Source organism: Drosophila persimilis, unplaced genomic scaffold (assembly GCF_003286085.1).
Source record: "Drosophila persimilis strain 14011-0111.01,24,50 unplaced genomic scaffold, DperRS2 tig00000000-arrow-pilon, whole genome shotgun sequence".
Lineage (NCBI taxonomy): Eukaryota > Metazoa > Arthropoda > Insecta > Diptera > Drosophilidae > Drosophila > Drosophila persimilis.
The window spans coordinates 17,916,741-18,197,843 of record NW_020825288.1 but is presented as its reverse complement, the minus strand read 5'-3'; the positions used below and the strand labels follow the sequence as shown (position 1 = coordinate 18,197,843).

The 281,103-nt window shown below is 45.5% G+C and overlaps 24 protein-coding genes and 1 long non-coding RNA gene across 45 annotated transcripts; 13 read left to right on the top strand and 12 right to left on the bottom strand.

Moving 5' to 3' along the window:
* Nucleotides 1-13,840: 13,840 nt before the first annotated feature.
* Nucleotides 13,841-14,685, bottom strand: LOC113566391. Its single transcript, XR_003409071.1, has 3 exons — nt 14,285-14,685; nt 14,138-14,227; nt 13,841-14,088 (listed from the first exon to the last, which is right to left on the bottom strand). It is a non-coding gene; the product is annotated as an uncharacterized LOC113566391 (long non-coding RNA).
* Nucleotides 14,686-16,353: 1,668 nt separating this feature from the next.
* On the top strand, nt 16,354-37,588 carry LOC6588363 (homeobox protein abdominal-A). Of its 2 annotated transcripts, XM_002014131.2 has the most exons (6): nt 16,354-16,397; nt 17,268-18,307; nt 19,168-19,418; nt 22,613-22,660; nt 35,254-35,477; nt 35,590-37,588. In XM_002014131.2, the coding sequence occupies exons 2-6, from the start codon at nt 17,481-17,483 to the stop codon at nt 35,950-35,952; spliced, it is 1,713 nt and encodes a 570-aa protein (XP_002014167.2). In that variant the 5' UTR covers nt 16,354-16,397; nt 17,268-17,480; the 3' UTR covers nt 35,953-37,588. The 2 variants fall into 2 exon arrangements, with proteins under 2 accessions (XP_002014167.2, XP_026847554.1); XM_026991753.1 differs by lacking the exon at nt 16,354-16,397 and having other exon boundaries at nt 18,177-18,307; nt 19,171-19,418.
* A 25,322-nt stretch (nt 37,589-62,910) lies between these two features.
* On the bottom strand, nt 62,911-64,774 carry LOC6588509 (glucose transporter type 3). Its single transcript, XM_002014129.2, has 2 exons — nt 64,696-64,774; nt 62,911-64,628 (listed from the first exon to the last, which is right to left on the bottom strand). Exon 2 carries the CDS (start codon nt 64,586-64,588, stop codon nt 63,050-63,052), a length of 1,539 nt encoding a protein of 512 aa, XP_002014165.2. The 5' UTR covers nt 64,589-64,628; nt 64,696-64,774; the 3' UTR covers nt 62,911-63,049.
* A 34,521-nt stretch (nt 64,775-99,295) lies between these two features.
* LOC6588392 (dynein light chain roadblock-type 1) lies at nt 99,296-99,823 on the top strand. Its single transcript, XM_002014128.2, has one exon. The coding sequence runs from the start codon at nt 99,400-99,402 to the stop codon at nt 99,703-99,705; it is 306 nt and encodes a 101-aa protein (XP_002014164.1). The 5' UTR covers nt 99,296-99,399; the 3' UTR covers nt 99,706-99,823.
* Nucleotides 99,824-118,234: 18,411 nt separating this feature from the next.
* Nucleotides 118,235-197,110, top strand: LOC6588258 (homeotic protein ultrabithorax). Of its 3 annotated transcripts, none has more exons than XM_002014126.2 (4): nt 118,235-119,513; nt 126,957-127,007; nt 142,327-142,377; nt 195,959-197,110. In XM_002014126.2, exons 1-4 carry the CDS (start codon nt 118,757-118,759, stop codon nt 196,261-196,263), a joined length of 1,164 nt encoding a protein of 387 aa, XP_002014162.1. In that variant the 5' UTR covers nt 118,235-118,756; the 3' UTR covers nt 196,264-197,110. The 3 variants fall into 3 exon arrangements, with proteins under 3 accessions (XP_002014162.1, XP_026851213.1, XP_026851214.1); XM_026995412.1 differs by having other exon boundaries at nt 118,235-119,540; XM_026995413.1 differs by lacking the exon at nt 126,957-127,007 and having other exon boundaries at nt 195,959-197,109.
* Nucleotides 197,111-199,180: 2,070 nt separating this feature from the next.
* On the top strand, nt 199,181-200,754 carry LOC6588375. Its single transcript, XM_026989123.1, has 4 exons — nt 199,181-199,789; nt 199,841-200,061; nt 200,122-200,584; nt 200,688-200,754. Exons 1-3 carry the CDS (start codon nt 199,585-199,587, stop codon nt 200,365-200,367), a joined length of 672 nt encoding a protein of 223 aa, XP_026844924.1. The 5' UTR covers nt 199,181-199,584; the 3' UTR covers nt 200,368-200,584; nt 200,688-200,754.
* A 319-nt stretch (nt 200,755-201,073) lies between these two features.
* LOC6588483 (modular serine protease) lies at nt 201,074-204,156 on the top strand. The gene is made up of 5 exons (XM_002014124.2): nt 201,074-201,317; nt 202,018-202,321; nt 202,389-202,870; nt 202,940-203,468; nt 203,527-204,156. The coding sequence occupies exons 1-5, from the start codon at nt 201,248-201,250 to the stop codon at nt 204,029-204,031; spliced, it is 1,890 nt and encodes a 629-aa protein (XP_002014160.1). The 5' UTR covers nt 201,074-201,247; the 3' UTR covers nt 204,032-204,156.
* A 77-nt stretch (nt 204,157-204,233) lies between these two features.
* LOC6588231 (coiled-coil domain-containing protein 63) lies at nt 204,234-206,589 on the bottom strand. Of its 2 annotated transcripts, none has more exons than XM_002014123.2 (6): nt 206,389-206,589; nt 205,932-206,323; nt 205,584-205,879; nt 205,013-205,521; nt 204,782-204,956; nt 204,234-204,716 (listed from the first exon to the last, which is right to left on the bottom strand). In XM_002014123.2, the coding sequence occupies exons 2-6, from the start codon at nt 206,154-206,156 to the stop codon at nt 204,500-204,502; spliced, it is 1,422 nt and encodes a 473-aa protein (XP_002014159.1). In that variant the 5' UTR covers nt 206,157-206,323; nt 206,389-206,589; the 3' UTR covers nt 204,234-204,499. The 2 variants fall into 2 exon arrangements, with proteins under 2 accessions (XP_002014159.1, XP_026844913.1); XM_026989112.1 differs by having other exon boundaries at nt 206,478-206,589.
* An 819-nt stretch (nt 206,590-207,408) lies between these two features.
* On the top strand, nt 207,409-208,747 carry LOC6588435 (methyltransferase-like protein 4). Its single transcript, XM_002014122.2, has 2 exons — nt 207,409-208,431; nt 208,497-208,747. Exons 1-2 carry the CDS (start codon nt 207,409-207,411, stop codon nt 208,557-208,559), a joined length of 1,086 nt encoding a protein of 361 aa, XP_002014158.1. The 3' UTR covers nt 208,560-208,747.
* A 44-nt stretch (nt 208,748-208,791) lies between these two features.
* On the bottom strand, nt 208,792-210,960 carry LOC6588355 (T-complex protein 1 subunit gamma). Its single transcript, XM_026992887.1, has 4 exons — nt 210,817-210,960; nt 210,697-210,758; nt 210,102-210,601; nt 208,792-210,044 (listed from the first exon to the last, which is right to left on the bottom strand). The coding sequence occupies exons 1-4, from the start codon at nt 210,848-210,850 to the stop codon at nt 209,006-209,008; spliced, it is 1,635 nt and encodes a 544-aa protein (XP_026848688.1). The 5' UTR covers nt 210,851-210,960; the 3' UTR covers nt 208,792-209,005.
* Nucleotides 210,961-211,426: 466 nt separating this feature from the next.
* Nucleotides 211,427-213,233, top strand: LOC6588335 (G-patch domain and KOW motifs-containing protein). Its single transcript, XM_002014120.2, has 3 exons — nt 211,427-211,572; nt 211,635-212,356; nt 212,422-213,233. The coding sequence occupies exons 1-3, from the start codon at nt 211,436-211,438 to the stop codon at nt 213,120-213,122; spliced, it is 1,560 nt and encodes a 519-aa protein (XP_002014156.1). The 5' UTR covers nt 211,427-211,435; the 3' UTR covers nt 213,123-213,233.
* LOC6588407 (ARL-6-interacting protein 1 homolog) lies at nt 213,140-214,444 on the bottom strand. The gene is made up of 3 exons (XM_002014119.2): nt 214,340-214,444; nt 213,856-214,221; nt 213,140-213,783 (listed from the first exon to the last, which is right to left on the bottom strand). The coding sequence occupies exons 1-3, from the start codon at nt 214,361-214,363 to the stop codon at nt 213,580-213,582; spliced, it is 594 nt and encodes a 197-aa protein (XP_002014155.1). The 5' UTR covers nt 214,364-214,444; the 3' UTR covers nt 213,140-213,579.
* A 162-nt stretch (nt 214,445-214,606) lies between these two features.
* Nucleotides 214,607-215,549, top strand: LOC6588412. Its single transcript, XM_002014118.2, has 3 exons — nt 214,607-214,732; nt 214,791-215,218; nt 215,280-215,549. Exons 1-3 carry the CDS (start codon nt 214,632-214,634, stop codon nt 215,456-215,458), a joined length of 708 nt encoding a protein of 235 aa, XP_002014154.2. The 5' UTR covers nt 214,607-214,631; the 3' UTR covers nt 215,459-215,549.
* Nucleotides 215,464-216,894, bottom strand: LOC6588424 (histone PARylation factor 1-like). The gene has a single exon (XM_002014117.2). It carries the CDS (start codon nt 216,865-216,867, stop codon nt 215,539-215,541), a length of 1,329 nt encoding a protein of 442 aa, XP_002014153.2. The 5' UTR covers nt 216,868-216,894; the 3' UTR covers nt 215,464-215,538.
* Nucleotides 216,895-217,033: 139 nt separating this feature from the next.
* On the bottom strand, nt 217,034-219,066 carry LOC6588300 (26S proteasome non-ATPase regulatory subunit 12). Its single transcript, XM_002014116.2, has 4 exons — nt 218,943-219,066; nt 217,781-218,829; nt 217,569-217,725; nt 217,034-217,495 (listed from the first exon to the last, which is right to left on the bottom strand). The coding sequence occupies exons 2-4, from the start codon at nt 218,821-218,823 to the stop codon at nt 217,193-217,195; spliced, it is 1,503 nt and encodes a 500-aa protein (XP_002014152.1). The 5' UTR covers nt 218,824-218,829; nt 218,943-219,066; the 3' UTR covers nt 217,034-217,192.
* A 386-nt stretch (nt 219,067-219,452) lies between these two features.
* On the top strand, nt 219,453-221,010 carry LOC6588169 (histone acetyltransferase type B catalytic subunit). The gene is made up of 3 exons (XM_002014115.2): nt 219,453-219,624; nt 219,683-220,184; nt 220,242-221,010. The coding sequence occupies exons 1-3, from the start codon at nt 219,558-219,560 to the stop codon at nt 220,885-220,887; spliced, it is 1,215 nt and encodes a 404-aa protein (XP_002014151.1). The 5' UTR covers nt 219,453-219,557; the 3' UTR covers nt 220,888-221,010.
* Nucleotides 221,011-221,135: 125 nt separating this feature from the next.
* Nucleotides 221,136-226,661, bottom strand: LOC6587736 (katanin p60 ATPase-containing subunit A1). 4 transcript variants are annotated; one of them, XM_026994975.1, is made up of 5 exons: nt 226,511-226,661; nt 222,907-223,181; nt 222,214-222,857; nt 221,659-222,133; nt 221,136-221,591 (listed from the first exon to the last, which is right to left on the bottom strand). In XM_026994975.1, exons 1-5 carry the CDS (start codon nt 226,627-226,629, stop codon nt 221,266-221,268), a joined length of 1,839 nt encoding a protein of 612 aa, XP_026850776.1. In that variant the 5' UTR covers nt 226,630-226,661; the 3' UTR covers nt 221,136-221,265. The 4 variants fall into 4 exon arrangements, with proteins under 4 accessions (XP_026850776.1, XP_026850777.1, XP_026850775.1 ...); XM_026994976.1 differs by having other exon boundaries at nt 222,214-222,845; nt 226,511-226,660; XM_026994974.1 differs by lacking the exon at nt 226,511-226,661 and adding an exon at nt 224,959-225,323.
* Nucleotides 226,662-227,629: 968 nt separating this feature from the next.
* Nucleotides 227,630-252,648, top strand: LOC6588318 (exocyst complex component 4). Of its 11 annotated transcripts, none has more exons than XM_026994751.1 (20): nt 227,630-228,122; nt 231,281-231,443; nt 245,317-245,367; nt 245,445-245,508; nt 245,574-245,902; nt 245,964-246,035; nt 246,228-246,236; nt 246,756-246,868; nt 246,929-247,091; nt 247,155-247,365; nt 248,672-248,760; nt 249,051-249,391; nt 249,447-250,197; nt 250,267-250,391; nt 250,468-250,767; nt 250,832-251,233; nt 251,305-251,908; nt 251,965-252,171; nt 252,229-252,391; nt 252,449-252,648. In XM_026994751.1, the coding sequence occupies exons 2-20, from the start codon at nt 231,357-231,359 to the stop codon at nt 252,484-252,486; spliced, it is 4,119 nt and encodes a 1,372-aa protein (XP_026850552.1). In that variant the 5' UTR covers nt 227,630-228,122; nt 231,281-231,356; the 3' UTR covers nt 252,487-252,648. The 11 variants fall into 11 exon arrangements, with proteins under 11 accessions (XP_026850552.1, XP_026850555.1, XP_026850553.1 ...); XM_026994754.1 differs by lacking the exon at nt 227,630-228,122 and adding an exon at nt 230,735-230,909 and having other exon boundaries at nt 231,281-231,416; XM_026994752.1 differs by lacking the exons at nt 227,630-228,122; nt 246,228-246,236 and adding exons at nt 230,735-230,909; nt 246,409-246,414.
* Nucleotides 228,257-229,619, bottom strand: LOC6587989 (protein jagunal). Of its 2 annotated transcripts, none has more exons than XM_002014112.2 (3): nt 229,472-229,619; nt 228,767-229,139; nt 228,257-228,685 (listed from the first exon to the last, which is right to left on the bottom strand). In XM_002014112.2, the coding sequence occupies exons 1-3, from the start codon at nt 229,558-229,560 to the stop codon at nt 228,554-228,556; spliced, it is 594 nt and encodes a 197-aa protein (XP_002014148.1). In that variant the 5' UTR covers nt 229,561-229,619; the 3' UTR covers nt 228,257-228,553. The 2 variants fall into 2 exon arrangements, with proteins under 2 accessions (XP_002014148.1, XP_026850559.1); XM_026994758.1 differs by lacking the exon at nt 229,472-229,619 and adding an exon at nt 229,209-229,255.
* Nucleotides 252,649-254,226: 1,578 nt separating the features above from the next.
* Nucleotides 254,227-255,711, top strand: LOC6588316 (m7GpppX diphosphatase). The gene is made up of 3 exons (XM_002014109.2): nt 254,227-254,566; nt 254,634-254,774; nt 254,833-255,711. Exons 1-3 carry the CDS (start codon nt 254,395-254,397, stop codon nt 255,639-255,641), a joined length of 1,122 nt encoding a protein of 373 aa, XP_002014145.1. The 5' UTR covers nt 254,227-254,394; the 3' UTR covers nt 255,642-255,711.
* Nucleotides 255,712-256,743: 1,032 nt separating this feature from the next.
* On the bottom strand, nt 256,744-259,371 carry LOC6588327 (nuclear receptor-binding protein homolog). The gene is made up of 2 exons (XM_002014108.2): nt 257,736-259,371; nt 256,744-257,652 (listed from the first exon to the last, which is right to left on the bottom strand). The coding sequence occupies exons 1-2, from the start codon at nt 258,900-258,902 to the stop codon at nt 256,843-256,845; spliced, it is 1,977 nt and encodes a 658-aa protein (XP_002014144.1). The 5' UTR covers nt 258,903-259,371; the 3' UTR covers nt 256,744-256,842.
* A 451-nt stretch (nt 259,372-259,822) lies between these two features.
* On the top strand, nt 259,823-263,723 carry LOC6588287 (symplekin). The gene is made up of 5 exons (XM_002014107.2): nt 259,823-259,935; nt 260,003-260,196; nt 260,260-262,397; nt 262,479-263,401; nt 263,457-263,723. Exons 1-5 carry the CDS (start codon nt 259,849-259,851, stop codon nt 263,625-263,627), a joined length of 3,513 nt encoding a protein of 1,170 aa, XP_002014143.1. The 5' UTR covers nt 259,823-259,848; the 3' UTR covers nt 263,628-263,723.
* Nucleotides 263,667-264,822, bottom strand: LOC6588305 (glyoxylate reductase/hydroxypyruvate reductase). Its single transcript, XM_026993116.1, has 2 exons — nt 264,670-264,822; nt 263,667-264,609 (listed from the first exon to the last, which is right to left on the bottom strand). Exons 1-2 carry the CDS (start codon nt 264,813-264,815, stop codon nt 263,706-263,708), a joined length of 1,050 nt encoding a protein of 349 aa, XP_026848917.1. The 5' UTR covers nt 264,816-264,822; the 3' UTR covers nt 263,667-263,705.
* Nucleotides 264,823-265,146: 324 nt separating this feature from the next.
* Nucleotides 265,147-266,776, top strand: LOC6588225 (CCA tRNA nucleotidyltransferase 1, mitochondrial). The gene is made up of 2 exons (XM_026994977.1): nt 265,147-266,285; nt 266,343-266,776. Exons 1-2 carry the CDS (start codon nt 265,176-265,178, stop codon nt 266,685-266,687), a joined length of 1,455 nt encoding a protein of 484 aa, XP_026850778.1. The 5' UTR covers nt 265,147-265,175; the 3' UTR covers nt 266,688-266,776.
* LOC6588274 (probable RNA methyltransferase CG1239) lies at nt 266,692-267,987 on the bottom strand. 3 transcript variants are annotated; one of them, XM_026994979.1, is made up of 3 exons: nt 267,869-267,985; nt 267,049-267,806; nt 266,692-266,986 (listed from the first exon to the last, which is right to left on the bottom strand). In XM_026994979.1, the coding sequence occupies exons 2-3, from the start codon at nt 267,796-267,798 to the stop codon at nt 266,822-266,824; spliced, it is 915 nt and encodes a 304-aa protein (XP_026850780.1). In that variant the 5' UTR covers nt 267,799-267,806; nt 267,869-267,985; the 3' UTR covers nt 266,692-266,821. The 3 variants fall into 3 exon arrangements, with proteins under 3 accessions (XP_026850780.1, XP_026850779.1, XP_002014140.2); XM_026994978.1 differs by having other exon boundaries at nt 267,049-267,985; XM_002014104.2 differs by having other exon boundaries at nt 266,868-266,986; nt 267,045-267,987.
* Nucleotides 267,988-281,103: the final 13,116 nt, after the last annotated feature.

Here is a 281,103-nt window from a genome sequence, read left to right as displayed (position 1 = left end):
GTCTCCAGCTTGAGCTTGTTTCAAATGGAAAGTAAAAACTAGTTTTTAATTAAAACCTAAGTTTCTGGCTCCAACAGAAGGAGAAGGAGGAGGAGAAGGTCGGATGCTGGTATCCCTTATAATTGATTGGGATTGGGGATTTGGCAATGTACCGGACCAAGTGGATGGAAATCTCCGGCAGAACACTCCGAGGGCCCTGCACTTGAGTGTTTTTTAGGCCGCATCGAGGAAATCGATTGAAAGCCATAAAACGAAATGTTTATATTTCCAGAAGTCAAAAGTCAAATAGGAAAAGTAAAGATCATCAAACCGAACGACTCTGTGCGCTGCCATTGGTCGAGGGCTCTCGGCGGGTCTGGCAGGGCGGTGGGGAGGAGAGTTCTCTCAGCACTTGGTCTTAATTGAAATTTGAAATATGGTATTATGTGTGCGCCGTTTCGGAAACAGTTCATAATGCCGGGCTCGAGCCAAGACTAAGCACACGGCTCTACTCTTGTTTATTGAAATAATTATCCAGTCGAGTGTAATGAGCAACTGGCTCGAGTGGAGGTATGAGTGCATCCCGCCCCCCTCAGCAAGGCCCCAATGCCAATGCCAATGCCATGTGCACTTGTCCATGAAGGCTGCCCGTGTCCGCGGTTCATCGAAAGCATCACCTGCAGATGTGGTCCCGATTGGTTTATATTGAAATCACTTGCTTCGATGCCAAGGAATCCACCATATGAGAGGGTACTGGCTCATAGTTTCCCCATAGTTTTCATGCCCCAAGCCCAGAGCCACGATCATGACGATACAAATTGAGTAGCATTTTCTTTTTTGGGTAATATTGCTCTAATATAAAGAAGTGCACCTATTGCCCGAAACCATTTGCACCATTTTGTATGCTCATTAGTTGGGCATGTGACTGGCATAAAAATAGAATTTATTCCTTGCATAATAGCCAATTAAGAAAACACACTTCCAGCCCGTCCAAATGTTAAATAGAGAATGGAAAATGGCAGAAACGCTTGTTTTAGCAGAAATTTTCTCACCCAGTGTCCGGCAAACGGTCGCTGGCCCACCCGCAATTACGGGCCATTTACATAAGCCGTTCATTAATTTTGATTGCACATTTCTGCTATTGTAAAGAAAATGTCAACAAGCCCACTGCCGGCGACACATTTGTCATTTAAATTAATACAAATGAGAATTCGCAAGCAACAGAAGAGCCACAATTCTCACAAAAATAGAGCCGAATCGAAAATAACAGCCGATGGCGCCCACACAGATCGGGCCATTTCTATTTTTCGACAAAAACGCTTTGCGATTTTCGACTCATCAAACGATAAGAGCAAATCGGAGACCCAACCATGTGGAGGGATGTGATAGCATAACGGAATGGAGGAATATTTTAAAATAATTACGTGTTTCGACCTCAGCGTCAGGGAACAAGGGCTGGTACCGCCTTAGGCGAGGAGAATGGTGGCCCGACCAGCGAAATAAGTTTAATGTTAATTTAATTGCATTTTTATTGATAGTAAAAACATTTATGCGGCATACAAAATGAATTATGAATGAATTGGCAGAGCAGCCGCGGGCCACAGAGGAGCGCTCTCTCCGATCCAACCGAAATCACAATGAGAATCGGACTGAAGACAAACTTCGGCGGTGTGGGGCTCGTAGAATTCAACAAACAAAGATTTACCCTGACATTAGTCGTGTTTGACTCTTGTATTCATTTTGATTCGAGTTAATTTGTAATTTGTTTGGACTCGAAAGAACAATAATTGCCTGTCATTTATGAAGCAATCGATCAGAAAAAAATGTCTTTTTCAAATAAAACCGTCTCAATTTTGTTCATGTAATGTTATTAGACGAAAGTCGTATTATGAAAATAAAAAAATAAGTAATTGAATTTCCTTATGAAAGTTGTGTTCAACGAGTGCCTCCTTCTCCTTCTTGGTGTTGGACATATTTTTAGGTTCTTTTACAGATTTTCGCAGATTGAATCGAATTCCGACCCAAGGTCAGCGACATGGCCATAAGGTAACACGGCATGGCTTAAGGGTTATGCGATTTGCACGGGCTTCATTTAGGGAGCGTCAGGTCCTGCAGCGTCCCGAGTCCTTGAGTTGTGCAATTACTTGGACGGTTTTGTTTTTTATGCCAGCTGCCGGGTGGTCTACCTGTTAGCCTCTCCGCGGTCCTTCCAAATAATATCCTTTCTCCGGATGAAGTTTTTTAACTGCGTCCTTGAAGGTGCAAGCAATTAACGAGCGTTTGTCAAGATGCATCGGGTTAATGGCTCTCACCAAGGGATACTGTTGCAGCTCTTCTTTCCGGCAGCACAGCGAAATCCACTTTTTCACATCGATAAACTTAAAACGGCAAGTTTGACTAGAGACCGGTAAGACATTTGACAGGATTTTTTTGTCAGCTTTCTGCTGCAGAAAGAGTTGGGTTTTCGGCAAAAGTGAAGCAGTTAAAAGGTGGTAGACGGAGAGATCTGAGCCCCGAGTGGCGGCCATAAAACCTCCAAACAAAAGGTGTGCAGCAGTCGTAAAACGCGACAACATGGTGTGACATTTCGAATATGTTGCTGTTCTGCGTTGCTGATTCCATATTTTTACCATATCCTGTGCAACTGATGGTTTGGGAACTATCAACGTGGTCCTGAGCCTGAGCCTGAGCCTTGGCCTGGACATAGTCGAACTGGTCACCCTGTCGCTTCGCTGCGGACCGCGACTTTTGTTTGCCATTTTATTGTCACTCCGAGAAGGGTTTCCATGCAACTCAGAAACGAGACGCAAAACGAAAATCCCGCATTTTACGGCCTTTTTGCAATTGGACAGTTTAACCCTTCAGGTCCATCTGGTGTGTTTACTCCTTAGGCATTGTCTCCGGGAACAAAAGGCATACACGTTTCGTGGTTCTGCTCGCAACGTCTCCTTTTGATTGTGATTTATGGGTTAAGAATAACCGGAAACAGTGAAAGCAAGAGTGACAACACTCAATGGCAGCCGACTCTCGTTTGAATACAATATACCATACAACAGACGTAGAAAGAAGAGCACAAACAACTTTAAGGATTACCTGGCACCACTACTGATGTCAGACACGAAAAAATCAGTATCAGTAAAAATTATATATATTATATTATATTAGAAAATCTATTCAGAAGACTTAAAAAAAAAATTTTATCAAAATTAATTAAATTGAATTTTGCTATGTTCGTGTTTATAAACCGAATATTTCATTTAAATATGTATGTGTTTTTTTTTACTAAATACTAAATTCTTTTTAATTTTACGAGTTTTCTTGAGTTTGTGAAATCTCCGGTAGTGCTCATTTTCCCGCAATAAAGAAATCTTTTTGAAGACCTTATAACCTAACAATAAATGCGAATAATTTATTCTCTATATCGGGTTCAAAAAATATAATTTGCCTTAAAAAGAGATAAATAATATTTAATATATATATATATATATCACATACAAATATTATGTTATTTTTATACGAAAACTCTAAAATTGGTTCACTGGTTGATATTCGTATACTCGATATTTATCTTTAAAATATTTGTACATTTTCCTCGCTTCGAAAGCTTCTCTAATCTGAGCCACTATAAAGCCTACCCTTCTAGACCAGTAAGAAGTCTCGCAAAGGTTGAATACCTGTCGGACATTCGTTTCGTATTTCACATGCATAAGGTGGCCAGCCGTGGATCCACTGCTCAGGGAGCTTCGCGTAATCTCAATGCGGCCTCTCAGCTCACGTCACGATGTGGCACGCGATGTGGGAGAGGACATGTCGGCGGCAGACATTGTATGAGTCGGAAGCAGGTGCGAGCCGACTGGGTAATTTCTTTTGGTAAGTTAATCCACCGCGTAATTACTCTCGATGGTGGAGCGAGACGCTATGTACATATGTACTCCGAACGATCCGCTCTCCATCCAGCTCTCCAGTCCCATCCGATTCACAGAACTCGTAAATTTCACCTTGAGCCGCTGTTGTTTCTCTGTTCCGCCTTGCGGACTGGCCAACGGCCGCCAAGTCTCATATCAAAGTGGAGCGGGATACGCCAGGCTTGGACGGGTCGGGATGGGACTGTGAAGAAGGTGGCGCGGACACGTCATGTGTCCGACTGTGCACATAATTGGCGTGTGTTTCCTTTAAAGTCCGACCAGACGCGGCGGGTCTTGGTCCGGAGTGAGGAGTGGAGCCACAGAGACAGAGTGGCATGGTCGTTTTCCTCTAGTAAAACTCTCTTTTAATGGCCGCCGGCGATGATAAGCCCGTGGAGTTTATGGCTCCAGATAGCAAGTGTCAGCGTCACGTAAATTCGCCAACAACTAAGGAAATTAGGATGCCCGCTTTCCATGCTCATGGGGTTATTAGCGATGGTTTTATGAAGCATATCTGAAGAAGGGTTCTGTGTCGTATGATCTTCAGCTCCACAAGAGCAGGGGACAAACAATGACAGGCCACAGACCAAGGCGTGTTTAATCTATTCGCAATTTATGCCTCAGTTTGCCACTCTTCCAGCGGAGTCCTCACTGTTGAATTCAAGCAGTCAACAATAGCTTGGGCAATCGATAATCGGTTGACGATGACCCAAGCAATCAATAGATACTACTGCTCCTCTCCTTTAACGAAACAAACCATTAAGGCTCTCCCCTGTCCAAGGCGCTGACTCGACCTCTTCGATGACCGCATGGATGAGTCAAGTCAATGGCTGAAAACGGGTTTCGGTCCGGTCATAGCGCCCAGGCAAGGCCATGCCGCTGACATGGCCGCCTGGCGAGAGCGAGAGCGAGAGGCAAGCAAAGAAAGTGAGTGCGGCAGGGAGAAATGCGCAGGGTGAGTGGAGGATTTGCGCAGGGAAAGGGGATGAAATCTGCTTTGCAAACACTCATTTCAATCTATTTATGAACCAGAACACCGGAATATTAAAGACAGAGCCCAACCCGAGCATGGCGGTCAAGAGGAGGCTCTCTTATCACAGCCATTGCCTCCGCCATCACCATCGCCATCGCCATCGCCATCGCCGCATTTGAAGTGGTTGATCCGGTTTATGGAGCCCCCGCCTGCCGTTTCCAACGCGCTCGCCTGTCGTGTGAATCTTTCGTATCCCTCTCCGCTCGTTTGGGGCCCATTTGGGGCCGTCTGGCCGCGGACAAAGGTCACTCAGGTGCCTCCCAAACCAACTAAGTGGGTCTCTGGCATGTAAACAAAATTAATACCAAGTGCCGGAGTGCCGGAGTGCCGTCCTCTGATTATGTATGCACATTTAGCCCAATCGATTCGGAATCGTTCAGGTCCGGAATGGGTTTCCGCAATGTGTCCCATGCAAATGGAACCGGAACGACCTAGCTCGGAACTTGGATGGGGTCGATCTCATTTGCCTGGCAATTAGCGTCGAAGGTGCCTGGCTATAGCCAATTCAATATGAACATTCACATCAAAGTCGGAATTAATTCGATTAATTGCTTCAATTAATCTACATCTAATGGATCGTTACGTAGGGATTATTTGTAGTCTCACTCTACAGCAGATTATTTAAACTAATTGATGTAGGGAAACCATTACCCATTCCTCTAAAGGTTCTTTTTCAATTATATGAAATTTAACTATTATTTACAGCACAATCAAAGGAAAATGGTGAATTTGAACTTGTATAAAATCTTTAGGATGCAAATCTCAATTTCCGTTATTAAAAAGTGCGACATTTGAATACTATACTCACAATGAAAATTATTTTGTATCGGCTGTAGTCGCGAGCGGATATCGTAAAAAATCTCAAAAAGCATTCGGGGTGTTCTGTATTATATGTTTATTCTTTATTGCGTATTTATATGGTTTAAGGATTACAACAGGTAACATGGCAGATCAATATTTTATATCAAGTGCTTGCATACCTAACCCGCGCACAAAAACAACGTGCATTCGACGGGTGCAAAAGATAAAGATACTCACAATTAAAAATTCAAAAATAATAATCTAGGAAAAAGATTGCCAAATTAAGACGGTGCCACAAAGGAGGAGATCCGAAAGCATTCTATATTATATACTGAATCTCCATTGTTACAATAAGCAACATAACGCATCGGGAAATCCTTAGGAGAAGGGCTCTATACATCGCTTTCAGAAGTCTTATACTTTGATTTATATTGTTTTGAGTATGGGGGGAATGGATTCAACTAATTCGAATAATTTTAGCTAGAAAAAAGGCCTATTAAAATTTCTTAGTATACTTATAACACACCCAGGACATAACAGAGGAAACACACTTGCCATTGCAACTTCCGGGATGCCGTCAATTTCTGGCTTTGGCGGCCTGCATGAGTCGCTTCACCCACATGTAGATGAGGACGCAGAGTACAAACTGTCGGAGTACAAATTGAAATTCTGAAATCTCAAATTGTACTAAGCTAATGCTAAAAATACGTAACAGCAAAAAGGAAGAATATCCCGCTCCATACAGTATACATTTTCTTGATCAGCATCAACAGTCGCGTCGATATATGTATCTACGTCAGCCTGTCCGTGTTTCTAGTCTACTTATAAGACCTAAAGAAGACTCCTGTGAAATCAGATTGAGGCAGGAGACAGAGAGAGAGAAAGGGAATCAGAATATTTGTCATTGGGTAGAAAAAGAATGGAAATTGCTGGAATAATAATAAAATTGTATATATACATACAAACTGAGTACCGGGTACACTGTGCCATAGATCACATTGCATATATGTACAAATATGTATAAGAGTCAGAATGCATTATCTCCGACTCGTTAAAGTATTTGATTCTTTATCAGCACTGTACGCTTGACGCCTACTTCTCATAATCTATTAGAACCTGTGTAGTGTAACCGTCTTAAAATCATCAATTCGTAAGATAATGGACTACCCCTATTGCAAAAGTTTGATCGCACTCTGATTGCGCGAACGAGTATAGTTATGCATACTTAATTATTAATCGTGGCGATCAAAAGATGTCCTCCGGTTGTCTGACTTGAGCACTTTTCTGGCAAGAGACAGAGCCATCCCTTCTTTCCATCGCCTTTTCTCTACTAGTGAGACTCGTACTCTTAAAAGAATATACGTTTATACGCTCTTTTTGCTTTGCAAACAGTCTCTGTATGATCCTTATAGACTAGAATGCCTTATTTTCTTGCGAAACGATCCTATGTTTAGAGAACGTGAAATTGATAAGCCAGAAATTGTGTACTTAATCACTCATAATCCACAAAATTGCTGGAAAAAACTTCCTCTGTGGACGCCAGCTCAACTTCATGGGCCGGTCCGCTCGTCTTTCGCAACCAGATGCTGTGCTGCAGCAGACCCATAGCTTCACCCTAGGCTATGCTCTTCCTAACAGGCGCCAGCAGATCCCTCGTACCCCATCATGATCCCACGGACCAGACGCCGACCACGCCTCGTTAGCTGTTGCCCATAGCCGCGGCTGTGTGGAGCGCTTTACGAGGCCATCAATAACTGTGGAGTCTGCTATGGTGCAATCTCGGGCGATTCGGCTATCGGCTATCGGAGCTGGCGTTTGCGGCAGTGGCTAAAAATCTTTAAATTGTTGCAAATTTTAGATGATTGTTGGGGCTGTTTGCCGGACGTGCCTTTTCCAGTAGATGCTCCATGGGCCATGGGCCGAGGAAGGCTGGGGCTTGGAAAGATGGAAAGATACATGAGCGATGTGATGGCGATCGTGCCGCTGCATATAGGGAGAATTCGTCCGAGTAGCCAGCGAATTTTTCTACTTTATTGCGTTCGAAACTTTAACGAGTTCAAATACAAATTACTCACGAGTGGTTCTGGATCGGGTTCGGAGACTGCGAAGACCAGACCAGACCAGACCAGTCCACCAAATGCGAAAGTTACGCAAAACCATAATTAACAAACATTCGGAGAAATTCGTTTTACGAGCAGGCCAGTTCGCCCTCTACTTGACACAGACTTTTTGATTTATTTCCCCAAGAGCGGACTCGCTCGGATTTGGGACCTGTTGTAGAGACGCTTTGTCGGGGAGCAGTTGGGTAGCAGATGATTTATCCGAGTACGCGACATTGGGAAGCGCGGGAAATTACTAAACATATAGGAAATCCTTTCCAGCAGTCACATAACTCTCGCCGATCGTTAGACGGACCCGAGGCTGAGGTACGCCCGCGTCTAATGAAGCCGTCAGGTTGTTGTCACAAGACTTCCACCATTTGGCCGCTATACGTGACTACACCTACGAATTGCATCCAATGAGCCCGGCCAGGAATGAAGCACATGCAGTTGGGAGGGTGGAAAGGTGTCGCTTAAGGTGTGGCTGTGGACGAGCCGGAGATTTTTCAGAGTGGGGAAATGCAATCAACGAATCAATTGTACTGTCTGCGATTGAATATAGCTGTACCCTATTGGGTATTTCGAATAGATAAGTAACTCATGTCGAGCCTTAACCAAGGCTTTTGTCATCTACTGATTATTACTGAAAAGCCATTTGCTACCCACCACGCAATCTAAGACACCCATGAAATTGCCAAGTCCACCCATGAAACTGATCATATCGAAAAGAATCTTCTCCATATCGAAATACACGTAGCCTTTAAGATTTTCGGCAGTTGTAACAATTGGTTAAAATATGGTCGTATTCCACTATACTTGAGACTAAAAGGTAGTAATCGAGACCTTATGGGGAAAGCAGGCAGTGTAAGTGAGAGAAATATATGAACCATGAATAGTATAGATAATAATTTTTTTTGTATTTTGACCGGATAAGGATAGATATAAATGTATTTGCAAACACGGTTGCACGGTATGAAAAAAACGGAATTCGACAAAAAAAAATAATAAAAAATCTGCCATTTGATTTCATATGATGTGAAGTGACAACTGTGCTGCTTGCAAATATTTTTATCCTTATCCTTATTCGGTCGAAATTCTGTGCAAAAGATTTCATCTACTTGCACTGCTTTCCTTAGCCAGGACATGTAACTGCTTCATATGGACTGGACTGCTTGAATGGCGCTAAACTGGTTATGGTATGGTTCTGCGAGGCACGGCCAGATGGCGCTGCAGTGCGTCTGGTCTACCATCAGGAATTTTGAGTAATTTTGAAGGCTGCTTTTTGCATCTAATTGAAGTTTTTCAGGTAAAATGTTATCCGGATAACCACCACATCCACCTCCTCCCAGGGACCAGCTGCCCCTGCATCTGCATCTGTGTCTATGGGAGCCGCGGTGCGTGCGCTTGTGTTTGTCCCACGACAGCACTTGGCCATATTTTACCGCTTTTAAGCAGCGCGTAAATACTCACGCTTACTGCAAGAGTAGAGTCCATTAAACGGTCGTAAAAACTTTACGATTCCCAATATGAGATTCTCTTAATACGATTTTTTATGATATTGAAATCTTCTTTCGCTGCGAGCCCATCATCGCCATCTCCGGCCTGGCCACGTCGTCGCGGCGAGCCTCGGCGTCTCGAGAAAACGGAACCGGCAAACCCATCTGAGGCCCACAACTCGTGTCTGACGTCGCCTTGCACTTTGCTCAAATTTGCCGGTCAGGTCTCTTCAGCTGGGGGAAAACTGAAAAACCGCCACAGGTATGATAATAGCCGTCGTCGTCTCCGCCACTCCACCTCTACCAACCGAAAGGGGCGGGTGCGTGTGCTTTAATGTCTTGTTGAGGCCTATAAAACACGCTCGTCATCGCATTGCCCAAATGGTGTCGACTCGGTGACGATGGGACGATGGGGATGTCGATGGCGATGCAGAGTATTTGAATTCGAGCTGTATGGGCTGCGAGCATTTTCCGAAGCTGAATGAAATCTAATCTGGTTTTTGCGTCCATCTTGAAAGGAATTTTTTTGAAATGCTGAAACTAACTAATTTTAATTTCCGGTATCGATGTAATCTGTAAACTAACGGTGCTGACCGAAAGGTTTTATTTATAGGGATTACAAAGTACAGCAAATATATTTAATATTCTTAAATTAATCGACATGAAACTATACGTTTTTCCCAATCGGACTCATTTCTTGTAAGTTGTAAAAGCACTTTACAAAACCCAGAAGCATTTCCAAAGGTGCCCGCTTACTAAAATTTTAACTGAATCTAAACTATCTTCATTTGATTATCCATGGTTTTATAAGCCCATTGCTGTCCATCATGAATTTTAAAAAGCGCCTTCAATTCGCCCCAGTGCATACTCACCAAGGTCCCAATTTTTGAAATATGATTGTTTTGATCGAAAAATCCAAGTTTAATGTCTTTATAAGTTATGGCAAACTATATGTACGACGTCCTCCCAACAAACAATTAAATCCAAAATACACAACGAAGACCGTTAAACATGGTCGCGGGCTGTTTCACCGCATCGGGCTTAGGTCTCCTGGTGAAGATTCAAGTTATTATGAACGCTGAAATGTAGAGAGACATTCTGTGCAATAATTTATCTGGAGAATATGCCGATAATTTGCCACTTGCCTGGATATTTTAACAGGACAACGACCCTATAGATTGCTGCAGGATAGTCAAGTCGTGGCTTAACCAAGGGGGAATCAATGTTTTGCAATGGCCACCGCAGAGTCCCGACCTGAACCGTATAGAGAACTTGTCGGGAATTCTAAACCAAGTCGTTGCCCAAAAAAAACGAGATTTGTGCCGAATTTTACAGGAAGAATGGAAGAAAATCACCCCTCAACAGTACGCACGTCTTGAAGATTCAATACAAAATCGTTGCTCCACTGTTCTTAAGAAGAAAGGTCATCCTACTCAATATTAAAGTAAGGCCAACGTAAAATAAAAACTTTTCTTGATTTTCGTTGAAATTCTTGGTGGAGTTCTTGTGGCTTAAGTGTATGAACCACTGTACATCACAAATGTTTATTTATGTCGACATACAAAAATATTTGTTGAATATTTCGTTACATTTTAGACTAACTCTATTTCGCTCAATCTCTATCTGCTTAAAGAAAAATCAATTTCAATTAATTATTATGGTCTTCTTTTACAGATGAAAATTGGAAAAGTCCCGCAGCCACTCAACTGGTGAGTGAAAATACTAAGTAAAGAACGGAATAGGCAGATGGGATGCATTCATTTAACGATGTTTTTCTGGTCTTGAGTTGTTTTTCCGATTAATTTCCTGATTTATAATTTTCATTTGTGCAATTTACAAAACGGTGCATCATTAATGCAATTAAACCGCAATAAACGCGGTCAAGTAAAACCAGGACAAAACAGAGACAGACAGTCGACTGGATAGATGAATTGGGCAGACATTTGGCCTGCACTCGTATAAATTTTATGAGTACTTTCGAATTGACTCGTGAGCGAGTGTGGATGGCACAGAGACCCATATTTCGGATAGGGCGCAGGGCAGGGATGTGGATGCGAAGGAAGTGACCTATAAGCCCGACCGCATCGGAGGATTAAAAATGATAGCGTGAGAAGGCATTTTGTAATCGTCATCCAAATTACTTTCTAAAAACACTCATTCCTTCCGACCGCTCATCTGTGGAGAAGGGCAAGGCAACCGCAAGTCGAGTCAAACAAGCCGTAAACCGACGCCATAAAAGTGTATCAAATTAGGGACTGAAACCGATTCGGGAGGTTTCGTTTTACAACTACAACTAAATGCTGATACCATATATCGTAGTTTTGAGTCCGATTTTTGAAGTTAAAATCAATTTTTAAACAGTAATATAATGTCCCTCTTCTTTATGGTTAGAAATACACCAGCGATTACACCTATTATAAGAGGCATTCAGTAAACACGACGAATACATCTCTTTATTCTCCTTATTTTGTAAGTTGCCTTTATTGTTTTAAAAGTGTTTCTCATTGCATGGTCTGGTTTATTTGTATGCCTATTTTGTTTTAGATACAACCTGTGGCACTAGAGATTACAACGGAGCTGTTTCCTTTATGGTTTGTTCCGCTTTTGTTTAAGAATCCGCACGCAATCCCACCACCAGCTCAACTTAACTCAACTCAACTCAACTCGTCCCGTCAATTCCATCCCTCTTTCCGTTTGAGGAGCAACTCAAAATAGTGTTTTATTGCTGTAAATGGTTCTTTCAGTTATTTATTTTTTTTTATTTGCCACTGCTCTGCGATCTCCGCACTCCACCCTGCTCGCTCAGCCGCCGTACCCCAGTTTCAAATTTTATTAGTTTATTACGATTATTATCGTTTAATGGGGCTCGTTTGCACCGCTGACGCTGACGCTCACTCGTATTGTTTTTTTTAGTAGTTGTATGTATGTAGTTCTTTCTGGTTGTTGTTGCTGCTGCTGCTGCTGCTGCTTGGGCAACGTGTGAAGTTGTTTTATTATTTGTTTTGATTATCAAAATGAACGTTTTACATTTTTCCGGTCGTTGGGCGGACCACCTGCCCATGGCCCAGAGCCCAGAGCCCAGAGCCCATAGCCTATGGCTGAAAAGCAGTAAATCACTGCCCGCTGTGAGTGCTCCGTGAGTATGTGCGAGTGCACCCAGTGGGTCCAGGGAGAGGCCCGTGGGGCCAGACACTCACTCGCTCATTCGCACTCGTTGTATGACCCATAAACTTGAAACAAAGTGTGGCAAAATGTTTAATTTGGAATTTATGAGCAATTAATTTTAAAATACCATGCTGTCCGTTAACGCTGTTCCCCCACCCCGTTCCCGTCCCCGTCCGCGTCGGGGACGGACAAACCATAAAAGATTTAGCAAAAATTTGATTATTTAGCCACTCCGCTGATTAATCATTATTCAATTGTTAACGCACTCCGCGAACATGGAATTTGGCAATCCGAGCTAGGCAGGCAAATTGGGCAACGGCTATAAAACTAATCGAAAACCAATTTCAATTGAATTATCGGGGTGGATCGAATCCTGGTGTAAGTGGCAGATACAGACTGCTTGTGGATGAGGGAATTCAATTGAAATATATATCTGAAATATTTGCAACTTAAAAATGTTTTTTACAATGAATAAGTCTAGATTTTAATTCAAAACTGTAAGTTGTAAGATCTAAAAATGATTGTGATACAAAAAATGTAAATAAAACACTGTTATTTTAGCCGATTATGTTGTTTTTAAAATGTTTCAGTATATTTTGTAATTTCTCATCTTCAGATTAGCTATACTATAAAACAATGGTAAGAAATGTAATCAAATTATTTATAAATTGTATGGAAAAGGTTTTCAGACCATCGATACGTAATACATAAGTACATACATCCATGTATCCAGGTAACAAATTAGGCTATATAAAAAAGAGATCCAAAGTGTATGTTGATGAATAAGTCAGACCAATCACTGAATCCATCACCCACCCATCATCCCAGTCCACTCGACACATCCTAAAGAGGCCACATCTCGAGGCGGAGTCAGAGGACAGGCCAGGCCAGGCCCCGACAAGTGGCCAAGTTGAGAAATTGCAGATTCGTTCTGTTTCCGCATAAATTCACAGCCAAACAAGGAATCTGCCCTATGCAGTGCAGGAGCAGAGGAGTGGAAGCGTCCAATTCCAGTCGTAAATTTGAAATTTTTCATAAAAATGTCATAACAGCAATTCCACTGACAAGGGCACAAGGCGGGTAGAAAGAAAGAATGGGAGAATGCGAGAATGCGAGAGAGTGAGAGAGAGAAGGCGTCAACGCGAAGAGCAACAAAAGGCGGCGGTCGAAACTAAAGGAGAAGAAATGAGTTTTTGCCGAGTCGGCATTTTTCATCTCTCGAATTTATGGATTTTTCGTGATTTCTATCGCGGAGATCCGCACTTTTGTGTGCAATAAAAAAAGAAAATACAAATTTGATGCGACTAAATTTAGGCTAATTTGTATTAAGAAAAGCAAATCGCATACTCGTATAACTCAGAAGCCACTGTGGCTGAGCAGATGAAAAATTTAATGCACAAAATTAAGAAAATACAAAATTTGATGCTGATCAAGAATAGTGTCGGAAACACTTCCTTCTGGGTATATGTATATCTAAACTCTTCGAATAATGGGTATACAAATTATATAATGAACATTAAAGAGCTCTGTCGGCAGGAGTATCTGGAGTACTGTTGTTCCGATTGTTGTTTTTGTTGTTTTTAGCATTCTATCGGCAAGGCTCAGGAAACCTATAAATAGAGATTTTAATGAAAGCCACCGCATAGATCCATACCATACCATCTAATGGGCTAAGAGTTAATCGACACTTGTCGCCTCCTCCTCTAGCTTCCTCTTGGCAGCTCTCCTCTCTTTCTGTTTTGTTCTTCTCTGATTGGTGAAAAGTGCCTTTGTTGAAACTATTCGGATTAGGATTGCTGCATATACCAGTATTTTTTCGTCCTCGGACCTATTGCGATCACGGATGCAGTCGTACATAGGACCCCCGGCATTCTTTGGGCACCAGTACCCCTGATTCTCCTGCGGACAGGGCTCAACCAACTCCGAGCTTAGTTGTCGGCAGAATCCAAATTTTTGGTATATCTCTAAGATGCCATTGAAAATAATTTTCCGCTCGGAGCATTCAGTCCGTATTCCTAAGGCTCTCCGCTTCTGCATTTTTTGGAATAAGCTGCTTGTGTCCAAGAAGGGTGATAAATGCTTCCGCCATGCTGTCGATGCCGATTCCGCCGCCTGACTACAGGCATCACCCAATATATTGGCAAATGGATCAAACTGGAACTGCACCTGCGATTGACCGTAAGTCGGAAGATGCTGCTGCACACGCAAAGGCGAGCAGAAAGTTTTGCTCAATTCGCATTCTCACGTCATAAACATAAAATCGCGAAACAGCTCAAACTGCAAAACCACTCAAAAGTCACTCGTCGAGTGTCGCTCTTTCGCTCAGCTCGCCTCTCTCTCTCTCTCTTTCAGACGGCCATCATGGCACAGAGAACGACAGGGAGAGAAAACACGAGTCTCAGCTTCGCCATTAGTGCGAGGGAGCGAGACAACCCGATGTGCCCAGCAGCGCTGCCATCTTTCTTATTGCCGACGCCGCCGTCGGCGCCGGCAGAAAGCGCTAGTGCGGTGCGGTGTGTATGGGTGCATATGCGATATGCGTGTGTTTATGCGCAACGGCAGAGTGCTTGAAATGAATTGCTGGCGGACGCGGACTGTTGTCACTGCCTCAGCATCTCAGCATCCAGCGGCCCATAAGAACGCTCGCATGGCTTTTGTATTGCGCCATAAACGTTTCGCTGCTCGTAACGCCACAACGGCCGTCGCGGCACTCTCTCGGCACGGAAAAGCATGTAACCAGTCGTCCAGACAGACAAACTCTCCAAAAGCGCCCGCGCTTTCCACGTCGCCGTCGCCGTCGCCGCCGCCCCCGTCGTCATAGTCGCGTCTCTGCCGCAGTCTCTGCCTCTGCCTCAGCCTCAGCCGTAGCCACAGCCGCTGCTGCTGCTGCTGCCGCTCTGTCAACGCCGGCAGCAAGAATTACCAATTACACGAAATTTTTATACTCTTTTAAAAATTTCGTTTTATTATAATATTTATTATCGTGGCGCGCAGTAGTGTCTGCGGAACAGCGCTCGCTCAGCACTCAGCTCCAATCGCCAAAGCTCCACGCTCCACGCTCAGCCTTCCAGCCTCCACTCGACTGATTCCGATTCCGTTTCCGATTCGCCGTGTTTATTATTATTTTGTACTCGGGCTCGTCTTATTGTCACTTAACTGTTATAGTGCGGTTTATAGTTTATAGTGGCACGAAACACACCAACGAAACAGAGCGAGCCCCGACATTCGTCCTCTGGAATATAGTAAAACAATATAATGCCAAATCAGAAGGTGATCGGGAAAACTGACACTCCGAAAGCCATGAAAAATTAAACCGTGGCCCAAGAAACTGTCAAAACAAGTGTGTGTGCAGTACATAAAAATTAAAAAGTCATAAAGTTGACATCGTAAAAGGTTCGAGAGTTCGATTCTGCCGCCCGTCTACCTGTGGGGCCAAAGAGAAAGAGAGAGAGAGAGAGAGAGAGCAAAGTGTTTTACGGCATTTTAAACAAAGTAATTAAAGCAGAACTGAGCCAGAGAAAGCCTTTCTCCCCCATTCCCAGCACCGAGCCGCACCACACACGCACTTGAAGAGTCGTAAAAGGAAGCGCTGTGAATCATAGCCAATAGCCGTAAAAACATAACGCGTTCGCCAGGGCTGCCGCTGCCCCGAGTCCCAGTTCGAGTGCCGTCGCCGTCGCCGTCATTTTAAATCCCGCGCCTATAAATCATCCGACGGCAGGCCAGCTACAGCTACAGCTACAGCTCCAGCTCCCCACCCGTGCATTTTCCGCGTAATTGATGGCCGCATTTTAATTGCTTTTACAACAAATAAATGTCCCCACCCATACACACCACAGAAACAGAAACAGAACCAGAACCACAGCAACTGCAGCAACACGGCAACCTGAAACCATATGCAAATTTAACAAATTTCGTTGTGAGTGTTCAATTTCGGCCGAAAAGCATTGAAAAAATACAACCTGCTCGCCCATCGGAAGGCGCTTTCCAATAAAACACAAGCCAATTTAATAGAGAGCTCCACTCGAGCTCTGAAAGGTAACGAAATGCATTCTCACTCTCTGCAAGACTAGAAAGTCTACAAGTAGAACAAACTCGGGAAAATGGCAAAGTTTCTTCTCTCTACACCACTCTCTATATCTTTTCTCGTATCTCTTAAAGTCTACTAACTCCTTTGCCTCCCATATATAGTGTACTAATCTAGGAGATAGCACTCCCCTCACAACCGCAACCCCAAGTAGTTCTACTAACCCTTTGGCATCGTGCTGGGAACATTTGTTGAGAGAAAAAGTCTATAGAAATGCGATTTAAAGCAGCCGTCGGAGAGATTTATGTCCAATCTGAACGAACATATTCAATTTGGCTAATGTTCTTTTTATATTTTTCGAACCATCTCTTCTGATATATGAACATATATATACGCACGTATAATCGTATATATCGTATTTGAGTGTATTCTTCTCTGAACGTTTTTAAATTGTCAGCTTTTCTTTTGGGTGTATTCGGTTTTTGTTTATCACAAATTTTAGTGGATCTCAAGTTTATTTTCCCTGCTTTATGGCATTTTTAGTGCACTTTAACTTGATCAATTTGTGGCCTGATTTATACGCAGAACAGTGCCGTTCCCATTGGATTATAATGGCATAAATCTGATTGAGAGAATAAACATCCAACAATTTAATAACCAAAGATCGAGCGTTTTTCGCAGCTGAATTCGAACAAAATTTGTTAAAGAGAACAAATATTCAAAACATAAATATTCAATCTAGTTACTCCCCGATCCATTCAGAATCGTTACTCAAGCCACTCAAAGGACTCAAGCTAGAAAAAAATAAAATAGAAAAAGCGGAGCGGAACACCTCCAAGAACAAAATATACCCAGAAGTAATCGATCCTAGTCCCAGACTCGAAAGAAAATAAAACATCCAAAACAGACTCGACTCCGACGCATTCGACGATTCGACGACTCGGCGATTCTCGGCCGGCGAGCAAGATATGTGCAATGTCAAAATTTGTTTTCGATAGTATGCTGCCAAAGTACCCACAGTTCCAGCCATTTATCAGTTCGCACCTAACCACCACCCCCCCAACCTCGTCATCAGCAGCCGTCGCAGCCGCCCTCGCCGCCGCCGCAGCCTCCGTCTCAGCCAGCTCCAACACCTCGGCGACCGCCAGCAGCAGCACCAACAGCGGCAGCAGCCACCTCAGCCCTCACCTGCAGACCGGATCGCTCTCGCCAGGATCCAGCGCCCTGCACCTGGGCAACCAGCTGCACCAGCAACACCTGAGCCAGTCCTCCCACTCGCCAGTGTCGTCCTCATCGCCCTCCTCCGCGGCGCTCTTCCAGCAGCAGGCCCAGCAACAGCAGCACCAGCAACAGCAGCTCCACCAGCAGTCGCAGTCGCAGTACTCCTCGCTTTCCGCTGCCCTCCAGCTGCAGCAGCAGCAGCACATCAACAAGCTAGCCGCCGCCGCGGCCGCCGTCAACTCCCAGGGCTCCCACGCCCACGCCCACTCGCACGTCCACGCGCACCAGCAACTGCTACTGACCCCGCCCTCGGCCGGCAATTCGCAGACCGGGGACAGCAGCTGCTCCCCCTCGCCGTCGGCCAGCTCCTCGCTGCACCGCAGCCTCAACGACAACTCGCCCGGATCCGCGGCCAGCTCCGTAGCCGCCGCCGCAGCCGCTGCAGCCGCCGCCGCCGCGGCCAGCTCCTCGTTTGCGATCCCCACAAGCAAGATGTATCCGTACGTGTCAAACCACCCCAGCAGCCATGGAGGACTCTCCGGCATGGCCGGCTTCTCCGGACTGGAGGACAAGTCTTGCGGGTGAGTCCACGATCTTTCTATCTATAGATGTGTTCTATTCTGCTCTTCTTCATTGTCTGAATGAAACTTAAGACTCTCAACTTAGTGTCCATTCCCACTCACCCATTTATTTTAAACTATATAAAAACTGACTTTTATTGAGTATCCTTTCTGTCCGATATACTACTCTCGAACCAATGGATATGTATCCATTCCAACATACTTATTACCATTTGGGCATGGGCTGATATCTTTATCATTCCCCACCAATTCTGATACATGGAGATACAAGAACTCCCTTGGCTCCTGACATAAAACTCCTCGAAAACTTAAATACGCAAATCCCGAATCGATTGTCAAGCGGAAAAGCCCAGAGAAACCATCGAGAAAACCTCCACAGACCGCAACCACAAATCCCTTTCCAATGTGCTCTAATTATCGGTTCGGTCCTCGGGTGCTGGTGCCCATTGAGCCTTCCCATCGAATGGCCGTCAAGAGCGGCCGGAATGGGACAATTAGAGCGCTGCGGTGGCTGCTGGTGGCCATTTGTCGCCGGCCACGAGATTCGCACGCACGTTGACCTTCCGCCTTCCGCTGCGGCCATTTGCATATTGGCCTGTTACAACGTGTTCCCGCTGGGTGGGCGTGTGGGGGATTAGTGTGCAATTAGAGGCAACCGCAGTCGGAGTGGGAATGGGCCCAGTTAGGGCTGGTCAGGGTTGGTCGGTGACTGCTAGGGCAGCTCAATTTGCATTTGACTTTGGCCTCTTGTGCCGGAAGCAAACAGGAAAACAAACACGATCTCGTGCTAATCGACTTTCTCCCTCTCTCTCTCTCTCTCTCTTTCGCTCTTTCTGCGTTTTTTCTTCCTTCTTCTGCAGCAGGTACACGGACACCGTGATGAACAGCTACCAGTCGATGAGCGTACCTGCATCGGCGTCCGCCAGCTTCGCACAATTCTATCAGCACGCAGCCGCCGCCTCGGCCGTGTCCGCCGCGAACGCCGGGGCCATGGGCGTGGACCCTCTCGGCAACGCCTGCACTCAGCCTTCCTCGGGGGTGGTGCCTGGGGCCGGCGGGGCTGGTGGCGGCATTGGAGATCTGCCGAGGTATCCCTGGATGACGCTCACAGGTGAGTCACGGCCCAGCCGAATGAATCCATTTATCCGACACTGTGTACACAAGATCTGCATAAATCAAAAGCACTCAGTCGGGCATTGGCTGGGAATTCACACCTCGATGGCCGCGGGCTCATATAAACATTAGATAAACGTGGCGCAAAACGTTTTCCCATTCCAATTCCATTTCGATTCTGAATCCAATTCCGAAGCCTAATGAACACTTTTCGGGGCACTTCCCAGTCGTTTATTTCGCATACGTCTTCCAACCGGGTTCCCCCCGTCCGATTCAGATTCAAAACAAAATGCTTCTCTCTCATGGGCGACGGGGGACGACGGTCCATAAGGGACAGAAGGGCCAACACGGGAACAAAGAGCTAAAAAGTTGGCAGTAGATAAAAATGAATATGAAAATAGTTTGAAATGCCCCTCTCTTCTGGTGTGTGTTCGTGGTATGCTGTGCTGTTCGGCGCGTCGATTTATAATTTAAATAGCCTCAAGGTTGCCACACACACACACACACACACACACACCACGTTCAGCTGTGCCCCCACGAATACAAACTAGTCTCGGATACGCGCAAAGAGAGAGATGCAGATACATTTAGGCGATCTTTTTTTTATGCGGCAAACGTCGCTCGTACAACGTCCGCTCGGAATATATGTGGGTCACTTTAATTTACGCGATCCGCTCATTTTCGCGCGCCTTTCTGCACAGAAGACAGGCAGACTTGTTTATCATTTCCCAGCACTGCACTCAATTTCCACGATGCCAAAGACGGAGGAATCGAACGACTTCACATTTCCCCAGGCGGCTCGGGTTGAATGCCTTCTGAGTTATGGCAGACAACGTATGAATAGACTGTCAATTGGCCTGAGTTATGAACTGCACATCAGTCGCCATAATAGAGCACACATCGAGCGATCCATTTGCCCGAGAATGGCTGGGACTCGGACTCGGACTCGGCCTGGATTTATGGCAATAGCATGTGAATTAAAAGCATGAATAATTGCGGTTGTATTCGACTTTTGAGGCATATGAAAATGATATACAAAATGTGGTAGATATGAAATAAATTTGCGAACACAACGGGCACATTTTCTTCACTCAGTTAGCAGGAGGATGGATGGTTATATCTGTCTGAGATTAGCATTGAAAGATGAACTGAATAGTGAACGCGTTCAATCATTCATGCAGTTTTCGATTAAAGAACTGAAAGGCCAGTTGGGTGGAATATAGTGACATCGCAATTGCTTTCGATATGCCCTTTTATATAATTAATAGAACCATTTGCAAGCCAAACCTGTTGGACCCAGTCGCGGGGTTAGCAGAGCCGGGCCATAGAAAAAACCCGCCGCATCGGTATCGGCACTGGCATCTGCATCGACCGGGCCCGAAGATAAACGGTATTCCGCACAATGAGATATTTTGCATATCTCCCGCTCACAGCACAAAGACGATAAAATTGTCAACGAGATCATAGAGGACGCGACGACTGCGACGACAACGACGACAACGACGACTGGCTGCGATGAAAGTAAATACGAGCATGACGCCATTATGGCAGCCAAGTGCACGACACGTAGACGCAGCCAGCCCCTGTCCCCCGCGCCCCCCTGCACACTGTGCACTGTGCACTCTCGGAAATACATAGATACACATGCATTTATCCATGCAGTTGCATGTGAATCGCGGGACTTGATGGAGTCGCGCAAGAATTGTCCATGTCCCTGCCGCCTCTGCTCCACCATCAACTCTTTGCCCCCGTCCGGTGCTGGCTTTCACTTTGCCAGCGATGCCAGCCAAGCCTCCAAACCCACCCAGAGACCACATCCAAGACCAAGACCCGGACGTAATGGCAACGGCAACGGCAACAGCAACAACGGCAACGGCAACGTTTTACAGCTGAATGCTTGCCAAATGCAATTTAACTAATGAATTTTAATATTTTACGCCAAAGCGTCTGAATGAATTTTCATTTTCACATCGTTGCACCGACCCAACCGACTCGGGCAACAGCGTCAACAATGTTGCAGCTTGCAACGAATGGTGTGCTGCGCCAGAGGCGTGGCATGAGGAGGGGGCGGAGTGGCTGTACCTGATTATGCTGATAAGAAAGCAAAGAGGTTAACTTTTCTTAATTATCTGGAAAAGCGCAGCCCGTCTGGAAGGAAAATGCAGAGATGTTTCTCCAACTACAGCACTGGAAATTTGCAAGCCCGGCACGCGCTGTACGGCGGGGGGGTTGGGGGTAGGGTCCACTGGAAGGAAAGGAAAGCAAATCTGTTATATGGAAAGCAGAGGAAACAATGCGAGGGACTCTAAGAACGTATTTGCCAGCTCAAGCGCCCGTCTCAAATATTTTCATCAGCCACGCTTTTAAAAAAACACAAAAAATCAAAGATCCATCTCTAAAATGTCGTAGCTGCGAAACGTTTTTCCCAGTGCAGATTTGCCTCAGTGTGCACCGAATGCTGCCTTGCCAATGTCTGGAGATAAGAGCTGCTGGCCATAAATTGGGCAATCATCAATGCGACAAAGAAGACGGTCCCGAGACTCGCTCCAGCCCTGGCTTGTGCATAGTAGCGACTGCTCCTCCGTTCGTCCCTCTGTCTGTCCCTCTGTCTGTCCGTTCGTCCCTCCGTTCGTCCGTGTGTCAAATAAAGTGGCAGCAACGACGGGGCGAATGCACAGAAATTTGTGTATTTTAATTAAAAATGCGCCAGCGCTGGCAAGCGGCTTCTCATCTGCTTATTAATTAGGCGTCGCTTCGGCGGAGGAGTCGGCGACTCTGCCTTCGACGTGGTCTACTTTGGCTGTGGCCGATGCCGATCCAGTGAGAACTGGTCGGACAGGCCAGAGGCTCACTTTGCTGGTGGTCCACTCATTGCAGGGGCCCAGCCCAGCCCAGCCCAGCCCAGCCAATTGTGATTTTTTTCGATGGCGCTGACAACTAAATTCAAAACGGCCCGATTGAGTGGTTTATGGAGGCTGCCAATGGAAGAAGGGGATGGGTAGCCGTGCAGGCCGTTGAACACGATCTGAGAGATCATCACTGAAGTCTGCTGCCCAGCCTGATCCCCTCAAGGTTGTAGCAATCTATTTATGGGCGCGGAATTTTACATTAGCAACATATGAATCCTTTGCGTATATAAAGAAATTACCAACAGCCGAAAAGTAACCGTTATTTTACTCTCTTCTCTTGCAGACTGGATGGGAAGCCCCTTCGAGCGCGTCGTTTGCGGCGATTTTAATGGTAAGTACCGCAATTACCGGAAACCCTTGAAGTTAATTCCCTGGCCCGCCCGCAGCATGCGGATACTAATGGGTTATCCGCCTAACCAAGCGAGGAATATGGGCAAATTTTCATTTTTTAATGCCGGAATGTCCTTGAAGAGCATCTTAAAAAGTCACTACCTACCGCCCTCCCTCCGGCTTTCACTCGCCAAACCCTTCACCGTTCACCCTGCACCCTGCACCACTGCAGCCGGCTGTAATCGGTTCTTCGCTTTCCTCATTCGACACTCGCTCCTGCTGACTTGACTCGGCGACTTTCACCGCCGTCCTGGCCTGCCTGTCATAAATCCTTGCCTTGTCCCGCCTTGTCCAGCCATTGTGCATTCGCTTTGTTTGCTGAAGTCATTTTCCTGCGAATGTCCCGACAATCGCTCAAGAAAGAAAGGAGCAACTGGCAGCCGGCCGGGGTCTGGCCGACTGCAGACTGCATGGGTACGCTCTCTATGCTAATCGGCTTGTCTGTGAAAGTGGCAAAGAAGACCTGCCTGACTCAGTCATGCCAATAGCTGCCAAGTAGCAAACCAACACCGTAAATCACATTGATGGACGATCGATTGCCGCAGAGGCCCCCCAAAATCTCGACAGCGCTACTGTGTGTGATGCCCATAACAATTAAGGAGCTCGGCTCGGAAAAAACTCGCTCAGTTCCACTCAACTGATCGATTCGACCGATCGCACCGGGTCCTATCGCCGATCAGCGATCAGCCTGTTGCTCTGGGCGTCGTTAAATGGTTTTTTATAGTCATTTTATGAACTATTTACGATTTTACGCATGGTCTTGCGCCGTGCATAACGATCATCAAGATTTTGTTGGTGGGATGGTGACTACGACTACCGCAACGAGCACCGCAACAAACGATCCCGATCCCGATCCCCGTTTAATGGGCGCGATCTGAGATAATGGCGCTGATTATGCTGCCGCAGCTCGATTGTTTAGCGAATCTCAGTCTGTACGTTGTACAGCTCGTTACAATTAGTTCAACGACATTGCCGTACAAGTACAATAAATGTGTAGACAGACACACAATCGGGGGAACCGTGGGGCCATAAGCACGGGTAGCGATTGTCGATTACAATGGACAGTCATTAAACGGCATTCACAGTCCCATAATACTCCCCTATAATTGATTGACTGAATAGCTACATATTCGAAACTGCAGATTGTAATTGTTGTGTAATTGATTAACGACCTGAAAGTGTCGTAAAATAGAGTTTCAAAATTCATGGGATAGTCAATACTTTGCTGATGCGATTAAGTGGAAGTTTTAGAAGATTCCAATGTGCATAGCAACTATCGAATGAAAGTTCATTTGAATCGTTGCTTGATAAGTCACCAGTAGCCTCAAGAATTCCATATAGATGCAAATTACTATTCGAATCCAATGCATTTCTGATTAAAAATCGATAGTATCGAGTACCCACTGCTTGTTAGCGGAGCCTTTAATTTGTCACTGCTAATTGTTATATTGTGATCGAAAGTTTTAAAAGTAATCAACCGATTTGGTGGTACTACAGTGAATAGGTGTCCAAAATGATTGTTATTGTGTGGATCGCTTCCATGATTTATTGATTCGACCGAGCTAACCCGATTTAGTGATTGCGTTGCGCATACGCATAGTAGCCCACCAGCCAGTCGTGCCCTTCCTTTTGACGACTGTAGCATGTAATTGCGAACCGTTTAATTGTACTCTACCGCCACTGGGAAAAGAGTATTCCCCGCAGCCAGGGCTGAAACCGGAGTGAGGATCGCAGCGACTCTGGTGCTAGTGCTTGTGGTGTTGGTGAGGCTGAGACCCGCAGCGGAACGTGCCATGGCTCTGCTTTCGACGTCACAGATCGCTTGATATTCGAGTGGGTTCGGACCCCTGATCACTCCTCCTTCCTCTCCTCTGCTTGCTGGTGATCCTCTGGTGTTTGCTTTGTAAATAAATCTCTGGCGTTGAGCGGAGTCATTCGGCCAATTTACAGTACTAACAGCCGCTGTTTGACAAGTAATTAACTCCCCGAGCTGCAGTTTCACTTCTGTACTTCTGCACAGATTGCGTTTTTTGCTGCTGAGTTTGCTGGGGCTTGGGTTGCAATATTTTCTGCGAAAATCTGCATGGAGGAATTTTTCCTGGAGGCAATTGTCTTGCAAAGGGCGCACAGAATCGAATCTTTAATATTGATGAGAATTTAAGTAAAAAGTGGAGGCGAATTCATTTCAAATCGTTATCTCGGCACCATCTCTACCCCTGGGTTACCCATTCGCATTCGCCCCATTGCGATCTGTGCGATCGAAATAACAAAATTAATTATTTTAATTAATTTTACTTGCCATAATTATTGCCCATGACAAGCATGACGAGTGACCAAGCAGTCAGCAGGAATCATAGTGGGGGTCTCTCATCTCTCATTTACTACCCAGTCTCCCGACCCATGATTCGGAATTCAATCATGATCGGGATCTGTCTGTGCACTACTGATTCTCAATGTCAGTGGCGAAGCGTCTCCGGCATCTCCGTCCGGCCAGATAAACGTCGCTACAGGCCACGACCCTGCCAGACCCTATCCGACCACTCAACGGCACTGTCTGTGGCGCATGTATGTATATGTATTCCATATCTGTGGTGTGGCTGTATCTGTGGTGTGGACCTGGACGTCGATGTGGATGTGGATGCGATTCGGACTGAGTGGGCCTGGACATGGACAGGCTGCAAGGGTTAATTTATGAGGCGCGATAAGCGAATTCCATTTCGTTTCGTTTCGGGTTTTGTTTAATTTCCGATTCTCTGGTGTTTTCCTTCCCCATGTTTCTGTTTCTGTTTCTGTTTTCGTTTTTTCTTTATTTTATTTTATTTTATTTTGTGTTGGTGTATTTACATTTGGCTCGCTCTCTCCCCGTCTCCCCTTGGGGGAGGATGGGCTGGAGAGCGGCATGTGCGACACCGTGTTATCGGCACGTTTCGTGTCGTTGTTTTTTCATTTGCGGCGGCGGAAAATTCGAAATGACACGTTTCTGCGAGTGCGAGCGGAGCTCTGCCCTTTTTTAACTGCCCCGTGCGGCTGTTAATCTGCGGTTTTAATGCCCAAGTGGCGCAAATTGGCGAAAGGGTTTGAATTACACATCACAGCCAGAAAGAGAGAGAGCGAGAGAGAGAGGGAGAGACAGTGCCACAGACAAGAACAAAATGGCAGCCAGACTGGCGCGTTCCATGGCTCGTCCTGTATACATGTAAATTTGCGCAGACGAAATCAAATTAAAAGCGCACACGTTCCACAGACAATTGAAGCTCCCCTCTATCCTCTATCCACCATCCACCATCCTCCTATCATATTCATTCAGAGTTTATTCCCCTGTTAAATATACTCACATATATGTACATATGAGGGAATCCGCATAAGTATTTGTCTTTTGTAGGCAAAGTTTGTTAATTTTCATTAATTTAAATATTTCATTTAACGAATCGTCTTTCGTTTAGAACTGGGCTTGAAGTCCGCTCTGTCGTGCGACATTTGCAATTTTCCACATTTCCACTTTTCCGCCTCCCGTTTTCTGTGTCGTCTGTTCGTCTGTTTCGCGTGCCCTGCGTGCTACCTTCCGTTTCCGTTCCCAAGACGCCCCTCCTGAGGTTGAAATTAATTTGAAGAGGGCGCACAGTTAATATTAATTTAATCGCGGAATTATACAAGTCGCTCTTGGTGTCGGTTAATGCACTCTTTGTGCGGTTCTCTTTGCTAAATGTATCATTTGTCCTGATTAATTGCCGAGATTATAGTGTTTACGATGCACTTCGTTCCTCTTGATGCGCCATAACCATTTCGAAATGTGGCTGGTTACGAGGCACTTGCAGTAGTTACAGTTTACAGTGAACGGAGCACACAGGTAGGGCTTTTCGGAGGGAGTTTCCTCATGGCAATTCGTTGGGATCAGATTTAATAGTTTGGGATGTGTTCTCTGAGAAGAGAATAACCCGAATCAACATTTACTTGGACAATAGCAGAGCTTGAAGATATTTTCTTTTGAGACGGCCAGAACCAAGGCTAGAAGCATATCTTGCGTCTTTTCCCCTCTCAGAATCCTCTCAGAATCGAATGTTTTGAACTCTCGTCAACTAATTCCTTGTAGTTTGGGGGTAGAACATCTCCGATTTAGTTGTTCCATCATTTCACTCTCCAATTATGCGATCTCGAGGATTTTTCCCTAGATTCCAATCACGTCTATTGTATTCCAAAATCCTGCCCTGGACGAACTCGTTATTCCAGTTCTTCTCACTGTGAGAAGCCTTCTCCTTGCTCCTCTCTCCCCAGCGCCTAATGAAGCCATTCAGGTAATTTCTGAGCCTTTTGGAGAGCTTCGTAGTTTTGTAAAGACCAAACTTGAAAGGGCTCAACAATGCCAAGAAATAAAACTTGTCGAGGACAAAAGGCTGCTGGGATTAGGATCGTGGAGGGGCTCCCGGGTAGCATGTCGCATCAGCCACCATTTTCCCGAGTGACTCTTATGCAGCCATTAACAAAAGACCAACTCAACCTTGTGTGCGTAAGCCATTAATCAAGTTTGTCAGCCATCGAAAATGCCGGAGGAAATGGAAAAAACGAAAGACGCTCGTTGTGGTTTGAGGTCCATCCGCGACTTCGACTTTTAGCTCAGCCGGGACCGGGACCGGGAATGGAACTGGGAATGCGACGGGGAGCAGGCAATCACACAACAATCAATTTCTCAGGAGCCCACAGGACCACACCTCATCACAGAGGGGGACTCTAGACCAGGTGGGGGGAGTGCTGTGGAGTGCATTGTTCGCTGCAGGGCGACCCGCGCATATTGAATTTTGTATCCGCGGGCCCAGGGACTGGGGCTCTGACTCTGTGGCTGTGGCATGGGGCTGGGGTATGGGGACCCGGGATAAGCATGAATTATGTGCACGCCTAGGTAAATATAGAACCCGCATCGATCGATCGATGCTTTTTATACGAGTTTAAGTGTCACGTTTTCGGTCTGTGCAGGGGTAGGGGTAGGGATGGGGGAATGGCATTTTAATACGTCATCGTTTCCAGTCGGCCCACGCAATCTAAGTTATGGCCGACATCTGCTCAAGCTCAGCACTGGAATAGGAATAGAAATTTGGAATTCGTGTTTGTTTTTACCAAATAGGAATACTCGTAAGTCGGGCCGAGCTCCAGCCGGACCCGACCCGTGCGCACTGGGCCGTGAACGCATTGGGAAAACGAACCGAAAAAGGAAAAGGCGAAAGAAAACCACACCACACCAAACCAAACAATACCAAAATTCGATGGGTTCTGCTCGCCGTCGAAAGCAGTTGGCTCAATTTATATGTATTTTCAATAAAAGTCGATATAATGCTTGCCAAGGTTCATAGAACGACCAAATGAACTTGGAAACGGCCAGCAGCAACAGCAGCGGCAGCGGCAACGGCAACGGCAGCCAATGAAGGCAATCAATTTCAATTCAGTTTCCTCGCCTTTCCCGAGCGCCAAAGCCAATGAGGCGTCCACAGGGCAAGACGAGGCCAATTGCAGTTATTTTACTGCTGCTGTTGAACCTTTTTTGTCCTCCCTCCCTCTCTGTCTCTCTGCGGCGAAAGGGTATCTGAACTTTGTCATTTTGGTGGAATGATCCAATGGGGATACCTGAAATCTCATAAAAAAGAGCTAGAGGTAAGACATTTTCCCTTTTAGTTTTCACTGATCGCGTAATCGATCGTAATTTCGTTACGAGTAAAACCGCAGAAGAGTATTCAATTTATGCAAAGCCAAAGATTAAGTTTCCCTTAGCCCTTTGTTTTGTGTTCTCCTCCCACAGCCGAGGAAATCGCAAACAAAGGACCCGAAAAGTGTTGATGAACCCAACAAAGAGGCGCTCCCCACAGATACACTCTCCCATGCACACATACCCTCACAAAGAGTCGCTCTGGCGCCACTTCATTGTGATTATCGAATGGCCGTTGATTGTGTCGCATCGATCCGCGGCGATTTGAATCGCAGCCGGAGCACATTAAAATGAACGCCTTTCATTTGCAATTAAATTAAGGCGCACAGACAGCCCAAAGCAGAGCCGGGAAGTGACAAATACTCGTACAAGCATGGACACGGACACGGACACGGACACGGACCCAGACAGGGGCGCACTGAGGGTGCTCAAGTTGCGGTCAGTTGGCCACACGTGTGTGCCGGAAGCTCCCTTGCAGACGCAGAGGCAGCGGCAGAGGCACAGAACAACTGCTGTCAAGCACATCGCAGACGCCGTTTGCAAAAATCTTTCGGATTACCAATTCTAGACGCCTAATGCCATTTATAGGCCATCGCTACAAATGCTCCAGCTGTCTTGTCCGTCCGCTGCCGTCCTCCATCCTCTTCGCCCACCCGAAATTAGTTGAGCCCCAGACCCAGACCCAGGACCAGCCCCATTTCCACATTTCCCTCTTCGGCTGGGCCAAGAAATTTATTGAAACCACTTCGGTGTGATGAGATGAGATGGAGTGGGGAGTGAGGCTGGCTACAAAGGTCTGATTTGGCTTCTTTCCATTCCTTTCGTTACCACTCCTTCCTACTATACTGGCTCCTGCCCGTTCTGTGGCGGGCTTCTTCCGTTTTCCGTTTTCCCTTTGCCCTTTTCAGTTTTGGCCATATATTTTTCACATTTATGTCGGGTATTTTGTCTTATCACACCCTCGTGTTTGCAGTGCGTGCAAAAAATGCCGTCTCCGTTGTGCAGGGGGGGGACCAGAGGCAGAGTACAACTAAGAGGGTGGAGGTTGTGCCGCCAACCACCCACGAGATTAAAAATGCCATAAAGACAGTAAGGGTGAATGGCTCTAATGGCTGCCGTTGCCGTTATTCGCCGTCTCTCACACTCTCTCTCTCTCTCTCTCTCTCTTAGTCTGTCTCTTTTCCCGTTTCCTTCTCGCATTTCGCTGTGCTGAAAGAGAAAAAGTGAGTATTCGGCTGTTACCATGTTGCCATGGCTCTGGTCCTGTGCGAGTACGAGTGAGACTTGGGTGAGGGCTGTGTTGTGGTCTGTTTGGATTTGGAGAGGCATTCAGCGATTGATTAAAGAATAGAAAATTGCGAAAACATAAGTATTTATCCATCGATAGGTGATGCTCGGAAAAGATTGTACTTATTCGTGGCATATGGATTTTGAAAATGATTCGTCTCACTTTTCAGATTTTTCCAAGTAATCTTTAATGAAAATATTTCATTAATTCCAAAGGAGTCTCCATGACTGACTACCTTTAATTTAGTCCATGTGTAATTATCTTGGAATTAATTATGTAAACTATTGTTGAAAATGTTAATTGGCAATTCCAAAGCAAATGTTCGACTCTATAAATTCCCCCAACTATTTCTATACCTTAATCTAACAAAATCCTTTTGTTTTCCTGATTCAATTTCAATGTCGAGTCCTTCTTTAAAGTAAAGCTAATGCTTCCCAGTCCATTCGCTTCCCCTTCCTCCTCGGTCCATTCCGACAAGGGGTAAAACCAATGATGGCGTGAAATATTTGATGAGAATATATTAATCCCCCAGGAGCTGTACGGGGCGAATGGGAGGCACGAGTAGTTGCAACATTTGTTGCCAATTTTCTTGGCCCCGTCCCAGAAGAGGCAGCAGGCAGCAGACAGCGACAGCTATGGCTGTAGCTTCCCATATATTTTGCAAGATTAAGCACACAATTAGCAATCCTGGCACTCGGGCCTGCCGGGGGCGAAGAGGACGGGGGGTGTGGCGGATCTGATGGCACAGACAACAACATTGCCAATGCGCTGCACATAAATTGCAGGCAAAAGCCTCCCCCAGCTACTGCCTCTCCTCCACCCCAACCCCAGCTCCAACCCCAATGCAGGAGCACAAAGCACACCCCTCTGGCCCGCCCACCCCCTCCCCTCGGCATCGGTTGGGCGTACGAAATGCTCGCGCAACTGATTAAATTTAAATAAATTTAATAAACATAAATTATTTGCAATGGCAGCCAGGAGCTGCCTCTCCCCCTGCCTCCACCTCGACCGCTTCCCGGCTGCCACCCCCGGGTCGAGCACAAGCTAATGGCGGCGCTTACCTGCCCACCCTCACATCCCCCGCTCTGCTCGGTCTGCCTCCCCCAGCTAAAAGCCGCACAAAGGCGCCAGATGTTGCCCGAGAGCCTTGTCAAAGAGCATTTAAGCGGCTTTTCTTTCAAACTTTAATTAGTCTTCGTCGCCGCTGCTCTGCTGCCGCCGCTCCAAGGACTCCTCGCATTTGCATATCCCGGGCTGTGTAGAGCGGTCCCTGGGGATGTCGTTTTACCAGAGAACACTGCAATTTGCGCTAAATGCTCGAAAGATCGTTCGGCCCGCTCCCCAGCTTGGGGAAGCTATGAGCTCCGGCAAATCGACGCGGCAGAAATTTCGTAGCCATCAGAACAAAATTCCTATTCCTCACTTGCGTGCATGTACAGATATGTATGAGCGTGACTGTGAGCGTATTATGTGCGTATGGGTGGATCTTGGGGCATGTTAAATGTCTGCCGTTTGTTTATATATCTTTCAGCATGCCATCCGGGAAGTTAGTTTCGAAAATTCATACCAAATATAAACAAATCAGCATAAAACATACCACACCAAACCAGCCACGAACACACAATTCACAAGCGAGATTTCTGCTTCTCCAAAAACCAGACAAATATACCAGGGCGTGAATAAGCATTTGTACATACATACATACATACGTATGTATGTATGTATGTGTATTCGTATTTTCGGTGTACATACATATATGCTGGAACCACGATTTCCGGGAAAAGAGAAAATAATTGCGGTTGAAAAAGTTAGATAAATCAATAAAAATTATGAATGTGATTATCGTATTCGAAATATTCGAAATATTTGTCCTCCTTTTAAGACCTTGCAGGGCTGAATATCTACATACATTTATACATATATATGTATATATCTGTGGTCTGTGGTAGATTTTAAAGATAGAATCCTATATCACAGTAATACATACTCCAAAATTTTGTTTTTTCTGCATTCAAGCACAGATATTAGAATTTGTATTTATCAAAATCTTTTTTAATTTATTTTCATCAATTTTTGTTGCATTCACTCCCTATATTTTGGGCGGTCTCCAGTGAAGATATAGTATTCAAGCTCATTCAAGCTCCCACATGTGAGATCAGCCGAATGTGCAGAAAACCTCCCAAGATTCACCCAAATTCTGTTCAAAGACAAGCACAGAAAAATTTGCGCGCCAAAAGTCAACAAACAGGCGAGCGGAGTATCGGGAAAATTCGCGGTTCCCAATTCGCGGCTGGTCAACAGCAGCAAAATCAGGAATTTATGGGCCGGCAAACAGTTAGGCCCGACAAAGAATTCAAATTAATTGCCACAACTGAAACAACAGGGCTACGGGTAAGAGTATTTACACAACTTGCGGTTGGGGTTGGGGTTGGGGCTGGGGTTGGGGTTGGGGCCTGACCACAATGTTTCGGAGTTCTGTGTCAAGCGATATGTACATTTGTTTATTATTTTCCAAAAAAAACTAAGGCTAGAGGAGCGGAGCGGAAGAAGAGAGGGAATAGAAGGCAAACACTAAACACGAAATACAACAAAATGAATGTTTGTTTATTGTACAATTTTGTGTCGCTTGAAAAAGAGGCGGGTAACGGGAACGGGGAACGGGGACCGGGGACCGGGACCCGCCAACGTCCCCACGGAACCACTTTCGAGTGCACACAGATATCTGTATGTAGATACGCCACAGACAGACAGAGATACAAATACTCACACCCATATAAACTATGGTGCTTTCCACCTCCCCCCCGCTTAGACCACCTTCACACTGGGCGTGTGTCTGTGTGTGTTTGTGTATCTTTATTGTACGCTGTGAATTGTTTTTATGATTTTTATGTCATCATAAGTTTCGGTCTGCGCTGTTTTTTTCTGTGCCTCGTTTTCGTATGTTTCTGCGCTTATTTATACGCGCCGCTGTTTATTGAACAATTACGTTTACTTTTATGATTATTAATATTTTTAATTGTTAATGTCATTGTTATAGACGCTGTCCGGGTCTGGGCCCATTCCCATTCCCATCCCCATAACCATTCTCATAACCATCCAAATCCCATTCACAACGTTGACAGCGGCGCCTTGGGACGGCCATCTCGTCTTGTCGTTCCCCGTCAGTGCGGCTACGGGTCCACGCTCTTCAGTCTTAATCAGATTCTGATTTCAATTCTGATTCCAAAACAGGCACTCGGCACTCGACTTCGATTGTGCCTCTTGCTCTATTTGGCCAACGCCGCTACGTCTGGAATTTCTGTCTGTTTCTGGTTCTAGCTCGCTGATTTGTTTACTTGTTGCATTTCGGGCCAGGAGCAGCCATATCAGTCAATTTTAGACTCGATTTACGGCGCGCTAATTGATTTTTAATTGGAAAATGGAAATGGTTTTCTGCGCAATTGTGCAACGAACCGGTTAGGCCAGCCGCCGTGCATGCGGCTCCAAAGTCATGCGATATCTGCTCAGCGACTGTCACGACTATCGAGATATTAGGAAAATATATTGTGAGAGCGAATCGATCTTCAAGCAAGCCCGATTGTCTGATATCATATTTACTCCACCCGTAGTTTTCCTTATGTCCAATAGGATTTATCAATATGAATGAACCCTAAAAGACCTCACGATGGACTGACCGTCACAAACTCGACTCAGTTGATATTTTTCTTTAAAATGTGGAATTTCGTCTCTTCCATAGCTGTCTCTGCGTTCGAATCATGATTTGATTGCCAGTTTGAAAATGAGTATTGAGTGAAAATGCCTTTCTGGCCGGGTTCAATGGAAAATCAATAGCAAATTCCTGCTGCTATGTGTGCTCACTCTCACTCTCTCTCTCTCTCTATCTCTCTCTCTCGAAAATTCCGGTTTGCCTGCGCCGACTCACCACTGAACTCCCCCCGTCTCTGCTCTGTCAGCACATTCGTTGCCATACAGACGCTCTCTCACTCTGTATTTGTGTGCGTGTGTCTACCTGTCCGACACAGACACCGCGGCAGCCATGTTGGATTCCATCACTCCTGTGCGCACTGCAGCCGTCTCGCTCGCACCTGCGCGTCGCAGCCGCCATTGCGGGGCTCGTAAATCTCGTTTAGGGGCGCGTGTGTCCTGGGAGTCGTGATTTATGGGACGAATTGTAGCTGCTCATTGTAGCGTGTAAATAATTTAGATTAGTTCGGTATTCCGCAACTCCTGCCCCACTCATGCCCCAAGAAGGAGCTGGAGTTTGATTAGAATTCAAATTGCTTTTTGGCTTTCCCCGACTGGGTCCAGACGACTTCGTACCAGCCAGCATCTGGATGTTTATCGATTGAATGGTCCCCGGAAGCTTTTCTGAAATTAAAAATATCAACTTGAAATGATTTCGGACTGGTGGGGGGGTTTTACTGTCGTCTCCGACCTTGTCTTATCTGGGAATGACTCACCAGAGCTGGTAAACAGCACAGGTAGAGCTGCCCGTTCATGTCACGGCTTCAATCGATCCGTCAATATTTTGCCAACTGCCGAATATCATAAAAAATGCATAGGTTTGAAAACCCGAAATGATTTACAGCTGCAACTGAAAATGCAACGAGGAATCGCAAGAGATGCACCTTTCACAGTATTACGCAAAAATTGTCCTTTTTTTATTCGGTTCGAATGTTGTTGTAGTGGGAAAGTCGCAACTTGAAAACCATAAAAAATTGCTGCCGACACGAAAACCTTTTACAGGAAAAACTCGACACAAAGCAAAAAACAGAGAGAGAGGCACGACATAAAAGCCATAAAACGGCAAGCGGTCGACCCAAAGTGAGAGGCTCTGATCCAGAGGATGCGGCAGCAATTTGTAGATAGCGAAATTTTGATTTCCGAAACATAAACACGGAGCCTGTGCACCGTCGCGCAAAAAATTCGCACAGGTAGCGTGGAAAATCGGTAAAAAAGAAAATAACACAAGAATCGCCTGGCATAGGAGCGTAGGAAAACGGAAAACCGAGTCAAAAACACAGGGCCATACTGCTGGGCACCGCGGCGAGACCTGCCGCAGCGGGAGCCGGTGTGTTTCTTCACCCTTCCATGCACTGCGTGCAATCCAAGGCGGAATCAGCGCAGGGTCAGCCTGCTTCCCGGGGAGCCCAAGTCCTGGGGCGCCTGCTGCTGCTCTGTCGCTGACGTCAGATCTCTCCACCCTTCCAGTCCGTGTTCCAGCATGATTGTTAGACAAACTGTTTGCTTGGCTCTTAATTTCCAGCCAGTGCAATCTCCTCTCCGCTCCCAACTCCCAACTCCCCATCCCGGATCCCCGATCCCCATCCACAGACCCAGGCAAAAATCATGCGGCGACGCGTGACATGTGTTGCAGCCCGTTACGCCGAGGCAGAGTTCCATTCCCGCCTGTCTGACAGCGTCTGCGACTCGTTAAGAGTTGCCAGAAAAGGCAGCCCCAAAGAAGCCGAACAACATTATCATACCAATGCACAGCCAGACAGTGTGAGTGCGTGACTGACGTGACTTTCTTTGTTCTTTCTCCCGCCCACAGGCCCCAACGGATGCCCTCGCCGCCGCGGCAGGCAGACCTACACGCGCTTCCAGACGCTGGAGCTCGAGAAGGAGTTTCACTTCAACCACTACTTGACGCGGCGACGCCGCATCGAGATCGCCCACGCGCTCTGCCTGACCGAGCGCCAGATCAAGATCTGGTTCCAGAACCGTCGCATGAAGTTGAAGAAAGAGCTGCGCGCTGTCAAGGAGATCAACGAGCAGGTGAGTCGATCCCCCAGGATTCTCCAGAGCTCTCATTTTGGCAGTGGGCTAGAGACCGACCTTCGAGCGGAAAGCTAAAACCCTTTTCCTTGTGTTTTCGTTTCCATTTAAGGCCCGACGCGACCGCGAGGAGCAGGAGAAGATGAAGGCTCAGGAGACGATGAAATCCGCCCAGCAGAACAAGCAAGTGCAACAGCAGCAACAGCAGCAGCAGCAGCAACAGCAACAGCAGCACCAGCAGCAGCAGCAACAGCAGCAGGACCACCACTCGATCATCTCACACAATCCAGGCCATTTGCACCACTCCGTCGTGGGCCAGAACGATCTCAAGCTCGGCCTGGGCATGGGCGTGGGTGTCGGCGCCGGAATCGGTCCCGGTCTTGGTGGCGGGCTCGGCGGTAACCTAGGAATGATGAGTGCCCTGGACAAGAGCAACCACGATCTGCTGAAGGCTGTCAGTAAAGTCAACTCGTAAGCTGCACCCGCCAGCCAATCTTCCGCCACTAGCACCACGCCACCACGCCACCACGCCACCACCGCCGTTCGGCGTTCTTTTTCGTCTCCTCGTCTGAGTAGCGCGAGAAAGCGAAAGATAAACTCGATAACTAAAATACGTAAACCTTTACATAGTAAATAGTTACATAAGTCTACATTTAATGGATATAAATTCAATTAAGCATACAGAAATACGTACAGTACACACGAATGCGAAATCAATGAGCGCGCACTGTGGCTCCGATGCGATCCGATGCGATCCGATGCGATGGGGTGAAGTGGTTCGAGTGCTGTCATCCTCAGATTTCCCGAGCTTTCATGGGGTGGTGCTGTCTATTTGATAGGCAGAGCCACACCTTCGATTTTACTGCAGCTCTACAGAGCCTCTTCCATTTTCTTCTCTTTCAACCCCTAGTGGATGGCCGTTCAATCAAATTCCACCCCAGCGAATCGGATATGGGCTGAAGTGCGCAACATGCTAATATTCATAGATAATAGATAACATGAACTACTTAGAATAGCGTTAGCGGTATATGCTTAAAAGAAGAAAGAGGAGTTTCCAGGAGACGCGATCTACGGACGAAATGAGCGATTTTTAATAGTCAGAGAACCACCTTACCCGCGTTCCCGTTCAGCCAATGCGGTGGGCAGGGTAACGAGTCGAGTTCAACTGTAAAATTATTTGCGACTGCTGTAGGATTACCTAGTACGATATAGAGCCACGTTCGACTATGTTTAACGAGGAGTTCGACATGAGTACACAATATATGAATATGCTTAAAGATACTTACTTCTAGTGTTAGAGCGTAGAGCGTACCTTTTGTATTTACCTATTTACCTATTTATTGGAAATCCTTGTTTACGTCGAGACTCTTCGAAAACCCCTTCCTGTTCTGTTTAAGTGAGGTGTTTACCGTGTGTTTTTGCCGTATTTTGTTGTGTGCCCCGCCCACGCTTTGTATACAATGATTTCTTCAATGCCATATTAATCTTAATTCGACTCAACTCGATCGCAGCGTCTCGATCGGTAGCATCTGAAAATATGCAAACAAATTGCGCAAATATTTCCATATATAAAAGTTGTAAGAACGAACAACGGTATGCAACATACCAAAAGCATAATCACGATTTCAAATACGTAATAATAATAATAACAAAAAATCACGAAAAAAAAACTCATTGAAATATATAGAAAGAGGACTCAGACGAAGCTAAGAAATAAATTGTCGTTTTGCCAGTGACTAAAATTTTAAATTAACTACAGTTAAGTGATGTACTAGATTGGGCTAGACGTTGATTGATTGCGAGGCGCAAAGGTCCATGCATCTACAAAAACAAAAAGAAAAACACAAACAGAAAACTCTGAAATACGTATTAGCTTAAGGTTGCAACAACAGACAAACTATCGAGGACGAGGACGATTGTGGGAGAGAAGTGCAGAGAGTACGAGTATGCCATCTACGAGAGAAGGCGGAAAAACCCCATATACGTAGATTTCCACTTCCCGAAATTAAATTTACCTAGCATAATCTTTGAGGATTGCAAATTGAATTAAAGTCAAGATCTATTTATTATACACAACCGAAGCGCATATTTACATAAACAATTAATGACAAATATACATATATAAATATACATATATGAATATATATTAAAAATATATACAATATGAACTTTATGTGTATGTATAAATAACTAAGTGTATGTGTATCTAGAATGTTAACATTAAATGCAGTCAAAGTCGAGTCACACTTTTCCACACACCACCACCAACCAGCATGCCCCACCCCGCGCACATCTTTCGCTTTAGGAGCACGGACACCTCTTCAGGTCTGCTTTGCCCCCCCTGTTTTGCATTGGTTCGAGTGATATTAATGGGTAGCGACAACCTTTTGCCTTTTTTCAAGACCGATTGAAGAAAATTTTGTTTCTGTTTCCGTTTTCGTTTATGTATAGATGTGTTTGTTTTGGTTTAAGTTTCGACTCATTCGGATGGCATAGAAAATTAGCGCATACTTAATATTTTGTTTGAACCTTAATGCTAATTACTTCTGTTAATTTTAGTTTAAGTTTAGTTGTGACGAATTGTGTATTATATAATTTTATGCGATTTCAAATGAATGCGAAAATAACTACAATTAAACAACCTTTGTTTCACTCACTCACCTCACCCAGCGCGCTCGCCCATCGACTGGCGACTGGGAAACAACTGCAACAAGAACCCATCCATACGGGGTCCCACTTGCCACGGCCCCAGAACTTGAAATCAATCTAAATATTAGCCTAATACCCAAAGACCATATATACGTAGCAACCAAATCGATAACCGATAAATCGATATATACTAACCAACAAAGTTTACTCACCCAGCCTCACAGAAACCGAAGCGAAATATTGGGGAATCGCGATAGAAACAAGAACCGAAATATACGTAACTGAATTATATTCGAACTTTATAACTTGATAAAGATCCTAGTATTAGATCAAGAAGGGCGCCCAAAATTTGCCATCGTATTTGTACATAATGCTGCATAACTACTATTTATAATAAGAAACTGGATTAACTCGAACACAACACTCACGTCATATATAGAAGCTACCATTCCCCGGGTTCGAAGAGTGTTGGCCGGAGCCAAGGGGCTGAATAAAATGTGGATTTATGAGTTACTGATCGAAGCGAGCCCCCTTAACAAACGAAACCAAAATAACTTTAGTATAAGCCAGCAACAAAAGTGAAGAATTAATAAATAAATAAAAATAAAAACTTAAGAAAATATGTCGAAATAATTGCGGAGTGGTGCTGTGCTCTGTGCTCCAATTTAGTCTGCTTTGAGAAAGTTTTCTTCATATTTAGAGTCTATGAATGCAAGCGTTTTTCTGGATATCCAAAACTGGCAATATATGGGCCTATTTCCGTGGAACTTTCACTTATGGCTACACTTAAATCCAAAAAGCTAGAAGCTAGAAACGTAAAAGCTAGAAATGTTAAAGGTAAAGAAAGTATAGTTTATTGGACTTATCCAATTTTATCCATTTTATCCTCAGATTGGGTGATAGTTTACACAATGATATTTACACAGTGATATTGTGGAAACAAATATTATAAAAGCAACCGTAATGTCAATCGATTTTCTGTTTTCGCGATATGGGATTACGAGCAACATTTACATTTGTAAGATATCCTCGTCCGATATAATGGATCTTACATTCATCCGTAATTGGTTAAATCCCCATGTGTGCTAATTTATCTTGACAAGAGTAGTAGACACATAATCTCTACTACTCATATGTCGAACCGTGCGTTTCATTTATATTTCCGCTCAAATTGACTTGACACAATAGAGTTCTTTGGGATTCATAAATTCTCGCTTGCTAATGCCGAGGCCACAAATATTAATTAACGAATGCCGTTTTATGGAAATTGATTTCATGCCTCGTCCAAAGGATGATTGCGGTGAGGGTTCGTCGCGTTCGCTGGTAGGGGGAGGATGGGTCGACTTTCGCTGTGGCTGGAGAAGTAGCTCTGCAATTTGCAATGTGGCCACGTACTGTCGAGAACTGTTGCAAAACGCCTTTAATTAAATTTAATTAATGCGGCAACAACTCAACGGATTATGATAATAAGCGCACACATAACGACGGCATTTATGGCACACACATGTGCACCAAGGAGCAACGTAGTTTGAGGAGAAGTTCGATTCGCTGGCGGAGGAGGAGGCCAGACGATGTCCTTGTCCTGTTTGGAGCAACGACGGCGTAATGGCTGCGTCAACGAGCTGACTCCTCGGCAATGGCAATGGCTGCGGAAACGGAAGCCCAAGCACCCAAATGGCTCATGTATGCAATAAAAGAAACTTTCGAAAACGTCAAAATGGCGTTCCAAAGATTGTTCCATTGATGCTGGGAATGGGCACGACAGTTTGAGTGAGAGTAGGGCATGGGGTACAAGTTCGGTCTTGGGTTCACGGCGGATGTCTCTGCTCACCATGCAGAGCACGTAGGATGAGCACGCAGAGCTGCACGGGACCGGGCCGGCACAGGCCGGGACGGGCTAGGCATAAGTTCCCATTTGGATGCTGTTATTAGAAAAGTTTTTGTGTCGGTTAAACTGTCCCAAAGGCGATCATCGACGCGATAAGGCAACATTTGAAATATTTTATTTCATATGCTGTACGAATAAAATTCTCCCAATCCATAATACTATATACTTATACTCCAAAAGAAAGATACATCTTGAATCAGTTGGGCAGCGATATGTTCTTCATTAATAGGGATTTTTCCCGATATCTCAATGCTATGTTATGTTATAACAAATTTATAAAAATCCGAGAGGCGGAACTTTTTGTTTCTCTGCGTCACAAACATACTATAATGTAATACTATATAACTGGCAAACTGTACCCATATCTTCAAATAATTGTCCAGACGTTATTATATTTTGTTAGAATATACAAGTAGCTCAGCCATTTCTCTTGACACTTGAGGACTTTCTACCGACTGGATGGTTCCCACCAATCCAGCGAGATGCCAACTTTTGGAGGCGTTGGAACAACGGTTTCCGCCATATGTTTTATTCATGTTTTACGTATGCATGCACACATATATCCACCACCTCTCAGTCTCGCGACCCCGGGCATCAACGTTAGTCGGCCGTGTAATTCTAATGCCAAATCGCACATAAACTCTGGCAATTTATGGCATTCAAATTCGTTCGCGGGTTGAGCCCTGGCCAAAAAAGAATTACAATATTTTGACAGGGCAAACAAAGCCGCAAACGCCAAGCGATGATCCTACTTTAAATTCTGCTTCGGTATCGCGTCTGGGGCTGATGCGGATGCTGTTGGTGGCGCGGCATATGCGAGGCATAATTACAGCCCATCGCAGATGTTGCCATCCGCGAACCCTGTTCCTGCTCTGCCCCTGCTCCTGCTCCTGGCTGAGCCCGGGCCCTGGGTCTATTCCAACAAAATGGCGGCCAATTACAGTGCGCGTTTCGTTTAATTGAAACATAATTTTGCATAAATAAAACAAGGCATAAAACACCCTGTTCGATGGCACCCCCGTCCCGGGCCAAAGTCCACATTAATGGCGGACCAAAGGGAGCTTTTTCAACCAAGTTCAAACAGCGACAGTCCCACTCCTGAACCAGGAACAGTATGCGGTGTGTGTGCAAAAAGGGTCCCATTCCCATTGCCGTTCCCGTTCCCAATCGAAATCGCATCCCAGTCGACGCCCTTCCTGGAAATTTGCAGCCGGAGTGTCCTCTGCTCTGGAGCGGCTGTGATGATGCGTCGGGCCCGAGTGTCTCACCCAGCTCTCGCAGCTCATTGCGAATGCACAGGTTGATTTTATCCCCTGGCACTTTTTCATGCGACTCCGGAATAGATTGGCCCGTCGCAGACTTCATCTCCGCCGTGTAGGCCTTTATGTGTACACTTTCTTCGCTGTTGTTGTTGTCTTTCCACTTTTATTTTCTGTTACAAAATTGGACATCTCGCCGTGCTGCTACATCATAATTTATTAAAAAAGAAAAATGAGTTTTCCCTCTTTAGCTCGACACTCTGTGCGCCCAATTTTAAAGCCCTTGGCGAACATATATCACAATTATCGCCTGCCAATATTCCCAAACAGCGGGAGAGGAGCGGCAAACTGAAAGGTGAAGTTTGCAATTGCATTTATTGAAAATGGTAGGCTGGGAACAAAAAATGGCAGAGCCACAGAATTTCCATTGCAATTTTTAAGGGGTTTGACATTCAACAATATTACGAGTATATATGTACCATTTTCGCTTGCCCAATAGTTTGTGGAAATGAAACCTGATCTAGCTGGATAATTTTGCATACAAACACAAGCAAAAGGGAAACGGGGGTCGCAGCCATTCAGCAAGCCATTATGGCGCTGTTACTGTAAGACCCCATTGACATTAACACTAAATTTCAACTAAGCGATCTTCAATATATTATAATAATCCACCGAGAAACCAACCGACAAATGCGCGCCGCATTCAAATGAAACACAATCTTTTGAAACTGAGAGCGAGAGCCAATCCAAACCACCACCGTTACCACACACAAACAGGGACACAGATACAGATAGACCGCCCAGCAACCCCCTGCATGGCTACTTAGGGCTCCCTCGTACTCCGACCAGGACGAACAGGGCTGAAAGGGCAACGGAAACAGGAACTGAAGCTGAAGCTAAAACACGTTGCTAACATTGCAAATTTTTGTTGATTTAATAAAATTGCACCCACGAGACTAATTTATATGGAATGTTGGTAGTCGAAAAGAGAGGCCGAATTGGTTTCAGGTACAGCACAACCATCCTTGTTGACTGCACAGTGGGCTGACCAGAGCACACAATTGGGTGGCAGTTTTTGGATGCCATATTAATTTAGGTGTTACATAGAATAGATTTTATTATTTCAAAAATACCAACTGGTATCCAAAATTGTATTAAATGGAACAAAAGAGTAGTACTTAGTGGTAGTAAAACAGTCCGGCTCGAAAACGGTACGATAGTTTATTTTTTACGGAATTGAATTAGGAAAATGTAACTATTTTATGATACAATAATGGTTTCCCCCATTTTCTAAACAATTCAAAGTAATTGAAGTACCTATATGTATCCAAATATTTGTATATAAATTTAAACTCAATTCAAAACAGCCACGTTGCTGTCACCCATTGAATGACGTCAAGCCCACTGTGCGGAGCAAGAAGGCCCACAAGGCGGCAGACTGACATTGGAAAATTTCCTTCTGCTTTCACGGTTGCTTAGCTTGTTACATTTTCGGAACTTCTGTTATCATTTCGAATTAAAGTTGGCTACGATGTGGGCCTGTAGTGCTCACCTAGGCTTATCCGACGGGAGGGTGGCTTGTGGCCACCACCAGAACCACCCTCGCCATTCTTCACTGTGTGTGTGTGTGCGCCAATGCCATTTGCTGATTTATATTGCATAATATTGCCGAGCTGAAAATTGCCTCGACTACGGGCTACGACTTGGATATCGCCATCTTGGCATTGGAGGAACCCGGACACACAATTTGCCAACTAATAAACATTATGGCGTGCACCTACTCCGACACCGACACCAACTCAGGCATCGGCTCAGAGTGCGACCTGTACGGTGGCCAATTGTTTTGATCTGTGACAATTTACGAGGCTCTCCCGTCTGCTTTCTGGGAAAACGTTTTCCTCGCTATCGGGGGCCTCATCTAATCGTCGCGTTCCCAACTCCTTTATCGATGGCCGGCTCTTGTTGTGCCAACTAACCGTTTTCATAGTTCTTATCCCTTTGAGGGCAGCCGCCTCCTCCTCCTCCTGCTCCTCCTGCTCCGCTGTTTGCTTCTACTTTTGCCAGCCACTTGAACAGATGTCAGCGCGAATTTCACTCGACTTTCACCCAATACAATAATATTTAATAACGCATTCCCTGTCCTGCCTGGTGTGTCTGTCTGGTCCTATGTGAGGTTGTTCTCATAAGCAACTGTCTCACACAAGCGGAGACATGGAACACAGCGTCAGCGGGCTATACCTGGGAAGAGCGGCCGTGACGTATCTGACAGATTAAGGAAAAGCCATAAAATGCGGTGAGCGAGGATGAGGATGACACGGCCATTGTCCTGCCCCTCCGCACAAACATGGCAGTTGGCTCTTCGCTCTGTCTGACTGGCCCCTGACCCGTCCCTGGCTATAATTTTAATTGCTCGACCGTGGGCACTTTTCATTTTGGAATTTCATTTATACACACGCATCCACCACATGCATGTAGCCTGCAATTGAGCAACATTTATGAGTGTAAACAGACAATAAACAGTCTCCCATCCAGCCCAGCCCAGGCCAAGTGCCTGGATGCCTGGATGAAAAGAAAACCTAACCTCTCGAATTTGATCCTGTCCCAGCTTCTGTGTACCATCGAACATCTCTCAGCACCTTCAGCAATTTCCGCTAGCCCATCGCCATCTCCATCGCCATCTCCAGCGACAGTTATGACTGTGGATTGCTCATTATACTGACTTTAACGGCAGTAAACAGTTCATAAAACGAACTCTCTCGCAGGCTCTCGCACAGATACATGTGCCTGTATGTGCTAGAATACTTTGCAATGATTTTACATACTCGCATGGCCTTGGAGTTCATGACATGACAGACGCGTGTTCCCTGGGAGAAAGTTTTCATTCTGAAAACAACATACAAATCGCTCCACTAAATGAAATGATGCCAATGATTCTGCTTGCTGAAGTTTAGTCTAAAAAGCAGTTACAAAAAGTTAAGTACAATAATATAAGTATTAAAAGTATTTGTATTATTTTAAGTTGAAGATTGATTAAATCCTTCGTCTTACTTATCACTTATGTACGTATGTACACAGTTCTTAAGTGCACCACCTGTACGTGCCCTTAGGCGAATGTGATAGTCTGGATATGCAGATGAGTTTTGTGGAATATACAAAGAAAACCACTAGGCACGATCAAGATGCCGCCAGCTATCAGCCAGTTCCAGTGTATATCCCTATCGGTGTACACCTCAGCCCGATTCGATTCGATATGCATGCATAATGGATACAATACACCGATAGAACGGGAACTCCGGTACCCGACAGAGATCCAAAAAACAGATTGCGTGACACCACAGCCCATACGACTGTATCCAGCTTTGATATGTGGGAGCTCCTCAGATTACTCGACCCTGGTCGTCGAAACCGCTGCAATTCGAGCCAGCAGTCGCAGTCCCCCGCATTTTTGGGACGACCTGAGCTGAGCTGAGCTGAGCTGAGCCTCGGTATCGGCCATCATGTGCATATTTTTATGTATCCCAGCGCTGTGGCTCTACCTGTGCGTGTGATCCCAAAGATGCAATTTATCTTATTTGTAGGCCCCTTTATGGGCCATCTTGCTTTTGGTCTTTGTCTTCTTCCTCTTATTAGCTGCTTGGGTCTTTTGTAGTCGGTTTCCCCGTTCATATTGTTTTGTTTCTTGTTCTCTGGCAGTGGCTGTCTTTGGTTGCTGGCCTGGCGATGGCTATGCGGCTCCACGCGTCGGTTTCGGCTTCAATTTAAAATGGAATGGTGAATCCGAAGATACGACATTGAGACCGGGACCGACCGACTCTGAGAAGGGGACCAAGACCACAGGCCTGCACTCGCACTGACCCCAGACCAGACCCCAGTCGTCAGCCCAGTCCCCCTCCAGCTCCCCATCCCACGGAACTCCGCCTCTGGGTCCGCTAACTCTGACTCTGACTTTTACTCGTTCTCTAAGCGGTTCACTCGAAATGGAACGAATGACTTTGTCTGTGATAATTTATGGCCGCAAACCGAAAACTTGAACCACAAACTGAAACTCAAACTCAACTTTGTGTCACTGCTGTCTTTTTGGTATCTGGTATCTGGTCTCTGGTCTCTGGTCTCTGGTATATGCCTTTCTGGGAGTCCGTGTATGTGAAGCAGCCTTGCCACAAAACTTTTTGCCATCTCGGGCCCTGCCTTGTGGTTTCGAATTACAATTTTACCCCTTTCGAGAGGGTCGCCTGCGGGCCAGGAGGAAGCACTCGCTTGGAGCCAAGTTGGGAATGTTGGTTTTCGAAATTCTGTGGAAAACTTTTCCTGCACTCATCACTCGAATTAATTAAAATTTTAAATCGAGTCTGGCGCGTTGCTGATGTGCTGGGTGTGAGTCTGTATTCAATTTGAGTTAAATTTAATTCAATTCCATATGCAAATGTCGCGCATGTTAGCTTGATTATGTGTTAATCTGACTCGGCCCAGACCAGCCCGTCCTGCTCCCGCTCCCGCTCCCATACAAGATTCGGGCAGAGACGGGTCTGCAACGTTTTTATGGACCGCAACATGTCGTAGGCACAAATTTATCGCAGCCATTAATTGCAACATAAATTTGTTTTATTTTAACATTTCGCATCGACGTCGTCGTCTTTATCGGAGGCGCATTATACTTATAAGTCGGCGTTTAGCCAGAAATTGAAACTGCAAGGCCCGTTCCAGCAAGTCAGAGAGAGCCAAAGTAGATATCGAAACTGGTTTCGAGACGCCAACAACAACGGCAACGACAACGACAACGAAAACCGTTGGCGGCTTTTATTCCAACCCAGCCGCCAATTGAATCATTTTTATGGAGCCCATTTAAAGCACTGAAATACTCGCCCCACATCCCGAGCTGTCGTCTTGATTGGCCGTTGTAACTTTGCTTTGGACAGTTTGAGCGGCTCACACAGATGCCCGCACATACACAAGGGAAAAAATGCCTGAAGAAAGCAAAATGTCGTAGAAGCCATTATCTCTCCAGATAATCTTAAGTTTCGGGTATCATTACAGCCATTGTCTTTCAACTTCGGCAATCAAAATGTTTTGCGTCCTACGTTTGGGTGTCTGTGGAAATGATTCACTCAAGCACTCTGGACACTTTGAGCCGAAAGTCAATTAAAATATTTTTGGTGTACATATCAGAATATTAATTCTTACCTTTGCATGTCTTTCTTTAAGTTAAGTTCAAAATCACGCCCTTTAAATATGTAGTTAAGTATCATTGATAGAGTCCTACTCATTATCTGAGTCGATGGCATTTATATTGCTGTATCCATCTGTAAGTATGGCAACATATTAATATTCATATTTCCTAAGAACCAGTTTCAAGCGAGGCGAAACATTCTACGGTTTCTCGAATGGGAATATCAAATTAATTTGAGTTGAGTTACGGCGGGTACAAATTAAGTCGCAAAATTATATGAATGCAAGATACAATCAACAAAGCAATTTGGGTAATTTTATTTCTCATCTCAGTATGTGTTTTATTTTTATTTTATGGATCCTAAGGTTATAATCGGACCGGACCCATAAAATACACATTTTAAATGACTAATACACTTCTTGAATTGATAATATTGACGTGCACGAGTGGGAGTCTTCTGATTTCATTTTAAATTCAAAAGTAACTCTGTAATGAGAGTGCCACTTCTTACAGTGGTGATAATGGTTTGGGTCTTCTCATATTTTTCACTTCAATAACAATAGGCAAAAAAATGGATTTTTTTATTTACGCTTCGAACCAAACCGATTTTTCTAATAGATTTGGGGCTCTACATTGTTTTGAATGATAATGGTAAGGTTTATTTAAATGTAAACACAGCTTTTATTTTTCGCAATGTTTATTTCAACGGCAGTGCCATCGGACTTTGTACGTTCAACCGACTTAAATATTAAGCTTTCATATTCAAAAATGATAATTTTTTTCGCTATTCTTGTGTGTTTCTTATTTCTTAATCAGGTATCGTTTGCTAAAACAGAACCATCCACTGCAATAGGAACGATCTGCAAGTGTATTTTAAATCAAGTTTAACATTTCATTAATTTATTTTTTTCATTTTTCATTTTATTCATTCAAAGATCTATTCCGATCTATTCCACCATTCCTTTTCTATGCTTCCGCCAGGGGGCGCAAACTGCACGGGGTTTTAGAGAAAGTGATAGAGTGAGTGAGAGGGTGAAAGGGTAGGCTAGCGCAGCCACTGCAATTTCATTTGTTCCTTCTGGCTATAATAATGATCTGGTAGATATGGGCATTCTCCATGATTCTCCGATTTCGGTTTTCTTGTATCTTCAAAATTGTCGATGCGATATTTTGAAATAACCTTGTAGAAGATTGATATGACAGGAGTGTGAATACAAAATTTGGTTGCTCTGGCTCTTATCTATTCCCTGATATCATCACAGACGGACGGATGGACAGACAAACATATTTTATCGACTCGGCTATTGATATTAATTAATCTGTTACACACAACTGTTACGACACAAAACATATGCTATAACTCTTTTTTTGTTCAAATTAAGTCTTAATTTCCCATATTGTGAAGTAATAAAGGTAATTTATTTATAATAAAGCATTTATTATTATAATTACATTATAGATTATAATATATAATAATTTATTATTATTTTTTGGATATTGTCAAATATATATTTTGAATACTGCTCTGTGGCGGGAGCTGGGGGGAATTTTCTGAACTACATTTCACCTAGCGTTTAAATGTGGAAACTACTTAGTTCATGTAGCTACCGGCAGGTGCGCCAGCCCAGCAATCCTTTCATGAAAAATTTCCATAATTTTGGTGGACCCTCAGATCTTGGCTGTGATGCCGGGATCTGACGGGATCTCTATCTGAGCTGTATCTTAAGGCTGAAGAGCTCGTGGCTACATTTATCGACTGCACTATCCACTCAGCAACGAGCACTGGCAAAATTATTATGATTTAGTTCAATAGTCCTAATTATTATTATTATAACGATACTTAAAATGAGTATGGGGGTATATTAGTTTTATGTTGAAAGTGATTTTGTGTAAAGTCCAGAAGGAAGCGTTTCCGACCCCAAAAAGTTTATACAGGAAACGCTCGGAAATTAGAAATCTCAGAAATTAGAATCTTCCAGGTTCTCCTCAGAACCGACCGTTTCTTTTGCATTGAACTCTCCAAAATTAGAACCAGTAGTCCAAGTCATTTACAAAGTGGTTATAATTTCATTTCATAATTATCATTCAGAGCGGAGCCCATTGTCCGTCCACTGTCTGTCCGTCCCTGTGAGCGCCTAGTGTTTAGAGACTTTAAGGGCCAGAGCAGCGACATTTTACAGCACAGATTTATAGAGAATAACTATATTTTCTAGACTGCAGAATCTGAACCAGATCAAATCATTATAGTAGCCAGAATGAAGAACAAAATTTCAGTCTCTTTCGCTCTGTCTCTGTCTGTATGGTATAAATGTAGAGTAGCGACCGTAGCGTTGCGTCTGCTTCTATAGTCAGTCCCAAAAAAATACCACAACGACTAAATTCACAATTTCTGAAACGACACTTCAGTATAATCGATTATCAAAGCGACCCTTAACTGTAAGGAGTACACCCTGGTATCCTTCGTCGACATAGACCGCCGGACTGGAGGTAGATTACCGGATGGTGAGCCTAATGATAAGATGCTACAAGATCGAGACGATCCACCACGATCAGCAGAGGTTCACCGCAGGACGGAGTCATATCTCCCATCCTTTGGAACGTGGCAATTTACGAACTGCATGAAAGTTGAAAACAAGAAAATATAGGTTAGAAAGAACAGTCTAATACAGTGAACTATTTTTCCTACTAACTACTAGTTCCTTTATGTGCCCTTACCCTTGCCGTGGTTCACAACGATTCCGATTGTTATTATTTACTATTTTTATTATATGAGACTTATTATTATTTACATGATTTGAAAAAAGTTGGCTCTTTTCTTCCTCCTTTTGGAGACTTTTCAGTGCTCCATTCGCTTGAGATCGCCTAGATCCATGAATTTGCAGTGTTGTAGTGCTTCTTCTGCACCAGATTATGTGGATGTATTGCAAATTTCCCATATCTCACCACTAATAATTAAAATTGAAATAATTAAAATGCCAAACCATTGATTAGCCAGGATTAATAGAGGCAGCAATAGTACCACAGCCGGCACCGTCAGCAACTGAGTCTGACCAGTAAGCAATGGTCGAGCGATAGGCCGGAGGAGGAGTTGGAGGTGATCTTTTGCGGACGCCATGGTTACGAAGTTGAGCTGCCGGACGAGCAGATAGAAATCCTCCCGCCGACACTGGCGAAGTGGTTTCTATCTGCTCGATCGGCAGCTCAACTTCGTAGCCATCGCGCTCGCAGGAGTATAATGGATCGCAAATTGAGAAAGATTAAGACACGAAGAAGCCTCCCATTTTGAGAACAGTTTGTCCTGCCAACGACGTTCCATTCGACGAATCGAATCATTCAACGGTTATATTATGATGCAGACCGATGCCGCTGAGTGAGTGTACTGGCGTGGTACGTGTGGGAAAATATATGTCGTTTCTTCGTTGCAGCTTAAAAATAAAAATTGTTTTTTTCCAAAACAAATATTTTTATTTTCGCTGGAGAGAGCATGAGGCGATTAGACAACAAGTCCAATTTGCCGGAGAGCCGTCACGGCGAAAAGAGAACAATTTCAATTCGCCTTTTCGCCAATTCGCATTTGCCGCATTTATATCCACCTAAATTGAATGCAGTCGCACAAGCCATGAGATGAAATATATGAATGCCAAGGATCGGGTGTTGTATCGTGTACCGGCTCGTTTTTATTCAGTTATTTATTTATTACCTTAAACCAGCGGCGGCAGCGATGTTTTTGTTGGTGGTTGGCAACGCGGCTGCCGTGGACGAACAACGCGAATTCGCCGTATCTCGGCGAAACACTGATACAAACAAAACGCCCCATCTGTGGATAGATAGCATCGATAACGATATATAGTTACATGGCGGCGAGCTTTTGTCAGCTACCAACGATATGTTAAATAAATTGGAGGGCATTTCAAAAACATGAATATTTCAATGGCCAAGGAAAGACCTGCATGATGATCCTAGCATGCTCAGCTTCAGGTGCAACTGATCCGTAGCCAGATATTGAGGAAGCACCTTGGGACCTGTGAGTGTGATTTTATTTTAAACTACCAATTACAATCAAACCAACCAACCAATGGCATCAAAGAACTTGTTCAATGTACCAGTTGTTCTGGTATTCGAACTATTTGAACCAGATCAATGCATGAACCGGATGGACCACAAATCCAATATTCGAATATATTGTCGATTATCTGCTTGATACAATTACTGTACAAACTTTATAATTTTAAAATAATACAATTTTACAAAATACATTTGTTAGGTGGGCTGGTGATACAGGAGGAATGGAATGGAATGGAATGTATCTGAATGGCTGAATGAATGTTATAGTAGTTCTGGTAAAATTCCAGGCACTCCAGGTGCTCATATTTCGATAGCCATTTGTGGAAGAGGAAGTGGTACAATGGTGTAGCTGGAGTCACATTTTGAATTATTCGATGTTGACATGCAATGACTGCATCTTTCCAGAGGCTAAAGAAGGTGTAGCTGGAGTCACACTTTGGTAGGGAAAAACATAAGACTAACATAAGACAGGAGAACTTGTTAAATTTGGAAGGTGGAAGTCATCACATTCCACACATTTGAGCATCTCGCCTCCAACAAAACGCTGGGAAAGCTGCGAGCCATGCGCCCCTTTCGTGTTTTGTGACAGCGAAAATCCTTAAACTAGCGGGAAAAGTTTGGCTGTTCTACCTACGCCAACCACAACAACCCAAACGCCAGGCCAGCGATGTGAGATCGATCTGGCCCCAAGACGACTCTTTGCGGAGCAAAGCCCTCATAGCCTTCAAGTATTCTGAACCACTTCAAGAAGTCCAGCAATCGCCACAAGACTCGTAGTGAGAGGGAAACGACAGTACAGGCGTGTGTTGGCGGGCGTTCTTTGTGATGGGGATTTTTTGGATGTGTCATTGTATCAACGGTGAATCAAGCAATTAAGATCATCAAAATTCTAGGAAATCCTCATCCAAATCACTGCTGAAGCTCGTGGCCAAGCCGAACATGCTGACTGCAGCTTTAACGAAGTACATTGTACATATGGATGTATATTCAATGTGAAAAGTGTATGGTAGGATTAATAGCTGTATTCATTATCTTTCCGGTTTCGGAATGGCAAAGCTTTTCACAAACAGCATACTAAAGTTATATGGATAGCTCGGTAAGGTGGTCTGGAAAAAAGAAGAATAATATAAACAATTTTAGAAAACAAACAAATTTACATCCGTCTTTACAAAATGTATAGAAAATGCAAACAAATAAAATCTTTTATATAAAAATCTACCAAACAGTTCGATCGATTTTTAATTTGTTTTTTTTAGCAAACAGCGATAGAAATATATTCAATAAATTACATAACTCGTAAGCTCCCATATATACTGACTAAGTACAGGGTATAAAGTAGAGCCGCGGCATTTGCCACATTGCCCCCTCGTTTCACATAAATTGCACGATGTCACAATAATTTTGTAGAATTCAATAAATCATATCGCATTTAAACAGAATTTTCCTATTAGTGTAGCGCGGCATGCGGAAGCGCCCCTCGGTCGCTGAGTTCTAGTGTTTTTCTAGTGTTTCTGCGAGGGCATGCGTGTCGTTTAGTGCACTTGCAACGTATATTCATACATATCTTCAGTTAAAACAAGGTTCCGCAACAGAATTGTTAGCGGAACAAGTGATTCTGCATTTATTGTTGGTGTAATAATTATACAATTGGTTTCTCACACTAATAGTAAGTATACCTGTTTTTTCTCTTTATGAGTGTTTTTATAAGTGTATGAAGTATCGGCCAACAACACCGCACCCAAAGGTACAACATGATTCGAAAGATAAAAAGAGACACAAATGGAGTATTTCCAGCTACAAAGAGATGGGATCCGATTTGATGGGGTGGGATAGACTGATGCTCCAACCGACAATAAATTCAGTAGTCAACTTCATCATCACTGTCATTCGTCGACCGTTCCCGGAGTGGTTGGGTTTCTACCTGAACTAATGAACACAGCTACAGAACATCAACAGAACCGCCAGCAATGTCGCTGACACGTTGCAATGGTCGAAATTAATTATGGCTCAGAGGGGTTTTAAAAACATCCGTGCTGTGGCACGGTGTTCTTCTTAATTACGACCTTTGTCATTCCCAAGCGCTTGTTGGCCGGTCTCGCGTCTCGCACTGGGCTTGCGACTAACTAATGTGGCGGGCAAATTCTGCATTGGTCCAAGCCCAGATGGCCAACGGCCAAGACGGAGGAGTGGCTCAAACGAGTTTATTTTCGATGCCGCCTCTAGTGCCCCTCCTCAGCTGTCTTTTCGGGCTCGTAAATCCACTAAATGTGTTCATTAATGCAGTGCTCATAGGGTTTTCTTTGTTATACGTGGAATTTCTGGTTTTGGAGTTTGACCCAGCTCAATACTTAAAATGTCCGACCACCCGGAATGGAATTCAAATGCGAACAAAATTATCAGACCCGTCAGGAGCCGCGAATATATAAGCGAATCGATTAAGAGTTTGGAATGTTAGATTGGCTCGTTGGCTCCAATTCCCACAAAAAGGTGGATCTTTCTGCCTTTAGAGCACTTGCAGCTTGGGATATTTTCCGTTTTAATTCGTTTCTAAAGTGCACATTCGCTAGGGCATTAAAACGCCACAAAAAAAATAATCAACACGACATTTGCGACACTTGAAAGGGGCACTGGATGGTGGGTTGTGTTAGGGGGAGATGAGATGGTGCAGAGCACCAACTGGATCTTGATTACAATTCTCAAATATTTATAAAAAAACACAGCCCACTGAGCAGAGCTGGAAACCCAGGTGAGGGGCAGGCAGAACCAGAACTTTAACAAGCGCCACGCCCACGCCCAGCGTGGGCGAAGGCCGTACGTGTACGTGAGCTCAGGGAATTTACATAGAGCACAAATAAATGGAATTACAGTTAGTCGGGCACGATTCGGGTTATGAAATTAACATTTCGGGCGAGGAGGGGCCGCAGCCACAGCCACAGCCACAGCTTTGCCTCTGACTACGACTACGACTACGACTACGACTCTGACGCTCAACCCTCTCCGCTGCTGAGGCAGCACTTTCAACTTGGCCGCAACTAGAAATGCGAAAAGTCGACAAAAAGTCTAAAAACTTTTCGTCCGCTTTCGGGGTGGCTTGAAGGAGAGGAGAAAAGAAGAGGAGGAGTCGGAACGGATCTCTTGGCAAACGAAATGAAATTTTCAGTTGAGTTGCCACAAGCGAACCGAACGCCACCTACCACCCAACACCTATCAATCGCCCCAACGCTCGACTCGGCTGGGGGTCGGGTGATGGTGTGGACGAGCAGAGGAATCTGCTGAGTTGCCGCTGCTGGGGACAGTGCATCGGAGCGGTGCCTGAACAGAAACTGGGGGCAGCGGGGCAGCGCGGCAGCTCGGCCGCAGTCGACGCAGACGCCGACGACGACACAGTCGACACATTTAACGATTATTGCCGGCCATTAAAAATAACAAGCAAAACTTTTGCGCATAAAGCCGCTTCGGGGATTCATTCAACGGCGAGCGAAACTCTTTGGCCGAATCCTTTCTCGATTGCAATTGTTGATCCTTTCGCAACTGTGGGGTCTGGTCGCCAATCTGTATTGTTGGCTGCTCTCGCTGCCGTTTGCACTAGAATCGCCAAAGTTTAAATTCAATTCGAGAACTGATCCCAACCCAAATTCAATAATGTGAAATGGGTTTTCCCATCTTGGAAATAAGCCTCCGATTTTGGTCAAGCATAATCTTTTTCTTTAAAGCAAATAAATAAACAGATCCAATATTTTCAAATCCAATATATAGATAGATAAAACGTAGTTTACCAATTTTTATTCAAAAGAAAGCACTGCACCTGTATTTCTAAAAAACGAATAGTGCATAAAACTAAATTCGTATAATTACTCGTATATGTATTCATAAAATAAAACAAGAGAGATTTATCATGTCAGGTATCTGTAGTCAATGAAGGCCCATTGCCTTACTCAGAAGCTGCAACAGTTTTTCGAAACGATCTTTAAAAACCAAGGAAATTGTTACATTGATCATAATGAATGCGAAGATGTGTAGAACCTTTGAAAAATATTTTATCTTCGTATGCAACAAACATATGTATACTTATGCAGAAGTACACCCAAAGTACTGTAACTTACAAAGTTTTCTAAGATCCAGGTGCTCGAGCAAAAAATCAAGTCATTTTGGATTTGGATCTTTGGATCTTGTATCACAAGTTGTTTTGATGGAAAAAGATACGAGGGTGGTCTGCATAAGTACTGAGCCTCATCGTGCTCCGAAGAAGGCGAATACTGTCTTATCGGCCGGAAAGGTGATGGCCACCTATCACAGGGCTCTAACGATTTTTTGGGCCGACTCGTCAGCCGATCCGGATCGGATCGGATCATTTTTATAGCCAAAAGGAACAAATCAATTTGCAGTGGTTACGCAGCGCCCGACGACACCCTCAGACTGTAGAGTTGCGGTGTCCGCAGCAACTTACAACGTTCCCCCTCGCCGATGTGCATCAGATGGGTCCTACGAGTCCGATTCGGCTGAAATTTCGACAGTAGCCGTCAAAACGATAGTAAATCTCTTTGCGATACTGGCGCGGGCGGGCTAAGTACTTATGTCCCTGACGCCATGTCCCAAGATATTTTCACCCGATTTCTCTAGTTCTTAAAACCTCTGACATCAAGTTGCTCATCCGAAGGGCAGGTGGTCTTAAATTTGCTCCTTGAGTATTGTGTTACGTTACCTAATATATGTATGTACAATGTACGTTTGTACGAATGTATGAATCTTATATTAAGAATATCCAAGTGTCTCATATAGGTATGTTAACTGTGTAAACATAAAACATGCTCAACCTTTCCATATGTTCTTCTGATAGCCAGAGCTTCTTTGCGAGTTCATGTACGATAAATGGGTGGTGCGACTCACTTGGCAATCGAATCACGTATCGTTCGTGTTTGGTGATTATAAAGTTTTAATGAATACGCACCACTTGTCCTCCATCTCCATGGCAACGCGAACGAGCGCCCAATCGGAGTTGTGCCAGCCAACACCAGCCCCAGATGAAACAACTGCAATGGCATTTCATTTTTACAACGGTTCCATGCAGGGCGGCATGCGACTCGAGGATATTAACACGTACAGAGTGTGTACCATCGAATCTGATGTGCGAGCATCTAATGTCCTTACAATGCATAAATATGAAAGCCATTCTCAAGCCCCACCTTCCTCTCCCTTCATTCGCCTCGCCATTCAATTGGCTTGCGTGTAGTCCCTTCGACTTTCCTCAATCTGGAAGAGCAGTAGACATAGCAGACACTGTGAAGTGTGCTTTGGATTGTCTTTTAGGTCGTTAAGGCGCACGCATTGTCTTGGAAGCTTTCATTTATACTTTTAATATTTGCGCGACATGCCAAATACACATGGAATATACGAGTAATATGACGGCTCTGCCTATAAAGCGATCTATTCTTTGCTATTAATTTATAAGAATAGATCAATTTCTGAATTTGGAAATCTGTATAATCTATATAATGTAGATATATCTATGCAGATAGCTATAAGTCGTATCCGTCGATTCCCTGAATGTCTACATATATGTGTAGCATATATTTATGAATGTACTCGTATGTATGCTCATATATTTTAATATAATTATATATTATAATAGCCCTGATATTATTATACTTGCAGAAATATTTCTAATAATAAATAAGAATTAAATGGATTTTTTGCAATTAAGGGCAAGGAGTTCAAATTTTTCCAGCTTTCTTCTGCGGACTCTGACTCCTCCGGAGAGCCTCTTCCGTCTGCTTGGCTCATTTTATTTGTGCACTTTAATGGTATTCAGCATAATAATTTCAATTTGCGCATGAATATTTTTTTCCACTGGATGCAATTTTAAATTTCCCGTCCCGTAATTATATTTATGCAAATGCGCAGACCCCCACACTCCATACCCCATACCCCCATCCACGCCAGCATGTGTGGGCGGGTCTGGGGTGGTCCGGAGGTGCCTGTGTGGACATGAATATGCGTGCTTGGCAAGCTTCGGGCAGAAGATAATTTTCATTTTTAATATGCTCTCGCATGCCCGGAGTTTGTACATTAAATTTATTTATTGGCGCAAATATTGGATCGGATGCCGATGGCTCGGGTCTTTTGCCATTTGCATTATTGCGGCTCCTTCTCCACACAAAGTGCACACATGTGTATCCGTACTTACGAGTAAATACATACATACATTCTCGTATATATTCATATGTCCGTAAGTATTTCAATATCTGACTGTGCTGCTTAACTTCTATATGCTTGCACAGGAATGTGATCAAGTATATAGACATGTGTATGACTAGAGGTTTTAATATTTTGAGTGGCCGTCTTCAAACTATACGTATTATTATTATAGTTATGTATATAAAATATGTATATGTACATATGTTTATGTATATGTTTATGTATATATAAAGAATCTAGTTATTTATTTAGCTAATTAAACCTTCGAGCTGCATAAGCAGCAGACTGCTCGAAATTCCACAAGTCAATTCTGTGTTGATTGGATGATCACTGGATATAATCAACAACGGATTTAGTTAGCCAGATGTTTCGAAGGATCTGTATTCGATGTATTTCTAAAGTTCATGAACGCAACTTAAAGCTTGAAAATTGTTGAGTCGGCTTCTAGTTATTGTTGGAGGCAAACCTGGTTCTTGCAGAGGCAGAGCCCAAGCAGGACCCAGCTCCCGCTTCGTCTCCCTCTTGCCAAATGCCAAAGTTGCAGAGGCTGGGTGGGAGCAGGAGGCGCTGCCTGTTGTTTGCTCAAATGGAATTTCCAAAGTCGTTTAGCTCCTTATTTTTCTCGTTTCGCTTTTCTTAAATGCCATTTTTTTCCATTTCGTGCGTTCGCATTCGGGCAGCTGCCGCCAGCGCTGCCGACGTTGCCGGAAGCCGATGCCGCTGCCGCTGCCGCTGCTCCGGGGGTGGCTGTGCGGAGTTCCTGAGTGGAGAGCAGCAGCACGGAGAGCGAGAGAGCCGCATCGATGGCGGTGGAGAGGAAGATGGCTGGTTGCCACGCCAGAACCAGAACCAGAACCAGAACCCACCCCTAGGTCCGTTGTTTGCTTAGCCGCATTTCTTTGGCAGCCAACTGTTTCTTCTTCCGCCGGAGCCGAAGCTGTACCAGGAGAAGGGGCATCGTCTTAGAGCCTGAGATGGCATTCGAATAGTTTGCTTAGGTTCATTTTCTGTGGGTGGGCTGGTGGATGGGGATGGGGATGGGGTGGTAGCGGGCGGGCATGGCCATTGTTGCCAGAGTGTGCGCTCGTAAAGAAGATTTATTGGGAAGTTGCGCGCGCTTCTTGGGGCGCACGTAGCTTGGGCCACAGCAGCAGCAGCAGCAGCAGCAGCAGATTCCATTTGGCCGTGCTTCGCCCCAAGCAGGAAAATTGGGTTTGCTCTTCCATTTTCCCCGCTGCGGCCTGTGGCATGGCTTCACTGTTGGTCTCGGTGCCCCTCCCTCATCACGGCCCAGCAGCTTACTAAATTGCTTTTTCTGCTGGGAGATGGAGATGGGATGGAGTCTGAGTCTCAAGAAAAATTACTTTGCACACCCGTACACATAGCTGTACGGAAACACACACAGCCGCAGTTGCTCGAAGATACTACGAGTATATCTGTGGAGGGCTGAGGGTGGGGGATATTCCTATATCACATTTCTCACATCTGAGACTAATGCGATTGTATTTTTGAGAGTTTTTCTAATTTGCATTTAATTTTTTGCAGCTGTTACTGTCCTTCTGTTCCCCTGTCCTCCTCTGCCCCGTTTAATTTGGCCGCGTTGAAGTCGTTGAAAATTCTGAGAGCGTTTCGCTTTCAGCTTAACGACGCTCTATATTGAAAGATAAGCATTTGAACGGTCGGATTAAGCTCCCCCTAGCATTTGGTATGCAACAGGATGTAGTCGTTAGCTCGGATATGGCCACTATAGGCACTTGGTAAGATCGCAGACTCAGGTAAACAACTTTGTGTGCCCTTCACAATATTATACGCCATTACTTTACAAAATTTAAATTATGGTTACTGAATATCCTAGAGTATATATATATAGTTATCGAAAAACAATAGCTCAGAATTAACTAGGGATAACTAATTGTCATTAGAAATTAATAAATATATTGGGTTTTAGACAGAGTAATAAGGACAAACTACCATGAACCGATGTAAATAAACAATTTTACCGACTTCAATCAGAGTAATAAGGTGTAACATTTCAGCTATTTACAATACTCCGGACTAATAAGTGAAAATCAGTAGAACCATTTGTTCTAAGGGAACAATTAGTAATAATGTAGCATTATAATTTTAAATTTTGAGAAAAGAGTTTCCATTAAAAGGTACCCAAAATGTTATGTGTGTCTGATCAGGGATATTTCAACAGAAATGCAATGTAAAGATGTATCAATATTTATAAACTGGTCCTAAATAGTTTTCAAGAAATGTATCTATAATCTTGAAGACTGCGTTCAATGCCTTCATGTACTTATGTATATATATAATTTTACTTTTATTAAATGCATGGGACCTCAGTAACAGATCATAGTTTATACTCATGTTTTAGTGCCGTCGCTGGGCTGGTTTGTCAAGGACGAGACATTTTTATATTCAATAGCAGGTTGTTCTCGGCTGTGTCACGGTGCTCATTTTTTACACTTAGTAATCCACCGCAGCGGACCATACCACTAAAAACTCGACCAAGGTTAATTGCCAGGAACACAAAGAGAGAAAATACTATTTCATATTTCACGGCAGTGAGCTATGAAGTTCGAAGCACTTGGAACTGCAAAAACCCGAGCAGACACAAGGTGCATCACAGTGTGATGATCCGACTAAAATTTTGTATGCTCACGGATACACAGACAAATCCAAATTCGAGTCCTTGGGCCACCGTGTGTCCCTGGCTTCCAGGGCGTAAAAAATACACAACAAAGTGGGAGAAGAGAATGTAAAAAGATGCTCGAAATTATTCTTGGTATTTCCCACAAGACCAATAGAAGAAAATCGAATCCAAGTCACGAAGTTCCAGGGCCAGGAGCAGCGCAAGGACCCCTGTACCTGGCCCGGTTCCACTTTCCTGCCCTGCCCAGCGAATATCGTTTTTCTTTTGCCCTGTCGTTTTCCTTGGCGCAGCCTCAGCCACCGCGAGCAGCATTCTTAATCTCGTTTATGGCCTCGTTCATCCTTGGCAGGGAACGCAGCCCCCAAAATGCCGGGTGTGGTGGGAGGAGAGGGGTCCTTCGTCCTACGGCGCCGCTACAACGCCCATTACAATAAACAACTAGGAGCTGGCGACGCCACGACTGGGGCAGGAGCTGGAGGCGCTCCATCCCGCGTCCGACATCCCGAACCGCGTATCGTGCTGGTATCTTCGGATGTCCTTTTGCCATTTCCGTTCGTTTGCAGCGGAGGGACGCGGGTGAACACTTTTTTCGCCGCCTTATCCTTTTGGGATTTTGCGCCATTAACGGGAATTGCTTTTCGCCCAAATTATGTATGCCTCGAACACGGCAGCAGAAGCTTTAATGTTTTGTAAATTCACATAAGGAACCCATTATCAACCTGAAATATGAAAGCAATTTTCATGCATCCTATCGGCTCAGCAGCGTTTTCCCGTTTTCTCCAATTCTTCTGCCTTCGGGTCGCTTATCTTCACGAGTTTCTGCCGTGAAAGTGTTTGTCCACGGCCAAACCACAGTACTTTGTGCAAAAGTACTCAATAAGAAAATCTATATTTTCAACATTTCAACAATATTCTAAAATCTATTCTAAGCTGCACGGAAGGCGAACGAATAATACAGATTCATTTATATCGATAATGAGTTTAAAAGAATCCTAAAAGTTGGTTTTACCCTGTCAGCATTTTCACTTGTACTAAGTACGATAGCACACGACATGGCTCAGCCAGTGAAGATAAAATCAATAAAGAAGTAATTTGGTTAGTTCCCAAAATGGAATCAAATTATATAGTTCTTTATATTTCAAGTTGTATTTATCCAATGAACCATAAATAAAGCTATCTTGAGTATTCTTGGTTGATATTTATATCTAACTTATAGAATAAATACATTTTTGTTACGGGTATTTGAATTTTAGCACCTTTCTATATAAAGATATATATACATATAATATATTATTGTTGTTGTAGCATCTCTTGGAATGTTACAATTTTCGAGGGCTTGCAAGGATGAAAGATATCACAAATATGCATAGATATCTCCCGACGGTAAAGTGACAACCACTCATTGGTGGTCCAACTTTTCCAAGCTAACACGTTCTCCTCCCCCGAATCACCGACCTTCGGCTGGTGTCGTCTGTCCGTTGGATCTGTCCGCTTCTCTCTGCCTTTCTGGCTCTGGTGGCCTCAAGCCGAAGAGGACGACAACGTCGTCTGTGCCTTGGTCCTCATCTTCGTCGCCGTCGTCGTTGCCGTTGCTGCCGTCGTCTTCTTCGACGCCAATTGCTGGGAGCATCGTTTGGAGCCATTTCGGTAGCCATAACAATTCTCGTAATACTTCGGGCATCGCCGACTAAACGATAATCGCGCGTAAAAGCGCCACTAAAATCAATACGAGGACGGGCTCCTGCCGCAGTCGGGGCCGTGCACAGCGAGTGGCTTTCGGTTTCACCTTCGTTGGCTCTGGCGCTGGCGTCTTGCCGTCCCTCTCGCCAAAACGCAGCCAAAGAAAAGTTGCCTCCGCACAAGTGGGCGGTTATGCACATGCGCTTCTTCTGGACTCCTTTCCAGGGCAAGTAGTGGCATTGGACATGGCCAACAGCGACTTAAGGCGAAATGAAGTCAGCTCACACAAATTGAGTGTATTCGGGGTTTATCAGATGCGGATTTATACATTCACATATGTGTGTATGAGACACCACATGACAACGGAACTGATGAGGAAAAAGTCTCTTGGATCCATCGAAAATGGCACAAAAATATCCATTGTGCAAGTTTGTTGTACCAGCATCTCTCAACAACAGTACAGTTGTTCATCAAGTTTTATCTGATTGGATCTTCGAATCTCGATTCAATTAGCGAATGCAACTCATTATGATTCAATTTGAATTCTCTTTGTTCATTCCGTTGTAAACGTTTACTGGAATAATTAATTTTCCATTTCAGCCAATGAAATTATACATTTAAATTTCCGTCGAGAAGTGCACAAGCAAGCGAGTCACCTTAATAATTAACGATCGGGGAACCTAACCCAGCTCGAGCCGAACATTTTAATCAGCCCCTGAGACTGGCATTGGTCTGACCACATGGCGGAGTCCTCCATTAATTTATGCCCCAGCGGCATGGCGATCGGTTCGGAGAACCCAGCGGGTCAGGTAAGCGAAATGAGAAATTTATCAAATTTATTGGGGGGAATGAATTGAGATATAATTCAAAGGAATTATAAAGACCAGGACCAGCCACCAAAATGGAGGCTTAAAAAAACAATAAATTACGTAGGAAAAAAACACAACAACTGAAACAAAAGGTACGAGTATATAAAAGGTCCCATCCCACTGCCAGGCATCTCTCCGCCCGCTCTGCCATTGTCCGCTCTGTCGCGATCTACGGCCTGCCTCTGCCCAGAAGCAAGACCACTTGGTCTTGGACTCCGACCTCACGCTGCGTCCGTAATTAAAAGTCGTAAACTATTTTTACGGTGCCTCATATATTTGCGGCCACAGAATGTCAACCCTGCCAGGGGCGGATCCGACTTGGTTCGATTTGCATGCGGAGCTGAGCTCGTGGGAAGGTACGCGCATCTGGGCATTGGGTATCTATGGCGACAGGTGAGCAGACGCATTTTTTGAATTAAACGCGGATAAATAATCAGCCAGGCCAGCCAGCCAGCAATTGAATTGATCCAAGTGGAAGAACGAATCGTCACACTTGTGTATGAATATACAATACTTGTACTTGTACAATGTACATCGAACATGATCGTGCGGGGAAATGGCGACGAGTCTTTGCGTTGGCGTCTGTGCAGTGGCTTATTAATTGGACTTAATGGCAGTCTAAATCATGTGACAAAATGCAAATTAATATTTATACACTCCAGTATACAAGTTCGAGTATGTAGTCGTCCCACTCTGAGTCCGTCCGATATCGCCGCACCCGCTCTGCAACTGGATTCCGCTCCGTCGCTTGGACTCCTGACGAAGCAGCTTTCAGCGACAACGGCGCATAAATTCATAAATGTGCCACGATTCCCAATGAATTTACAGTGTAAAACATAACTTTTAATTACGCGAGCATGGAAAAATGCGCAGAAAACAGAAATCGTCGTGGCAAAGATAAGCCAAAGTGATTTAGGATCCAGTAATATCGTTCATAAGTACACGAGGAAGCGGTCATTTCGTAATCTCCCAAGGATCACTAAAACTACGTGTAATTAAGCTCACCAATCTTATAATTTCAATTCTTTTACATTTAAAAGTCATGATAAAATACCGTAACTTTACGTTCCTTAGGCTTTGTGAAGAGTACTCATAGGCATTAAATTTCAAGAGTATTTAAGATTTAATGGGAAAATATCGCTCAGTCGTCAGAATCGTCGCTGCTGGAATCGTCGATTGATGCCACGTTTCTCGTGTTCATAAAGCCCCCTAGCTTCTGCTGGATCTTTTGAGGCGTCAGATCTTTGGTTTCAGGCAAAAATATTATACCATATATGCACACTAGCAGCGAGACTGTGGCCATCAGAAAGAAGACTCCCGGCTTGGCCAGTCGTTGTTCGTGGCCAGATCCATACCATATGACCACAACGAATGCCGTTAGCCAGTTCAAGGTGACACTCAAGGAGCATCCCAGCGGACGCATTGGCTTCACGAAGAGCTCCACATTGATCAGCCAAGTCAGCGGGCCCAGACCAGCGGTGTAGGTGGCCGCGCACAAGGACATGGAAACCAGGGATGCCCATGGAACGCTGTTCTCATGGTCGGTTATCAGCTTCAGCTTGAAGCAGAGGCCCGTGTACAACGTGCAGACGAAGGTGACGAGCGAGGTGATAATCAACAGCGGCCGACGACCGGCTAGGTCTACTAGCATGAAGCAGACCAGAAAGCCGAATATCTCGGCCACTGCCAAGGCAGCAGCGCTCTCGTAGCTCAAGTGCATGCTGACCAGGATGTGGGTCGAGTAGAAGACAAAGACCGTGGACCCGCTGAGTGTCTGCATGATGGTCAAAGACGACGCCCGGCACAAGCTGCGCCTCGTCTTTCGGCGCTTGAATCCGAGCATAATGTTCTGCTGGAGTGCTAGTTCGCTTCTCGTTCCCTCGAGCATCAGTTGCCGCATCTCCTTCCTGGTGTCGTAATATTTGCCCCGCAGCCAGTGCAAGCTCTCATTGGCCCGAGAATAGTTACCGCGCGCCCAGTAGTAGGATGGCGACTCGGGGATCAGGAACTGCAGCAAGCAGAGGAGCAGCAGCACCAGGTTGACGATGTTGATGATCCACAGGTCCAGGAGTCTGCCTATTGCGGAGCTGTAAATCACGCCCAGAATGAAGGCCCCGTGGAAAACAGAGACAAGCGCCCCCCGATGTCGGACTTGACTGATCTCGACAGTGTAGACTGGCACTACCACGCAGAGCGCCCCACCGCACATTCCCTGCATGAAGCGTCCCACGTAGAGCATGCTAACATTCTTGGCGAAGATCAGCATGCTCCAGCCCAGGCCAATGGGCACCAGCTGCAGGATCATTACCTTCTTGCAGCCCATGCTCTTCATCAGCAGTCCCATCGGAATGCTCCAGCTCGCCGCCCCCAGGGTCAGCAGGGCGCACACCCATTTCCACTCCTGCTTAGAGGGCGAGAAGCTGTACGCGCTATGGTCCAAAACCAACGCCTTAGCTGGGGCCGACCACCCAATGGCGATGCCGAAGCAAAAGGTGCAAATATTGCTAACTACCGTTGCCAAACACTGACCCGTATTGTCTTCGCCCTTGGTAAAATCACTGACCGCTGGAATCGTCACATGTGGCGGCTGGGACGATTGAGGCTCTGTTCTTAGGGCGTCTGTTCTTGATGGAGGCTGTGATTCTGTTTCCGGTTGGCTACACAACCATCCAAACACCATAATCTTACTCTTCTACGCCACTAATGTCCAAAAATGTCTTCTGTGGAAAATATACATACATATATGCTATAATAATTACATGAACTATGCGAATTTTGATCATTTACCTGTTGTATTGTTCGAAAGCGCACAGAAAGGTAATAATAATACGACTACGCTTCCTTATTAAATATACCATGAAGAAGGGATGACCGGATAAAGTACAGATTCGAGGAACAGCCTAACCATATTTAGTTGTTAGTATTTCCTAGAGTAAATTACAAAATATTGAAGCCCTATACATTTCATCATTGATATTGACATTGACTCGTAATCCAAATACTACTACTAATCAAATGCCGATATCAAAGGGAGGTGAATATTCAGCTGTCACTTGAGCTTTCTCTTCAAAATAATACGAGGCAGGAAGCGTTTTTGATCTGTCCACATAGCACAACAAGTAATTATAGAACACATTGCTAGCGAAAGGGTACCACATCTACCGGGGGGAGGCTATGCAATATTGCATTTATAAATCGCATACTGCCGGATAAAGTACCATGGAGGACTGGGATACCAATTCGGCAATAAACTGGCATCTGCAAATATTTGTTTGCTTCTACGATCACACATACATATACGAGCACTCGTAGGTGTTCAAATATGTATGTACCCTTGCTCTGCTCCTGCCCCTGAATTCCGCTTTCCGCTTTCCGTTTCCGTATTTCGCATTCGCATTCGCATCCGGAGCTGTATTTTGAATTTGTGCGAGTGTCTGTCCGTGTGTATTGTCCGTGTGGCAGAGGCGGAGGCAGAGTGTAGATATTTATGCGTATTTGATAGCACTAATGGGCCATTAAATGCGTACGCAAATACACACACGTACCGACATGTGTGTTCGTTCGGATGTCTAAACGAGCTTATGTGGGTGCAAGGATGAAAATGTACCTAAGCGAATCTAAATGGCATCGGGGGCCCTGAACATGCAAAATCATGTACTCGTAAATCTGCTTAATGCCGGCAGTCTCCGGACACAGTGAGAGACCCGACCCAACTGGGAATGGGAGCTGAGGCAGGATCAGGTGCCGGGATAGGAATGGGCGTGGGGGTGGGGTTGGGGATGGGGCACATAGTCCACAGTCTACCATGTCATGGTGGATGCTTGTTTACCCCCGAGAGGAAGTCGAATGTGGATGTGACTCTGGTCTGGTGTTTCGGGTTCGGGAGTTTCGTAATGGAACTCGATGTGTTTCTGCATCGGTGTGTGAGTGGGGTGCTTTCGAATACGTATTACGCAACTAACGAAAATTAACGTTAATAGCCCTGAGTATCAAAATAATGGCAGTCGCCTGTTGGTTGCCTTCGCTGCCTTTGCCGCTGCCGTTGCAAGGCCGTTTTTGCGGATTGGATGGGTCGCTCTTAGAGTTGGGGCTGGCAGAACGCCCCACGAAGGTCATATAAATTTCAAAAACTCATTCCGGACTTAGGCAAAACGTGAAAATATTGTTACGACCTCTTGTGCTCCTGTGATGCTGTGCTCCAGCGCTCCCCTCCGTTTATGTGCAGTAAGTTTCCTTTTCCTTGGAACATATCCTGGCCATCGAACTAAATTAGATTTTAGTCGCAAAATTACGATATTCGAGTACTTAATTGAGAAAAGTGAAGCAGCGATTTTTAATGATGTTGTCGCTGCGGTGGATGGGTGGATCGGTGGAGGAGAGATGGGCTGTCGTTTGGAACCGGGTTTTCTCAGGAGGAAACCCTTATAAAATACACTCGTTGTAATGTGTTACTATCTTTTTGTAAAGGATGGCGCCGCAAAATGTTATCTCACAAAATTCGAATAAAAATGGATGCCAGTTATATTTTCCGAAATGAATCACTTCGTTAATATCCCACGTCTGGGTCTCTCACTGAGTACATCCACGTATAGTCCACGTATACTACTAGCTACTACTAAGACTTAAGAATTTAAACGAAAATCAAGAAAAGTTTTTATTTCACAGCTCCAATTTTTTGTGTCACATTAGTTTTATATGTCTGGGTTCGAATACAACAATAACCAAGTTATAAAAATATATACTCAACGAAAAACTTAAATAATCTGAAACCATCTCCAAAATGTCCTGCTCATATACTTAAGCCACCTGAAAAAAATGGTAAAAAAAATTAAAATTTGTTAAAAGTTAAAAAATTCTATAATATTGAGTAGGATGAACAGTGGAGCAACGCTTTGGCATTGAATCTACAATGCCATCTGCGCACTTTTGAGGTGTGATTTTCTTCCATTCTTCTTGCCACAAATTCTTTTTATTTGCCAGTTTTTTTTGGGCAACGACTTGGTTAAAAATTCGCCACAAGTTCTCTATAGGGTTCAGGTCGGGACTCTACGGTGGCCATTGCAAAACATTGATTCCCTCTTTGTTAAGCCACGACTTGTCGTTCTCCTGTTGAAATATCCAGGTAAGTGGCAAATTATCGGCCTAATCTCCAGATAAATTGTTACTAAGAATGTCACTGTAGATGCCTTGAATCTTCACCAGGGGACCTTGTATATACCTATTTTGAATTTCATTTTCAAAGAAAATAAAACGAATGAAACAAAATTACCTTATGAGGTATATTATTTAGTTAACTTTGTAGCTCTTTAATTTAATAAGGAATTTGAGCATTGGTTAAATCACATAGTGTGGAGCCAAAGTTATGTGATTATTGTATTTCATTATTGCAGCTAAATTCCTTTCCTTTTACTATAAGAAATGGTCTCTTTTCAAAGAATTTGTAAAATTTATTCTCCGAATTTTTTTTCTTTCAAAAAGGTAAAGATATATCAGTGTGTATGTGCATATGTGTATGTACCTATGTAAAGAACGCAATTCAGTTTTCAACAAAATTGAAATTTCGAACCATCCACCCACCACGCAGGAGAGTCCAAAAAGGGAGGAGGTCGGTCGGCACAGAATTTTGTGAACTGTGCGAGTATATGCGTGTATGGTATCATTAATTTTTATTGGAGTGCTTTCAGGACCCCCTTTCGCATTGAAATCGAATGAAATTCAGTTGTTGGTTGGTTGCTTGTTGCTGGGACTCATGCTCATATCCGGGTGGAGCAGAATGTGCTCGGAGATTGGGTTGCCTGGCTGTCGGGGACGACAAAATCGCAATAAGCAGTTAAAAAATACTCGTAATTGCAATGGGGCCAAAGCCCCTCGAGACGGCCATGGTGCATGCTCCATATGAGTTGTTATTGTTGCTGTTGCTGTTGCTGCTACTTGTGTGAACGTGCGCATCGACTCGAATTCGATTCAAACCTTTCCTTCAGCAGAGGACAACAGCAGGATGATACTCAGTAGACTCGTTCCGGCAGAAATTCATGAATAAGAAGATGGAATTGCTTTCAGAGCAGCCATTCCTTACAACATGTTTCAACGGTCTCAAAGAGGAACTTCTCCTGTTAAAGTTGAGTCACCAAATAGGAAATTTAAGGATTCCACCATCTACTATTATGGCTCATTAAATTCGGGGTTTTTTCAAGTAATTCAACCATTTCATTAATTTCCGAAGAGGGTAGTAATTTCCTTCGATTGTGCCACTCCAATATTAAATATTTTCCCTTGCCATACACTTTCTCGCGTGCTTGCTGGTTTTTGAGTACTCTACAGTTGTTCCACATTAGCGAAGTTTTCTTTATTGATTCTTCTAGAAGATCTTTATTAGAGTACAAATAATATTCAGTTTATTAAAATGACTTAGATATAGTTCAAAAATATATTTTCAAATGAGTCATTCAATCAATTGCATATTAATTACTTTATACCTTTGTTAATGCTTAGTTTTCTCAGTTGAGAACTTTCCCTGAATAGCAATGCAGAACGTTCGTTATTCGAAGTCATTCACTTCTGCTGCCCTTCCCAGCGGCTTCTAGTTTTCCTTTTGTCCGTTCCGTTATTGCCATAATGTTGTTGGCTCCGTGCACGGGGCTTCTGTTGTTGGTGCTCGTGGGGCCCTTGTTGTAGTTATAATGGCTAGTGCCATTCTGGACGCTGGGAGCGGCGAAAACGTTTCACAAATGGGTTCATATTTTGACGTTTAATGTAGCGAAAATGAAGCTGGGATTTATGAAATGTGCACGTTGCCCTCGCGGCCCGTCGCCAACTTCGTCATCGTCTCCGAGTCTCCAAGTCTCGGAGTCTCCGAGTCCTTCGCCCTTGCCCTTGGCCGGCGACAAATATCAAAATGGAGAGCGCAAATCAAGAATCAATTGCATTATTAGAAGCAGTTTGGAATCGCTGGGGCGTGAAAGGGAAAGTCTGCGAAGTCTGTGTCTGACCCGGTCCGGCGAGGGGAAAATAATGTAGCAGGCTTCTTTAAGATTTAAAATTTCCCATATTTTGCGTTAAGCCTTGTGACCAGACGCCGGTGTCCTTTATGGCCAATAGCAATGATGAAAACGCCATCCGAGGCGGACTGAAGCTTACCTAAATATTGCTAATCGACTGCCACGGGCACTTGAGGCCAGCAGCTACCAGGCTCCCCCATCTGGGCCGCCAGGGACCCTGCCGCACGCCCGGGATCAAGTAAATTGCGAAAACTATGTGCAAGATGGCCTGTTATTGCAGCTGAAGCGCTTGTAATGATGACTCTAAGTGTCGTTTGCCTAAGTGTATTACCTATAAACAATTTATACAAACATGCTGCTGAATTACACGCTCCGAGCTCGTTCGCTTTCCGTTTCCCCTTCCCACCACCAACTTGAGGGGAGAACCAGACCCAGACGAAACATACAGAGAGAAACCTCAGCCTCATCTGCTTTGTCTCCCTAGCTGCGATAAGCAAGGTGAGGCCCGAGCGTCTCGGCGATAAAATGCAACATTAAGCTGCTGATTTTTTCCTCCCCTTTTGCGGGCCAGGGACCTGCTCCAGGCCTCGAGGGGCAGCAGTTCATTAGGGTAGCATGCGAATGGCGATTGCAATTGGGTACGAAAAGGTTATCGAACGTCTTCGGGGTGTCTGTCTATGGGTGTGAAGCAGAACAGGAATAACGATAGATAAATATTAATTAGTTATTATTTATGAAAATGCATTTACATTCCTAGGATGCAGAGCGCAGCCGTAAATTGTTATTTGTTTCTATTTTTATAAATCAATCTTACCGTAATAGTTATTCGAAATATGATAAAAAGATGTTTGCAGAAGTACAATATATATAAGTTACAATGTATTATTCATATCCTCTTTTCCAATTTCAGACGACATCTTACACGCTCCACATGCTGAATGGCAAAAATTGAACATTCAGTTTTCTATATTGTGATTTTCATGGATATCGTTTGAAAACGCTCCAAACTGGTCAACGATGTTGTTTGTGTTTGTGTTTGCAATATGTAGATTCATTAATATAATTGTAATTCCAATTAAAGTAATAAATATCTTAATCAAAAAATAAGTTAAGGAGGTTTGTATATAGCGGAAAGGAGGGCCATAAAGGGACTAACGAACTGGTTCCCTGAAATTCGTTAGTATCCTGCTGTGGGAAAGCACGTTTTTCCCTTGGCGCTCGTAGTTTATGCTTACAGAGAAATTAAAATAAACGCCAAAAAAAGATTTATTCAATGTGTGTATTAATCTGCTCTGTCCGGACAACGGCCACGAAAAGCCAACCCGCCACCACCATAGGCTGGCTCTCCATCGCAGCGACAGCGTCGGCCATCACGGCGGCGGCAGAAAGCGCAGTTCCTGGCCATTTGGGGTGATATCCGTAATGGCTGAACAAGGGACTCCGTCAACCGCCTGGATTTGTGTTCACCCTACTCACACGCGCCCTTTCTCTGTCGAGCGAAGGGTGATGGGGTGGGTGGGTGTTTGTGCGCTGCTGCTGGATTTAAATTCTAATCTAACGCGGACAACAGAACAGAACAGAACAGAACAGAACAGAACAGAGCTTGGAGCGCCGGTTGCGCACTTATCCGGCATGGCGGTAATAGCTTTATCTGCCGATAGAATGATGGCCACCCGCCTGATTCATGATCTAGGAACGAGTCGGCTCTGGCCTGCGGATGGTCGGTCGTTGGCTCCCTGGGGGTGGCCTCGGGCAGGAAGCGATGGCATGGTCGTTGCCATTCGGAAGCCCGGTAGTCGAATTGAATGGTAACTGATGTGCAGTGTATCGGCGCTTTTGTTCAGCTCAAATGGTGCGAGGTACAGTCCGTTCCATGCCGATAATATGATTTAAAAAACATCCTTTTTATTTGTATATGTATATATGATACAACATGGCTCAGCCATAGAGCACACAACGATAGATTTTTGAATTTTGCTGAGTTTTCTATAATTATATATAAATATTGCAGAATTTTGCTAGTCCATTTATGAATGTCGCAGACTGTATCAGTTGCAGGCTGATCGACCGTACATGTGAAGCTGGATGGGGATGGGTGGCCGCCACAGGGGCCGTGGCCTTCTGGTATCTACACGCGCGCCAGAGGATATCCTTTTCCTGAAAGACTCCACCAAGGAGCAGCATGGAAAATCGATATCAGCAATGGCAACAGCAGCAACGACAGCGACAACATGGCCACCAGCCACCCTGCCATGAGCCCGGGACCACCAAGTACATCTGGGGGATGTTTGTTTAATTTTCCGCAGTGCAAGTGATGAAAATCTATTGAATGTGTGGCTGGACCCGACCACTGCCGACAACTTCAAAATCTTGTCTGCGTCCTGTGAAAATATTTACTCAGTGCAGCCGAAGCAGCAGAACCGAGCGCGGAGTGACACGGACGTCCCATTTCCTGGGGAGAATGAGGACGGAACGATTCTTGACTCGCCTCACAATGTGCTCTGCGGAATGGCTGGAGGGCGGGGCGACAGGCCGCGAATGACACGCACTCGCTTAAACTGACATTTAATGCCAATACAATGACAGTTATTTTAATTGTGTTTGGGTGCTGCTGAAATTTATGTTATAGCTGTAATTGTTATGGTCAGAGCGAAGTGCTCTCCAGCATTCGATTTTTCGAAGTATTGGATAGGCCTGCCAGGCTATTTCGGGTTGTAGTGGGTTATGGTGTTGATTGTTGAATAGAGTCTACGAGAATATTTTCTTATTGATGCCTACCCTTACTTATATTAAAACATTAATATGAAAATATTGGATTTATGTACATCTATTTCAAATAAATGTATTTCATACCCAAGTATATTTAATATTTTCATTTTTAAACTAAATATAAATTATAATATATTTCCTACAAATATAATTGTACACATTTATTTTAAATATTTGTATATTTACATTAAATATGGGCCGTACTAAGAAGAGGTTTTAATACATTTATAAAGAAAATAAAACCCATTCTTTAATTAAATTCCAGTTTTTTTTTTCTAAAATGTTGTATGCTCCTAGTAGGGCTTTTTGGTAGTGCGTCTATCTATGCAACTTTATATATATGTACTTTATTATGTCTCTATCTTTTTGGTTGCGATAGCATGGGTTACATTAGAGCTACCTAGGTCATTGTGCAAATGCATCACAGGGTCAGGGAGAGAGACTCGTTCACGTTGGCCTTACTATCTGGTAGAGTTTCTGATGGCTGTTTCGCTTTACAGGCGCTTTGTGGTTATGTTTTCAGGTAAAGTTAGGGTAATAGGAAAAAAAAAATAAAAAAATTTAAGGACTCCATTTGATTCAAGGGCCAAAACCCGTTTAGTCTTGGAGTGCGCTCCTGTACTCCAGAACTGGTTTCCTCGGTTGCTTTTTTCCATGGACAAACTTTAAACTGAAGGGTGGAGTGGGAGTGGGAGAGGGGGCGCCGCAGTGCGTCCACATGCCGCTAGATGGCGCGCGGGTCAATTTAGTGGAATTAATGGAATTGGAATTCATGGCGCGGAAATTGAATTTATGTGCCGCGCCGAGCTGGGCTCGAAGGCCGTCGGGTGCCGGCAAAGGCAATCGGTTTTTAATGCGCCATTGAACCATACGATTCGAAATTGTTGCGATTTCCAGCGTTGGAAATGCAGCTAAACCGGGACGTGGTCTACGGAATCCCTTAGCTCGGCAAAGTTTTGTTGGCTGAAAGTAAACTTTATTCTGGATAATGTCGGACATACTCGTAAATACTGAGGGGTGCCGCAGGGAAGTACGAGTAATTAAAAACACGTTTTGTCCTTTTGGGCCACTCTCCTGTACCCCACCCTGAATGGAACTGAAGTTGCGGCATTTCTCGCATGCCGCTGCATGGGAAAAGTTCGAAGTAAACTACGTGGCCAGGCAATCCCGGACAGCGACGGCGGAGCAAAGGGATCGCAGCACATATAACTCTGTGATGTCAACGTTCGTGCCTGGTTTCGCATTCATTCCCTTTCCCGATTCACTCTGCTATATTTTAGCCTCGTACCTTTTGTAGCAGCTCCCGGCTCACCTTTCAGGCCACGCCAGTTGTGCGACTTTCTGGCAGTTGATTAACGCAGACGAATCACGATATGTGGTTCTCCCCAAGTCTTTATTTTTGGCTGTTGCCCTTAGTCATTTCGATGTTTCGGTAAGGTAAGCAGAAGGATTTCAACTGGGTCCGAGGGTAGTGGGGAAATATGAAGAATCGATAATCAGGGAATGTTCAGCACAGATAGAGTCATCGTAGGCTGGGCTTTAAGATTGGCTCCTGAGCTTCAACCCTTGTATTTTGAATTTCTGATGGGCAAACGGGTTACTATCAAGCAGATCATATAAGACTATATCTATATCTTTTTTGTATCCGCGCAGACATTGATCTGGGGATTCTACATTTAAGCATTGAAGGTTACGGATCTAAACAGTGGGCTCTGGTAAAACCCAAATCTCCAAGTAATTTTAAGAACTTTAAATACGTACATTTTCTGGAAACCAATGGGCCAATCCGTAATTTCTTTGGCCATTTTTGTTAATTGCAATGGGCTACGCCGTAAATGGTAATGTACTCGACAGATGAATTTATGGGGGGAACTTTGCCAAGAAATTGATACTCGTATTTGGTCAAGTGCTATCCTACGCGGTCCTGGAGCTACGCCAAATTGTGCAAAGTTGCGAAAACTTTGCGGAATTAATTTGTTAAACTTTGCTGATATACGACGTACTAGGGGTAGGGGTAGGGATAAGGGTAGGGGTAGGGTACATCCATATCCATACGACCGCTAAGACCGCAATAAACCCACATGAGCCCTGGTTTGTCCTGGCCGGTCCCGGCTATATCCAATCTCACAAATCACATTGATAAAGCGCCAGCACGCAACCCCTTGACTTGAACCCTTTTTCAGCAGCCCATCAAGTCATCCGAGTATATGGCTGCCGTAAGCCTGCTTTAATTACGCTTCACCGACCGGCAAAGCCCCAAACCACGTTCACGTCCAATCCCTAACTCGTTCCGCCCACACCAGACCGGGCCGGAGCCAACGAGTGCGAGAAACATGCGACGCAATTAAGCATTCATGGCTCTGTGTGAGCTTAAATTTTGACATTTTCCTGTTTGCTTTGACACGACCATTGGATGCTTCTGCGAGCGGACGGACAGCCGGGTGGATGCAGGGTCTGCAATCAGACACACACACATCCTGTCCCTTTTCGACGACCTGATCCTGAATCCGGCGACCATTTTATAATGTGTGTATAGCAGCTTAGGGCACCCGGGAGACCCATTGCCGCCGGCACTAAACAATTTTATCATTTTTAATCATCAAAGTGGATTTGCTGCTGGGTCCCTGTGGCCCTGCTTCACTCGGACGACACTCTCGGATTAAAAACTCATATTAAGTTATTATCGGGTGGCAAATACGAGTGTGAGGACGACCAGTGGGCGAGACAGACGTACTTCTCACATCCCACACTCCCGCCGGGAGAAGGAGAAAGAGGTAACGCCGAGAGAGCTGAAAAATTCATACAACTCTAGAAAATGTCAAAAGATTCTCGCTGCAAATAAAAATTCATTTCTCCTGTGCCACAGCCACAGCCACAGCCACAGTCAGACGATGTATAAAACATTGTCTGCAGAAGCGGGAGAACAAAGGACTGCTGCCAAATCGGTCTTGTGTTGGCCAAGTGGTGGCTGAGACGGAGCACGACCAGCAGGAGCTGGAGTCCGGGCTCATGGTTAATGCATGATTTAATATAATTTTGATGCTCGCACGCATTCTGCAGGCATCGGCCAATTTGGCAGCGCATCAACACGCCATTTGGTGCTGGAACCTGCACTCTCCCATTTCCACGGCCAGACTTCTGCTCCTCCAAGCAGACCGGCTAAGCCGCGGCGGGCCTTTGCACATATTTCCATTAATGGCCGCATCCTTGGTGGCAAATTGAAGTCAGCTTCAGCTTCCCATTGTCGTAACTCTGCCCCGACGTCTCCTGCGCTGCCATTTATTGCCTATCGTACGTTTGAAGAAGTATCCATTGTTTTATCCTCTCTAAAGTAAATGGCTGCTGTCCCTCATGAGATTGCACCGTTTAATGAGCTGGGATTGCCACGGAACGGGCCTCTTCTAGATCCCACTGATATAATGGGTATGAGCCTTGCTATACGGAATGCAATTGGTTCAATTACATTCGGTAGGGAAGTGTTTATGTTAACCTTTGGTCTGTCAAGGACAAAATGATTAGCTAAGTAATAACTTTGGCTATTATTTATTATTGGCTACAACTGGATATTTTCCACCGCTGCTTAATGTGCATTTCTAGGAGCTTTAGACGTTGGCATAGAATAGGCTAGACGGAATGGCCGATGGGAAATTAATCCTTTGAGAGTTTTTAGCCCCAGACTTGGATTGTCTTTGCTTATAGCTGGGATTCCTTAATTTCCTTCTTCCTGCTCGCCTGTGACTCCACAGACCGCAAAACCCAGCTCATGCCGTGGACCGGGTGGAAGGGTGTGTATGTAAAATGAGCTCAAGTCTGCTCACCCAATCGCCTATTTCCATAGCTGTGGCTCACGTTCCTGGGTAAGTAAAAGTTTGAAACACAAACGCTGTAATTGCCACACGTCTCTGCCGGGCCCGGTCCGACCAGAGCCATTAGGTTCGTAGGAGAATTCCATGAGTGCGCCTGTTGTGAGTAACAGTTTTAGAATTAAACCCCAAAATACATAAATTGCCGTTAACCGCAAGAAACTTTAGCCTTGGCTTGACTCCAGCATCGGCATCGGCATCATCCTCAGCTTCAGCTTTAGCTTCAGTCCGGCGGCTCCAAAGGCCCACAGACAGCAGAACTGCAAAACAGAGCGGAGGCAGGATGATGGTCGAAAGGACGGGCACAAAAAGTTGCTTAATTTAATGTTATTTGCATTTTAGCATATAAAGAATTTTGTGTCTTAATCTTTTGACTCTGCGGTAAGCAGGAGAGCAGGAGAGCTGGAGAGCGATACCCACTGCCTCTGGAGGCTTTGAATATGCTAGTGCTATTTATGCTCGGGACGTGAGTCCCCGGCGCTCGCTCCTTGGCTCCTTGGCTCCTTGGCTCCGTCTACGTATCTGTATTTGTCGTGACTGACTGCACTTCGGAGCGATCTGCACACACACGTTGGTACATTGGTGTGGAGTGCAGCTGTGTGCGAGCACAAAAAGGATGCAAATTTATTTCTTCATTTGCATATTTTAAGGAGCTTGCTGCGAAATATATTCTGCACCATCTTCGTCTCCGTCTTTGCTGCTTTCCAATATCCGTGCCCCTCCCTCGCTCGTGGCTCCTTTATGGTCGAAGCCCTTTCTGCCTCCGCCTGATGAAACTTTATGAACTTTGGCTCTGCGCCGCGAGTGAACTATAAATTTCAGACGCTCTGCTGATTGCCATTGTTGTCTCTCCTGCGCCGACTTCGACTCTGGCTCTGGCTCGGGCTCGGGCTCGGGCCATGGATGCGGCTCTGTCTCTCTGTGCCTGCATGTAAATTGTATCTGTATCTCCTTCAATTGTACGCAATCAGTGAAAATGTAACGCAGCTCGTTTTTCAGCCACCTCCAATCCCAACGATGGCCGATCCGATCCGATCCGATCCCGCCTCCGAGTCATCGCAGAATCGTAAATTTCCCACCATTCGCCATGATTTCGAAAATGTTTTAATTAAATCTGCGATGCGCTATTAATTTCTGTATTGTCATGTCTCCGTCGTGTGGGAGTTGCCTTTAAAAATAATATAATGAATATTTATTTCACTGGCGCATCTCGCCTCTTGTTTTCTCCCTTGTTCGACAATGGAAAACAGCGCCAAATAAATGTAATTTTCATCGAGCTTCAGACGCTGTACAAATCAAACCACCATTGGGGCCTTTGTCCATCAGATTGTATTGAAAATATAAATCTGAATACATCGAATATTTGTCAGACTTCTTAGAATACTTAAAAATTGCATCATTTGTCTATACTTCTCTACTATCGTTATCATATTTCTGCTCTAACCACTTTTTGCTTGCTAGAAAGGTATGTTTATTTTAAGAGCATAGATCGATAATGAAAACAATCTTCAACCGAAAGAAAAGGAATCTTCCGACGTTTTGAGACTTTGGACTTTGGATAATGCCCACATCTAAAATTATTTTTATTCTCGTTCAGCGAAATAAAAAACGAATCAGAATTGGAATAAAATTATGCGACAATCTGCCAAGGTCTACAGATTAGACGGCAGAACTGTTCGGCTCCGTCCAACCATAAATCGCATTAAAATGCAGAGCAGATCCTTATTGATTCACTAATCGAATTGGCAATGGGGACGGCCAGCAGCGGCAATGGCGCGGACTCGGAGACACTCGCGAATAACTCATTTAAGGCGAGGGCCGTGCGAGGAATCGAAAGCGATTATGCAAATGGGAAAGCGGACGCCATGAGCACAGGAGGAGGAGGAGGAGGACGAGAGGAGGGAGGAGGGAGGAGAAGTAGCCAGGAGAAGAAGCGTCACGCGTCGCATAAATATCTGAAAATGCTTCTAATAATAGTCCCACCGAAGGGGTCGCAGCGAAGGGAGGACTGCGAGCAGTGCATCAGCTGCACGAAAAGGAAATGCAAAATAGAAATGGAAATGGAAATCTCAGATGGAGAGGGCGGGAGCCGGACGATATCGTTTTTAATTTGTCTGACAAAAGTTATTTAGCACTCGTTGCAGGCTCAAATCCCCCTATCCATCCTCATCCTCAACTCCTACCCCTGCCTCCACCCCCCCTGGCAATGCTGCAATTGTGTCAAGGCTTATTTATGGTCCCTCCCCCATGCCCGGATGGGGCAGCCATCTTTCATGCGGGGACTGCAAATTGAAACCAACTTCGGGTTTAATTTCAGTTTTTTGCACAGAAAGCGCATAAATAATAAAATTACTCATCCGCATTGCAATCTACTGATACAAAAAATTAATTGGCTTTTACCCGTGCGGCCGCTGCGGACGCATCTGAAAAATCGGATCCGAATCGCATTTCGCTACCGCGCATAAATCGTGGATGCAGCGATGCAAAAACCAGATAAATAATTTAATCGAAAATTTTCCTCTGCCCGCCGCAGCTCAAATCCAGAGAATAGAATCGAAAGCGGAAAATGGAAAACACGCACTTCATTTATTTTTAATTTACAATGACGCCGCCTCACCATTTTCGCAGCAAGACCCGAATCCGCTGCTGGCCCCTTCTCGTGGCCTCCACCTGGAGTCTGACCATTCTAGGAGATCTCATCTTACAGCCGAGACTGTTGCAGTTATTTTTATAACTAAATTATATACGCCTGTCTGGCTGCCCACGGCACTTCGCTTCCCGCTTCTCGCTCCTTGCTCCTCGCTTCAGATCCAGATCAAGAATCGGATTCAACCTCAGCCCACAACACCCAGCTTCGGGGACAGACCAAGACCGGGCCTCTCCTCCGTTTCCTGCTCGATTTATGGCGCACAAGGAGCGCGAAACCATAAACAGCTTTTATGGCGTTCTACTGGATTATTGCCATTACAGTCCGTCCACTTTTATCCAGTCAAGCCCAGCCCTCAACCTCAACCGGTGCTCAACCCTATCCCCGGACAGATCCTTCTGATTTGGCCAATCCAATAAATTGTGTGCTACACATGCAATTGTTTTTGCTTGTTCTGCGCCTCTCTTCAATTATCTGGGTACTCAGCAGAGACCACTCGCAAAGCGTGCTGCAAGTATTTGATCGCTCGATGCATAGGAAGATCGAGGACTTACAATATCTCAGATCTATTGGATACTACATGTTAGGATAGATTTTTAACACCTCGAGAGAACCACAAGAAATATAAATATTTCAAAACATAGATCAATGCTTTATTTTTCGGCCACAATAAAAGATACATTTCTGTGTTCAAACCCTGCAAATATTTATAGGAACTCCAAGAAAATCCCGAGCCAAGCAAAATTATATTTAAAAACTTTTTCCCTAATTTGCAAATAGGCACGCCTTTTGATTTATGTTCCCATTAAGTGAGTCTATGCACACACACATAAACACACGCATACGTATATTATCTACAAATATGGATGTGTGAGTAAATCGATTTTTGCTTTTGTTTCTGGGGCAACGCATTTCCTTATGTACTCGTAACAGATTCGTTTGTTCGAAATGTTGGTGTTAGCTCGCGGAGCTGAGAAACTTTATTTTGGACCTTGTTTTTTTCCCCCGCCAAAGTGGTTTCGGCCAGCTTGTGACGACATTGTTGTCGTTGTTGTCGTTGTTGTTGTTGTTGTTGGTTCCATAGCCTTAGCCCCCCTTGGGTTTATTCATGACGCATAAATCTTGGCGGCAACACTTTATGCGAACACACAAACACACCAGAAAAAAATCGCAACCTCAACCCATGTACTCCTCGTAAATTTCGTGAGTAACTTTTTTACGAAATTAAATCTTGTTACAACAACAGCTTACATGTATATAATATATATGTATATATGTGTACACATGTACATGTATTTATGTAATGGTGTTTGTTGGGCCTTTTGGCCATTATCTTAGGCTGGACTGGAGACTTCGTCGGCCCCAAAGTGAATCTGACCAAACGAGCCTTTGCGGTGGGCGTTGTTGCTGTGCTGAGTGTGGTGGTGCCAGAGGTGGGTGTGCGGCGGTGTCTTGGCCAAACGCGTGTTTATTGCCCCGCAGCCGGGGGCCGAGATTTACAAGCTGAGCAGCCGGTCGGGCGGCATAAATCTGTCCTCTCGTCCTGCTGCTGGCCAGAAGGGAATCGGAATGAAGTTGTGGGCGGTTGCCGGAGATACGGGGTCTGCTCTAGGACGGCTTGGACTCTGGCACCGCAGAATCGTGCTATCCCGGTGGTCGAGACGGATGGTCGTGGTCATGGCGGAGAAGAGCCTAATGAATGCGGTCAACTAATTGTTAATGCACTCGCTATTATGGCCATGCACTGGGAGAAAAACAGCAGCCGTGGCACTTGTTGGCCGTGGCTGTTGGGCAGTAAATGTAAAATGCATTTTAATTACCGTCATATATTTTACTTTAAGCATTTCAATGCAAATTTCCCCGCACTGCACCGCGTGGCAGGCATGCTGTGGACTGCGGGCAGTGGGATGGAGCCATATTAAATGTAATTATTTGGCACAAATTGCGTGTTTAGGATTAATTATGATATGGATAGGCTAATAACGCGACTCCAGTGTGGAAAAAACCAATTTTCAAATTATGTGCCGCGCTTTAAATACGCTTTGATTGGTGGATAGGACTCCCCATTAAAGTTAATGCCACACGTCAAAATATTGCAGGGCTCACATTTGCGTGACGTGATGGGAATTTAAGCATATTTTTTATTTTTTTTGCTTCGTTTATATGTTTTAAAGCGGAATCTTGATATGTTCAACGAAAAATTAAATGGGCTACTCACCCTTCCTAGACATTAGGCAAAGATTCCCTTAAGTCAACTTTTTAAAACCCAAACTGAATATTTAAAAGTTAAAGTCAAATAAGAAACATCCCCAGACGGATAAGCCTAGATTCGTATAATTTTTACCTCATAGAGTTTACGACTTGAAGGACTTAAAGAATATTATTTAATTACAGACATTGTCTTCTCATTTTGTCTGGTTGATTAAAGAACGTGGTGAATGAAGTCAATGAATTTGTAACGAGGCCGGACTGTTCTTTCCCAGACCACTGTGCAGACGAGTATATAAAATAAAGCTAATTGCGTAAATGTTTTCATGTCCATGTAAATTTTCATGTCCATGCAACGCCTGTTCCGAACTGCAGGCTTGGGCATCGAGAGGCTGGATAGGGTCTGGGATGAAGGGGGGCAGAGCGGGACTCAGAGACTCTGGGAAGTCGGGGTCGGTGGCGGTGGGGGTGGGGGTGCAGGGTCTAGTCAATTTAGCTCGGAATGTATCGAAGCTGTTCAGACATGGAACGAATGGGCACAATTGGTAATGGATAAACTACGCTCAGCGACAGTTGGAGTTCGGTGAAGCAACCTTCAAGGATCCTCAAGGTAAAAATAAAACTTTCCCTCAAAAATCATTAGGCAGGTTGCGTCATTGTGCACGGTGTCAAAAAATATGATTTCTGGAAGCATAATTGATTGTCGTTACCATTAAAAAATGCTCGCCAAGGTCAAGGCCCAGGCCCAGGTCCAGGCCCAGGCCCAGGCCCGGGCAGGTTCTTCATTAAAAAGACACAAGTGCTGCAGCTAATTGTGTCTTTGGCTTGTGTCTGGCTCTGCCGTGACGCGACGCACCTTTTTAATGGCCGCCAGCGATCTTGACCTTGGTGCGAATTTTTAAGCGGAAAAAGGCGGCACATTTTTTATGGCGATCAGGCAAGGCAGCAAAGAGTGTTCCCGTTGCGCGGCGAACCGTTTCGGATTTGGTTTTTTAGCTGCAACCTTTGGAAATTTATGATTTATAGCCATGTCCGAGTCCGTGTCCACATCTGTGTGACCCTTTTGCATGCGGTCCAGAAGCCAGGGATCGGTGTAGGGATTTGGAATCGGCGGCTGATGTTTTGTAAACACTCAGTATGAGTTCCTGGTCCCGGGTGTTAGGACGTGGCGGATCGACTAAAAAACGCATCGAAAACAACGATTTTTTTAAACAAAAAATGTGAAATGAGTTTGCAATGTTGTGCGGAAACATAGAGGTCATAAATGGCATATGCTTCGTCGGACTGCATATGAAAAAGTGTTGAGTTTGAGAGAATCCTGCGGGTCAAGACGGTATCCATGTGTTTCTGGCGTGTTTTCCGTAGTTCATAAAGGGGAATGGAATACATACTACCTAGCCAGAGAATCGAATCTATATAATATCCGGAACTATCATCTGATTGATGGTAAGTGGCCAGTCCTCCCCAGGAAAAGCATTTTCGTTATACCTTGGGAATGGACCTATACCTTTTACCGAATCCTAGAGTTTTTAGGAACAAGGAACTTCAAAGAAAGCTTTGAAGTGCTCTCTCAGCCTTTTTAAAATGCCACAGCAGGGCAAAAGAGAATACCAAAACGTGCAGCAAAAAGAGAAAATGGCTAAAATAAATCACAGACAAAGCATGCGTGCGCATCTCATCGGGGAACATTTCGCTTCTTCCCTCTTATTTTCTCAGCGTTTTGAGTAATTCCGCGGAATAAGCAGTCGACAAAGCAGTCGGGCAGCCTCCACCTCCCAAACCGGCTCCAGCTCCAGGTACAGCCAAGCAACACAGCTACAAGATCGGGCAGCGACAAATCTTGAGAGCGCAATAAACAACATGGTTGACAATCTTAAATCTTGCGACTTGCCGTCCCACACAGATGCGCAGATACACAGATACCCATACAGATACACTCACAGATACGAATGCGGATGAATGTCGCAGCCATTATGGAACCCTCTTGCTGCTGCTGCTGCTGCTGCTGCTGCCGAAGACATTTCCTTTGTGTTTTTGTTGTTTGCTTTCATTCCATTTGTTTGGAACCAACACTATCCCAGTCCCAGTCCCAGTCCCCGTCCCAGTCCCAATCCCGAGCCCCGTGTCTGTTGCGGTCATTGCTATGCTGGAATGCAGAACAGGGTTCTGACCACTTTAAAGGCTTGGTCCGGCCTCGGCCTCGGCCGCCGATAGCAGACTCGAGCCGTTTCTTAGGTAGAAAAGGCCAAGGCACCCCCAGCTCAAAATACACTGCACTATGGGGTGTGCATGATTCTAGAGGTAATTTTCAAATAGGAAATGTTATCAATCTGAGTATTTACTTGTATGCAATGCCGATGTATTCCATGCAAGAGCTATCTGATTGAAACTTAAAACACTGTAATGACATATTCCATTCAATATCAATCAATCTGATAAACAGGCTCATATAATATGTATCATCTTTTCCATACAAGCCGATTGCATGATCGGTATCAGTACTATTGTAGTATGTATATTTTTGTTACAGAAAAGTAATCCTTGCAGCCCTGTGTTTTTATCAGCAAATTGCATGCTCCTTTCCACAGTGCAGCGTAAACTTGGGATGAGCCGGAGCTTGCCCTTTTGGCTTCGTGTCGAGTCCGTTGGCTGGCTGGTCCGCTTGTTGTTTGTCTCCTTTATGGCTTCTTCTCGTACCCTTTATCTCCATCAGCGATTGCGGCCAGATTTTCCCCGCTCTTTTTGTAATTTTTACTTTGGGATCACATTTTTGTGCTCCGCAGGTAAGAAAAGCATTTTCTTTGTTTGGCAGGCCAATGTTGGTCGTTTCTGGTTGCCATTGAGATTTTATGCGGATATAGGTCTGCCGAGCTTTGTGCCCCAACCCCTAATTTCTCCACCCAGCAAACGCCGACTGCCACAAGCGGCATCCACCGGTAATTGCTCAAGCAGCACCTCTAAGACTGTGAATCAAATTCGAATGCTTAACGACATTTTAAGCACTCTGCTCGAGATTTGCCGACAAATCAGTGGCCAGACGTAAAAATTCAATGACAAGACATTAAAACCTACAGGCAAACCAGGGCTGACACAGGACGGAGCAGCAACGGGGCAGAAACAGAAGCCCAACCAAAGCAGAAGCGTTTGGCATTTGATGTTTATTTAATTTGCCGCAATTCATAACAATTTCGTTTACGACATTTTTACTACTCGACAAATGCCGTAAACAAAACACTGCCGTCGATTTGTTTGATGGCTCTTTCTGTCTTGTTCTGCCACAGGCCCAGGAGCCCAGGAGCCGGGCCACACGCTCAGGTTTTTATGACTCCGCACATCGCACGGACACGGACACGGACATGGACAGCTCGACAATTAAACGCCATCATCAAGTTGATTTGAAAGCAAAAGTGCAACACAGTGCAGGGCGGACTTCACCCTCCCCATCACTCTCCTTATACCCCCGGCCTATCAGCACCCCGGCGATTTATGTACCTTTTATAGATCGTAAAAGCAGCACTAACAGCCGGGCAGATGATTTTACGACGTGTTGAAATGCCAGCAGGACGAGTTGCTCCAGCAAGACAAGTGTCTTGTGGACCACGACACCGGTTTGCTGCTCCGATTGCTGCTCTGACTTCCAGCTCCCATCCGATGTGGTTCAAGTGCAGCATCGTAAAATCCGCCATATTCCCGCAACCACTTGAAAGAGCCGTAAAAGGGCTATAAACAAGAGTGGCACCCAAGGAGTCACCACAAGTATTTGGGAGACTTACGTGTCCTTGTCTGTACGGATTGTGTGAGCGATTGGGTTCGTTCTGATTTGATAAGGATAATTATGTCTGCTTGCCGTCGGGCCATAAAAGGACGATCAGTCTGCGGAGCCGGATGAAGCATATGCCGGGTATTGGTAATTGCCCTGTTGCAGTTGGGCTCACTCTGGGAAATTGGCCATAATTGGGTGGGTGTAAGGGGCAGCTTTGTGTCTTTGTTGCTTTACAACGAGACATAGTTGGGGCGGGTTCAAAAATACGGCTAAGAGTGTTTTTCATCATCTTTGGAGGATCAATTAGGTTCAACTTTCAATGACTCTCTTGAACTGATAAGGATCTAAAGGTCCTAATTATTGAGCGTCTGATGGAAGCCACAAAGCACAGGCCCCATACCCTTACCCGTTTCGTGCCCGGTCTCCATTATTAACTCACTCGAAGACGTGTTGATAACCATGGCCAGGGAGACCCCAGACAACAGAGAACTGCGAATGGCGAACAATGAACGGCGAACGGCGAACGGCGAACAATTGAGCTAATGACGTGACTATGGACACTCGACGCACTGGTCGGTGTCGGTCATCCAACAAACAGCGACTGGCCAGGCACTGCGATTTGGATTCCCATTTCCATTACGATCCCCAGTCGCAGTTGCAGTCGCAGTCGCTGCTGCTGTCTGGCACTTAGCTCTTTGTTATCATTGAAATGGCAGCAGCGAGTCCAAACTTATGCATCGAAAGTGTTGTTAAATTACGCCAAATTGCTTAATTTCAATAATGAAACGATCCGACGAGGGACTGAGGGACTGAGGGACTGGAACCACTCAATGAAATTATAAATATTCGGCCCAAATGATATGCAAAGAGCAATGAAAACGAAGACTGATCCGTGCTCGTGACGTCTCCGTCCTCTACGTCTGAGACCCTCCGCTTGTGATTCCGATTCGGAGTTCTTTTTTGGTGCTACTCACCTCCTGTCCCGATCCCGGCCAGACGGCGGCTCGACGCGTCCAATTTAATGGGCCCATTGAATTGGTCGTTAATGTTATTTTTTATTTGGCCTTTATTTTGTCTGTTGCTGTTGTTTTCTTTCTTCTTTCTTTTTCTGTTTTTGCTTTTTGCGCCACGGTCATTGTTTGACTCAATTTTTATATTGTTTACGAGTACTCGTATTTATGGGAGCTTAAGTAATGTGCTGCAATTCCAATTTCAAAAGATAATTTCAAATTTACTGTCAAATTATTTATTAGACGAATACCCCTAGCCCGACCTCTTCCATTGCCTTAAATTTTTAGAAAGGGAGCTGAAGCTCCATCGTATTTCCTTGGCGTTTGTTTGTTTGTTTGCTCTTCTGTTTGTGTTTGGCTTCCCAAGCAGACTCATACGAGGAGGGGAGCATTTCTGCTGTTTTTGAAAAGATAAAAGCAGCGCCGAATCGAAAACTTTTTACAAAGTAATCTGTATTATTTACTGCCTTGCGTCGTGGGCGTATACGCAATATTTTATATTTCTCAGCATGAGGGGCAGAAGCTAGATGAACTCTGCACTTTGGGGTTTGACTCGGCAGACAGTTTTAATGGCACATAGGGCATCACTTATCATGCGGTGTCGCATAGCAAGTTCATCAATTTGATTCTTTCTACGGGGAGAACGGCATCGTGTGGGCGGAGTGGAACAAAAATCTAATCAGATATATAGGTATATGCAGCAACTTCTGTTCTGTTATGATTTGCTGAGCCTAAGCAATCCATGGGTAAACATCGGAAAAATATTGGAGAGAAGTTTCCCAATAATGCTTTTGAAACAAGTTATTGCTGTGACCAATCAAAGTTCAATCTCCCTGAAGAAATTTATTAGAAAATATTAAGGTACCGCCTTCGTGTGCTGCCGTTGGCCTTTAGTAGATTTCAGCTTTGATATTCTTCTTTTGGATCAGCTATCTTCGATCGATACCGAACAGAAGTATGTAGGCCGTGTATTCTTTTACAAATTATGTATTGGGTATGAAGAGATCTTCATTGGGAAATAAGTGTTACCATTTTCACCAACCGAAGTCGTTGTTAATCATTGTAAAATATTGCTAATTTCGACTGACGCCATCAAAGTCGTTTGCTTAAATGCAAAACTGGCTACTCACGTCCTCTCACCGCTCAGAGTTTGGATCTAGTTCCTGCCATTTTAGTCGCAGGGGCCAGATCGAGGCACTGTGGAGGCGTTCAATTCTGAGTGTCCGCGAGCAACCACAGATATATTACAGCCATGGCATGACAATTGCGAGTTTCAGCGTTGCAGCGAGCCTGGTGACGTTTGTTGGCACTTTATCATGGCCGTGTATCATAATTTAGGCAGCTCACACATGCATACGGACATTTCCACCCACATTCGCCGAACCAACGAAGCAACAAAATTCGCTGACTAAGCAGACAGAGCATGAGCCATAGCCTGAGCCTGAGCCAGAGCCAGAGCCAAAGCACGAGGAAAAGAGCCGGGAACGTGTGCAAACTTGGTTGAGTTCAGATGGCCTGGCTCGATAAGAACAAAACGCTGACCACGCCCAGCCCTCGCCATCGGCCCCTGCAGGAGCCATTTCCTGCGACAACTTTTTGTGCTTAAAAACTTGTATTAAGTATTAAGTATGAGGGTATAATGGGTTTGTTTTCATTATGCGCCCGAAAAACGGGCGCACTCTGCTCTGGCCCCATTGATTACATAGTCGACCTGAATCGATCGGCCGAAAGCACTGGAATTAGTTGGCATTTTAACACGAACGAACACCTGACACTCGGGTCCCCACAGTCAAGCTCCAGTAGCAGCTTCCTTCCATTCAAACGGGCAGGGGAGATAGTTTCTTTTGAGTTAAATGGATTATATTACAATCAGAGAGGGAGGGGCGCAGGAGGGGCAAGACCAGGGCAAGGCAGAGTACGTGGTCAGCCAAACCGCAACAACATCGGATACACTTAAAGAAAACGAGTGTAAGATATGGTCAGAGATCCATCCATTGTCTTGGAAACCAACATAAAAGTCCTGTTAAAACACTTTTATCCCTATTTAATATAACTAAGAATATGTTTTAAAATATTCTGTCGTGTTGGTTACAATAGTTCTTAAACAATGATCTTAAATATCACTGTGTAACTGAATCGAAATTAAATTTGTACCTTGTACGAAGCCAACCTTTTCTTACGGGTCTCCAAAAATGTTTAATACTCTACAGAAAAAGTCGGCTTGATGCCAGGTTTATTTAGTCTAGTTTATAGATTGTATTTATTGTATTTGTTTTTTAATGATTTAGCTACTTTTTGTATTATGTCAAATGGGACAAGGGCATACATTTTTCTGGATTCTGGTTTCTAGATACAAAGAAATGGAGTCGTAGTTAATTGCAAAAGCTTGTCTTCAAATTTCTCTACTATTTTGTTTTTCTCACTGCATCAATGGGCTATGTTATTGATCGATAATTCCATTTAAGCAAATTCGTGCGCTGATTACCAGAATTGTCCAAATTATATGTGTGTGGTGCACGCTCTCGATGGCTCTTGGCCGCGTGAGTATGAATTAAAAAACTGTACAAGTTTCCTCAAAATCAACTCGAATGGAATGGTTTCTGTATGAAACGCTCCTAATAACAGACGCAGCCGCTCACCGATCGGGAGAAACGATCGGGAGAGGCAGGACACTCACTCAACTCCGTGTGTGCGTTTGTCGTTGGTGGACAACCCCAACCCCAACCCCAACCCATCTACATCTCATCTCATCTCATCCCATCCCATCCGAGCCCATCCCATTCCATCCCACAACCACATCGAGAAGATGTATTTTCACTTAAACGCTTTACTCGTCGAATAATGGCTTTAATGACTTTAATGGCGTTCGGATAATTTGGCCGCCGGGCAGCTGCACGGCCCGGCTCTGGCCATCTCGGATGTGCCCTGTGCGCCTGGGCTCTTTCGTAATTGATGAAAGTAGATGGCCACCGGGAGGGGCACATCCAGGATGCTCATCTCAAATGTATACAATTTGTTACTGTTGTTTTCTCTTTAAAATGCACTTGAGTGCAAAGCGAATAAAAATTAACATGATAAGATGCAATGAGAAACAAATATATAACAATATGCAAATTTTACAGAATTTTCTTTTTAAATAAATATGTGTATATTCGGAATAAACTAGTTTTGAAAAATACGATTAATTTTAATGCGTTCATTTAAGTAGTGTAAATATTTACACTTCATGAAACGTAAAAATATCGAACATGTAACAATTTGTAATAGTTTTACATTATTAAATATCTTATATCGATATAATGCGTACAGTATTTTTGTATAAAGTTGGAAAAACAAAAGTAAAAAATGTGATAATTTGTAAAAATAGTGAACACAGTCTGAATGTTTTGGAATTGAAAAATACAACTAAAGAAACGAAACATTTTTGTATGCATATTTCTGAGAGTAGTGTTTCTGGGACACTCCACTTGGGAGATATAAAACAGGTCTACGTCATTCCACCGCTGACCTTGAAGCAGCAAAAAAATGCGGCAATTGTTGGGTAAATGGCAGTTCGTAAAAAGAAAGAAGGCAATAAAGAATACAGGTATGGCCAAAAACGAAACGAGAAACGGAAAAAACGTCATCGCACGGCGACACAAATCAAAAGGTGCAACATAAAAAATGACATTGGGAAAGCAGATAATTAAGCAAAGAAGGAATGGAGGGGGCAGACGAGTCATGGGACGACAACGGGATGCCTGACCCGTCGGTAGAGAGGGACGTCGGTGGAGGTGGAGGTGGACAAGGGGAAATGCTGCTGCTGAATGACAAGTCGCACATTTTCAAAGAATAACCAACAAAAAAGGAATAGACAAGAGGGAAAACATTGGAAAATACTCATAAATATCCGCAGACACATTCATAAGCGAGCGGAATGGAATGGAAGAGAAAGGGGAGCGGAGTGCATGGAGTGCAGAGGAAATGGCCAAGAGCAGCTGCAGGAGGAGGCGGAGGAGGCGGAGGAGGAAAACAAGGGAGCCGGGCGATGATGGACTTGCGACTTGGTAGGGAGCAAAGCGAACGGCACAGACAGCCAGGAGGGAGACGAACTCTGAGATGAATTCCAAAATTAGTCAAACAGACCGAGTCAATTAAAATGAATGAGATGATGCTCCGCAGACGCAATTTATAGAACCGCTTTGGGAGTGGGTGGAGACGGGGCAAGCGGCTACTTAAAAACGCATTTTTCCGGAGGAAAATGGTCTTAATACAATATTTGTTTACGAAAACATTCCCAGCGGCCATTCTGAATGTCGCAGTGCAGAATTTATAATACCAGTTCGACCAATGCGACTTTTTAATTAAGATTCCGAGTGCATCGCCGAGCCGAAAAATGCTTTTATTATTTTAATTACCCATTTTGGACTCAGCTGGTTTGGGGCACTTAATATTAATTTCATAAAAATATCTTGCCGGCAGCCATAGCCATTTCAGCTTCTGTTCATTATTGTCTGTTGGAAACGTGTCTTTTGTTTGCTTTTGCTTTCCCGCCAGCTGGGGCTCCGTACTCGTCCCCGTACCCGTACCAGCCCCAATCTGGAACCCAAAATGTTTTCTTTACAAAAAAGAACTCCCAAACATACACCAAACATTCATAGGATAGATACGCATTTGTTCGACGTTCGATAAACATTTATTGGGCAATCCAATCACGAAACTCACGTCCCCAGTCGTGACAGTTTCGTTAAAATGTTTTTTCTCCATCTGACTTATTTCCTTTGTTGGTGTTTTTTTCGGCTGGCTATTCGTATTCCACAAGAATTATGTTTTCTGTATGAAAGATACATAAATAAATAATTACGAATTCGTATCGTATTTTAGCCCTACCATTTGGCAGTTTTTTTTTTAAATGAAATGGAAACTAAAGCTCATACATCTATAAATAATATATAAGAGTCACAGTACAATTGCTGACTCCATTTATTCAAAAAATGTCACTTGGGAATCACACCGTTATTAGAAAAGTGAAATTCTTGAAATGGTGCCTCAACTGGTGTTGAGAGATAAAAAAAATGTTAAATTATTATTCAAACTCTTTAGAGTATACAAATATAAGTGGTTAATACAAAACACATCTATATATGTATGTATGTACATATAAATAAATACATATATTTGCTGTTTTATAAGGATTTTAATGTGCAAATTGACTTCAGGAAAAGCTTTGAATCTGGGTGCGTCCTGATGAGCGAGGCCTTTAATGGTTCTGGTTGTGTCGCAACTTCAGGCAGTTTTCCTGATTCGGACCACCTACCATCCACTCATGTGTTTACTCAATCAGCACTTTCAGATTAGCGGAATATTCAATATTTGTCTCGTACTCGTGTGGGAAACGAAGAAACGAGGCGGATGTAAATTCTCGTTGTACTTATTGGCGTTTTCCAGCATTTTCTCTGTGAATTTTCTCTGTCAATTACGAACCGGCGCTCTTATCTCCGTTCAAAATTTCTTTGTTGATTTTGTCCAATTCGTATCTCATTTGATTGAGATTCACCCAATGGCGACATACTCACATGACCATTTTCGTTATCTTTCTGAATTTGTTCGTCTGTTCTTTCTGCTCTACTATTTCGTTTGTTTCTTGCTTTATTCGATCGACGGCCCAATGGTATTGTTCAAAGATCAAAGCATACTTGATTAAGTTTTATGTATGTGTTTTTTGGGTATTTTTCACCAAATGGTGGATGGTGGTAGTGAAGTGAAAAATATTTAAGAACCTGTTCGAAGTGCATAAAAGCAGGTCTATCTGTTTGGGGCGGCTCGAACCACACACACCGAGACTCGAGATTTCATTATATTAGATAAGATAATAACACGTATAATTTTTAGCATAAAAGGTTATTTGGTAGATCAATTCAAAACCCCCGACTGCCTATCAAGCGAAGCTCCAGTTTAACGATCCATTCACACAATTTCATTCATACTCACTCAAATTGACATTGGATTCAAGAGGCACCCGAAAAACTTTCTACACTGTCCTACTTTAGTTTGGATAGGTGTCGGGGTCAAAGTAAAGGCAAGGCAAGGCGGCCCCTTGTCAAGACGGTGGTGATTAGACGCATAATCTTTTGGGAAATTTGTCACCGCAAGCAGCGGGCGCCGCCAGGCGAATGGGCACTAAAAATCATTTAAGGCGAAATAAAAGTATTCTTTATGGCCTTTTTATAGTTGCTGCAACAATCTAATAACAATCCAAATAATTATCCAAACAAACAATTCCAACGCCGCCAAAGCGACGGCAAATGTCAGAGCAGCAGCAGCGAAGCTGCTCTCAGTTTCAGTTTCAGTTTCTGTTGCTGTTGTTGCTCCGACGGACGGACGCCCGAAATGAGCCATAAAACGAACATAAAACCCCAGTGCGAAATGCTACTGCGCTGGGGCAAGCAGCGCTAACGCTAGGCCACGCCCCTCCGCAGCGACGCCGCGATGGCAGCGCACACGGAAGCCATAACAGGCAAGCAAAGTGCCTATAACTCAAAAGCAACTGTGGGAAAACGGCCATGCAGCGAGGCCGAGAGCGAGACAACATGAGCGACATGCTGGCCAACCATGATGGCTGCGCGCCCGATGAAGAGAGAGCGGGACAGGGAGTGTGCTCGTGTTGCCCTCTCGCTCGCGCGCTGGCTGTTCGGGCTCAGCTGCAGCCACGTGTTCTCTGACATTAAACAATTGAGCATAATCGATACACACACTCGTGCACCGCCCTTCTTGCTCTTTCGGATTCTATTCTCGTTCGTGAGAATGGTTCGTCTCTTCGGCTCTGCCGCGCCGCGCCGTCGCCATAACTGTCGTCGCTTATGGCCATTTTAAGTGCGAGTGAATGTGGCTCAATCGTGAGAAGAGAGCGCACGTTTTAAGGCATTCTCTCATCCCCCTCTAACCACTCAGCCTATCCACTCTCTCTTTCACCTTTTCGCGTGCTAATGATGTTTGCATGGATCAATTAGTATTGATTTAATTAGTCATTGACCACTTGACTGCCCAACGGCTCCACCTGAACTCCATAGGATTTCCTCGCTCGTTGAGAAGCATTTTCGGGGGAGCTTTTGTCGCTGCTCTCCTCTCCACAACAGGCGAGGAAAAGCGGGAGAGAGCGCCAAAAAGCGCGCGCATCCTCCATCTTCGCACGGCTGCGAGAATGGGACATAAAATGTGCCAGGCAGTTAAAATGTAGATTTAAGTAAGTGGAAACGAGATCGTTACGTTGCGCATAAAAATAAAAATCATTGTGCTCCGGCACTGATTGAAATAAGCAGAGAAGAGCACAGCAGAGTGGAGCTGAAAAGAGCAGCGCAGCGTAGGAGTTCGTCGCGCCGGCAACAGGCAGAAAATCGAACCAGTTTTCCGTCCGCGGCCACGTTCATTCTCCTGCCTTTCCACTCAGTTTTCCTTTGAGTGGAAGTGCGCTGAGGGTTCATTCCGCCTTGGGTGTCTGGCTGTGGAGTCTGGAGTCTGGAGTGAAGAGTGGAGAGTGGATTTCCCTGTGTCGTTATCAATCACTGTTTTGGGGCCTACACCTTGATATAACCTAAAACTTGTTTGTTTCTAGTTTCCCGCACCATCTCGTCTTCCGCCTCCACCACCTCGTCTGTTGTTCAGTTTGTATTCTTCCCCTCTTGGCCCTTCTGCGGTTCGTTCTACGAGTATCTTGTTGCTCTGCTTCCCTGCCGCTTTTTAAGATTCTTTTCATTTTCATTTTATGGTTTTTATGCGGGTCTTTATGACTTTTATGGGGTTTAGTGCGTGCCAAAAACGAACAGCAGCAACAACCACTTTTAATTGAATAATGCCCCAGCGGCCCGGCCGACGGCGTCTGCTGTTTGTTGGGTTGCTTATGGCGGGGGCGGAAGGCGTACGCGTTGCGCCGGTAATTAGGCGGAGATAAACATTTAATTGGCGAATTCAGAATTAGAAATATACGAAGCCGTGAAGTCCCCCCACCCACGCATATGCACTATATTTGGGTCAAAGAACTGAAATATGGGGAGTTCTGTCTAAGCTTTCCTCCCTTTTGCTTCTTAGGTGTCCCTTCAATTGGTTCACTTTAATTGGTTTTGAAAATTAAAATTTAAATTATATTACTTTTATGAAATCTTCGGAAAATACACGACCCAAATCATTGGAATATCTCCAAATTTCGTTGGTTGGTTAAGAACTTGTATTTCCTATCTATTTTCCTTCTATTTTGTTTGTTAAGTCCACACAAGCAAAAAACAGAGACAGACCAGCTCTCAGATACCACCCATGTATGTATATGTAGGTGCTTTCAAATTAATGTTTTCATGCGCTTAACTTCCATTATGTACATCATTATAAGTGTGTGTGGTCGAGTGCAGGAAAGAGTAAATTGATAAATTGTAAAAAAAAGAAACTTAATAATATAAATAAGTCGAGTCCGAAGCCTGTCGCAAGAGGAACCAAGAGGCCAGGAGCCCTGGCCAATTATGGCGCGGAGAATGGGCCGAGTTAATTGCAGTTTTTTAATATCCTTGCCCTCTTTCTGTTGGAGCGATCGGGAAGTGAGTGTAAACACGACATGAAATGTGGCCATCGCCATCTACTTACCCTGAAACATGCCGCATGTCTCGGGACCCGCGCCACACGCTACTCCGGCCACCTCGAAGCGGCAGCGGCAGCGGCAGTGGCAGACCCAGACCCCCCGTCTGGCCCAGGCCCGGGGGCCCTACTCCTTTTGGCTGCCGTGTGAAAGGATGAAATTTATGACAGGCCCAGCCTCATGTAATTACACGCAATGCTGTCGGATCGCACTTGGAGTCCACATTCGCTCTTGCTCTTCCTCTTCCTCTTGCTCTTGCTCTGGCATCCGTATCCGAGGTAGACGGTCACACAATTTTCAATTTGCTGAAATGAAAAGGAAACAAAAAAACAAAAACGGAAAATATGAAAACGGCACAAACAAAACAAACAGAGTGCCTGCTGCAGTGGCCCGCGTGTCCTCTGTGGCTCGGCACGTCCTGGTCCGGTCCGGTCCGGTCCGTTCCTCGTCCATCCAGTGGACGCATGTGGTGCTGCCTGCAGTCAGTCGCTGCCACGGATCGGTTACGTGGAATGTCCTTTTAATGGACTTTACACTCTCACACTGCGCCCCGGCCTGCCCGGATCCTTTTACAAACCTTTTAGGTTGCACTCGTATTCCGCGCTATTTGATTGCCGTGAATGGCTTGCATGATTTTTATCCTTTCCTTTCGCCCATGTCCTTTTTCGCTCCCTTCTTTCCACGTCACAGATGTCATATTCATACAGTTTCTGTGGTGGTTGTGGATGAGCTGGTGAGCCAGCTGACCAGCTGACAGAACCCTGAGCGGGTGGGATGGCATAGGGAGTACTACAGGAATTTCAATCATCGATTTGCCAATATAAAACTACCTAAACATATCATCGCCTATCTGATATAAATCCAAACTCGACAAACCTTGGTATTGAAGTAAAATCTATTCAAAAAATACACATTAACCTTTTTAAAGCCAGCTTACCTGTCGTTTACTGGAAGTTAATTTGGAGAAGAGTGTAAGCAAGAGGAGATCTTCAAGTGGTCCTTTGAAACACTATGTCCACTGTTAACCAGGTTTGTGGCTCTTGGTGGGGCTCTTCAGCGACGGTACAGTCAACTGGAGAGGTCAGAAGTGGAGCTGGAGAGTCATGGCTGTCGCAGAGCCAGAGCCAGCGCTCCGGCTCTCGTAGTGGGTCCACAGATGCGATGGCGGCGTCAAATGTGACGCTGAATTTATTACGGGGGGCTTTGAATTTATGCGCTTATCGCGCTGCCAGTTGCCGTTGCCGTTGCCGGCCTTAGCACGTTGTCAAGTGTTTATCTTGGCCTCGGACCCGCACCAGTATCCGGAGGGAGCCAAACCAGATCCCGGACCCGACATATCCCGCACTCGGCCAGAGTCACAACCGAAATAAAATACCAAAAAGCTTAACATGGAATTTATGGCTGCACCTAAATCATGCGTCGAAAAAACAACATGATTTAGGGGCCTCGAGTCGCAGTCGAGAAATTTAAATAATAAATATTTCATAGTTACACAAACACACAAAGCGAGAAAATGGATACGCAACCCAAGCCCCAGCCCCCAGCCACAGCCCAAGCCCCGAATCCAAACACAATTTCAATTCCACATCCAAATCGAACGCATTCGTAAAATATTCAAAGCGAACGCGACTAAATCAAAACATTGTCGAAATAAAGCGTTTGAAAATTGAATTTCGGTTTCTGTGAGTCTGCCTCTGGCTCTGGTTGTTTCTCTTTCTTTTCAGTTCATCTCCGGCAAAATTGAAAAGCATTTGTAACGGAAATGAATACCAATCCAATCGTTTGCTCCACGCTTCAGGGGAGGAACCCCGACAAGACTCCACTCCACTCCACTCAACTCGAGACGAATCGAGTCGCTTGGGTCTTTTGAATTTAAATTAAGAAATTTGTGAGGGTGCCTCTGCCCTTGTGGCCTCCAATGTAAGTTGTCTGGCATCTCCCACCTTTTTGGCCAATACAAACGAAATGAATTCCGTTGTCTTTGTTTTGGCAAACGTCTCGCTGCCAAAACCAGATACTCAAAAGTTTTGTTTGTTTAAAAATGTTTACATTTTTTGCGTTGCTGCTGTTGTTTTTTCTACTGCCAAACGGGTATCATGAAGTTATTAAAATTAGGTCTGCGAGATTTATTTAATCGGGCCTTTTTGCACCTTTTCATTTGGGACTCCTCGACTCATTTGGCGATTCGGAGCATCTTCTAACAATTTGTGGCCAAGCAGAGCAATTCGAACGGTTCAAGATGGCATTTATGGCCGACTTCATGGCTAATAAAAATTAGCATTGTCTGGCCACAAATATTATTTCTCAACTGGCCGAAAACAGATCGGCTTTGAGCCGGGCCAGGTCCGCGGCAGCCATAAATTAGCGACCCCAACAGCCACAGAATTTGCATACGAAATTACGCTTCTTAAAGATAAATACCTTAAATTGGTTGTTATTTAGAAGTCCATAACATAAATTGAAAAACAAACAATGCCATTTGTCAATGGGATTACGGATTCGGATTTGATCTGCAATTTCTCCTCAGTTTTTATTGCTCCTTTATTGCATTCGGAATGCCTAAAAGAATTTGTTAATGACAAAAAAAACTAAGTCGTAGGCAGATCACAGATCATTCATATAACAAGAGGGAATAAATCCACAATACATTTTAAGAGTCGAGATCCAAACAATTATGATCTGAAGGAAATTGTTGAAAATTGTAAGATAATACACCAGGAAAGCGCCGTATATTTATTAAGTTTCTTCGGATGGTCAATCAGATGCGATTAATATAAATCACAATAATATTTCAAAATAAGTAATTACAAATTTGTTTAATATCCCATTTCAGTTCACAGAGTTCCTCAAACAGAGTTCCCCTCCATTACGGAAATGTTTTCCATTTTGGGTGCTTTAAAAATTCCAAACGCGTTTGGTGAGTATTTTTACGACAATGTACAATGTTCATATATAATATCTGAGAGCACATGAATCGTATTATTTATGAGTCTTTTTGAGTGGCTGCCCAGGAGTCGGGTTTTTAATCAGAACGGGACCCTGATGCTGATGATACAAATGTGGTGAAACGGAGATTGGCAAGTGGGTCAGTGTGCCGTGTCTGGGGGGTAGAACGACACGAAGGATATTTAGGCCACTCGACCGTCCCCTGGCCAATTTGTGCCATGTGTGCGATGGGTCTCTCCTCTTCCCTTTGCATGCAGAGTCGCCCAAAGAAAGGGCCCAAAACAAAGCACATAAAACCAGATGCAGATACGGTTCCAGTTTTGGTTGCAGAGCGGGAGCGGGAGCGGGAGCGGGAGCAGGCCCTGACCGCTGGCCATTGACCGAACCCAGATCCAGGCGTAGACCCGCACGAGTCTCCGGGCAAGCCGGAGCCGGGCCTGAAATGCCCGAAAGGCTCATTTACATATTCTGCTAACGGTAACGTACATAACAGAACCAGGAACAGGGAAAGTGTTGCCTGAAATTGCTTCTCTATCTTCGGTCTGTACGTCTCTCCGAAGCCCTCTTTCTTTGCTTGAGTTTGCTTTTTAATTTCAGCTTTCATTTGGGCGTTGGTTTTCTAATTAACAGAAGAATTTTTCGTTCATTTCGTGAGTTTTTTGTGTGTAATGAAGCCAGTACTTTCCACACCGAACTTTTGACCTCTTCGCATTCTGGGACCGAAAATCCGTCTATGGGTGGATGAGCTATGCTCTAGTCAGTGCCTCCTGCCACCACCGATTGCCGTTTAATTAAATGAGTTATGGCGCCGGCATAATGCCAGTACTTTGGCTTCGGATAAACGTTTGCCGCCTAATCCCGTCCGGGGACAGCCAGGGCCATGACCAGAACCAGGACCATAGATACGGCTGCGCTCTGGCGATTTACGAGCTCGAGCTTTGCATAGTTTGAAATGGCACAAAGCTCCAACTTGGACACAATTCATTTTCCTCGGCATACAAATTTGCCGTTTTGCATTTGGCGGCCATGAATCATGGTTGGCAGCGGAGCACGGACCCGCGGGCATGCAGCTAAAAAATATCTAATTTGTACAATGGACAATGCATGGAGGGATTGCTAGATCGAAGCGCGGTCTTCTATTGTTTCAGAGTACAACAAATCATTCGGTTATGTACTCCGTTTAAGATGCCATCTCTTTTGAGTTGAAGACATTGTTACACCTGGAAATATGATTGATTGAATAAAGCCTTATTCCCGTGATAAGTATCAGTGACCCACTGTACTCTGGTACCGTGGGCTGTGACCGTGTGTTAAATTCGAGGCTCCTCCGCCTGGGATCAGACTCAGGCTCAGACTCAGTCTGGCCAACTTCCAGTTTCGGGATGCCGACGAATGGCATCGGAATTTATGCACATTTTATTGAGCAACGCAGAGAAGAGAAGAGAAGAGAACGCTGCACAGGCAAAGCACTGCAAAAGGCTGGTTGTTGGCACAACAACGTGTCCAAAAGTGTTTTATGGCCGTTGTGGGCGCTCAAGTGGCCATTTTGGGTCGACCCGGGCACTGGCAGGAGTGCATATGCACTCGCCAGATTGTCCGACAAGCACTTGTCCAGGCCCAGCTAGAGCCAGAGCCAGAGCCCGAGCCTGAGGAGGAGCCCTGAATACAGATGAGCGGAGGAAGATGAGTGTTGTACTAAATACTAAACACTATCAAGTATTTGAAGCTCTGATGCGGCGCTGATTTATGACAGCTACAAAGGGCTCTTCATTGCATCTTTAAGCTAATCCCGCAGTGGCATTCAGTTGGAGTCAACGACCTTTCGCCAACGAAACTGTAACGATTCGCGCACACAATAGCGGTTCAAAGTCAAAAAGTCAATTAGCTTCTGATGAGGAATACAGCCGGACTCGGACCCGGACCCGCACCCCTGCGGATGCCTAAAAATACATTGAATTCGGGCAATGGAGTTCCCGTTGGCGGCTGGATGAAGTGGAAATCTCGTTAAAAGTCAATAACAGACGCCATTAAATGTGCATGAAAATTAAATGAAAATGGCTTGATGATGCGGCCTGCGGGAGGGTGCGAGTGGGGGCGTAGTGCAGGGCAGGGCGGAACAGGCAGACACGCGACCACTTGAACTTGAGGCAGGCGGCGGCAGAGGGGCCAGTCATTTGAGCTGACCCCAAAGCGGGCAGACAAGTAGAGTTCAGGTTCAATGGCATCCGACTCCGAGCGGGGCAGCAGAGTGAATAATGAGATATGGCGCTCCGATAAGCTAAATTTATACGATCCCTCCGCCATCTGCTACGACTCCAGAACGAACCAACATTAACTTAATCAACGCGATGTGTGAGTGTCCGCTAATTACAAATGTGACATAATTACATGAATGCGAGTGAAAAAGGACAAAGTTGTTTCCTTTTAAGGCGCGTTTGTCTCGATTTTCCAGGTAGATGAAATTTTTCACATTATAGTGTGCGTAGTATTTGCTCAGACATCTTTAAATGGTGCACGAATAGAACCCTTTGCCGGAAAAGTCATTTGGAGCCATACTCGTAGACGTTTCATAAATTCAGTACACCCATAGACCTCAAACGGAGCACCGTACTCCGAACTCCGAGCAAACAAATAATACGAAAATTCAATACTTTCTGAGCAACATTTGTGCTCGCACTCGCAGGCAAGATGAATCGCATTTTGGAGGATGTAATCCATAAGAACGCTGCGACCGTCGAACGCATCACGAGCGAGAATACGGCGGGATACGTGGTGGCAGATAACACAGCCAACGCCGTGGCCGAGACCTCGTTCGACAACACCGGTGCCCAGGCGATCGTGAAGCACTTGCACGGGGTTCTCGTCAGCTCGTGCCAGAGCGTGATCCGGGACCTGGATCCCACCAACAAGTTGTGCTTCCTGCGGGTCGCCACGCGCAAGTTCGAGTACCTGGTGGCCCCCGAGGACTATTTCACCATAACCGTGGTGCAGTAGGCGGACTGGAGATCGACTGCAGGAGGCGTTCGTTTTAATATCATGTTATAATCAACTGTTCTGTACGTGTGTGTGCTGGTCCAACAATATAATACAGATAGTCTTGCTGTCATTGGAACCCTTTCGAATGCCAACTAAATTCGGAAGAATGCTTAAATCAACAGTGCGGGAAACGGCCACCCGAAAATCCTTTATAATACCCTGGCGACGTTTCGAGCTGGATTATTTACGACATTGCTTCATCGGGCAGGCAATTTATCTGTGAGAATGCGGCTTTCTAATGCGATAATTCAAAAGATTTACTTCTGTCAACATGACCATTTTGTAGCGAGACTGGCCCTAGGTTTGTCGATAGGTTTTCGGGGTGGAAATTTGGCCTCTGACCTTTTTCCTTTTTCCTTCTTCCATCTTGCGCTCTGGCACAATTGATGCTGCCTGCTATTTTAAATTAAAATGGCAGAACTCGTAACTCATTTTTACGACGCACCCTCCGGGCAGTGGATGTTCTCGTATCTTGTCCTATTTTTACGGGGCCTTGCAGGGGTTGCTGTTGCTTCTCACTCGTTACAATAACTTATCTGCCCTTTTTTTCTACCCGAGTCCATAATCACCACGAAACAGGGACGAGGTCTGAGATGGAGACGCTCCTGGGGTGCGCTCTGTGATTCTTTTCAGCTCTCAGCTATCTTTAAGCAGTTTCCATTGTCTGTCACCGTTCTGTGGTACAGGGCGAATATAAAAATATCAAAATTTGTACAAAAACTTAATTCAACTGTCGGCTCGCCCCGTTCCACCATTGTGCCGCGCCGGCTTCGATGGTGGCAAGCCGGAATCGACCCCAGAACTGCGCACTTCATTTCAGGCAGCGTGAAATGCAATTACTCCATGGTCCATTCCCAGTGACGACTTCATCTCGAAGCACGGGCTTCCTGACCCGACTCCGACCCGAGCCGATTCCTGCGAAATTATTTATGCTCATGGAAATTAGAAACACTTTGAATTAAACTCAAATAAAACGATTTCCCAGCTCTCCAACGGAGGTTCAGGCTCAAACCGTCAAGGATGTCCAGTCTTAGCTCGCTTGCCTGCGATACTTCATAGGCTTGTCACCTTTCCCCTCCAAGAGCCGCATCCGCCTCACACGATCTCTGGATTCAATTAAGTTGTGTGAGACTGCATGTACATGTACACATAAAACACATAAATATCAAATATACATACATACATATGCATACAGTGGGGAGTGGAGTACATACTCATAATCACCGACTTTCGCCGCCCTTAACAGCCAAACGAATAAAGCCAAGCAAACAATATATTTACGCCACACAAATACTTGTATTCTTAACAAATAAACAATCATTTCAAGAACAAATAAGAATTCAAAGAATGAAAAATAAAAATCGAAAGCAACTTTTGCACTTTTTATACAAATTAAAGAATGTCATAGTATTAACAATTTGTGCATAGACCCTTATTAGGCACGACATTTTTAATATATGCTTTCTATCAAATTCCCAAAAATATCTTTTGGAATACGATTCCATTCCGCAATGATGCGAAAAGAGGACTATTTAAAACTTTTGCAAGCCCATTTGATTAATTTTCTGGAGAAATAGGTTTATCCCGAATATAAATAACTTTTCAACAAGACATGGGTCGGAAGCACTGCGAGAATGGCTGGTTTATCACAAATCTCAATTTATGGAGTGTCCAGCTCAAAGTCCCGGCCTCAGTCCAATTGAAAACTTATGGTCAATCGTGAAACGACGGCGATCTCTGGAGCAGTGTTAAATTGGAATGGAATCGTATTCCGAAAGATATGATTGAGAATTTGGTAGAGAGTACGCTAAACCGTACTGTTTCACTCTTTGAACAATTCTCATTTGCTAAGAATAAAGCTCCCACTGTAAGTTTGCATAGGTTAAGGATGTTGACGCTGATTAGTCCCAATGGGGAAGGACGGATAAACGGACACACAGACATGTCTATATCGAATCGTGTACTTTAAACGCTTTTTTCTGGGCGCTACACATATCCACTTCTCCCAGAATATCTAATATCTCTTATACATGTACTTATACATTGAAGAATTTTCAACAGATTCATTATCACGTAACTGCTGTTGTCGGTCTTTTCTTTGGATATCTTTGGATACAAAATAATTCATAGAAATAATCGACTCCAGCAGAACATTCATTTACCCATCGGCTATACGTAATTACTTTTCCTTTAAAAATCGCGATGGAAAATCTCTTAAAACAAAATAAAATAACAGCTATACTCTTTCTTTCTACCAGAAAATATGAAACAGTAAAAAGGATGAGACGAACTCATCCGGAACTCAGCGGAACTCAGGAATGTTCAAATATGACACGAATTTGCATGTATTGACTGGAAATAGTCAGTCTTCGAATGTACATTTTTCCTTTTTTGTGAAGAGTAAGTGTCTACATTCATCTATCCGTAAAAACGCATAGTGAAGCCGTAACAACTCAGTACTTACGTTGAATATCAGTATCTACCAATTGGATAGGATAGGTAAGGGGAAGGAAGCACACAAATTACGAAGTGTTAAACTTTTGCAATAAAAAATTCTAAAAACATTGTTACCTTTTGCTAAATCAAATTAAATGAAAAGTGTGGAATTAAATTGCTGGCGCATTCATGTGCGACGGCAAAGAGAGAATGAAAGAGAAGAGAGAACGAACGAGAAAAAACATGTCGGCACATCCCTGAATCCCACCATTTCATTTTGTCGTTGGAGCGGAGCAGACGTTGTTTCTGGAGCGGAAGAAAAATTATTATAAACAAAAAAATAATTGTGTTATGCAATTTGATAAAAGAAAAGTAAATTTAAACTTATAAGAATTATAATTATATAAATAAATAAAACAACAATTTGTTCAAACAAAAAAAACAAAAAAAAAAACATTGTATTTCTTTTTCTTTACTGAACGAACTGAAGCTGCCGCTTTCTTACGCCAGATGGCAGTGTAGTGCCTGCGCGCGCCATCTATTGCTTGGGCCGCTTCATCTCCAAGGGCAGTTTTAGAGTCACTGTTACTCCTTTTCTCTGTTAATTAGCAGACGAAGTTCTGTTAAAATTATAATTTGAGAGATTCGGATATAAATATTTGTCCTTTAAAAATTTCGTTTTGCGTTTTCTCGTATTTTCTAAATTGTGGATGTAATTCGGGAGGACGATATTTTTGATGTTAGGTTCGGTTACTCTTTTCCGATAATGGATATAATGTTAAGGAGTGCATTTTTCTATTTGAATAGGAACCTGTTTTGAACCTAAGTACTGTTTTACTCGAACAACCGCTAATTCGCACTTTAATGTAAGCTTAGATTATAGTCTTCTAAGAAAATTAGTTTTTTAATACAATAATATAACATGCTCCATCAAGTCCAAACCCACCCAGTTTTTTAACAAACACACATGTCGTGTTATACTGGCGAGTTCATCATTCTACTACATTGATTGGTCACCATCACCGTCCCATCTAGCAACTTGCAAGGGGTCAACGGAACATATTGCCAATCAAAGACTTCAATTCAATTTCCCCGACTTGCCAGAGACGATAATGCGAATGGCGCATAAAACTCAAGTGCGGGTGTTGCAACACAAGCGATTCATTCAAAATCGGAGCAATCAAGGCATCAAGATGTCAGTACGCGCGGTTAAGACAACAAAATTACTTTGAGCATCGTTAGGACCACGACTGTGACTCTGACTCCGACTTGCAGTCTCCGTACTTGTCTGAGGGGAAATCGAAGGGGAAAAACATGAAAATCATCTTTCAAAGCGACGCGCTTTGGATGCGCAGGCAGCATTCGTCCAACCACCAAGACACCAATCGCATTCAGGAGAGGTGGGATGAGGATGCGGCCAAGCCAGGCCAGGTCTTTCCACGCTGGCAGCCAGCAAGTGCGGAGAGATAACCCGAGGAAGGCCAAGGCGATGCCGCTGCCCTCGACTTGGCTTGCGTTCCTTTCCTGCGTTTTATTTTGCTGCCGGCGCTGTCCACAAATGCAATGAACGCGACGCTGCCATGGCGGACCATCCAGTTCGACATCAACTGGTTTTCTGAGCGCTGTTCCTCTTTAAATCTCCACCCAGCCCCCTCCACACCACTACAAAACATTTGCAAATCTTTTCTTGGTGGAAACAACTTTTAGTTAAATTTATTTATCAAATTATACAATTTTAAAAATACATTTTAGACATGAGCGAAGTTTGGATGTCAACGAGTACTGTGTAAATATATTGTACATATGTATTTTTAGCGGCTAATAACAAGAGGAAACCATATATTAAATAGGAAGTTTGTGCGGAAGTCCGCCACTCCGACGCACTGCCCCAGGATCAGCGAAGCAAGCAACTCCACACTGACACAAGCGGCACCTTAAGCGCCTCATCCTAAGTGATGCTCCACCAATACAAATGCAGTTCCCTCGCACAGTTTTAGTTGGGGCTTAGCTCTGTCCCTGTTTTCTTGTCCGTCAGTTGCTGTTGCCTTTCTCCGGCTCATTGTTCGTCTCGGTTCAGTTTGGTTTGGTTCCGTAAATTACACTTTTGATTTTTAGTGGCCGTAAAATAATCGTAAATGTCGTGGTTATTGCGACCGAAAGTGCCCATTTTGAGTTCTGCTTCTGCTGCTGCTGCTTTCTGTTCTCTCTGCTCCTCCTTGGCTCCCTTTAACTCCCTTCCCTTCGCTTTCCCCCATAACTGATATTTGGCCAAGCTCAGTGCAGTGTGCGGACGGGGGACAGGGGCCGCCAGTTGGTTGGGAACGTGCTGCCACTGCACAAGCAGCACGGATCCCTCCCCGCTGGGGGCACGTTGCACTTGTTGTTTTTAATAAGTTTGTGGCGGTTGTTGTTCCTGGCTTTCTTCTGCCTGGCCTGGCCTGGCCTGGCCTGGCCTGGCTGATGCTCCCTTGATGTTTCGATTAAGTTCGGTCGGAGTTCGCTTCGTCGAACTGGTTGGATGGGTCTGGCCTGCCCTTGCCCCTGCCCCTGCCACTGCCACTGCCCCTGCCAATACTTTCGCCAGTACCACCTCTCAGAGGGAGCAGTTGGGCTTAAGTTTATGACTATTTCGTTCGTTTCACTGTCTTGCGGTTTCGATGTTTCTGGTGGGCCAGGCCGTGGCCGTTTCTCGGATTTTCGAGCTCTTCGAGCTGATTTTCTTGAGCATTTCGCCCATTTACCTTTATATATTTCGGCTTGTTCAGACCATTTTCTCACATCGCAGCTCACGAGGCTCCTCTGCTCTTTGTCTCTGACGCAACTGGTTGCCCATCTTCTCATCCACACTCTATGTGCTCTACACTCGGAAATTTCGAATTTGATTTTATTGTTATGATTTCAATTGTTTTCCCAGTGTAAACACTGGAGAGTTCCAGCGCAGAGATGGCCAAAATGTCGGGTTTTCGGTTAAATAATCCTCGATTTTTATTATAGTTTGCACTCTGCGTGAACCGTTAGTCAGAGTCTCCTCAGAGTCAGGTTCCACGAGGACGAGGCAGGACCGCAGAGATGTTCTCAAAATCCTTTGGGAGAGATTTGCCAGGAGGGAAATATGTTGGATACATGGACTCTTTTTAAACTCAATTTCCGGGAGAAATGTTCAATTGATTGACAACATAAGATATGTAATCCATATTTAATTCTCAAACTCGTATAATGATGCATTTTGGTAAGTGCCAAGAGACCCGGCTGATTTATAACTTCCAAAGTAATCTTTTGCCACCTTATTAGCATTCTCAAACCATTATTATTTAAGTTACATTAGAACGCCCAGTTTCACGAGAACAATTATAGGCAGGGCCGCCGAAGGTGATCACTGATCATAATACCAATTTGCCGCGGCTATCGTTTTGAGGCTAGGCCCTCCCAGGACTCGAAGGCCGTCATTCCAAAAAAGCAATACAGAAAAAGAATAGAGAAAGAACGGGACGATCGTCGTTCAGGGGTCTCGACTGGAAACCAAATCAATTCATAAATCATAAAAATGTGTCATAAAAAATATTTCTGTCGCCTGCAATAATAACAGCCATAAATGGAAATGGAAAGACACAGCCACAGCCACAGCCAGGAGTATGAAGCTGCCTTTCAACATGTCCTCGAGAACGTAAAAAATACTCAAGGAGATTGAGAAAGAAGTGTACTATTTAGCTGACCTTAGGAGATTTGTTTTGACTGCGAGCCTCCGAGCCTCCGACCCGATGCCCGTTATCGCATCTCGCCAGAGCCACAACGATCCCATAAAGGACAAGCAGGACGGTACAGATACGGAGGTATTGTCTTCCTTTGCCAGCTCGATTATTGCCGCCCCGGTAATAAATCATAAAAATATGTTTAGTCGCACAGATCTGAGTGGGGAATGGGAATGTGCTGCCTCGTTACACGGTGGAATTGTAAATCCCCTGTAAAATTGCTCTCGCCCTGGCGACGACTCTGCGGTGGTGGCATCTCCCTGGTATCCCTCTGTAGGTACGGCACGCTGCGACGATCGCGCCCTCGAGCATCTGATAACAAAACCACCAGCATGGCCAATGCCCATGGAAACAAAGGCCAACAACTTTCTCTTTTGCATCATCTGATTTGGGCCGCATTCATCCTCGAGCGTCGCTCGCCTTGCCAAATATGAGAGTTTTGATTTATTTTCGAAATATTCTCTGCTCTGAAGATTTATTTCAACTGTTGTCAGTAAGAGGCGCCTAGAATTGTGTTCCTGGAATTGAATTTTTGAGCGGTAATTGATATAAAAAATTCGATGGAAAGGAGAGAATGAAAACCAATAAACATAATTGTAGTTTAGCAACAATACTTCATCATATCATCAAGTATAATGTAAATAAACTATGAAATTTTGTTTCTTTCTAATCCGCAGCACATTAGCACTCCCATTGGACAGATATGACTTCATTTTCAGGTCATACACGCCATATGCAACATGAGTCTTGCCACAGATGTCAGTGCTGTACTTGCCGTTGCACCCGTTCCTTCTTCATTCCCGGGGCTGGTCCACATGATTTACTACAAGCAGATGATTTAATGTAACCGCATATGCATACGAGTATGGATGTACATACATGGGGCAGGCCACTTCAGATGCATTCTCCTCGATACCAGAACAGAACATACCAGCCCAGACACCCCACACATGTTTCAATTGAAGCGTCAGTTGAAAGAAAAACCGGGACGACAGCGACGGTGACCTCCATCTTGAAAACTGTTGCCCCGATGAAGCGGTTCCAAAATTGAGGATAATATTTAAAATTCAGAACAGCGAGACATTTGGGAGTTCAGTCTATATTTGTTGTATGTATCCATATATAATAGTATAATAATAGTATATAATCTTGTAAGAACCAACTCTTTTTCTTATCCCTTTCCCGGAACAGTAACAGTGCGTAAATCATGGCGTCAACGAGCTGCGACCTTGCCAAGAGTCCATCTAGATTCTGGCCAAATCCGACGTCAAAACAAATCGTTAAAATGCAATAAAACTCTCAGAGAAGGAGAAGGAGGAGGAGTCCACATCCATATGCAATCGCTAAACAAGAGCCAAGGCAAATGCATTCAAATAAAATTTTACCACCATTTCCTCGAGCATCATCAGCAGGAGCATCATCAAACTAACGGCGGCAACATCCGAGGCACCTCATAAAAGTAATGACGTCTATGGGCCATCAGCATCAGCATCTGATAGATACATTTGTATCTACGCCCGGTGCCGTGGAGCGAAGGGGATATCACAATAATTATGGCATACGTCACGGAACTTGGGTTTTTATATCTTTTATATTGATTGTCATCGTGTCACACTAACAGATCGTAAAAAAGTCGTAAAACCCGGAGACTCTCGCTCCTGCTCTGACTATGTTCGGGCCGGGCCGGGCCGGGCCGGGCCGATGGCCGGGCGAGCGAGTGAGTGCGTTAGCAGAGTCCTCATCCCTTGGGATGTATGCACTCAGGATCGGGCAGGACCTCAAGCCGACTCCAGCTCCGCGCAGAAACAACGGATGCTGGGCTGGATCGTTACCGCTCTGAGTGAGTTTCTCTGGTGCTCAAGCAAAGTGGCGTCAAGTCATAAAAAGGCCATCAAATTTGGCCTCTGTTTGGTATTAACCGCAATTTGTTTATATAGTTGTTAAAATGCCGTTCCATCTTGTTCTGCTTAGCATTTAATTGTCGAATGCCGAGTTTTCTTTTTACGAGCCAATAAAATTTATTTAACGACAACTTAAATGGTTTCATTTAGTATTTGGTACCACTCAGGTACGGCAGCAAGGGGTGACAAATGGATCTCAACCAAACACAGCAACAGGTTCTTAATAGATGGTTACATAAACTACTTAGCTGTTTCTGTTTTATTACTAACGAGCTCCAAAGTGAGTCATTCATCAAAGTGTGCATCATAAATTATTTCCATCAACTAATAGTACATTTTCTTTATTATATCTACAAGAACTTCGTTATGATTGGTCGAAGTACAAATATCACCTTATTGATAGCTTCGATTGAAGCAGAAATAACCCTAAGAGCTATAAGCGAATCCTTTATATCTGTCCATTATTAATTGTAATAATTAATAATTATTTTTTTAGAATCGAATTCAATACAATTAATTGGGTAGGGATAACTTTAATATCAGGTTTTTGCTGGCTAAGCCAATATTTCGAAATTAAGTTTTATCTTAACTAATCACTTAAATCTTAATTAAAGTTTTTTCGAAATTCAACGACAGCTGGAATGAATAACTTTCGTAGGTAAAATTAGAAGACTTCCGGCTGTCATTACTTACTGAAGAAAGGCTGTTAATGGTGGTAAACATTCGACATGAATATATTTCCATGACAATTTCCCTTCCCGGTTTCTTTATTCCCACCTTCCAAGCAAAAACTACAAGCGCCATAGGAAGGTCTTCCCCTTTCCCACCAGCTTGATGACTTAATCCACCGCAAAGTGGCTCAGTGGTGCCAGGCGTTGTGGTTATTACGAGGTCAGGAATCAATTGCTGTCCGAAGCACTGTGAACCAACTGCTTATGCAAAACACCAGGCCCCGGTGTGCAGACAAAAGAGATGCCAGTGCCAGTGCCAGTGCCAGTGGTGGGTCAGTCGGACACAATGAAGACATTCGTCTCAGCGGCTGCTCTTACCTACTAATCCTGCCAATGAACCCTTGACTTCTGGCCGCAATTCATCAAACAATTGGCAGGGCATTTGCATGTGGCTGTCGACGGCTCGGCTCTTCTTCCTTCTTCCTTCCATCCGACCATCAGAGAGTCCTGTGCCAGGGCGAAGGCGACTAATTGAGCACTTTTGTTGACTGCGGTGGCTCACGGTTTTCGCCTACTTGTTGGCCAACCACAGCCAACTGGTTAGCCAGGTCTGAGTGCCGACCTGGCCCGCCTACGTACCGTTATTAACCGAAGTAAGCCGAATGGAATCCTTTTTCACTTTGCCCGGCCGAGCGGGTCTTGCGAAAACGTGCAAAGTGGGTGTAAACGGATCGAAATGATGATTGTTTATTGTAATTTTTATGACTGCTTTGCACACAAACACGCCAAGGCAAGCGCTGATGATTGCACTCGGGAAAGGGCTAACGGCATGCAGGGCCAAGGGGGGCCAATACTATGGCGGCATAGTTCTGGCCCACATCGGCAAAGAGCATTTTTAAAGGCGGAGGCGGAGATGGACACGAAGGCAACCCCACAGACAGACAGACAGACAGACAGACAGAGTCTCGAGCGACGACAGCCCAAGCACTTGAAAACTTTCTAATTAAGCCATTTAACAGATAGTTATGGCGGGAGGAAGCAATGGCACTGATAATAACCGTGTCAGGATTCATGTCGAGGCTTGACATTGATCAGGAGAAGATTTTTTCTGTGAGCACCTAGGCAATTCTGTTTATTGTAATTTTTAGCTTATTTCGTACGTGGCTAAATGTAGTTACTTCAGTTCTTAGAAGAACGCAATAAATATTAGCTATTTATAGCACCGGCATCTGCTAATGACACCTAATATGAAGCCATGGAAATCTGATTACATTTTTTGCACACAGCTTATCAATTGAAATCAATTTTCCGCACGACAGTCGGGGACGGGGACCAGGAATAAATTGCTTCTTAGATACACATTACGAATCCATCAAGCCAATCTTCCAATCATCCACATGCTGGCATCTATCACAAGTGTATCTGCAAGCTCAGCTCCACTCGAGTCCACTCGAGTCCACTCCATTCCAGTAAGTCGAGGAGTCGGGCCTCTGCCATAACACTAATACGCAACTATTACCGGCCTCATAGCTGACGGCCTGGGACTGGTTTGCTTTATGGCCCGAACAGTGGCTGCGTTGGCTCAGGCCTCAGCCCCCATCGGCCCACGGCTGGGGGAATAAATTAAGCCAACGTTTATGGAATGGCGCTGGGGGCGGTTATGATGCATTTTTAATTGGCGTTCATTTGAAGAAACGCGAAGAACACTTCAATTCAATTATGCGCCGCTTGCCAGCCGCTCTCCAGTGCCACCTCTCTGCAAGTAGTTGCAGTTGAAGCTCCAACTGCGATTTCGTCTCCGACTCCGTCTCTGTCTCTGTCTCTGTCTCTGACTCCGACTCCGACTCCAACGGCGTGTCCAACTCCGACCCCTGTCCGGGCCATTAAAGGCACTGGCAACGGTTTTGGGCCAAATTGCCACTTTGTGTGCAAATTTGAATTGTGGAAATGCTGGGCATAAAATGGGAATCGCGCGCCTGGCCATTGTCGAGGCAGTGAAGCAGGCAGTGCCAGTCGCCGTACGGGCATTCGTATCTCTCGAATGCAATCTCGGAACACACATTTTAAGCGCTGCAGCTCGTCAAGAAAGCTGTGAGGTGGGTCTACGCTTGCACACCCCACCCACGCTTTTCAATTACCGGCACCAACGTTGGTGGCAGGCAACTCCCAACGACAGCACGCCCAATTGTTGCACATACAGTTGACAGGCGGTCGGTGTCGGTGGCTCGTCGGTGGCTCGTCGGTCGGTGGCACGTCAACTTATTCATTAATCCATCAAATCCGAGGCTCGCTTTGGAATCCCCTCACGATTTATTCGCAACGCGCAATCGCAATCGCAATCGCTTTTGCAGTCGTCGATAGTCTTAATTGGCTTCGATTCGATTGTATAAAATAGTCGTTAGGAAACGTGTTCTGCTTAATTGGAAAATTTGTATGTCTTGTCCGTTTCTCGGGCCTGGGTTTTATTGATTTTCCACCAGCGGAGCGCAGAAATATTCTCGCAGTTCTGTGTCCAGGTCGTGGATCCTTGGCCAAATCCAAATAACGGTGGAACGAGCTTCAAATGAGCGTAGATGTTCCGTTAGTACGATTAAAAGACGTCTTGTCCATAAACAAGATAAACTGGAAGGAAGTCTCAGGCCCAGGCATAGGCCGATTCCTTTCAGGAAATCATTTTCGAATCCCCAATAGCCGCAGCAAAGGGCGGAGGTCATGTTCTCAATCCTCGCTGAGCATCTTTGCCAGAATTTGGATATTTTTGAAACGCCGCGCCGTTTAAGCCAGGTTAATTGTGGGACAACCAATATGCCGGCACCAAATAGCTAACTTTGTGCATCGCCCACGCACTGTGCCGCAGCCCAGGGAAGAGGGGTACCACCTGGCCCGCCACTTCGATTTACCTGCATTTGACGATGTTCGCACACAAATCGGCGTTAAGTTTAAATCCGCAAATATTTATAAATCCGTATTAAATTCATAATGCAGAATGCTTAATGCATAAATACATAATAAAATTTTACGACTTTTACCTTATCTTGTCACACAAAAACCATAATAAACTTTCATTTTAAAACGAAATTTTACGAGTATTTTATTTGTGCACGTTGCAGTGGCAGTTGCAGTGGCAGTGGCAGTGGCAGTTGCACCGTGCTGCAGTCTGCCGCAACGCAACACACGTGCACGGGCAGGCGCCACATGCGGCTGGGGCAACGTCGCTGGTCAACCAATCGAGCGCCAAACAATTTGTCATTTTTTGCCTGTCCAGCGGTGGGTGCGGATACTTGGATTGGCGGGGTAGGACGAGACGATGATCAATGCTTTGAATTATGATGAGGATTTATGCTTGACACTGTCCCAATGTGGCAGATAGTGCCGGACAGCTCGGACAGCAGATGAATGGATGAATGGACAAGCATTTACTGCCCTCCCACTTCCCACTTCCCGCGGCTTGCTATCCAGTATCCAGTATCCACTTTCCACTATCCCATGCCTCTATCCAGTGGCGCTAGTTTTATGGCTTCCACTTCCACTTCCACAGCGCCGTCAGCGACGAAGCGTCGTCAATGGAATGAAAACGAACTCTGTCGGCTCCACTCCGCCTTTCCATCCAGTCGATCCCATGGCCCCTCCTATGATTTATTAAGTGTTAATAAAGAACTTAAATCCGTTGGATTGCATTTCGCATTTCACATTCTGCATTCTGTTTGTGCTCTTTTCGCTCTCTGTTTGTCTGGGCCCGCTTTTGGGTCGCAGCCCGGCACAGAGGACTGGCCCTCAGGATTTCCTTATCAATGCGTTCCATATTCGCGGCGCGCCGATTTCATTTGTGCCCTCGCCAATTTCGCAATAAAATTTCGCCGGCCTGCAAATTAAAATTGCAATGTAATTGGTTAATCCATGCGTACATTATGGCCGTGCTAGCCGTGCTAGCCGTGCAGGAAGTGTGCCCGGTAGTTCCATTTTACCATTTCTCTCTCATTTTTTGTGGATTACATTTTTCATTAAATTTTTCGGCGGAATGTCTGTGAGCAGGGGGCTGGCCATGTGTGGGAAATGTTTTAAAAAGTCCATGTAGTTTTAGTATCTTTAATCCTCTATATTGTTTATCCCGAAAGAATAATAAGAGGAAACTCTTCTGTAAATTCGAAATTTGCACTTTTTGGTAAATAAAAAACCAACTGCGTGTAAATTCCTCAAAGAAACTCGATTTTCAAAGGCAAGTTTGGATTTAAAGCGTTGGATTTAAGAATCGAAATGATAATAGACTCACTGGGTCTGGGATTATTGCGGTGAAAAATGTTTTGAAAAACAATTCTAGTGGGAGGGAAATATTTTGATTTTCCACTGAAGGCACTTCACAGCCAATCGATTGATACTGAAGGCATTTGAGTGCTGCATGCATCAAATTCGCCCATTTGTCGCCCCATCAAGTTGTCGACACCATCGAAAATCAACGGGTTCGGGCTCGGACTCGGACTCGGTCTCGGTCTCTTCAAAGCCCATTCTGACAGCAAAATGTATTGACTTTGAAAATTGTGAACGATTGGTGCAATAAATCTGGAGAGTGGCGATAAAAGCGCCCTTCAAACCAATATCGAACACGCCACATCCCCCATTCAGCGTCCGGCATCCAACAGGTGCCAAGCGAGGATGAGGATGAGGATGAGGATAAGCGCCAGTAGCCACCCGAAAAAGAGCCAAAATCTTTATAGACAAATGCATAAACAAAGACATGTGTGTGCGAGTACGGGTATTTTGTTGAGCATTTCTTATGTAAATAAACCTCCATTTCTGTGCGTTTGATCTCTGGAGGCAGAGGAGAGCTGGTACTGGCCTTTTGATGTTTGGACTGGCGTCAGCGCCGGCGCTTTCAGCTGCCGAGTTGCTGCTTTATTAGCTGCGTAAGTGGCTGACTCCCAGTCCCTCCCCCTGCCCGAGTGGGCCTGCTCCGATATCTGTTTTGGACCATGATTAGATTGTCTGCACCTATCCCTTGGTCGCATCGCTTGATTTGAGCGGTTATGGACAATAAAACAGCAGGGACAGGGCAATGAAACAGCTTGTCTAATTGCCCTGCACCAGTTTTCGAAAGCGAATACAGCCCCAGCCCCCATAGCAGTGGGCCCATCAATCACCTAGTACGAGGGCCGGGGTGGAGGAGGAGTCACAGGTACGGACTCGTAGCAGGTACCTCTGCCTTTGGGGCTAATTGGCCGCGCTTAGCACTGTCCATAGGCAATGGGCACTCCGTCACAGGTCAGGTGTGAGCTTTTCAGCCCCCAAGCCAAACGAGGCCAGAACGGAAGCTCCCGTAAATTTTCGCCACAAGCTACCGTTGACAGAGCTGGCAGGGAGCGCATGCCGAGGAGGGCCAATATGAAAATGAGATCGCTTTGTATGCAAATGCCTGGGAATCAAAATTCGAATTGAGAATTTCTCAAAGACAATTCAAGATTCAAGTAGTTGATATGCGGGGTCCGGCAGTTCCTGAACAATAATTAAACTTCTTCGGCGTAATCTGGCTAAAAAACAATACATTTTGGCGACCAATATAATACAAAAAATGTCATACAGAAAAAGGACGCCAACTCCTTCCAATAGCGCAGGCTTCTAAAATGTTAATAGAAGGAACTTGGAAGCCTCTTATCTTATTGCTTGCATTATCTGGAAAATCAAGAAGAGCACTAAATAAATTAGGTCCGTTTTCAAATCGATCTTTAAATACTGTTTGCAATATTTTAATGGTCAGATGCAGTTAGACGTAACTTGCATTATAAGGTAATGGAAAAGGTAATTATCATCGTATCGCAGCTAAAATTGCCGAGTATTACTTACAAAGCATAGAACCCTAATCTTAGAACCCTATCTTAACAGTTTAGCACATCTCCGAAAAGTCCAAAACCAATTGAGATGGCCCATCTCCCAAGTCTTCAGTAAAATTTAATCACTAAAGTAAACGATGTTAGAAGAAGGAAACTCTGATTCAATTCAAACTTCAAAAAGCTGCTTGTTATCCAAAGAAAACGTCGAATGATTCTATCAATCACGAAATGTAAGGTAACGCCGCATAACACATTACTTTCCCCTAACCACAGGAAATACAACCATCGATTCCAAGAAAAAACACTCACCGAATCATGTCCTGTGCAGACCGAGCTCCTACAGGAGCATCAGCCCAACGACGGCAGTCAGACAAGCAAGAGCCAGCACCAGAATCAGCCCCATTGCATACCCCATAACGTAGCAAGTTTGAATATACTCACACTCGTAAGATTCCCGAGTATATTAGGTAGCAAAATTTTTACGAGCTCATTATGGCTCATTTCGGCGATTGTTGTGATCCTTTTATGCGCCTTCGAATGGCTTCAAATGGTTATGAGGCTATTTTCTCTGTCATCCCCGCTTCGGCAGGACTGCTGCTGTTCCTCCTGTGGCTTGTGTACGGGTACGAGTGCGAGTACTAGTCCGGGTCCGGGTACGGGTCTGGGTCTTGGTCTTGGTCCTGGTCCTGGTCCTGGTTCCGACGCAAGATATTTAGTTTGCACTTGCGACTGCGATTTTTACTTCTCCGCTTTGCCTTTCTTTCGGTTGGACTTGCTTTTTGCCATCGCATTCCGCTTGTCGTCGCTCCTTGCGACCCCCTGCCCCCTGCTGCTGGGGGCTTCTTTGGCTGCCGCATATTTGGAAAATGTCGCCGCGTCTCCGACTTCGATGTCTCTCTCTTTGTGCTGGACTGTGTTTTGCACTGTGTGTATGAGGGTATCTCTGTATGTTGTGCAAGTTTTTGTATCTTTCGCTTGTTGTTGACATTACAGACTTGGCACAGAGCAGAGCGCGAGCTTCAACTGAGGCATCTCAGACACCCAACACACCCCGGCATAAGGGGATAAGGGCATAAGGGCAGGGGCGGGAAAAGTAAATTTCTTCTTATAATAAGTTTATTTTGCAAACACTTGTGGCAAGCAACTTTGTTTGTTCGTCGTCTTTCTGGTTTCTGGCTTAATCTACGAGCCGTTTGTGCGAATGTGGAAACGTTGACAAATATTTACGAAACTTTCGCGATGGACGGGATCCGATCTATTTTCATTGTGCATTCGAATTTATTAGCATCTATTCTCGGCCATATTTAAATTGACATTAATTTACCATTGAGCGGAGAGTCAAGCGAATTCGGCTATTGAACACACAAACCAAGGTTGAACCACACTTTACATATATTTCAGCTATCATAGTCTTAGTTTATCATTCAGATGTATGTACTACAATATTTTTTAGTCACAAGTACATGAGAAAAATGCAATCAAACGAACGGTTGGATTTTAAAATATATTTATATGCATTTGTAAATTTAGATCTAAGATGTTTTTAAAAGGAACCAACAGAAGCTGTTTATAGAATGTTATATTAAGCCGTCTCTTCAGCAATATTTATTTGAAATGAAATTCATTTTAATTTCTGGCCTTCTTGATGCCCGAAAATCTATCTAGATATCAAATATAACCTGTAGAACAAAATTAATAACTTTATTGATTGTATTTATTTATTATTATATTTTAGTATTATACATATATGTTATAAAAGAGGTATTTAAATTAATTTTGTGGCTTTGTATAAGCATATTAATCGATCGATATATTCTGTTGAAGGAAACCCATAAGAAATTTGATTCAAGTCGTAGGTCGGCCTGTGTGTCCCAAAGTGTATTGAAGCTCCTTTGAATCTTTTCACGATGCTCTCAATGGAAGTCGTTACCTCTCTCTTCAGTTGCGATTATGCCCTCTTACAATTTCTTTGGTAAAATGATAAGTGATTTTCCCCTGCGATTCTGTTGTTTTTTTCCTTAACTAACAGTTTTCTAAGTCTCTAATCAAGTTGGCAACCATTGAGGGTATTTCGACATTGAATTTGGACACTCCAACAGTACTAGTACTAAAGTGAATCCTTGTCCAAAGACTCGTAGTGACCACACGGGCAAATCACAAGAACATAGCTCATTGCGAATTCTTCTGTTCTTTTGTAATAAAATTGCGATTATAAAAAATAGCCATTCTTATAAAAAATTGTTTATTCAGATACAAATTTGTCTCCATTAGCAGTACACTGCTAATACTTAAGTCCGGATCCGTATATTTTAGTAACTAAATACAGATTTTGATAACACCTAATGGGTCCATTAAATAAACTCAGATGTTTTAAAATGTATTTGACAACAATTAAATCATACCAGCCGAGTTTAAGCGCCTGTAAAATCTTTAAAAATGTTTCAAGCCTTGTGATTTGTTTCATAGATTCATTAGTGAGAAAGAAAACAACAATAATTTTCAAAAGAAAGTCCATGTATGTATCCCCTTTTGCACTTTTCAAATTTGTTTACCTTATTCATTTTTTAAAAATATTTTTTCCAAAGAGCCTTATCATAATAATTGAAATTATTATTTTTTCTTTCTCACTTTTAATTAAACTAAATAAATGAATATTTATATTAAATTATTTATTATTCATTTAATTAAATAAATGAATACTAAATTATTTAACAAATTTTTTAGGAGTAGCTTTCTGCAGCTGCAGATATTCATAAAAGATGAAAGCAATGAAAATAAAAATTCTGAATATACAGAGATCACACAGCGCGCCATTAGGGTTAGGGTAAATAATAATATTCCTTCCTTATATCATGGAATTAATACAAAATTAAACGGTCTGGTCCATAAGGCTTGTCAATACCTCAAGGCTTAATAGCTCGCAAAACGTTTAGCTGAAGTTTTCAAAGCGGACTAGCTCAATTATTAATAAAGAACAGGAGAATCAAGGGTCTTTTTGGGGACTAATTTGCTGGGATTTAGGTTCATCGTGGCACAAAACCTACGAATAATGCACAATTGATTTATCGGAATGCACACCATCCACGCTCCCCTGTAAATAAACAGAAACATGTGAGAAAACTTAATTTTGTAAGCAGACATGCCTCAAAATGTTGCATAGCGTATCGTACACTGAATTGTCGACTGGCGACTGGAGAGTCGAGCAGCAGTTGCTAGCTGCCAGTTGGTGTCGGCTTCGAGTCGAGTGCAACTCGATTGAGTGGAGAGAGGGCCGCCTATAGGAAAATCAGCCCTCCTGATGAATTTTCCACCCGGAGCGCGGACGGTGCCCAAAACATGTTCGGAGTGAAAATGAGCGCAAACTCAAATAAACGCAGCGCTTGAGTGTGAAGGCGTTCATTTCTGAATCTCGTGTCTCGTTCTGCTTCTGCTTCGGCTTCGGGTTCGCTCGCGCTCACGCTCGCGCTCACGCTCACTCACTCGTCTTGTTTTCTCTCTGTTTTGGCTGCTTCTTCTTTGGGTTTCGGGGAGCAGTGGCGCGACTGCGACAGCGACGTCAAAATACGGCCAACTGCGATTTGGTGGCCCATTCACTCGATAGCAGCGAATTCGCTCGGTTCGGTTGGCTAGAAGGCGCGCGCTTTGTTTTATTATCCACAATCCACATTATCAGCGGCATTATCGTTACTGAATGCACTCGCAGTGGCCGCGCGAATATCCGGCAGTGCGACTCCACTTCCATCTAAATCTGAATCCGAATCTGAATCACAATTTGAGTTTGAATTTGTATTTGAATTTCGAGCTGCATTCGTGAGATTGTTTGGTAACCGCGCGCTCGTCGCTGTCGTCGGTCGTTCGGTCAGCAAAAGCAGCAGCAGCAACAATAAACCCAATAGAAATAAACATAAAAATAAAAATAAAAATAATAATTGTAATAACAATAAGCATAAGCATAACAGTAATCGTAACGCTAACGAGCCCTCGATAGTGCCCCAGAAATCCAAACAAGTGGAAGTCCAAGTCCCGTGCGACTCGAATGAGTGCCGAGCAAGTGCAATTGGAATCGAAATTAAATGAAACTTAGGCCGCCACCAAATCGCAACAAAGTATACGAAACATTTGTGAACATTTGTGAATATTTAAATTTAATTATAGTACTATGCCAGCGGAAAGTGCAATATTTAAAATAGGATAATTCCATCAAGTGCTACCGAAAAGTGGAATCAACTCAAATCAACTCAATCAGAACCGAATTAAATCTCGTCTGAACAAAATTAACTAAAATCCATACGCCTATCGCCTATCGCCTATCATCTCGATCTCGATCTTTATCCCGATCCCGATCCCGATCCCCGAGCAAGGATCAGCTACTTCAAGGAGCTGCCAGCAGCAGCAGCCCAACCGCCAAGATTCTCACCGCCAGCAGCAGCATGAACTCGTACTTTGAGCAGGCCTCCGGCTTCTACGGCCATCCGCACCAGGCCACGGGCATGGCCATGGGCTCCGGCGGCCACCACGACCAGACGGCCAGCGCCGCCGCGGCCGCCTACCGGGGCTTTCCCCTCTCGCTGGGCATGTCGCCGTACGCCAACCACCATCTGCAGCGCACCACCCAGGACTCGCCCTACGACGCCAGCATTACGGCCGCCTGCAACAAGATCTACGGCGACGGGGCCAGCGCCTACAAGCAGGACTGCCTCAACATCAAGGCGGACGCTGTCAACGGCTACAAGGACATCTGGAACACGGGCGGCTCCAACGGCGGCGGCACAGGAGGCGGAGGGGGCGGTGGCGGTGGCGGTGCCGGTGGCAATGCATCCAACGGATCGAACGCGGGTAATGCCGCCAACGGACAGAACAACGCCGCGGGCGGCATGCCCGTGCGCCCATCCGCCTGCACCCCCGACTCGCGCGTCGGTGGCTACTTGGACACATCGGGCGGCAGCCCCGTCAGCCACCGCGGCGGGAGCGCCGGGGGCAACGTAAGCGCCGGCGGCGGGGGCCAAAGCGGCCAAAGCGGCGCCCCAGGCGTGGGCGTCGGTGTGGGAGTGGGCGTGGGCGCCGGGGCGGGCACCGCCTGGAACGCCAACTGCACCATCTCGGGCGCCGCGGCGGCCCAGACAGCAGCCGCCAGCAGCTTACACCAGGCCAGCAATCACACCTTCTACCCCTGGATGGCTATCGCAGGTGAGTGCCCTGAAGATCCGACCAAAAGTGAGTGTCCACGGTGCCAACTCCTCATTGCTCAACCCCTGAATCCAAAACACCCAACCCTCTGACAAAGCTTTGCTGTTCTTCGCCGTGTGTTTTCCCAGTTGTTATCGATGGGGTCTATCTATCAGATCTATTAGACATCGGACCCAACAGATTTTCAGACTTTCAGATTTTCAGCTAAAACAACAGCAATCATGTGTCTAATTGAATGCTCTGGGTGGCTAAACAGACGAAAAAAAACGCTTAACTTCATGGGAAATATGTAGGTGTTCCTTTATTTCGTAGTAAATGAAGAGCTTAGATCGAAAAAAGTGAAACAACTAAAATAATAATAAATAAAGCTGCGTGAACAAGATTTCAACTTTAGTCTATTTTAAGCCGCTCATTCAAGTCTTCAATCTGCCGATGGTTTATTCGTTGTCCGGCAATTTAAGCGATTTAATCACTCGAAGCAAGCTCAGCCAGCACATAAATAAAGCCAGTGAGCCACGGTTCCTCTGGCCACGGCGAGCTCCCCAGGACGGAGTCAATCTCTATCCGTCCTCTTCCACCTGCAGGAGTGTCGCACACCTTGCAGCGCTCCGTCTGCCTCATAATTTTCAACACTTTGTTTACTAATTTTTGTCACCTTTAGTTTTAATGATGCTCAGCACCGCACCAGTGGCGGCGACGGGGGCGACGGGGGCGACTGAGGCAGCGTCCTAGTCGTCGTCGTCAGTAATTGTTGCGTCGGCAAAAGTGGCAACAAAAGTGAGCTGCAATTTGTGCAACAAGAGAGCTGCGAGTCGGCAACATGAACAGCACACGGCGAGCAGCGTAAATTATGGCATGCTGCTGGAAGAGCTGCGGAATAGCAACAGCCACAGGAGCCAGCTCTTTTTCAGAAAAAGTCAGCAGCAAGGAACGAGAGGAACGAGGAAAAACGAATCCTTTCAGGACACACACTGAGAGCAGAAGTCGCGCTTATTACAGTTAACTTCGCCATTATGTAATTATGTTCAGGACCTCGCACCCAGCCTGCAGGGAAGCCACCAGCCGAGCGAGGCGAACGGCTTGAGTTTGAGATTCCAGTGAGGGTCAGAACAATGGCTGGAGTAGGTCACGGTTCCCCTTCTGGTCCTAGGCGGGTCTAGGTGGTCAGCGATCGAATATAAATTACACTTTAGAGTTCCGAACTTGCCAGAATTCGTCCAGAAAATCAATCAAATTTCACTTACAGGAACCGCAAAGAGCTGGTTAAAAAACAATTAAAGTTGAACTAATTACGAAAACCAAGGGCAGGACGGAGAGAGGCCCCAAGACTACTACGACAGGTTTTCAGACAACAATCTGGCCGCCGCAATGGGGCTCAATCAATCGATTCCGTTTATAAGGCAGCGAGATGATCAGCGTAATGAAATTTATGCGCTGTCCCAGCCCAGTCTGTACGGGTCTTGTGCCCTGCCGAAAACTCTCCATACAGGGTGTCAAACCTTCAGTGCTGCAACACTAAGTGGGATTCCCACAGAAGAAATTCTAACAAAAAATCGTCTTACCTGAAAACGGAATTAATTAATTTTCTTGCACCTTATACGATACAAATATTCTGTCTACGTCAAGTCAGAAAATTACGTGAATTTGCTTCTGATAAGAAAACGATACGGCGGTTGGACTTACGATATTCACCCAAGGGTGACTTCATTTGGTGATCGTTAGCACCTTGAAAGACATTTGAAGACATTCTTAAAAGTCTGATAGCAGACTTCATAGTCCTTTACTAGTAAACAAAACCTCAATTCGAGTTTCTAATCCAACTATGCAACAGATTGATGAACAGCTCCCTATCTCCATTTCGTCCATCCAAAATCAATATCAGGGACCATTTGGAAATTGCTATCGCTGGCTTGATTTATTCCCAACCCCAATCCAGGCATATAATGTGAAAATAATTTAATTTGCATCGATCCGCTCAGAGCAGGCTGATTAAATCGGCCGGGAGAAGCGGGAAATCAAGTCATAAATAAATCGGCGCACACTTGCAGCGATCATCGATCATTTGCCGCTGATCGCCGGCCAAAATGCAAACCGAATTCTATTTTATCGTATCTAAACATGGTTTCAGATTTGAAAACCTACATCAGTGCCTGGCTCCGGCTCTGGAGTTGGGGCTTGTGTTGGCTGTGCCAGTCCCAGTGCCGGCGACTGGGGCTGTATGTGCGAACACGGCGAGCGGCAGTGGAGGCGCATTAAATCATTGTCCTGAAGGCTTTTAAGTCATTATCGATAAATTTCAACATAAATTCGTAAATTTGCTTTATTTGGCCTGGCCAGCGTGTGAGGTGGATGTTGAAGTGGTTTATTGGTTGTCCGTCTGTCCGACTGGCGCTCTGGGGCTGTCCGAAATTTGGATAAGTAGTGCCTTATTTCGGCCTGGCCTGTAGTTTTGGTCCACTCCAAGGAAGCGTTACTCGAGCAGCACAGAGCGGTCCGTATTTTTTTTGTCACCCAATGACCTTGAGAATCGCCGGCCAGGCCAGCAATTGACACGTATCGAGTAATCATAATTCATATTTGCCACAGTCCCTTCCCGCTGTGACGCAATTATCAGGATGCATCCTTAGCCAGGCCATGTCTATGCCCGCCGACCCGATTCTACCTGCACCACCAGTGCAATTGTGGGCCGCACGTACAATGGACGAACCGAAGGCACGTCAGGCCCGGTCAAGGTTAATGTGCCATTGTGGATCGCGGATGGACAGAGATGCCATTGCACTGCGACTGCAGCCTGTCATGCAACAGTTAGAGCACTTGCAACATTCCATTAATAGGCCGCAAGTGCCACCACCTCCAAAGCCGCCCCCTGTAGCAGAGAGAGAGATGATGATTATGTAAATGGGAGTGCAAGCACACACAGGAAAGCATTTCATCGCGCGCTTTTAATCATTTTTTCGCCACACAGCCTCAAAATCAAAAACCAAACAAAAAAGCAACAAGCACGAATCGAAAAATGCGAAATGCGAAATGCAAAATCAGAAACGAATCAAAGCGCTTCAGAAACAATTTTGTTGCGGCGGATGCGTCGGACCAGCTGATGGGGCACGGCTCCCCTCATGCCCCCGCCCGAGCGCTTCTTTTTCGGGGATTGGTTTTCGGGTTCTGGCGCAGCTTCTTGCATTTTTTTAATGTATTTTTAAATAAGGAATTTAATAAGCACCTTGGCGGTCCTCAAGTCGTTGGACTCCGACCACGGGTCCGCGTTGCAAGACCTCGACAACGACGACAACACAAAGTGGCCCAGACACATGGATTGCAGCAATTTTGGTCTCCCTTTTTGCCCGATTCCCTCGCACAAACTATGGGCAAATGCAAGCGATTTTGGTCACAAAAAATCCACGGGTTTCTTCTTACCAAAAAGGAGTCTAAGAATCCGATGGCCTTAAGAGTAAAGCAAAATCTAATCAATAACTAGCTCCAATCACTCAACACTTTCGACTTTCGCTCAAGGAAAGCAAACACATTTCTCCAGCCTTCGGATTATTACTCGCAGAGAATATATTTGGACTAAATGACTAAAAATGATCCGTAGTGTAATGATCCGGACTGTAGTGTCGACTTTCAATACTTTTAAAAATTAAGTTGAAGCCTATCGTTAAAGCCAAATTAATGTTTGTTATTTTTTCTGTATAAAGATTAATAGGAAAAATAATTTGTGCGCATTGTTTCGCTTGGCAAATTTTTGAGTGTACTCAACAACTAACTTGTCCCAAAAGCCGTCTTATAAATAATCATGTGTTTACAGAAGTATATTTATGTATGTATATTTATATGCGTATTCCACATCAATGTCAGCCCACTGTGCAGCCGCCTTTTCGTGGCAGTTGCAAAATCATGTTTTAAGGTGTTTTTGATACCTAATAAAAACAACAACACGGCCCGACAACACATCCAAAAAAGAGCGAGACGGAGAAACCGAGAAGTCGAGACCGAAAGAGAGAGAAGAAATGCATGGAAAACGCGCCATGGCAAAAAGGGCCAGCTCTGAATGGGGGAGTAGGTAGTAGGAAGCAGGGAGGCTCAGAAGGCAGCCGTTAGTGACCAAAACATAAAGCGGAGGGTCCGTACCCCGTACCCCGGACCCCGAACTCCACAGTCCCCCCGTGCTGACTACGTCATAGCCATTCCGTTGCCACGCCGAGGAGACGTCGACGACGACGTTGGCGTTGGCGTTGGCGTCGTCGCTGTGCGGTGCGGTGCTCGGTGCTCGGTGCTCGGCGCTCGGCGCTCGACGCTCGGCGTGTTTATTATAAAACAACAAATCATTCATTATAACCACTTGTGTGTATGGATGTGCCATACAGATGCAGATGTAGGTACATACATATACATACACATATACATATGAGAATGTCTGAGAAAGTGGCGTAAACATGAAACGACCTGGACCGGACCCCCAATTCCATGTAGTTTCCGATAATATGCATATTTGCGTATTATTTTGATTTTAATAATGATTTATTTATTATTAATAATTCATTGGTGGTGGGCTCTCGCCGGGATTGGGCCTCCGCCTCGCTGCCTGATTGCGATCTGATCTCCGGCTAGAGCACCGCTCCCCCCTCCTCTCTGACATCCCCCAGCTGGGGGAGCTGGCAAGCTGCCAGGGTGGGTGCAAAAGCTGCCCACGATCTCGTTTGAATATCGGTTGTCTTCGGGTTTTGTAACAGAAGTTGCGCTAGGCTGGTAGGAAACGCATATTATAATGAGCTTCAATTAAGATAGAAATCTCGAAGACTAAGGAGACAAAGATTTATGGGCTCACAATTGTTCAGCGGCTGCCTTGAGGTGGCTCTTCCGATAGAAGTAGACTCTGATGAGGGGGGAACGGGGAACGGACAGGGACAGCTGCTACACATGTTCCAATGCCACGAATAGAAAGAGTAATCAACGGACTTGAGATCATCGTGTTGGAGTTTTTTTCAGCCATTTGTTGACCAGGCCAAAAGGTGAATGAATATCATGTGCTATCAAAAAGAGTTTAGTGCTCCAGCTATTCTTCAGCGAGGAAAGTCTTCATAGAGATACGGGATAGCAGATATCCCGATTGAGTTGGCCTACACTTTCGTTGAGGCCCGATAGAAGTATCGGGCCATATTCCACGGCTCCATCGAGCGTGTTTTCCCTGTTTCTGTGATTTACGCGGCTGGTTCCTCGGCCGAAATGTGGGTAACTGTTATAGCCGCTCGAGCAGCATTTTTTCGCTGCTGGGTCATCGAATCGATTTGTTCGTAGCGCCCTGCGAACATTTGTTTATGCAACATAATTTATAGGCACTACTTTGATTTACTCTGTCGTACGTTGAACTCTGTGGTCCGAAATTCGGTTGCAGTTCAGTTTCGATTCCGTAGGAGGTCGACACGGCGGACCCTACCCTGCCCCTCTGGCGGTAGCCCTCTCAAGGCTCCCAGCTCCCTCCCACATTAATGTCAATTTAATGTTTCCTTAATGACTTCTTTGGCTGGAACTTGTTGTTGTTGGCTGGAAGTTGTTATCTGGGCCCTGGTCAAACTTGTCGGCCGGCTGGGAAAGTGTTTATGCTAAACAGCTAACGAGTTTTCCCCCCGAAAGTGAAGTGAAGTGAAGTAAGGCTGCAACTGAAGTGTCTCGTTTGAGATGCATTGTCTCCCAAAAGTTTCGGATCAGCATCAGCATCAGACACTTGGCTCAGTCGATGCCACAGCCACTGCCACTGCCACTGCCACTGCCACTGGCACTGCCATGTGCTTGGCGTCTATTTATTTGGGTCGGCAATTAAGATTTATATCTGCCCCTTTGATGGGGCAATAAAAGCCCAAAGACGCCGCAAGCTGCAGCCAGAAAATGGAGCAAATCACGCTCTCTCTCCCTCTCAGGGTGCAGTCTTTCTCTCTCCCTCTCGCTCTCTCTGTCTCCGTCGCTAGCTGCCTCATTTATGCGGCTGGCGACTAATCCTCCCACAGAACAAGGCGTGCGCCGCCTTAAAGAGTCATAAAAATCATTTTATTGCCCCTTGTCCCGGCCCATGCCCCTGCCCATGCCACAGTGCCACAGCACGGTCCAAAAGGTGTGAAAACGCAGTGCTCCGAAGGGTGGAGGGATGACTCTTTCGGAGGCCAGGAGTCGGAGTCTCGCTGGAAGCCGCAAGCTAAATGTTTAATTTTTACAAGTCGCGTCGCATGTAAACACTCTCCGGACCCCCCTACATGCAGCATCTCCCTCCCCCCCTGCCCACCATCCCCGCCAACCGTTTGTTTGAATTTGTCTAAAGTGGCTGCTGCCCCTGGCCGTGCCCCCAACCTCCCCACGGCTGGGTGTTTTGTTAGTTTTCCCCTTCTTGGCTTTTCATAATTTTCATTTGCGGCTGCCACTGCAAAAAAAAATGAACCAACGTTTGTCAAATTTTCCATTTTCCTCTCCTCTCCACCGCGACCATAGTTTTCGGTGCTTCTTTTTGCTCTTTCATTTCGTTTGGTTTCTTTTCTTTTTAATTTGATATTTTCTTTGTTGTTTCCTTTTTGTCTATGGCTCGGGATGGGCATCTGTCTGGGTTTGGCCCTGGCTCAGGGTCCTCTGCGCGTTCCTCCGCTGGAAATTACGTTTACTCAGGCGCCGGGCGCGCATATTTAAATACACACGTGTTTTATCGCTGCCATTAAATCATATTTTTATACTTTTACCTTTTCTATGGCAAACTGCCGACGCCCCCCTTACGCCCGTTCGAGGCGTTGGCATTTCTGATTGTTTACATTTTGCACTTTCGCGGCATAAACAAACGGAGACGGCGCTAAATATCGTAAAAAGGAGGGAAATGTGGGGCAGGGAGGCACTGCATCAGACTGAAGGGGATTGATCGTTGGCCCATGTTGGATAGATACGCCCTCGTAGTGCCAGACGAGCCGTTCAAGTGCTGTTCAGGGCACAAATTTCGGAGCAGCATACCTTTCTGTAACCGGCTAACCGGATCGACAAGTCTGTTGGATATGGGATCCTTTCAAAATAAGGACAAACCCAACGTTAAATCCGTTAGAGTGCATTCTGGAGACAGATGAGTCTCAGCTATATTTTAGGGAGAAATTTCACAGTTACAATTGAATAATGAGTTCCCCTTCCCATCCCAGTTTGTCTTCTACTTTCTACCAACCTGAAGAGGGTACACTAGCCGACAAGAACAACAAAGCTCTGTTTAGCTCATCCGGCTGTGAAACACGTGCGGCTGCTTAACCTGAAATCTCCCTACCTCCCTACCTCCCTACCTCCCCACCTCCCTACCTCCCTGAAACATCCCCCCGATCCGTCCCGCTCCCAGCTCCCGCAGATCTGTCCGCAGCGCAGCGGAGAGCAAACCATTCTGATTCCACATTTTTTAAACGTTTCTCCTCTCTGCTTTGGTTGCATTTTCAGGTAAGATAAGATCTGATTTAACACAATACGGCGGCATATCAACAGACATGGGTAAGAAAATTTCCACTTTTATTCTGATTCATTATTCTCTTAAGTTGCGAATAGCTAAACACTAGTCTGGGACTAGCGTAGAGACTAGACTAGCGGTAGAGTGTGGGCATGTCTGCTACTAATGGTATCCCTATCCTAGAAATTAAATCTAATTACGATTACGATTACGATTACGATGGTGTCGGTGTCGGTGTTGGTGTTGGCCTCTTTACCCTAGCATACACCTAGGCGATCGCGCGAGATGAAAATTTATGCAGTGCACTGCGGTGGAGGCGTTGCTGTGGGTGGACCGGGAAAACCTGGAGGCCGCGTGTGGAAATGATTGATTCACTCTCCGCTGATTAGCTAAAAGCTTGCCATGTTGCTCGCTCGCGCTCTCCTGCTGGCAATTAATATTAAACATGGCAATTCAATTGGCCGCCAAAGCCGACCCGGGCCGACACGCACAGCGGCAGGTGGGGGTTGGGGCTGCCTCGTCGTTGGCTCGCTATCGGCCCCGGTGCTATCAGCATTTGTTCTTGCCGTTGCTGCTGCTGCTGCTGATCGGACAACCGAATGCCTACCCTACACTGGGAGGTAAGTTGGAGTCGGAGTTGGATTTAACACTCCAGCCACCCAACACTGGGCTGGTCTCCATCACTTAGGAAGCCAGAGATCTGGTCAGGGCATTCCGAATTCGTTTAGATCTGATCTGAAAGCGTCCCGGCAGCCGCTGCCGCACGAGAACATCAAAGCCCCATGGCCACTGCAGGCGTGTATGCCAGTCTGTTGTTTGGGACCTCTTGATGCGAGGTTATCAATCAGCCTGTTCGATCCGGACGACTCAAGCAGCTACTTCTCAAAATCCAATTACACACGTGGAAAGGGAGGTGCATGGGGAGAGGGCGCTGATCAGCCCCGGTCTTGTTCTCGTGTTGTGCGGCGAAGAGACAGGGCAGGGGCAGGGGCAGGCCTCTCAAATTACAGGCATTGATGGCAGAGCATTGAGGCGCACAACTGCAGGGGCATTCACGAGAGAGCCACCCAGGGTCTCCTGCTGCCGCTGATGCTCGTGCTGGAGCTCCCACTTATTATTTATATTCAATTGATAATCTCGTGCAAATCGGTAGCTAAATATTGGCACAGGCGCAACAAGTGGGCTTCGCTTCTCGCAGCGATTCACGATCCAAGATCTCAGCTCTATGCTCGTCGGGTGGGCAGCACTTTTGGCACTCACAGATAAGATCAGCGGATAAGCCGCTTCCAAGTAGGTGCTACCACAGGAGCTACTGCAGCTGTGGATTACGGGATGCCTAGATAGCTGCACCAGGGCCAGGGGCAGGGGCAGGGCCAGGGGCAGGGGCAGGGGCAGCCATTCTCTTCCGGCTCGCCGACATTGAACGCGGTGTTTCGGGCCGCCGCCGCGAGAGATAATTAAATTGCGGCCCTAATAGAATTAAATGCCGTGTTTGCATTTCAAAATCCGCAACGTGCCAAAATGGAATGGCCAATGGAATGGGTACGAGTCGTCGCCCCTCGCTCCCTATTTGTGCGTCCACCTGGCCCGAACCAAATGGCCAGCAAAAATGTCATTTTGGACAAGTTTTGATAATTGTAGGTCCGCGAGCCGCGTCTCCGTGTCTCCGCGTGGTGGTGGCGGTGGCCGGCTACTGTGCGGCACGTTGCACGTACTCGCTCGTACCACGTCGCATGTTGCACACTGTCAGGGCTAGGCCGGGCCGGGCTGGGACTGGGACTGGGACTGGGACTGGGGCCGACCAGGGCCATGTTGCATGTTGCAGTTAATAATTATTGAAATGTGCGGCCTGCGAGGAATTGTGCTGTGCTCCTTGCGCTTCCTGCGCGGCTTCCTCCGTCCGTCAGTCAGTCATTGGCTGCCACATCCCTCTGCGTCCGCAGTTCTGCATGCTTCGTTACCTCTGCCTCGTTGCCTGGCCAAAAGGCTAACAATGCTTGCATTTTCCCACCTTTTTCACATAACTTTTCTGTTTTACTTTGTTTTTTGTTCTGCTGTGTTTTGTATGTTTTGTTGCTCCCGCAGCCACTGCCACTGCCTCTGCTGCCACTGCCGCCAGTGGCAGGGTAAACAAGTCGGCCACTTGGCCAACTCGTTACTTCCCCCAGAGACCCCTGTCCCCTGTCCCCTGTCCCCTTTCCCCTGGCACCGCACATGTCGATGCCGATGTCGAAGTTGTTACCACTTTGAACGCGCGGCCGGCCTCCGTCGGACGCCGTCGGCTGGCACCCTGTAATAAATTCGTATTCAAATTGTTAATTGAATATTATTTGTTAAATTTGCAAGCATTAAATGTAAATGTCAGTGGCGGATGTCCGACGGGGCGTGTCCAGTCGGGGGCGAGCGAGTTCCTTTCGCATAATTTTTCAATTTTCAGCCTTCTTTGAGCGTGTTTCGGGTCTTATTTATAATTGGATTTATGCGATTTTAATAGCGGAATGCCGCATGGGAGAACTATGGAAACCAGACCATATAAACGGGTGGACATATTAGAGCTATTCATGCGTTTTTCGGCCATTTTCCACGTCAGTCAAATTGAGCCAACCCACCGAAACTCGGTCACTGTTCCAACGACCTCAAAATGGTCTGCATACAGCCGAGACCACCCAAAAAAAAACAGACCCCTCCCAAGAGAGTTTTAAAATTTGCAAGCAAATGACAAAAGCGGTGCAAAAAAATGTGCCAAATGCGATTGAGTCTGAGTGGGAGTGTGAGTGGGAGTGTCAGTATTTTGAATACCGAGTGTAAGTGAGCGAATATTCAGACTCGGGTTTGCTCTGCCGCAGTCCGCTGTCTGCTGTCTGCTGTCTGCTGTCCTCTGCCTGTGCTGGTCGTTGTCCTTGTCGTACTCCTTGCTGTTGCGGGGCAATTTCCATAATTCATATTCATAGACGTTACACAACAACTCCCAGCAGAGAGACAGAGACAGCGAGAGTGGAAAGGAGGAAGAGCGGCAAAGGGGCAGAGAGACAGAGTCCAGACAAACAAACGACAGCACCTGCAATACGGACAAGTGTCTGTCCGAATACTACACCCAAAAAAAAAAAAGGAAAGTCGAGCAAAAAATGTGCAGTTTGAGTGCGAGCAAAGTGCAAAAATTCCACATATGCTAGAGCCAGGAACGAGAAAAGAGACAGGGAGAATCCATAGAGGAGAGATGGGGGAGAGAGACAGAGAGAGAAAGAGAAAGAGAGAGAGCAAGGCCACGCTTATGCATAAATTATCCATTCAGAGAACTCGAAGAATATTGCCATTAACTTGATGGAATCACGGGCAAATTAGGCCAGCGACAGCACCAGAGACACGGACAGACACAAAGTATCTGAGAGCTACTTACTCTCCCCACATCCGCCCATCCGCCCATCCACACATCCACACATCCACACATCCATGCACAACGTGCCAGCAATTTGATTTTACACACTTCGAAATTATTAACTGGGGAGCATTTTGTGCGGCAAGTGTAAGTGCCGTGTCCTCTCCAACAGAACAGAACAGAGCAGAACAGAGCAGAGCAGAAGAGAACAGAACAGAAACAGTTCATAAAATGGCAACACGGCACTTTCGTTTTTACCGTTGGCATGTGCAGTATGTGGATAGGTCCAGATATGGGGGGAAACAAGTGAGGGGGCTGGGACAAGGGACAAGGGACAAGGGTCCATAGTCCATGGTCCATGGCATGTGCCGCCTGCGAGTGTGATGCTGTGGGAAAGGACATCTGGGCCTGGCAGGACTTTCCTGGTGTGTCCAGGTTTCAATTAATGAATTAGTAATTTTGGCTTCATTGCTGTAATGAACACTTTGGGGAGGGAGACTACTACTGAGGGGGGCAGGGGTAGGCAGTGCCTAGTGTGGGGGTAGAGAGTTTTGCTAATTATACGAGCTCAGGTGTTGAGGGATGAGTCCATGCTGTGAATCGGAATGGGAGATAGAATCAGTCTACCAGCTGTATTAGAGAATGGAGATCTCAAGACTCCAGAGCCGCATAACTTACGTTTGAATTAGCAGAACGTCTATTTTGAATCAAGAAACAAATGTATAAAATGATTCACATTTAACTTTTCAACCGGAGAACTAAGATATCCTGGCCACAGACCTCACAGACAACGTCTAAAATGTGTTCCATTTGCACTCAGATACTACTTCTGCCATCACCAAATAAAGCCATAAACTGGAATCCATTACTGCTGCACACACTGTTTAGAGTCCATATAGCTGTTGCTTTGATTGCAGGGCATTAGGAGTCCCGTTCTATTGTGTCATTACAGCTTATCACATCCATAACCCCTGAATAAGCGACTAATCAACGGTTTGCTGGCTTATGTCTGCCGAGAGCTTGCTATGCAGCTATGAGTCGGAGTAGGGTCACGCCCCCTCCGTTGGGAATTGTGACGGCACTTGGGTGAAAGCAATGCAATATTTACTCAACAGCAATTAGAAGACTTGACCGGGCTCGTCCCGGTACCAGCCTTATCAGTGGGGAATCAGCGGGCATTCCGCGTAGTCCATCTTTCGCATTCTCTTTCCACGCTCCACACTCCACACTCCTCACTCTCCCCTCCACTTGGGTTTGTTCGATCTCACGACGCTGTAGGTATGCAATTAGTCAATTAATTTGAAAATTTATTAACCGCCAAAAAGCAATTTGCTCCAGATCAACAAGAACACACAAACAAACAGACGCACTCGGTCGAAAACCGAAGATCGCGAAATGCCGGCGGTAAACGGGTCCCGACCCTGACCAAGACCGAGACTGGGGCCGAATCGGATCGGATCGGATCGGAACGGAACGGCGGTCACCGTGTGTGTCCGTTCGACGCGTTGGTCAGATGGCAAATGAAGAGTAGTCCTTCCAGGCTAAATGTGGGCAAACTTATAGAGATTCTCTTGAAACTTGGAATTTGAAAAGGAGGATCTGGATCTGGATCTGGATCTGGGTCTGGATCTGAATGAGGCATTCGCATTCATTCAGTGGGAAAATGTGCTGCAGATAATTTATGGGTTCAGCGGTAGCCCCTTCCTCGCCCCTTCCTCGCCCCTTCCTCGAGCCTTGCTCGCCTCTTTCAACCCGCTCATCAGCGGAAGTGCGTGCTCCGTTCGTATGTGTGTGTGTGTGTGTGTATGTCCATATCTTGCAGATACGAATCGCAGCTACTCGCGTTTACTCAGAGCTCTCGGAGCTGACCGATTTTCTAGGTCAATTTGCTGGTGGGAAAAGCAAGGCAAAAATAAAATCACTAAGAACACAAACAAAAAAAAAATAAATGACTTTTGTGCATGTCGCGGACTGCTTGCCGTCGGCTTGGCTTGCGGGCTCCAGGCCATAAATTTTCCGAAATGTGTTCCAAAATGTTTCTCAAATAGTTTCAAAAGCCACTGCCACGTGCTCTCGCTCGCTTACTCGCTTACTCTCTCGCTCTCGCTCTCGCACTCTTACCTAAGGCAGGTATGATTAATAACGCTCAGCCGAAACCTGCTTTCGGCGGCCATCATGATCAGCTGATCCGCAGCCGAAAGAAGACGAAGAAGAACCGCAGCAGCGAACCAGCGGCAGCGGAATGAAATGGCACTTCAAAAGAGATCTCTAACGGATGACTCAAACTGCATTTTTGAGCATGTGTGTGGGTGTGTGATAGAGAGAGAAAATAGAGAAAAGCATAACAAAACACGGTTGAAACGTCACCTGATGCTGATGCTCACTCTCCCCCCCCCCCATCCACCTATTCACTCTATCAGTCTTCTCAGCGCACAGGTACAGGTATGCGCGCCCTCTACAATTATCGCTCTCTGCTTTGGCGCTCTCCGTCGCTCTCTGCTCTTTGAGGCGATGGTGATGATCGATCATCTTTCGGCTCAGCCGGTTTTCGCCCCTCGCCATGCCTACCTGGGCGCGAATTTACGTGCAAGTTGTGCTCTCATCTAGCGAGAAATCGAATTGGAATTCTGCCGCGGTAGTTGACCGTATACGATATTCGCAGCTGTTCGTTTGAGTGCGAGTCGTCTGATCAGAAATTTCGAAGAGAATCTTGAAGATGTGTGTTTATACAGGTAGTTCTTACCTGGATATACATAGCTGCTTCAAATGGGAATTTCGACTGGGAATTAACTGTTTGCAGCTGTCAGCTTTTGTAAGGTAACGCTAAATGATAATGAAATAAATGAAACTATCAAATGAAAGCCTGTAAGTCATAATAATACAAAAATATTGACTAAGTTAAGGACTATCCGAATCAATGAAAGGAGATTGACGATTTTTAGCCGTAAGGAATAAGGAAGTTAATCCAGTAGGGCTTAGCTTCAAAGAATTCAGATGAGCAGCCATTACAGAACAGAAATGGGATCCTCCTAGAGCTGGTGTTCTCCTATGCTATAGGATAAATATAGAACTAGATTGATCAACACCATCACGTTCCGAAATGTCGCCTCACTTCAACGGAATTTCACCGTGACGGGACCCACCGCGTCGCGCCGTGGATTAGAGCAGTTCCTTGTAATCACAATCGATGATCTATTAGCGAGTGTCCATAAAAATTATGCAACTTTCCGCTGCAGCTACAAAATGGATGGCCGCATCTACATCCACATCCACATCCACTACGACTACAATGCCAGAGGGAGAGTGAATGCCATTTCCTTTGTCAGCAGGGACTATAAATCTTGGGCATATTAACATGGACGTACGATGAAAGTGCCAGCCAAATATGTCATTGTCAGCTGGGTCTGGGTCTGGGTCTGGGTCTGAGTCCGGCTCTGGCCAGGGACGGGTCTCGGGGCTCAGGGTTGGTCAGTGAATAGGGAGGGGGGGACTGGGACGCCTCTGCGGCTGCCGTATGTGAGTGTATTGACACCTGAGCAGGCCAAGTTTTGACTTGGATGCTGATGAAGAAAAAGAAAGTGGAACTGGAATTAGAGTTCTCTCTCTCTCTCGCTCTCTCTCTGGCCGATACACGATATATCGGTTTGTATTGATAGAACAGGTAGGTGGGTAGGTGTGTTTGCGGTAAGAACACTTTCGGACATAAATCACTGATTGGCCGGCCGTAGGGGTGGGGGGCAGATGGCTGGCCGAAGTATTTCGGTCTGTTTATCGTACATTGTGCATTTGGAATTGGTCAAAGTATTTCGGTTTTTATTTAAACGAAATTTCGGTGTGTGGTTGTGTCACAAACACAAAACATGACCAAATTTTAGGGCGTGAACACCACACAAAAACACTCTGGCAAAGGAAGAGAGAAAGAGAAAGAGAGAGAGAGAGAGAGAGAGCAACAACAACATGGCTCAAAAGGCAGTCGACGTCGTCGTCGTCGTCGTCCGGCCTGACAGCGCACATAAATCTCTGTAACATGACACTTTTGGCAATGGAAATAAAATATGGCAAGCGGCGCACCAAAATGTCGCACCAGCGCGCTGGAGCTCTGCTCCTTTTTTTTTTTTTGGCAGTCTGCGCGCTTTCTGGCCCCACGTGGCCCACTGTGCCATGCGACACTCGGCCCAGTACTGCATTCAGCTAATTACAAATGAAATTACAATGGTCTCCCCGTCCGACCCCCATTCCCGGCTCCGATCCTCTTCTGCCTGCAAGCTCCTACTCCTGCTCCTGCTCCTGCGCCTGCTCCTGCTGCCGGCCAAGTGTCACTTGCTGCTGTCATTTTCGTTTCGTTTTCATGTGTCACTTGGCGCGCCTGCGCACGCGTCCCGGCCAACCTCTGAGCGCAGGGCCCGTCCTTGTAATAAAGCAAAACGACTGAGCATGCGCGCAAGTCGCTCAGCAGAAACAACAACAACAATGGACAAAGCAACAGCAACAGCAACAGCAACGGCAACGGCAACCGGCTAAAGCCGCTGCCTCTGTCAGATTTTGTGAGTGTCACTTGGGCTGCTTTGTTGGGGACGGGACCCGGGTCCGAGACTTGGGTGTTATCTGTCGACCGTCGACCGTCGACCGTCTTCAGTTTCGCTGCCGAGATGCAACCCGGGCCCAGACCTTGGCTCCTCTGGCCTGGCTCTGGCTGTGGCTCTGACTGTGGCTCTGGCTGTGAATTCCTGGCTCACAAAACACGCAAAATCTGCGCGTCTGCGTATAAAACTGTTAACTAACTCAATTTTGTAGCTGTCAGTGGCTCTCCTCTCCTGCCCTTACAGATGTTGCAGAGTTCAGCATGGGTTAATGAGCTGTTGCCGTTGCCTTTGCCGTTGCCGTTGCCAATGCCTCGGCAACGTGCCGCTTACATATGTCACAACAAATTGCTTACCGTTCAGCCTGGCCTGGGGTCTTGCCAGGAAAGCTTCCCCAGATCGTAGTCTGACGAATGTGGAGCAGGAGCATCTAGAATTACATTCCTGGATTCCCTTGGATCCCCAGCTAGCCTCCTGACAGGCGCGTGTGACACGGGACACTGAGCGGACTCACGGATGCACGCGCACAAGTCCGTCACAGAAATGTCACTTAGAGTTGCAAACACCGCGGACGCATAACAATTTCATAACTCCGAGGAGAGCTCGAGGGAGGTGTGGCGCAGGGGCTCCCTTGACATTGGCTCTGGAGTCCAGCATTGTGTATTCGGAGCGCGTTGACGAGGCAGCTAAGTGATCTACTACGATACAGAGGATCTGGCCCCGGACAATATTTGCGGAGGAAGCGGACGGACGCGGGGTTGACAATTCAATCATCGAATCCCACAGGGGCCTGGCTTCTGGAGGCGCCAGGGGCGAGCTCTATAGAAAATAGTTTTCTCTAGTTAGCTACTACGAGACTTTTCCCCTTTTATTTTCATTCTTTTGTTTGTTCGTGACACTGGGCAGGGCTCGCAGCAAGGGACTGGGGCAGGGGCAGAGCATTTGCAACAACAACGCTGACAACGGCAACAATTGCAGTCACAACAGTAACATGGGAGCCGGGCGAACCACGCGGTAATTCTGCCATGAAAGAGTTTCCCACACGCATACACTCACAGAGACACACACACACACACACACACTCGTACTCGTACTCGTACTCGTGTGTTTGTGTGGAGGCAAACAAAACTTGGGGCCATAAATTTCCAACGGATCACATAAATCACATTCAAGTGAAGCTTAACACACGCGCCCAAGTAGAAGACAGACACACACACACACACACACACACACACACACACACACACACTCCTGAACATTCAAGCTCCTTCATGAAACGCAACGCCCTGCTATTCCGTGTGCATGTGGATGGGCGAAAAGACACAGTTAGGAGCTTGACAAGCAGAATTTCTAGGGTGCAAAGTGCAAAGTGCCGCACGGGGTCAAAACGAGGCATTTCGTATCGAAAGAATAGGTGAATGGTCTATATAGATACTTAAAACATGGGGACCTTCGACTGCTAAGGATCCTGATTCTTAAGTTCTTATCGATAGGAATCGGTGCAACCTTTTCACCCGTCATCTTACTGCTCTCAGTAGCCATCCAAGAGATATCTGTATCTCACTAAAGCACCTGCTGATACTACCCTGAACGTATTCCTAGAACGATTAAATGACTATTTAAACCTCGAAAGAGAAATCCACTAACAAGCATGAGCTGAGCTCCCAGTTCCCACAGCAGAGTCAAACTTTCGGGCCAAATTAACTAAACGGTTAAAGCAACAATTGCGAATTGGCAACAAATTCACAGATCATAAAGTGAACGACCAACAAGCGCGGGACTGCGAAGAGAGGAGAGGAGAGGAGCCCACGGCCAAAGGTGGAGCAGTACCAGTCCCAGCTACCGCTTCAGCTACAGTCTCGTCTTCCCCTTTCAACCCCGGAGCATCATTTCATTTGAAGAACTTTGCCATTTGAACTTGACATTTAGCACACGGTTCTGTAGGGGCTTCTTTGGAAAACAATTGCAGGCCAGGCCAAACCAGCACACAGCGAAAGAGAGAGAGGGAGAGAGAGAGAGAGGGAGGGAAAGAGAGAGACATAGAAACAGACAGCAATGCACTTTTGGCATTCCTCGACTCGACTCGACTCCGACTCCGACTGCCATGGAATTCCAGAGAACACCCAAACAGCAGCAACAAGACGGAAACAGTTACAGCAGCAGAAGTGGAAAAGAAGGGATGAAGCCACGCAGTCCAACCCCCTGCCTCTGCTTGGTGAGAGGGTCAGAGGTAGAGAGAGACAGAGAGAGACAGAGGGCGAGTCGGGGGATGGCCATGGGAGGCCCACTCAGACGGTCGGCCATTGCAGCACCTGTCGGCCATGTCGTGCCGTCGCAGTCGACGCCGCGTGCTTGTCGCTTTATTTGCTTCCCGGATTTTGCGCCATTAACAATATGGTTCGCTCCGCAGTGGTTCGCTCTCGTTCCGAGGGGAGCCACGTGTGGGCAGGGACATCGGCAGGCGCAGAGAGTGCGGCGCCGTTGATTTGCTTATAAATTAACCCATTGGCGAAATTAAAATATTGTCTGTTAATTGATCAATGTGTATGCAACGGGAGTGCGGCTGGCGCTGCTCCTGCTCCTGCTCCTGCTCCTGCTCCTGCTGCTACACACATGCTCGTGCCGCCTGTATTGGTGTGCGTAATGCAGCTAAAATTTAATTAGATTCCACATTTGTAGTGTTGTAGCCAGGCAGGCACCAAATGCGCTTAGTTCGGGCTTTCGGGGTCGGGGGTCGGGGGTCGGGCCTCTGGTCCACACTCACACACACACAGCGGTACTTTATGTGGTACGTGCAAATTTATTGTTATTGAAATACAATTGCGAAATTAACTGTCAAAGTGTGCGACCCATCGTCGATGCACTCGCCCTCCCCTTCGCAGGCCATATGTTTCCCCACTTGTGAGAGGGGGGGGGGTTCCTTCTGCGATGGTGTGCGTGTGGGAGGTATTCCACCCTTGGCGAGGTCCTTCAGTCCAGATTCTACAACTAAAGCTTCTCCCATCGAACTTGACATCGAACAGCTGCCATTGTTTCTCCTGACTTGGCAAGTACCAATTATTATGGATACCACCTGGACTGGGTATAAGCCGGACTCTTTAACAAAAAACGTGGAGGATTGCACTCCACAGATTCATTCAGTTTTCTCCTAATCCATGATCAATGTTTTCCTGATGCAAACTTTTGGATATTATCGGGTTAGAGCTCGTACTAAAAGCACCCAATGTCCTCAATCAGCGACCGAAACTCGCCCCTGTTCGCCGGCAGGGCTGCACAGCCCCAATCAAACCCGCCACCCCGCCAGCCTCAGTGCCCCTCCCGTCCTACCGTCCTCCCGTCCTCCCGTCCTACCGCCCTCCCGCCCTCTCGACTGTTTGCGCTAAACGAGCTTTGCATATTTACTGTACTGCCAGCAGACATTTTACGATATATTGAGAATTATTTGCAATATATTTTGCAACGGGCAACAGCAGCAGCAACAAGGACGACAAATGTTCCACCGACAGCAACAGCAACAACAACACCAGCAGCAGCAACAACAAGTGCAGTGTTTGGTGGAAATGTGGAAATGCAGGCAGGGAAAGCTTCTAATTCCGGCACTGAAACCATAAGTCTTTGTCGCATTGTACACAGACCAACACACAGAGCCACACAGTGTGGCAGACACTGCTGAACCCAACTCTTCTTGGCCCGATTTGGAGCCGGTGGGGCAAGGGTAAGACGGCATTTCAGCAACTACTCCAGGGCTATGGGAAAGGGGTCCTCAGAGTCCTAGGCCTGACTAGGGACTGAATCGGAATGGGAGTCTGAAGTTGGACCAATAATTTAGGTTCGATACACAAGTTTCGCATATAAATTCGAAACTTATTTTTCTGTTTTCAAAGATTTTGTTTAATTTACGTAAATTTGCATAAGATACAATTGCACACCCCAGCCACCTCGGTCCCTCTGTACCAGTCGGCAGTCTCGGGCTGTTGCAGTCTGTAAATTTGTACGAGAATTGAGCCAAAGTTCAGAGGCAACAGCAGCCGCAGCAGAGGCAGAGGCAGCCCGAAAGAGGAGCACACAGTTTTTTCTGCAGTTTTTATTGCCAGGGCCCGGACTAAATTTGAATTCAGCTCAAATTGAAAGTTTCCAAACGCGCACACACAGATACACAGGCACACAGATACTCTGGCTGGCACGCACACACGCAAAGGGACACTGACACCACCCATATTTATGCGTTTTCGAATGCAGCTCAACTCAGCTTTAATTTAAATGGATTTCTCCGCCGGCAACCCTCTCCGCCGCCCGACCAGACATACATATGGACATATGGCAGCATTTGCCATTCCAGCTCGGGGTTGGCGTTGGGCAGGGCTGGCCGGGATGCCCGGGTTGCCCGGGTTGCCCGGGATGGATGGAGGTCTCCGGACTCCATGCATGGCTCCACTGACTGCTGAGGATTGATTGTGCTTGTTGATATTTTGTCAAATAACGCAAATAAATACACAATTACACACTCAAGTGCGTCCAGGGGAGGCAGCCCCGGCCCTCGCTCGGGGGGTGGCTGGAGGAGTCATGGGGTTAAACCGAGCATGGACGTGCTCTCTGTGTGCTATCCTCGTTTAAAGGATTTTCATTTGTTTAAATGTGCTTTATCGAGAATGGCCAAAAGGCCGCTGGTCATTGGAATTTATCCCCCATGCACAGTAGAAGGAAAGCGGTAAAGATGGGTTGCAATCGTTCAAAAAGTTTCCATAAAAGAAGTTGGAGGAGAAATCAGTACTGGACTTGAGTAAAATCTGCCTCTTTCGATGCGTTCGTGGCTTCGCTGCCCAAGATCCTTGGGCTAAGCAATAGTATTCGATGGAAGTTCACATGAACCCACTGTACAGGCACATATCTGCCAGAAGCTTTGCAAATCGGCCCACTGTGGCTGTGCCCCGACTTTTGACTTTTGACATTGTTTGTTTCTGCCTTTGCCTTGGGTTTTGTTTTTGTTTTTGTTGGGTTTTTTCGCCGCACGCCCGTAAATTCCAATGTAAAACGTTGCATTTATCTTGTAAAAATAATAAATCCAGGCAGGGGACTTTACTCTCTCACGCTTGGCGGCACAGAGAGTAACAGATTGGGATTGGGATGCCTCTGCTGAGGGGTGGCGGGGAAGGGGTTCCAGATGGGTTTGGATGTGAGCTGGGGTTCGGGTTGTTTTTCGGCCATTGGGTGGAGAGACGTAAATTTGGCTAATTTGGGCAACCGTCAATCCGGCAAGCACCATTCTGGGCTTTGGGCAGCGGTGGGTGGATGGGGCAACAGGCGTGGAAGAGGGCGTGGAAGTAGTTGTAGCAACAAAAAATTAGCCCACAAGCAGTCATTAATTTAATTTATTTATTGGCTGCCGTTTTCATTGGCACGCATTTATTCCAATTCGAAAATCCCGAACTGTTGTGCGATAAATTGAGTCAAATGCGAAAATTGTGTTGCTGCATTTCCACTGCACTCGGTTCACTCACACAGACACAGACACGGACACAGACACGGACACGGACAGAGGGCTTTCATTATAAAATATTGTTCTGGGAAGGCATGGGAGAGGGGGGATGGGTGGAGAGCAGAGAGCCAGGCGACAGTCGCAAAAGAGTTTGCAATTTATTTAAAAATAAAAGTATCTAAGAGCATGACAAATACGAGTAGTGTGAGGAATGTTTTTGCGCACTGCAGCAGGACCCGCCACCCACCCTGCTCCTCTCAAACACGACATATGATGGGGCGCCACTGATTTATTTGCATACAAAAGCGCAGCAGACACCAGCAAAAGAGCATTCCCACACACACACATACGTATCCATCCCCCCCTCTGCCCTTGGCTTTGCCACAGCGAGCGCTCCGCCCATTTTTGACGCCGGCTTCTACGCGTCGATTGCCAACTGGGGGCCGTTCACGGGGCAGGGCGTTAGTGGGGGGGGCAGAGCTGGCGGAGTTCATGAAAAGTCGATGCAAAATCAAAGTACGGGAGAGTTCAAATAGTCCAGTATGGGAGGTATATAAAAATGTATAATCCCGAATAGAAAACAAGAAGAAAATATTCTGTACTCATCACGTTTCTGAATGAAATAGATCGTTCCAAAGCCAGATAATAAAATGGGAAAACAGGAATTACAAAGTGTTTTAGCTTTAACCTCTGACAAATTATAAATCAAGTCCGAGCATGCATTTAAATGGTTTCAAATAAACAACAAATCACATCCCAATCAGATTTGCCTAAATTGTTTTATCTACAAGGTTAAACATCGAGCCCATCTGATGTCGGATTGCTCTTCATTTTCGACGTATCTTCCTACTATTCAACAAAATATCTCTTCATCCCATTCAGAGTCGTCCGCCTCCTCGCTCAATTCATCATTTGGCAACATTTTGCCGAGCGTCAAGTTGCATTTAGTTGTTATTTATGCAAATTTTACATGTTTCAACTTTCTCGCCAAGTGCGTCGTGTCGTTTTCGATTATTTAAAACTTTGTACGGAATTTGCTAGATTGCCGTGCCACCAGAAGAACAGGGGGGGGGCACGGGAATAGGGGAAAGCAGGAGGGATCCCTTTTTAATGCGCACACCTGACGCGCTTCAACGTCTTCCTTCGGCAGCTCCTTGGGACCGGGTCGGGTACTGGGAGCCGGATTAGGGTAGGGTACTGTACTTGTCCAAGGCGTGCTCTCCGTGCATAATTTTGTGCGCTGCTGTTGAGCCAAATAAATTCCGGAGACGGCTAAAGTTATTAGATTAGCATTAGAGCAACGGCGGGACGGGGGGAGGGCTTAGCATCATGATTTACCTGGGCTTATTTACATGCATATAAAGGAAGACCCAGAACAGCCCAGAACCTCAGATTGTGCAAATTTATGAAAAATTTAGCTCACTTTGAGGCGAGTCATGTGGCTTTTACGAGCATAGTTCCTCAAGGAACTCACAGAACAGCGGCTGCCGCTTTCGCAAACATTTTAATTTATTAAATTTTGTATACAAAAAGTGGAAGTTTTCAGAAACACAGTACATACATTTCTATCTTGTAATATTTTTACTGCTGAATTTTGATTTGTTTCCGCTCTTTCCAAGAATTTTTACTTTCAATATTTAACACCGTTCCATCACACCGTCGGATTACATTTATAATTTATCTTACATTTATAATTACTTTATTTCTCAATTGTTTGTTTTCGTGCTACTAATATATTTTTTGAACCATTCTATTTGTATTTATTTTTAAATATTAAACCTACATAACTGTGCTTATATTATAGTTTGGACTTATTGGTTTTAACAAATTAGCTATTTTATTTCATGCAACTAAATTTGACCAACATTTGAGGCATTTTCCCGCCCATCGACGTGCCGATTAAACGCAGTATTTCTCTTTCTCTTTTCCAGGTAAGAGATACTCAGAATCTCTTGCGGGCTCTCTTCTACCAGACTGGCTAGGTAAGTCGACTTTTTGTTCTATTTTGTGTATCCTTAGCTTATAGTTTCACCTATGATTTATTTTGAATTTTTGTGAGAGTATAATTTTTGTACTTTGTGATTTTTCGATTCACATTTCTTTTGCGTTGCAAAGCCATTTATCATTTGTGAACAGTCTGTTTTGATTTTGAGAATGCCAAATCCCCACACCAGCCATCTTTCTGAGATCTACACCTGCAACACACGAAACTCTACCCCTCCTTTGCTCCAATTCTCCAAACTGTCTCCAATTCTCCCAATCTCCAACCCACCAACAAGCCAACCAACAATCCAATCGATTTCAGTCAAATCGAACCGAGCTTCTTTGAATTTTGTGTTGATTTTTTCGTTTGGTTGTTGTTGCTGCTGTTGATGTTGCCACATCATCATCACCATCACCATCATCATCATGATCATCATTTGTCTTCGTTTTGTGTCAGTCAAGGAAGCGCCTCCGCCCCTGCAAGAGTTCGAGAGGTAAAGCCAATTCAAATTCCAATAAATCTTTGTAAGTTTGTGTTGTGTGCATAAATACTCCTCATACTCGTAAATACCTCCCAATATACTCCTACAACCTACTGAATGTACATATCTATGTATCTATCTATGTTTCTGTGAGCGTTCAGCATGTGCATGCCCCCTACTAGTCCTAGTCCTAGTCCTAGTCCTAGTCCTAGTGCCTAGTGCCTAGGCGCTGGCCAAATAAATTAAAGCATTCTGCTTCTGTACATATATTCGTACTCGTTCTCAGATTCGTAATATGTGAAATTATCAGCTCGTAAAATTTGCCCAAAATAATTGCCAATTATTCAGTTTGTCAACTCGGAGCAAACACACACACACACACACACACACACACACACACAGCCCATGCATACAAACACCGATAGTGAACACAGTGAAAGGCTTTCTTCGGGCCACAATTAAAAAGCGAGCCAGCCAGCCAGCCAGCCAGCCAGCCACCCATCGGGGAGGAGGCCCGGGAAAAGTATCACTTGGCACGCAAAGAAAATCAGCGAGAAAATTGGTGATGCCCGCCTGCGAATTGTACAAAGCGTATCATTTTGTTAGCAATTTTTCAGCATGCTGCACTTGACAGGAATCGCCCCGGGGCACGCCAGTCCATATGCCACTGCAACAGTGGTCGGCAGTGCGGCAGTGCGGCAGTACAGTAGTGCCTCACGATACACGACCAATTAAACACACATTTAATTTGCTTTTGTCTGCCATGCCCGCTTAGGCACTTGAATAGTTGTTAATTCCTGTTTTTAGTTATGTTAACCAAACACTCTACTCTCAGGAGTAGACTGCCAGACACTCAAGAGCCATGAGTACATACATACATATGTATGTCTGTGTGTGCAGCCTCTGCAGTTTCCTATATGTTTATTGGCAATTTATACAATCGTATAAATTACCAGTGCAAACATAAACAAAACTTCCATCCACCGAATGCCATTTGCCAATCGTAATCAATTCTTGTGCTGTTTGTCTGTCTGTCTATAAAAAGGCAAAGAGCACTGGCACTGGCACTGGCAGAGGGAGAGGGAGAGGGAGAGGACCAGGAACCAAAGAGTCCTGTCGCCGACAGTGACAGCAACAAAGTCAGATCCGTGACCTCCTGCCCCCCCAGCGAACTGTTCGCATAAATATTTATCCGAAATGTGGAAATCTTCAACTGCAGAAAACGTAAAATCCATTAGAAAATTAATAAAGTCTATGGAGAGAAATGTATTCCTTTGAATGCGGTTTCCACTTGCCCCTCCCCCTCATTGGATCATTTTTTGTCTTGTACACAAAATTTGTGGCTGTTTTTTGAGGGGCAAATGTGTATAATGCCGACGCTAATAGAATGAAATCCCATTGATTATAATAATGTTTCTGTTGCTGTTGGTGGGCTCTCGAGGACAATCCATTAGTTGGTCGCAGATGTTGCACGGGATGGGAGACATGGATGTTTTTCAAATGTCAACAGAAATAAGTAGAAGTAGCTTCTAATTGATAATAGTTATATATTTATTCCAGTCTATTTTTTCTTAGATTTCTTCGATTTTCATTTAAAGTATAGAACACATCAATTTATCGCTCTGTAAATATTTCTCTAAATGGTTTTAGCAACCAGTTTAAATATTTTATTTCTACTCGTAGCTATATTTATAATATTTAATTGGAATAATTAATATAATATATTAATAATACTCGAATGCATATAATTTAGTGTTTCGTGGTTACAGCCAGAAATAAGATAATTCTCTACTCTACTGAATAACAACTGGCTGGTTCACAAGATATTTACATGGAATATGTACACACACACACACACACAAATGTATGCATGTATGTGCGTTCTCCCCTTTGACTGGGGAGAATCTTTGATCGCTCTGCCGGCCAGATGTTTGCACACTCTCCGGAGGAGTTCGTTCTCTTCATTATCATGCGGATTGGGTCTATTTATAAGAGAATCGCTTGAATGGAGCCTACATATGTATGTATGTCTCGACAAGATCGGCGCCGTCCCCTGCCCACCCCTCTCCACATCAGCCACACAGACAGAGACAGACAGAGACAGACAGATAGCGAATGGCAGGCCATTCAAAATACTCGTAATAACATAATAATGTGCAATAAAGTATCTTAATTTGTTGAATTGTTGATAAACTTTGGCGCCACTTTGCAGATAAACATGAAACAAAGCAATTGGAGGGAGAGTCGTTCCATTTGGTCGAACGGTAATTGTGGGTGGGCATTGGCCAACATTTTCGATAGATCCGGAATACTTATGGCATGCTCTTCCCGTCCTGGTTCACCTGACAATCGTCAACTTTTCCCTGCCTGCGCTGGTCTACCATTTCCGGTATTTCGATCTACCCCACTCCCCTCTTCCGCACTCTCAGACCTCAGAGCATTGTTCTATTGAACCTATCTCTTTTCTTGACTTTCGACGTGAGCAGGTGACCCAGGAACGAATTCCAACTGCAACAAGTGGATTTATCTCGCACTCACTCCTACTCGTATTCACATGCATACATATCCATGTATGTACGTATGTGTGTGCACTTCCCTATCTGGTCGTTGTCCGTGTCCGTTTAATTGCCCCTCCGAGAGGGACTTGGCAAATTAGTTAATTGGCGGACAGTTCGCTTTGAACTTCTCTTGCTGGATGCAACGTGCTGTCCCCGTATCTCTGGGAGGCAAAGATACACTCGGAAGGTATCGCTGCAGTCCATTACCCACTCCCAGATGCAGACCCTCGCCGCCTCAAACCATTTTATCCAGAGATTTGATACAGAGCATTCAGGCACCGTCATTGGCCATGAATAATGATTGTTTAATATTTAATAACTTATTCACTCAATGTTTCTAAACTTCAGATTTTGATTAATGGCCAACGAATTCGAATAACAATTTTCATAAGCAAACAACTTGGCATTTACCGAAATGTGAGCACAGAAATTAATGTGCCTCTTCCAATCTCCCTCTCTGCCACTCCATTCGCACGCAATTAAGACACTCGCCCTGCCACTGCCACTGCCACTGGCTCCGGATCCGGCTCTGGCAGGTGAACAGTGAACAGGCTTCTCCGGGGTCTGCGTAGCCTTTATTGATTTTTGTAGGCCATTAGATTTTGCACAGTTACCCATATTTTCCGCCATTTGCCATTCCAGGGCGGCTGGGAGATCCACTCCCCATGGAAAGGACCGACAACGACACCGACACCCACACGCATCTCCCCATTGCCGAAAGCAATGTGGCAGATACTTTTCTTCTTCTTTTGCCAGCTCAGCAGATGAATGCGTATAATTTTCGGTTTGATTTATGGCCGATGACCCCGCTCCGGGCCACCTTAAGCTCACACATGGCCGGAGCCACCCGCGCGCGCCCTGTGGCTGCCGACCTCAGATTTGTTACGGCTCTGGCCGGGGGCGGGTGGAGGCCGATCCTGATGCTGGCTTGTCCTTTTATCGCTCAGAATGCTAAACGCAGGCAATCCATTTCCCCTCTCCTACTCCTACTCGTGCTGCCTCTGGCTCTCGCTTTGGCTCTGGCTTTGGGGCGGGCTTTATTACATTAGGCGTTCGTAAAATAAAAATTGTGCCACTTTCTCAAAAACACGCACACAACAACAACTGCGGCAGCACAATAAGTGGGTGTGTATCTCTCGTCCTGCCCCCAATCCGGATATCAACCTGCTGCGGCAAACTGCCGAAAAAAGGGACCCGGAAAGTGCCAGGACCTGAATATGCTTGGCTGTACGCTTTTGTTGTGGGCCAGGCTCGAGCGAGTCCTTGCCGCTTTTGCTTACATAATCAGTCATGTTATCCTTGTTTCGCACGGCACACACCCGCACACGGGCACAGAGACACGCATACATAGATACACAAGGAGTCAGAGACAGAGACAGCGACAGCGACATAGACATAGAAAAAATTATTTATTTATGTCGCTGCCCTCATGCAGATATCTCTTTTATATTTTCATTGCGTGCGGGCTCCAAGGGTGCGAAAACAGTGTGCCTGGGTTGAAAATCGGTTAGAAAATGAGAAAATATTCCAAAACATCTGTTGGAATGTGTCAGCATGCATAAATGTTGCAACTCTACAAAAATCCATCACCCATCCAATTCGATTTGAGTTTCGCTTCATAGATGGTCAAATATGATCCATTCGCGTTTAAGTAAGTCACCCTTCCATTCAAGGGATGGCAGCCATAACTACTGTATAGCCATCTCCCTCTACCATATGGGGAACTACAAACTCCATACTTACATATATGTATGTCTTGTGGGGTTGGAAAACTTCTCCATTACTACAGATTCCTATGAATGCAGAGGTATTTTAAAGTATATTTCATTTAGGAAAGCCATTACCAAAAGCTTTCAGCAGAAGGCAAAGGCTATCGTCCCCGAGTATTCGCCTAGTGGATTGCAAAAGTTGATCCTTACACTATAAGGTATTCACTATAGATGCATATCTGATTCCGATAACCGAACAACACTCTCTCCGCTCTACAGACCCAGTTAGCCTGCTCAGAAAATTCGCCACTTCTTTCACTCTTCCGCATTTCCCTTGGCTCTCACGCATTCCCCTTCTCATTGGACCTCCTCTCTCTTGGGGCCCGGTTAACAACAACATTGTTTTTTTTTTGCTTTCCGCGCCGCATTCCGCTTGCCATTGATAAATGGCATTCTACTCCGAGTTTGTTGATTTTATTGCTCTCCGGCTCGGCTCGACTCGACTCGACTCGACTTATTCTTCCTGCTCTTCTGCCACTTTGCTCTTGCGCTTTTCGCACTGCTTTTCGCACTGCTTTTATTCCGTTTGTCCTTTCGCAGTCACCGTCGCAGTCACCGTCACCGTCGCCGTCGCAGTCTCAGCCCGCTCGCCGACGGCGAAATGTTTGCTTGTTTCCACTTGCCTGGATCCGGCTTTCTCTCGCCGCTCTCGGCATGGAGTTCCTTTTTTCTGCTTGCTCGACGGAATCTGGGCTAGTTATTCACCCAATTTCTATTTTTTTGTTGTTCCTTTCGCTCCGCACATTTATCATTGTGCCTTCAGTCGCACACATTCACACACACACACACAATCACAAACACAAACACGTAGTTCCACCCGCCAACTTATACACTTGCAGAAATTACATTACCCATCTACGACTCTGCGCTGCGACCTTCTGCCAGATACTTTCCCTGCATCTATTTCAGGCTTTTGACATTTGCCATTGTGCATCATGTCTATAATCAACGATATTTTATTAATCATAATTGTCTTTATTGTTCCTTGTGTCTTTGGGTGCCGCCGTTAGAGAGGCAGTTATCTGAGTTCCCAACTGAGGTGCGGCAAATTCTCTATACAAATTACGCTTCAGGACTATTCGATTGGAGACAAACTTTTGGGATCATTTTTGAGCTCATAACAAATTTGTTATACAAATCATATGAAACTCGCCAAATTGTAAACATAAATAATAGGGAAACGAAAAATTATACTTCATTTAATGACTTATTTCGTAAATTGTCGACTCCCATCTTTCGCAGTTCTTTCGCACAGTTTTCAGCGAACCTCATTGGAAATGCCCCGTGTGTTCCGCCCCAACGAACTCATAAACAACTCTCAGGTTGTAGCGGATTTGTGCAGAATGGTTTGGCTACGCACCTTGAGCCCCATCCACCGCCTGCCTGCTTGATGATGACGCCCTCGTGCGTGTGGAGAACCCGAAAATAGCTTCGAGGGCTTGGCCCGTTGCTGCTTATACAATTTTTGGGTTTCGTTTCTCCTCAGATTGTTGTTGCTGTGGAGAAGGGTTAGAAACGAGCAAAAGCAAACGAGTTCATGTTCATCCAGCCGTTCTTGTTCCACCAACAGGGCCTCTGCCGGCCAGAAGCGGCACCACGACAGGCAGGACGGTAGTGGCCGACGGACGAGCTTTTGCTGAGCGCAAGCTTACGGGATCGGTTACACTGTGCAGCACGACACTCGGATGCGACCACATCCTCTCACCGACACACACTCGCACATACATATGTACGTAGGCTCTGGGAATTTAAAATGCAACTCAGGCCCCCACGGACGGGTGGAAAAACATTCGTTTTGATGAGGTGTCGACTGTAATTTAAATAACAGCGTTAACGAAAATCAAAAACTGAATGTCAATTCATGCAATCGGCGATTATATAATTAACTCTCCCCACACCCACACCCACACGCACACTAGCAGAGCAGGCCACCCAGCCCAACCAAGCCTATTCCCAATGGAATGACCCATATACGCTTCGAATGCCGTTCCATGACGATAATGATGGAGCAGACCATGAATGAGATGAGAGCTTTATGGCTCGCAGCTTAGCGAAAAAGCACTCGAGAGCGCGCTCTCAAGTCGTTTCGCGGTTCTGCTCTGTTCTCGAGTCGTTTTCGTTCATAAATAAAATCGATGAGCGTTCGAATGGCGCCGCTAGCAGGCAATATTCTTCTATTGATTTGTTTTGGTTTGTTTCGTTTCGTTTTGTTTTGTTTTGTTTTGTCCCGCGGACGGACAGTCTCCAACAAAATGTGGCTTCTGCGCTGAGAAATGCAATAAGGATTAGTTTAAAAGTTAATAAAACATTGCAGAGTCGCTCTCGCACGCTCTCTCTGCGCGCGATTTATGGGGAGCGCCGCAAGTGCGATAAATTGTGGAGCCCTGCGGCACATAAACCATGCGGCTGGCTGCAGTTGAGTAATTCTCGTTATTTTGTGGCCCAAGCCATTCACGGAACATGCGCAAAAACCGAATCGAAGAAGCAGCATACCGCGTCGCGTGTGCTGAAAATTAAATACGTTTATTGTATTTGTATTGTTTTTAGCCAAGAAATACACTTACAGCACATGAAAAAGTGAGATTAACGAAAACAGCAGACACAAAGTACAAAAAGCGAAACCGAAATCGCAAAACAGGCAAAAGCGCGCGTCGCGTCCCCCGCACAATGGAGCTGAGCTGAGCGTGAACATTCGCACATAAATCGCGGCAGAAGACTCGCTTAATACCTTAAATGCGTATTCGTTGACATTTGCAAAACAAACCGAAATATTTACGGCCGAGAATTGTAGCTGAATTATTGTTTAATTATTGAGTTATTGTTGCTCGTAAATCGCACGCCGCGCAAATACACCGCGAGAAATAGTTAACGATTTAACAATGCGATGAGCCACTTGAGCATTAAGCAGTTTGAATGAAACAAAAATGCTGACAAGCAAAAGCAAATTAAGTAGCGACGCGACCGATAATTAAGAAATAAAGTGCCTCGAATATTATTCGAAAACATTTATTAATTGCGTGACAGTGTCTGGTCGCCCGGCAGAGAGAGCGAGAGAACTGCTCTCTGAACGGCTGCTCGGAGCCTGATTTATTTCCCATAAGTCAAAGCGTGGGCCAGAGCGGGACGGCACCAGCGCATTGAGAGAAAGAGCGCACATAAAGAAGAGATGGGGCTGGGTTATTTGTCTTGCGGCATCGCCATTATTCATTGCCTCAGCGCTCTCTTTCACTCGTGTTCATTTCTCACTTGGGCGTCGAGTGTATTCTCTCTCTCTCGGCATTCACTCGCTCTCTCGCTCACTGTGATTTTAATGGCCGCTCTGAAGTGTTTATCGTTGGCACACAATATTCGCAAAGTGGCATTTCTTATGGCAATCGTCGTCGTGTTCGTCGTCGTCGTCGTCGTCTCGGCCCTAATAACGCCGACGGCCAAGAAACCGCCCGCCCCCTATTTCGCTCGCTCTCACTCTCTCGTATTCGCTCTCTGGACTGTTCCTGTTGCTGCTGATGCTGCTGCTGCTGATGCTGCTGATGCTGCTGCTGATGCTGATGCACTGCACTCTCGGAGTTTTCTTTTCTTGGGCTTTTCTTGGCAGCAGTTGAGAAACCGCGCCACAATTGGCAAAGCGTCGTTGCCTCTTCCTCTTGCTGTTCATCTTCTTGGCAAAAAGAGTTGTTTTAAAAATTGTTTATGGCCGCGCTGCTGACGCTGTTCATTTTCCCCGGCTACGAAGGGGGGAAAACTCCTCATCTCCATTCTCATTTTCCTCTTCTTCGCCGTCTGATTAATAGTTTTATTTATTTTTAGCGCTCATCTTCCAAGTCTACGTCGTTTTTGTCGCTTTTGTTGTCGTCGCTGCCCGGATTTATGAGTCTTTATTAAATGTTGTATTTCTCTTGTTCCCATCTTATTTTACCCTCTTATTCTCATTCTCGTTTTTTTTATATACATACATATTTTTTTTTGTATTTTATCAGTAAAACTCAATTTTGTTTTTATCTCACTTTCTGTCACATTCCCCTGATTTATTGGGCCCTGTATTTTATTTTTCGATGTTTTTCAAATAACGAGATCATCAAGGGTGAAGTTCTGTAGAAATACCAAACGGAAAGCGAAGTATATAAATCTGTATGTGGTGCTATTCTTGGGCCCCCGGGAAGTGTTAATTGATTCGGGAAAGAGTTTTATGGATCCTCAATTAGTAGATTTATGATATTGAATAAACCATATATGCTGCAGTGAATTCTTGATTTTATTGGAGCTCAGTAATTTGAAAAACCCATTTCAGAAACAGAAACAGAAAAAAACAGTAAATTACAATTTCTAATTATTGGGAGAATTATTCGTAATTTTATGGGAAATCATTGTTAAAATGGATCATCTGAAATGTATTATCTTTGAAATTGAGTAGTTTGCAGATCGTAAAAGTGCGGAATTTTTGTGTTCGAATATTACTTTTACTACTTTTCGTCATACATCCGATATTTATTTAACATCGAATATGAAGATATTTGGCGAGATATTTCCCCCGATTTTCATAAATTCCCAAAATGACTTTGGCTACGGATTATATTTGTTCCAATAATACAATAATAATACACAGACAATACTTGTTCTGTCTCGTAATCGTTCCATACGCACCAACTTTCAAAACGAATCTTTTCGAGTCTAGAGATACTCTTCGGCGCTCTTCATGTTTGCCTGGTCGAGTTCTTTATCGCGGACCGTTGACAACGTCTGCAGTTCTGCTCCCAGAGAGCGGCACGACTACGACTCCCAGCTGAACCTGAACCCCGCTGACCCCGGGGGCCGCAAGGGAGAACATTGTTTCTCCATCTGCGGTCGCGTCGTGTCCCTGTCCAGGTCCCTATCCGCCGTCTGAGTCAGAGTCCTCGCTGGACCAGAGCAGCGATCGAATCATGACAAGATTTTCGTGCTCGAAAATCGGGCCAAATGAGAAATGTTGCCATACCACGATATTTCTCTGCGGATTTCGGCGGGAAAACGTTGTAAATTCTCGGCCAGCACGAATTCGAATTCGAGCCCAAACCCGATTTGCGACAAACAATCGTTAGAGTTATCCTTGACTTAGTCACTGTCTCTTGGTTTTTTAAGAAACCCACTCCCGGGCCAGCGTCTGAGCAACACATGAAAAACATTCAACATTTTTTAGTGCTGGATCATTAACTTTGTGACGGCGATGCCAATGCCAGGAGCAGTGCGATGTCAAGGCCAGTCCGCCGGTGCCAGTCCCTTGAAAGGCAGGCCTTTCGCAGCCTTGGATCGGCAATCAACCAACAACGGGAAAAATGTGTGCAATTTTTTTACGATGCCATAAAAAGTGCAACGCTAAGTGTCTCCTCGGTCGGCGTCATAAACAAAACGCGCGCGTTGAAACGGAGGCAGCGCTGCTAATTTGCACTTCCGCCGAAAACTCAGTGCCGCAGGATGCTGCCAGATAGGACTAGGCTATCCCGGACATGGCCAGGATACACGCTGTCCCCGGCCCCTGGCCTCGCCGTCCATTGCCATTTAGGTAGATGGACCCCTGCATTTGGCAGTTTTTTATGGGCCCACTGGCAACTGCCAACTGCCTGCCAGCAGGCGACGCAATAGTAGCAGTAAAAAAAACACATGCAAAGAGAATACAGCAGCAGGTAAATGCTTCAAATCTCACTCCCTGTTAGGGCTTCACCTGATGAGTTTACCAGGACCTGCTTAGCAGCGCGGATTGGCTTGGCAATTGATCGGATGTATTTCGGAGATTATTTCGGAATACTGCGGAATATTATAGTGCCCGTTCCGGAGAGCTTTCCGGAATATTCAGGAAAATAAATGTACATACACACACGTCGGTGAGATGAATAATCCCAAATGAATGCTCGTGAACTTTGAATATAATTTGGTTTTAAGCTTAGGCTTAGATACTTAATGTGTTCACTGCAAGGGATACATTTTACTTGCGTTCACTATTCCTTCAGTAGGACCTTAGATATTCCACTGTAGCAACTTATGTCCTTAGCCGTGCTTCTCTGAGCGCTGTGCTGGTTCCTTGATAAGAACACTCTAGGCCTGGGACAGGGGCAACGGCAACGAAAACAAGATCCAGCACAGGAACCACTCGAGTGCTTTGTTAAAGCAAATTAACTGAGGCGCAATTCGAGTGGAATTCTTATCAGATTTCTAATTAATTTAATTCTGCCCCGTCTGCCCAGCCACCCCCAGCTCCCTCCCTCCCTCCCCTCCACAGAGGGGAGGGCCTGAGTCGACAAAAATGTCCGAGACTCAGGTGGAGCTGGAGGGGACGAAGACGAGGACGAGGACGCAGACGGACGACGCCTGACTTCCTGACTCTTGTCAAAGTTTGCTGATTAAATCAGTCATAGAAATGTCGAAAGGAAAACAGAGACAGCGGCAGAGGCAGTGGCTGGAGAGGAGAGGAGTGGGGAGGGAACGAAGCCACAAATGAAAAACCTTTAGACCAAATCAAATATTTGCCTGGCCAGGATGGGGCTAGGACAGGCCAGACCAGCCATTTAACCGTTAGTTTTGTGGTCTTATTATGCAAGAAAAAAGAAAAGAAACGAGTCGAAAAAAGTGTACACAGTGGGACCACCACCAGACCAAGGCGACTCGACTGGAGTGGAGTGGAGTGGAGTCGAACGGTCGAAAGAGCCACGACACAAGAGAAAAAAAGTCAGCTAAAACCAAACACGAAACAGTTAAAAAAGGCCAAACCGAATGGGGGGAGGAGAGTGGTGGCAAGGGGCAGTGCCAGTGGCAGGGGCACAAACGGACGTACAAGGAAAAAGTCATCGTCATCGGCAATTCAAACATATGCACGCCTCTGCCCCAGTCGCTGCCGCTGCGCAGCTGACGTCGCTGCTGCTTAGTTAGCCTCATTTAGAAAACGTTTGTTATGCAATGCCAACATTTGTATTCGAAAATGTTTTTTATTCAGTTGTTGACTTTTTTCGCTGCCTTTGTATTGTTGTTGCCTGACTTGGCGCGGCCTAAATGGCTGACTGGGGTCTGGGACTGGGCCCGGGACTGGGCCCGGGACTGGGCCTGAGAACGTGGTCGTAGGAGATGGCGATGGCGATGGCGACATGGCTTTGTGCCGACTTCAGCTGTTTTCCTTTCCTCCTGCCTCCGACCCGACCCGGCTTGAACCGCGCTCGAGTTTGAATTTTAAATGCAATCATTTCCTTTGCCGCAGTTGGTAACCCTCTCCGAGACTCCTTCCGTGCACCCCCCGTGGAGGCGGAGGTGGAGGCGGAGGTGGTCGTATGTAAGGACTTCGTGATTTTTGCTATGATTGTTTAAAATGTTTCACCCGTAGATGAGACGGGCGGAGAAACGGGGCCAACTAACGAACCGAGAAGAAATTGTTTAAATATGCGCGGAGATACATATAAAACATTTCGTGACAAACGAGCGCTTAGACAAAGCCTCACAGTTCGATGCAAATGACCACAGCGGAATAGGAATAGGAATTGGAATGGGAATGGGGAAAGAGTCCCAGTCCGTTCAAGCCGTTTTCGCCCAGTGTACGAGTCGCGTCGAACACTGATTTTGATCGCTGCACGCCCGCAGAATTTCCACAAAATCCCAAAACAAAAGTCTCGCTTGATTTATGCGGAGGGCCATTTATAAAGATGTCGACTGCAAGCCTCTTGATATTTCTATATACTTTTACTTATAAAGCATACATTTTTCGAGTTTCACGTTTGGGATACGCTTACCTGGACGCCATCAGCTAAAAAAGATAAAAAAAAAAATATATATATTCGAGTTTCGAGTTATTTCGTCGCTGCCGACGCTCGCTGTCAACCCAATTCAAATTGTGTACAAAATCGTGCGGCGCATAATTAAAATTTATTTCTTATAATCATGGAAGGAATTCAGTCAGAAATTGAGTTGTCTCTGGAGCAGGATGGAGCTGGGAGAGCGCCCAAACGGGCCTTCAATAAGGCTTTAAGCGGCACTCATTGAAATTCAATCAACAACATGTCTCTGAGATCCACAGGACATAACGTAGCATCCATAGGTATCCACCTAGGTATACATATATATGTGGTATGTGTATGTGTAGATCTAGTACTTGACTTAATTGTTGTTTATTCAGTTGCAATTTAGTTTGATTAGCACTTGGCAAATGACTTGTTAGTCATTACGAATCGGTTTAATGATCGATCTGAAGGCAGGTCGAGCCGTTAGCGCCTATTTTTAGACAAGTCATCGTTCAGCAGCGGCGAAATCGAGGCGCCAGTTAGGAGGAGGGGCAAGGAGGGGCAAGGAGGGGACTGGTCAGGGCCGCTACCATTTTTGGTGGCGATGCGAAAAGCTTTACAATGGCAATTAAAAGTAATTACCAGAGTCATTAACGCAGCAGCACAGGCAGCAGTCGATACCAAAATCGGAAAACGTCAGTTGAAATGCAAGAAAAAGCCGAGCCAAAGACTAAAAAAAGCATGTAATTTATTTGTCATCAATCGGCTGGCAATAAGTCAGACAATCACAAAAATGCTGTCAACATTAAGACATGTGAATACGAATACATTTGCAGCAGCAGCAGCAACAGCAGCAGCAGGAACAGTCACAGATACAGATACAGATACAAAGTTGCTGCCGTTGCAGTTGCCGAGACGATGGCGATGGCGACAACGACGACGACGACGTCGCCAGCATTTCAAGATTTATGGGCGTGTAACCTGTTTCTTTAATTGCACATTTGCAGCCCCACGACGACATCAGGGGCGGCAGCAGCGGCAGCAGCGGCGGTAGCGACAGCAGCAACATCAGCGACAGCAGCAACAAAAACGTGAAAAATGAATTAAATAAAAATGCATACAAAGCAAACAAGACGATTTGAAAATGAACTGAAAACAGTAGCAAAAACACTCCAGAGCTCTCAAAACAAAAGCAACAACAGCAACAGCAGCAGCAGCAGCCACAAAAAACTTTAATTTAATTCGCCTTTTTGTGGCAGGCTGCTGGTTGGTTCCTGTTTCTGTTGCCGCTTGGCTGCACTGCATCAAAATTGGAGGCTGCAACACTGCAAGACTTGGCAAGAGAAAAGGTTTCCATTCGTCAACGACTCTGCGTCGCAGTCTCTGATTTGTCGCCATTTTTGGGTTTCCTGAGCTTGCTTTTCCTTTTGCGACGTTGCAGCTGCAACATCGTTAGCAACATCGCGCTCCATATAAGTGGATGCAATCCATCATTAAATTCTATAGCTTGCCAGCGTTTAGGTAATTCGGAGCTAACGAATAGAAATTCGGCTTAACAATCTGTAAGATGAGTCGCGGCTCAAATAAAAATCATCTGAAGATAAACTATTGAAATGCATCCCCTCGTACTTTTCTCGTACGCCCCATCCTGGATGAAGCTGTAGATTATTAGTTAAATTAATTTATAAATTATTTCCTTTAGCAGAGGGAGCAGGCTTTAGTGGTATTTTAATCAAAAATCCATATCGCAATGCTCCCACAGTAAATAATTAGATATGCCAGCTAATTTGGTATCTTTTGGAAACGGGAACATTATACGTTCTCGTGATTGTTGTTGCTGTCCATGGAAAATGGGAATAAATACAAATACGAGCCACAGACACGGATACAGACAGAGACAAAACTCAATGAAAACTTGCAGGCAAACAACATCCCAATAACAGTTTTGAGTTTCGTGTTTTTGTCGAATTAAAATTTGCTACAAGGCACGTTTCGGCGAGCGCCAAAGTTTGCTGCCGCTGATCCCGGCCCAGGACGACCCACTTGCCTCCACTTGCCACCACTTCCTGCGCTCCTCCTTTGCCACCGACTGCCCCGCCTTGCTTAGTTATTCATGTACATTTGTATCCTGCGCATAAAATTGCGGCTGCGGCTGCTGTGCGGAAAGGCAGCAGACAAATAGTAATGAAAACTCTTCTCGACTGCCAGGACACTATTTCTTCTGCTGCTCCTCCCGGCTTTCCATTGTTCGTATATATATGTGTGTGTGTGTGTGTGTGTGTCTGCTGGGGGTCTACTGAGCGGGGAGGGAACGGCAACATTTCGACATAATGTAAACTAATTAAAATTCAAAAGCCATAAACAGATTTTGCCAATAAAACTTTGCTAGCTAAATATTTTTTGCACACACCCTGGCTGGTGGGTGGCCGTCGGGAGGGGACTCCCGGGGAAAACAAAGAAAACTTTCGACTACAGAGAGTGCAGGATTTTTGGATTCAAGTTTTTCTTCCTCCTTCTTAGTATTTCGTGCTCGATTTTGCTTTCTAGCCCCGGGCCAAAAATCCCAAGTTAAAGGCATCTTCAAGCTTCAACCCGAAGACACATTCTCAGTTGTTTCTCGTGCCATTGTGTGTTGTTGTACGAGTATATGTACAGGCGGAGATGTATAGATATGGATGCAGATGGATGTACGTACGTATCTGTGTGTCGGTGGGGATGCAGCCCGAGTGGAGTGCAGGAAGTGGAACGTAGGAAGTGTGGCCAACAACATTTTATACTCGAGCGCATAATATTCATATGCAGGCCATAAAAAACTTTGGCAGCTCAACGAGAGATCTTCTTCCGACGTACCGACATCCCTCCCTGCCCCGGAGCCTGCCCCACCCACCTAGAGAGAGCCACTGTGGGCCGAGAGAACATGAATTGTGCTCAAAAATGTACACATGATTATGATTTAGGTTAAACGATGCCATATTCATATTTATATTTATATTAGATATGAATCTGATCCATCTGATCCAAGAAGAGGCTAGGCGAGACTTTTTGGGTTAATATCGAAACTTAATCGAACAAAATCCATTCGAATGCATAGATTTGTGCCAGAAATGCTATGATAGAATAATTTGTCAGTTCAGATAGGAAAAGGCACCAAATGAGAGCATAGCTGTAATACATTTTTCGTTCAAGCTGTTCCCTCGGATGTTTTTTTGATGAATTATTCTCCATGCATTCCCATAGTGCCCCATAATGCAACGCTCGATTGTTGGGCAGACATTTGTGCAATATACGAGACACAAGTCGAGTCGAGAGCCAAGCAGCGCCGCGTCCCCATCCCCCATCCCCATCCCCTTCCCCTTCCCTCTCCCCTTCCCTGTCCCTTGCCCTGTCTCTGTCCCGCTTGTTTGTGTTTGCTGCCGAACAATTGAAGTTCGCCGGCGAAAATATAAAAAGTGGGCAAAAAGTGCGAGCAGGACGGGCAGAGCGATAGAAGGTGAGAGAGAGAGAGACAAGTGGGAACGCAGAGAGTCTCAGCTGAGTGTTGTTGGTGTCTTTCCTGCTGCAACGCCTCCATTTGCAAACTGTGGGCAAAGTTGGAAACGGGAGCGGCGGGAGCTTAACTTAACTTTGCTTTTACTGCGATAAAATGAAAATTGCACACGCGCCATAAATAAGGATTCTCGCAAGGATAATTTATAAAACTTTGCTCACAAGCGTTTTACTTATGAGAAGCGGGCGACTCCAGACAGCAGCACACTCCACACCTGGAAAGGGAATGGGAATGGCGGACTCCCCCCCCCGAGGGCTCCGTCTCCGTTGCATTTATGTCCTGCCCGAGACCCTCACCGAATGGAGTTTGTAAATTCCGACAGTGCCGGTGCTGTGCCAGAGCCTGTGACGTATGCCCAACTACCTGACCCACGCCCGCTCCCGTGGACCCGTAGGTCATCCCCGGCATATGCTGGCCGGACGACCTCTACGGCCTCCCAAATGGCCAAAGCCCGGAATGCGGCTAAGGGAGAGTGGGGGAGAGAGTGGGGGAAGCGACACTCGCAATTGTAATCGATGTGCGAAATAAACAAAAGCGGACATAATTATCAAGTTATCGCGCGGCGCCTTGCTGCGGGTGTGGCCTGCCTCCTGCCTCCTGCCTCCTGCATCCCCCCCTTCTGGCAAATGAATGGGTTCTGGCCTGGTTGGGAGCTAAGCCCGCACCGAAAATTTTCGTTACGACGGCAACGCATCGATATTTATGATGTCATGGATTTTATTGCTGCCTTCTGCAAAATATTCATATGCGTCCAGTCCTGGGCTGGGCTGGGCTGGGCTGGGCTCGTGTGTCCCGGAGTCCTGGCCAGAGTGCTGCCCCATGCCCCATGCCCCACTTCCCCTGCCACTGTCCCTGCTCCTCTCCAGCACGGAAACAGTAAAATGACCATCAGCTATACAGGATGTAAATTTTGCAGTAAAACGAGACAACGCACAAGGATGTGGAATGCGGAGAGAGAGAGAGAGGGAGAGGGAGAGGGAGAAGCACATTGAATGAATGTTGTGTTAAAGGCGGGTGGAGTGGGCGTCGGCGATAAGGCGTGTGGGTGGACGGCTGGACGGCTGGACGGCAGAGAGATGACGCTGCTGCGATAGTCCTGGAGCGTCCGGCAGGATGTTCAGAGTCAAATTTGAGCAGGTCGTGGCCCCACCGATTCCCACCATGCCCACTCCCCACTCCCCACTCCACAGTCAGCGGATGCTCTAGGTCAGAGAGCAATAAAATGTTGCCGATATTATTTCGCTGTTGCTGCCGTTCTATTTTTTCAGTTGCCTGGCTGCTGGCTACTCTCCTTCCTTTGTTTGCCGTGCGCTGCCTATTGCCTATTGCCAAGTTTGATGGGGTCCGGCTTTGGCCAGCACCACCAGCAGCAGCATCAGTTAAGCTCCCAGCCAACATCGCACGGAAGTTGCACATATGCCTCGGACCCGACCCAACCCGATCCGATCCGATCCAATGATGCGGGCCGGGGTCGTTGGGCCGGTCCGGTGGTGTCGGATTGCCGTTGTTGTTGCACTTGAGTTATGCGCATAGATTGAAAATCGGCGATAACCGAAAAAGAATCGCACGAACTGCCGCAACAACCAACAACCAGCCAACAAGCCAACCAGCCAACACGCGCTCCGCAATTGTTGTCAGCGGAGGGCAGCCTGGGATGTTCAATGGTGGGGGTTGGGGTAAGGTGCGCCCCTCCGAGTGGGCGTGTCCACACGAAGTTGCAGCGCGTGATGCAACACGCCATTATAAAGTTATTAAAAGGGAACAACGCACCACCACAGAGAGGAGAGCAGATAGCAGGGACAATCGACAACAGGTACAACAGCCAGGATGGGTCGCTCAGAGGGTGGAACAGTGGCGCAAGTGTGTTGATTAAGGAGAGCCAAGTCTATAGCTCCACTCCATAGGACCCCTTTGGCCTGGAAGAATTCCAGCTCGATGAGATTGAGGGAAGACCCTTCCTGCCTTGCGATGGAATTTTCCTGTGATGCCTGTGCAATGGGAAACTTGTTGTTGATTTTCTTCAATGACAAAAATATATATAAGAAGGAAATTAAGCTATAATTTTCCAAAATTTGATTCCACTCTCGTGCTTTGTTCAATTTAAATATATTTGTAGGTACTTTTTCCACAATACTTTTTTGTTCAAACTGACTCTGGCAAATCTGGCAATCAGAGCGAATTCAAGTAGCAAAAAGCCAATAAGTGGGGGTGAGGGAGACGCAACAATACAGAAATTGTTTATGAGATTAAGCTCATAAACTGCGAAAATGCATTTTAATTGAAGTGCAGCTTTGGGACTTTATAATATTTCGATTTTTTGCCGCCATCGTCCGGTCCGAACCGTTCGTTTGCATTGTTGCAGGCTGTTGCTGATAGTAAATTTTGCAATATCGGGGCAGAAAAACAGAGTCCAGTCCGGATAAAATGGACAGAGTCCAGGGGGAGGCCCCTGGACAATGGTGTTGATTGTTTGAACTCTGGCTGGCGCCTCGATGGATGTTTTTTTTCCAATCTTGCAATAAATTGGCAATAAGCATAAATCGTGCGGATTTATGGGCAGCAGGCTTTTGCGTGCTCGTATAAAATAAATTAGTTTTTACCCATAAAGCAGAATAATGAGATTAATTAACAGTGTTGACGGCCAGAGTTCAGGGCAGCTGTTGGAGTTGGACAAATTTCTGATCCACTAGAGGTGGATTTGATTTACACACATTCCTGCTCTTGGGCCTGTCGCACCTTCTGTTTTCCCAACGGATGCGGATGTTGCACTCAAGATGCAGCGGAAATGCCTGCAGACAAGGCACTAATTGGCCGACGGAGGGTTGGCCGGGACGTGCAAGGACCCGGGTCCTCGACCTCATAAATACGACATGTTTTGCATGAATTCGAAATGAAGTGTTGTCTGTGCCGAAAATACAGAAAAACATGGCATATAATTTGTATGGAATCCATCAGCGATGGAGGATCCTTTGTCTTGGCTGGCACTAAAAAAAAAAGTGGCAGCGTAGAGAAGCAGCGAGGAGGTGCGACCAGTGAAAGGGGAAGCCTCTGGCTCTGCCTCTGGCTCCCCTCCCATCCAGCAGTTTTCATGGCTTTGTTCAAAATTACCATCAAGTTGACAGTTCTATGGCGCGTTGACAGTTCACAGATAGACACACACACACACACACACATATGCAAATGTCGCCAACTCGTACTCGTTGGCTCATTCTTGTGGAAAATGTTTTTCTGGTGGGGCCCCGACGCAAAACGGAAGGAAGGAACTTCTGGGCAAACGAAACGAAAGAAGAATGAAGAATGTGCAAAAAAAAGTGCACAGCGAAAGCTACTCGTGGAGAGAGACTCCAGAGAAGGGTGGAAAAAGTGAAAAACGCTTTCCACCAACTTGAAAATGCAAATAAATGTAAGTTTTGTCATTCTTCAGCCCTGCCGTCCCGCTGCTGGCCACGTCACGAATTCGTCACCGTCCGTCCACGTGAGGTCGCCTGTCCGCCGCACTCGGAACTATTTTAGTCGTTGGCATTTAGAGTGCCACATTTATATGGGATTTTTATACGGTCGTACGAGTATGACACCTCACTTCCAGCACCGCCTTCGCTCCCCAGGTCCCACCGACACGCAAATGTGTGAATTTTTGTTGCGCCTGGGCTGGAATTTTAAAATGTGGCTTCTCCCTCTCTCCCACCTCTGGGGCTCATCTCCATCTCCTAACTCTGCCCAGCCAGCCCCCATCTGAATGGCCGCCGACAACGACACTCGAATGGCCCCCATTGTCAGCAGAGGATTGGACTGGAGCTGGCTGGAACTGACGATTGTAATGTATCTTGTCAATTACATCCTATCTCCAATGTGGAAGAGTATTTTAAGGTTGTACTTAATCAAAGAATTTCCTCATTTCACTGTGAAAATGCGCTTATGTAAGATTTATTCTGTTGTGCGTCTTTGAAACGATCCCCAAGGAAGCCAAGCCTTGGGTTACAGAAGAATCGATGGTAAATCGTTTCTTGACAATGGAAAGAAGCTGATAAACCCCAAGAGACCTTCAAAACTCTCTTATCGCAAGAGATAATTGTCAGGCCACGAAAGGCATTCGAACTCCAATTACAACCATTCTTTCCATTCGCTTGTTTCCCTCCCTTTCTCTGTCTCGCTACAAAAAAATGGAAACATCCTAGATCCTTGTCTTTAGAAAACATGGCAGCCATTACTCAAGTGCCGCACACAAATGTCGCTATTTTTGGCCGATTCCGATGTTCGAGTACTTTTTCTTCTTCCCACCACTTCTACGGGGCGGCCGTGGCCTTCTCCTTCGCCAGGGAAATGTCTCACTAACTAGCGCATATGCGCACATTTCTCTCGCTCTCTCTCTCTCATAGAGAGGTGGAGGGATATGGACTAAGTACCCTTCAGCCGGCTACAACATGTTCCAATCATAAATCATAGCTCAATATGGAGTACAGCCCCCTCTCACACTCGGTCCGAAGGCAGAGTTTGAACAGGCATTACCACAATTCAAATGAAATATGAATTAAAATTGCCTACCAATCGGCTGTGCTTCGGCCGTGCTGCTGCTGCTGAGAATGTGGATATGGATATGGATATGGATATGGTAAAATAAAACCCGATCGGCTCTGGGGTTACAGAGCCATGTCCAATTACTCCCCGAACTGCCGGTTGTGAGCGATATTTTTCGGTGGAAATTCATTGTAATGTGAGTTCTGGTTGGTCCCTTTCCCTTTGCCCTCCCTCTGTTTCCATCTCCCTGGAATGGGGCTGAGGCAGGGGCAGGGGCAGAGGCTAGTCCATCGTTCATTTGCCAGACTTAGTCGAGTGCTAATTGCATTAAATCACATGAGGATTTCAGCCGTCTGGGCCAAATGCATGTAGTATGTACATGTCTCTGGTCAGTGGGTGCTTCTTTTGGCAAGCAATTGAATTCCGGATTGGCTAGCGGCTAGCCGAATGCAAAGTATCTTTGGCCAACCGCAAGGAATTAGCTGAACAACTAAAGGCCAACTAAGAACCCAAAAGTCCGCATAAATTGCCGTTGTGATCCCAGAGTTGGCATACAAGTTGGCCAAAAGATGGCTGCGACTTTTCAAGCGGATTAGGGAAGGATTGAGACACAGAGCTCACATGATTATGCAATGAGCACTGCCCCCTCCCCCTCCCCCTTCCCCCTCCCCCTCCTCCTTGCCGATCATTTCCCATGCCCATAAAGAACTTGGCAATAGTTCGATGACATCGATGTCGATGCCAGCATCCAGCATCCAGCATCCAGCACAGAGGAAGCACCACTCGGGCACCGCAGCGGTGGAGCGGTGGAAATGCCTGCTTGAGATTTAAAAGTAAAAATAGCTACTTATTCATCTTCGATACACGGAGCAGCTGAGGATGCGGTCTGCAGGGGGGGCATCCTCTTCCTCCCCGCCAATGGGGGTTCAAGTTGCAGTCCCATTTCCATTTCCATTCCTATTCCCGGAACGTGCAATGGCAGCTCGCATGTTGCATGCTGCATGCTGCATGTTGCACCGCGTGTTGCTTTATTTGCATACGACGACGCATCCAAGGGGATGGTGTAGGGCGCACAGAGGCAGACAGATGCTGGAGATTGTCTCTGGGTGTGGGTGAATGCGGGGGAAATGCAAATCAGCCTCCACGACGAAGATGCAACTGCAGAAGGGAATAGCAAGAGGAATTCAAGTTTAAAATGGCGGAATTAAGAAAGTTTTGGAGAAATTGTGAAACGTTGAGCTATGCTGTGGCTGAGCTGCACGCCACAAAAATAATCGATCTATGGCTCGGCGAGTTACTTAATTAAGAATGACAGGACAGAAGGATACCACAATGACCGGGAAATATATCGGCATCTAATAGAAGCAAAGCCATCGGCTATGCCCAAAAAATGAAGTCACATCAGGGGACTTTCTCGGAGACTTGGAGAGCATTCGGAGAGCATTCAGGATTCGATTTAGGGACTGTCTTCTGTCTTCCAATTCAGCTCGAATCCTTTTCTTCGCGTTCGATGCCGGTCTTTCCATTGTTTTGGCATATTTGGTGTATCTGTGGATCTCTTCCCCACATGCACTTCCCTTCCAATCGCCTCCTCCTGCTGGTCCCCTCAGAGCGTCGTTCGTCGGAGTTCGAAATGCTGTCGGACTTGCCAAAAGATTTGCTTTTGAGATATGCCCACAATAAAACACACAAATAAAACTTGCAAACCTGCAGCAAACTGCGACTCACCTTTGGCTGCCCCAGTGCTTCATCCCAGCCCCCTCATCCCCGACCTGATCCGTGTGTATCAGCTTCTTGGTTGCGTTTTCTTCTCCTCTGCTCCACTCGCTGGCCAAAGCCATAGCCAAAGCTGGCGGCCGCGGCGGCAAACCTTTTGTTTATTTTATTATCTTTGGCTATTTGCTGCTCCTTGTGCTTGCCCCTGCCGCTGCCCCTGCCCCTGCCCCCACGGCAGTCGCAGTGCCAGCCCCCGCCATTCCGACCCTGCATCTCGCCTCTTGCCCTTCCTTGTATATGGAGTGTGGCGAAAACGCTTAAAACGAAATTTATTTAGTCGGCCCAGCGGAGGTCGCGAGAGATTCGCAATGCGACAAAAATGCGACTAAAAATAAGGCAAAACGCGAAGAAAAAGAGTCCGAAATGAACGGAAAATGCGGCTGGGAAACTAAAAATAAATAGAAACAGAAACAGAAACACAAACACAAACACAAACGGAGGCAAACATTAGCGGGCGACAGCAAAATTAGTTTTATTTTCTATATTGCCAGGCGAATATTTTATTCGAAAAATGTCGCGTATGAGAGGGAGGGGGATGTGTGTGTTCTGGGGCTTAAAATAGCTGTCGAATCAGAGGAAGAATCTCAATCTGAATCCGAAACCTATTCGGATTCGGAATCGGAATCGGCTGCCAAATCCAATTTTATGATGGCGCGCAGACATTTGCATAAATGTTTTCCCCACTGGGGCGAGCGGGATGGCAGCTGGAGCCGCGCGAGAGAGATGGGGCTAGGGACAGCACCAGCAGCAGCAGCAGCAGCAGAGGCGCAGCATGTGGCAGCCTTGTTGATGTTGTTCGAGTGGCGAGTGGGGCGAGTGGGGTGGAGGCACGGACATTCGAGTGCATTGCATGTTAGCCGTGTTCTGCAATTCTCACATGCAACAGCAAACAGCACGCGAAGACAGATTAGAAACGGGCCAGCCGGGGGCATGCTACAGCACTTCTGCGGCCGGCCCAGAGGGTAATGTCGAGGGGGCTAGGGCTAGGGAGCAATGGGAGGCCTGTCTGTGTCTGTGCCTCGTGTTATCATTGCAAACACAGCGGGCAGCAGCATTGCTACCACACGAATGAGAGACTGTCCACCGAATCTAAGCTTCAAATTGAATACTGGGCACAGCCCGTGTGATCCAGACCCGAACAGTGCCTCAAGCCAAGTATTATTCCAGTCCGACATATCTGTCTATAAAGTATAAATCCTAACCAACAGAATCTCCCCAATTCAAGTTTTCTCTCGAGAAACATTTGCCATTAAGGTCTTTGGTGCCATTCGAACGGAGTTTCTAGTAAGATATTTCCACAAGTGAATGCCATGAACAGGGCGTATGAAACGTATTCTTTAAGCAGTAGCTTCATTACTCCACCTCTCCCCTCTCCCATCTCCCCTCTCCCCATTGCCCCCTCGTGCCGCATGCTCAAGTTTAGTTGCATTCTGGAAAAATTTGCATATGCTGCCAGTCGGCAGGGCGATGAGGGGAGCCGAGCGGCACGGTGCGGCACGGTGAGGCAAGAGCTTCTTAGCATTTTCCTCTTTTGTTCGGTTTCTGTTTTTGTTTTGCTCCACTTGCCTTTGTCCATTTGGCTTTGCAACTGTTGGCATTTCCATTCCATGGCTGTGGAAAACTTACATAGAAATACGAGCCCCGACTTGAGGCATGGCCAGGGCTGTTATTCAACCAATTTCTTTAATTTTCTAAGCGATTTTAAATTTATTGCCACTGTTGCAACAACGGCCAACAGCCAACAGCCAACATACAACATCTTCTTCAATTATATTCCGTCTCCAGTCCAGGTATGGAGTGAGTCCTCCCTAGGGGCATGGCTTGCTAGTTGAAGCTGCAAAACTGCAATAATGTTAATTTTTTGCAACTATTTGCCTCGTCCCGCGGTCCGTCTTTGGCAGAAGCAGCAGCAGCCGCCGCCACCGCCGCCAAAAAGGGTTTAATTTCATTTCGAGTTTCGCGTTGCACGTTGCGCGTCGCGTCTCTCGTCTACCATTGCCCCAAGTACGCTTAAGTGTGTGTTTATGCTGGGGCAGGAGTCGGCTCCGTTGTTGTTGCAGGCTCTGTTATCTGCAAAACTCCATTAGAAAGGCAAAGGAAGCAAATGGCGCGCTCATGGCAGCTAACGAAGGCCAACACAAAGGAGGTAAAGGCACTGGCAGTGGCAGTGGCAGTGGCAGTCGAAGTGGCAGGGATCGGAGTCGGAGTTGGAGTCGGAGACAGGGCCGAGGCTGGAGCCAGAGACAGGCGCAAAAAACGAACGACGTCGCTTAACGACTTTAAAGAAAAATTAAAAACATCCCAGAAGGAATACATCTTCGCCCTGCCGCATACTCGTACATCGACATGGCTGGCTGGCTGGCTGGCTGGCTGGCTGGAGCTGAAACTGGAACTGGGACCGAGACTGAGACCGAGACCGAGTCCGAGGATGGGAGCGAGACTGGGAGATCAGTTGGCTCACCGGGCCTGGATGTTGCATGTTGCCCATCCGCTGTCCATCCCGCGTCCCGTCCCAGCCGATCCGTCTGTCCGCTCAACATTGTTAGTGGCTCTCGAATTTATTTTAACGAACTAGTTTGGTCACTTCATACAACATTTTTTTGCTCTGCTGGGGCTGGGGCTGGGGCTGGGGATGGGGCAGGCAGCAGAGGCCGCTCGCTGTCCGGCGGGACTGGGCTGCATTTGCTTCGGGTTATAAAATATATTCGCCTTATATAAATAAATAAATTGGTAAATGGCGTTTCATTTGGAGCTCTGTTCTCCATCCGCCATCCGCCATCCACCATCCGTCGTCGCTGATGCGATGATAAATGCGACAAAAACCTGTCGCAGCTCCCTCTGACCAGCAGCAAATTGAATTTATTCGCTCGCAAATGTCGCCGACCAATGCATTGGCCAAGATGGAGACACAGCCAAAATGGGAACAGAAAACACAAAACACAAAACAGAAAACGGCAAAGAAACGCACGAGAAGTGCCTTTTATGGCTTACAGCGGCTTGGGCTTGTCTGATTGCCAGCAATGTTGGACACTCGGAGAGGAGGAGGGTGAGGCTTGAGGCATACTCGTAAGGCATGCATCATGAAGGGACCGGCTCTGAGATCATTCTCTGATGACTGCGGGAATTGTCAATCATCACATGCGGGCCCATAACGAAGACAAATCTTTACCGAATCAGGGGTAAATAACCCCAGTGAATACTTTCCCCCGAGAAGTCGCTTAAGCAACGCATTCCACGATTAGCTTCAAAAGTATCTGTCCGTAAAGCTTATTGTATAGCGCACCCAAGACATGAGATAAACGAAACGGAACCACATTTCGCCTCCACTTCCTTTCCTTCTTAGGGTGGGGTGCATGATGAGCAACAGCAACAGCAGCCACAGCAGCAACAGCAGGAGCTGCCCCACAAATGAAAAAAGTCGCACACAAAATGCTTAACGAGCAGAAGGCACTTGCAAAATGCTCAAAAGCAAAAGCCAAAGAACGGCCAAGAATTATTTACTTCGAATTCCAAGTGCAACATAGAATTCGTGCGGCGGCAGCAACATGCTATGCACGGCAGCAACATGTTACCGAAAGCAAGGGAATGCGGTCGGGGAGGAGTGGGGGCATGCAGCGGCGCGGCAGCAGCAGCGGCAGCTAAAACGCCGATAAAAGCAACGATGGTAGTTCAGCTTCGTTTGCTGCTCAGGCGGCCATGTTGCAGATTGCCATTGCCATTGCTGTTGCCGCAGCCGTTGCCGTTGCCGTTGCCGGCCACTCATTGCAAATGCAACACAACTGCGCGCCTTTCTCAAGACTCTGATACTGGATACTGGATACGACGACAACGGTCGGCCAGCATCATTACTTCCATTCAAGCTGTTTGGCTTGGCGTGTACATAAAAAAAATTCAAAAGCACAAAAAAGCTGCCCCAACCTCAACCTCTGCTTCAGCTTCGGCTTCAGCCCGGACCATTTTGGACAATGCGACTGGGCAGCGGGAATGGTTGCCATTGCATGTTGCCGCAGTTGCTGTTGCATCAGCAGCTCCCAGCGAGCCACTGCCAAATAAAGCAAATGCATTGCGAATTCCTTGTCTGCCGTTGTTGACTCTTTTTGTGGCTGTGGCTGCTGCTCGCTGCCTTTTAATGATTTAAAATTCCATTTTAAGAATTTTATACTTAATGATGTGTTTTGCGTTGTATAGCATCGTTGACCGAACGGGTCAGAGCCGAGGGGCCCTCCTGCCCCATCCAGTCTTCTGTGGAGTCTCCTGTGTTGTCCAGCTCCGTCCTGGCAAATGGCGATTGTCGTCTTTGCTTTTGATCTAAACGCTGCGTGCTTTTCGTAAATTGCTTTTCGTTGTCGTCGTTCAGACCCGGCTCTTACCTTTTGTGGAAGCCGCATGAAATGTGTGCGAGTTTCTCTCTTCCTGCCCTGCCCTGCCCGTGCCCTGCCATATCCCTATTTTTTGCCGCGTCGCAAAAAGAGCAAAAATTAAGTGCAATTGCATGAATTTGAGGGCATGAAATCGCAGCAACCAAAATATTTGCCGCCGCACAAACAAATAGCGGAAGCAGATTTATGGCCCGTCCTGCCTACAGGTTGTAAATCAAGGACAATTTTCCTTTTGCTAACTGTTGCAAAATTGTCAAAATTCTATTGAGGCATGCAAATTTCACGGCGCGCCGCACCGCGCCTCCTGCTGTGCCGCTTTCACCGACTGCGGCAGGTACGGAGATTTTCCATTTCCCAGGCCGGCCAAGTGCGTGCCGAAATATGAATTTTCATAATTTTTGCACAGTTTGCGGTTTGCAAAAAGGTCGACTTCTGAGCGAGAGTGTCATAAAACAGCTGCAGCGAATATTTCATTTCTTTTTTTTGGCATTTCTAATAGAAACTCCGGAACAATGGAATGCCAGCTTGGAGGGGGTTTTCATGTTTTCATGTTTTGTGCTGTTTAGAAAGTGCGTTATATGGCCTGCTCGGAAATCGGCCCAAGAGACAGAGACCAGCCTGATTTATGGCAGGAGAAATTGATCGGAATACGAGGAAAGCTGCCACAGCAGCAAGCAGCAAGCAGCAGGGGCAGCGGCAGGGGCAGCAGGTCACTCTGTAGGAACAACTGCGAGATTCTGACATCCGTGTTGGTGGGCTGGAGCTTTGGATGGAGCTGGGGGGAGAAGGCATAAAAATTCAATTATCACTTAATAACAAGAGGAAAATGAAATGAAAATTGCGTGCAGGGCTGCACAGCCGCAGAGGCAAAGGCAGTGGCAGAGGCAGTGGCAGTGGCAGAGGCAAAGGGCAGTTGCATTTACGCATCGTTATTGCTGTTGCAGGACAGTTGCAGGACACTTGCAGGTGGCAACATTTGCACTTTGCGTTATTAACAGAGAGGTCGTTAGGGAACTGCAACTTGCTTTACGCGTTGTCGTTGTATTTCCATTTTAATTATTTCATTTTCTGCAATTACGGAACGGAACGGAAGTAAAATCTTGAAAAATAGTGCCTGAATCTTGTTGGCTGACAAATGGCTTTGCAACTAATTGGAACGGTAAAAGTTCAGATTTAATTATTCCCTATCAGCATGATTAACCCAAGTAGACTCTCAAACTTCTTCCTGTACGTACGAATATCTGTGTATGTACATATTCTGGACATTAGTAAATACCCTTTAACTAAATGATTCTATGTTTTCTTCTCTTCTTTTAGGTAAGTGTCAAACAAATTATTCCCATGTATCCCTCCAAAAAAAACATTGACAAAGTGAGTAGATATATTGAACATATAAGGACAGAAGTAGCATACCAGCTGCAGGAGTTGTAATCCCCACCTAGCATCATCGACAGAAGAAAACCATTTTCCAGATTAGCAGGAGATGTGAAACAAAAATTGGAAAATTACTCATGCGTGCTGGGGGGGGGGGGGGAGTGTTACCCCCACCCCACACACATGACGGGATTTCCTCTGCCCCAAAGGCAGAAAAACTTGCAAATTTGGGGGAGCGCCTGAACGGGGGATTGGAAGATTGGGAGAGGGAAAACGAAGCTGAGCAGAGCGGAGCGGACTCAACGCCCCCATTTAAATTTATTTGCACAAGTTTACTTTCTCATAGCATGAAATCAAATCCAATCAATAAGTATCTTAAATAAATTCATGGCACCCACCACACACCACCCACCACCCACACCCCCGTGCCAGCCTCCCGTCCCCTTCTGGGACAGCCACCCACAGCCACTTAGCTACCTCATTTTTTGTAATGCTAAATAAATTTATTTGCTAATGTAGTTTTTCCACACCACTCTCGCTTCTCTCTCTCTCTCTCGCACAGACTCTGTCTCTTGAGAAGTGCAGCGAGGCAGAGCAGGAAGATGGAGAAACGAAACGGAATGAAAAAGAAACGTTGGTACTTGTTAGTTTTATCTGCATATCATTGAGATAAATTTGGTGCCGATCAACTGTCCCGGGCGAAGGGCTTGGGGCAACGGGGGAGTCGGCGTCTGTCGGCTGCCGTGCGGCAGCTTTGGGAGGCGGCAGCACATACAAAAAAGTCTGCAGAAAAGCCGCTGATTTGCATACGAAAGTAATTTGATGTCTTCTGAGCAAAACACACACTGAATCCGGGAAAAAGGGCCCGACCTGGAGGGAAAAAGGCGATGGCGATGGCGATGGCGAGGGCGAGGGCGAGGGAAGCCGAAGGAAAGCCGATATCAGCGTAGGACACGTCATGGGCCGCATTTCCTTTCCCAGTCATCGATAAGCGTGCGAATCGGCCGAAAACAGGGAAGGAGAGTTGCAGAAGCAGACTTTGAAAAAATTGAGCAAAATTAAAGACCTTTGAAATGTACGATAGTTTTCATACGGAATGGTTAGGCAGTCCGCATAGAAACAGAAAATACAGATTCATTTGAAATATTCGTTTCATGATTAACGCATCTCGCAATCCAGCTTTAATTAAAAATTTCAAACAAATTCCAGCATCCTACAAGGTACAAGGCATAAATCAATACCTCAACCATACATATTGTATGTCGAAACCTACTATGAAACATGAATGGGCACAATTATTCATCGACCGGAATGTGCCAGCCAGAGTGATCATCAGAATGGGATTTATTGCCATTTCCACACGTACTAATCTGCCATTATATGGCCTGTTTGCCAGGAACTATGTTTCCCGTTTTCTAATTTGGTTTCTGGAGAATTTTCAATTAACCGATTGTCGGCTCAGCCGCCCCCTGCGCCTCCTGTCCGTTGGTGGATGGGCGGGCGCGGACCATTTTGCGAGGCCATAACAGTCGCGGCCATTGCAAAATGGCTGCCACAGAGGGAAAATTTAAATTGAAATTTGCCAGCACTCCTGCCACCCCTGGGCGCACATAGTTTTATAGTTGTTTGGTCAGTGCATATGGAGATTTTCGGCTGACCTGACAAAAGGCCGAGCCCACCCGTCTTCCTGCTCCCCGGCGACCCCCACACAATTTATAGTCCTGCAAAATTCCTGACACTTAATTGTCTGCGTTTAATGAATGAATAAATGCTCTGGACGTGGCCGAGTGAGGGAGGGACAGGGTCCGATTCGTCCTGCCCCGCTCAGGACACCAGCAAATAATTATCACAGCCGTCGAGGGACTCCATTAGCTCTCGATTATTATTAGTTTTTATTTGGTTTTTTTCATTTTTGATTCTCGGTTTTAATTGAATATTAATGAATTTAATGTGGCGTGCTCCGAATGATTTTCGAATTTATGCATACGAGAGTTTTAATGGCTCGCACTTTCGGAGTTAATCAAAGCACGCTTGATTATTTTCGCTAAATTAAATGTTAATCATAATTCGGTGGGGATTTATTTCGCGTGCAACACTGTGCACGGTCGTTTTAATTAGTTTGCACTGCTCTACAAATTCTCCGAGTCTCCTTCGCTCCCACTCTTTTATCCCCCTCCCCCTCCCCCACCCCCTACAGCATTCCGTCTCCACTCGGAGGACGACAAACGTTTTATTTTCGTTATCTTTTTGCCGCAGGCAGCTGCAAATGCCACGCAAATTAAACATGCTACCTTTTTTCGGGCCTGCCCTTGCCTCTGCCGCACGGCATGTCCTTTCCTGTTGTTGGCTGCTCGGTTGCCTTGCCTACTGATTTTTTACCTTTTGCCGGCTGACAAAGTGCGCTCGCGCGCTCTCCATTCTGTGGGCCTGTGGGTCTGAGGAGGCCATGGTTTTGGGGCATCCGGTTATTAAACACCCACTTATTAGCTCTTTTTATTTACATATTCATGCGGTGCACTCCCCTCTGCAGTCCACACAGCTTTAATTGGCAGCCTTCTTATTTGGCCACGTAAATCTCCCACCCAACTCCTTGCAACCTGAGCAACGCCAGCAGCAACGACTGGGTCTGACTCCTGCTAATCGCATCATAAATATTCCGAGTGGTTCGGTTCGGTTTTGATTCAAGTTTTCACACCCTCGGGGCGTTTAACATGCTTTATGGCAGGCGCACAGAAAGTGCTGCATACTTCGCGGCGCACGCATGTGAAAGGGTTTCTCTGGCACTTCGGGTTTCGGGAGGCTGTTGCGGACCATGGCATAAATAATTTCACTAAATTACGCCACATGGAGAGGTGTACGCGACGCGAGCAGCCTGTAAACAATTTTTCGGCCAAAAGTTTGTTGAACTTCCCCATTGGACTGCGGGACTGCGAGACTGCGGACCCGTCCCGCTGCTCGGAAATTAATTGCTTAATTAGTTACGGCCAAACACTTTGAAATATGGCCGACATCGGTCGACTCTTCCCGACTTTCAACTGCTCATAATTGCTCTATTAAATGGGCTTACGCTCCTCTTGTTTTTATTTTTTTGTTATTTTTTTTATTTTTTAGACGGCCAGCCTGCGCTAATGGCCAGAGACAGTTTGAGGCGGTTTGAAAGCCTTTCGGGCGCATCGCATTGAGTTACTGGATGACTTTGCCATTAGGCATGCAATATATTCTATATCGTACATACTGTCGGCCACTGCAACAAAAACATGGTTTATGTCGCCCCTAATGACCCCGGAGCAGGGCCAGAGACAGCGTCGAGTCTCGAGGCGACTCTCTCGAGTCCTCCTCCTCGGCGATGTCGCACTTAATCGCTTTGAATTGCAAAAGCAAATAATGTGCAAAAAGGCATAAGGATAAAGGATAAACCAAAGCGTCGCCGGCGGCATGTGTGTGTGTGTGTGTGTGTATGTGTGCGCTCGTCCTAGTGGATCCTCTTTGCGTCTTTGTCGCCCACCACCCCCGTTCAGCTACCCCTCCCGGTTCGCCGGCGACCACTGCAGAATGACGCCATTATTTTGACAAATTTTTTGGCAGTCCTTGCTGTTGTTGGGGCTGATGCTGCCCCTGCCCCTGCCCCTGCCTCCGCCCGGCTTTTAGCTGCGACTTCTGTCAGCTTTTGTTGGTTTTTAAATTGCATGCAATAATTCAATTTTATATTTCCGCAAAAAACTTTATCATTTTTATTGGCGAGCGGATTTCTCGCATCCAAAAGTTGTTCGCCATGGATTAGCGCTGGGGTGGAAGCACGGAGCTGCGGATCAAGAGTTCCTTGGAAAAGATTTTGCATGAATTTAATTGCAATAAATTGATTAACAGATACATTTTTGAATGTGCAAGAAGGACTCCAAAGACTAAAAGCATTATAACTTTAAGAGGACATTTTTGTTATATATAATAACATTTGGGCCCTGTCCATTCCATTCCATACGATTCCATTCCCCTCCCATCAATTTCTATATAGATGCCAAAAATTGCTTATTTCGAATATTTGTCGTTTTGGAAATAGTCACAGAAATTGTTTTGCCATCGAGTTTCGAACAAACGAACACAATTCCAACTATTCCGAGTTTATAGCAAACTTTGCTCAATGGAGCACAAATATTCGAAGTCTCCTCCCGCCTGTGGCGCCACATAACTGTCCCCCATTGTTGTGGATGCTGCTGTTGCCGCTGCTGGCTGGTAGAGGCAGAGGCAGAGCCAGATAGCAAATATTTGCAGGAAACCCTGAGACCCTTAATTAGTATAAAGAAGCCTTGAGCCCCGAGCCCCGAGCCCCGCCGAACCACTCTGTGGGCCAACTCAACTCGTAAAATGCGAGCAAGGAAGCAATTTATCAAAGTTTTGTTGCTTAATTGTCGTTTGTGCGGTGTTTGGCCAGTGAAAGTTTTGACTGTTGTGGGGGAGGAGGACGAGCTAGGGCCATGGCCGGGGGCGTGTCCCGTTCATTTGCCCCTCCCCGCCCAAGGACGAGTGTAATTATTCTGATAAATGTGGTTCAGGGCGGGAAGAGGGCAGAGCAGAGTACAGAAGATCCCCATCATCATTATCGATTTCGCCTGCCCGGAATCGCCTTCCCCGATGCCTTCCCCGATGCCTGCCTGTGCAGTTTTCAAGATATTTTCCACATCATAAATATATAAGTACGCAAAGTGCGGCGGATGGCTGAGGGCTGGCTGAGCAAACACACGGGTCCGGGCCGTCGCCGTCGCAGTCACATTTATAACAATTTAAAATTGCTCGAAAAAATGGCAATAAAATCCCACAGACAAACGAAATTACGTGACCAATGTGTTTTATTACGATTTTATTGCGAAAATGCCAAGAAGAAGTCAGGTTCGTGCGGCGCTTGGGCCGGAGGTGGATGAGGATGGGGATGAGGATGGGGATGGGGGAACCGCAAATATGACTGCGTCTGGGTGGAGCGGTAGAGCGGCAGCAGATTATTTATCTTTCGGCTGAAATCGGCACAGAAGCGAAAGATGGTAAACAGGAGCGGGCCGAGGCAGAAGCAGAGGCAGAAGCAGAAGCAGACGCAGACGCATGGCCAGCAGAGGCAGGGTGGCAACGTGCCCCGCACGTGAGACATGGCCGAGGGTGGCTCTGGAAGTTGGTCAGGATTTATGTCTCTGCTTTACGGAGCTATGCCGCATCAGGTTAATGCACAATTTATGAGGACAAACAGAAAACTGAGGAGAAAAAAAGAAGGTTTAATTGGATCTCCATCGAGGCGGAGGAGGCGGAGGAGGCGCAAGAGCAGGTCCATCATTCCCGGGAACTGTGTCACATAAGAGATCTGTACCGCCAACCCTTGTTCAGAGCTCAGAGTTCAGAGTGCGAGATGGCGGTCCGAAAGGGGTTGGGCCTGGCCAGGCACGAGGGTAAACCTTAATGGCCAAACACTAACGCCCCTTGTCCGGCAGAGCGAGACGGGCTGAGACTGAGGGAGAGAGGGCTAGAGCGATATTGGTCTATTGAAAATGTATGTATTTTGTTGTTGACAACATTTTATTAAGTAATTTGCATAAATTTCCATTGCCATATGCTCCTTAAACCAGAGCAAGGGACGCGATTTTAAAGGGGTAATTCATTGTGGAGACAATGAGACAATAACGGAAGAAGCAGATCTATTGTCTTTGGATGAAGTTTCATGACTAAGGATCTAGTGCGCAATGAGTAAATTTAATTATAGAAAGGAGAATCCGATTATGCCCAGGTATTTGCAACAATTTCATCGAAGACTCCGATAAATTTCTATATCTGTTGACTTTGGAAAAACCGTGAGGGCAGCACAAAAATTCCCATAACTCCAGTTCCCCTTTAGTTAGCCCCAGTTGGCCATTTCGCTAATCTTGATGGCTTGATCAAATGGTTTTCAATATTTTTGATTGCTCCGCTCCAGTTCCTGACTTTCGGACCATCCATTTTCCAGCCCTTCACTGAGCCAATCCCGCGCTGCAATCCATCTCGGATAATAGTTGGAGCTGCCATATTGTCCGTGGACGTATATTGATTAAAGGTAGGGAAAATAAATTACGGGTCTCCGGGCGGGCTGGGGCCAAGCAGGGGGCCATGGTTATGTATAAAATGTAATTTTCAACAAATTATAGCAATTTTTATGCTTATAGAAAAGCGAACTCTCCCCTCGCCCGACAACCAACGACTTGGTTGGCATTCAACTTGCAATTTGCTCCACTCGCTAACCCTAAAGGGTAAAGAGCGATTACTTTTATTATTCAACCGGACCGGGACTGGGACCGGGACTGGGACTGGATCGGACTAGACCGAGCACTTGACTGGACTGGGCTGGACTTGGCCGTGGCTTTCCAGCCGGAGGAGAGCCACAGAGTGCACGGTGCAGGTCAATTCCCTTAAATCCCAAACTGATTGATGGGTGCCTAGGCAATATATATGTTTCGTAAATTACAGACAGATATTATTATACGAATAGTGCAGAATGTGTTATTACGAAGCCAGCAGGAATGTCCTCCCTCTGAGGATATCTGTTGACGTCGCTCTTCCACCCGTACCCCTCGTAAATCGCATCCAGCTGTCCACAGTTCTTAACTCATTTAGCCATTTAGCCAGGCCAAGCGACGAAAGAGCCAGGGCATAACGCGCGACGTTTATTGGCTGCGTCTGGCCATTTATTTCACTCCTATGATCGTTGGCGGAAGCCATTAAAGCCACCACCGACATGGGACAAGCATGGCCAAGACGACGACAACCGGCTGCCGGACCCAGACTACCTGCCCCCGGGTAAACCGGTTTGTCTGCCGCTGCTGCTGCTGCTGCTGCAATGGAAACCATTTAACCTGGCCAAATGCGAGCAGCGGGCAATTCATCAGCCGCAGTGCATCTCAGGGAGCTGTCCCTCTTTTGGCGACCCATTAGGCCATCGCGCTCCACCACGTGGCATCTCCACGTACTTAGAAGTGGCATGCCACAGCCCCCTGCCACAAGTTAATCATATGCGCAAGTGCTGACGGCGAGCCGGTTTGGCCAGTCCCGGATCAGCCTGTGTGTGGTCTCCTGGCACCATGTCTATGATGCTCCTGCCCACTGGCGATCGCGGGGCCTAAGCACAGTCATTAGTCTAATTGTACTGTTTATGGAGGTGCAGTCGGCTTGCTTGCATTCGGTATCGAAATCGGTATCTCAATCCCCGTCCCCCCCGTCGCCCCCGTCGCCCCATCGCCCCGTCCCCCCGCTTATTAGCATTTCGCATGCCGCGGAACCATTCCGACCACGTTGTTTGGTCTGTAAGTTTTAAATTAAATTAAATTTAACGTCGGTTAATAGAAAATATGTATATGCGAGCTGGGCCAGGAGTGGTGTTGGAATAAGCGAGGACTGGCATTCATAGCCATTATTACAGAAATGCTTTCTAGATCCCGACGGGCCCGGGCAGCTCTTCACTTATTTTCATTGCAATTCCGCGCTCCCTGGACATCGGGATATCTTAATGGAGATCGAAGGAACGGCAACAAATTGCATGTAATGTTAACAATCAATTTGGCCAGCTCGGTTGTGTTCGGCTCGGCTCGGCTCGGCTCGGGCCGTGTCGGGTTATCGCGACAAAGTAATCGACGGCCGAGCAACGGCTGCGACGAATGCGAGCAGCAAAACATTTAGAAGCAAATAATTTCAAAACATACTTAAAATCAATTTACTTAATAACTGGGCAATTTGAATGGGGGGACGCGACGCATGTGTGCCCACTAAACATGTTGCATGCCACAGAAACCCCTTCCACTTCCACTTCCACTTCTCCTCCTGCTGCTCCTCAGATCCGGCTGCTCAATTCATTTTGGCATGCGAATAATAATTTCCAGCCAAAGCAGAACAATGGCCGCAACAAGAGGCAGGGGCACGGCGTTGCACTTGTAAAAAACAACAGCAAGGAGAGTGCACGCTTAATAATAGTTGTTCCGACACATACCAAAAAGCGAGCCTCCTAGCCGGCGGGTAATCGTTTTACTCACCCGGCAAACTGGGAAACAGGCAACGTTCAACGTTCAACGGGCAGCGTGCAACGCAACGGGGACGCGGGGGCAGCGTGCAGCGTGCAACGGGCAACGGGCAATTTGAAAGAGAACAACAACAAGAGCAACAACTGGCCAAAACAAATCAACAGAAACAGCAAGAGCCAGAGCAACATCCAGAATGAGAGCCAGAGCAACCTGCTCCTGCTCCTGCTCCTGCTGCTCACTCTTCTGGCCATCATCATTGCGATGGTCATCGGGCTTCGTTCCTTTTTTTCACGCGCCCAGGAGCATATCCCTATCCCTGTGCCCGTCCCTCCACCTCTCCCTCTCCCTCGCCATCGCCATCGCCATCGCCATGGCCGGTGTTCGGTTATGCCCTCTCGCATGCGGTGCATGCCACGCAGACGGAGCGAGCAAAAATATGCAATGTCAGACTAAATTGTTGGGGCCCCCGCTCTCGCACCCGCTCCCCTCTGCCCCCTGCCCGCCTGCCTGCCTGCCACATCTCGTGGCAAGTGCAATCAACTCTGGCTGCCCTCGGCGTGCATAATTCGAAGTTGTGGTTGCTTGCAAATTTATAATAAATAGAAGCCTCCTCGCTGCGTTAATCAACTGAGCCACGGATTAGTGAACGCATTGCCCATCGGAGGGTGGGGAGAATAGGATCTCATTTACCTTCAATGGCAGTCTCGTTTACAGGTTCTCACAGTGCGAGAACCATCCTGAAGCAACAGCAGGCATACCAGTTTCCACATTTCAAAAGAAGTGGTTCTCTTTTTAAATATTCTGAGAATACAAACAAAGCCCTGCGATCATTATAATGATACAAGTAGGTACATTAGAATTGTTAATGATGAGTTGACGATAAAGACTCTTCTTTGAACTAATTTCATCAGCTAGAGTAACAGATGTTGTGCTACCATCTCCTTCTGAATCGTTTGATAAGGGGAATGTCTATACGGGCGAAACGTTCCCTTTAAATTGGAGAATTGTCTGCAGCTCAACTAATTAAAACTGAGCTTTTCTAGCAACTTATTTGTCAAATCCACTTGGTTCTGGTCACGTTCTCGTTGCTGGCACACACTCTCCATGTATCTATCTATCTATCCATGTTCGTATGTATCTGCTGGATGCCTTTTCTAGTTAGTTTCTGCTGCAGCAGCATTCAGCATTTTAGGGCAGAGTTTGTTTTGTGGCTATTTTATTGCATATATTTTGTGTTAGAGGAGCAACAACAGCAGCATTAATACAAAAAAATATATATGTATGTATATAGATATCGTATATCTGTGTGTGTGTCCTGTATGTGTGTGTATCTATCAGTATATCAGTATCTTTGTAGGGGTAGCTGGCTGACTGCAGAAATTTGTGTGTGTGTGGAGATAAAAGTGCCAGGGCAACTTGTCATAATAAATTGTTGCTGGCTCTGTGCTGTGCTGCTTTTTGCCGGTTTTATTTATGCGCTTTTCATAAAACACAATAGCTTTTGTTTAATAACGGTGCGATTTATTTTTAAATATGCAACCAAAGCAGCAACAACAACAGCCAGCAGCCGTGGCAGCCTTAATGAAGCCGAAGCCGCGGCACAGACCATTTCATGGGCTTCGATTTCAGCTTTTGTTTTTTTCTGATTTCTGTAATTAAGAATTTGCATAAGTTTATGCTCGCTTTAATAATCTGCTGACTATGAATCGCACACTGGGAAAGCAGAGAAATGCGATTGCCTGCCCATGCAGTCCGATGTGCAGCCCGAGAAACAATGGAAAGTCGTAGCAAAAGGTTTATCAATGACTGCCAGCCCAACAAATAACCATCGTCCGGCGATGCCAATAAACTGCAACACTGTTTAGAGACTCCCTCCTGCCCCTGGTCGAAAACAATGTGCAGCATTCAAATGATTAAAACAGCTCCAAAATGCTGCAGCCACTGCCACAGCCACAGCCACAGCTCCGTTCGGCCGGGCTCAAACAACGGCCACAAGAAGAGGCAACATAACGGGGGGCAGCAGCAGCAGCAGCAGCATCGGCAACAGCAGCAACAACTGCACTAGCCAACAACTGACTGTGTGTGCGCCACGTTAATCTTTGAAAATCCGAGTGCTGTATGCGGTATTATGCGAAAATTTATCTGATTTAACACCTAATATACAATAACTTAATATGCAGTGTGCTCCAGCCTGCAGTCATCCACCAAAGCCGAGCCCCAGACTCCACCACCGCTCCCTCCGCCGTCGTCATCCCTTCGCCGTGGCTCTGATCACAGCTAGGGCTAGGCCAAGCACAGTGGAACTGGTTGGCGCGGGAAGCCGACAAAACACGTACATATTGACTCTTTCATCGTCTAATATATTGGATAGGCTTTTTAATAGCCTTTGTTGCCAGTCCACTGTGATTGAACACATCGAAATGGTCCTTGCTCTGTATGGATTATTTACCTGGCTAAGCTTCTCTTCGTTCCACTGTATTTCAGCCCGACAAAAGCAAAAACAACAACTGCAAGCTGCAATGCTCAGCGCACATTTGGCGCCCAAAAAAGCTCCAACAATTGCGGCTGGACTCATTCCCCCTCACACGGATACACACGCACACCGATCCCCACACATGGATGGGCATACATATGCACATTACACAGACGCACGCCTGCAGTGTCCGTGCCACGTCCTCATCCTATTCCTCGCATGCCGCCCTGTCCGCCCTGTCCGCCCTGTCCGCCCTGTCCTTTACCCTCTTGTGCCTGCATCCGTGTGCGCTTCGAATGCTGCTGCTGCTGGGTCTGGTATGCGGCGTTTGGAAAATGTGAATATGAACTGCATAAATCTTCCAGGGGCAACGGCGGCACTCTTTGCCACTGCGCCTACCCCACCGTCCATCGTCCATCGCCCACCGTCCACCTCCCTTTAGACGATTCCCCATTCAAGGCTTTACGGCTTTTGAGCTTCGTAGTCGGAGTTGACTCGCCAAAAAAAAAAAGGAATAACAGGCGGCCCGCTGGCGACGGAGCGAGTCGACGGTCGGTCCTAGTCCGGCCAGGAGAGATATATGGTCATAGGTAGTTGGAGCCCAAATGCGAATAGAATGTGGCGGCATCAAAGTTCAGCTCACTTACTCAGCCGGCGATGATGGTCGGGGAAGGACGGGGACTGCCAGAACTCTGAAGGACTCGGGACTGCCCGAGTGCCGGGCCGATGGGTGGATGGATGGGTGGGGTGGGGAGCTGCAGCGCTTTAGTTTGCTGCAGTTTTATGCCTCCGATCGGGGGTGGAGAGTGGAGAGTGGACGGCGGGGTCTGGCCGGGTCATAACTCTCGTATTATTATGCATTCATATCGCCATTTTAATCACACTCTCACACGCACACAGCAGCAGAGGATGGGATGTAAGCCGGTGATATGCGATTAGGGGGATTAGGGGGATTGCTTTTCGATTGGGTATTGGGACTGGGACTGGGACCCAGACAACTTACAACCTCTGAATGGAGGAGGCCAATGGATGGACTTGAACATCAACCGACTCCAAATGTTTCATCTCTCTCCGCTTTCGATCGTATGGCATAGACGAGTACCTTGCTCCAGACCCCACTCTATCGATACTCGGCATATGTCGCAACATCCATCCTATCCACTCTCCCCGAAGGATGTGTGGCAAGCCCCATCTAATTTGTAGCAAAACAAATTCCAACTGTGCCAAGCATGAGATCTCGGGCCCCGTACTTTGTATACTTTGTATACTCGTCCTTTGCGCTTCCATGGAAGTAACACTTTGAGGCCCCCCCAATGATTTATTACCCAATTTTACTGCCATGTTTTCTTAATTTCGCATTCGACATTTCCCGTGCACCTCCTTCTGGCATGCGCACCGAACGCCACCACCGCCCCCGCCCCCGCCCATGTGGCAGCACCCACCCCTAGGCGGAAGGGAAAGCGTGTACCGTTAGATGGTGGATTGTAACTCAACGAAATAAAATAAAACACGCACCAAAGCACATTCATCCCTCGAGAAATATCGCTTATTTGGTCGGTAATAATTCTTGGGCCGTGCCAGGCCCAAGAACCCACCCCCGCCACTGCCACGCAGTGCCCCTCCCCGCTCCAGGCGCACTCGGAGTAAAACAAAAGGAATGCCAGGCGGCAGCATCTTCTGCTTGTGCTCCATGCTCCTCCTCCTCCTCCTCCTCCTCCTCCTCCTCTTGCCACGTGCGTGAGGCTGAGGCGGAAGGCGTGGAGCGCCGCAAGGAGAAAGTTTTGTGCGACCAGCGAACGCAACTTGAGCAAGACGCATGGACCCAGAAAGGGACAGAGACACGGGCAGGATCTGGGGCAGGGGCAGGCACAAGGAGTGGCAGAGAGAGAGAGAAAGAGAGAGAGAGAGAGGTAGGGAGACCTCAGCTGAAGCTGGAGAGAGAGCAAATTTTTCTCTCGTAGACACTTTTTACGAAATATTTCATCGAAATGTGTCCCTGGTGTAACATTTAATATTAAAGGTGGGCGAGTGCGGTGGCCGCGGCGGCGGGACGCACCGAAGGGGCGGACCCCATATAAATTAGCTTTATTTTCCGAGACATTTTGTTGCGAATAAAGCAGCGCCAGGAGAAAGTTTACAAAATGAACCATGAGCCAGGAGACCGAAAACCGAAAAAAGGAAAATGGAAAAACGAAAAACGAAAAGGGAAACATCTAAGAAAAGCAAAGAAAATGAAAGAAGAGGCCGCAAATGAAGCGGACCCTCAGACCGAAGCAGAGACGAGGAAGAAAGCAAAGAAAGCCAAGAAAGCCAGGAAGAGACCGCTAAAAACTTGAGCCAATAAATTACAAGTTAATTACAAGGCGCGTATTAACTCAAGGCAGTGCATCCTCCGCCCACACACTCAACCACCCCAGTCCCCCATTCCACCCCCCTCGTGCTACAAATTTCATAATTATATTTTATGCGATTTATTTGTTCCTCGTTGTCATGTCTGTTTGCCCAAAGATAATGCCATGATGCGACCGTTTGTCTGTGTGTCTGTGCCTCCCCGCCACTGCTCTCGTACTCTCCTCTCTATCTTAATTGCCGAACTTTTCCCGATGGGTTATACGGGGGCTGGGTGGGCCTGGGCGAAGGGCCATTCAATTCTCTCGAACCCTCCGCGCCTCGATTTATGGCCGCAAAATTTAATTGCGACCCTCGCACTGGAGAACAAAATGAATTACTATGATTATTAATTTTATTGGTCACCCATCTGTATATGCTGGCTCTTCAGCAGTTTCAAAGTACTCAAAATAAACACTTTAATATTGGTGGGAGTGAAGTTATCAATCACACCAATCGCCCAATACAATCCCCCAATTCGCACCCCAATCCCACTCAGATCAGCCCCTCAATTAAAAATATATTTATTTAATTTGATTGCCTACTTACCATATTCATGATGTCACTTCCATGGCATCCCTCTCATAACTCGCCAAGTTTTCTTTTCCGAAAAGTTTCGTTTCGGACAAGTGCGTCCTGGACGAGGACAAAGAGAATTGGCATCTGGTCGAGGCTCGAGGCCCAAGCCCGCGGAATTTTCACTTTATAAGACAAAAGTTTTCATGGCCCTCTTTGGATGGCGTGTGGCGCTGTTTTCTTTTTGTTTCGCCTCTCAGTTTAATGTTTTTATATACTTTTGTGCTTTTTGCAAGTAATTTACATATTTCCACCCGACGATCCATCTGGGCGCCCTCTCCCTTTATTCATTAATTCAAAGTCCTGCGACATAAATTAGTTAACTTGGACTCAAACTCGAGTCGGACGCGGAATCGAGTATTTCTCTCAAGAATTTGTAATGTGAGGGGAACTCTGAACCCCCGGGGACACCCAGAACTGACATCTTTTTTTGGGTGTGGGATTGGACAGGATGGCGAAGGCCTAGCATAAGCTGCGGTTTCTTTTGCCGAACAGAAAAAGCAACAGCCAACGGGAAACCAGCAACAATCGAAACACTGGTAAGGAGGGGGGGGGGCTCACAGGCGGTTGTGCCAACTCAAGTAGAAAAATACTCGTACAATGCAATAAGACAACAGAAAAACAGAAAAACCGAAAAACCGAAAGGAAAAAAGCACATTGTAAAATGAAACAACGGGCGTGAGCATGAAAAGCGAGCGAGAGCCCCAGCCAGCCTGGTCGGGTCGGGTCTGGTCTGGTTGGTTGGGCAAAGTTTTCCTTTCCTATGCCCCAGCTCTACTCACTTCACGTTTTTTCCGTTCGCCGATCCGTTCCTCTGTTTTGTTTGGGCTTGCAACAATCTTGAACATTTTGGCGCTGTCTTTGCCGTGAAGAGTGGAGAATGGGGATTGGGGAATGGGGAATGGAGAATGTGGGCCGCAGGCGGAAACACCCAATACAAGTCACAGCTGGATTTATGTCATGCCTTTAATTGGCTGCTGTGCCGATGTCGAAGCCGATGCCCATGCCCAGACCAACACCAGACCCAGCAACAGACCCAATCCCAGACCCAGCACCAGCACCAGACCCAGCACCAGCCTCCTCTTCCAAAAGCAACAATTCTGCCTTCATCCATTAGGTGGAAAATCGAGTTTTTTGCCCACTGAGGACCAGAGAGGGGGGGGGGGGGGGGGGGACTAAAAAACACAAGTGGCAATATTTCTGCTGGAGTCTGGGGATCCGGTACTCCGGCATACTGGGATTCTGGGCAGCAATTAAAACGAAATTTTTCTGCCTGCCGCCATCTTCGGGATTTCGCGATGGCAATTAAAAACGAATTTTGCGCGGCTTCATTAGGCGATGGCGGAGGCGCAGTTGAGGGCGGCTTAAATATTCATACGAGCCCCGTTTCGATCTAATAACGAATGAGGAATGATATAGGTGCATACAAAGAGACAAGGACGGACATAGATATAGATACAGATACAGATACAGATGCAGATACAGATGGAGCGAGGGCCCGGCTATCAAGTGCCAGATGTTGCGGGGGCCATTGTGCGAATTCAAATTAAATTCAATAAATTTTTGGTGTATTTTTTTCCGCACTTGCAGAAGTCAAACGAGCATCGAACGAAATATCAGCACTTGGGAAATGTGAAATGTGTGAGGCGGGTGAAGGGTTAGGGCGGGACTTGAGGCACTGAAGCAGAAGCCCAGTTCCAGTCCCAGTCCCAGTTCCAGTCCCAGTCAAGCCGAGCCGAGCCGTCTGTGCCCCACTTGGAATTTATGCGCTCCGGCGACAACATATGGTCACGTAAATTCATGCGACAATATACGATATGATGTCACACACACATGACTCGGTGCTTTATTTTTTATGCAAAGCGTTGTAGGGATTTTTTTCTGTTTTTTTTTTTTTGTGTTTCGGTTTTCTCCCTTCTTTTTTAATATGTGAGAAAAGACTTGGGCGCTTGGGAAACTCCCGCAGCCAGCCCCAGGAGGAGGCGCTCCAGCTCCAGAATCGAGTGGGGAAGAGGTCTGATTTACGGGAGACAGCCGGGTGCCATTCGCCATTCGCTTCACTTAATAAGAGTGCCGGGCAAAAAAGAAATACAATCATTCCGCCGTATAGCCTCTGCGAAAGTCGATCAGGAAGACGTTATTGGAACGGAATTTGTATGTATGTATGTAGATGGAAGCATTCAATAAATAGAGCTAATAGAGCTAGAAATAACTGTGGAATTTCACTAAGAACTTGCACATGGAACCCCGTGTGGGAGCAGCAAGAAATGTCACAATATTTTCCACATTTTCGGACCATGTCCCTGGCGCACCCTAACCCCTTGCCTTGGCGCACCTCGTTCCTCAGCAACCTATTGGCTGGAAATTATTGCCCGCCCTGCAGCGTTTGGCAGAGTGTGAAATTGGCAAGGAGCAAAATGAAAAACTTTCGGCCAGGCGGAAGGGGCAAAGGGAGTTTGCAGTTGCGGCCAGCCAGTCAAGCCAGCCAAGCATCCAGCCAAGTTCATAATTCCCAAAGAAGATTTCACAAAATATTAGTTAAACAAAACATAAACCAAAACCCTGCAGACGTTTGTGCATACAAACGTGGGCTAAATCACCTAAAAGCATGCAACATAACTCACCAGACGCCAGCCAGCTCCTTGGCTCCCCAATGCACACAGCACACACACACACACACACATCCACATGTGAGGGGGGACGGCGGAGAGAACAGCATCCCAAGAAGCGACGAAGCTCATCGTTTCCGTTTCCTCAAGCAGCACTCCAGCGCCAGCGCCAGCGCCAGCGCCTGCCGCCACCCACTTTTAATGGCTCTGGCCGGGCACAGTTTCTGGCGGCTGGGGATCCATCCCCAGCGTCTTTTGCATGTGCAGACTAAGTGAATCGGGAGTCTGAGACGGTGCGGAGTCGGAGCGGAGTCGGAGTCAGAGTCCGGAGCACGCATGGGGCTGGGACAACGACAACATCAGCAAGGTTGACATTAGCGGGCACGGCGCACAACGAAACCCAATTAGAAGGAAGATATACGACACCAGAGCGAGGCGACGAAACAACATGCAAAATGGAGACCCTCGACGCAAGCGGGTCCATCCAAGATGACTGCCCCAAGTCCTCGTCCTCGTCCTCGTTCTCGTTCTCGTCCTCGTTCCCGTCCTGCTTCTGGGTCTGTTCCCTTTCAACAATGAAGCGTGTAATTACAAGCGTAAACGGCAGCCAAAGACTCGGCGGTGGGTGGTGGCTGGTGGTTGGAGGACCAAAAATCACACGACAAGAGCCATTTTTTGAAAAGGGTTGCCTTGCGACTGAGTAATGCCTGGGTGTGGTGGTGATGGAGGTGCCGCCTTGGGGGTGGTTCAGCTCTACCACCGCCAAGGTGGCACACGTACGTACGCGTCGCAGCGCATAATTACTTTACAAGTTCATTATAAACCATAATAAATCTGCGCAGGGGAGGAGGGAGGAGGCGACTCCAACTTACAATGGAAATGGAAATTTCAACTTTGTCACTTTCTTCGCCCAGAACACCTTCCCCTTTTGGGGCTCACTGGGCCCTTTCCTGGAGCCCTCTCGAGCCGTAAATTCTTTGTCCGAGGGATGAGCGAAACAATGGCAAGTAATTCACTTGCGAAAATGTTATTGATTGCAAAAAAGTGTGGGAACAGTGGGGGAGGACAGCAGCAGCAGCCACTGCGGCACAGAGTCGACCAACTGCATCCCCCCATTGATACAATGGGATGAATGACTGAGCAAAAAGTGTACGACTTACAGATACATACATACGTATTCATGTATGTGTAAGGCTACATATATAAAAGATAGATACAATTTTGAATAGTTGTGTCCTATTTAAGTACGATTTGCCCCACTGTATCTGGGCATTGTTTTTCGTTTTGTTCGATCTGGTGCCACGGCAATTTCAACATAAATCTTTCCAACGACAAACTCGCCTCCTCACACTCTCACACACTCACAAATACACTCATATACGGGTGAGCCGGAGGAGAGGACGCAGTGGACGCGCAGGATTCGGATCCGGAATCGGTGGCGGGAGGGAGAGGGGGAGGGGGCTGCAGTCTCGAAATTAACTGTTAGTTTCACACGTTCGAGCAGGGGAGATGGGGCTTAAAAAAACACCAACAAATACAAAGAGGAAAAGAATTGTTGCTCTTAACTTTCACTTTTTCACAGTAGAAACAACAGACAGAGACAGAGACAGAGAGAGCAAGAGATTGAGAGAGAGAGAGTGAGAAAGAGAAAGAGAAGCTGCCGAGAAGCAGCTGCTGTGACCCCAAAAGACCGAACACAGACCTCAGCCCGATTTCGAACCGAATTGCCAAGGACCAGGACCAGGGCCAGGACCTGGGCCAGGACCAGGACTGGGGCTCTGCCTGCTCTCCGCATGCGACTTGCACAGTCGGACGGACCATAAGTTTGTCGTTCAGTTTGGGGCCAAATAAAAGTAAAAACTTCAAGTGCCAATTATGTGTGAAATTCCGACACTTTTCGCTTGTTTACTTTTATGTGCCCTTAATGAAGTTTCGGCTGCACCCACAGTCAACCCCCCCGCACACCCCTTGCCGCCCATCAGAGTGCCACCTCAGAGCGGGGACTGCGAGCTAATGGGTAATACGAGCTAAGGTGTTGCATGAGATTGGATAAGCGGAGCTTTCCCCTCGTAATTATTAGCCAAAGTTGGGCTCCACTCGAAATTTGACTAAGCGAATATGAGAAAAATTGTATCTTTTATGGAGGCCTTTTCCCAATGAGCAACACTCTGGGATTGCGAATAGAGAGGACATTGAGTTTCAAGTTAAGTCTCAGCCACTCAGCCACTTATTTTCCACTAATTGTAATCAATTTACTGCAAATGCTAAAAGGAGCGCACATTTTAAGGATGAATGTATGCAGTGGCATAGCCTGGGGCTATCCCTCGATTTCGAAGAGGCAATTAAATACAAATTCAAAGCGATTTTCTTGGCCGATAAGGGAGAAGAAAGAGACCGCAGTAAACCAGAGTCGCGAACGAGTGGGCGTGACAGATCAGATGGGCGCACTCGCGTGCAATTAAAAGATACAGATACACGAAATGGCGCTGCAGCCGCCGTCCGATCTGTATCTGGGAGCGGTCCGCTGGCACCCACCCCTCAGACATACTCGTAAACAGTTCCACCCGGAGTCTTATCGGAGCGGCAGCCATTTTCTTCACTCCAAGGCATTTCTTTGCCGGCTATCGGTAGTTAGATTTGACATTTGGCGCTGATTTTTACGAGTTGTGGCCCGTTTTGGGTAAAGTGCGGAAATGTTGCACATTTCCGTTCCCGAGCTGCCATAACTCCAATCGATAATTATCGGGGGCAGCCTGACGTCAGACCAGACCCATCCCATCCACTGAATCGTATCTATCCGGGCGAATTTCTGAGTTGTGCGTTTTTAGTTTTTGTCTAATGAGCTCTGAAATCGAAAATATACGAGTGGCAGCGCATTCCGACTGGCCCGGGGCAGAGCCAACATCGTCGTCCTGCCTGCGATGCTCTCCGCAGATATGAAACAGCTTGACATCGTGCCACTTATTTATTTATTCGATGTCCGCCCGTCCGTCCGTCCGTCCGTCCGTCCGTCCGTCCGTCCGGTTCGGTCCGATCCGAGTCTGCTTTCTGATATCTCTGGCTGTGAATTCTGTGCTTTTGGCTGGACAGAAATCCCCCATCGAACAACTTCATCTTCGTAGTCACGCTCTGTCCGCATCTTCTTCAAATGCCTTTGCTGTGTTTCGTATTTCAACTGTTAAGATTTCGTCTTCGTATCTGTATCTGTATCTGCATCTGTAAATGTATCTGTATCTCTATCGATGCGTTCCGCCAGCTGTCGCTCGTCCGTGGCAGTGTGTGTGCCTGTGCTTGTCCCTCTTTCTGTACGAAACTGAAACTGGAAATGGAAATAGAACTTGAAGCGGAGCCAAAATAGAGTCGTTGATTATTTTAATGATGACGCCGAGGTTAAAGCACGATGAGAAGGCGTTTCACACACACACATACATAAACGGCCCTACATGGTTTGGTTTTGGTCTTTGCAAGTATGGAAATGGCGGGTCGCGCTCAAATTTTTTTGGATCGGCCCCTAGGAAAAAGGGGTACGGCGTAGCAGGGCCATTAATTGAGCTATTAAGATAAACCCACATCAAATGCCGCGTTCAGCTTCGTCGCGCTCTGGCCTAGGCCTGGACTCGGGCTAGGGGTTGGGGTTGGGGTTGGGGTTGGGGTTGGGGTTGGGGCACTGGGTCAGCCGGCTCCCTGCCAGTGTGAACCACCCGAAGTCTGTTCGGTGTGCCAATGATGGCATTATTATACAATTCACATTCAAAATAGAGACAATAAACAGTCAAATGTATTCATTCAAACACAAATTTGGTTTTAGTTGCCATGACAAGGCAGCCAAATTCAATTTGATGGACTGGGAAGAGAGGGAAGACGTCCAGGCTTTCCCCGACATGAAAGGAAAACGTTTGAAGATTACCCTAATTGTTATTTCGTGTTTTTCAATTGGTAGCAATCAATTGGAAGTGCAGCTTTACAACAAGTGATCGATGGGTTTCAACTTTAAAGATGTTCTGTGTATCTGCTTTCATCACGGGTCTCCTCTCGGCTTCTGCTCCCCCAAAACAAGAACAGTCCCAACTAAATTGCTTGCTCGACAGTACATGCCCAGCCATAACTCAGAACCGAGCACCCTGCTCTTCCAGCCACAGAGCAGCTCTCGCTGGGACCCGTCGAGGACCCGTCGAGGACCCGGCTACCTGTTGCAGCGTCAGCTACCGCAGTCGCAGTCGCAGTCGCCGTCGCAGTCGCAATCCTCCTGCCACCGCCGTGGCAATGAATTATTTTAATGACGAGCGGGTCCCTGCGCATGCGCAAGAGAGACGCCGCCATGTCGGGGTAGGGCCGAACTAAACCAGTTTCCCTTTCCCCTTTCCCCTTTCCCTTGCACTGTGCCCGTTCCACTTCTCAGATCATCGGGCGGCCATTGAAAGTTGCGCATGCAAGCCACAATTACCAAAAATCGAACATAAGTCGGGGAAACAAACTGTGCGTGCGGCTTATTCGGTCGGCCTGTTCGTTAAGCCGATTTTATCGGCGATCTGCCAGAAATTTCGCCAACGCGTTGCAACTTTCGGCCCCTTTCGCAGAGTGAGTTTTCGGGGCACAATTATGCTGAAGTACAATTTGGGAGGCTGTACGCGCCACGAATCCGTCGATCAGGTGAGAGGCATTGGGATGTGAACCGATCCCGCATGCCACACATTCCGCACGGCACATCCTTTTGGCTCGCACTGGGAGAGAGCTGGCAGGTGCCACCACCTGCTCCTTGTGGTTGCGGGGATGCAGATGCAGTTGCAGTTGCAGTGTAGTAGGGGTACTCTCCTCCTCCCTTTCGGGTGCGCCAACGAAAAGCAATTAAAAACTGATTGCCCCAGCCTAGGATATTTGAGAAAAATCGAAAGGCCCAATGCTTTGAGGCAGGCTTCGGGCGGCCCACTGCGTGGCCATAAGATACTTTTGGGGGGGGGTTGCCGGGTGGCGCACCACCCCCCCGGTGCGGTGTGAGCCATGTGCACTCCCTAAGCGTGTATCTCAAAATTTGATAGCCACACGCACACACAGTCGCAACTTCAATTGCAATCCGGGCTGCAGTCTGCCGTTTGCCAGTTGCAGATACCTACATACGTACGTACGTACGTACATACGTGTGTGTGTTTATCTGCAGTGTGCGTGTATCTCAAAGATTGCGTCCGTGTTCGTGCTCGCAATTGCAACTCAATTGCGCATTTGCCACCGCAAGCATCAACATCCCGCATAGGCATAGGGGCCATAATCACGTCTGAACACAGATCTAAGGAAGCGGGAAGCACCTTCCGCCAACGCCTTTCCCTCGTTCTCCCTGCGGCCAATTTAATTGACAGATTTAGTGGTCCTCGATTGGCAGTGCGGAAAATTAGTTTTCCGTCTCAACCGACTTTCTGTGGCTTTTGTGCGTCGCCGTAGTCGTCGCCGTCGTCGCATTTAATTGTTTTATGGACACTCCAATCCAGAGGGGTGCAAGTACTACGAGAACATGCATATATTCGCAGATATATGTATGTACATATGTACATATTTATATGTACAGCAGATGCCTATGTATAGCCAAAGCCAGAGAGTGGGTGGGACGTGGGTGTGTGTGCACATCATAGGCAAGGTGAAACACGCCCATGACAAACACGCACGAAAATAGATTTAATTAAATTGCGAATAAAACTCGTGAGGCAGGGGCTGGGTTCGATGGGTTCGATGGGGTGTTAGAGAGACACATATGTGCCAAACGGACCAATTAATCGACTTGCCATTGATTTCTCCTGGTCGGGCCCGAAAAGGGTTTCTCCCAAGTTCTTTCGCCCCTCCTTTTGTTTGCTGGAACGGAACCCTCGAAAAGGGGAATCAATTTCCGGTTGATCCAAGTCTTGGCATACCGAAGATAGATGGATTCCAGTTCCCAGTAATCTCTGCGCATCTAAATTTTGTGCCTTACAGATACCAAGAATAGGTCCTCTGTCGTAACCCCTACAGGAATTCCTGCTAAACGGGTATTCCCCGTGCATCAAGGTGGAGAAGAGCTCTGCGACAGAAATATCACCTCCTATATAGGGCTCTCTCGGACAGGCTCGTGACGATGGCAAGAAATGGAAATAAATTAGAGCAGGAGGAGGAGGAGGAGGAGGATGAGGAGGAGGAGGAGCAATTGGGCGGGAGAAACCGAAAAACAAAATCGAATTAAATATAAGTAGTCTTCCCCACACACACACAAACACAAACACAAGCACATACCACACATGCACTCATACAGATACATCTGTATCTGTGCTTGTATCAGGGTATATAAATAGTTATAATAGAAGCATAGATCACACGTTGTGCCGCATGCAACATGGAGTCGCCGTCACCTGGAGATTTATTGCCGCTGGAAACGCTCCGAACAGGGGTGAGTCAGTCCGAGGGACACACACCCATAGATGGATAGAGAAGGAAGACACAAGGAGCGAGAGGGAGAGAGAGAGAGACGGAGAGAAGCTTCTATCGCTTCGTTTCGTTTGGTTTCGTTTCGTTTCGGTTCAAAGTTCGCTGCAAATGGGAGACACGTAAACTGTCAAAACTTTAAATCCCTCAGGAATTTAAGTTAAAAAATATAACACGTACTGAGGACTCGACACGGGCACAGCTGCTCGCCCAAACGATGACGGAGACGACGACGACGACGACGACGACTACGACAGAACCTTGAAAATGTATCTCCAGAATGGGAAAAGGAAACTCAGGGTGGCCCCACGGAAAACCAACTGGAAAAAATAAATATTCTGGAAAAAGATTTCCACTTCTCTCTGCTGCTCCGACTCCACCATACACCATCCATCCTCATTCCCGTTCACATTCCTTTTTTTCTCTCTCCGTCTAACTCTCCCTCTCTTTGGCTCGTTTAAATTATCTACGGGAAATTTCGCGCCTTTCCATACAAAGTTTTATTGTGCCGCCCCCTCGACCGTACCCAGCCCCACCTCGCACCGCCCCGCCCCGGCCCGACCCCTCACATACCAGCATTTAAATTATGTACTTAGAAATACACAAAAATTTTCGAAAAGTCTACAAAAGAAACTGGCACAGCACAGCACAGCAGGACGCAGATGAAGAAAGAAGCCAAAGAAGCAAAATGAATTTCGCACTTTTTCGCATAATAAATTTTGAAACTTGGCCAGTGCGATGGAAAAAAATCCAAGCGGGAGAGGAGAGGAAAAGCGGAGAAAAGTAGGGGCAAACCAAAGTTTCGAAAAAGTTTTTTTTTTTTTTTTGCATATACGAGTACAAGGCATGGCAGGGCTTCGGGGCGGACATCTGAATAGTCGGCCGACGAGTGACAAATTCCATTTAAAATTGTCGAGCACAGCTCACGTACTCCGCTGCCGGCAGCTCCAGAGTAAGATGAAACTTTTGCTAAAACCTCGGCGTGATGAATACTCCAGGAGGAGTAGCAGCAGCAGTGGAGCGGGAGCGGATTTAAGTTAATCAGCAAACAGGTTTAGGGCTAAATAAATTTATTTATGCGTTCTACGCTTTTCGTATTTCCTTATTGTGTTTTATCTCGATATAAAAAAGACAACTGCTTTGTGGGAGTGGGCGAATGGAAATGATATTATATTTAAAATAAATCTTAAGTAACTGCTAGTATTAACCTAATATACCTTAATCGTATCTACATACCTCTGAGTACCTCTTATACATTATTTTTAGTTCATATCATCTTCAAATCAACATTTTAGCAAACTATGAATGTCCATAAGCCATTTGAACATTATAACTAATGAATAGAGATGAGTTTCGTGCACTGGGTAGTCCGTTTTAGACATATGTACATACACATCACATATCTATACTGTCGTATAACCAATATCTACTGAGAAGCATTCCGACTTGTCACTGGCCAATTTTCTGTCACCTTTAATGGGTGTTTACAATTTTTCACTTTGATGGCTTTATAAATGCGTTCAAAAATGTATCTGCAGATATATAGATACTCGTATACTCGTACATATATACATACATATTATATGGATGATTATTTTCTTTGTTGGATGCTGCCAACTTTATTTTCATATAATTTTTATGGTCTATAAAAATTGTTCGCCATTTATATCACGTAAGTCTGTCGCACACGAACACACACAAGTGCACTCGCCTCACATACATATATTCATATGCAAGTGTAATAATCGGGCTCGTCTGTTTATGTGAGAGTGAAAGATAAATGCGTTTTCACTTTATGACTTTCGTGTCGGCATAAATTTGTTAATACCTTAAGGCCAAATTTATAACATAATAAATGCTCATAATATTTAACTTAACATTGCGCCGAGGCTCAAGCCCAGGCCCAGGCCCAGAATCGGAGAAAGAGACTCGGAATTCAAAATGCGAAAGTTAACATTGCCCTTTCGTCCGTCCTTCGTTTCGTGGCGAGGCGGAAGCGGAGAGTAAATTCTGATAAAATCAGACATGGTCTGGTTCTGCTTTTCCCTCTGATGCAGAGACAGAGGCAGCCATGGATGAATAGGGAGAGTGAGAGTGCGAGTGCGAGTGAGTGCCTTGCAACACACACGAAATTGAGTTATTGCACTGGAAGGCAAATTAAACTTCATAAATATTTAAAATCAGAGATTAAACACGCCAGCACCGACTGCATGTTGATGAGACTCAATGCCTGTCCTCGTCTGACTCAGGTTGCCAATTAAACGGGCATTATCTGGCATAACTGCAGTTTAAGTAGACAACTCTCCCCGACTATACCCCGTTGCCGAATGCTCGCACGTTTCTCCTTTTCACTTTAATGTTGCAGCAATGACAGTCAGCAGCAGCAACATCAGCCTGCCACAGCAGCAAACGATCAATTTAAAGTAACGATCTCGCCAAAGAAACAAAAACTACAAACCACAAACCGCAAGCCGCAAATGCATCTGGCAAATGGCGATACTCGTAAAAATGAAATGTATTTTTTGCAGTTGAGGTTTCTGCCGCTGGAGATCTCCTTTCCTCTCCTTTCCTTTCCTTTCCGCTGGCTGCAATTGCTGGATGTTGCTGCCTACGTCTGCGCTGATGATCGTTTCAATTTGAGTTCGAGGAGGGGAATTTATATTTACGACATTAGCCAAACAACAGCACAAACGTTGAGTAGCTTGTTGCAGTTTTTCAATTTTATTTGATCGATGAAAAAATGTTGTCCGAAAAATGTATAAAGTCGGTTTTTCGACTTACTCATCAACGCACAGCCCAATCGGAAAGGACATACTTCCTTTCGTGATGGAAGCGAGATAGAAAGACTTTGTCAATGTTTTAGTTACATATGTACATACATATGTTCATATATGTAATTCCTTACGAGCCCTACTAACATTCTCCTCAATCTTGTCTAGGTACAAATGGTCTGCGAAGACGCGGCCGACAGACATACACCCGCTACCAGACGCTTGAGCTGGAGAAGGAGTTCCACACGAATCACTATCTGACCCGCAGACGGAGAATCGAGATGGCGCACGCCCTCTGCCTGACGGAGCGACAGATCAAGATCTGGTTCCAGAACAGGCGGATGAAGTTGAAAAAGGAGATACAGGCGATCAAGGAGCTGAACGAGCAGGAGAAGCAGGCGCAGGCGCAAAAGGCTGCGGCGGCAGCAGCCGCGGCGGCGGCCGTCCAAGGCGGACACTTAGACCAGAATTAGGCGGAATTACAAAATACAAATACAAAGCAACTCTATATTGTAACAAAAGAACTATTTACTTAAATGAATAATATTTAAATTGCGATGGTAATGTGCGAATACGAAACTAATCTAAAGGCATTATTTCAAGCGTTTGAGAAGCAACCGAAAATACGTAAAACAAAACTACAAACTAATTAAATAGATTAAGTAAACAAAAGTAGTGGAAGAGCGCAACGCAGGCGGATTACAAACCTACTTAGAAGTAAAACTAAAAAATACAAAATATACGAGAACGAACACAATTTTAATTTAGTTTCAAACAAACAAGAATGGAAATTGATTCGCGGCGTAAGATTATGTTTATAAAAATACATACATACATACATATGTAGAAGGTCTTTCCAAATTCGAACAAACCCCTGCCCCGCCCACCCCTTTGTTGCTTACAGGTATGTTTAAATTATGTTTCGCGAAAATACTCAAAAATACAAAAATAAAAAAAACTACGAATATAAATGTTGAAAGAAAGCATAGTTCTGTTGATATGAATTTTTTGGTAAAAAACAAGTTTTAAACCAATTTAAAGATATGTATGTAACAGAAAGAAGGAAAACAAAACAAAAATGATTGAAAAGCAACCTATTAAAATGTAACTTAAATATAAATAGAATTTGTTAGCAAAGTAAAATATTACGAGAGGGAAACCGAAGTGGAACGTATTGAAGGATACTCGTATGATATTTGAATGTGTATAGTTTGTGCTAATGGAATAAAATAATGCAATTTTAGTTAACTCTGTTTATTTGTAAACGAATTTGTTTAGTTCGCGCCGAAGTTCGACTAAACTGAAGCTGTTTCTTTAAGTAATGTGTAGTGTTTTTAACTCTTAAATTAAATTAATTCCTAATTTTATTATTATGTTTAGTTTAATGACAAAGCGTTGATGAGATTATCCGACAGTAGCCCCGAGAAGGAGGACGACAAATCGTTTGCCCTGGCAAACGAAAATAAATTATTGGTTTTGAAAAAATCTAAAAAACAAAGAGAAAACGAATTAATTATTGTGTTATTATTATTTTTATTTTTATTTTTATTTTAGCTATACCATCTTGTTTTTCTCCATTTGTTTCTCTCGTCTCTGGATAGAGCATAGAAACAGAGACCAGAGACCAGAGACCAGAATATTTGAGAAATAGTAGTTCGCGAGCTCGCTTTGTTTTCCCGCTCGCATGCGAAATTGCTTTTGATCTCGTTCCGTTAATTGATCGTAAGTTGTATGCTAAAGAGAGATATGATACCCGTGACCCCATACCCATACCCATACCCATACCCATACCGATAAGGATAACGGTACCGTTCCCGATACCAATATATAGTTTAGTTGATTCAACGAGCTGTGCTCGAACCAAGCCACAAGATACATCTAACCCGACGTGTATCGAGTCTTTCTTCGTCTTTCAGTTCAGTTCGGGAACTTATCCCCAATTTATTGAGGGTTATCCCTCAAGAAAGAAAACCCACACAAGATGTATACGTAATTAGAGCCTAAGATTCGAATATAGATATACACATATGCAGATCTTGATATACATATATACATATATATACATTTATGTATTTACGTGGAAATCAAGTATAAATGGACAAACAATAAGAGAGAAAATATCTGCGGAACGGAAACAGATGCAAATACGTAACTAAGAAATAAGTTAAATGTTATAGATTTTAGATGCAAAGGCAGCGGCAGCGGCAAAGGCCAACGCCAACGCCAACGAGGATGCAACCGAAATACGTTGATGTATACATACACTGAAACAAAAAATTAAAAGAAGAGCAGCGTGGATCGAGAGGGTATTCCATTCCCCGCCACCGTAAACCCCAGAATAGACGCTAAAATACAATACTTACAGATTTAAATGTGGATTAACTTAGTAACAGATATACGTAAATAGTAACAGTACAGTACAATATCTAGTACTACCCCCCTACCAACTACTTAAAAATGTAATAATACCACGTACTAAAGTGCGTAATTTCTAGTGGCTTTTACTTTAATCTCCGACCCGCAGACAGACGGAGGCCGAAGAGATATTTGAGATACTTCTTCTCCTCAATATGTATTTCCGTCAGACCTATCTACAACTTCTTTGCCGTTACATTTTCTACTTGAACTCTACTTCCCCATCCCCCCGCATAAGGGGGGTCCAGATCTCCGATCACTCGGGCCCCGCCAACACTCCGTTTATACTTAACCTACTCGTATGTAACTCTAATTTAAAGCCATTCTATGCTAGCTCCGTAAGTTGTAAATTATCAATATAAAATATACGTATAAAAGAACAAACACAAAACAAACAGCAACCAGTGAGAATGTGGAAATGAAACAAATAAATTAAACAAAACGATTTAAACCATTTTTGATTCAATTTTGGATTTTGGACTTCCAGCTGAAGCTGAAGCTGGAAATCGCTGTGCCCGAAATGTGTTAATCAAATGCACTGGAAAGACTTTGTTGATCATTTATCTGAAAATTATCTCTTTAAATACATATATGTATATGTACATATGTATCAATGTGCGTTCTATTATTCACTTTCTCTGAACATACCATCTAAACGGAGGGTCCCTTTTCGCCAAATTCTTCGCATCTTCAATACGTACATACATATGTATCTTCCACGTTTTGGAGTGAGGAGCAACCAATTACACTAGGCAACAAAATTGAAAATAGAATTTCCGCTTCGAACAAAACCGTTTCTCTAATAATTAGAGTTGCCAGATCTAGTGCAATACATCAGTGTTATGAGTCTCTCCATATTTACGGTATATTTTGAAAATGAGGCGGTATGCTTCGGTATATTTCTGAGGGTCGGACGGTATATTTTATTGATAAATCCGCGGTCACACTGCCCACTACTCCGCCCTGCCTCAGCCCCCTGAAGACGAATTCTTTAGAGGATGGGGGTGGAACAGCTGGTTCGGACACCGGCGTTTCAGGATTCTGGCGTCTGGTGCGTCTGTGCCGTGTGGAATGGGGCCTGCTCCACCTCTGCCTGTACATGTGCCTGCCGCCTTCCTGCTGTTCTCGCGCCAGTACAGCGAGGGGATACCCTTCAGGATGTGGGCGATGCGTACGCCCTAAACGTGTCGGTGGCGGAGCGGTGCATCTACTGGACTGACCAGCCACATCCACTGGTCCGTCTCATCGAGGTCGCCCGCCTGGATGGCAGCTGTCGGCGCGTCCTCTTGTGGAAAGGTTTGTAGTAGCCGCGTTCCCTGGTCCTCGAGCCGCGTCGCGGGGGTACATGTACATGAGCAGACTCCATACGCCGCGCCACAATGGACGGATCCAACCAGCAACCATGGCCGGGAGTTTATATTCGACCAGGAGACGAGACGAACTGGTTGGCTGCTAGGACTACGTGTACTGGAGCGACTGGAGCACCGGGGACATTGATCAAGACGGGCCAGAGCCGCAGCCTGGCCAAGGACGTGACCTGCATCCCCCAGCTACGACGGACTGCCCGAATGTGCCGCTGCCCAGGTGAAGCTCTCTCGCCTATTCAGCTGTGTTCTAAAACGTTTCCTCTTTTAGCTTCTTGGGCGAACTCGCAGAAGCCTCGAAACATTGCCGTGCATGCCACGAAGGCGAGGCGTCTGCTCTTCTCGACAGATGTCGGCAGCCATCAGGCCATCATTCGGGCCCGAGTCGATGGCAATGAGCGTATGGAGCTGGAAGGAGGAGTCACTGTGCTGACCCTGGACCAACAGTTATACCATGCGTATCAAAGTTATAGACATCAATGGGAAGAACAAGTAAGCTACCATATTGGACACCTCTGGACACATATGAAATCTCCTGTTCTCTCTCTACAGAAAAACCTTTGCTTCCATGCATATCCTGCAGGTGAACAACATTACTGCCTAGGGGGGATTTGTGTACTACTGCTGGACGACAAGACCGGACTGCAGAGGATCACTGTTAACGGAGAGCGTCGTTCCGTAGAGCTGCAGCGTCTGTCGCATTTCACGGACATCTGGGTCGTGTGGACACCGGATGCAGTCACGCAGTACTCACGACGACTGCTCGTGCCCCAAGCATCTGATGCTAATGGAAGATAATTTTAAGTGGCGGGAGTAGTGAAATGAGCAACGACTGTATATCCGCCTCCTGGCGCTGTGACGAAAGGACTGCCCGACGGATCAGTTAAGCTGACAGTCAGCCGAGGGCAGCGACAAGGCTCTGATCTGCGATGGTACCACCTGTGACAACTGTGACAATGTCCATGAGGCCGACTGCTGCAAGCAGCCAGGAGAGTTTCAGTGTCCCATCAACCAGGTGAGTGGAAAGACACGATATCTGCCCAAATTCCTAAACTAACAATATCCTACTCCACCTTCCCACCTTCTACTAACTACTTCCTTGGATGTTTCTCCCAAAGATTTCTTTCGTGCTACAAGAAAACCTTTGTTTATGGAAAATCCAATAAAAACGAGTATTTAAATTAAGCCAATCAAGTAGAAAATTGATTCATCAATTGTATAGAATTATTTGGGCATGGCTAAATGTTCTATATAGCTGGTAATATTCCTTACCAGTTGTCTGTTATATCGCCATGTATCTTTGAGGTTATATGCAAACTTACTCATTTCTTAAGAGACTGGAACTAAAGCCGCAACTGTTGTATCAAATTCAATCTAGCTGCTCTTCACACTAAAATCAAGTCCGATCTGACGCTCTTTAAGCTTCAAGATTATTTTAAGAGTATTCATCATATTATAAGATTCAGCTAAAACGTATATTGAGTCAGTTCGATTTGTGAGCTCGGTCGGATTCGTTCAATGTTCGGTAGCGAGTGCTGTCCGATGGATTTAATATCAACACGCATTTAAGCCAAACATAAAGACACACTTGTAGGGAGTAGCGATTGTTATGTACTTATGTACATATGTCCGTGTGCTTCATTGACACTCCATAGAAATCAGCTTCAAAACGGAAAGAATGAAGCTTAAATTATATTTATCGAATTTATTGTACTTATGGGCGGTAGTGACGTTAAGGTCCAGAGCAAGTGAGTAAAGTTCGAAATGATAATAGGAACCATACGAAAATAAACATATACTATGTACAGAATATTCACAATGTATGCTACGTATAGTACACAATTCACGCTCACAGCTTTATTTACTCTCTGAGCACGTCTTCCAGCATGTTGATGCACGATGCTAAAACAAGATTTGAGGCGGTTCATCTTGAGATCTCTCGTATTATTTCCATACAAAATCTCTCTCTCTCTCCCTGCTTGTATTATTCTAAGAGAGATAAAACAGTATGCTGAAACTGTGTTCGGATTGAGTGGTGTCGGAAATAAACTAAACGAGGGGGAACGTTGTGAGTTGCTGCGGACGCCGCACTGATAGGGACGGACAAACAGACAGGGCTCAATCGACCGGCTATTGATGCTGATCAAGAATATACATATATACTTTATGGGGTCGGAAACGATTCCTTCTGGACGTTACACACATCCATTTTCTACTCATTTTGAGTATCGGGTATAAAAATAAATATGCAAAACATTTAATCAAACACTTGATGCAGGGACAGCATAAAACTAACTAACTAGAACTCGACTAGCGAAATCCAAAAAAAAATTAATGGAGTACATTTGGATTTCTGAGATCTGAAGGGCAACATATTAAGCAAAGCAAGGTTCTGACAAGAGCCGAATACTATCGTTGGTACAATTTTTTAACAATTTTTAATTACAGTAAACGCTCAATGTTCGACTTCCCAGTTTGCGTGCGAAAATGGCGGTTGCATTTCGCAATTCGACGTTTGCAACGGCGTGAAGAACTGCCCCGACGGATCGGACGAAACCCCGCTGACGTGTATCTCCCAGCGGCAGCACTGTTTGAAGCCCTACTTCCAGTGCAGCTACGGCGCTTGTGTCATAGGAACAGCCGGATGCAACGGAGTCAAAGATTGCGCAGATGGCTCCGATGAAACGGTTTTGCGCTGTGGCAACGAGGACGATTTGCGACAGTTCGACCGCCGTTCACAGGGTAATTGTCAGTGAGTAGAAGACTAGTAGTAGAAGAGGCCGCAATCGGTAATTTTACTCAATTATCAAATCTTGCAGAGACGACGAGATCAAATGCCCATCTGGCATATGCCTAGACAAAAGCAGGTCTCTCTGTGACGGCAAGGACGACTGCGGAGACGGCACCGGCTTCGACGAGTCGGTGGATTTGTGCGGGCACCTGGAGTGCCCGGGCTACTCCTTCAAGTGTGGCACCGGCGGCTGTATTTCGGGAGCCCTGAGTTGTAATGGACAGAACGATTGCTTCGATGGCTCGGACGAAGCCCCACTCCTGTGCAACACTACCAAGAAGGTGACTTCACCTACCCCCGTCGTCATACCGCTGGAGCAACTAGGCTGTTCCTTGCCGCTGGAAGATGAACGCCCAATTCTAAAGGATCACTACGATCGTGTTCTCCTTCCGCCGATCACCAGTGGCACGGTCCGCTTCTCCTGCCAACCCGGCTACATATTAGAGGGCCTCGAAATAAGTCACTGCGCTAACAGACAGTGGAGTTCTGAGACAGTGCCGAAGTGCGTGAGTGAGTAGATCCCTAGATCCCCACCCTGCCGATATCAACTCTTAAAGCCTTCTCCGCTTTTCCCTGCAGAATACTGTGATTCCAAGGGCGAGTTCGATGGGTATTCCACCAAGGCCATATGCACATCCGCTGGACAGAACGTCGACTGCAGTCAGCGCTATCATCCGCCAGGCACTGAGGTCAAGTTTGTATGTGCCACCGGCTTCCAGACTCGCCGCACCACTCTCCCGGATATGAAGTGCATGAAAGGGGGGTACTGGAATCGCCAACGGCAACGCTGCGACCAGGAGTGTGGCCAGATAGCCACGCCAACCAAGAGCTTCTCGGCCAACGGGTACACCATCAACAACACTGTGGTCCCGTGGCATGTGGGCCTCTACGTTTGGCACACTGAGAAGAGCTATAGCTTCATGTGTGGCGGTTCGCTGCTGACGCCGGACCTGGTGATCACTGCTGCCCACTGCGTGTACGATGAAACGGTACGGCGGGCCTACAGCTATGACACGTTCCGCGTAATAGCAGCGAAATTTTATCGGAACTACAAGAATACTACCAGCGATGAGCGCTGGCAGGACGTGCGGGACATCATTATAGCGCCGTACGTACAGTTCAGACAAGCTCTCGCAGATGGTTTATTACCATAATGTTTATTACAGTGGCTACAAGGGCAGGACGAACAACTACTTCAACGATCTAGCCTTGCTAGTTCTGGTCGAGCCCTTCGAGTTCAGCCACGTCATTCGGCCGATCTGCGTCCATTTCTCAGAGTTTGCCGAGAAGGAGACCATTAATAACGATGTACAGGGCAAATTCGCTGGCTGGAGCATCGAGGATAAGCGCGAGCTGCAGTTTGTGCCGGCAGTGTCCAAGATGAACTCCGTGTGCCTGCAAAATTTCCCAGACATTCAATCGGACAAATTTTGCATCTTCACACAGGGCAAGTCGCTGGCGTGTCGGGGCGATAGTGGCGGTGGATTCACCGCCGTCCGCCAGTCCTACGCTTTCTCCCGAGACACTTCCCGCCATTTCCTGTACGGTATCATCAGCAACGCACCCAATGCAGATCAGTGCGCCCACAGTCTGACTATACTGACCAACATACAGCACTTTAATAAAATAATAACCACTGCAATCGAAAATAGCATAAATACCAGATCCTGAGCGCAGAGTTCTCAGCTGTGACCTAGACTAGAGTATATCCAAGGCTGGATATTTATATATATACATATCTACGATTATTTTGTTTAAGATTCAAATAAAACGAATTAGAACCGATGCAAGAGTTAGCCGTGCAAAAGAAAATTCTATGGGTGCGTTTAATCATTAGGCAATAACTATTTATTAGGGTTCTTAATGCATGAGCTCCAAGAATAAGCGATACTTTATTGTGGTGAGTTTATGATAATGATGTTGAGAGAGTAAAACAGCGTAAGATTGTCCATAGTTCGAGACTCATGCAAGTACATAATTCTTTCTTAATTCAAAGGCATATTTTAGTATTTCATATTTTAGTATAAATAAATCGATTAATTAAGACGGTAACAACAAGAAAAAGTTTGACCGAACAAATACTAATTAATAATTTAAATAGTGTTTAAATGTATTGATTAGAGATGAGATGAGACTTATCTAGTTCTTTGTTTTAGCCGATTCTCGGATGTTGAACTTGGGCACACGATCTTTCTTGGCCAGTATCTTGTTTGAATTGTCCTCTATATTAATCGTGCTGATAATGAGATTGACTCTACGCTCTATTACGCCAATGAACAGCTTTACATTGTGGACAGTTAGAAAGGTCTTGGTGCTAAGGACGTTGAGGATGGGAGCGTCGTCGCAGGCCAATTGTCTGGGAATTGTTTTTATTTAGTTACAGAACTTGACTATCCTCCTTGCCAATATCAAAAATCTTACCTGAATATATCCTCGATCCCCTTAAGTAGTTGCTCAAGTCTGATGCTCAGAGTTTGCTTCTTTTCGCTGGTCTCCTTGGCCAGTTGTTCAATGCGACCCCGCTCTGCATTTAAATAATCCAACGCCTCGGTCTTTAGCTTCAACTCTTTCTCGGTCTGCTCCGATTTTTGTCGTTCTATGGTAATTGTCGTTAATATGAGTGTAGATTTGACCACATCACGTGTAACCCACCTATTTCATCAGTTAATTCTTGAGTGGAATCGTTTAACACCTCCACCTCGTGACTTAGCTCATTAACGTAATTAAAAAGAGCGAAGTTCTCATCCTCCTGGCGCTTAAACTGAGCCACCAAGCGGTCCGGATCTTCTTCGCCATACAACTGCTTGATCTTCTCAATTATCTCCTTGTATTCGAAAAGTTGTCGCTCATAGTTTTCCTTTTGATTCTGCTTCTTATCCAACTCTCGCTGCTCTAGCTCTGGATTAAGCCGCTTTTGCCCCTTGATGTCGAAAAACTTCTGAAGCTTGGCATCGTGCTCCAGACGCCTCTGCATCTCACGCATCTCCTGGATGTGCATCACCTTGTCATTCTCATTGCGGTCCTTCAGAACGGACAACTTGTTGCAAAGCTCCTCGCGCTGATCGAAGGCCAGCGTTGATTGGTCAATCAAGTCCATTATGAATTTCTTACCCTCATTGAACTGAGTGACCATCGCTTGCCACATATCATTGAAGTTAGCCCTGAAGCAATCGGCACATTTAAAGCGTTTGTGGGGCCTTCCCAGTTGTCAAAAACGTCTCACCGATCTTGCAGCATGTGGTTTATGGTATCTCGCATTTTGCTGTTCTCTGTGAGGACATCGCTGCACTTTTTGTTGACCACATCCAGACGGTTCTCCAGCTTGACAACGCTTTTTTGAACCGTGCAAATTGTGTGCTTGTAGCAGCTGTCGGGCACCTCATTACGACGAAGACCGTCGATTTCCTTTTCCATTTTCCGTATGTGCCCCTCCAGCTCCCACAGATTGGTTCGCTCGTTTTGAAGCACCCTCTGCAGATCCGTCTGCTGTCTCTGCAGTGCTCCCAGATGCCGTTCCTTCTGCAATTAGAGTACAACTTAGGGTATCCCTATTAATCCGACTCCCACTCACATTTGTGTTTTTCCGTGCGTGCGTTCCACCCTCCAAAGTCTTGATCTCTTCCTTCAACTTCTGATGCTCGACCTGCAGAACGTTTATCATGTTATTTTGCTTCTTCAGTCGCTTGGCTTTTTCTTCTAGCAGGCCTCGAAGATCAAGTTGAAGCGATCGATGTTGTCTCTGGAGCCTCAGCAACTCTGCTGTGGCCAACTGGTCCAGTTCGCTTTGGTCCGCCATGATGTAAGTACGATTATTCAAACGATTTCCTTGATTCCCTTGATTCCTTGATAATTTTACATCTATTGATTTCAATTGTAAACAGCGTTGCTGCGGTATTGTCGCTTAGCTACGGTTCATGGCTTGCGCTGTTTCCTTCGGCATATTAATATTTCAGTGCAGTCCAACTGAAAAATGTATGCGTATGTATTTTGCTGAGTGGAATTATGTTGTAATTGAATTTTAGAGTTACGATTTTATGCGAATCAGCGACAAGGACCGCCGCTCTACTTTTAATCTTCGTACTCAGATGCGGCTGCTCACTCTCTCTCTGGCATCTACCTTTTGGTATTATGTATATGTTGACGCTTTTTTATTAAAATTGGGGTTTTTCTTGCCTATTTTATATACTTGATACACCGCAACAGAACTTGCTTCCCCTGTCTTCTGGGAGATCTCAGCTTCGGGTGGAAGCTCTCACATTTGGTTCTCTTCTGGAATTGTGAATATGTTTGTCATCCCAGGCAAAAACAATTTATTTTCAATATATTTTAATATTATTCAATATTATTTAATATTATTTTCAATATTTCAACGATATTTTAAAGCTTATTGTCTAAAAAATTTCAATTTGAGAAAAGGTCTAGTTACGTTATATCCGCATATCAATATTTATACTTTCATATAAAATTAACAAAATAGGGTATACAAAGGCCTATACTACGGCGTACACTTACAATATAGCGACTCTTTTTTTGTTGAACTTTTTCGTTTAAACCTTTTTTTACAATAAATACAATAAAAGCAAGGATTAAAAACTATCCAATCTTGTAGAAAATTTATTCATCAATGGGATAAAACTATGTGGGCATTGCTGAGAGATTTAGTTAGTCAGCATTATTCAATGGAATATCAAAATTGAGCAATTTCTTTTCGCTACTTGTTTTGGTTTGACTTATTTCGCTAAAATCTCTTTTTACGCAAAATGCAATAAAAGCAAGTATTAAGAATACACCAGTTAAATAAAAAATTGATTCATCAATCGTATAAAATTATGATGGCATGGCTGAATGTTCTATATAGCTAGTAATATTCGTCGGAATATCAAAAACGTGGAATATGTAAAATAGAACTTCAATTCGTCAGTATATTTACGGTATATTTTGAAAATGAGGCGGTATGTGTCGGTATATTTCTGAGGGTCGGACGGTATATTTTATCGATAAATCCGCGGTCACATTGCTCCAAACTTATCAATGTTATCAATGGGAAAATGTTGACGCTGCATACAAAAACTGAGAATGACCGATTCGCGGTCTATTTGGATCACAGAAGACTTATTAATGAAGCCTACAGTACTGGAGATGGTGCGAAAAGTACATATCAGCTCAAGGCGGAACTGTTTCAGTTTCAAGCCAAAAGAGCTAACCAGCCGATTAGCGAACAGAAGAAATCTAAGAAGCGCAAGCGAATACCGGACAACATACCAGGCGCATCGGATTCACAGACCATCGACGGGTACCTGGATCTCTTGCCCACGCGCGTTGACTCTGAGTCAATAACGCCTCTATCACGGTGTTGGGAGGCTCCATACATCCTTCCCCAGTTGCACGGAGCCAACCAGAGCGGGCAGGTCCAACGCTTTCCAAGCGGAGACGAGGCCAACACCATCTACCTCATACCGGACAGGGCTCGCTTCTACAACCACAATGTAGACCATCTGCCGGCACTATTGCCCCAACTCTTGCCCAGCTACGATCTGATTGTAGTCGATCCTCCGTGGCGCAACAAATACATTCGCCGGCTGAAGCGTTTCAAGCAGGAGCTCGGTTATTCCATGCTAGACAACGACCAACTGGCTCTTCTGCCGCTTTCCAAGCTGACCAATACACGTACCCTTGTGGCCATTTGGTGCACGAACTCAATCCAGCACCAGACGGCTTTGGAAACACAAATTTTGCCTAGCTGGAATCTACGCCTACTCCACAAACTGCGCTGGTACAAACTAAGCACGGACCACAAGCTTATTGGCCCTCTTCAATCAGACCCCACCCAGAAGCAGCCGTATGAAATGCTATATTTGGCCTGTCATGCCGATGGCCACGAGAATTATGGAACGGATATAACAAAAACAGAGATGATCCTCAGCATTCCCAGTATTGTACACTCTCATAAGCCGCCCCTTTTGCCATGGCTGCGCCAGCATATCAAATTGGACCTCAATCAAGCGGAACCCAACTGTCTAGAGCTTTTTGCACGGTATCTGCAGCCACAGTTTACATCCATTGGATTAGAGGTACATAAATATAATTCCATGAATAACAACTAAAACGAACTTAACAGAGACTATATTTAAAAAAGGTACTAAAGTTGATGGATGAGCGCCTGTACGAAGCTCGTACCGAACTATCAAAATCCCCATAGGTAAAGTTTAGGTATGGTATGCCAAGGTATACACTAGTTGTATTGAGTTTTCCTATGACCTCCGCCACTCCTCGTTCATCTTTTATGCTGGCCGCAGATAATAGACTGTATATAATCTGAACATATGTCCCAAAGTATGTACTTTAAATCGTCATGGACAGTAACTCACTAGCTTAAATGCTGGCTTCTAGTCAGTAGTTGAAGTAAGTAAATCATTAAAAATAAACAGTGCTTGATTTTGACAGTTTTATTTGTATACGGATTGTTAATGAGAGAAAATGCAGCGCAAAATTTTGTGTGGGAGACAAGGGGCAATCTGCCTGGGTCTCTTAGCCCAAGATAAATGTTAGACATTTGGGTGTGATTGGTGTATGTGTGTTTTGTGTGTTAAATTAGATATTACAATTTATTAAGCATTATTAATACACATTGTGTTTGTTCAAAGACTATTCCTGGCCTTGGGCCATGGCGGCCGGATTGGTGGGCTCGTTGCCACCACGCTTCTTTGAGCCGGAAACAATGTCATCAATGCGCAGCAACAAGATGGCTGTTTCCACGGCGGTTTTATAGGTCTGCAGTTTGACGGCCAACGGCTCCCAAATGTTCTTCACGTTCATATCAACAATCTCGCCGGACTCGCCATCAATGCCCCAGGCGCACACACCGTCGCCGGTGTGGGAAGCATGCTTGGCACGCAGGGCGGTGAGAGCGCGAATAGTGTTGGCACCACAGTTTTGGGCCAGGGTTCGAGGTATGATCTCCAGGGCATGAGCCACCGCGGTATAGGGCCCCTTAACTTGCTTGCGCGAAAGAAGCTGTGAGGCAGCCATCTCCACAGCCCCACCGCCAGCCACAAGACGCGGCTCCAACACCAGATTGCGAGCAACATTCAAGGCATCTTGGAGATTGCGCTCAGTTTCATTGAGAATATCCTTGCTGGCACCGCGCAACAGTATGGTGCATGCCTTCGGGTCCTTGCACTCCGTGACAAAGGTAAAGTACTCATCGCCAATTTTCTTGATCTCAAAGAGACCGGCTCCAGTTCCAACATCCTTCTCGGTCAGCTCTTCAGTACGGTTGACAATGGTGGCTCCACAGGCCCGGGCAATGCGCAAGTTGTCCGTCTTGCGCAGGCGACGGATGGCAGTGATGCCTGCCTTCAGGAGATAGTGTTGCGCCAGATCCGAAACACCCTTCTCAGTGAAAACAAGATCCGGCTTGACGGCGATGATGTCAGCACAGATGCGCTGGACAAACTCTTCCTCGATCTGCAACATGCGAGTGAAGTCCTGCTCTCCAATGATTTCTACATTGGTCTGACTCTCTCCTTTTTTGTATTCGAGAGAGCAGTCGAGCAGAACGATGCGAGGATTCTCAATATAGCGACGCATTTTAGGATGCGTCACATCCTTGTTGATCATAACGCCCTTCAGAACACACGACTCTTCGATGGCACCACCCGGAATCTTCTCCACCTTGGCATAACTGTCGGGATGAAAATACTCTAAAAATGGAATCCATAAACGAAAATCAAGCCCTTACCGCTTGATGTCCACCTCCAAACGGCCGTTTTCATTAAGCGTAACTGTCTCCACTGCATCCAGTGCAATTTTGACAGCCAAATCCGACCACTTGCCAATGAATTTCGTACCAACACAGGCCTTGACCACTTGAGCCATCTTTGCCTTGTCCTTGACGTCCAACTCCACACTTAGGCCGGACAGCAAGTGACCCACGATGTCTTCGAGGGCCTCACGGTAGGCGCGAATGATCACTGTAGGATGGATTTGCTGCTGAAGGAAAGGCTCGGCGGCGGCAAGCATCTCACCAGCCAGCACAATAACGGAGGTGGTACCATCGCCTACCTCTTCGTCCTGTGTGCGGGCTATTTCAATCATGCTCTTTGCCGCCGGATGCTGAACGGTGATCTCACGGAGTATGGCATTTCCGTCGTTTGTCATTACAATGCCGCCCATGGGATCCATCAGCATTTTCAGCATTGCCTGTGGTCCTAGGCAAGTGCGAATCACATCGGCAATAGCCTAGAAAACAGCAATAATGTCAGCAGATGGCCACCAACGCAGGCGAGGAGCTCTCTACAAACCCAGCCATGTGAGTCACACACGAACACACTTACCTTTCCGGCTTGAATATTCTCCAACTGCACTTTGCGGCCAGATTCGCGTTTTGTGTTTTGACCTACGGACAAAGATTGTAGGCCCTGGCGACTTTAAATTGATTAAAATTCAATACTTACTCAACACGAGTATTGGTTGCTGTCCACCAAACATTTTTTTATATTCTTTAATTTATCTCTACGTGAAAACAAAAGAACTCGTGCTGCTGTCGCTGCCGCTGTTTGAAGAATGAGTGAGGTTATAGACGCCGATGACACACGATTCTAGAAGATTCGATAAATATTTAATTGCAATGTCTAGTTTTACTGATCTTGGCCTCTTCTATAACAATTTGGTAATAATTATAATTTACGCACTTGATATTTTGATTTAAAATCAAAGATATTGTTCAAAGTTTGAGTTTACCGTGGAACAATCGTGTTTCTGTCGATAGATTGAAAAGTGAGTTGGCATCCCAGTAGTTACCAGCTGTGGAGGCAATGAATGCAGATGGTTATTTTTCACTGGAAATCAGCTATAAAAGAAATAATTTGTACACATACATGATCATTGTAGTCATAATTAAGGATTCCGACTCATCCCGTACAAGCTCGTTTTAATAGAATAAATAAAATATCCTATCGGTATATTGAAGAGAGAGTTGGCATCCTCGTTGTTTATCAGCTGTTGCGGTTTTGTTTATAAATCTTTTGTACACTATAAATATACAAAGGGATAAATAAAAACGCCGTGCAAGCCATGGACACAAACAAAATATCATTTGGCTTTATTAAAGTGACCAAGAAGCCGAACATTTTGCCCAGCAAAGTCGCAAAAGAGGAAAACAGAGTGGAGCTCATAAAATGCGTGGAGGGAAAGGAAATCAAGCTGGTCGCGTAAGTGAATACATACTTTTCTCACAAAAAACCATTTAATTCAAGGGCTTCTGGTTTTTCAGCGAAAGAGCAGAGGCTGCGCCACTGGTTATACAAATGCAGCGCAATCAAAAGACCTCTTCGGCGCTTGCAAGTTTAATGAAAAGGAGGCAAGTTCTGCTTGGAGAGGATGAGCCAGATCCCGATGAGTCGACATCCGCACCTCAATCAATTGCTGAGGTCACTGCAGCAACTTCGACTGACAGTCTGGAGCAAAGGGCAGCACGGGAATTGCTAGCTGCTGCCCAAGCCAATGGAAGCGAAAATCTGAAGGGGGAGAAGCTCGTCCTGCCTGCCGTAAAGGCGGATGATCTACCCCTAGAAGGTGCCAAAGAAGCCAGCTTAGATGATTATGAATCCATACCCATTCAACAGTTTGGCCTGGCCATGCTGCGTGGCATGGGGTGGGTAGACCCCCCACCCAAAAAAAAAGGATCAGCACCTGTTGACGAGGCGCCATTCCTGCGGCCAAAGGGCATGGGCCTTGGAGCTGACAAGGCACTCAAACCCATGGCCCTTCTTGTGCAGCCGGAAAATAATGAGGTGCTGGAGATCAAAAAGCAAGCATTTGTCCGCATCCTAGGTGGAAAACAAAAGGATCAATACGGGCAAATAGAGGGATTCGATGACCATGCGGGGCGAGTGATTGTCAAAATGGCAATTGGTGGCAACAAGGAGGCATTCAATGAGTTTCTCTGTCAGCCAGTATCCCGGAAGGAGTACTCGCAGTATGGAAAGTGCATAAGTAAGTGAACTCAAGAGAAATCAAAGAAATGAAACCATAACTAAAAATTGAGATTCGAATTTCAGATAGTGCCAAATACAATGAGTTCAAAAAGCAGGAGAACGAACATGGCCAAATCATTGTGAGGCAGGAAAAACCATCGGAAGTCAGACACAGAGACCGTAGGGAGGAGAGCAAGTCGAATAGGAATGAAGATAGGGAGCGAAAAAGCTTTAAGAAGGAGCATCAGAGATCATTTAAAGATGAAGACCGACGGAGCTGCAAGGATGAAGACCGCAAGTCATTAAAAGCGGAAAATGACAGGTCGGAGAAAGTCGAAAGCAGACCCAACAAGGCGGAGGATCGAAAGCCACAAAAACTGGAGGACCACGGAGAAAGAAAGAAATATATCCAGGACCCGCGAAGCAGCAGTACTTCCACATCCAGGCCGAGCACCATACATGAGCGTGAGCGGCGTCGATCACCGAGCCCAAGAAGCAGTCGGAGACAGAAGAGCAGCTCAGACGAGGCGGACGACACTGGAGAGTCCACGGAAAGTGATTCGGACTCGGCCTACGAGCGCAAAAAATACAAAAAAAAGTCTACTAAGAAGTCCAAGAAGCACGCAAAGAAATCTAAGAACAAGACGTGTCGGGCCAATGACTCCAGCGCGGAAAGCGATGATAGCTTGGAAGATCATCGCCGGCACCCAACGAAGCACAAAAAGAAAACAAAGAAGAGCAAGCATGCCCGATCACGGTCCAGATCGCGGGGACGGGGCAAATAATAGGCTGATTTTATCTATTCATTTGAATTCTTTATTTAATATAGTTAGACGCTTAGGTCTCATTTGTATCTTAGGCGGAATTATCATTAAATTTCAGTTAACTCAAAATAATCACAAAAATGTCTTTTGTTGCGCTTTCTATTTCTCACACCAGTCGCCTCTTAACCAATCAGACAATCTTTTGTTACTAAGAACTTAAAGTGTAAAATATGTTGGAGCTACCGCCACGATGGGCTCTTCGAGAGTTGAGATGTAGAGATGGATTACTTATTGTTTATGATATAAATAGTTCTTGCGATGCTCCACAGTTCCACATATGTTTTTGTTTTGTAAATGCGTATGCAATGTGCTTGGTGTGATGGCAAGTTGAAGATGACTTAGGTTTGTTTAATATTTGGTCATACGTGATGGCTGTGTGTGGTGCATACGTGACGAGGAGGAGCAGCTGCTTAGGTTTCTACTGCAGCTTCCGTTTGCCGCATTGAATTTTCTCGTTGATAATCTTGGAGGCCTTCTTTGTGATGCCCTTGAAGACATCCTTTTCCTGCAGACCAGGCCACATGGCAATGAGAAGAGTACCCAAGTACATCAACAGAAGATTGTTGACGATGGCTCCAATCCAAGCCAGGGCCAGGAGGAACACGCCTATCATGATCACGAACTGGGGAGGTGAGCGAATCCCAAGATTTAATACGTTTGTGGGAACCAATTGAGTACTCATTTGTGTACTCACCACTGTCGACTTGCGCTCCTTGAATAGATACTCATACCATACGACCAGGTTTGCTTTGATGCTGTACATCTGTCCGCACACATCCTCGAACTTAGCCTCGTGGTCTCCGTCCCAATTGTCACCACTAAAGAGCAAGCGGGAAATTGTAGGGAAGACATAGTCCAAAACGGTAGTCAGCAGTGCCAGGAGGGACAGCATCGTTATGACCGATAGATCCATGTACCAGAGTACGAGAAAAATTACGCTTATGCTGCCAAATACCACCCCTGGGTAGTAATTTTTCTCCCAGGTGAGAACGCCATAAGCACTCACTATAGCTGTTCGAAAAGGCTCCAAATCATGCTTGAGCTTGTTCAGTGCGCGCTTCTGCAATGTTAAATTTTCATTAAAATTGAGGCGGCGTGTTTTTGGGTAAATTTTTTCCATAATGGCGACGCTATTTACCCAGCTGCATTTCGAGTTCAGCGCATCGACATTTACTAACCTGATCAACCTGCGAAGTTGTCATCTTTGCTGTTCTTTGTTTCGTTTCGACTTGGATTGCAGTTGTAAACGTTAGTTGTTGCCTTTTATTAAAGTGAAAAATCAATTTGTTTAGCGCCAGCCAACGCCAACGCTGTGAAAGCAGTGTTAACAACGCCAAAAGGCAACTTAATCGAGCTTTTCCCGATTACTCGTTCACTACTCGATAGATTTGAAAGTGACTTGAACAAATTTGTGAGCACAAGCTAAAAAATTGTATTTATTATTTATTTTATTAATTCATAAACTACAACATGAGCTGTCCTGGATTTGGCGAAGTTAATATACCCTCGTCGCGCGCCTTTTGGGACGACTGCGAGGAGGACGAATTTGAGAATGTCGGCCAGGCCGAGAAGTGAGCGATTCTGTACTCTGATCCTAGCATATTCCTTATGAATTACTTTCCGAAACAGGTTGCAGCTAAAGTTCGACGGGGAATCTGGCCTGAATGTAGCCGCTCTGCAGAGTGAGATTCTAGTTGTTGTTGAGGGTCCGAGCGTAACACACTTTGGCAGCTCGGTGCTACTGAATGGCACCAAACGAATATGCGGAATTCCTCCGAAGACATCTTCGCTGCACTGGAATCCGACATCCAAACAGCTACTGGCCGTTCTCGAAGATGACCTCACAAGCAGTGGGGAGGTCACAGAGCTGCTCTTACCATATGCCAAATTGGCCAAGAAAGCGGTGACCATCACGCTGAAGTCAAAGGTCGACTTTAAGAGCGAGGAAATTCAAAAATATAGTGACGATATAGCCATTGTACGTGGGGTTGGAGTGAACGAGACGGATACGACTGAGCTAGAGGCTCCCAACTTCATAGCCGGTGTGGCGGCGGGCAGTAAGTACATTGAGGAAGCGACGAAGGACCCCAAATTTCTAAGTTCTTGTGTTTATTACAGTTGCCAGCTGGCGAAATCAGGCGGACCTGCCCGTGAGTTCGTTTGTAGTCTACACTGACAAGCTGCCTTTGGACTCCACGGCTGCCCAACCAGTGCTCAAGCTGCTCAAAGCAGTTGGAGTGTCGTGCAGTCCCAGTTACGTGCCGGCTCGCAAGGAGAGCTCTTACTTATATATGTAAACTAATTGCGGTGCAGATTTTTATTTTTAATGCGGTTTTGGTAGCAACATTTCACAATAATATACAATGATGGACCTGATTTATTTCAATACATCAAACATGCTCAAGTTCAAGTCCCGGCTACGGCTCTCCATGTGAGCCTTGGCGATGGCAATGAATTGCGGGCGCTGGAGCATCGAATAGGCAGGCACTATCAGCGAAGATGCAAGCATATGCAGTTCTTTGTGGCCGCTGCTGAACAAGTCGATGCCCAGCTCCAGGGCACTACCAAAATCGCACTCGTCCACAGCGATAATAGCAGCGTTGGCCACCGGCTGCAGCTTCTCCAGCACAGCTTGCTTGGCAAGGCCATCGCCGAGATCTTTGCGCTCAAATAGTGCCAACATCTTCTTGAGCTCGGCGTCGCTAACAGAGAGAGGACGGTAGCCCAGCTGCGTCTTGCGATCGAAGGGCACCACGATGCCACCTCGGTGGAACGCCTTGGCGACGACGCGTTTGTTGCGCTCTCGTTGCAATCGATCTAGCTGCGCCAGCTCCAATGAGTTTTCCGCCAAATACTTTTGTACTGCCTTTTTGGTGGCGGTCACTTTACCGGTCGTAAAAGGCGTGCCGACAAAGTCGTGCTCCAGATAGTAAAGGAAAGCATCGAATATGTTTCCAGACACAAACTGAAACTCGCAGCCATTGGCCATGTCGTTGCGGGCAATCAATAAGTTTTCCTTATCCTGCGGCACGTCCCTCCAATAGCCGTAGTGAACGCCAGTTCCCCTCCGCACAAAAACCGTCTGGAACTCGGGTGGATCATAGTAAAAGCGCCAATGCCTTAGGTAATCTCCGGGCTCGCCCATCTTGGCCCGATGAAAGGTGCCCGACAGAAACTCAAACGGGCCCACCAGCTGCAACTGAAACACAGTCTCGAGGTGTTCGACGGCAGCGCGATTGGACTTCGAGGAGTCTTCTGTCAGGGTATTGATGAACTTCCAGAATTCGTAGAAGTCAGGCGGCATTTCGACGAGGAATTTGTGCCTAATGAACTCGTTGGACTCACACAGGGTATCGTACTCCTGCTGCACTGACAATCGGATGCGCTTCTCAAGGATTTCCATGTAATTTTTTCCAGATATGTTGCTCATAGCCTCCCTGTGCAATTCGGCTGTCTCCGACTCGAAGGTGCCTTTCGCTTCCCCATGACTCTTTTCCATATTCTGGCTCTCTCCACTGGAATTGCTTGTGTTGGGCGCGACAGCCTTTTCCTCCCCGCAGAACGCTTCCTTTCTTTTTGGCGCCAGTTTTACTACTTCTGCTTTGTCCTGCCCGTCATCTGTTTTGGCTGGGTGGTTGTACTTGGCGAGATGGGCAGCATTTCGTTGATAGCACTTTTCTCCGTATTTGCAGTCCTCTTTTGGCATTTTCAGTTTAAGATAATAAATGATTCAACAATTGGTGTAAACAAAAGAATAACAAACAAACTTCTCTGTGCAAAAAAGATATTTTTCAGTGAAGCAGTTCACGTGTTGAAAAACGTCAATGTTTCTGTCTATTTTTTGACGGTCTGGCAACATCCGACGATTTGGATTTGAGGGATTTAGTTTGGTTTTAATATTGTAGTTCATTCAATGAATACAAACTGCGAAAACATCGAAGAAATTTTGATGGTTGGATTGTTAGTAGAGCTACAGGTATATATGGGCAGGCGTTTTATAATAAAACACAATCTAATAATAGAATAAGCAACTAATCCTCGACAGCACACATGACCGAGTATACGCACTCCTCCTTGTTGATCAAGTGGCATGTTTTGTTCACCAGGGACATCAACTGATTGACATCGGTTGCCCAGTTGTTCAGGATGTCGGAGGCACTCTTCTTCGTGGTGAAATAGATAATACCAGCGGGGCGATCGATCTTCACGCGAATTGTGTCGCTGTTGGCCAGCTTGGACAGATATTCTTCACAGCGGCTGGCGGGCAGATTGAGGAGCTCACTCATGCGCGCTATGTGAAGCCGGGAGTAGTACATAGCAATAATGCGAATATTCTGAAACAAAATGTATACGATTATTATCAAGAAATGGGGCAGCCTTCCAGTCCAAATCAGTTTATCAGCTTACATGCTCTATTAGACGATCCTTGAGCTCGGCAATGCACTTTTTTCCATGCTTGGTGGCGTCCTTGAACATATCGTTCTCGGCCAACACTAAACCAAAGTCGGCGTTAAATGTATCGAAGTTAATCAGCTCCTTCGACATGAACAGGCGCAGAATTTCCCTAAAACAAAAATTTAAACTCAAATCTGTGACTAATTTTCTGTTTCCTTTCATACTTGTAGACGGGCACATCCTCCAGTTTCTTGTTTTTGGACAAGTGGGCCATCATGTCGCTTTGTTCGTTGTCGAACGGGGCCAGGACACAATAGATTACAGCACAGACTAGCTTATCCGTCAGCTCCTTTTTCTGCGATTCAGTCAGTTCGACCTCGACTTCCGGCTCTGCTGCGGCCTCAGTCTTCTTCTCCTTTTCATCATCGTCCTTCTTCTTCTTGTCATCATCCAGTTTCTTCTTGTCATCCGTGGCAGAGTCGACGGGTGTAAGTGCAGCTTTTTTACGCGACGGCTCTGCAATAGCCTGGTAGTGACGCGAGGTGTTGAGAAAAGATGTATCGCGATTCAGTTGAATCATTAAGTTGTAGAACTTTAGCTTAAGATCATGCTGAGCCGGATCGTCAAAGAACTTAATGCTGATCTTCTTGGCTATGATTTGAGTCGACACATTGTCCTCCTTCAGTAGACAGAGACGCATTTGCTCCAAAATGAGCTCAACCTTCTCACGCTTGTCCATGGAACCGTACGTCTCTACCTGCAGCTCTTCCATAACAGACGCTGCCGCTGCGACGTCGCCATCGGCCTCCTTGATGTCGGCCAAGGTTTTGGTGAGTCGAGCACGCTCTATTTCCACATAGATCTTCCCCTCAGTGACCGAACGTAGTGTATCTATCAGCTTGAGCTTGGTCTCCTTATTGGGCGTTTTGTCAACGTACGTGCAGCACTCCTGGATCATCTTCACGACAGCCTGCTTAAGCTGAGAGCGCCTACGCACCAGAAGGGTGACGTACTCATTTAGGGCATTCCAGTTGGACGCATCGAAGCATATCTGGCAAATCGCGACAAGGACACGCGAGCACGACACCATGTCAGCGCCAAGACGCGTCTGTTTCTCCAGTTGCAGCATCATCTCGATGGCTTCGTGAAAGGCGTCGGGATTCTTTTTGGCCAGCTCCTTTGCCAGAGGAATTTTCTCATTGCAGGCAGGCTCATAGTCCACCTCCATTTTAGTGATGCGGCCGCCATCGAACAAGTAGGTATCCATTATGAACTAACAATAATCAAATCAAATCAATCATTCAATTCAATGCGCATCTCGAGGCGGAGGCGGAGGCGCCCAGCTTCGGTCTTCGGTCGCTATGACGAGGCATTTTTGTTACTTACCTCTTTTTCTGCTGTTATTCCGCAAAGATCAGATTTTTAATGGGGAAAATACTAATAATCCAACAAGTTCGTGCTAAGCTTTCACGTTTCGTCCTTCTGGATGTTGTTTAAAACACAAGTGCCGCTTTTTGTGATTAATTATTATTTTACTGCATAAATTCTGCTTACAAATGCTGTGTTAGAGGTGTCAAACCATCGAGGGTAATATCGATAGTAACGATGTTTTAAATAATTCCATTCACAACTATCGAGTGGCGCGCGATTTTCCAGGTGACTATGATTTTCAAATATAAATCAAATGGAAATAGTTTTTTAATGACATTTCTCTTTGTATGGAATAACAAACAAATATTAGACAAAATTCGATGGAATTTCATTGATAATTGATAAGTGATAATGAAAAAGCGAGTGGTAAGTTGTGCAACACTTATTGCGCCTATTTCGTTTTTAACACTGTAAATTATTTGGCTTCGGTCTTTTGTTACCGCGAAAAATTTTGCTAACTAACAGACCCGAAAGCGTTTGCTATTTCGACGCTACAGCTATCAGCACATTTTGCGGCGCAATTTTAGACTCGGCCAACGCAGACCGCCCAGGTCAGTGAAAAAAGCAAGAATGGCTCAAATCCAAGAATACCAGGAGTATTTGCTGGACGCCCTCGAGGTGGTCGACTTCAAGTTGAGTAAGTGGTTTGGTTTACAATTCACCTTAATCTTCTACTGCAATACGTCTGTTTCTAGTACGCGACAAGGCGGACATCAACAACGATGCTTTGATTTTCCACCCCGTTATGGCTCATCAGATATTTGGCGAGACTGAGACAATTTTCGGATATCAAGATCTGCACGTGCGCGTATTCTATACGGCGGGACCGTTGCACATTTACTTGGGCGTGGAGTATGGGACTCGTGTCAACGAAGTGTCTGCCGGTGAAATGAATGCAGACGATGTGGTCGGAACCATTGCACATAGTTTGCCAGACGGCTGCTACTTCATCAACCTAGACGAGTTTCTGAAGACGCTGGACAAGGCAGACAAGTTCCAGCCCTTCGGCGAGAAGATCGGCGAGTACACACGGCCCTCTGATGACGGCAGTGAGAGGCTATTCGAGTTCTATCAGTGCGACTACAAAGTTCCATCTTTCTTGAAATTCTTTGCGCGCCTGCAAACTTTCATACTGTGGTTCGTGGACGCTGCCTCCTACATAGACACTGATGACGCCCAATGGTGCTACTTTGTTTGGTAATAAGGGAGGGCTTTATTATGTTTTATTGTACGTTCTAAACGACTTTCTTCCAGCTATGAAAAGTATAAGAACGGCGATGGCCAGTATCAGTATGCCACAGCTGGCTACACAACCGTGTACGAGTACTATGCCTATCCGCAGAACAAGCGGCCACGGATTAGCCAAATGATGATATTGCCCCCCTTCCAGAAGCTGGGTCTGGCCACCCAACTAATCGAGACTATATACAAGTACTACCAGTCGCAGAAGAACGTGGTGGACATCACTGTAGAAGATCCCTCGGAGGACTTTCAGCGGCTGCGAAATTTTGTAGATGCGCGCTTCTGCAAGGAACTGAAGTCATTTGCCCGCAACGAGATCGTCAAGGGCTTCAGCAAGGAAATGGTGAGAGAGGCTCGCGAAACTCTTAAACTAAATCCGCGACAGGTGCGAAAAGTATACGAGCTGCTACGCCTGTACTACACCAATGTGAATGATGAAAAGGAGTACAGAAGCTATCGTCTGGAGGTAAAGAAACGCCTTAATGCAGTTTACTATAAGCAGATCAAGGACCTTAAGAAAATGGAGCGCTACAAGATGGACACGGAAATGCTGCGAGCTCGATTGCCCAACATGAAGCAGCGCATGGAACAGCTTCAGGAAGAGTACGCCGTGGTCGAGGAGGGCTACAAGAACACGCTCGCCAAGCTAAAGGCCTAAAAGAAGGAATGGATCCAATTGGTGTCGAGTAATTTATTTTTTGTTCTAAATATGTTGATTACAAAATACATTTTGTTGCTATAAGCCTTCTGTAGGATTCTGTCGAATAAATATTAAAAATTACATACGTCCTTTATATGTATATATTTGTGCATCAGATTACCATGTGCGCATAGGGTTTGTGGCTGAGGGCTGAGAGCTAAGAGCTGAGAGTGGGGCACTTGAGCAATTAAGCGTATACAAAATAATTATACATAGCTAACGCATATTGTTTATACAGAATTAATAAACAGTATTGCAATTGTAGGTTGGGCTGGAAGTACGCAAAGGGGAATACAATCATAGAGAGGGAGAGTGCTGTAGCAGCAACCCGTACAACTAGCAGGACCCGTACTCCTCCATCCACTTCTCAAAGCGTGCTACATCCTCGGCCGAAACGGACTTCTTGGTGCGCTGTCGCGCGTCCTGGAAGTCCTGCAGCGTGATTGGTAGATCTACGTCCTCGCGGCGTATCTGCTTAATCTCTTCCGGAGTTCGTCCCGAAATGAGTCGACGCATGGCCATCATGGACGCGTCGCGGCACACGTTGCTGATGTCCGATCCGGAGTACCCCTGCAGCTCCTCCCCGATCATGGACGTGTTGATGTTAGGGGAAAGGCAGACATCCTTCAGGCACAACTTCAGCAGTGCCGAGCGCGTTTCCTCTGTCAGGGGAGTCAGTGGGAGCTTACAGTTGACTTGTTGAGGAACAGGACCACCTCAGGCACTTACCGTTCGGCAGAGGGATATATATCCGCTTCTCGAAGCGTCTCCTGAAGGCCTCGTCGATATCCCAGGGATGATTTGTGGCTGCCAGAACCATGATGACCTTCTCCTCCTGCATGCTCGCATTGAGACCATCCATTTGTATGAGCAGCTCCGCCTTGAACCGCCGGCTGGCCTCGTGCTCTGAGTCGCTGCCCCGCGATGCGCAGAGTGCATCGATTTCGTCAATGAAAATCGTGCTCGGCGCATAGAAGCGCGCCATTTCAAAGAGCAGACGCACTAGCTTCTCGCTCTCCCCGCGGTACTTGGATGTGAGTGTGGAGGAAGACACGTTGAAGAAGGTGGTTCCACACTCCGTGGCCACTGCCTTAGCCAGCATGGTCTTGCCAGTGCCCGGCGGACCCACCATGAGAACGCCCCGCCACGGCCTTCGAATTCCCTTAAAGAACTCCGGCATGATTACGGGAAGTACTACCGCCTCCTGCAATTGAACGCCGTGGACCGTACATCATCAGTGATTGGACAGAAGGTTGAAGGTAAATAAAGGAGCAATAGATTCACCTGCAAGATGGTCTTGGCCTCGTTTAGGCCAGCCACGTGGGTCCACTTAATGCAGGGGTGGCGCTGCAGGATGTCCTTCTCCAAAGTGTCCACCAAGCGCCCTTCGTAGCCCAGTGGCGAGAATTGCTTGGCCTTGGTCTTCGGGGACCACTTGGGTGTGTTGTGCGTGGTGGAGACTGATTGTGCCTGAGAGTTGTCCTCCAAGGACGTGGTGGCATCCTGGTCGTCGGAGTTCGAGTTCTCGTCAAGCGAGTTCTTCTTCATCGGCTTGTGCTTGAGCGTCATTTGTGCGTTTGTGCTTTGTTTGCGGGCCCGCAGGCGCTCCACGGATCGACTCTTGCGCACGGCAGCAGTCAGAGCTGAAGCCCGCCCTGGCCGTCCAAACCGCATTGTTCCCACACTGGGGGCGCCTGGGGGTCCACTTCCCACCAAGCCTACTCCCACATTCCCGGCACTGCCATGGTGGCTCTGACTGAGACCCTGACTGTTGCTGTTCGCATTGCTGTTGATGGAAGGCAATGTGGGCTGGAGCTCTGGGTCGCGGCGCCGCAGCGATGAGACCCAGCGGTTGTCCTGCTGCTGGGAGGGGAAAGGCATTGACGGCTGATTGGAGCGTGGCTGGGGGGCAACTTCTGCGGCGGACACTGGGTTTTATCAATGAGGTAAGGATATTTTCCCTCTTGGAGCACTCACCTTGTGTGGGCAGACGGTTGCTCCGCAATGGAGCAGGTTCGCCGATTCCAAGCCCGGCAGGAGCATTGGCTCCCAAATTGTTGACCGGCCTGTGCTGGCGGGCGGCTGGTGTCGCGTGTCCGCTCTCCACTGTAGTCTTCTTGACGGTATTGGAGGTGCGTGAGGGTCGGCTGGTCGCTGTTATCTTGGTGAAGCCGAATGGCGACAGTGAGTCCAGTATTAACGTGTCCATCATTCGGGCCACATGCGACAGGCTTGTGGGGGGTGTGGATGAGCTGCAAGTGTAGAGAGTTCGCTAAAGTTGATGGTTATGCCATATCATGTGTCTCCAAGGTCTACAGCCCGAAAATATCCCTCCACCGCTTAAAATACGAATCACTTACATCGATCACTATACATATAGTAAAAATACCTCAATATTAATGGTGAAAATTTAATTCAATAATCAATGATTGAACATACATATGTACATATCTGCATTCTCCTTTGCACACCCAAAGCCCTCAACATTTCCCATTTTCATGGTGAAACGAGTAAATGCTAACACTAACAGACGGGCTGACAGGGTCGAGTGCCAGGTGATTTCTATCCCTACCAAAGTCTCTTTTCCGCAGCAGAACTGAGAACCCCCATGGGTCTTACTTTTGTTGGGAACCACCATTTCTTTTTGGTTTATAACCCATAAGTTTTAAGCTTGATCCTGGGCTCTTGCCATTCAACTTGGCCGTGTCGCAAAGGTCGTTTGCTTATCAGCCGCTTACAGCAGTGGTGGCAGGTCCTTTGCGTGTCCTGTTATGTGCATACATACACACATTTTCTATATTCCTTGTGTCTGGCCAAGTCTGGCCAAACAGCCTGTCTAATATTAGCTAGTCCTTTCCCTCTCACCTTCACTGACAATGCTTAGGAATTTCCAGGAAGCGACGAGTTAGTGCGGGGGCCCAGCACAAGCCATATGCAGAACAGTCAGCCGCTAGCAGTTGGCTGGAGGGTTCAATAAACTTGTTGGCCCTCCACACAGGTTATTGACGTGCCGGCGACAATTGTTAACTTTTTATTCGCATTTGGGGCTGCGCGCCTCTTGCTTTTGCATGCGTCATGCGGAGTCATTAAACCTGGTATGTACCATACCAACATTGTAGAGCAGCTACCATCTATCTGGGAAGTATACCACAGTATTCTTTGTGCGGCTAATTGAGTTGGCCGCAGCATTGCCATGCCATAACTCTTGTTTCTGCCGCCTGCCTCCGCATCCGTTTCATATTTATTGTGCGCTGTACTCGTTCAAATTTGGGTTAATGTTTCCTATGCGCTCGCCTACGATTTCCGGCTGGGCAGCGGAATGGGCAGCGATCCACTGATTAGCAGCGGCTAAATAGGTCATCTCGGACCCCGATTGATTTGCGTTTATTTTTCCTACTCCCATACCTAAGGACATACATACATTGTACATATGTATGTATATTGTATTTGAAAAGAGCACATGGCTTTGAAAACTGTTACAAGGCCGACACTGGAATGGAAAATTCCCAAACACTGGCCCTTCGATGATGGCGGAGGCCGGAGTCTAGTCTTAGTTTGTGACGTTCTCTTTAAGATTCGTGTCACCAGAGCTAGTTATGCTAATTCCTACCAAGCAAAAGCCATTGCCACTGCAAAAACAAAAACGCTTTGGCCTATGCAAATTACAGTCAGCAATGGCAATTATGACTGGCATAATATGTTAGAAAGCCTGAAGGAAACTTAAGGATGGTGCGGGGTCACACAGTGCATTGTGTCGGCGTTCTTGGAAATAGCGTTGTTAAGCGAATGACACTAATGTAATAAATATCAAATGGTTCGGGCTTCAATGTAAAACCAATTTTAAATGACCACCGGCTGATGTACAATTGGAGATCTTGGGAATGGGATGATTAGTCATTAAATGAATCGAAAGGTATCTATTATTGGTTACAACATCTGACTTTAAGATTCATAAGGTACTAAAGTAAAAGGAAGTAACTTCCTTCCTTTGTCTACTAAATCTTTCAGTAGATTATTCGCCCTCCTTACCACTGGTGCAGATCCCATAGCGAATGATATGGTGTGTGTCTGTAGGCAGAAACGAATGGTACGGCCACCTCGTACTCCACCTGCAGATTGGGTGGCGATTGTGGACGAAGAGCCAAGGTAGAGCGCTCAAGGGCTGGATTGGAGCTGGTCAGGGAACGCTGGCGCATGAAGGGATGCTGCTGCTGTTGCTGCTGCTGTTGGTGTTGGTGGTAATGATTCGATTGGACCCCTCGGGAATTATTGTTCAACAGCTGGGCAACACCGCCGGCGGGAGCCGTCGAGGTCTGCCCCATGCCGAACCAGTTCTGGGTACTTGTGTTGAACATATCGCAGTCGTCGTCGGACGATCGGTCGGACGGATAAAAGAAACTTTACTTCAAATTTAAAGACACACACGTGTAAGAAAACGATTCATAAAAATGGATTCCCTGACAGTATTTTCTGAGCCGGGACAGCCGAAAAAACCGCACCGAAGGCAACAAAAAGTATACGGGTCGCGAGCCGAGGCGTCCACCTGACGACTCAAGGGCTGTGCACCAACTGACCACGGAACTGGACGACGCGTCCACAACAAACAGGACCAACGGCGACGACGCTGCTCGAAAGCACGGCGGGTAGTTTTGGATGAGTGTGTGTGTGAATGCGAATTGAGGTTAAAGGAAGTATTGCCTGGGCGCTGCTTGGGGGCGGTTTCAATCATACATATTCCCACGGATAGGGTATAATAACTTTAAGGAAATAAAGCTGGACAACATACATAGACAGATCGATTGGCTTTATGTCGGCTCTCATTCGGATTCCTTTAATGCTATTGCAACGGTTTCGAACAGAGTTTTACTAGTATTCCTTCTCGCTTTACATAATTATAATTAAATTCAGTTTAAAAATTGGTTTGAAAAATTGTCAAATTCTACTGGGTTTCAAGCGAATCTTGCATGGATTGCACTCTAAAATATCGGCAAATAATTTGAAAGGAAATTCAATATTCGATGTGTTTTGTTGGTTGTATTACTCAACGTCTGGCGGACAGTGGTCAATGCACGCTACGGCCAAGCTACCGTCAGCTCAAGCTGGATATTCCATCGATTTCCGTGAAAGCAAGGCGCTACACAAAAATAAGGTGGAATGTGTGTGTATTTACCCACTCAAGTAGGAACGAGTTCTTAATAATTTGCCGGCAATGTAATTTAATGGCTGGCTTGCATGCCGGGTCTCGGTCTCGAGCTGAAATCGGAGAAGCTAAAGAATAGCATACATTCGAGAGCAGCGAAAGCGGTTCTTCTGAAGTGCTCCGTCAACGGTATGAGTCTCGGTAAACGATACCGAAGGTCGCTCCGGACACATACTCATAATAACACGGCTATATCTATATCTGCAGGAGCATGCGAAATCAGCTGCAGCCGAGATAAAAATCGATGCCATAACATACGCACTCAGAATTCCGCGAAGTCAAGGAATAGACCGGCACGCCCGTGGCAGAGCTCCAGCTCCACCTCCACCTCCATCTGCTCCCCCATCCGTGCTGTGTGCTGTGGTCCCCCTGCTCACTTACCTGGCAGGACTCATCACGGGAAGGTAGGACGTGCAGTCTACGGTCCGGATGGTCGTGTTTCCACGCAGCACAATTTTCTCGCGGGTCGTCCGCCTATAGGTCGTCTCCTCGCCGCGCATCTTAGGTTTTCGATATTTCTTAACTTTTAAGCAATTTGGAATTTTCGTCACAATTTTAAAAAAGAAAAAACCAAAAATATTCTTGTTTACTTTGATCCAAAATGGTGAGTGGTGTGTTGGAAAATTTTCTATATGCTCTTCTCACAGTCAGCCGAATAATAAGGACTGAGAGCGCGAGCGAGTGGGATGGATGCTGTGAAAAAGCTCTGACGGCTCTCTCCTGTTCAGTAATCTCATAGCTTTTTCTCTCTTCTTGCCTTTTCCTCCCCCAGTCTCTCCCGGAGTGGCCAACAATTGCGCAATTTTCGACAACAACGCGACGAGGACGATTACGAGGCTGTTGCTGTGGCTGTCCTCCACTCGCATCAATGCACAAATGGTCACTAAAACGTCGGACTGTTGTGGCCACTTTCGACCACATTGCAACGGTAGCACTAGGGGGTTGATGTGATATGCATGTGTGTTGGGGTACTTGGTTTGGGAAAGCCACCAAAAATATTGCCTGTAAAGCAGTACAATAATAAATTGAATTCTAAATTTTGTATAGCAATACTTGTGATTATTTTCTGTATTTTTTGCTTGCGCGATCAGAGAATTCTTAGGTACGATTTTGTTCGGAATGAGATAGGGACATGGCGGATAAGTTTCCTCTGCTCCATACTGGCTTGGGTATATTCTAGTATATCAAGTGATTTTAAATTCTTCAGTAAGAGGTGATCTTTAGTTCCCTTCTATCAGCCAGTGATGCTCGTTTTTTTTTTGGATAAAGTAATTTATAACAGACCAATCAGAAAATCAAATTGATTGAGCTTGGCTTTTGGAGGATATGGGGAGGATATTTTCTGATTCAAACGTACGATGGAATGAAAATTTAAATTGGCAATTGAAGAGAATTGTTTTCTTAAAAAACTCTTGCACCGATTGTCACATAAAGAAGACGAGGTGTGTTTTTTAACCCACTCAGAAGAACAAATATATATGCATTTTTATTGAGACATTTTTAAAAAACTACCTAAAAAGTTGGAGAACAAGATACGATTTAAAAAACAGGTTGACTTTAAAATTAATTTCTCAATCTATTGTATTTGATTTGTTACATTTTTCTGATTTGTCTCTCGTTACACAGTACACATATCATATTTATTATTGACGATCAGAACTGGATAAACTTTGCTTCATATGTCATATGTATGTCAGTGTATACCTGGATAGTAGTAGTTGTAAATAGTATGGGGCAATCCTCTCAACACTCAACACACAGGCTGATTCTGTGTGCTCAAAATCAGTTAAAAGTAAAAAATAATATGCGAAATGAATAACCAACGGATTTGAAAGTCGTAGAAAAAGAAGACTAACTAAGACCTAGCGACGAAGTACTCATCCATAGACATGAACACAGATATATATGCGTGTATATATATATACTGTATATATATATAATTGTGTGTAAATATATATAAAACGTTTCTAACAAACACGAGGCACGTCGAAATGTAAGTAAGCAAAAAATGAAGTTGTCTAAGTTTTTGGTTTTGCTTCCGACTCGGGGAAATTTGGTGGCTTCAGTTGCTTTGTCTTCAGTTGACTTCACAAGGCTGCGTGTGTACACATTAGGGTGTACATAGTATTTATGTATGTATATGGATAGTGTCTGTTTATTTAATCTTTGAACGGTTTAACTTTCAACTAACAATAACTTTAACGTGATTCTCGTTTGGCCACGAAAATATGTGCTCCTCTCCTGTAAGACTAAAATGTGCGATACCTTAACAGCTGTTTCGTTTAGTTTAGTTTCTGTACGCTTTGTGCACTAGAGATTAGTTTAAGTTCCAAATTATTTACATCTAGCCCTACAGCGTTTCGCTTTGACGTTTTAGTGATTTGGCGAGTATTTAGTACTTTCTCCGCGACCTCGACTTCGACTTTACTGGAACTTGCGCGTGGCAGTTCGGGCCTTCCAGACCTTGACTAGATTGTAGGCGAAATACAGCGTGAATCCGTGGACCTGGAAGCCCACAAAGCAGAAGGCGTACCAGAACACACCATAGGGGTAGCCCTGCAAGCAAGAATTTAGAATTTAGTCGGTTTATACAGGAGCAGGTGTATTAGATACTCGATGGAGGTATTTTTCACTTACGCGCCAGATGAAAATGTCCGTCTCGTCCAACTCCACGGACTTGTCCATGGTCGCAAACTCCCACACGTCCGAAAAATAGTAGGCGAAGCAGTAGAGCAAGGGCAGGATGGCAAACACCAGAATGGCGATCATGTATTTCTGCATTTCGCGCACCTTATTTCCACGTGCCGCCGACAGACCCAGGAACGAGGTGAGCAGCGAACCGGCCCACACGTACTCCCACCAAAGTGGCGAAGGCACCTCCAGTTCCTCAATCTCCAGCACGAAAATGTCCAGGCGATCCAATATGTCCGAGGTCAGCTTGGCCAGCATCACGAAGAAAAGAAGAGCATGGAAGAAAATGCAGTACTTCAATCGCGATTTATTCAACAAACTGCAACGACAAGAGAAGGTTTCCACCGTGAATAGCTGTCTCTGGTTTACTTCCTTCTCAAACATGTACACAGTGTTACTGCCTCTGGCAGCCAGGCTCATGCCATGCCATGCTGGCACATTGCCCACCAGGGTAGCGTAGCCGACTGCTCCGTCTGAATGTGTGTTCTGTCCACGGTGTGGGTGTTGGGGCCCACGGTCGCATCTCTCCAGCAACCTGCTTGGCTAAGTATGCTTTGGCAGTCGCAGCTACTGTGGAAGCGGCTAGTAATTAGATAATTTCCTGCCATTGAGTGTAGGTGTTCTGGGGAAGGGTTTTCGAGTGTTATTAACCTAATTTGATATGTGCCAGCTACGCGCTGTCTGAACTCGAAGTCGTTTCCGTCGGTGCCCGCGACCATTGGACCGCCGCGCGTTGCCATTTCGTTGTCGTCGTATTTCGTTTTTACACGTCGTTGCTTTTATTTTTATAAATAATTGCTGGATATTTTGTTCTTACTTATCGATATACCGTCCGATATATACCGATGAAAAAACGAACTTAGCCCACCTCAGCCCCTCTATTTAAACAGGTCCACAGTTTGAATACAACCGCGGAAAATAATACATCATTATATACCGATATATCGTAAAAATATCCTTAACTCAATTTCGACGTTAAAATATACAGAAAAGTATATACAATACCGTAAATGATAAATAAAGGGGATCGATGTATATACAAGTGATACATCGATATATAGATACAGTGACGAACCAAAGTATTGGCACAAAAGAATATTTTAGGTTGCTGCCGTTTCCAGAGTAAATGCCTAGCATTTTAAAGAATAACTAGTTTAATAAATTCAACAAATTTAAGACTCCCTTAAATCATAGTCACTTAAATATTTAAGTATACTTAATTAATGACAATAATGATATTGATATTTTTTAATGAACAACTACCGTACTGTGCTGTAACGTGACGACTTGCTTCAACAATCGAACGGTTCACTATAAAAGCGCCACTGTGCAAGAAAATCCCGTTTCGGTTACTTTTGAATTTTATTTTGAAATATCACGATTTAAATTAAAGAGGATGCAGATTGCAGATAAAATGTTATCCTGTAAGATGGTAATTAAAAGCAGAAGGAGAGAATTAGGAACGGAACCATCCCATATCATTAGAAATGTAAGATCATAACGTTTGGCTTGGAAACTCGTTGCGACTACGTCAGAGTAAAATTATCATAATTCAGGGCACTTACGAGTAGCATTAGGCAAATTGCATCCAGCTGAAAGCTTTGTCCTCCAATCAGCTTTAGTGCGGTAAGAGTGCTCGCCCGCCCACTGCTTCTTGAACTTAGGCCTATTTCCCCACCTGTTGCACCTAAATCCATAAATCAATCTGGCAGAATAAGGAAAACCCATGGGGAAAGCTGGTTGGGAGGGGAGGGAGGGTCTTTGGGGCATAATGGCGGGATGGTGCATATTTAAAAATAAAATAACGAATTTTGCATTCTTTCTCTGCCGCTCGCGGGCTTTCTTTATGCTCTGCGTCTACAAAAGACGAGCATGCGGACGTGTGTCATCAGTTCTACGGTGCTGTTTCTCCCGCTTGGACGTTGTACACGTACCCGCATGCGATCGGTCGAACTTTAGTGTAGTTCTTTCTGCGTTTTTTCCTTAATGTGCGTTGTTGATAATTTCTGTGCGAATGTTGACGCCAAGCTCGGCAGCTGAGAGTTCGAAATTAAGAGTTTAAACAGCTCCGGAACTTACGGTTTTATCGGTAATTTCCCAAAATAACCCGAACCCTCATAAGATGTGAATGAAATTAATTGCACTTCTGCGCCAAGTCATTGAATATTGTTTGTCTTTCACTGTGGCCGCCACAAAAATTATACGTATGTATATAATATCAGACTTTGTTGTGGGACTGTCCCCTGTCGGGCAGCAGCCCGAAATATACATATGTATGTACATACAATATATGAATACGCCTCGTCTAACGAATAGACTTCCGCGAACCTTGTGATATTTGCCTAAATATTAGAACCTGTCATCGAAATCGAATCGATCAACTGCTTAAGATAAGCGACTTCTACAATATTCACAATAACAATAACTTTAATCCCTTTCTTCGATTTATTTTCTTTGCAGTTGCGGTCGCCCCATCATCCTATCCCCAGTGATACCTTGAGACCCACCCAAGCATAAGTATATCCCATCCGTTGCCATGTCTGCCAATGACAAACGCGCTTCCTTCGCGCGCCGCGCCGAAAGCCTGGTTGAGCGGGTGAGAATTATGAATGCCATTTACGAGGTACTGGTATCAAGTGACCACAAATCGTGAGATATATGATTCTGTTCTGTTTGTTGTGGCTTCCCCCCAGTAGAGTTCTGTATGTATGCACCTGGCTACCTCATTCCCTTCCTTACTTGAATCTATTTGGCCAAAGTCATGTGCTGTGCGCTTGCTTGGCTCGTATGTCATCGCTCGGGCGGAAAATGTATTTCACACTTTCACACAATTCAAAACAAAGCAAAACGAAAAGACGGACGGCGTGGAAAAGTACAACACTACGAGTATCCGTACAGCAGGCCTGCCCCTGCCACTGAGCAGAGGCATATCGATATTTATTTGATTAGTGGCAAATTGCTCGTGGGCGGGGGTCAGACACTCAGGTCACGTACCGTAAGGCCTCTGGTGTGCGCGTATGCTTGGCTCGGCTCGTCTGCTTTAATTAATCTAAAATACATACATACATTGTACACATCGGCCCAATAAGTGGGGCCAAAATGTACTCGGATCAAGGTCACAAGAATGCTTGCCGCTATCACAAGAGTGATTGCTGGCCTTTTACGGGTGTGTGCCGTTGACGCTAATGCTTTTGTGGCTGTGGCTGTGGCTGTGGATGTTGCTTTAGGCAATGCCATGCCCGGAACGGGACAGAGAAACTGCTTGTCTGTTGGACCCAAATACAGGGGACGGGATACTCCTGAGCTAGGAAACGAACCATTTGGTACACTACTCGTTTTGACTGACTTGCAGACTGCTTTTTATTGGGTTAGTTGAATGAACTTAAAACTCTTCATAAGATAGAAAAGGGGAAATTTCTCAATAGCTCGGCTTGAAACTACACTGCACTGCGATAGGGACAGCAATTTTAGCTTAAATCAATACTGAATCAATACTTCGACTTAGCTAAAAAAAAATGTGCCAATTTGACATATTTGACCCCAGTGACCATCTATTTCTCCTCATTATTGAGCGTACATTGAAAATACACATATACTATACATATGTATGTATGTACGTGTAGCAGTCTATATAGTACGTTTACCCAATTATTCGGAACTTCTGTGCAATGCATGCCATATATCCATGTTCGTAGGGTATTAACAAGTCATTGCTCGCCGAGCTCTTCCGTTGTCGGGCTAAAAATAAATGTCCCAATGCGAATACCCGATCCGAAATTGCGTGGTCATTGTGGCAGTGGCGGGGGCTGTGGCTGTGCTTATGTGCATCTACGGAACTGCAGCACAATGGAATTCCAACAGAAGAACAAACTAATTTGTCAGGGACCGACTGGTAGAGTGAAATAATTGAACGACAGCGAAGAGTTACATCGGAGTATGGACTGACATTTACTCGTATTCCACGTCCATTAATTAAGCGGGTTAACCAAGGCACACACAGATACACGACTAAGTACCCATACACCCAAGCCACGAGCAATATCCCGAGTTCATTGTACCACCGAGCAATGTCCGACCCATTTCAATCCGTCTCTGTGTCTTTGCGAGAGCGTAAAAATGCCTGTGTAAAACATACTCATAAACATTTGAACATTCATGCGAGTCCCATTTGCAGATATGGCAACGAGACCGAGAAGTCCCTCAAAAATAACCCTGATAAGCAGTGTGTGTCCATATCACAGCTCACGCTTTAGTTTTTAGTCGAAAGGCCCAGTATTTTTACTGATTTTCGCACAATAATAATTATTAATCGGGATATACGAGTATGTATAAATCTTATATGACCTATAATTAACTAAATAGAGCTAAAGGTGTGGCAAAGGTACCTTCAACCTTAATGTGTCCGCGACTTCTTCGCCGAAAGAGTGTCCCATCTGCTGTCATATTTGAATAAATGCATATATCATGTATCAATCAATGAGGAATTTTGCCCAAATGCACTTTCAGCTCACTTTTTGTAGATTTTACTATTTTAGATAACAAATCTAAAAAATGTAAATTTTATTTTCTTTGTTGGCCACGAAAGAGAAAGAAGAATAAATATAATATTTATAAATGTATCTCGTCATTCTTGCTGTGAAAACGATTCGATTGTGACGGCTTTTGGCAGTTCGTAAAATTTTAAATACTCCCCAGAAATGCTCTGATAATACTTGATTCTCCTTATTCTGCAATAAATTGATTATATTTCTTGCCCTGCTTATCAGTATTTTGCATTTTCATAGGTACCAAATTGTCGAATTCGGCGGACTGTTGTCCGTTGATGCCACTTTTCTTGTTGTTGTGGCTAAATATAGACCCGTGGTAAAAATATTCCCTTCGTTTGAATTGTCGGGGGCTTTCAACCTCACCCCCACCCCCACCCCCAAACGGACGAGGTGTTCTTAAGTATTGCAAAGTAGAGGAATTAAAAATGTTAATTGAATTTTCGGGGCTACAGAGGCCCGTAATTCGTTTAGGGGCAGTGGGTGGGGTGGGGAGAGGCAATGCCTCTTCGGGGTGGGATAGATATGTATATTTGAATTCCAATTTGGTCGAGTGGAATCCGGTGGAGATGGTGATTATGCTTATCAATCAGCTGGGGAATTTGGGTGACCAACAAGTTCATTTGCATTCCATTCGGATTCCGCTCCCCTTATAGCCACCCCCCGCATGGCTGATCGATGTCTTTATCAGGCTTATGCCCGTGAATGCTTGTACTCCCACGAACGATTGTGTTTTCCTCCTTATCGACGGCTTGGGAATTGCGCCGAACAGTCCAAAAATAGCAGAAAAAAAAAACGCAAATACGAGAGTCGCGACGCGAACATAACGAGCAAAATAAATGAACGATAAAAAGCTAATAAAGAGCAGCATAAATAAATGCGTAAATATCGAGCAAGAATTCATCTTGGAGGCGGGGAAAGCTCGTCTCGGTGATTGGCTGCTGCTCAGGGGGCGGAGGAGGAGGGAGCAAGTCGCTGTGCGTGCGGTACTGGATGCTGATTGCTTTCTGTTAGCACTTGCCACACTGTCATCCTTCGGCTGTAGGCCTTCCTAACACGTGTGTTTGTGTTGCCATTTGGGCCTAAGTGTTCCTGCCTGCTCCGCCAGGCTCCACTTCCTTCAACAGCCTCCTTAACCGGTCTGACTGCGGCTCCTTCCCTCAGAAAGTGTAAATGTTTGCATACAGTTTATGCAGTGCTTTTAAAGACAGTTTTGAAGTATACAAATTAACCTTATGCACAGGATTCTTCGAAACGAAAAGCTACCATAAGTGGCTTATATTTCTTTTTATATACATAGATATTTTATATTCCACGCACTCCCACTCGATTTTATTCGTACATTTTTGGAGCAACGACCAATGACTCGTACCTTGAGTAATTGTTGAGCTGTATTCACTCTTTATATCCCCTTATTCTGACTGCTTAAGGAGTTTTTGTTTCCGTTAACCGTCTCAAGATAAGACGTTATTTACCCCGCAAGTATTTAATGTTTGGGGCGAATGCAAGTTGGGTTTTTCCTTACTCCTCTACTTTAGGAATTGCCATATTCCAGTCTCAGCCCCAGTCCCAGTCTCTTAGCACTGCCAGTGCCACTCCCACCTAAACTTGTGTTTTCATACGGCTGCCGCCTTCGGCAATCGGCTTACAGACTTTCAATTGTACTCATCCGTGCCTCGTGCCTCGTGCCCCGTTTCCCTGCCCCTGCCCCTGCCATCTCTTGGCCTGGCTGCCTGCGGGGTTTGGGGTCTCCTGGTAGCTTTCCCATTGCTTGTGAGCTGCGCTTTCCACACAGACACACAGCCACACCGCCACACCGCCACACCTCACCATCTTACACCCCCACCGGCTAACCGCTTAAGTAACGCGTATCTTGTACTCATTCGCTTTTGTTTTCCTCGACATTTTCCTTCGCACATGCATAAATCGCTTTCGTTGTCGCTGTTGTTCAGAGCACCTGCCTGGAAAATGGTTGTTGTTGCACCGTTGTTTGTGCCCCTGCCACCTTTGTTTAATTCCTTTGTCAGTCATACGTCCTCTGCTGGCTTTATGCTCTTTTTATCATCATCGTTGTCGGGGCGTTGCTTTTTGTTTAATTAAAGCGCCAGTGAAAGTGGAAACACAAATACTGAATGGATATCGGAAGTGAATGGAAAGTGGCGAGCTGTAAACAATTAAACAAATGCTGTAGGTAATGTAATGTGCATACATACATATATCTTAAATTTAAAATTTCCACTCTTCATAGATACATATAAAAATTCATAATGCTACCATATATGTACATCTGTATGCATTGCTTCCGTTTGTCAAAGGATTTCAACTTTGCCTGCATTAATTGAAGTTTAAAATTCTAAGGACTTTTTCTACCATATCTGGCTTTCCATATTTTCTGCAGCACTTTGTGGTGCTTCGCACACCCCTCTTCGGTGCGTCGTGCTTTTTTCAATTTAAGTTTTAATTACTCGGAATTTATTCAGCATGTTCGCGCTGCATCAGCGCATCAGAGGGCGATGCCATCACGATTTATGTACATATACATACATCCATGTGTACGTTCATATTCCTCAATCATTCCTTTATATCCGTCCCGAAATTGTTTCGCCAAAGTGCCACGCCCCCGCATGCCCAGCTTGACCTAGGACACGCATATTTCTAATGCGCATTTCGTTTAAGCTGCGGGTGGGAGGGCAAGAGTGGAGGGTGGGTGGCGCGTTGTGCGTGGGGGGTGGCGGGTGATGGTCGGATGGTCTGAGGCTGCGGGGTGTGCGCATTTCCCGCGCGCTGGCAAATTAGCACATCAAAACAAAAAGGCGTTCGCTGGCTGAGGACACCGACACCCACAACAACGGACTGCAACAGAAACAATGAAGAGTCTGCTCCACAATACGGCAGAGAGCAAGGCTCTGAGCGAAGTGAACAAAAGATGGTTTTTGTACTACAGTACTCGCATAAGCCCCAGGAAAAAACCTCCATAAACATAATCCAAGACACGTACACACACACACACACACACACATTGGAAGTGGCACGAATAATAAATGGACATGGACAATGTGTGTGTGTAGGTGGGCGCCAAAAAGCTGCGCGCTTTAAAGTAGGCAACGGAATTGGATTGCTCTTGGAGTTGCCAGATCTCCAATGATTAGGAATCATTCTGTTACGTGTTATTAAAAGTCTGCAGGGAATTTCCAGTATTTACGCCTCGTTGAGATTTTCGAATTTTACAATTTCGAAGTTACGCAGTTTGCGTGCGACTATCTGGCAGCTCTGTAGCGGGCATCGGAAACAACACCTTCCCCACTAACTGCCCTACGGCAACATTTCAACACTACCCCTCACCGCACCTCACCCGCTTATCTGGGGCAAGGCACATCTCTTCTCTGTGAGAGAGAGACGAGAGCCAGCTACCGATGCCGTTTTTCCCATTTCATCTTCCATCGTTTTGTTTTGCTCCCCACTTCGTCGTTCGCTTGACTTCGTTTCTCTGCCGCGTCGCACAGTGGGGGCTTTCTCCGTACATTTCGGTCTCTATTTTTGAACTATCTATTTAGTTAACTATATTCACAGAAAAACATGACCCTTGAAGAAGTATTTAAGTATATTTATTTAAATGATATAAGTATGTACATATGCATGTCTGTTTGCCACAGCAAGTAAATCTACTTCAAACAAATATTTCCTATTTACAAACGAAATATAGGATTCGTATATCCCTTTATGTTGAATATTCGGATCTATGAATTAAACGACACTTTTCGGAAAAAACCCCATTGTGAAGCGTCGGAGGCTTTCGGGTCTTGCATGATGCGACGACGATGGCGATGCGATGCCATGCGATGACGATGACTGGCTCGCGTCGCTGGTTCGATTCTGATAAAGCTTGGCACAGTCGTCGGTGTGCTTTGAACGGTGCAATACAGAGCAGCAACCCAAGCCGGAGGCCAGTCAAGAGCGTTCTTACCCGATTCGGTGTCGAGTGCTGCTGTGCGCCTATTAGGAGCGATTTCAGGACACGACGTTTGTGCGTTGACTCAGAGTTAGAACGCAATACGCAATACGCAATAAGCCCAGTCCGCGTGGAAGAACCGCGTCGTCTCCACTGACTGAACCATGTCGAAGCCGGGCACACCAAAGCACGGAGGCAGCGCCAGCTCCTCCTCTGCGGCTCCCGAGAAGATAAGCGTAAGTTTTGACGGCTTATGGTTCAGATTGCACTACTTTTTGACTTCCCCGTTTGTGCCCGTCCCAGCATTGCAGTGTCCTGTCAAGTGCCCTAATGCGCTTCTTAAACTTTCAGTGTGTGTGTTAATTGAGTGAGTAGTACATTCAGTATCGTTCAGTTGTTGTTCAAGGAATACCCTGGTTGTATGCAAATACATATTCAACATTTTTGCATAAATCACGAAATTATATTTGTGTGTCGGAAACTCGCTTATGGGCGATTATTGCATTTACGCAAATAGTTTTCAACAAATTCAGACGCTAAGAAATTGTTCATTGTTATAAGAATATATTTCATTTCTTCTATTACAAACTATTATTATCTAGTAAAAATCTATTATACATACTTATATGTATTCAATGCAATTAATACGGGTTTTTTACTGCGTCGAACTCTAATAGATATCCTAGTACACCTAGCTACGGTTCAGCACTAGATATAGCTCTAAACTTGTCTCTAACACGAGCGGATACCTCGACAGGCCCGAGCCCCAGAGCTTAACTTTGGTAGCTGCTGCTGTCGGCCTGCCATTTGCAATTTGGTGCTGTTTTCCGCTTTTTTTTTTCTTATTATTCGTACCTTTTCTCTGAGGACTCGGTCAAAGGGCATATCCGTAGCATACTTTTTGGCTTGCGGCTCATAAAAATTGCATAATTGTCGTCCTGCATGAGCTTGTGTGAGGCTGTGGCACGGCACTGTGTGGGTGACCATTACATTGAATGCTTCTTTTTACGACCCATTTGCGGTCGCATCTGGCACATAATAATTACGTGGGCCAGGCCAAAGATATTTAGGTGCTGAAATGGCACAAATTATTGTCTTTGCTTGCATAAAGTCGCCTTTGTTTTCTTGACTACATTGCTAATTGGAAAGAAGTCTAAAACTCAACGCAATGTTGTCATAGACCCTACATAAATATGTAAATAACTTTACTAAGACCGCTGTTACTGAAATTCGCTAATAGTGGAATTCTGCATTCCACACTGAAGTCGCAGAACTATTGCAAACAATAATTTAAGGGAAAACATGAGAGGGAGCAAGAAAACAGGGACTGAAATGGATTAAACTCCGTAAGTTAGGCAATTCCTGTACTTGTATTAAGTTGAGCCTCATAAACCCGTCCATTCCAGGGAATGGCGTAAACATGATTTGATTTCCTCATCTGCTGGGCCCGAGAGCCCCGAGAGCAGGACGGGCCCGGACGGGACTGCACTGCAATTGAAATATGCTGACGAAAGAGCTGTGGCTGGCATAAACCGCAGCTGTATATTTATATTTTATTTTTATTTATTTATATTCACTTTGTTTCTTTGCTAGCTTGTGGCTCAGGCCTCAGGTCTCAGTTTTCCGTTGCTTTTCGCTGCTTTTCGCTGACTGCCCATCCCTTTATGGGAGGATAAATGCGAGGGGATTTAATTAGGGAAAACACACAATGTCGAGGCGGCTGAATCCATCACCATACGAGCCCAAGTCTATGCATTATACACGATATTCCCCGGGCCCACTTTCATATACGTACATATGAGCTGCATGTCGTAGACACAAACGCGCTTTTCAACGGATTTTTCTGCCTTTTGAGCTCTTGACTGAATAATAGAGGGCAGCCCGCGGGGCTTCCATTTTCGGGCCCGAGGCAAATATCCTGGAATATGTCCTGGCTACACGCTACGCTACCCCTGGACAGTCCCTTTCAGGTTCATGGCATCAGTTGGCGAACTTCCATTCCCCCACACGGAAAAGTTTATTTTCTTTCGTTGGCTTTTCCTTGATCACATGAAATTTCCTTTCCTTTGTTTGGTATCCCCTTACGGCTAGACCGGAGGGTCTCGCTGACATCGCCCCTGGAAAAGCATGCTTCCCATTTATCTAATTGTATTTTGTATTATTCTTGCCATGAATTTCCCCAATCTCATTTAACGAATTGGACCGTTCGTTCGGACCGTTCCTATGCGATTCGGTCTGCCTCCTGTAATAGCTCTGCCATTGGAAAAGTGTCAAACTTTTCAAGGCAACGCTGCGCATACGCCGCGTGTTACCTTAACCTGACGTCCCCTTCCTGGCTTCCTGCCCAACTTAAAGAACATTTAATTGGTGGCTTTTAGCACCGGCCTGTCCTTTTTGTCTATTAAAAACCGCTCTCGCCTCAAAAAACTTTTTGCATCTCTGCTTTGAGAAGTTTTCCATAAGTTTCCAACACTTACAATGTGCTTGGCAGCATTTAGTGCAGAGATATGTTGGCCTTCTTAATGGGTTCGCAAACTTCCATCAAGGCAGTCTGGCTGAGCGAGTGTGTGAGAGCCTTGAGAGATCATATAGCAGCATCCTCCTGTGAATACATTCCCGAAATTCTCTATGATTTGCGATGGCATGATTTCATTCAAATTCAACATTTTGTATGTGCATTTATTATTTCAAAAATCGAATTCTGAGACCTTCTTATCATTTGCCCTCCGTCCAGTGTACGCACGGAACATCGCATTGCAACATGTTGAATCCACACAATTCGCCCTGCGGCCTTTTCAAATATTAATTAAGATTAATGCGCTTTTAATAGAGCTCATTCCGGACTGTCAAAATGCAGTGTCATAAATACTACAGGCCCGTGGACCATCCGAGCTAATTAAATTTACATTAGCATTACGCATGCTGGTCAGAAATGGACCTGCAGAAAGAGAGGCATCAATTTCATAGCTCAACATTGGTGGCTTGTCCTGCCCAGTCCTGCCCTCATCCAAGGCGACTCCCGGCGGGATTGGGCCGGTATGGATTCGGAGTGACAGGGACGACATATGACAGCACTTAACCAGGAGTGGGTCGGGGCGCGGCTGGGCCTGTGGACAGGGGGGACAGCAGACTCCCCAAAGTGCTTCGGTGCAAGTGCGGTTATGAAGCGAAAATCCATTTACTTGAATACTTTTTCGAAACGAAATAAACTTTCCGTCCGGCCATAAACAAACCAGCCCAAGATTTTTCTGCATAGAGCAAGGGGAAAGAAGAGAAGACAGGGGGATGGGCTCTGGGGGCTTCCCCTTTAAATTACGAATGCAATAAATGTAGCCAAGAGAGAAATCCCGGCGATTGAGTTAGGCGTGTCTGGCAAGGGAAATGCTGATTAGCGGAACGGAAAACCGAAAACAGGGGAGGAGTGTGGCAAGTGGCAGAGGAAGGAGGAAAGAGGAAGAAAGTCAGCAGGAAAGCTGTGGCTGTGGCTGTGGCCAGGGATTGAATAGCCAGCACTTTGTTAAATAAACTTTCTGTTGGAGTGCCGCACACTTCTGCCAGGTACTTGACTCTCCCTTTAGAGTACTCGACTCGGGCCTCGGCTTTGTTCTCCACCGAAGCTCATGAGCTGGACAGCTGGACATAGCGCTGTGGTGGCTCGGTGGCCAGATCACAGACAGATTGTGACCCATTTCCAGCTGGGGCTCCACGACATTTGAAGTGGGTAGTAGTTGAGGGGACTTATAGCCAGAAAATACCTCTCCCGCCGGTCTATTATAAGTGTTATTCTTCTAGAACGGAAACATGAAAGTTATATTTGGTACTCATATTTTGCTTTATGTTTGTGCCTGTGCACACTCGTCTAGACCGAGTTAAGCCTTTGCTAATTGCTTTAGCAAACATTTGGCAACATTGCAAAGATAGATTTCCATAGATTAGGAGATGACATCGAGCAATAATCGAACCGCTTGAACAAATTAAAATAAACATGGATTTCAACTTAGTATCCGCTCTGCGGAAACGGGATCCATCATCCGTCATCCATCAGACATCAGACATCAGAAGGTATCAAAACCTTTTCACTGCAAAATCCATCAGGTTACAGCATAAATCCAAAGGAATCAAGCGAGTGACAGACGGGCCAGGGCAAACACACAAGAGCAGACGAGGGAAGTGATATGGGGCCGTCGTACGTAATAGGCACTTAGGTCTCTGCCACATGATTACGACATTAGGCGGGGAGTCGTGATGGGAGGGCAACGAGGGGCAGGACGTGAACGTGAAAGGGAGCAGGATCTGGCTCAGCACTAAAAGTGAAAGCGCAGTCAGCCAGGAAGCTGCGAAAAGCTGCTACACTGGCAACGTCAGCGAAATCAGGAAAAATATGGAACAGTGGCTGGCGAGGGCGCGTATCCCGCACCCTGCAGGGGAACACGGAACACGGGGAAGGCAGGAGCAACGAGGTCAATGAGTTGCCACGTACCACGTAGCAGTGGCAACACCAACAACGGCAGCTGCAACTTGCAGTCAGAGCCTGAGGGCAATGCCTCAGTTGTGCGATGGCCTCCGCATCTCCATTCGCATCCACTGCCCCAGCCAAAGCCAAAGCCACAACCACACCCACACCCACACCCAGACGCACGCTCACAAGAATCTCATTCCATTCCCCTTCTGGGCAGCAAGCAGCAAGAGCAAGTGATACATTTTCATGCATGTTTTCCAGGCATTCGAGCTCCGTGGCATGCAACAAAAGACAACAGTTCGGGTGCAGTGCGGTGCATGGAAGACATTCGAGTGGTATGCAGATGTATGCTATGTTTGCTACCAAAATAGGGGTACATCTCATCTGCTCCTGATACCCGACGAATCAGATTGAAGCGATACTCCGACTATAGGATACTCTCGATTCAGCTTAATCTACAATTTTATGCTCTGTGATGGATGTGCCACTTGATCCGCTTTCCCTTCTCGTCCGCCCAATTTAAATACCTATACGAATACGTTATCCTCGTACTCTACGAGTAGCTGGTATAAAAATGCTGCTTCAAATTAATGCAAACTTTGGGAACAGAACATGAAAATGCCATTCGTGCAACGAACTTCTTTGTTGCACAATTCGGTTGATGGAAAAATAGGTTTCGTGTTTTCAGCCCCATCCCACATCTGAACGTAAAGGATGTGCAAAGGATACTGTGGAAACAGCACAGGAGGACTTTACACAGTTTTCCGCATGTTCCCTGGAAAAAACAGTCAAATAAAAAGAGCTTTGGTGCGGTTAAGGTCGAAACGGAAATTTCGAGAGGAACTACATTAAAATGATGGCAGAATATAAATTCTGGTGAATGCCGACTCGCAGTCGGCAGTCCCCACGCTTTGGGGATGCAAATATTGATTGATTAGCATCTGGCAGTTTTCAATTGAGCCAGCTGACCCAGACGAGTTCCCATCAATTTTTCCCTGCACCAACTACACGTGTTTTCGTCACAGGAAAACTAGTCATCCGCCGTATGTCTCAATCAATTCCCGAGTCGCGCTCGGACTCGGGGATCCAAAGTACTACCGCTGGGTAGTCAATTAATATGCGCGCTTTCGTGGGACAGACGGCCGAGGGACACATTCCAAGCATAAATCAAACGATTGAGCCAAATGGGCTTTTAATTGACTGATGGCTCTGACGATGTAAACAGCCAGCAAACAAGCTGGAAACTGTCTCAAAAGCCCTTCTGACGCACACGACTCACATTATAATTGAGCCGACAGCAAAGGAAAACCCCCAAAAGCGAGGAGAAATTTTACTTGAAAGTAAAACAACTTTTCCTCTTTTCCTGACATATACATACTCGTACATACTCGTACGTGTGTACATGTCCTTGCATGTATGGCTATATATACAGACATGCGGGTATACGGGTATACGGGTATACGGGTATACGGGCATGGACGGGTAGCAGATGCTACATTCAATCCGACTCGAGTAAAGTCGCTCTGGCAACCGCAAGATATCAATCAGCATGAGATGGCGAATGAATGAGTATCGGCATGTCGTAAAGTGCAATCAGCAGGTGACGCACTCTCCTGCCCCAACAAGTGCCCTCCGCTCGGGTGTGTGTGCAGTGTATTGGCGATTTCATTATTTATAAGCGATTTTCATGGCATCAGTGCTCTGAACGTGTTCATATTTGATAGTTCAGTGCGGATGACAGGTGCAAGCAAGGTTTGCCATTCGCTAATGGCAGTGGTTCGCTGTGGAAAGTTCTCCTAAAAAGTGGAGAAGATATACGCCTTGAAGAACGAACCCCCTGAGGGTTCCAACAATAGAATATGTACATTTCTATTTCAAAGTGGTAATTGTCGATATTTAAGATCTTCCTCCTGATTCCTAGACCCAACGTTGGTCATGACTCTAATCATACCTTGGGATCTCCCTAATGTGATAAATCCCTCTTAAAATAAAAGAACTATTGCTTTGATTGGGGTTTTTTCACACGGTATAGACCGTCGGAGTCGAAGAACCTCCCCCACGTCTACGAGTGTGTCGAACCACTTAAGTTGGGGCTGAACATTTTCCATTATTCTTGTCTTTTACTCACACACACTCGTAATCAATTAATGCCAATTGATTTGTGACGACAATGTGCGCCACTTGGTTGTTGTTTGCTCTGCCATTATTCTGGACTGCCATTGCCAGACCTGTAGACCAGACCAGACCGCTGTAGTTGTTTGTCGATAGTCGTGTCGTGCCAGTGCAACTGGCTGATCCTGCATCCTGTCTCGGCTCTGTTGGACCAGCTGGCTTTCAGATATGCAAATTCCGCTCAAGAGCCGCATGCGAATGAAGGCACAAACGCAAACGGGCATCATTTATGATTTATTTATGCTTTTAATTTGAATGCAACATTTTTATTGGCATTTTTGATCCTCGCAGGTGGAGTCTCGAAGTCCCTAGCTCAAACGAGCAATTTACATAATACCAGTACTCGTTCCGTTTATTTATCTATGTACTTGCTTATACAAATCCGCCTCTGCTCCACCCCACTCCCAGGAGGGACTAAACGGAACGAATATTAAAGAGCTTAGATATTCTCCGTAGCCGTCCTTGGCAGAGTTTGAGTTTTCCCTCTGCTGGTCTTTTGACACTTGTACAGTTTCACTCAATTTCAATAAGTGTTTGATGGCTTTATGTATATGTATATATATATATACTGTGTATGTATGCAAGCGTGTGTGGGTGCGGCTCTGAGTGTGTTTGTCTTCATAAAGGATGCCCAGCCCGCCTGGCAATGGACCGCCTCCCCGGCCTCCATTCGGGGGGAGCTTTGTGAGTTTATTTGCTTGCCGCTTTAATATATTTTGAATTGAGCTTAGGTAGAGCAAGACCCATCTGAAGTTGATAGCCAAACACAACACATTGTTCCAATATTGTATACAGTGGGCCACGCGACATTTGTGTGAAGTTTCAGTTTAAGCGATCGATATTGAGGAGCTCCGAACCAAGCAACTGTCGAAAGAAGTAGTTTATGGAGTTGAGATAGCCAATGGCATCTGTTGAATAAAAAGGTAGTAAATGGATTCGGCTTGGTATGGTAGGTCGTCTGCGTCTGTAAATACCACCGATAGATATTTTACAAATGAGAAAATTCCACAAACAGGTTGCTGGTACTTTCTGTGGATTTTCATAGCCCTGTGAACAAAAGTTCCTTCTCACTGCATTTCCTTAAGTTCCACTTTCGCCAGTGTTTAATTTCCATGAGCATTGTCCCTGGGTGGGTCGTCATCAAGGACCTGTCAAAAGCAAACGCACACAAAGTCAACAACATTTTTTGGTTCTCGTTTCTTTTTTTGGTCATTTCATGCCCGTCATTTTTCACGCTTGAGTTTGTGTTTATAGCATCGTGAAAATTGGTTTTCCCGTTTACATTACTTTCAAAGTTTTCAAGTTTCCGAGCATTCCGTTCCTCTCACACTTCATTTAGTCTGGCTTCATTTATTGAATATCGCCTTTGCAGAAATACAACATCAGCACAGAGAAATGCGGAGATCTGACTGTCATAGTGCAGGTAAGGAAACGAGACGAGGACGAGGACACGAGGCGGCCGTAGTGATGGCTCACAATGTTTTTCGTGGCATAATTTAGGGCGACCTGTCGCAGCAGGAGAAGCGAGCAGTTTTCATCACTGTTCATGACCTGGGCTGCAATCGTAAGTAGAGCCTATGGATGCTGACTGTCGTTAAAGCCGTCTGCTAACTTCCCGAATCCCGGCAGATAATTCCTTCCAGGAGTTCGTGAGCAGCCCCTGTATGACAGAGATAAAGGAGCGCTCCTGTTTCATCCACGTCGATGTGCCTGGACATGCCGACAACGCCGAGGCCCTGGCCGATGGCTTTCCGTTTCCATCGCTGCAGTCTCTGGGTGAAGACCTGGTCACCGTTCTGGATTATCTGCATGTGAAGTACGTAATTGGCCTGGGTGAAGGGGCCGGCGCCAATGTGCTTGCCCGGTTTGGCCTGGCACATCCGGGCCGGGCTCTGGGACTCATTCTCATCAACGCCACGGGCAGCGCTGCGAGCGTTCTGCAATCATTCAAGAGCAAGGTAGGTCCGGCGGTGTGATTGCCCAATTCATGAGTTGCCCAATTAACTCCGTCCCTTGCAGTTCATTAGCTGGAAAAGCGATGAAGTGGCCCAGTCGGCTGAGAGCTTTCTTATGTATCACAAGTTCGGACATGTAAGTAGTTGCAATTACATTCGTGGCCACAGATGTTGTGCCCGCCCTCTCCGTTCAAATGTACCACTGGTTGTGTCCCTGGAGTGTGTGTTGTTTTACCTCGGTGTTGTACTCACTTTACTTTTACTCTATTTTATGTTCGATTTTGTAACAACCAACCAATCGTCCGAACTCTGTTCGTCTACGCTTAAGGTCATGGAGGTAAAAAAATCAAATCGTTTCTTACACAAGTCTCTTCCAAAGCATACCATACCTCATTTTTCAATTGGTACAACAACGCTTGTCTACAAAATTTCACTGAATATTCCCAGGCCCATTTTTAGCATGATCGATTATTTATTTATTCGTTTAATTTCCCCTTACCCTCTTTTAGCGCTGGGTACGTACATATACTAGTTTCCAGTCCTAGCTTGATCCAACAAGAAATCGGCCTGAAGCCAAATTTACCAACACTTTCAAAATAACTATCAAAAAACTGTCAAGTGCTTTCCCCATTTGCTTTTGTATTTTCTGCATTTTTTCCTTTGTGCATGACTGTACGCTGTAGCCGCTGTCTTAGTGTTGGCCTGTTCTTGCTAATTGATACACTGTAGTCTATAGCTTAGTGTTCAAAGCGCATTCAATTAACCATTTTCGCCAACTTATCAACTGTCTGTCTTATGCAAATGTTCTGCTTACTTACACTGCGCAATAAAAAACATGGGAAAAAAAACTTTATAGCAAATCGTTGGCGAAAATCCGGATAAAGACAAGATTGTGGCCGAATATCAGAAGCGTTTGCACCGCTCGTTGAATAGCAAGAACGTGGGACTCTATGTGAAAGCATTTATGAAGTGAGTTAGCATCTGCATTCGTGCCATTATTTAACATTCAATACCACTTGCCTCTCCTAGTCGAAAGGACCTTACCCTCAAAGGCTGCAAAGTGGATGTTATATTGATTACGGGAATGCTTAGCCCGTATGCCTCCATGGTGGAGAAGCTGCATCGCGATGTTGAGAAGGAGCGCGTGACTATCCTGAAGATCGAAAGGGCTGGCGATGTTCTGGCCGATGCAGTGAGTTTACTCAGTTGTCCTTTCTGTATAAGCTTTCATGTCTCAATACTTACACGTTTTTAGCCCGGAAAAGTGGCCCAATCCATTCTACTGTTCTGCAAGGGCCAGGGTCTGCTAACCTCGGTGGTGATGCCGGGTGTCGATCGTGGACGCGCCTTCTCCACCGCCAGCTCGGGCTCCTTTGAGAGTGCCAACGGGTCACGACGTCTGTCGCGTGGCATCTCCATGGAGGACTACGACAAGCCGAACATTCGGCGCCTAAGCATCATGAATAGTGAGTTGGCAAAGAAGGAGTAAACTCGACCACACAAATTGCTTCAGCCACAGCGAGAACCACAGCTACAGCTACATTTTAGCATCGTTGGAAGATTAAACATAATTGCATATTTAATTACTTAAACTAGTGAAATATCTTTAGTCTGACCCGAAAACAAACATCCGTGTGAACATTGAAGCCAAACAATCATCTCAGATGTAATCGTATTACCTTTAGTCAAATGAGCAACATTTTAAGCCAAGTTTTAATTAGCAATCGCTTTGAATCGCTTTGAAAAAACAACAGCAGCAAACACAATATTATATTATATTCTATCCTAGTGAAAAGTGAGCAGACAAACGATGTTAGCTTCTGTCTAGGCTTAGTCTTATGTAACCCCAAGGATCCCACCTGTGAAGACGAAAAGAAAGCAAAGAACTCATATCTACTCGTAAATCTTCCAATCGAAAGAACTTAAACACAACTGCTAAATACTACGAAGAAGCAATCATCATTGTAATACCTCCGATTAGTAAACTGTACCTAAACACGTAGGAACTAAATGAAAGTACTCTCAATGTGACTCCTTTCCTAACTTATTTCCCCCAAGTTTTGTACATTTTTTTGAACAGACCCAATCGTTGCTGTTTTGATAAAATGGAATCATATACATATAAAATTTACATAGCGTAAGCACCACAACGTAAGCGGCTTATATAAAGTATTTATAATAAAAGTAGTAGGCACACGGATTCCATTACACATATGTAAACAATCAAAACCAAAAGCAATTTAAAAACCAAAGAACAATTGATAGCTGTCAAGCAACCTTTTTGGAGCAAGTATTCAGCTGGTTTTATCGCATTGGCTTTTAGCATAATTTTTAGTGTTTACAACTTGGTCAACCGAGCACTCAGCATAATAGATGCAACAACACAGTTACACAATAAAGTTGATAAAGAAACAAAGTGCAATTATTTTATTCCATTTGCTTAAACCAAAACAAAAATTACAAGCGCTAAAACGCATGTGAGAACCGGCTTACACGCACACATATATGTAAATGCGCTGCCGAAATGACAGCTGGGAGCTGTCGCTGCAAGTTCGCATATATTAAGTGCACACTGTGTGGTTAGTGGTTAGAGCCGATATATCGAAACGTCGATAGTACCCTCAATAGTTTGACATCTAAACAATCGATAGTTAAATCGATAGTTTGCATGGCCAATTATTCATTTGTGTGCTGATTTTTTGCAAACAAATTTAATAATTACCGAATTACAATGTTAATACAAAGCTAACTTATACTACTATCGTTCACCAGGACAACCGACCTATATTTTTAACCACATCTACATGGACGCTCCCCCGCCAACAAAGCCTCCCAGGGGCGTGAAGTATGGCAAGGATGAGGTAAATTTCTTCAAGCCAACGCTGAAAATGATCTTCGAAACGATAAATAGATGAAGTTCTCATTAGTATAGTACAAGTATTGAATAAACACGTACTACGAATCTGGCCTCTGGCCCATAAAATTATTTGGTAACTTATTATTTTGTGTGCTGTGTCCCACAACCAAGTTGATGACGACACCACTACATTGGACTGTGGGTCGGTTTTTGTTGTTGCACGCCCTCTTTTGCGATATTTTGTTATAATATGATCACTGCGGGCCTGACTTGTGCGTGTTCTTGCTTGTGTAGTCCGCAGGTTGTGGTTTTCTGGTCAACGTCATCAAATCCCTGGGATTCAGCGAGACGACTGAGGAGCGTCAGAAGGAGAAGCTTAAAATCGAACAGGAATTTAAGCGCTCAGACCTACGTCTCAATGAACTGGTGTCTCGCCACGATCAGCAGCTCACACTAGTACTGCCACTCTTCAGCCAGGTATCTACAGAGGTGACAGCCAGCAGGGAGCGTATACATGCCGTGAAGGAGAATCTGAGTGCCTGCAAGCGATTGCTCCAATGCCGACGGGATGAGCTTAAGAAGATGTGGACAGACGCAGTTCAGCACAAGTACGTGCTGGAAATGTTGGAGCAAATGTAAGATTATTCGCTTACAGACTCGACGGATTTAATGTCATTCATTTACTTTTAGTCAGGAGCTACGAAAGGTCCCTCAGCGTGTGGTTAGCTACACCGCCAAGCGTCAGTATTTGCATGCCAGCAAGGCGTTAACAGATGCACTAGCCACGCTTAATGGACCTCTGCAGGCCGTCGATGGCCTCTCCGACTTGCGGGCAGATCTGCAGACGCGTCGTCAGCAGCTTTATCAGCGACTGCACGAGGAGCTGGTCACCCAGGTCTACACGATTTCGGCCAATGAAGCGTTCTCCTCGTTTCAGCGTACCAATTCCAGCCGCCTTAACTCTAGCTTCATTCGGGGAATAGGAGCTCGCCGCTCAACAGATCGCATTGAAGCTAATGCTCGTGTTCGCAAAGCCCTTTCCGAAATGGCCCAGTGCTTTGATCTAGAAAAGGCCGAAATTATCGAAGATGCAGATCTTATATACCCGGAGTTAAGCATGAGCTACTTCGTTGCCATTATCGTGGAGTCATTTGGCATGCTGCACAAGGTGCCCGATTCCCTGGAGACGCTGCGAGTTCAAATACAAACGGAGCTGCTCAACGTGGTGCGCCACACAACGCACCAGTTATCGCTGTCTGCAGGAGCTGGTGATTCCAACCCGCTGCTCATGCTGCTGGAGATCATTTTCAAGCAGTTTAAGGCCATTGCCAAGACGCATACGCTGCTACTAAAAAACTATTTGTCTGTGGGCCAGAAATATTCAGTAGTTGGGCCGCAGCCCTACGATCTAACAGACTTTTGGTCGCAGGCTCAGTCAGTGGTTAGTACTCGCTCGATAAATGTAATGTAATTTCATTCTAACTTGTGAAAACTCGTTTTATATTTACAGCTGCAACTGCTGCTCACCGACTATTTGGATATACAGAATGGAGCATCGGACGAGAGTGCCCAGACAGGGTTTACGGAGCCAACCAGCAATATAAACTCATTCTTCCTAAGGCGTAAGGTTCCAAGGTGTGTGTTTGAACAAGAATTTCAGTTAAACGATTAATATGTTCTAATCTATCGGTGCGTTCCACTTGTTCGACAGCACAAAGAGATCAATGTTCAAATTTGACAAGTCCTCGCACGTAGGCAATGGTCCTCGTAGCAGCAATGAACCATTAAAGGAGCATCGTCGCAACGCCTCGGATGCGTCGGTAGATGATAATCTGTCCGCTCAACTGGGTGGCAGCGGCAAGGGCTCCAACAGTGGGCTCTTCCCCCACGAGAAGAAGCAGCGGGAAAAGCTGTTGATCTGCACTCCCGATCAGAACATTATAACCAAAGTCTACTTACCTTTAATGGGATATATCAAGGAGATAGAAAACTTTATGAAGTGCAAGCCGGGGTAGGGTGTACACACCGCACCGTAAAAAAGTTCGATGTTTTTACCACCTTTGCCTTACTTCTAGCCAACCGTGCAGTCTTCATGACTTTGTGGACAACTATATAAAGGATTCGTTCCTGTCTAAGGGCCACAACCGAAACTTGCAGCTGACCATCGAATCGTTGTCGAAAAATCAAGACGCCTGGCGGACAATCATCACTCCGGAGGAAATGAAGTCGCTTAACTTGAGTAGACCTCTCTTGCAGTCCACTGTGATGGTCGAACGGCGGCTTATGGAGACGAAAAGCCTCATCCATGACTTGCCCTGTTACTCGGAAGACCTGCTCAAGATGGTGTGTGCGTTGTTGAAGGCGTATCGGGAGATATGCCAGGGCGCCTACAGAGGGATCGTGCAGCCAGACTCAGAGGATCGGAGAATCTACAGCGTCGCATGGCTCAAAGACGAAGACATAAGCCGATTCTTAAAGTAATTATGGGATGAAACTAAGACTAGGATAAGATTTGGTACAATGATGCAACTGATTACTCTTCTTTCAGGACACTACCCAACTGGACGGACCTCAAAACCTCCAGTCAAAGGTCGCGGTACAATCGAAAGCTGCAGCGGGGAAGCTTTGAGCCCTCAGAGGAGGAGAGTCCCCTGCAGGTGCAGCAGCGAAATATTCGTGAGGCAGAAATGCTAACCAGTAATTTGGGCGAGGGTGGCATCACACAACAGGAGATTTTGGTCGAGATCAGCGTGCTAAAGGAGCTGGCCATACTTCAAGAGAGTATGGAATGGTTTTCCTGCCGCGTTTCAGAGTTCGCCAACGATCTACGTCGGCCGATGGTAAACGGATTGAACGCCGTCTCGGCTGAGTGCACCGCCGACATAACCGTCAAGGATGGGACGATCAAAGTGATGACCAACTTGGCTCTGGAGTTCGATGAGCTAGCAAACACATGTCTGCTTGTGCTTCATTTGGAGGTTCGGGTCCAATGCTTCCATTACTTGCGTTCAAAGTCCAGTGTAAGAACAAACAGCTACGTTGGTTCCAAAGACGACATTCTTGAGCCGGATCGTCAAGTGCAGGTACTAACCAAACGACTGTCCGAGATGGATGAAGCCTTCAGTGCCACTCTTCATCCGCGAAAAACCAGGGTATGCTCCTCAACTCCCCCCTTGAGTTCATATCTATCTAATCCATTATCTTTTAGTACATTTTTGAGGGTCTGGCACATCTGGCGTCGCGCATACTTATCCAAGCATCAAACTACTTGGAACACATTGACCAAATCACCGTGCAACGCATGTGCAGAAACTCGATTGCCCTGCAACAAACGTTAAGCAACATAACCGCATCCAGGGAAGTGGCTTTGGATCAGGCTAAGAATTTCTACGAGCTCCTCTGCATGGATCCAGACGTAAGTGAGAGATATATAAGCTGAGACCCGGTGGCTAAACATTTGTACTTGATCCAGGAAATACTGAATGCGTTGCTGGAACGTGGCACACAGTTTTCGGAGATGCAGTTGCTCAATGCCATGCACTTGTCCTGCAAGGCCTGCAGCATAACCGACGCCAATTTATTGGCTTCCTATCAGCAAAAGCTTTCGGATATTCTGGGCGCCAAGCCCTCCAAAGGTGTGGTTGTATAATGTTCGTTTAAAACAAAAAAACACAAATTTTAATATGTTTAAGGGTGGATACCATGCACACACACATTGGCGGTAGTGTAAGTGCAAAATGTATGTTAGTCTTAAACTAAAAATGATTATGAATGTTTTGAACATGTTAGCACTTGGTGTTGCGATGCAGTCGTTTCTGTGTATTTACATATTCTAGAATTCATTAACGATATTTTAACGGCTTATACACAATAAATGAAATATTAACAACGAGGTGTCTGGCGGCTACTATATAGTTGTCAATGTACTGATTTCTTTGTTGAGATTTTCATACCCAAAAAGTGCGTAATAATGGTTCACCCTGGAATTCTCTCGAGTAAAAGATCAGGCTCTATAATAACAGTCGGTATATTAGATTTGCGGTGAAAGTGGATATGTGTAACACCCAGAAGAAAGCGTTTACAACCGCATAAAATATATAAATTCTTGATCAGCATTAATAGCCGAGTCAATAGAGCCATGTCTGACGGTCCGTCGGTCGGATCAGCTGGAAACAAAAATGGAACGTTTTTGTTGAAAGCGCAAAACGCAAAAGTAAGTGAAAACCGGAGCCTATTGATTCAATAACTTGCTGCGAAGAGATAGCATGATAGACATAACGCTAAATTAGTGCTCGTAGACGTCTCTAAATAGGTCTTCCAGCTATCAGTCAAATAACCTAAAGAACTATTTGGGACAAAATGATGTTTTCGCCAGCAATATTGATGTACACCACATTTCACAGCTTTAACTGATAAGCCAACTGATAAGATGCATACATATATATTTTTCGTCCTTACTGCATGCTTTTCCTCTCTCCCCAGGGCATACACTGGATGTTATAGAATTGAGAAAATGTTTGTCATCCTAGGCTCCAATTAATGCAAAAACAATTTAGTCTCAGTATTAAATATCACGATGATTTTTTGCAGTTTATTGTCTTCCTACAGAGACCAAGAATATGTATAAGAAGATATATATATATATACAAGATAAAATAATATGCATAAATATGTCTAAAAAATATCAATTTGAGAAAATTTCTTTATTAATTTCGGTATAAAAATTGTTCGGATAACAGGATCTTCATATTAAATTAATGAAATAGGGTATACAAAGGCCTTACAAAGGGTATACATTGCGACTGTTGTTTATTTTTTGTTGAACTATTTTAAATAAGCCAGTTTAGTAGAAAATTGATTCATTAATCGGATAAAATTATGTGGGAATGGCAAAATGTTTTATTTAGCTAATATTCGACGGAATATCCAAATTGAACAATAGGAACGACTATCCTCTTTCGCTTTTTTTGTTTGACCTTTTCGCTAAAACCTTTTTTTAAGCAAAATGCATTTCAATTAGAAAATAGATTCACTAATCGGCTCAAATTATGTGGGCATGGCCAAATGTTCTATATAGCTAGTAATATTCGACGGAATAAAGATTTGAGGATACTCGTTTGTTTATGCTACTGTTGTATGAGCAAAAGTGCCTTGTGCGTCTGTCTACAGTGGCTTCAAATAACAGTAAGTCCTGATGTCACAGGGCACTCCCAAAAACAGCCGCTGATCCTCGGCTATTCCGTGCTTTCCACCTTCTTCGCATTTACAGTAAAAGTCGAGCCACAGAGTGCCGAAACGACGAATCCCGCGTCATGCGATAGTATCGATAACGCCTCGCATGTAATTTTCATTTGTCCCAAGTACAACACAACAAGGCAAAACTTCCCATCTCTAAGGAAGTATAATGATATTTACAAATTCTTTGAAAAAGAAAACATCAGCGCGTACCAAACAATAATTGACTTCATCGACGAAATTGATGTAAAGCTATAAACAGTAATCCAACATCTTCAATTCTTTCACTTGGCAATTTCCACCTTCAAAAGGCGGGCGGCCAAATAATCCCACGCTACGCACGGGTGAATGGTAACTTAAACACCTAAAAAAAAAAAAAAAATAAAAAAAAAAATATCTTCAAATGCCGGAACAAGTGGAAAATTCAGAAGTGAAATCGCCGACCTATGATATTTCAAAGTTCCGACTTAAGCGGATACTCCAGAACAACAGTGTTCGAAAGAGTATTGCATTGCTGGGCACCTTCCCGGATCTCTCCGAGACAGACGATGCCATTGTGGTTTTTGAGAAAACTGGTGTGTTTAAAATGGTAAATGACGCGGTTCTGAAATGTGTTTTACTATCAATTTTTATTCTCTGCAGCGTATCAGGAGAGCGACGTGTCCACGTCCAAAGAGCTACCGGCAAAGCCAAGTTACTTTAGCGCGGAGTTAAAGGTAGACACGGAGTTCATTAATAACATATACGGCAGTTTTCAGGTTGTGCCCAGTCCGGATCTATGCGGCAAGTGGAAATCGGTCGCCTTTGCTGCTCACGTAATCAACATTTTCCCATTTTATAGGTGTTAAGAGCACAGTGATTTACCCGGCCACTGACAAGCACGTCGAGAAGTATTCCATATGCCAGAAGTATCTCATTAGAGAAACGCCAGATCTCTACGAAAGCACAACGCTTCCGTACATCAACCTGAGCCAATTCTCTCTGGAATGGGTCTACAACATACTGGAACACAAGAAGGAAACCGAGAGAATCGTATTTGAGGATAACGATCCAGAAACCGGCTTCATTCTGCTGCCAGATCTAAAATGGGATGGTCGGAATGTAGAAAACCTCTACCTGCTCGGTATAGTTCACAAACACAATATTAAATCCCTTCGTGATCTGAATGGCAACCACCTGCCGCTGCTGCGGAATATGCGCCAGTCCGCTAAGGATGCCATCTCGAAACGATATGGCCTCAATCCCCACCAGCTCCGCATGTATTTCCACTATCAGCCCTCGTTCTACCATCTGCATGTGCACATTAATCCCATTAGGAACGATGCCCCAGGCATTTGGTGCGAGAAATCTCACATGTTGGACACTGTAATAAGCAACTTGGAGCTTTTGCCAGACTTTTACCAGCGCGCCACTTTACCCTTCGTCTTGTATGAGGGTAATAAGCTATTGGATTTGTATGAGGAGAAGATAACCGTTCGCAGTGTAGCAGCACCGATAAGTGACTCGAAAGAGCTGGAAAAAGTACCTGCGGTGGAATCATCTATCGAAGGTTTTAGTGATGATGACCCAGGAGAGAGGGAATGCAAACGCCTAAAGTTGGCCACACCAGAGCCAAAGGAGGCCGAGGTACCTGCCCAAGCGTGTGCATAGGCTTAAATCAAGCAATCCCACGAAATACGAGCAAAATAAACGATTTCTTCGGAAGTACATACCACTTTAATCGTTACCTATTACGGGTACGCTATTAACTTATCTGCAAAAGAAATCTAATGTTTTATCTATCAAAATAGTCTAGTTTTTATACTTTATTTAAAGCAAAATAAAAAAAAACTATTCCATTTTTGGGTCACTTGCTCACTTCCTGGATTGTATAATAATTTTTCTGGAGAATTTATTCTGCTACTGATCAAGACGTGGAATAGCCGAATGGAATTATTCATCTATCTCAAGTCAATTGACTTACTTTGAGTACATATATTTAACGCTTCGGTTGCTGTGCATCGCTAGTCGAATCTCAAGCGCACTGTCTTAACTAGGCCACCTACGCTACTAAGCAAGCTCTAAGCTTCGGCCATCTGGTCTGTTCATCATAACACATAAACGAACTGGCTAGCTAATCAAGTCCAATTGCCAGCTCGATTAATTGAAATGAAATGCTCGCGAAACATGTCTAGAGTTAGTCAGCTGTTTGCCTTCTTTATTTATCAATAGTGTAGCTATGTCTGTTGTGTATTGTTCTTTTATGCTCTGCCTGTGTTATATATTTTGTTTTTTTATTTCAATAATTTATTTAATATTTTTTGTGGCCTTGCGTATTTGATCATATTTGTAATACAGTTAAATACACGCCACTGCTTTTAGATTTGTTCTCGTCTCGGCGTGGCTAAACTATCAAATTTTATGTTATTCTAGATGTCATCATATTGGCGCCAAGGCGCTCTTTTGAAACGTGGGGGTTTCGTTATTTTTCTGGATTTAGTTTTCGACTTGCGTTGTGTTTAGCTTTGAGAACTGCGAATTCGATTCGAGTTCGCTCCTTTGAGCGGAGCTATGCTAAGCGAATGCTTGGATATTTTAAGCTCGTTAGCTGCTGCGTGTCGTAAGTGTCATGTGTGTGGGCGTGTCTCGAAATCATCAGCATGGAAGCCTGGTTCAACATCTTTTATGGTACATACATACATAAATATTATTTCGAATACATACATACATATACATATATAGGTATAGGTATATATATAAAAATAACAAATAATCGTAGTAATAAAATCGTAATGTGTAATTTCCCAATACATATAATAAAAACAATACGATAAGCGCCGGCTTGCCCTGAATACTAATCATATGCTCTCTTTCAATTGCTCGTCGTGCCCGATTGATCAACGTCCGCATCCTGCTGCTGCTGTTGGTATTGCTGCTGATCCTGTGGCACGTACATCATAGCAGTTGCTGGCGAGGACATGCTGCTCCCCATTGTCTTATCCGCATCGGAAATTGACCAGTTACGCTCCAGCTGCTCCAGTGCCGCCATGGTGGCTGTCGTGGTCACCCCAGCTCCCGAGCTTTCGGCACCAGCTCCATCGCTCATAACGCCAGCCTTCAACGTCTCCTCCAGTAGAACCTCAATTTTGTCTTGGTCGTCGAGATGAACAAAGCCGAGACGAACCAGTTCGCTGGTGAGATCAGCCGCCGTATCATTCTCGTTTACTTGACACGTCAGCTGGCGATTCATTTTGTCATCCATGCGTAGAAGTATTGTCATTATTATGTCATTGCTGTCCTCCTTTATCTTCACGCTGCACATCATGTTGACAATGCGACGCGACTCCGTGTCCACCGGCTCTGGGGTTGCAGACTTAACAGAGTCGGCCCGTTCCGGCGAGGCTGCCCGTGAACGAAAGTTGGGCGGCTTTTTGCCGTTGTAGGTGATCAGCGGATATACCCCATACTTGACGTCCTCAACAAACTTCTCCAGCTTGTCTGCTCCGGCTACATCGGCCAGTCGGTACTGACGTTCCTGTCCGCCAGACATCAGCTGGGCCATTATCACATCTGGCTGATAGTAGCGCTGCATCAGTCCGTCGAATGCAGTCTCTGAGAACATGGTGCGGTTGGCGGGTGAGAAGACCAGACAGTGGGCGGTCAGAAGTTTGAGAGAATGAACCTGCAAAGGTCAAAGTTGGGATGAATCTGATGGACTGACCACACAGTAAGCAAGCACCACAGTAAGCATGCCACAGAACTCACCTCAAAAAGCAGTGGATGAAATAGCAGATCGTTTGCGCTGGGCCGGTCCTGGGGATGGGGGTTGAGACACTTCTCTATCAGATCCCTTTGCAGATCGCTTTCTAGGCTGCAGATTGTGCGCTGTATGGTCTCTTCGTTGATGGCAGTCGATTCGCTGTTGCTGGGCTGAATTTCGAGAGCTGCCATCTCCAGGGCGCACATGCCGAAAGCATAGATGTCTAGGGCGGCAGTCAGCTGCTCGGCGGCTCCATACTCCGGCGCCTGGAAATAGTGAGCGCCTCGCTCACGCTCCTGCTCTCGACCGCTTTCGCGGTCCCACTGCCGGCGAACGCTGTAGTGAACAGCGTCGGGCACCACGGAGCCGATCTTGACCAGACCATTGTGCTGGATGAAAATGCTATCACAGGTTAAATTTCCATGGATGATGGGCGGCGTGCAGGAATGCAAATAGCTGAGCGCGGACAGGATCTGAGTACACCAGCGTCGCCACGACTCCAGCGGCAATCGCTTGGCGTTGCGCTTGGTGCGTTTGAGGAACTGTTTTAGAGACCCGGATGACATGTACTCCGTAATGAAAATCACCCTCGGCCTCTCCGCCTGTTGCGTGTCCGTCCAGTAGCGATGGAACTTGACGATATTCTGATGATCCAGCTGCAGTAGATTGTCAAAGACCTGACGCATCTTTTCCTCCTGAGACTTAAGCTCCTGCATATTGGCATATTGCACCTCATTCCAAACGACCTCGACACCCTCCTCCGTGTCCATGGCCAGATGGACACAATCAATCCCGGGCACATCCCGCTGGTCGACCTCCTCGCGCCGCTTCAGCCACCGACCGCACGGCGACTCTTCCAGAATCTCGCTCTCATCCTCTGAATCGTCGCCGGATTCCCTAGGCGATGAATCCAAATTGACTCCCTCGCTTCCCCCTGCGACGACCACACCAACCCCGCCACCAGCATCAGCTGTTGAAGCTCCCACTATGTGAGGTGGTGGCTGCGGCTGCGACTGCTGTTGCTGCTGCTGGGGAATTGTTGACGCTGGCGTTGCTTGAGAGGATGCATTCGTTGTCGTCAGGTTGGGGACCAACGTGGCCGATCCCGACGGGTTCAGGGTCGGTTCATCCGCGCTACCGCTGCTGCCGGCATTCGCTTGACTATTTGACATTAGGGTGCGGTCACCGATGCTGCTGCTGCTGCCTGCTGCTACTGCTGCTTTCCACCTCAACAAACCTTCAGTTTCGCGGCCCAATGTTTGTTTTCTCTCGCTCTCTTCGCTCTTCGGATTCGTCGATGTCGTCTATGTTTGCTTTTCGTGGTATCCGCGGTGCCTGTGCTCCAAACTACATCCGCTGCTACTCCACAGCCGCCACCTCTGCCCACTCACAAGCACACACATACACACAGGCACGCGCGCACACACACACACACACCTCCCTCTACGCCTCCCCGTTGTTCAATAACACTCTGCGTTTCGGCTGCGGATGTTGGCTGCCAATGAGCTGCGGCTGCTGGGGCGTTTTTCGGGCTCCTAGCGTCTTCGATTGCTTTATTTTTCAACTGCAGCGCGGACGTCAATCAATTTACTGCACTTATTTGCTGACACGCGGCCGTTTGGTTTATTTAGGCGTTTTTTCACGCTTTTTAAAACACACAAAAAATGTGAGTAAATCGATGCAATCGAGACTATCGATACTCACCCATCCGCTCATCAGTGATGCCAACTAATAAAAGCAAGAAGCTAATTTTCATTAAATGTCTATTATATTGTCTGTCGACACATTCGTCATTCGTATCGGGCTTATAGTCATATAGGTATTGGGCCTTAAAATATAGTACCACACAGTTGGAGAACAAAATATATGTTTTAAAAAGCAGATTTTAGGCTACAGATTTCCCATTTGTCTAGCAATCAAATATCTGAATAGCAAACTGCTATAAAATAGCTGAGTTCGCAGCACTGCCGCTCATCGATACATCTCTTGGAACTTACGCAAATGTGAGCAGTGCACTATCGATATAATTCTATCTTTTTGTGTCATCTGTGCCGAAAGGGTCGATCAAATAAATACATTTAACACTAAGTTTAAACGAATTAATTATTATATTTCAAAATGGACAGTATAATTGGGCGCAGTCAGTTTGTCTCAGAAACCGCCAATCTATTCACAGATGAAAAAACAGCCAACGCACGAGCCAAGGTAATGTACTGTTCACTACGCCGACGGCGCTTCTAATTTACATTGTTCTCTATGTTTGTATATCCAGGTGGTTGAGTGGTGCAACGAGTTGGCTGCGGCTCCGGCTACAACAAAATGCGAGCTACTGGTGAAAGTGCAGGAAACCGTTTTAAGCTCCTGCGTGGAACTAGCCGAAGAGTTCCTGGAGCCAGTTCTGTCGTTGGCACATGATCAGAACATGGACGTGAGAAAGCAAGTGGTTTGCTTTGTGGAGCAAGTTTGGTAACTATCGCCCGCTCAAGCAAGACATCATAATAGTGGTCCATTATAATATCTGACTTACAGCAAGGTGAAAGTGGAGCTGCTTCCATACGTGATCAATATCATCTCCATGCTGCTGAGAGACAGTTCCGCGCAAGTCATCAAACGTGTGATCCAGGCCTGTGGTAGCATATACAAAAATGGCCTGCAGTACTTATGCAGTCTCACAGATCCCAGTGACAGCGCCGAGCAGGCATGGAATATCCTTAGCTTGATCAAGGCTCAGATTTTGGACTTGATTGACAACGAAAACGATGGCATACGTACCAATGCTATTAAGTTCCTAGAGGGCATTATAGTCCTGCAGAGCTTTGCCGACGAGGACAGCCTCAAGCGGGAAGGCGACTTCTCCCTAGTAGACGTTCCCGAAAATTGCAAGCTCATCCGCGCTCAAAAATTGCAGGAGGAGGGTACCAACATATTCGACATCATGCTGCAGTTCCACGGCACAACGCACATATCTTCTGTGAATCTGATTGCTTGTACCAGCAGCCTGTGTACAGTGGCCAAAATGCGACCCGTTTTCATGGGAGCTGTGGTGGAGGCCTTCAAGCAGCTCAATGCAAATCTTCCGCCCACGCTCACCGACTCCCAGGTGAGCTCAGTCCGCAAGAGCCTCAAGATGCAGCTACAGACGCTGCTGAAGAACAAAGGTGCCTACGAGTTCTCTGCCACGATACGAGGCATGCTTATGGACTTGGGTTCCACGTCCAATGAGATACAGAAACTAATACCCAAGATGGATAAGCAGGAAACGGCTCGACGGCAAAAGCGCATTTTAGAAAACGCTGCCCAGAGTCTGGCGAAAAAAGCGCGGATCGCCAGCGAGCAGCGTGAGCAGGAGACGCGGGAACTGGAACTCGACGAGGAAGAGCTAGAGCGCCAGCGACAGAAGTCCACCCGGGTCAACGAAAAATTCCTGGCCGAACATTTCCGCGCTCCAGAGGTGGTGGTCAGCTTGGTAGTGGAGTTTCTGCCTGGACTGCCAGTGGAGGTCCCTCAAAAGTTTCTCACCGAGTATACGCCCATCAAACAAATGTCTCTGCAGCAGCAGGTCAGCAACATATCGCGGATCTTTGGTGAGCAGCTTACAGAAAATCGCCTGGGTCCAGGCGCTGCTACCTTTAGCAAGGAGCCACCCATGAGAGCCAAGAAGAGTCGAGAAGTATCTACTACCTCTGAAGCTCCTCAGGTCACACCAATGGACGTGGATGAAGAATCGGATCGCAAGTTGAGCGAGGAAGAGCTGCAGCGCAAGGAAGAGGCCACGAAGAAGCTGCGCGAGACCATGGAAAGGGCAAAGGGCGAACAGACTGTCATTGAGCGGATGAAAGAGCGCGCCAAGACGCTGAAGCTGCAGGAGATTACCAAACCCCTTCCCCGCAACGTAAAGGAAAAGTTCCTGGTTGATGCAGTCAAGCGAATACTGAACTCGGAACGGCAGTGCGTCAAGGGGGGAGTGTCTTCCAAGCGCCGCAAGCTGGTAACTGTCATAGCGGCCACATTTCCAGATAATGTGCGATACGGAATCATGGAGTTTATTCTAGAGGATGTCAAACAGCGCATAGATCTTGCCTTCTCCTGGCTCTTCGAGGAGTACTCCCTGCTGCAGGGCTTTACCAGGCACACCTATGTCAAGAGAGAGAATCGCCCAGATCATGCCTACAATGAGCTGTTAAATCAGCTCATTTTCGGAATTGGCGAGCGCTGTGAGCATAAGGAGAAGATCATTCTCCTCCGCCGTGTGTATCTGGAGGCGCCAATCTTACCAGAAGATGTCGTGGGGGACCTGGTCCAGCTAAGTCTGGTCGATGAGTTTTCACAGCATGGTCTGGATCTGATCAAAGATCTGGCCGTACTAAGGCCTCCGCGAAAAAACCGATTTGTACGAATTCTACTCAATTTTTCTGTACACGAACGTGCTGATCTGCGGGACCGTTCTCTGAGCCACTTGGTCAACCTATACCATGTGCAAAAGATTCTGCCAGCACGGATCGATGAGTTTGCTCTAGAATGGCTACAATTTCTTGAGCAGGAGAGGCCCCCGTCCTCTATTTTCTCACAGGACTTTGGCAGGCCCACCGCCGAGACAGACTGGCGCGAGGACACCACCAAGGTGTGTCTGGGCCTGGCTCTCACGCTGTTGCCCTACAAACCGGAAGGTAAGTGAGGATTTCAAACAATTAGTTCAAAATAAGCATATACAGTGAATCACGTTCTCGTTATCGTTCCTCTTATTATAGTTTACGTTGAAAAAGTATGCCAAGTTTTTGTGACCACTTCCGCGGAGCTGAAACGCACGATCTTGCGCAGTCTGGACATTCCCATAAAGAAGCTTGGTGTGGAGAATCCTACCCTTCTGCAGTTAATAGAGGACTGCCCAAAGGGAATGGAAACCCTTGTGATCCGCATCATCTATATACTAACAGAGCGGGTGCCGACACCACCTGTGGATCTGGTGCGACGAGTGCGGGACCTTTACCAGAAAAGGTTGCAGGACGTGCGTGTTATGATACCCGTGCTGAGTGGTTTGTCCCGCTCTGAACTGATCAGCGTGTTGCCCAAACTGATCAAATTGAATCCTGCCGTTGTCAAGGAGGTGTTCAATCGGCTGCTCGGAATTGGGGCCGAGTTTGCCCATCAGACGATGGCTCTGTCGCCCACTGATCTCCTGGTGGCCCTTCACACCATCGATACGAATGTTTGTGATCTAAAGTCCATAGTAAAGGCTACGTCACTATGTCTGGGCGAGCGGGAGTTGTACACGCAGGAGGTACTCATGGCCGTCCTTCAGCAACTAGTGGAAGTTGTTCCATTGCCAACCCTGATGATGCGAACAACGATCCAGAGTCTAACGCTCTATCCGCGACTATCTAACTTTTTGCTGAATCTACTGCAGAGGTTAATAATGAAGCAGGTTTGGCGACAGAAGGTCATCTGGGAGGGGTTCCTCAAGACGGTGCAGCGCCTTAAGCCACAGTCGCTGCCGATTCTATTAAACCTTCCGCCAGCGCAACTTCAGGACGCGCTCCAGCAGTGCCCAGACCTGCGCCCTGCTTTGCTAGAGTATGCAGAGAGCGTGCAGGATGAACCGATGAATGGTAGTGGGATTACACAGCAGATCATGGACATCATCTCAGGAAAGGCGGTAGATGTCTTCATCACGGTAAAGAGTATTTTTCTCCTTTCATAAAGATTTCTTTAATAATCTGTATTCGCAGGACGAAAGTGGCGGCTACATGTCTGCGGATCAGATTAAAAAAGAGGTGCAGGACCCCTCAGACATCTGCGTGATTTCCACAGTTCCCGTGCTGACATCTCTGACGCCCTTGCCTGTTCCCGCACCAGTCTCTAGCGATCTTAACCAGCCCTTGCCACCTGGGGAGGAATAGGGTGTATCACGAGGCGAAATATTAATTGTTTTGTTTGGATACAGATTAGATTTTTAGCTTTAATGAATAAGAAAAATATTAGACTGTTACTTCGGATTCCATTTTTCCTCCTGCCAGGGCAGCCAGGATATTTCTCGCAGTGATGCGCGACATTTCCTTGCGTGTTTCGATATCGGCGCTTCCAATATGAGGCAATATGACCACATTATCCAATTTAAGAAGAGGATCATCAAGAGGCAGTGGCTCTGGTGTGGTCACATCCAAGCCGGCAGCTAGAATACGTTTGGAATCTAGTGCTTCATGCAAAGCCTTTTGGTCAACAACCCCACCACGCGCAGTATTTATAAAAATGCAATTGGGTTTCATTTTCTTAAAAGCCCCAGCGTTAAAGATCTCCTTGGTTTCCGGGGTCAAAGCACAGCAGGCCACGATAAAATCGGAGTTTCGCAGCATTTCGTCAAAGTCCACATGACGGCCGTTCACCGCTGCCGCCTCTTGGGGCCGAGCCGTGCGGGTCGTGTAGGTTATCTCTGCTGGCTTGAAAGGAAAAATTCGCGCTGCTATCTCCTGACCAATGCGTCCAAAGCCCAAGAGCCCCACCCGTGACCCCTTCAGGCCCTGACCACACATCCACATGGGCGCCCAGGACTTCCAGCCGCCGTTGTAGACTTGCTTACTCGCCTCAAACAGACGTCGATTGGTAGCCAGCAGTAGCGCGAGCGTCAACTCCGCCGTGGCATCGGTCAGCACATCCGGAGTGAAGCCCACTCGTATGCCACGTTTCCTGCACTCCTCTACGTCGATATGCTCATAGCCCACTGAGATGGTGGACACGCACTTTAGCTGAGAGCCGGCAGCATCCAATACCTCTGCATCGATCTTGTCTGTAAGAGCGCAGTAAACGGCCTCACAACCCGCAACCTCACGAAGCAGTACTTCCCGAGGCACGGGCAGAGCTTCCTTCCATGTGCTTACATTGCAACTGAAAGATAAATAGTCTATTAATTAAATATGAATTTTATCTCAGCAGACTAGTAGACACCTCTTACGCAGCAATTCCAGACCGCTGGCATCAACATCTGGTCGAGTCACATACACTCTTGGTCTTGAGCTCATTGTTCTTGTTCCACGTAATCGTAATACCGGCAACAGCTTTATGCTTTGTGTCAATAGCAATCGTGGTCGCATTAATAAAGAAGTTTGAAAACTACAAAGAGTGCCAACCAAGTAACAGGTTTCAGCCCGGTACAGTGTTGTCAATTAAGCTCTTTTCTCGTCAGATCTAGCTTTTTTCAAAACAAGGAGCGGGGAAAAATTCAAATACAAATTCCTGCTCGCTATCCTCTTATATTCTAGTTACATATGTACATCTAATTGAATGCAATATACCCATAAATTCTTTCAATGCCAGGTGTAAACCTAATTTTGATTTTTTGTCAATCTAGCTGTTTTGTTGATTTATGCTATCTGGCAACACCAAACAAAACATTATCGTGAAACGCCAAACAAAAAATAGCCACCTTGTTGTTACCGGTCGAAAAGTTCTCGATGCATGGCATTCGTGATATTGCAAAGCTGATCAAACGTGTACGTATTATTCCTGTAGCCATTGCCTCCCATCAACGCGGGTTGAATACACGGTCCAGTCGAATGGGGCCGTCTACTCCACCAAAGGAGCTGTCAGCCGAAATGGTCTCACAGCTTGGAAAGCCACCGAGAATGCGTGCGGATCCTGCGTTCAGGAAGGTAGATACTCCCGAGTTCCATGGCATTTTTACTCCGGAAGTGGACTCGTTGCTGTCCCTCTTCAAGAAGTATGACTATGAGATAAGAATTGCCGGCGGAGCGGTCCGCGACATTATAATGGGTATCAAGCCAAAGGACATTGACTTCGCGACCACAGCCACGCCAGATCAGATGAAGGATATGTTTACCAAGGAAAACGTGCGTATGATCAACTCCAAGGGCGAGAAGCATGGAACCATTACTCCGCGGATCAATGGCAAGGAGAACTTCGAAGTGACCACTTTGCGCATCGACGTCCGCACCAATGGCCGACACGCGGACGTCGTTTTCACTACCGACTGGCAACTGGATGCGAACCGTCGTGATTTAACTATAAACTCTATGTTCCTCGGCTTTGATGGTACTGTCTATGACTACTTTTATGGCTACGATGATTTGCAGCAGCGTCGCGTTGTTTTTGTTGGTGATGCTGACATACGAATCAATGAGGACTACTTGCGCATTTTGCGCTACTTTCGCTTTTATGGACGTATAGCAAAAGATGCAGAAAGTCATGATCCCAGCACCTTGGCCGCCATCAAGAAAAACGCTGAAGGTTTGGCAAGGATCAGCGGTGAGCGAATTTGGTCAGAGCTGCAAAAGATAATTGTGGGAAATTACGGAACCGAACTGGTGTTGGAGATGCACCGCTGCAACCTGTTTCAGCATTGTGGGCTTCCTGTTAAGCCCAACTTGAACGAATTTCAAATCCTTTGTGAAACCTTGGAAATTTTTGAGAAGCCCCACTATCCCATTTTGTACATGACGGGGTTGCTTCACTCTGTTGAAGAGGCTATGATGCTGCACGAACGCTTAAAGCTGTCCGCTTTCGAAAGGGATCTGGCTTTGTTTATTACACAGCAGCGAACGAGGGTAAATGCAACGCTCACTCCCGGCTAAAGATATCTTATTAAAATGCTTGTTTTCCAGGTGGACTCGGAGTATACTACCCTACGCGATTATCAAAAACTATGCCTGCAGCCGTACGCCAAGCGGGATTACGTCGAGCAACTTCTCAAGTATACCCGCAAAGTGGAGCTCTACAATCAATTGAAGGCATGGTCAACCCCCAGTTTTCCCCTCAACGGCAATATACTCAAGGATCATGGACTTTCTGGCAAGAATATTGGCACTGGTCTATCACTGTTGCGCCTTATGTGGGCAGATAGCGACTTCCAGCTAACCTCTGGTCAGTTACTGGAGAAGCTTCCACAGATTTTAGAGAAACTACAGCCACCTACAGGTGCACCAAGCAAAAAGAAACGAACTCAGTAACACGATCTGTAATCAAGAATCTAAATTTATTTTCTGTATATAGCTTTACCTAAAATCCTCCTGTTAATGAAGTGCTTTTCTGGAAACTATACAATCACCTTTTATTTGAGCTTATTCCGGTTGGCATCAAAATACTACACTTTTTTAAATATTTGAATGGGTCGCTTGAATCCAGTTTTGCAGTGTTCAGGTATGCCCATTAGCTCCATACTGGCAAAGCCTACCTCTGGACTGAGCAAATATTCAGGGAATTGGTCTGGTCGAAATTTGATGGAATTGTAGTTTTCTCTGATGTTCTCCTAAATGTGAAGTACTTTGAAAGTGAATGATTACCATTTACGATAAATATGCACTCACTTACAGATATTTTTTTACGTCTCCTGTAGCCATCAAAAGATTGAGGCTCTAGGATGAGTTTTCCGTCCGGCCGCAGCTGCAAGAACATGCGGCGGAAAGCCTGCTTCAGGCCAGCATCACAGAAGTTAAGGTGAATCCACTTAGTGACTGAGAGACACAATATCACATCGAACTGGGGGCGCTCTATCTCTAGTAGTACATCGTCATCCAGGACATAGTTGCCATGCAAAAATTTCACATTGTAAGGAAACCTAGACCCTGGAGGCGTCAGGTGCTTCAAGGAGCTAATGGTCATTTGAGCATCCTTCACAAGACCGCGGTCAATATCGAGGCCGACGAGACTCTTGGCATTGAACTTTTTGCAAATTTCAATTGACAGATGCCCTGAATTACAGCCGATGTCGAGCAACTGCTTGTCGCGGAAAAGCTCCGGCTGAGTGCCCAGCACATCCAAGCGTATGTCGTGAAAGTCCTTATCCAGTATGCGCTTCCCGTAGTAGTGCTTGTAGTTGCCATACAAGAAATTAAGATCTTTGTTGCGCTTGGTTCTGTTGTTTTGAGTCTTTCCGTCTAGTTGCAAGCGCTTTTTTGGGCTCTGCGGTGGAGGCCGAGAAGTAGTCTCCACCTCGGAGCAGTCCTCTTTTAGTCTTTTGATTTCCAGTGGCTTGTCATCGAAGGTAGCTTTTCTCTTCTCGGGACACTTTTCTGATGTATTTGCAGGTAGCTGCGTGTTGTTATTGTTTTCCACTTCCATGGTGAAATCTAGTAAGTTTTAAAACATATCCAAATGGTGGTTTTATTTTATTTTTTAGGGTTTAAGTTACCATGCTACCCGTGCGTAGCGTGGGAGTATTTGGCCGCCCGCCTTTTGAAGGTGGAAATTGCCAAGTCAAAGAATTGAAGATGTTGGAGTACTGTTTATAGCTTTACATCAATTTCGTCGATGAAGTCAATTATTGTTTGGTACGCGCTGATGTTTTCTTTTTCAAAGAATTTGTAAATATCATTATACTTTCTTAGAGATGGGAAGTTTTGCCTTGTTGTGGTGTACTTGGTACAATTGAAAATTACATGCGAGTCGTTATCGATACTATCGCATGACGCGGGTTTCGTCGTTTCGGCATCGCAGCTGCGGACTCTGTGGCTCGACTTTTACTGTAAATGCGAAGAAGGTGACATCAGGACTTACTGTTATTCAAAGCCACTGTAGGCAGACGCACAAGGCACTTTTGCTCATACAACAGTAGCATAAGCAAACGAGTATCGTTTCAATTGCTCAATTCTTTATTCCGTCGAATATTACCAGCTATACAGAACATTTAGCCATGCCCACATAATTTTATCCGACTAATGAATCAATTTTCTACCTAACGGGCATATTTTTAATACTTGCTTTTGTTGGATCTTGTCTACAATAAGGTTTTAGCGAAATAGGTCAAACAAAAAAAGGTTTTAGCGAAATAGGTCAAAACACAAAAACGAAAGAGGATGGTCGTTCATATTGCTCAATTTAGAGATTCCGTTGAATGTTTCTGGCTAACTAAAATTCTTAGTTCTGCCCACATAATTTTAGGCCGTTGATAAATACATTTTCTTCATGATTGGCTAGTTTTTAGTCTTTGCTTTTATTGTATTTTGGCTTAAACAAGGCATAAACAAAATAGTTCAACAAACAGAAAACAGTCGCAATGTTGCTGGTATTTGAAACATTATGCGTGTATAGTTTTTGTATACCCTATTTCGTTAATTTAATATGAAGATCCTGTTTTCCGAACTGTTTTTAATCCGAAATTAATACAGAAATTTTCTCAAATTGATATTTTTTAGACATATTTATGCATATGATTTATATCTTGTATATATATATCTCCTTATACCTATTCTTGGTCTCTGTAGGATGACAATAAACTGCAAAAAATCATCGTGATATTTAAAACAGAGACTAAATTGTTTTTGCATTTGTATTTAAAATATATTTCGGTAACAATTTTTTTTGTTTTTTTTTGAATTGATGAAATAAATGTTGTGCACCCCTGAAGTCTAGTGCTGGAAAACGTGTAAGCTTAATATAATTAGTGAGACCAGCTCAACATAAATTTTGGCGCCCAATTCAAATTTGTCTCTTCTTCAATTTAAATTTCAAGTAAATCGAATTTATTTCTTACATTTGCATAACAAAGCAAGCGTATGCGTAAACGTTTATGAATTTGCAATTTTGAATCATGACCATTGTTTGAAATATCCTGGTAGCCGGGGGCGAAGCGTATTCCTGACCAGTAGAGCGCACGCCGCATATTGACCCCGCTCCGCAAAAGGTCGAGCAAAGTATACCAATGATAATTCGGACAGGGCACTGGTATAATGCCGGCAAGGGTTGAATTTTAAATTTTTCATTAGTTGACACACGCATAACATAACAATGATCTGCCAGCGACTCGGGTATGTCCGACATGTGGGTGATTTTTCTAAGAGGGAAGTCTTCTTAAAGAATATGTATATATACGACGCCATTGTTGATGTGGCTTCAACTATGATTTCTAAAATCCTTTTAATTTCCCAACGCCTTCCCAACATACCATTACCCAAAGTGCTCATTAGGCGGCAAGAGATAAATTCTATCAAAATAAATTGTAAATTTTACAGAAAAAGAAAGGGTTTGCACAAGACATTTCCCAGGCAGAACTTGTCCAATGTGAAAGGAAAAATTAAAATAAAATTTCAGTTCAAATTTTGAGACACGGCAAGGCAGGGGAGAGGGTTGGTCTGCCTAGAAACCAGTTTTAGCTACTTTCCTGAACAAAAGGATGCAACATCTATTAAAACTTCAAATGACTTGTTGTTTTTGCCCCTCTGCAGCTTCCGCCCGTCCGCATCGTCCACGTCCCTTGATGGATGGGTCACGCACACACGGACAACTGGCATCCTGAGGCATATGAAATTCAAAACCCGTTTGTCGTGCTCGGCTGCAAGGAACCAAAGCTGCACAGCGTCCACCAGTAATCTGCTGCACATGCGCAGCACTCTGGGCTCGGAGCAAAAGCGAAATTAGAAAGGATTTGTTTGGTCAAATCCATCGGCGGGCATGAAAAAATTTGAATACCCATATGCACGCCGTTGCCCTGTAGGGCGGCGTCGCTAACAAGCGCACCACGCACAGTACCCGGAGTTGACAGCGCGATGGGCAAAGCAATGAGCTGCGGCTGTCCAAGGGTCCGTGGTCCAGCAGCAGGGCCCTGGTAATTCAAGTCGTTCGGGGGTAGCAAAGGGTTGCCCGCGCTATTGTAACTTTATAATTTTGGGTCAGCGTGCTGGTCTACTCCCCATACGAACTCCGAGCCCACCTCCCGCCATCCCTTCAACATCAAACTTTTTCCTTTTCGGCATACAAATGTAGCATCAAATTATTTTGAAAAATCTATGTTCTTGTCGTTGTGTGGCTGCGGCTGCATCTATCGATCATTTGCATATTTACTGTATGAGTGGTCCACTTTTTTTTCTACGAAATATACAGTTTTAGATAAAGGTAGAATGTGTATACCCTAGAAGAGGGTATTATGATTTTGACTAGATTTTTACAACACACAGGAAAGAAGCAACCTCCGACCGCATAAACTATATATCTGCATACTATGAAAGAGTATTTTCTTGATGATCAGAAGACAAACTGAGTCAATATAGCCATGCACGTCTGTCTGATTCTAGAGTCCTCTATCCGTCAGTTCTTAGACTTTCTGGCTAAAACACTATGCAGACCCTAATATTGATACCTTGGAACCGCCAAGACCTGTCAGTGGTCCAGCTTGAACTACATATATCATCTGAATGTATTTCAAAGGATAGAAATTGGTGTTTTATTGTTACCATATTTACCTTAATAAGATAATATTGCATTCCTAATTCCACATATAGTGGTAGGAACATTACCCGTTTTAGTATGAGTACGAGCATATACATACGTTGCCGACTAGTCCGTTTCGGTTTTTCTAATTTTAGGTTGTGCTAAAGTGCAGAACTTTGCATAGTCGAACAGAAGTTGGCGGTTCACCTTTGGGACACTCTCTCATTAATCTGCATGACTATCGGCACTCGATGCCATAAATCCAGCTTAATGCGGCACAAAAACCACAAAACCAGGCCATAGTCAAGGCCGGATACCTCTCCTTAGTCAGCAGTCTTCACGGGTGAACGCATTTAGCAGTTCAAGCTGGCATAACAAAAACCGAAGGCGAACTCTGAACCTACCCCGCAGTCGGGTCAATGAAAAATCGTTTCAGTTTTGAGGCAAAAATCATTAAATTCGTCACAAAAAATAGAAGAAAAGGGGGAAAACTAAGGAAAACTGCCAGGCAAGGGTTGGAGACCTCAGACAGACCTTTGGCAAGGAGTAGACGATCTCCTTTTGTTTGTATTTCACCTCTACGCGTAATTTACTGTGAACCCTGCGAGGATCAGGGATGAGGATGAGGATGAGGATGAAGAAGGCTGATGACTATCTTCGACCCGGTACTGGGTATTGGGGTTGGTGCTGCAGCCTCGGCAAAAGTGACATCATAAGACGTGACACATTTGAACTCGAGATCGGAGCATAGGACCTCTTGCAATACTCTGCACCCTTTGATACCTGGCCTGGGGTTTTCGGTTATTTGATCGCTCGTAAATTTCTTTTCGCTGGGCTACGTTTCATGATCTCAATCGCAATCTTTTGGCGATTTTTGCACTGTGGGAAATTTTTGCGGAAGGAAGCGCGATCATGATCGATGGCTGTATAGAGTTTCAATAGGGTTAAAGGGGCGGCACTCGTTGGTCGCCTGAACGAACCGTCCGGAATGGGGAAAAAGGAAACTTTTTGTGCGCAGAAAGCGAAACCAGAAACTCAAGTTCTTTAATTGTAATTTGTTTTGCAAATGCGCTACATTTCCTCAAATTTCCATTCTGAAGTTTAACCGCTTAATTATTGCCTAAGTGCATTTTCACACCATTTTCCAGGCGTTTTCGGGCGGAAAACCAGTTTTCCTAAATCGTGTTATGGTCTGCGCTTGACCACAGCCCATTTTGACTCTACCGTTTTGATAAATTTTCATTGTTTGTTTGTAGGTTTTCGTGGCGCGTGTCCAAACAAGTTAACCCCTTGACAGCCAGGAGTGACCGCTTGACCAGAGACCGGCACGATTCCTGCTCGACTTGATGTTGTCCGCACATCCTCTGGGCACGAAACCCAAAGCACGTGCGTTTAATTAGGAAGTCGCCTGTGGTCAACTTGTCGGTCAGTGAAGGAAAGGTCTTTAGGATCTCAATAAGGGAAATCATATAATTATAACTAGAGCTACAATAACTATAATGCGAAGATACACGCATAGGTACATACATACATAATATGTACATATGTCTAACTATGTATGTATTTAGGTACTACATAGACCCACTCATGACTGGGATCTCCTGCTGGACTTGCATTCACCTCCCAAGCCCATAGCTATCCACCCTTTTTTTGTTGCCGCTCAGCTCTTTATTTTTGTTGGAAATTGTGTGATTTGAAAAATTTATAAATGCTACATTTTGGCATTGTCACGGCCATCATGGAAAGGGGTAGCTGGGCTCCTATGTACTGAAAGGATAAAGGATGCTGTGCCCTGTCGCCTGACAGCGTGTTCAATTGTTGAGGACATAGAAAAGCGTTACGCGCTCAGATGTTTGCTAAATACAACAAAAAATTGGCTGACTTTCCCGCAGAATTTTTGAAAATCTGTTCAGTGAGAGAGGGATAAAATGCGCAAGAGGGGGGAAAGTGTGGTAGGTTGAAAGAGCGAAGAGAGAGAGAGAGAGAGACGAGACCGCGTTCCCTGCTCTCTTAAATAGAATTGGAAACTCAAAGTCAAAAGTTTTCGCTTTTTCAAGGACATCAACGCATCATTAATATTTGCTTGAACTTTTACGATCATCTATCAATCGATCTATTGTCAGTATATCTTAAGGCATCTAGGCTTTGCTCGCGACGGCAAGTCAAGCAAATCAATGGGAGATTCTCGTGTGGGGCGAATGAATGAAGATTCAGAAAAAATATCAATCTGCTTGTACTCTCTAAAAAACGAAACGGATAATCCTAGAAATCTTAACTCTTAACTTAAAAGCGCACATGGACATGGTCCATAAATAGCTGGACTGGTAAACATCACCTGGTGGGTTGAGTCTTTAAATGTTTCTGCAAAGATTTCTTTAAGCAATGATTGCAATGATTTAAGCAATGTTTCTCGATGAAAATCGATTCGGCTTTATAGAATCGGAAAAAACTAAAACTAAATTTCAGATCTGAGTGGTCTCAAGAACAGAAATATAAGCTTTATTATGACTTCCGACTTCCCCAGTGCCAATCCTAAATCCTAATCCGAAATCCCTTCTTACACTGATTGCAATCAGCAAATAATTTTATTCAGAGAGCGTAAGTTATAAATGATAAACTGTAAATGGCGTTGCATATATTTTCCGAGAATTCATTCCCCTAGCATGCAAATTTTCCACAGCCTCATGCCGACAAATGTGACCCAAATGATGCACATCTGAGTTTTTGTGAAAATTTGCATAATTTTGGCATTTTCAATTAAGCGGGTGTCCGTGTGTCCTGGCCTGCAGGCGAGGGATGAGATTGGTCTGGGCTGGGGGATGCGGGACTCATTTTTGACTTGTGCCAATGTTATGCAAATTTCCCGGATTCAACACCCCGGCCAACGGGTTAGAAGTTCCCGCAGCCAAGTCCTTGATTTCATTTTGATGCGTTTTTGTTTGGCAAGCACAGTGCTAAATGTTAATTCTCCTCAAGTGCCAATACGTTCGTCTTGGGCCCGGTATTCGTTTGGCAGGGGAGATAGACGTCTTTTGCGGGCAACCCCGTTCAATCCTTTTAAATATTCATGAAATTCAAGGCGCATTTACAAACGATGTTAGGTTGTATGAAGTCGATTGGAAATTTGCAAATATATTATTAAGTATTAAGTAATGAGGTCGGGCTTCCATTAGGAGAACAGTCGGAAAATTTGGGAAAATATATATAGGGAGTTGCAAGTCTAAGATCTCGCATGGTAGAGACTTTATCCTTTTTTGAGGTAATAATCTATTTACAATTTAAAATTTTTCACTGTGTGAAATGTCAAGATGTCCATTCAATCTTTATAAACAATACAAATTATACAACGTTCTTTTATATTTTCGAGCATATTCTGCAAGTGTTTGGAGACCAACAGTTATATGATATGTTAACATATCGGTTATTCCTTTGCAACATATTCCTTCAACATATGCCACACATATTTTGTATATTCCAAAAAGGGGAAAAGAGAGGTATTCGAAGGTATTTCTTTGCACTAATGAATAGTTTTTCTACTTCCATATCGAACTCTTTACGAACAATCAATTTCCGCAATCTTGCTCTGCAATTTTCCCAAGCCTCAGATATCGGCAATCGTGGAATGCAAAAATGTTTTTCTGCGGAACCCTCAACCCTTTTGCCGTCTTCAATCAATTTATTAATTTCCCATGCTCCTTGTTTATGCAATTTGCAGTATCGAATGTCGGGGGAATGGCAACAATCGTGGAAAAACACACACAGTAATAAAGAAGGAAAGGATTAGGCATGAATTTTCGATGCAGCCCGGGCAAAAGGAGCGCAGAATGCAGGTTTCCCTTTTAGCACGACTGCAGTGTACGAATCCTTTTGCTCAGACAGGCAGAAACACGTAAATACTTTTTCTTTTTTTGCATGAAGGAGAAACGGCAAGGGTTACATTACCCTTTCGGAAAGAACCACCTCGAGGAGACTTTCACATAAATCTTGGTTGCAGCAGCTGACATCATTAGGATGGCATTTGTCATTCGATTTTCGCGTAAGGGATTGGTGCAAAAAGTATCAGTTTTTCGAAGGGTTTTCTTAGTAGGAAATTCGAGACTTTCCTAGACCGTGGCCGTGGAGAGGGCCAACCCTTGGCAGGATGATCAATAGTTTTTGACCAGGCATAACCATCAATCAATGATTGGAAGATCACGAAACGGACTAGGCCTATTTTCGATGAAAGGTTCCTTAAAATTCGAGTAGCTAACAATTTGACTATTTGGCAGTTTCGGCCACCCCTGAGCTGCTGCTGCCGCTGCTGCTGCTGCCAAATGACCAATGCAACTTGACCTCTGGCCAGTCAACTGTCAACATAGGCACTGTGTCCTTGCATATTTAATCCTATTAATTGCTTTATTAGCAGGACCAGACCCGGGACCAAAGCGAACGTAAACAGCTCAATAATTTTTGTGTGAAAATGTGAGAATTTTCCCAGGCAAATGGCAGATAAAAAGCAGATCTTAAGCGAAAGTAACCCTCAGTCGAAGGGACAGCGCCAGCTGATCTGATCGGTCCCTGCGATCATCATCAATATCATTTAACCTAATGGACCCTGACCTTGCCCGAGCGAGCTAAGCTGCGGCAAAAGTGCCTTCATGCCTGACTGGACGGGGATTTAAAGGCGAAAACCATCTTCCTATCTCTTCCTATTTTTCTTTAATTTCCGTTGCCGAAAAATGGCAAAACCTTGGGACCAAGGGTGGGTTTCGCTTCCCTCCCGGGCGACTCTTCCTCTTGACTGTCCAAACAAATATTAATCAAAGTTGGTACCTAATTATTTGCTTAGGCCACCAAGATTCACCGCCGTGCCACTAAAGCTTAACAGTTTTTTCCCAGATCCTTAAAGAGTTCGCAGTCGCCGATAATAAAGTCAGCCAAACTTAATTGCTTCGGTTTACCAAAGTTTGCAGCAGAAAGAGAAAGAGCTGACTGCCATCGGACATGGCCCTTCAACGCCCCTGTTTGACACTCAATTTGCATAAATTTTGGCTGTCATTAGCAAACTGTTGATGTCGTTAGCTCGGACAGGTCCAGGGGCGAAGTGCAGGGCGATAATATTGATTGAGACTTAGATTGTGTTTACATTTCGAGGTTACACCTCAGCAGCCGTAAGGACACACGTATCGAGGAATTCCCGTTGCACACTGTTACTTGCATTCAAATGTGTGTACACCCCAGATCGCATTTTCCCTTTCTGGGTATTCTCAAATACTACAATTTTTACCACAATTTCCAGTAGAGCTCTGGCTTAATGTGAATACATACAGACTGCAGAGAGGGCATCTTTCAATTTTTCTGGGACATAACATACGATCCTCCCGTAGATAATTAAAGATTTTCACTAATTATCAGCAACTAACTAAATGTTGTTCTTAAGAAGTTACTGTGCGATACAGCGCTGATATCCTTAAATTTGTTTTGATGTTTGAAGCTAACTATATATTTTTCTTATGGCAAGGTATTTATTTTTTTTTTATTTATTTAGCTTATCGAGTGGTGCTAGATCCCAGCAATTATGTAAATTGTCCAATGAATAAGGTATAACATTTTTAGTAAATCAACCCACCTTTTTTATTATTGTATTAGATTTGGTAAATTATAGAACGTATTATCCCATTTTAATTTGATCTACAAATTCATCAGTACAATTATCATATCAAAATAATGCAAAACAAGAAATATATTCAAGGAATTCAAGGAACACTAAATAGTTTTGAAACACCCATCTAAAAATTGTTGTACAATAATTACGTTCATAGTTTTCATTGAATAAAAAAGGATCAGAAATTGTATTTAAAGATGAGACAAGAACTATTTTGAAGGACAGTATTGGACGTTGTATCAACTTAGTGGTTGCATAGCATTCCAGAACTGGCATTGATATTCCTTCCTTCGGGAACAATGGAAACGGAAACCCAATCAGGCTGCAAACGTGCCTTGATCATGATATCCCGATCCTGTTCCCTGGAACAGTGTTGGCGTTGTTCGGCTGATTGCGCAACTGCCAAAACCAAAACGAAAATTAAATAAAAACTAAATCAGGGTTGGGGGCATTTTCCACTAAACAAGAACGGAATTTGTACAGAAAATGCCAAAAAAAAAAAAAAAAAATCAGGAAACCGATTGAGTATCGAGAATCCACCCTCAAGCTGCGAAGAGAGAGGGAGATGATGCCGAGCACATAACAAGATGTTCCCTCCAAAGCATTTGTCTAAGCATGCTGCGTAATCCTTTTTGTAAGGACACGTCTCATTGTGTGCGCCGTGCGGTGTGTGTCTGAAAGGATTGCTCTGCGAAGAAGGGAATTCGGGACAAATGTCGGTATCTCCGGCCGGTGCGCAGTTTCCTGGCAGGCAACAAGCATCCAGAAAGGCAGCTGAAGAAGATCGAAGGATGCCCATGGGATGCCAAGGGGGCGCCGAGTTGCGCTGTTTGTTGTGACGATGTAATAAGATTATAATTCCATATTTCTCCTCTCAGTTTTCTTTCCAATTTTTATTTTCTCCACATTCGCGCTGCAGAGTTCAGGGAACTTTGGCAGCTGACCCCTGGCATGGCTTGGCAAAGAAAGGACATTCGCTAGGGGTTGCAAAAATGCGGAAAATGAAACTTTAGGAAACTCCTTGAAAACGAAACCCTTTCCTGTCAATTAGAAAATTTGCCAGATTCTATGCTCTCCTACCTGGCAGGGATGCGAAATAGAAATTGCAGTTTCCTAAATTAAGGCAACATTTCGCCCAGAAAAAGGGTAAATATTTGCAGGGTGCTCCGTAAAGTATCTTATAACATCGCTTGCGTTCATTAATTTTAATATTGTCATTAGTTTTACGAAAAAACCCTCCAGAAAATCGAAAAAAAATGCCCCGAAAATCCTTAAAAACTCGTGAGAAATTTCTGCGATCGGTAACTTGACTCGGAGCTAATGATTTCTCTGGCAATCCTGGAGACAAGTCCAAGGAACTCATAACGATCATCAATCAAGTCGGACAGCTGCTGAAAAGGCAAATATTTTTGATAAATTGTTCTCCAAGTTTTAGGTTTTGGTTCCCTAAAAAGTGTGAAAATCTTTCTGCCAGAATCTTCCTCTGCGAAAATGCACAAAAATGCATTAAACGAAGTCTAAAAATCAGCTGCTGACAAAAAAATAACGACTATTTGCACTGCAACCCTCCGCATAGCCTATCCCATGTATGTGATTAATAAATTATGCAAATTTCCAGCACGAGAAGGGACCTGATGCCTAAAACGCATTTAACCAATATTTGCATAATTTTGGCACAGGCGACTTTTCCACCAGGGCCTTGCAAGGCAGGCAGCCGCCAGCCGGCACCAGGACACGGGCACGAGAACCGACACCGAGCCAGTGTTATGCAAATGAACCTGCAATTCTGTTCTCAGTCGGGGAGGAGGGTTACATTACACTCCAGGCACGCAGATCGACTGCGCACGCGCGCCGTGTGGAAACTTATGCAAATCAGCGAGGAAATCCCTCGAACATCGAACAAATCGATTGGCGAAGGGCGGAAGCTGAGGGACGCTTCGGCCACGGCTAGGCTGAGGATGGCTGAGGCCATCGATTGATTTTGAATTTGCATTTGCATTCGGTCCTAGCTAAGCAAGGCACGGTGGAAGTATGGAAGGATGGAAAGGAGGAAGGAAAGGAGCTGGTTTGTCACTTGGTTGGCGAATCGGGATTGAAGTGGATTTCCCAATTGTTGCCATAATTGAGTGACATGGATAACACAGAGAGGGACGGAGAATGAGAGGGAGAGAGGGAGAGATAGGAACTAACCCATGTTCTGTGCTATTGATTACAAAAAAGGTTCCACGCCAAAATGGCAACTGGAATGGAAATCTGCATGAAAATGCAGACAAAAGCCCATACGTTTCCATAGTATAAAGGCGATCCATAGGTCGGTTCAAGGCTTGTTTTAATTCCCCATGTAGGCTCATTCATAGTTGCTCTCATTGTAAGAGTATTCCTGCTTTTATGCTTTTACATTTACATATGAGAAATTCATATTCAGTTACAAATGGAAAACTTTTGTAAGTCACGTTCACTGTTTTTACTGCCGGCTCGGTTGATTGCAGTTAGTCCTGAAGAGTCATTTATTCAGGGGATACGAAGCGACAATTATTATTTCGGGCTAGCATTACACTGGGAAATCAATTAGGGAATTGCCACCATAGGGCCACCATGATCGCTCAAAGCCAGCGACCTTATAGAGTTTTAATTGCTGGCGAATTTGTCTCCTATGTTGAACAGACCCCGGGAGGAAGACGGCTCTGAGTTATCACTGATGTCATCAACGTGAGAAAATCCCTGGGAACAATTCCAGCACTTCCAGTGGATAGCGTATCTCCCATCTTTCCCCCTCATTACGTCAATTGCCTGTGGCACTTCGATCCTCACAATCTCCACGATTTATGCTAAAAAGTAAACAAAAATCGTTTGAATATTCTGAATATTCTGAATATTCTGAATATTCTGGAGGGGCGCTTCATTCAGTGGGCATACTATGCACACCCCATTTACCTATTTTCCTTTTCTTGAATATTTTCTCTATTTTCCTCCTCTTTGTGATTCTTTGTTTTGGGATGCGTTTAGCCACAGATTTATTGCCTCAACAAAATCTCAACATCTATCCCTGAACAGGATGTGTGTCTTCCATCCCTTGATCGATGATATTTCAATATATTCACTGGCATCCCTCGCACTCTGTTTTTCCAACAATGCTGACCCTTGGGCTGCTGCCTTTTTGCATACGTATTTGGCAGCTGGGGTCGGGCCATCAATGACCACAGGGAAGGCTAATAGGATCTTCATTTGCGAACGATTTGTCCACACTCTTGGAGGGAGCACTCGACCACTTAGGGATGCAATGGATATGGATGGACGGCGGACAGTGGCTCAGGATAAAGTCATTGCATATGACAATGCAAATGTGTGAAGTGTCGGGTCCTTGGGCTTGGGTTCGTTCTTAGGGGCAGTTTGTCCATCTTCGACTGACCAACCCCGCGAATGACACGCGTCCGAGTGCTTTGATCGATTAGCGCTGGTCAAGAACCAGTTTTCGAGGGTTAAGGATTAAGCAAAGGGTTTGGAATGGTCGGTCGGGTGGTCAATATGGCACGCGATACCCGGGGGCACTGTCCTACCATCTATCTGTCTATCGGCGCATGTTGAGATCTCTTATTTGGGGTTCCATTTGGGTTCCCATTGATCGTTCGTTTGTGGAGTTCTTGAGAAATTTCCGTTAATTCGAGAACATATTTGTGTTTAACAAAATGGCCGACCTCTCGCCGAGGAGCCATAGCTTCCCAGGCGGGACGGGGTCATTGGTAAACATGCTGAGAACAAAATAGAAAGATAATTTGAATGCATGACCGCAAGGCTACCCTTTGAACCCGGTCGCCATTGTCCTGTCTGTCCAACTTTCATGCCTGACTGCCACCCCAAAGCTAGCAGACGCAGCAGCTTCGGGAACAGGATCAGGATCAGGACAAGGACCATCAGCAGCCGTTAGGGGACACCCAATACCCAAGCTGGCTAAACGAAAGGTGATGCTGCCGCCGCCTCTAGCCTCTATGCTTCCATGTTGACCAGATCCCGCTATGGACCGACATATGGTGCACATATTCTTCAATGGTCCCATCCTTTCATCCTTTTTTTTTGCTATACTGTTGAAATTTTCTTCGCTGCCTTTCTGAAAATTAATGCCGATGTCCAAACCGGTTTGCTTGTGATTTTCATTTTTGATTCGTGGCCACGAGTCCGGTCCGGTTTTGGGCGAGGAGATTCGTTGAGCGACCCTTCAACCCTTTTGTTACCTCTTCATGTACGCTTCCGAAAGGATGCGCAAAAGCGAGTTTAATTGCAGCATTCGGCTTTGCTCTGTTTTGCCTGACCCAAAGGGACGGGATTGTATGAGAAATCTTTCTCAAGTTTTTTTTATTCCTTGAAGGATTCCTTTGGAATAACCGTTATAAATTAGCCAATGTAGAAAAATAGGTAGGACTGACGGAAAATGGCGCAGTGTCGGCGTGACCACTGACCATCTCAATTACCCCTTGTTGTTGTCCCATCCACGCGCCCAAAGGATGTCCGGCTAAGATGACCACTGAGCACCCTCCAAGGCAAAGAGGTTGGAAAACCTGTTTGACTACCCAATAAGTAAC

Coding starts and splice junctions, on each gene's coding strand:
- LOC6588363 (XM_002014131.2), top strand. CDS start 17,481: ATGTCAAAATTTGTTTTCGATAGTATGCTGCCAAAGTACCCACAGTTC. Junction 18,308..19,167: donor CTGGAGGACAAGTCTTGCGG/GTGAGTCCACGA, acceptor CTTCTTCTGCAG/CAGGTACACGGACACCGTGA. Junction 22,661..35,253: donor CGTTTGCGGCGATTTTAATG/GTAAGTACCGCA, acceptor TCCCGCCCACAG/GCCCCAACGGATGCCCTCGC.
- LOC6588509 (XM_002014129.2), bottom strand. CDS start 64,588: ATGGTGTTTGGATGGTTGTGTAGCCAACCGGAAACAGAATCACAGCCT.
- LOC6588392 (XM_002014128.2), top strand. CDS start 99,400: ATGAATCGCATTTTGGAGGATGTAATCCATAAGAACGCTGCGACCGTC.
- LOC6588258 (XM_026995412.1), top strand. CDS start 118,757: ATGAACTCGTACTTTGAGCAGGCCTCCGGCTTCTACGGCCATCCGCAC. Junction 127,008..142,326: donor CGGCATATCAACAGACATGG/GTAAGAAAATTT, acceptor TCTCTTTTCCAG/GTAAGAGATACTCAGAATCT. Junction 142,378..195,958: donor TCTTCTACCAGACTGGCTAG/GTAAGTCGACTT, acceptor AATCTTGTCTAG/GTACAAATGGTCTGCGAAGA.
- LOC6588375 (XM_026989123.1), top strand. CDS start 199,585: ATGGACGGATCCAACCAGCAACCATGGCCGGGAGTTTATATTCGACCA. Junction 199,790..199,840: donor CCGAATGTGCCGCTGCCCAG/GTGAAGCTCTCT, acceptor TTCCTCTTTTAG/CTTCTTGGGCGAACTCGCAG. Junction 200,062..200,121: donor GACATCAATGGGAAGAACAA/GTAAGCTACCAT, acceptor CTCTCTCTACAG/AAAAACCTTTGCTTCCATGC.
- LOC6588483 (XM_002014124.2), top strand. CDS start 201,248: ATGAAGCTTAAATTATATTTATCGAATTTATTGTACTTATGGGCGGTA. Junction 202,322..202,388: donor CGTTCACAGGGTAATTGTCA/GTGAGTAGAAGA, acceptor CAAATCTTGCAG/AGACGACGAGATCAAATGCC. Junction 202,871..202,939: donor GACAGTGCCGAAGTGCGTGA/GTGAGTAGATCC, acceptor TTTTCCCTGCAG/AATACTGTGATTCCAAGGGC.
- LOC6588231 (XM_002014123.2), bottom strand. CDS start 206,156: ATGGCGGACCAAAGCGAACTGGACCAGTTGGCCACAGCAGAGTTGCTG. Junction 205,880..205,931: donor ACGCACGGAAAAACACAAAT/GTGAGTGGGAGT, acceptor CTCTAATTGCAG/AAGGAACGGCATCTGGGAGC. Junction 204,957..205,012: donor AGAATTAACTGATGAAATAG/GTGGGTTACACG, acceptor CAATTACCATAG/AACGACAAAAATCGGAGCAG.
- LOC6588435 (XM_002014122.2), top strand. CDS start 207,409: ATGTTGACGCTGCATACAAAAACTGAGAATGACCGATTCGCGGTCTAT. Junction 208,432..208,496: donor TTACATCCATTGGATTAGAG/GTACATAAATAT, acceptor TATTTAAAAAAG/GTACTAAAGTTGATGGATGA.
- LOC6588355 (XM_026992887.1), bottom strand. CDS start 210,850: ATGTTTGGTGGACAGCAACCAATACTCGTGTTGA. Junction 210,759..210,816: donor GCAACCAATACTCGTGTTGA/GTAAGTATTGAA, acceptor CTTTGTCCGTAG/GTCAAAACACAAAACGCGAA. Junction 210,602..210,696: donor AGAATATTCAAGCCGGAAAG/GTAAGTGTGTTC, acceptor GCTGTTTTCTAG/GCTATTGCCGATGTGATTCG.
- LOC6588335 (XM_002014120.2), top strand. CDS start 211,436: ATGGACACAAACAAAATATCATTTGGCTTTATTAAAGTGACCAAGAAG. Junction 211,573..211,634: donor AAGGAAATCAAGCTGGTCGC/GTAAGTGAATAC, acceptor CTGGTTTTTCAG/CGAAAGAGCAGAGGCTGCGC. Junction 212,357..212,421: donor GCAGTATGGAAAGTGCATAA/GTAAGTGAACTC, acceptor TTCGAATTTCAG/ATAGTGCCAAATACAATGAG.
- LOC6588407 (XM_002014119.2), bottom strand. CDS start 214,363: ATGACAACTTCGCAGGTTGATCAG. Junction 214,222..214,339: donor CAACTTCGCAGGTTGATCAG/GTTAGTAAATGT, acceptor TTAACATTGCAG/AAGCGCGCACTGAACAAGCT. Junction 213,784..213,855: donor AGGAGCGCAAGTCGACAGTG/GTGAGTACACAA, acceptor TCACCTCCCCAG/TTCGTGATCATGATAGGCGT.
- LOC6588412 (XM_002014118.2), top strand. CDS start 214,632: ATGAGCTGTCCTGGATTTGGCGAAGTTAATATACCCTCGTCGCGCGCC. Junction 214,733..214,790: donor AATGTCGGCCAGGCCGAGAA/GTGAGCGATTCT, acceptor TTTCCGAAACAG/GTTGCAGCTAAAGTTCGACG. Junction 215,219..215,279: donor AGCCGGTGTGGCGGCGGGCA/GTAAGTACATTG, acceptor TGTTTATTACAG/TTGCCAGCTGGCGAAATCAG.
- LOC6588424 (XM_002014117.2), bottom strand. CDS start 216,867: ATGCCAAAAGAGGACTGCAAATACGGAGAAAAGTGCTATCAACGAAAT.
- LOC6588300 (XM_002014116.2), bottom strand. CDS start 218,823: ATGGATACCTACTTGTTCGATGGCGGCCGCATCACTAAAATGGAGGTG. Junction 217,726..217,780: donor GAGGATGTGCCCGTCTACAA/GTATGAAAGGAA, acceptor TTTTTGTTTTAG/GGAAATTCTGCGCCTGTTCA. Junction 217,496..217,568: donor AGGATCGTCTAATAGAGCAT/GTAAGCTGATAA, acceptor ATTTTGTTTCAG/AATATTCGCATTATTGCTAT.
- LOC6588169 (XM_002014115.2), top strand. CDS start 219,558: ATGGCTCAAATCCAAGAATACCAGGAGTATTTGCTGGACGCCCTCGAG. Junction 219,625..219,682: donor GGTGGTCGACTTCAAGTTGA/GTAAGTGGTTTG, acceptor GTCTGTTTCTAG/TACGCGACAAGGCGGACATC. Junction 220,185..220,241: donor CAATGGTGCTACTTTGTTTG/GTAATAAGGGAG, acceptor ACTTTCTTCCAG/CTATGAAAAGTATAAGAACG.
- LOC6587736 (XM_026994974.1), bottom strand. CDS start 225,284: ATGTTCAACACAAGTACCCAGAACTGGTTCGGCATGGGGCAGACCTCG. Junction 223,182..224,958: donor CTATGGGATCTGCACCAGTG/GTAAGGAGGGCG, acceptor CTACACTTGCAG/CTCATCCACACCCCCCACAA. Junction 222,858..222,906: donor CAACCGTCTGCCCACACAAG/GTGAGTGCTCCA, acceptor GATAAAACCCAG/TGTCCGCCGCAGAAGTTGCC.
- LOC6587989 (XM_002014112.2), bottom strand. CDS start 229,560: ATGGCAACGCGCGGCGGTCCAATGGTCGCGGGCACCGACGGAAACGAC. Junction 229,140..229,471: donor GCTGGCACATATCAAATTAG/GTTAATAACACT, acceptor TTGTCGTTGCAG/TTTGTTGAATAAATCGCGAT. Junction 228,686..228,766: donor CGGACATTTTCATCTGGCGC/GTAAGTGAAAAA, acceptor TCTTGCTTGCAG/GGCTACCCCTATGGTGTGTT.
- LOC6588318 (XM_026994751.1), top strand. CDS start 231,357: ATGTCTGCCAATGACAAACGCGCTTCCTTCGCGCGCCGCGCCGAAAGC. Junction 245,509..245,573: donor TCATGACCTGGGCTGCAATC/GTAAGTAGAGCC, acceptor GAATCCCGGCAG/ATAATTCCTTCCAGGAGTTC. Junction 250,768..250,831: donor TTTATGAAGTGCAAGCCGGG/GTAGGGTGTACA, acceptor CCTTACTTCTAG/CCAACCGTGCAGTCTTCATG.
- LOC6588316 (XM_002014109.2), top strand. CDS start 254,395: ATGCCGGAACAAGTGGAAAATTCAGAAGTGAAATCGCCGACCTATGAT. Junction 254,567..254,633: donor TGTGGTTTTTGAGAAAACTG/GTGTGTTTAAAA, acceptor TATTCTCTGCAG/CGTATCAGGAGAGCGACGTG. Junction 254,775..254,832: donor GCCCAGTCCGGATCTATGCG/GCAAGTGGAAAT, acceptor CCCATTTTATAG/GTGTTAAGAGCACAGTGATT.
- LOC6588327 (XM_002014108.2), bottom strand. CDS start 258,902: ATGTCAAATAGTCAAGCGAATGCCGGCAGCAGCGGTAGCGCGGATGAA. Junction 257,653..257,735: donor TTCATCCACTGCTTTTTGAG/GTGAGTTCTGTG, acceptor TGACCTTTGCAG/GTTCATTCTCTCAAACTTCT.
- LOC6588287 (XM_002014107.2), top strand. CDS start 259,849: ATGGACAGTATAATTGGGCGCAGTCAGTTTGTCTCAGAAACCGCCAAT. Junction 259,936..260,002: donor CAGCCAACGCACGAGCCAAG/GTAATGTACTGT, acceptor TTGTATATCCAG/GTGGTTGAGTGGTGCAACGA. Junction 260,197..260,259: donor TGCTTTGTGGAGCAAGTTTG/GTAACTATCGCC, acceptor TCTGACTTACAG/CAAGGTGAAAGTGGAGCTGC.
- LOC6588305 (XM_026993116.1), bottom strand. CDS start 264,815: ATGCGACCACGATTGCTATTGACACAAAGCATAAAGCTGTTGCCGGTA. Junction 264,610..264,669: donor CTGGAATTGCTGCGTAAGAG/GTGTCTACTAGT, acceptor TTTATCTTTCAG/TTGCAATGTAAGCACATGGA.
- LOC6588225 (XM_026994977.1), top strand. CDS start 265,176: ATGCATGGCATTCGTGATATTGCAAAGCTGATCAAACGTGTACGTATT. Junction 266,286..266,342: donor TTACACAGCAGCGAACGAGG/GTAAATGCAACG, acceptor CTTGTTTTCCAG/GTGGACTCGGAGTATACTAC.
- LOC6588274 (XM_026994978.1), bottom strand. CDS start 267,798: ATGGAAGTGGAAAACAATAACAACACGCAGCTACCTGCAAATACATCA. Junction 266,987..267,048: donor GGAGACGTAAAAAAATATCT/GTAAGTGAGTGC, acceptor CTTCACATTTAG/GAGAACATCAGAGAAAACTA.